General features: G+C 42.1%; 1 protein-coding gene and 1 long non-coding RNA gene across 3 annotated transcripts; one reads left to right on the forward strand and one right to left on the reverse strand.

The window, feature by feature from the left end:
• Positions 1–46,166: 46,166 nt before the first annotated feature.
• EXOC3 (exocyst complex component 3) lies at positions 46,167–191,452 on the forward strand. Of its 2 annotated transcripts, XM_070727750.1 has the most exons (13): positions 46,167–46,313; positions 82,588–82,744; positions 104,215–104,434; positions 104,618–105,299; positions 123,249–123,366; positions 141,543–141,668; positions 142,050–142,150; positions 145,723–145,833; positions 150,835–150,985; positions 156,804–156,926; positions 183,585–183,746; positions 189,560–189,687; positions 190,895–191,452. In XM_070727750.1, exons 2-13 carry the CDS (start codon positions 82,601–82,603, stop codon positions 191,064–191,066), a joined length of 2,238 nt encoding a protein of 745 aa, XP_070583851.1. In that variant the 5' UTR covers positions 46,167–46,313; positions 82,588–82,600; the 3' UTR covers positions 191,067–191,452. The 2 variants fall into 2 exon arrangements, with proteins under 2 accessions (XP_070583851.1, XP_070583852.1); XM_070727751.1 differs by lacking the exon at positions 189,560–189,687 and having other exon boundaries at positions 46,206–46,313.
• LOC139153611 (uncharacterized) lies at positions 145,835–178,838 on the reverse strand. The gene is made up of 3 exons (XR_011556860.1): positions 178,716–178,838; positions 149,734–149,799; positions 145,835–147,438 (listed from the first exon to the last, which is right to left on the reverse strand). It is a non-coding gene; the product is annotated as an uncharacterized lncRNA (long non-coding RNA).
• Positions 191,453–206,719: the final 15,267 nt, after the last annotated feature.

Here is a 206,719-nt window from a genome sequence, read left to right on the forward strand (position 1 = left end):
TTTTCAAATTCAGCAAAAACCTGTGACATACAGAATATAGTTTGTCGGCTATGAATAAATTAACTGCCTTGGAAATTGTTGTGTTTGGGCCTGGACCAGTTGTTGCTCCCACATATGTGAGAGATGTGTCACAAAGTGATTGTGAAAGCCTGGCTGACAGCCAGGAAAACATGGCAGACAGCCTAAAGGATGAGGCAGATGGTTCAGAGGAGTTGGCAGACAGACCACAGGAACGGGCAGATAGTCCAGGGGACTTGGCAGGCAGCCCATCGGATAGCCTCTCTTCTCTGGATTTGGATGCTGAACAGATAATTAATATGCATAGCCGGAGAACAATGCAATGCAGGGCTCAATTAAGGGATTATCAACGGTGATTCTGGTGTCACCTGTGTTTGGGTGTGGTTCACAGAATGAGGGCTGGGTGTGGTTCCCATAATGAGGGCTACAGTTATAAAAGAGAACAGAGGCAGAGGCAAACTGTGAATGTTTATCTGTGTGGTTTGTGTGGCTTTGTGGTTCCTGCTTTGAAGTCTCTGCTCTGGCCTTTGGATTTCAACCCAGCATTGTCAGGCAAGTGGGAGTTGAAAACTCTGGATCTAGCTGCTGCTATCGTGCTTCGAAAATTCAGAGAACTCTTGGAATGTCTCTGCTACGTGAATTTTGTTTTGTTTTTTAATAATTTTTATTTACATATAAATATTAAAAACAATAAAAAACAGACATAACATTACATCTAAACAATATACAATAAACACATAAAAATTGAAAGACGAGCATATAATATATCTCCCCTCCCCTCCTACGTCTGGCTATGTTGTCAGACTCCTTTTGTTCTTAGCGGTATTAACACCAATGGTTTAATTGATAACGTATACTTTGTAATTTATATTATTTACTATTGCATTTAAGTTCTTATTTTCAAGCTAATAATAGAACATATCTAACGCATAGTCAGAATAAGTTATCTTTTTTCTTTAGTGATTTTTTTAAAAGATTTCTTTATCACACAGCACTACTAGTAGCTGTTCTTTTATTCAACCATGTGTAGAAGTCATTCCAAATCTGATAGTAATTTGATTTATCTTGTTCCTTTAGCTCCATTGTTAGCTTGTCAGCTTCAGCACAGTCCAACATTTTTTTTATTAAGTTCCGTTCATTCGGCATTGCTTCATTTTTCCAAAATTGTGCTATGGTTATTCTTGTTGATGTTATTAAATGTTGCATCAAATAATACTGTTCTTTTTTCATCTGATTTTCAATAATACCAAGCAAAAATATTTCCGGCTTCATTTCTAATTCTATCTTAATTATTTCTTTTATCCATTTTTGAAGTTTATGCCAAATTTCTTTAACTTGTCTACAAGTCCACCACATGTGGAAATATGAGCCCTGTTTCTCTCCACATTTCCAACAATTAGGTTTAAGATTAGTATACATTTTGGCTAGCCTTGCTGGTGGCATGTGCCACCTATAGAACATTTTAATTGCATTTTCTTTGTATGCAGTAGATTTGGTGATTTTATAGTTTGTGTGCCATATTCTTTCCCATTGATCTAATTGAATTGTATGACCCATGTTTTTAGCCCAGGCTATCATGTTACCTTGAATAATTTCTTCAACATTTTGATATTCCAATAATATTTTATATATATTAGTAATTGATTTTTTGTTTGGTCCTAATAGGATTTTGTCTAGTGGCGTATCATTTTTCTGTATTCCATATTTTTCTCTGTCTGTTCATAATCTGGATGTTATTTGATAATAGGGCCACCAGTCTATTTTAATTCCTTCTTCTTTTAGTTGTGGTCATGATTTTAAGTTTGTTTCTTTGTCCAATAGTTGTGAATATTTTAACAGTTTTGGTAAGCTTAGAGTGTTCGGGTAAGTTATTGCCTCTATACTCGAAAACCATAACGGTATTTTAGAGTAATGTTGTTTCCTAATTAAATTCCAAGTGTCTAATAATGATTTCCTGATCAAGTGATGTTTGAAGTAAGAGTGTGTGGCGGCTTTATTGTCCCAAATAAAGCTGTGCCATCTGGTCCGAATGTTATGTCCTTCCAAGGCAAGTAATCTTGTGTTTTGGAGCCGTATCCACTCTCTAACCCAGGTTAGAACTGCGGCTCGGTAGTATAATTTAAAATCGGGTAGACCGAGTCCACCTTGTTTTGGGCTCTCTTGCATCCATTTAAGTCTAATTCTTGCTTTTTTGCCTTGCTATATGAATTTGGATATTATTTTATCTAAGTTTTTAAAGAAAGTTCCTTCTAATTTAATTGGGATGGTTTGAAAAAGATATAAAATTTTTGGTAGTATGGTCATTTTTATTGTTGCAATTCTTCCTAGCAAAGATATTGGGAGTTTAGTCCAGGTCTCTAATTATGATTTTGTTTTATTTAGTGGTACATCATAATTATCTTTTTTTAATGTTATACATTTAGATGAGAGATTGATTCCTAAATATTTTATTCTTTCTGTAATTTCCAATTCTAGTTCTCTAATTAGCATTTGCTTATCTTTTATCGTCATATTCTTGGTTATAATTTTAGTTTTAGTTTTATTGAGTTTTAATCCTGCTAGGAGTCCATAGTTATTTATTTCTTCCATCAATTTTTTACCTGTTTGCATCGGGTTTTCGATAATAAAGGCTATATCATCAGCGAAGGTTTGTAATTTGAACTCTTGTCCCTTGGATTTAAGGCCTGTTATTTGTTCATTTTTGCGTATTTGGTTTAATAAGATTTCGGTACACAGAATAAAAAGAAGAGGGGGTAGAGGGCATCCCTGATGTACTCCTTTATATATTTGAAATGCATCTGTTGTCTCTCCATTAATTATGATTTTGGCTGTTCGTTTTGAATATATTGTTTGAATTACTCTAATAAAATTTTGTCCAAAATTCATTTTTATCAGTACTTCGAATAGAAATTCCCAATTTAAATTGTCAAATGCTTTTTGAGCATCCATAAATATTATTGCCGCTGTTTTTTCCGGGTGTGATTCGTAAAATTCTAAAGTATCAAGCATTATTCTGGTATTATTTTGGATGTATCTATTAGGTAAAAACCCATTCTGGTCGGGATGTATCCATTTATTTAAAATTGTTTTAAGTCTATTAGCTATTATAGCTGAGAAAATTTTATAATCTGTATTCAATAATGCTATAGGTCTGTAATTAGTTATTTTTTCTTTTTCTTTTTTTTCTTTGGGAATTAAGGTTATCAGGGAATCTATCCACGAGTTTGGCATTTTACCCAAGGTTAACACCTCGTTAAATATTTCTAGCATCAAATCATTTAAGGTGTCTCCTAATTCTTTGTAGCATTCTGCCTGAATTCCATCTGGACCTGGGGTTTTGTTGTTTTTTTGTTTATGTATAGCAATTTCTAGTTCTCCTTTAGTTATCTTTTTCCCTAGTAGTTCTCTGTCTAGTTCTGTTATCTCATCTAGGTTACATTTATCTAAGTAATTACATATATGTATTTCATCTATTTCATCCTTCTGGTATAATGTTTGATAGAATTCCGTAGTTATCTTCTTTTTTTCTTTTAATGAGAATTGTATCACTCCCCTGTTGTCTTCTAGTTGTTGAATGTATTTCTTTTTCTCTTTTTTTAATTTATATGCCAGCCATTTACCTGTTTTATTAGCTTGCTCAAAATAGTTTTGTTTTGTTCTTTTTATTTACACAGCTATATCTTCTTGTATAATTAAATTAATTTTGTCTTTAAGTTTATCTTTTTCTTGGTTTAAGTGGTTGCTCTGGGGATCATTTTGTAGCTGTGTTTCCAGTTTTTTTATTTGTTCTTGTAATTCCTTTGGTTTTTTTTTTTTATTTCTGTTTTCTCTACTTGTATAGGCAATTGTTAGACCCCCTAATATACGCCTTGGTGGTATCCCAAATGTTTTGCAAACTGGTATCCTTATTCCAGTTGTCTTTCAAAAAATAGGTTAATTCTCTAGTCATATATTTTCTATACTCCTTTTCCTTTATTGTGTTTGGGTATATAGCCCAACGTTTGTTTCCTTTTTCCACTGCTTTAAGTGTTATTGTTGTTGGGTTGTGGTTTGCCCAAATGTTTACACCAACATTAAATTTTTCTATCATGTTTTCAATCTTGTTTATGGTCCAGAACATGTCTAGTCTGGACCATGATTGGTGGGGGGATGAATAATATGTAAATTGAGTCTTGTATTTATTTCTCTCTCTCCAGGTGTCTTTTAGTCTATATTCTTCTGCAATATAAAAAAAAACTGGTGGTAAGTGATTTCTGTTGTTGGTTTTATTGTTTTTTCTCCCAGATTTGTAATCGATTTCTGGGTCTACTAAAGCGTTAAAGTCTCCCAGCAGACATATATTTGGGTTTTGGGTCATACTTATTTGTTTGTATAGCTTTTTGTAAAATTCTTTTTGATTGGTATTTGGTGCGTAAATTACAATTATTAAGATCTTTTTTTGATCTATCAAGATTTCTAGTATCAAAATTCTGCCATCCTCATCTGAGTATATTTGTTTCGGGTTAAGCCAGTTTTTGGCGAACACTGCTATACCTCTTTTTTTTTGTTCTTTGTTAAAGCTACAAATGTTTTCCCAAGTTTTGGATTTTCTAGTAGATTTTTTTCTGATTTTTGAATGTGGGTTTCCTGTAGACAAATTAAATCTGCATTTTCATTTTGCAATTTTTTATAGGTTTGTTTTCTTTTAACTGTTGAATTTAGTCCGTTAATGTTGACCGAAAATATTTTTGCTTGTTTTTCCATGTTACTGCTTCCTAGCTGTCGCTCGTGTAATTACTCTCTCTCTTTCTTCTCTTGGGTCTTGATTCACAGTTTTTGTTTCTGTGTTTTTGTTCTTATCTTCCTGACTTGGGCGTTCGCTCTCCAAACTGCAATTTGTGGTTCTTTCTAGATTTTCTTCTATGAATCTGTCGGCTTTTTCATAATAATCTATTTTGATCTTCCTATCCTTTCATGTAATTAACAGGCCTTCTGGGATTAGCCATAGAAATGGTATCCCTTGTCTTATCAATTTGTTGTTAGAAATTGAAAATCTCTTCTTCTCTCCCTTATTCTTTTCGGGATTTGCTTTAATATTATTATTTCCTTCCCTTCATATATTAGAAGTTCACCTCTTGTACTTCTGTATATTTTGTCTCTGATGGTTTTCTTTGTAAATCTGATATGCACCTCTCTCGGTAATTTAAGTCATCTGGCGTAATTTGTTGGACCCTGTACAGTTTGTCAATATGGTTCCTGAGCCCTTCTTCATCTACTTCTAAGAGTGAGGTGAATATTTCCGTCATTTTTTTTAAAGAGATCTTCATCATTGGTTTCCGGTACATTTTGAATTCGTAAGTAGAAATTAGCTTTTTCCATTTCTAATACTGCTACTGCTCGCTCCAACTCGTGATTAGCTGCTCTTAGTCTCTCTTCTGTTCCTTCTATTTTTAATTCTGTCTTCACAATGTTCTCTTCCATTACTTTAATTTTTTGATCGTGGTTATCAATTACGTTTTGTATGTTTCTTATTTGCGTTTTGATTTCTTCCATGTTCCCATTCATGAATTCAAAGTTTTTGTTTGTTTGAACTTGATTTTGAATCATGGTTTCTTGTGTTTTAAACATGGTTTCTTGTGTTTGTTTCATGAAGTCTTGTATTAGATCCAATGAGCTCTGAATGGATTGGAGAGATGGTCCTTGTTCTTGTTTCTCTATGTCATTTCTGTCGATGATTTTGCTTCGATTGTAAGCGGTGTTGTTGGTATCTGTTTCTTAAGAGACTTAGTATATGTTTGTGACATTTTTACTGTTCTAAAAAAATTACTCCACACTTTCATTCAATGGTAAGCAAGAAGAAAAACCTTGTATTTGGGGTTGTGTTACTGAGTATAGTTATTATATTGAGTTAATTATTTTAACACAATATGTCTACTACCTTTAATTCATACAATATTTAGTATCTTATGATATAATAATCTTATACTCTTATAATACCTCTATCTGTGTTATTCTATTACTGGTCATATATTAATCATACACTTATTTTTACACTTATTTGTACACTTATTACTATGCTTCTATGACTATATCAATTTTAATATTATTTATAGAGTATTTAATTAAATTTCATTTAAGGTATTCAAATCAATTGATCACTTATATTTGTTGTTTTACATAAATATTAAACAATGAACAATAAACAATACAAAGTCTTATGGTATATTATAAATTAAAGCTTAATAGATAATTACTTAACGCAAATATTAAATATGATTAAACTTATTTGTATATTAAATATGTTAAATAGTATATTAAATATGTAGCTATATAAATATATAAATATGTAAATATGTAGAACAGTAGTATCTAGTTTATGAATTATACTATGTTACTGATCAATTAATAACTCGGGTTGTTAATATAGGAAAATTAAGGCAAGTTAGAATATCCTAGTTTAAATAATCTACTTAGTTCAAAATAGTGAGAGAGGGAAAATGAAGGGAGCGGTTGGTGATGGGGAAAAAGGAGTTGAGGTAAGGATATGACAAAAAGAAAAATGGGGCAAAAATAATAATAATAATTATTATTATTGAAGAGTTCTGTTAGGGTGGTCCACAGTAGAGCAAAAATTTACTACAGAAGGAAAATTGGGAACCGTCTTAATTGCAAAAAAGAAAAGAAAAAGCCGATGAAAGGTTAGACTGAAGAAAGAAGTTTCAAGATTTCTAGCACTTTTGGAAGAGCGTTCCCCCGTCAGGAAGTTGATTCACGTTTTACATTGACATATCCACAGTTCCGCTCTTAGAAAAAAAGTAAAGGAAATAAAAGGAGAAGGAAAACAAAAAGGCAAAAATGTCCAACAGTAGGTTCTTCCTGGTGTCTTAAGGGGTCGCTATGTTTTGGGCTGTAATGTTTACACACCGGCTTCTTTCCCGTCTCGTTAGGTGAGATCTAGTCTGGAAAGGCAGGATTTGCGCACATCCACGCCCTCCTGAGGTATTCCCACTTTTATTGCTCACCTCTCCGGGATTTGCGATAACTCTGAAGGAGTCCTCAGACGGAAAATTTCAGAGTCAAGTGGAGCGACGTTGCCCTTAACTGTGCTCTGCCATGGCCCCACCCCCTGCTATGTGAATTTTGTATTTGTTTGCTTTTTCATGAACTTTGTATCTAACTGAAATTTCACCTTGAACTGTGTTATACTCCTGAAAATAAGGACAGTTTTCTTTAGCCTTTTCTTTTATGTTTAATACAAGTTTGCTGATTAGCAATGCAAGTGTGTGTCTGACCTTCTTTCCTGGACCATTAATTATCACCTGAGCCCGGTCAGGCAGAACAGAAATGGCCCTGGGTTGAGCCGAGAGGCAAAAAAGGAGCTGTGATGTTCCTTAAATATTCCAGGGTGATTCGACACAAAATACATGTAACCGTTCCCTGGTACAGAGCTGAAGGGATTGAATACTGTAGCCTAGAGGTTAATTCTCTGCGTTACAGGGCAAAGGTTGCAAGTTCAAGTCCCAGTGAGGGTATGGCTAGCTGATGAGACCAAAATAAGGCTGAAATAGATCTATCCTAGTCTCCCTTAATTTTCAAATTCAGCAAAAACATGTGACGTACATATATATATATAGTTTTCGGAAGTAGCTGTGAAAGGGTGCCTTTTTCATCTAGCACGAATATGAGAAACCATTTGGTTAGAGATGGAATAGCACATGAATACAATACAGATCCTGAGTTTGCTGTGAGGGCAAAAATGGTAGTGGCCCTGGCTTTCGTGCCAGACTTAGATGAATATATTTCTGCTCTGGAAAGTTATCTTCCAGAACCACTGCTCAATCTCCTCTATTGGTTTGAGGATACCTATGTTGACAGTACTGCAAGGCGGGGCCCTGGAGGGCAGACACCCTTGTTCCCAGCAGCCATGTGGAATCTTTTCCACAGAATACCGATGGCAGAGGATCATAGGAACAATCACTCAGAAGCAGCTCATCGGAGGCTTAGAGCTGAGTTAGGGATGTATCACCCAACCATTTGGAAATTTTTAGATGGCCTGTGCCTTCTAACAAAGCAGGGATGCATTTTATGAAAAACTCTTTTCAGGACATAGTCCTCCATTGAAAATGAAGATATTCGTGTTAGTGAATATGGCAACTGAAACCATATTGATTATTTGCATGCCATTACAAACAATTATCAAATAGATTAATAATGGCTGGTTTTAAGTGACCTTGTTTTTGGTATATGTTTAACATTTATGTTTAATGTAAATTCCCCTCTCGCTGGAATGAAGGAGAAGGTAGTGGGGTTGTTCAGAGTGGAGGGAAAAAGAATGGAAGGTTTGGGTAGGGTTGGAAACTAGTGGACACATAGAGTGCAAAGGAGATGAATCTCCAACTTTCCCCTCTCGCTGGAATGAGAAAATCCTTCCATACAAACTAGTGGACATAGAGCACAAAAGGGATAAATCTCCAACTTTCCCCTCTCACTGGAATGAGAGAGAAGGTGGTGGGCTATCCCCTCCCCCTCCTTCTTCTAAAAAGGCTGCTTCCTGACACATGCGCAGGCAGAGTGAAAGGGAATGAAAAAGGAATGAATTCTCTGATTGGCTGACAGGAAACTGTCCCCTGCGTCTAAAAGGACAGGGTGAAAGTGCTTTTGAGCCTGTTCGGTGAAAGGTCCAGGGAGAAAAGGCAGCCCCGAATGACTGGGGGCGGAAGGCTAGGAACAAAACAGGTCCAGAGAAGTGGAGGAGGCAAAAACTCCTAGACCCACATATGAGCCATTTCCTCCTTTCAGTGGTCCATGAAAGTACATCTATAGTTTGTAGATAATAAAATTGATAAGCAGTGAACAACAGTTTTACATATCTATAGATACGTTAAGACTGGATGTGACAAGGAATGGCTGGGAGGAGAAGGGCCAGGTGAGGCACTCTTTGATGTGAGTGACATTGAGTTGGCCATACTCACCCAGTCACATTTATTTATTTTATTGATTGATTCGACTTCTATGCCGCCCTTCTTCTGAGACTCGTGACCATGCCTGCCCAGTTACATGACTATGAATCCATGTCCACCACTACATGACCATCCAGCCACATCCACAGAATCAGTAGTAAAATCTTTAGCACCCCCTCCTTCTGTAAGGTGAGAAAACAACATTTCCCTCTTATGGATTTTGCATGTTCCCCAATGCAAACACACTAGCTGACACTTTCAAATATTTTATTAAACAAAGAACCAATTTCTCTGTAATCACTGCCTTTGGCATTTCAAATTGTAATTATCTTTGATTACGATATGTCAAATAAACTTACCTTTTGTAGTAGCTGAAGAAGGAGGCAGACAGCTCGAAGGAACACCAACTTTATTAAAGGTAACTTCACAACGAGAATGCTAGACTGGCTTTCTGGCAGACCTTATATACTGTGGTAACAACCAATAAACAGCAAGTACCTTCCCGCCTTCAACTGTGCCCCCTAGGGTTTGCCAAAGACATAACACCCCTTCACCCTATGAGGTACATGCATAGTCGATGAGGTAAGCTGGTCTACGCCGGACACGCCCAGATCAATGGAGCAGCGCGTAGAGAGCGGCAGCAGTTGGGCTGTTCGGCTCAGACTCAGCCCAGATTCCTCCACCAGAGAGCCAGTTTCTTCGGACAGTGCCGGCCCTGAATTTTCAGGTAAGGCTGCGACCTCGGGTTCGCGGTTGGGCAGAGGAATGACTGTCAGGGTGGCTTGGGCTTTGGGAGGTGGCAGTTGCAAGTCCAAGGGCCTAATGGCAGTTTCTTCAGGGCCTAAATTCCGATCCCGTAATTGATCCGTGTGATGTGCCACTCCCTACCATCAGTTAGTAAGACTTTATAAGAATGGGGGCCACTAATTCTGCAAAAACCTGGGTGTTGAGTTCAGGTGGTGTTATCACAGGGGCTGAATATTGTGGGTGAAGCCTGTCTAATGCAATACATAACTTTCACCCCATTAAGATCTTCGAGAGTGTCAAAAGACAAAATGATTGGAAAATGAATCATAATTAGTGATGGGCGAACCCAATGAAGTTCAGGTTCAGTGGATTCGGGTGAAGTTTGCAAAAAATTCGGGTGACGTCACCAAACCCCGAACCCAAACCCAAACCGAATTTTGAACTTTTTAAAAATAGAGCTGCGGAAGGCAGCCCTGTGATTTCCCACAAATTAAATTTGCAGGAGGGTGAACAGGGATGCAGAGTAGGTGGGGGGAGGCAACAGCAGCCACCCACCAGATTTTGCACAGCAATCCTGTGTGATTGGAGGGCATGCGCTATGTGGCGCGCTGGGTCACTGGCCACCGTGCGCAGTAGTAACAGCAGACTGAACACTGAGGGTAGTGTTGGCAAATTGCAACTGGTGGAGAGGGAACACAAACCGTGTTTGTGAAACTCAAACCAGACCATTACATCCCATTACTACAAATCTGCATATCTCAGATTTACAAACGGTGACAGTTCTGGGAGGGGACATAGTTTATACTTTATTAGAGTTGTATGCCGCCCCTCTACGAAGACTCCCTGCATTTAAGCTCCCTGCAACCATTTTTCCAAAAGAATTTTTTTCTTCCTGGCCAGGTGCACAGTACAGCCATTGACTGGATTCGAACTCAGGACACACTAAAAGTTTTCCCATGAAAATACACATGGATATCAAAGATTTTCAATAGGTGACACAACTTGGAAGGAACATCCATTTAGGCTCTCAGAACAAATCTGTGCAAAAAATAGATTTATTGAACACAAACTTTAGTCAAACACAAATTATACCCAAACTTTCACCATAAAAATATAATTGACTATATACATACATAACATGAATTTTACAACTGTGAGGGTGGTGTTGGTGTTGGTGGTAGTGAACGCTCTAACCACTCACTCGGGTGGTGGCACAGCAACGTCCTCTGTGATCCATGCCTGGTTCATTTTTAGAAATGTCAGTATGTCAACGTTGAATGTGGATAGGGGGATCCTTCTGTCAGTGATGACCTTTCCTGCGGTGCTGAACACATGCTCTGATAGGACGCTTGCTGCAGGGCAGGCCAGCACTTCCAGGGCATAGAGGGCAAGCTCTGGCCACATGTTCAATTTTCCTACCCAAAAATTGAAGTTGGTAGAGGCATTGCTAAGAACCATCATGCACGTGGACAGGTATTTGTCCACCATGCGGGTCACATGATGCCTTCTGCTATGGGACATCACATCCGAGGGTGGTGGATCTGTGTGGAGGTCGAATATGACATCATGCATATTTGCAATATCTTCCAATGACCACCCCCTTGCGGTGCTGCCAGTGTCCCCGTTGCGTTGCCGACTGTGTCCTACTCCACGTGCCACCACTGGGCTGTGGGAACTCTTTCAATAGTGTGTCCACGAGTGTACACTTGTATTCGCATATTCTATGCTCCCGCTCGGACGCTGGTATGAAGGAGGTGATGCGGTCCTTATAACAGGGATCCAGCAGGGCGGCCACCCAGTAACTGGCTGAGTCGAGGATGCGGGCTACCCTGGTGTCATTCCACAGGCACTGGAGCATGTAGTGGCTCATATGAGCCAGGCTGCCCAGAGTCAAGGCGATGTTTTCAGCAACAGGTCTCTTTTCCTCCTCCTCCTCCTCCTCCTTCTCTTCCCCCTGCTCCCCCCTCCAGCCCAGCTCCATTGATGCACTGAACTGCACTGGGGGCCACCCTGCTGCAAGTCCTCCTCCTCCTCCTCCTCCTGCTGCCCCAAAAGTTCACGCTGGCTGGACAGTGCAGTACCTGGCTGCTGTCGGCACAGCTCCCCACCCTGCAAGACATGGATTTGCAGGGAACTGTTACTCCCGTTCTGCTGCTGTTTCCTCCTGTCGCACAACTTGCATGGCCTGAAGGGTTTTTTCCAGTAGGCAAACCATGGGGATGGTAGCACAGACGATGGAATTGTCAGTGCTGACCATATTGGTGACATACTGGAAGCCATTCAGGATGGAACAAATGTCCCTCATGGAGGCCCACTCATTGGGGGTAAAGTGCTGTGGGTCTGCCCTTCTACTTGACCGTGGGTTATGAAACTGGTAATCCACTATTGCCTGCTGTTGCTCACACACCCTTTTAAGCATATGTAGCTTGGAATCCCACCTGGTTGGCAAATCGCAGATGAGGCGGTGGGTGGGAAGGCCAAAGTTCCTCTGCAGGGAAGATAGGTGAGCAGCAGCAGGGTGGGAACATCGAAAGTGTGCACGCACCACACGCACTTTACCCAGCAGTGCTGACATGCCCGGATAATTGGCTAGGAGCTTCTGCACCACCAGGTTGACCACATGCGCCATGCAAGGGATGTGCGTCAACCCCGCTTGGCCCAAGGCTGCCACAAGGTTCCACCCGTTGTCGCACACCACCTTCCCCGGCTTCAGGTTCAGCAGCAACAACCACTCATCTGTCTTTCCCTGGATGCCAGTCCATAGCTCCTGGGCAGTGTGTGGTCTCTCGCATAAGCAGATGAGTTTTAGCACTGCATGCTGCCGTTTACCCACAGCCATTCTGAAGTAGGAGTTTGCCGGGCTGCGCTTACTGGATGTGCAGGAAGAAGACGGGGAATCAGAATAGGAGCAGGAGGCAACAGCAGGCACCAACTGATGTCCAGTAATCCTGGGTAGTGGAAGGATATGCACTGAACTGCTTCCCGCCTCATTCCCGGCTGCCACTACATTCACCCAGTGGGCAGTGAGAGAGATGTACTGACGCTGGCCATGTTTGCTGGTCCACATGTCGGTGGTGAGGTGGATGCGGTAACTGATAGCATTTTGCAGTGCACACCGAATTTTCTCCACTACAGCGATCCCTCAATTATCGCGAGGGTTCCGTTCCAAGACCCCTCGCGATAATCGATTTTTCGCGATGTAGGGTTGCGGAAGTAAAAACACCATCTGCGCATGTGCGCCCTTTTTCCATGGCCGCGCATGCACAGATGGTGGAGTTTGCATGGGCGGCGGGGAAACCCGGATCTTCGTCTGCTCGCTGCTGCTGCGGCCGCCCAGCAGCTGATCTGCTCGGCGGCAGCAGCGAGGAGCCGAATCGGGCTTTCCCCTTTGCGTGGGCGGCGGGGAAACCCCGATTCGGCTCCTCGCTGCTGCCGCCAAGCCGATCAGATGCTGGGCGTCCGGGGCAGCAGCGAGGAGCCGAATTGGGCTTTCCCCTTTGCGTGGGCGGCAAAGGGGAAACCCCGATTTGGCTCCTCTCTGCTGCCGCCGAGCAGATCAGATGCTGGGCGGCCGCGGCAGCAGCGAGGAGCCGGGGTTTCCCCTTTGCGTGGGCGGCAAAGGGGAAACCCCGGCTCCTCGCTGATGCCCCCGCTCGCCCGCCCGCCCGCCCGCCCGCCAGCAAGAGGGGGAGAGATAGAGAAAGAGAGAGAAGGAAAGAAAGAGATGAGAGAGGGAGGAAGAGAGTGTGAGAGAGGAAGAAGCAAGATAGAGAAAGAGAGAGAGAAAGAAAGATGAGAAAGGAAGGAAGAGAGTGACGTCATCGGGTGGGAAAAATCGCAATATAGCGTTTCGCGAAGATCGAGATCGCGAAACTCGAGGGATCACTGTACATGTTGGTGCAGCGCAGGGATGGCCTTGTGTGATAAGTAATAGTGGCTGGGAATGGAAATTTCCTGAAACTTGCTGTCTCAACCAAGCGGTAGGGTAGCATTTCAAATGCAAGCAACTGTGAAATGCTGGCATTTAGGGCCAGGGCTCGTGGGTGGGATGGCCCGAATCTCTGCTTTCTATCAAAACTTTGAGGGATTAGATTAGATTAGATTTATTGGATTTATATGCCGCCCCTCTCCGCAGATTCGGGGCGGCTCACAACAATAGTAAAAAACAGTACATAGTGACAAATCCAATGCCCACCAATCCAATTACAATTTTAAGTTAAGAAATTCATAAAACAATCCCAATATATATAAAAAACAAGCACACAATCAATCAAACGGCAAAACAACATGGGCAAGAGGGAGATGTTTTAGCTCCCCCTTGCCTGACGGCAGAGGTGGGTTTTAAGGAGTTTACGAAAGGCAGGGAGGGTGGGGGCAATCCTAATCTCAGGGGGGAGCTGGTTCCAGAGGGTCAGAGCCACCACAGAGAAGGCTCTTCCCCTGGGTCCCGCCAGACGACATTTTTTAGTCGACGGGACCCGAAGAAGGCCGACTCTGTGGGACCTAACCGGTCGCTGGGATTCCTGCGGCAGAAGGCGGTCCCGAAGGTATTCTGATCCGGTACCATGAAGGGCTTTATAGGTCATAACCAACACTTTGAATTGTGACCGGAAACTGATCGGCAACCAATGCAGACTGCGGAGTGTTGGAGTAATATGGGCATACTTAGAGAAGCCCATAATTGCTCTCGCAGCTACATTCTGCACGATCTGAAGTTTCCGAACACTTTTCAAAGGTAGCCCCATGTAGAGAGCGTTACAGTAGTCGAGCCTCGAGGTGATGAGGGCATGAGTGACTGTGAGTAATGACTCCTGGTCCAAATAGGGCCGCAACTGGCGCACCAGGCGAACCTGGGCAAACGCCCCCCTCGCCACAGCTGAAAGGTGTTTCTCTAATGTGAGCTGTGGATCGAGGAGGACGCCCAAGTTGCGGACCCTCTCTGAGGGGGTCAATAATTCCCCCCCCAGGGTAATGGATGGACAGATAGAATTGTCCTTGGGAGACAAAATCCACAGCCACTCCGTCTTGTCTGGGTTGAGTTTGAGTTTGTTGACACCCATCCAGGCTCCAACAGCCTCCAGGCACCAGCACATCACTTCCACTACTTCATTGACTGGACATGGGGTAGAGATGTACAACTGGGTATTATCGGCGTATTGATGATACCTCACCCCATGCCCTTGGATGATCTCACCCAGCGGTTTCATGTAGATATTAAATAGCTGATGGACAGCTGATGAATGCTTCCCTGGGACGGTGTAGACATGCTAGGCGATGGTGGTGGTGGTGCTGCTGCTGCCGGTGGTGCCGGTGCTGCCGTTTGTGTTGGTGTTGGTGGTGATCCATCAATGTCCCTTTGGGGACAGACAGGTGATCTTGTTGTTGGGGGGGGGCATTGGCAGTGGCTGAGGCAGCCACAGCAGAAGAGGAAGACCCAGGTGTTTGAATGCTTTTAAGGTATTGTCCCCACTATAGGTCATGTTTTGAAATCAGGTGCCTGGTCACGCAGCTGGTGCTGAAATTATTAAGGGACTGGTGGCAGAGATTGCAAATGACCTTTTTCTTGTCTTCTGCTAAGTGCTTGAAAAAATGCCATGCTGGTGAGATTCTTTGTGACACATGAGGTGTGCTCGGCCCCTGGACACGGCTTCTGCTGGCTGCCTCTGAACTCTGTCGGCCTTCAGTCCACATGGGATCTAGCACCTCGTCATCTTCTTCCACAGACTCCTTCCCGCTAGCCTCCTTCTCAGACTCTACATTGCAGTGAGCTGCAGGAGCGGGGATCTGGGTCTCATCATCATCGATTATGGTCTTCCCCGATGATGCCATGGACACCTCCTCTTTCTCCAGCAGAAGCTCCTGGCTATCCAGAAGCCCAAGGTCTGCAACTGCGGATTGGGCAGGTGGACGCCCCATGGCATCCCAGTTGCCAGTTTCAGAGAACAGCATTAAAGACTCCGCTGCTTCTGGGTGAGACGGCCTTGATGCTTTGGAGGGGGGTGATGACTCAGGCAGTGAAACGCAGATGTGGTGGAGTGTGTAGAAGGCAATACCAAGGAAAAGGTATTGCTGCATGCCATGTCATCACCAACTTCTTCTTGCATCAAACCCCGGCATCTGCTTGCACCAGAGGAAGGGGTAGGAGACGCAGATGTTACACACCCTCTACCTGCCCCTGCAGCACCATCTCCATCACCACCACCACCACCAGCAGCAGCACGGCCATGTCCCTTTTTCGCGGCTTTCTTCATGTTTGAAGGCCTACGATGACACTGGTCCAAGGAACAGATGAAGGTGCGGCATTCAGGTGGAACTAGAATTAGAGAAAAAATGCCTTATAAAATTTAAATGCCCAGGCAGCAGTAAAGCCTTTGTATTAGACAGAAAAACATCAAAATCACAGCTACTTGAAGTCACCCTGTGTTTGACCCAAAATTAAATTTCAGAGAGCACTAGAGGCTTCAGATTAGATAGAAGAAAGAGATGCAGAGATAGGAATTGGCCCTTGTTTTACCCAAAAATAAATTGACTAGTGGCTTTTGTTATATATAGAAAAAAAGGAAATGCACAGAAAGAAATTGAAAGAAAGTGGCCCAGAGGTGGACCCAAAAGTACGAGTGCCAGCGGTCAGTAGCGAGACAAAAGTGTCCGTCCACCCCTTTTTTATGTATCTATCTATTTATTTATTTATTTGATTATTATTCCATGATTCTCAAAAGAGTCAGGGTGGCCTTCAACATGTGAGCCATTGCACTTTGAAATTACTGAAATGGCTCGATTTATCACTCCTACATGAACTTTTTCCACCCAACCAATCTGCACGTTGGACAAGTCCCCCTCCCTCTGAATACAGGAAATAGCTTTCACCCTAGAAGCAGGTGTTGCTTTCCAAGACTAGAAGGACCCCAGACCGCACTGGAGACCTTTTCTTCAGACAGGAACAGCAGACTTGTTCAGACTCAGCAACCTTTTTTTGGGCTTACTGAGTGGCAGTCTTGCCGCACACAAAATTAAAATGAATGAATGGGAAAAAATGGTTTAAAAATTGGAAGTACAGGAATAGGATAGATAAAATAACTGCAAAAATACCCCGAAAGTAATATTGTTGTTCCCTAAAATGCATTTGTACACAAAATGAATGAATTTGGAAAATGGTTTAAAAATTTGAAAGTGGAAGTATAGGATAGAGAAATAAATAACCCCCAACCCCCCCCCCCACAAATTAATATTGTTATGCCCTTCCATGCATTTGTACACAAAATGAATGAAAGGAAAAAAGTTTTAAAAATGTAAAAGTGGAAGTGTAGCAGAGAGCAACTGCCCCCCTGCCTTCCCCCTGTTTTTTTTCCTTCAGCCTTGCCCTTCCCTGCCTGGATGCATTACTCACCAAAGTTTTCTTGTCTCTTCAACTTGTATGAAGAGTCTTTGAGGTCTTTCTTTGTAGCAGAAACAAAGTGAAAGCTAATCTATCTCTGCCTCTCAGTATAAGTAACACAGGCTTTCCCTCGCTAGCTGATATCTCTTATAATGGGGCTGGAGAGCAAGGTGCTGCCTTTTATAGAGGCAGGTCAGGTGTCCTTGGGGACCAATCCAAGCCATGCATACTGCTGGCCAATGAGTGGTCAACAGGGCACATGGCCAATCCCAGCCTTTCATTTGCCTTGATGTCCGGAGACCACATGGCTTCAGGTAAGAAGAAGGCTGTCCATTGGTCTGCCGCTTCAATGCTTTGCTGCTTCGCCACGTTGCCCAAACCCTAACCCAAACCTCAGCACAGATTTTCAAAAAAATTCGGGTTTGGGTCCGGGATACCGAACACCGTAAAATTCGGTGCGGACCCAAATTGTGCGAGTTTGGTTCGCCCATCACTAATCGTAATATATTGTGAGAGAATCAATACATAGAATGGATAGAAAAGGAAATGGAATTTTTAAAAAAATTAAATAAAAATAATGAAATCTCACCACAAAACCTATGGGACACGGCGAAGGCTTATATTCATGGTCTGACAATCTCTTACACTGCAAAAAGGAATAAGGAGAAAAAGAGGCAGTACCAGCAACTAGAATATGATCTAGAAGAAGCAGAAAGGAAGTTACAAAATGACCTGACCAATGACAAAGTTAAAGGGAAAATGAATCTAGTAAAACATAAAATAAAGTTATTAGAACAAGAAGAAATAGTGACAAAAATAAAAAAAAGGCAAAACAAGACTATTTCGAAAATGCAAATAAGCCCGGACGCAGGTTGGCTTATAAACTAAGGAAGCAAAAGGAATCCAAAATAATTAACAAATTAGAAGATAAAGAAGGTAAGTTAAGATATAGGGCAGACGAAAAGAAAATAATTGCACTAGAATTTTATAAACACCTATATCAATATGAAGAAGTTAAAGATATAGAAGTAAAACACTTTTTAGACTCTGTAAAACTACCTATTTTGACCAATGAACCACAACGAAGATTGAATTATTCCATCACAATGGCAGAACTTCAACAAATAATCAAAAGACAGAAGAAGAATAAAGCCACTGGCCCGGATGCAATACCAGCAGAGTTCTATAAACTAGATAGTAATGTAATAACTCTGAATATGCTAGAGATTTTCAACAAAATAATTTTAGATGCAAAAACTCCTATATCCTGGTCTGAAGCTTTGATCACATTAATACCAAAATCAGGAACACCAAAGGAAAAAATAGAAAATTATAGACCAATATCCCTCCTGAATGTCGATTACAAAATATTTGTTTCTATATATTCAACTAGATTTTAAAAAATTATTAATGATATAATTCACAGTGATCAAAATGTTTTCCTACCAGCAAGGCAGGTCAAAAATAATCTTAGGTCGATCATAAATGTTTTAAAATACTATAAAATACTGAAAAACAAATGTCATTAATCTTTTTAGATGCCAAAAAAGCCTTTGATAATGTGAATTGGAGATTTCTAAAATTACAACTAGATAAAATGAACTTTGGTGCAAATTTTTGTAAATTGATTGATTCCATATATGTCAAACGAACAGCTAAAATTATGATAAATGGGGAACAAACTGACAAATTTGAGATATATAAAGGAGTTAGACAGGGTTGTCCCCTCTCCCCACTTTTATTTATATTAACACTTGAAACCTTGTTAATCAAAATTAAAAAAAATAGTGAAATAAAAGGGTTAAAGAACAGGAAGGAAATCTACAAAGTTCAGGCTTTTGCTGATGATGTAGCCCTTATAGTGGAGGAACCTTTGATGATGATACCTAAATTATTGGATGTGATACAAGATTTTGGGAATGTCGCTGGGTTAAAAATCAACAAATCTAAAACACATATAATAACAAAAAACATGACCATAGAGCAGATAAACCAATTAGAAATATTAACAAAAATGAAGGTAGTAAAGATGGTAAAATACCTGGGTGTCTGGATAACCTCAAAAGCCTCTTCCTTAAAAGAAGATATTTACACTAAATTGTTAGCTCAGATTAAAAAAGATTTGGAAATACTGTATGGAATAATCTTCAACTCCTAGGAAGAATATCTACCATAAAGATGAATATCTTACCTAAAATTTTGTTCTTATTTCAGGTAATTCAAATTAACCCAGGAAAGAAATTATTGAACTTACAAATACAGTCAAAAAATTTATGTGGTAAGGCAAAAAAGCAAGAATTAAATTAACTGTATTAGAAGATGTGAAAGAAAGAGGAGGGTTTGGCCTACCAAATTGGAAATTGTATTATCAAACAGCCATGATGGTATGGATAAGAGATTGGCTCACCCTAGAAAGTGGTAGAGTTCTAGATTTAGAAGGCCACAATCTAATGTTGGGGTGGGATGCCTTCGTGTGGTACGAGAAATACAAAATGCATAAGTATTTCAAAAACCATATAATCAGAAATTCCTATCACAAGTATGGACAGAGATTAGGAAAGACCATGTCTTAACTGTGCCCAAATGGATCTCCCCAATTGAGGCAATAAGACACCCAAATTTATTACAAGGCACCACAAGTTTAGGATACAAAGACCTTTTAGACACGTATATGGAACTAAAAACTAGACAAGAATTAAATGATGAGGGCAGGGAGATAGATTGGTGGACCTATGCCTAGATTCAAACAAGATTTCAAGCAGATAAAAAGATTTATTTTTTTCAGAGAGGTAAAAGCATTTTTGATAAAATAATTATGAAAAATCAAGAAAAAATGATTGGAAAAATTTATAAACATATACTAAGATCCAAAACAGAAAATATTATGTTAAAAGACAGTATGATTAGCTGGTGCAGGAATTTTGGGCATTCAATAGACATGCACAAATGGGAAAATCTTTGGACATACAATTGGCAAATTACAAAGTCTGTCGTATTTAAGGAAAATCAGATGAAGATGTTTCACAAATAGCATTTGCCACCCTACAGACTTTCTAAAATGTATCCAAACTCCCAACCGAATTGCTGGAAATGTAAAAAAGAGATAAGCACCTATTATCACCAGTGGTGGACCTGTCCTAAAGCTAAATATTATTGGAACCTAATAGAGAAATGGTTAAAAGAAATAACACAAGATGAAATGGGCAAAACTCCATAATTTTTTCTATTAGGTATACCCTCCCAAAAATTTAAAAAAGAAACAAAATATTTATTAATACATATTTTAATGGCAGCCAGGCTAGCCTACGCATGAAAATGGAAGGATGTTGAAATTCCAAAAGAAGAAGAAATAGTAAATAGGATTACTGATTGCACTGAAATGGATATGATGACAAGGCAGCTAAAGGGACAAGAAGAATCGGAATATAATAAAATCTGGTATAAGTTTTATGATTGGTTGAACAAAAGAATATCTATGTAATGGTATATTTTTATAATAGTTGGTATAAAATCATGCAAATTCTGTAAATAGTAGTTTAGTATTATATATAGTTGACATTTTTCTTTTTACTTACCTTTTTCTCTCTTTTAATATTACCCTTTTTTTGTTCTGTGTTTTGTTTGTGTTTTTGTTTTGTCTCAAAATCAATTTTTATTTAAAAAAAAACCTCCGAGAGGGCCTTCATCCTGGACACACTCGGAGTGGAGTGCTGTGCTAATAATATTTTGTCTATTCTCTGTTGCAAGTCTCTGTGGGTTATTTTACTCAACATTTCCTTAGTGCTGTGCACCATGCATTCGACCATCCCAGTGCTCGTGGAATGCCACGGGGCAAGAAGTGTGTGCTGGACTCCCAAACCCGCTAAAAAGATCGCAAACCGGCACCCATTATCAGGTACAATAATATCAGGATAGCCATGGGTTGCAAACATAGTAGATAATGCATGTATGATAGCGCCGGATGTGGTTAAAAGCATCACATGGACTTCCAACTACTTGGAATATGCGTCTACTACAACCAGAAGTATCTTCCCCTGAACGGGCCCCGCTAGGTCAATATGTACATGAGACCATGGTCCACTAGGCGGTTCCCAATCCCTTGGCTGCACTTGGGGTGGTGCAGCTCTAGATTCTTGGCAGGATTTGCAACCAGCCACCAGGGATTCTATTGACTTATCTAGGCCCAGCCACCACATGTATACCCTAGCAAGGGCCTTAATTCGGACTTCTCCCAGATGACCCTTGTGTAATAGGCCTAGGACTTCTGTTTGCAATTGTGCAGGGACCACGACCCTGGAACCCCAGACTAGGCAGCCCTGCATTACAGACAATTCCTTTCATCGGAGCTGGAATGGCGAAAACCAGAGATCCATGGGCTCCAATGGCCACCCACTAACAACCTAGGATGACACAACTGAGAGGAGGGGGTCTCTGGATGTTGCGTGCATGATGATCGCTGTAGATATGGAAATGGGGGAGATGGGTTACATGGTGGCAGCTGAGGAGAAGTGGGTGGGTGCCCCTTCAGTGCTCTGTACATCCAACTGGTGGAGAAGGCCTGCAGGGCAGCCTTGATCTTCCGGCGCAAGGCAGCTTGGCTCCATCAGCCCCCCCAATCTTCTGCCTTCGGGATGTCTTTGGGAGGTCACAGTGAAGCAGGTGAGGTGGGCGTGTGCGATGGCAGTTGCAGAGAAGCGGGAGGGTGTCCCCTTGGCATTCTGCACATCCAACAGGTTGGAGAGCGACATGCCCCCACACCCCGGGTCCCATCACGCTATCCAAACTCGGGATGGAGGAAAAGGAGGTAGGTAGATAGGAAAGGCAGACCCTGAAACTGTTCGCCTTGGAGAGGCATTTTCACTTGTCTGGTCAAAAGGCTTTGGAGGAAATCAGAGGGGAAGGAGAACTTTCTTTTCTCCCCTACCTCTGCAGAAGTGTAAACTGGGCTTCCAAGTTTTAGCAAACCAAGAAAGAAATCCATGTGGCTAGAGGGTAAGTTGGTGGAGTGCTATTCTCCAGCCAAGACCCTTCTCCCATGAGTGGTGGAGGAATTCTGGGAGTTCGCTAGTCTTAAAATTGTCAAGTTTGAAGACCCCTGAGTTAGGGGTTGGAAGTGCAAGGGTCTTCAAACTCGGCAAGATTAAGGCTTGTGGACTTCAACTCCCATGATTGGTGGAGGAATTCTGGGAGTTAAAGTCCACAAGCTTGAAGTCCTTGAAGCTGTCATGTTTGAAGTTTGTAAAATTGTACATTGTTTTAAAAAGTATACATGGTTGTAAAACGTATTCTGCTGCACTGGTATTTTATTAAACAAAATAATATTACATCATTTGGTTCAGAATACTTTTTTCCTTGTTTCCCTCCTTTAAAATCTAGGTGTGTCTTATACACCGAAAAATACGGTAAGTTCTGAAAAGATTTAGCTGCATGGAAGAGAGCAGCAACATATTGATTAATTGATTCTCCCTTCATCTGAATCTGGTGATAAAAGTAATATAGCCTGGCACAACGGGAGGATGGGGGGGCATAGTGATCCCTTAATTTGGTCATAAATTCGTCCTACGGAATTTCATGGATACAAGTCTTGGCGAAAAGGGACAAAGCAGTTACAAACATATCTGTTCCACAAAAACCTAAAAGATAAGCCCTCTTGCGATCCCCGGAGAGTTCTTTATTGTCATTAGAGATTATAAAACACTCAAAACAGGATATGTAGGCTTCCCAGGACTCACCTTGGGGATCAAAGGGAGGAAAAGTGATTTGAGTAGACATGGTCTAATTACCATTTGTTACCTCACAGGATGAAAAATTCCAATACGTGAGCTTCGGCTCCAGCCCTCATTGCCAGTGTAGGAGCTGAAAGAGGAGGCAGATGGCTTGAAGGAACACCAACTTTATTAAAAGTAACTTCACAACGAGAATGCTTGACTGGCTTTCTGACAGACCTTATATACTGTGATAACAACCAATAAACAGCAAGTACTTTCCCGCCTTCAACTGCGCTCCCTAGGGTTTGCTACAGACATAACACCTTTCACTTAATGTAGTTGTCCTATGTGCCCATTCATGAACAGCTTGGAATGAACCAAAGCTTTTCTTCTTATAATTTGGAGACCATGACATTAACCTGGCAAGCAGACCTAGCACAGGTAAACATCAAGTCGGTAACACTAGATTGCTTGTCGAAAGTCCTTCTCAGGACCTGTCCCATTATAGGTAGTAAAGGGAGTTTTGGCTTTGAACCAAACAGCTGCTTGAACCAGAGATTCCTAAGTTGGTAAGTATCTCAGAAAATTAATTACTTGTTCTTAATTATTGTATTTGCCTTTTAGGTTTTCCCACTGCTGCCCAGAACTTGGCATCCCAATTTATTCTCAGTTGCACCTGTTGGAAATTTCAGTCAGACCATGACCCAGGGATGTTGAAAAACAAAGGAGGTTTACTGTTATTTGTAGGCTCCAGCAGATTGAAAAAGGAATTGTATTATATGGGCAGTTGCCAGCCTAGTTTCTGACTGTTAGAGATTCCTTCCAAGTACCTGACATTCAAAACCTGGTAAATGGGATGGGATCCTCATACTCCGCGGAGAGAGTTCTACCTCACTCTGAGTGCTGGACTTTTGTAGGTAAGCTAAATATAAATTTCTCTCCTAGGGAATTTTTCCAGGTGTGCATGATACCCCAGTTGGGATAGGCATTTAAAGTGGGACAATGGAAAATTGCTGACCAAACAGAAATGAAGAAAAGCATGATGGTTGTGGAGGGAGTGAACAAAACTCAAGACAGCTAGTAATACAGTTTGATTAAAATTGTACTTTCAAATAGAATGCATTAAAAACAGGGCAAAACTCAAACCATCTCACCTTCCATATTGGGGTTGCAGAGCAAATTATTTGATCCAATCACCACAGTTCTCAAACCAGACACTCACATTACCACAGGCCCATGCTTGGATTGCATAGCCAACTCAGTGCCCCTCCCACTTGCCCAGAATCAAGTGATTAGAATAGATAGACAAATCATGGAAAAATAATGGCACTTCTTCAGAAACCTAGGTTTGTCTGGGCCTGAGCATGAAATACATCCTCACCCACATACCCTTCTCACTGTCCAATTCAGTAATTTGAAAAAGGGACAATTTTGCCTTCCAGTCAGATCCCTAGACAATTATAAGAGCCTGACAAACCATAATAGCTTTATCCTTTGTGAAGAGATATGAGGTAGATTTTGAATATTGTTAAGCATAAATAACCAGACCTACATGCATAAAGTTCAAGCTCCCTGTTTTATTATATTCTGCCTACTATATAGGATGTTTCTTTCAGGCTGTCAAATTTAGCCAGGAAACAATGACTCAGCTAATTCCACACCTGAAGACTCCCTCCTGCCTGGTTGGGTGTTTCCCAATTTCACTTGTTCCCCACAACAGTCTCCACCTCCTTTCATATCAGCTTCATTGTCTGTATTCTCATAGGAACTTGGGAGGGAGTGATGCCAGTTCAAAGGAATCCTTCTGCCCTTGTGATTGAAGAATCTCCCATTCTGGATGGTGCATCCTGCAAAATATCTAGATGATTACAAATTTCTCCCCACTTCGCTGAGCCCCATCTCATTTTCCTCAGAGGGTGGGCTCTTCTTCCAGGCTAACCCCTTCACATACTGGCTCTTTCTCAGGCTCTGGGGTGGAGCTGGATATTAGGAATTTAGAAGGCTGCAGTTTGTCTGGGAATCGGTAGTGCACAATTCAGGAGCATATGAATATCAGTTGTTTCTTTTTAATAAATTTACAGACATTTTAAAATTGTTTTCATGTTGTTATTATAGGGTACTGAATATAGATTAATGAGAGAAAAATGAATTTCAACCGCTGTAGAATCAGGCTGCAGCATAACAAAATTGACATGTTGGAAAAAAATTATATCTGGGTTCCATTCCAAGTGGTGAGAAAGACACTGGAAACATGGAGACTGCTTGGACAGACGGTTTATTGATGAACACAATCATATGGCTTGACATCCTGGGCAAAAAAAGGACACATATTGAGAGTATCTGGGTTTTATGCCCTCTGTTGGGCTTCAAATTTGAGCTTGTGTTCTGATTTTTCAAACTCCCATGAGGACATGCAAGGGTAATTTGTAGGTTGTCTTTTGAGTCCCAGGCTTGGTTGACTCTTGCTGGTTGATGATGTAATGAAAGGACTTTGGGCAATTCCTACTGTGGCTCTGCCTGAAGGAGATAGATATTTATTATGTAGAATAGACTGGCCCAGGCTTAAGGATCCTTTTAGGGGAAACACTCTGCCCTTTTAATATTTCCTAAAATACCTCATTTTCCTAGGAGAGGGTTGAATGCTAACTTCCTACATACAGAAATTTCAGAATGGACTGTAAATTTCAATCCTAGAACGCTGATTATGTCATATCCAGCCACTATTATCACTGTGATTCCTGTCTTTCCTACTTATCATTCTTGAGATATGCACCATCTTCGGTATTCCAGTGGTCCCCATTTTGCAATATTTCTTTGCCTTCACTTTGGAGACTAACAATACATATACAGTAGATGTATTTGTGATTCTGCTTCAATACGTTGTATACTGTGCAGAGAAATAAATTTGATTTCTGACACAATTGCTGTTTGTGGAATTATAAAAAGAAATAGGTGAAGACCCCATAAAACTATGGACACAAAAAACAAAGGAATAAGCAGTATCTCTTGATCATTTTCTTGTCAATATTTAGTCTCAGAGTCAACTTTTAACTGCTGAAAGGAGGCTATGGAATTATATTCTAGCAATTATTCTAAAATACTATAATAAATTTCAAAGCAAAGCACAATGCTTTGAGACATATCTATTTGCTGATTATGGAGTGCATTTGCCTTTTGAAGATGAGCTGGGAAATCTCGGTTAAATATTTGGAGTGAGATCAATTTGATCAACAGCCTTGTAAGCAGAATTCAGATTTGCCTGATTTTAAACCAGTTTAGCTTTTTCAGTCTCTGTTCAAAGTAACTGGAATGCATGTATACAGATCGCTAAAGTAAATATTTTAAGTCTTTATAATCCATATTTACTCATTATTACATAACTCTTGAGTGCAGATTTAAAAAATGAATATTCCCAGAAAGGCAATAAAATAATGGATGGTAAATAAAGTGCAAAAGTTAACCATTAGTAATATAAGGAGGTGTTTGATGTTACAAGGAAGATAAAAGGATCAAAACACAAAAGTATATGAAGAAAAAAGTGGGATGTTTAAAAATATCAAACATTTAATTTTTTTAAATCATATTTTTATTATTTTTCTTTAAGACAGACAATACAAACAACATTTAACATTTAAAGGAGCTACCATTGCTCTGCTAATCACAGAAGTCTAACTAATACAGAAAAAATAAGTCTAACTATAATCAGGTCAATACAGAAATACAGTTTATAATACTTTGGTTTCCTATAAAATCTACATCTATATTTCCATTTTTATATTATAGTTCATATAATTAAAATCAATTCTAATATCTATAAATTTTTGTCAATGTATTACTAAAATATCATTTTAATAATGTAATTAAACTAATTAAAATCAATTAATTAAACTAATAAAAAATTTACACTTAAAATTTCTTAAAGTCCTACAATACTATGTAATTATTCCATTTAAAATCTACTTCTTTATATCTATTTTAACAATATAATAAAATTATTGAAATCACCTACTCAATCTAAAAACCTTATCCTTTAAATTTCTTAACATACTACTATTGTATATTTAATTTAATAAGTGCAAACATTTTAAAATTTGTTCATGTATTATTAAAACTGTTTTTTAGCATTCCACCAATTATACACTTTATCCCAAATTTTATAAAATTCTGTTTCCATTTGGTTATTTAACCGTCTTGTCATCATGTCTAATTCTGCACATTCCATAATTTTTTTAAATACTTCTTCATCTTTTGGTATTTCCTTTTCTTTCCATTTTTTGCGCAAATGTAATTCTTGCCGCTACTAAAATATGTAAATAATATATTTCTTTTTTATATTTAGTGTCACAAATACCTAGTAGGAAGAATTCTGGAGTCTTTTTAATCTTCTTATTCGTTATTTCCTTTAACCATTTTTCTACTTTGTTCCAATAAATCTTAGCTTCAGGGCAAGTCCACCATGTATGAAAATACAGTGGTACCTCAGTACTCGACCACAATTCGTTCCAGAAGTTTGGTCGAGAACCGATTTGGTCGAGTACCGAATTTATTTATCCCATAGGAAATAATGGAAATGGATTTAATTGGTTCCCAGCTCCTGTTAACTCGCTGGGAACCAATGAAATCTATTTTCTTTATTTCCAATGGGATAAATAAATTCGCTACTCCAAGCTGCAGGAAAGGTGGGGGCTGCTGCAACCCCGGCAGCTTTGGGGGGCTCTTTTTCTCATTGCTTCCTTTTATTACCTGTAAGCAGCTTCAAAAACTTTCTCCTTCCCTGTGGCTGCAACAGCGGCGGCTTCTCTTCCAGTAGCAAGAGCGCCGGGAACGTCACGTGATGAAGGGAAGCTGCTGGAGCCATCTCAGCAGTTGCTGCCACTCCAGAAGCTTCCCTTCATTACGTGACTTCCCGGCGCTCTTGCTACTGGAAGGGAAGCTGCCGCTGTTGCAGCCACAGGGAAGGAGAAAGTTTTTGAAGCTGCTTACAGGTAATAAAAGGAAGCAATGAGGAAAGGAGCCCCCAGAAGCTGCCATCCCGGCAGCTTCAGGGGGCTGAGGAGCTCTCTAAGAGCTCCAAGCTGCAGGAAGGGTGGGGGCTGCTGCAATCTTGGCAGCTTCTGGGGGCTCTTTTCCTCATTGCTTCCTTTTATTACCTGTAAGCAGCTTCAAAAACTTTCTCCTTCCCTGTGGCTGCAACAGCGGTGGCTTCCCTTCCAGTAGCAACAGCGCCGGGAACGTCACGTGATGAAGGGAAGCCGCCGGAGCCATCTCAACAGTTGCTGCCGCTCCAGCAGCTTCCCTTCATTACGTGACTTCCCGGCACTCTTGCTACTGGAAGGGAAGCCGCCGCTGTTGCAGCCACAGGGAAGGAGAAAGTTTTTGAAGCTGCTTACAGGTAATAAAAGGAAGCAATGAGGAAAGGAGCCCCCAGAAGCTGCCAAGATTGCAGTAGCCCCCACCCTTCCTGCAGCTTGGAGCTCTTAGAGAGCTCCTCAGCCCCCTGAAGCTGCCGGGATTACATTTCGGATAATGAACAAAATTTTCTCTGGCTGTTCGGTATCTGAATTTTTGTTCAGATACCGAAGCAAATTTTTGCCGAAAATTTTGTTCGTTATCCGAAATGTACGAGAAAGGAAGCGTTCGAGTACCGAGGTACCACTGTTTGTACCGATTTCTTTTTTACATTTCCAACAAACAGGAGAAATATTAGGGAACATCTTTGAAATCCTATATGGTGGAAGGTGCCATCTGTAAAACATCTTAATTTGATTTTCTTTAAAGGAAATTGATTTTGTTATTTTCCAATTATATATCCATACCTTTTTCCATGTTTCCAAATTTATTTCTTTTCCAAAATTTTTGCACCAACTGGTCATACTGTCTTTCAATATCTAACCTATCATTTTATAGTTTATTAAATATTTATATAACTTTCCAATTAATTTCCCTTGATTTTGAGTCAATAATTTCCCAAGTATGTTATTTTCTTTTTTAAAAATAAAAGTTCTGATATCCTCTTGGTATCTAGAATTAATCTGTGCATACTGCCACCAATCTATATTGACACCTATCTCTTGTAGTTCTTGTTTAGTTCTTAATTTTAATTGATTGTCCCATAAATCTCCATATTTCCATATCTTCCCATCTTTTAAAAGGTTTGGGTGTGAAATGGCCTCAATTGGTGAAATCCATTCTAGCATTACTAAAAAATGATTTTTCCTTATTTCATTCCAAACATCTACCAACGCTTTTCTGATAACATTACTTTTAAAATATGAATGGGTTTTAAACTTTTCATACCATATAAAGGCATGCCAGCGTAACATTAAATCATGGCCTTCTAAATTGAGTAATCTTCGATTTTCAAGAATTAACCATTCTTTTATTCATGCTAAAGCGGTGGCTTGATAATATAACTTCCAATTGGGGAGGCCGAGGCCTCCTCTTTCTTTAACGGTCTTCTAATGAATTTTGTTTTATTCTTGGTTTCTTGCCTTGCCATATAAATTTTTTTGTACAGTGGAACCCCGACATAAGAGCTGCTCTACTTAAGAGCAACTCGAGATAAGAGCTGGGAGGGGAGAGATATTTTTGTTCTACTTACAAGCCCAAATTCGAGATACAAGCGCCAAGGAGCTGTCTCCTGAAGCCAAACGCTAACTTCCGCGTTCGGCTTCAGGAGACAGCTGCGAAGCGGCGCGCGTGTTTTAAAAGGTTGCAGCCGGCCTGGGGGGCTCGGGGGGGTGCTTGCAGCTTTCTTTCTTGCTCTTTTTCTTTCTCTCTTTTACCTTCCCTTCTATTTCTTCTTTTCTTTCTCCTTCCCACCTTCTTCCCTCCCTCCCTCCCTTCACTCATTCCTCTCTTACTCTCCCCTTTCATAAGTTTCCTTGCTTCCTTCCTCTGTTCCTGTCCCTTCCCCCTTTCTTTCTTTCTTTCTTTCTTTCTTTCTTGCTCTTTTTCTTTCTCTCTTTTACCTTCCCTTCCTCTATTTCTTCTTTTTCTTTCTCCTTCCCACCTTCTTCCCTCCCTCCCTTCACTCATTCCTCTCTTACTCTCCCATTTCATAAGTTTCCTTGCTTCCTTCCTCTGTTCCTGTCCCTTCCCCCTTTCTTTCTTTCTTTCTTTCTTTCTTGCTTTCTTTCTTTCTTTCTCTTTTTCTTTCTCTCTTTTACCTTCCATTCCTCTATTTCTTCTTTTCTTTCTCCTTCCCACCTTCTTCCCTCCCTCCCTTCACTCATTCCTCTCTTACTCTCCCCTTTCATAAGTTTCCTTGCTTCCTTCCTCTGTTCCTGTCCCTTCCCTCTTTCCTTCCTTCCTTCCCACCCTCCGTCCATTCATTCACCCATTCCTCTCTTGATCGCTTAAAGCCGGTCCCTGGTGCAAAAAGGGTTGGGGACCTCTGTCCTACAGGATTGGGTGGCAGAGAAGTTGAACATATGTAAATTTAAAAGTTTAAGAAAGTTTACAAGTTAAGTGAAAGAAACTTCATTATTCATTTATATGTACATGTACATTTCTTCATTAAAAACATGTCTTTCTGCATAATTTAGACTAACTTTGTGAGTTTTTTGAGGGCTGGAACCAATTAAAATTATTTACATTAATTCCTATGGGGAAAAGTCGTTCGAGATAAGAGCTGCTCGACTTAAGAGCCCAGGTCCGGAACGAATTAAACTCGTATCTCGAGGTACCACTGTAATGCTATTTAATTCTTTTTAAAAATTTGACCCAGGATTAATTGGAATGACTTGAAAAAGAAATAATACTTTAGGGAGGATATTCATTTTGATTGTGGAGATTCTTCCAACTAGGGATAAAGATTTTAAAGATATAGCTTTGGAGGTAATCCATATGCCTAAATATTTCACCTTTTTTGTAACTTTAATATTTGTTAAATTTTCAAGATGTTTTATCTGTGGCTCTGTCATGTTTTTTGTTAATATCTATGTCTTTTCCTTATTGATTTTCAAACCTGCAACTTTCCCGTATTCTTCTATAAGATCTATTAACTTTAAAATTGATGTTGAAAAATCCTCTATTATAAAAACTACATCATCCGCGAAAGCTTGGATTTATATGTTTCCTTTTTAATCTTCAACCCTTTTATTTCCTTTTCTGCTCTTATTTTTATTAATAAAACTTCTAATGTTAGAATAAATAATAGTGGTGATATTGGAAATCCTTGCCTCACTCCTCTTTGTATTTCTAATTTTTCTATTTGTTCACTGTTTATTATAATTCTAGCTGATTGCTCATTATAAATAGCGTCTATTATATAAAAAAAAAATTAGTTCCTACATTCATCTTGTTTAATTGTATTTTCATAAAGTTCCAGTCAACATTATCAAACGCTTTTTTAGCGTCTAAAAATATAAGTGACATTTATTTTTCAGGATGTAGTTCATAATATTCTGAAGTATTTATTATTGTTCTTAAATTGTTTTTCATTTGTCTACCTGGTAAAAATCCATTCTGGTCTTCAGGTATTATTCCATTAATAATATTTTAAAACCTAGTAGCAAAAATTCATATAAAAATTTTATAATATACATTTAATAATGATATTGGTCTGTAATTTTCAATTTTTTCCTTCTCAGTTCCCACTTTATGTATTAAAGTTATTAAAGTTTCTGTCCATGTTTTTGGTAATTTACCTTCTGCTATTATTCGATTAAATATTTCTAACATATTTTTAAAAAGTATTTCAATATCTAACTTATAAAATTCTGTTGGTATTGCATCTGGACCAGTCGCTTTATTGTTTTTCTGATTTTTAATAGATTGCCGTAATTCTATTTCTGTAATAGGTTTGTTTAATTTTTGTTGTTGAGCTTCCGTTAATACCAGTAAGTCTATAGTCCTTAAATAATCAAAAATGAAATCTTCTTTTATTTCTTCTTTCCCATATAATTTCCTGTAAAATTCTAATGCTATTTCCTTTTTTTCATCTGTTCTATGTCTTATTACACCTTTACTATCTATTAATTTTTTAATAATTTTGTTTTCTTTCTCTTTCCCAAGTTTATATGCCAACCACCTTCCTGGTTTGTTTGCATGTCCAAAATATTCTTGTTTTGCTCTTTTTATTTGTTCCACCATTGATTCTTGTTCTATCAACCTTATTTTGTGTTTTAATACTTCTCTCTTGTTTTTAATTTTATCATCATATTCATCTTTTTGCATTTCTAATTCTAGTTTTTTTTCCAATTCATCCTCTAATTCTTGATATTGCAACTTCTTCTCTTTATTCTTTTTTGCCATATAAGAGATTGTTAGCCCACGTACATATGCCTTTGTTGTATCCCAAAAGTTTGGTGGGGTAGTGTCATTATTTTTATTTATTTTGAAAAAGGCCTCTAATTCTTTTTCTATCCATTTTTTATACTCAGGGTCAGCTACTATATTTCTATTCATTGACCAGTTACAGTGATACCTCATCTAACGAACTTAATTGGTTCCAGGAGGAGGTTCGTAAGGTGAAACGTTCGTAAGACAAAACAATGTTTCCCATAGGAATCAATGGAAAAGCAATTAATGCGTGCAAGCCCAAAATTCACCCCTTTTGCCTCATTGCTGCCGGCATTCGGATCCTTGTTGGGGGGGCAGGTAGAGGGGGGGAGATAGCACAGGCTGCCTGGAGGGAGCCTCGTGGGTGCATTGACATCTGGTAAAACAGCCTCCTGCCTCCCCCTTCTCTTCTGCCGGCCACGGGCGATGGGTGGAACAGAGGGGCGGGGTTAAGCCTCCTTTGGCGGCTGGGGAGCTGCCCGGCTTTGCCTTTTTGGCTGAGAGGGGAGGTGAAGCGCCGGACCTCCTGCCTCCCCCCCAGCCAAAAACCCAAATGTCTCCACCGCAGGAGGCTCCCCCGCCCCTCGCCCTTGGCCGGCAGAAGAGCGCTCTTGCCCGGTGGGAGGCAAAGCACTGGGGTGGGAGTGGTCAGGACACCCCCCACCCCAGCGCTTCACTTCCCATTGGGCAAAAGCGCTCGGGAGGCCACGGGTGAGGGGCGGGGAGGATCGGGAGGCTAAGTCTCCTGTAGCGGGTGCTGTGGCGGGGACCTGTGGGTTTGTGGCTGGGGGGAAGGTGAAGCGCTGGGGTGGGGGGTGTCAGGACAGACCTCCTGCCTCCCCCCCAGCCAAAAACCCAAATGTCTCCACTGTAGCAGCTGCTGCAAGAGGCTTCCCCTCCCCTCGCCCGTGGCCGGCAGAAGAGCGCTCTTGCCCGGTGGGAGGCAAAGCACTGGGATGGGGAGGTGTCAGGACACCCCCCACCCCAGCGTTTCGCTTCCCATCAGGCAAAAGGGGCGGGGAGGATCGGGAGGCTAAGTCTCCTGCAGCGGCTGCTGCGGTGGGGACCTTTGGAGTTTTTGGCTGAGGGGAAAGGTGAAGCGCTGGGGTGGGGGGCAATGTACCCTCTAATTTTTTTTCGGTGTGGGCGGAAAAGTATAGTGTCTGAGCGACAGTCCCTTTGGGACTGGGCGGCATAGAATAATAAATAAATAAATAAATAAATAAATAAGAAAAAAATCCCTTTTATTAAAAGAAATTAATAATTTAAAAAAACCAAAATCCATTACTATTAAAACTAAATCAACCAGCAAAACCAAAAACATATTAATAAAAACAGGTGAAGGCTGGGTTTTTTTTCTCTGTTATTATTTAAGTGCTTTTACCATATGCTTTAAATCAAGTCACTTCTCTCTCTGTTTCTCTCTCCTGTCATTCTCTGCCTCAATCATTTTCTCATTTCTCTTTTCTCCCCTTTTTTCTATCATTTCTCTCTATCTCTTCCTTCCTCTCTCATCTCTCTCTTTCTTTCTCTTTCTCTCTCTTTCCCCCTCTTGGTCTCTTTCTTTTTCTCACTTTCTCCCTCTCTTGCTTTCTCTCTCTCTCTCTCTCACTCTTTCTTGTTTTCTTTCTCACACTCTTTCTCTCTCTTGTTCTCTCTCTTGCTATCTCTTTCTCTCCCCCCTTTCTCTCTCTCTCTCTTTCTCACTTTCTCTCTATCTTGCTGTCTGTTGCTCTCACTCACTCTCGTTCTCTCTCCGTTCTTCTCAGCGGAGGCTGGTAATATTCAATGTCGGGGGGGCGTGCGCCGTTGCGCGCGCTCCCTATCTCCATACCAGGCCACTCGGAACATTCAAAATAAGAAAAGCCTTTGCTGGCAGGCGTTCTCTCAGCAGAGGCCGGCGAAGGTGATATTCAATGTCGGGGGCGCGCGCGCGGTTGCGCACGCTCCATATCTCCATACCAGGCCACTCGGAACATTCAAAATAAGAAAAGCCTTCGCTGGCGAAAGTTTTTCTTATTTTGAATGTTCCGAGTGGCCTGGTATGGAGATAGGGAGCGTGCGCAACCTGCCCCGCCTCTCCTGCAACCCCCTTGCTGAGAGCCCGGGATGAAAGTGCTCTCAGCAAAGGGACTGAGACGGGCAAGGCGTGCGTTCCGGGTGCGGAGGAGCCGTGCCCAAAGGTAGGAGGCGGCGGCGGAGCAGAGGGGGCGGATTGGGCGGGGGGCAGTGACGAAAGGCCGAGGGGGCCGGAAGCAACATGGGGAGGCAGGGGCGACTGCAGCTCCCTTCCCTTCTGCTGCCAGTGCCTCCCCGCCCCCGCCCCGCGGGACTGCGCGCCCATGGAAAATGGGGACTGCGCGCCCATGGAAAAGGGCACGCGACCCGGTATTTTGGAGCGTGCGCGCACGCACGTGCGCAGCCTACAGGAAACAGTGGTGGTGGGGAAGGTGAAGTGCTGCGGTCGGGTGGCTGGACCTCCTGCCTCCCTCCCAAGCTCTTCACCTCCCACCGGGCAAGAGCGCTCAGGAGGCAGTTCTGCCGGCCATGGGCGAGGAGGATTGGGAGGCTTAAGTCTCCTGCAGTGGGTGCTGTGGTGGGGACCTTTGGGCTTTTGGCTCTGGGGGGGAGGCAGGAGGGTCGGACTGACACCCCCACCCCAGCGCTTCACCTCCCGCCAGGCAAGAGCACTCGGTAGGCAGTTTTGCCGGCCACACGCGAGGGGCGGGGAGGATCGGGAGGCTAAAGACTCCGGCGGCGGCGGCGATAGCAAGGCTTTGGGTTTTTGGCTGGGGGGGGAGGCAGGAGGGCCGGCCTGACACCCCCCTCCAGCGCTTCACCTCCCGCCATGCAGATGGATGAGGAAGGGGGTCATCTGGACCAGGTGCTTCGGCTGGAGTTGCAAGGCGGGGAATCCCGGTGGGCGGGGAAATGAATGGAAAATCCAATCAGGGCAGTCACAAGGAAGGGGAATCCCTCTGTCAGTAAGAGCGCATGCGCAGTAAGAGAGCCCACGAACCCGGGCTCAGGTTCGTAAGATGGAAAATGTTTTTAAGACGAGGCAAAGAAATCTTAATCCCCGGGTTCGTATCTCGAAAAGTTCGTATGACGAGGGGTTCATATCATGAGGTACCACTGTATTTACTTTTCTCTTACCTTTCCAATATATAACTAATGGATTGTGATCTGCCCAATTATTGGTTTCCATCTCAATATCTGTGATCTTTTCCATTGTGTGTGCTGGTGCCCAGGCTATGTCAATCCTAGACCAAGTTTTGTGTGGATTAGAGTAAAAAGTGTATTGTTTATTATGTGGATGGCATTCATGCCATATATCTTTTAATAATAGTTCTGTGCTCATTTTCCAAAATGTTGTAGGTAGAATTACCTTTTTTTCTTTTCATTTTTTCCCCTGTGTAATCCATTTGATTATCTGAAATCGCATTAAAGTCGCCTATTATTATCATATTTTCTATTGATAGTTCAGTTATTTTGTCATGCAATTCTTTATAAAATTGTTTTTGGTTGTCATTTGGTGTATAAATTGAAATAATTACGAGAGGTTTTACTTCTAAGTCTAATTGTACCATTAAAATTCTGCCTTCGCTATCACTTTATATTTGGATTCAATTATTTTGTCAATATACATTGCTACTCCTCTTTTCTTTTGATTTGCCAAACTAGTACAAAGCTTCCCCAATTCTGAATTATTAAGAAGGCTTCTCTTTGGTTTTTTAATGTGAACTTCTTGTAAAATATTAATTTGTGCTTTTTGTTTTCTGAGTTTAGCTAATATTTGATTTCTTTTCCTTGGATTGTTTATTTATTTATTTAGATTTGTATGCCACCCCTCTCCGCAGACTCGGGGCGGCTCACAACAAAGTGAAAAACAATTTATAACAAATCTAAATTTCTATTAAAAACATTTTAAAAACCCCATTTTCTAAACACACATACATACACACATACCATTCACAAATTGTATATGCCCGGGGGAGATGTCTCAGTTCCCCCATGCCTGACGACACAGGTGGGTCTTAAGGAGCTTACGAAAGGCAAGGAGAGTAGGGGCAGTTCTAATCTCCGGGGGGAGTTGGTTCCAGAGGGTCGGGGCCGCCACAGAGAAGGCTCTTCCCCTGGGGCCCGCCAACCGACATTGTTTAGTTGACGGGACCCGGAGAAGGCCCACTCTGTGGGACCTAATCGGTCGCTGGGATTCGTGCGGCAGCAGGCGGTCTCGGAGATATTCTGGTCCAGTGCCATGACGGGCTTTAAAGGTCATAACCAACACTTTGAATTGTGACCGGAAGTTGATCGGCAGCCAATGCAGACTGCGGAGTGTTGGTGAAACATGGGCATACCTAGGTAGGCCCATGACTGCTCTCGCAGCTGCATTCTGCACGATCTGAAGTTTCCGAACACTTTTCAAAGGTAGCCCCATGTAGAGAGCATTACAGTAGTCGAACCTCGAGGTGATGAGGGCATGAGTGACTGTGAGCAGTGAGTCCCGGTCCAAATAGGGTCGCAACTGGTGCACCAGGCGAACCTGGGCAAACGCCCCCCTCACCACAGCTGAAAGATGGTTCTCTAATGTGAGCTGTGGATCGAGGAGGACGCCCAAGTTGCGGACCCTCTCCGAGGGGGTCAATAATTCCCCCCCCAGGGTAATGGAAGGACAGATGGAATTGTCCTTGGGAGGCAAAACCCACAGCCACTCCGTCTTATCTGAGTTGAGTTTGAGTCTGTTGGCACCCATCCAGGCCCCAACAGCCTCCAGACACCGGCACATCACTTCCACTGCTTCGTTGACTGGACATGGGGTGGAGATGTAAAGCTGGGTATCATCACCGTACTGATGATACCTCACCCCATGCCCTTGGATGATCTCACCCAGCGGTTTCATGTAGATATTGAATAGCGGGGGGAGAGGACCGACCCCTGAGGCACTCCACAAGGGAGAGACCTCGGAGTCGACCTCTGACCCCCCACTAACACCGACTGCGCCCGACCGGAGAGGTAGGAGGAGAACCACTGAAGAACAGTGCCTCCCACCCCCAACCCCTCCAGCCGGTGCAGAAGGATACCATGGTCGATGGTATCGAAAGCTGCTGAGAGGTCAAGAAGCACCAGGACAGAGGATAAACCCCTGTCCTGGGCCCACCAGAGATCATCCATCAACACGACCAAAGCAGTTTCCGTGCTGTAACCGGGCCTGAAACCCGACTGCTGGGAACCTAGATAATTGGCTTCTTCCAAGGATCGCTGGAGCTGGAGTGCCACCACCTTCTCGACAACCTTCCCCATAAAGGGAAGGTTGGAGACTGGCCGGTAGTTATTAAGTACGGCTGGGTCCAGGGAAGGCTTCTTGAGGAGGGGGCGCACGAGCACCTCTTTATAGGATGATGGAAAGGATCCCCTCCCCAAGGAAGCGTTGATAATCTCCTGGACCCAGCTCCGTGTCACCTCTCTGCTGGCCGAAACCAGCCAGGAGGGACACGGATCCAGTAGACAGGTGGCGGAACTCACAGCTCCAATGGCCTTGTCCACTTCATCAGGTGTCACCAGATCAAACTCTTCCCAGACAGGTGGACAAGTACGGGCCCCAGTCACCTCAACTGACTCGTTGTCAGCCGACTCTGTTTTCCAATTGGAGTCGAGGTCCGCCCGGATCTGAGCGATTTTATCAGCGAAAAACGTGTTAAAATCCTCGGCACTACTCTGCAAGGGCTCCCCAACTCCCCCCTGATTAAGAAGGGAGCGGGTCACCCTAAACAGAGCGACCGGGCGGGATTCCGCTGATGCAATCAAGGCGGCATGGTACGCGCATCTTGCCGCCTTGAGCGCCACTTTGTAAGTCTTAATAAACGCTCTTACAAGTGTTCGATCAGATTCAGACTTACTCTTCCTCCATCACTTCTCTAGACGTCTCTTCTGGTGTTTCAACTCCCGGAGCTCCTCGTTGAACCATGGAGCTCTACGGGGTCTAGCGCCATGGAGAGGTCGCAAAGGCGCAATCCGATCAAGAGCCTCCACTGCAGCCTTGTTCCAGGCTTCCGCAAGAGACTCCGCTGAACTGTGGATGACTGCATCTGGAATAACCCCAAACGCCGTCTGAAAGCCCTCTGGGTCCATCAGGCGTCTGGGGTGGAACATCTTGATTGGTTCCGCCTCCCTGCGGGAAAGGATTGGAGCCAGGAAGTCAAGCCGTAGTAGAAAATGGTCTGACCATGACAAAGGCAACACTTCTAAGCCCCTTAGTCTCAGACCATTGCTCAATTGCTCAGAGAGGAATACCATGTCGGGTGCGTGTCCTCCCTCGTGAGTCGGACCCTGCACCCGACATGGTATTCCTCTCTGAGCAATTGAGCAATGGTCTGAGACTAAGGTGGCCATGAACTCCTGTGCCAGTCCAGAGGCTTCGCCGAGTGATGGCAGATTGAAGTCCCCCAAGACAATAAGTCTGGGGAACTCCACCGCCAACCCGGCTACCTCCTCGAGCAGCACAGGCAGGGCTTTTGACATGCAGCTGGGAGGCAGGTACGTGAGAAACAAGCCCACCTGAACCCCTAAGTCCAACTTCATCAAGAGAGACTCACAGCCCGCAATCTCTGGAGCAATGAGTCCACGTAGGCAAAGGCACTCCCTGGCTATAATAGCCACTCCTCCCCCTCTTCCCTGGGGTCGAGGTTGATGCCATATCTGAAACCCAGCTGGGCAAATTTCAGAGAGAGGAACTCCTCCCTCTGGGCCCAGCCAGGTTTCAGTAACGCATGCCAGGTCGGCCTCCTCATCCAGGATTAAGTCCCGGATGAGGAGAGCTTTATTTACCACCGACCTGGCATTAAGCAGCAGCAACCTGAGCCCAGGGCCAGAATTACACTCATCACCAGTACCCAAGATTGAGCTCACAGAGCCAGAACAAGGGACCGTTATTAAGCAACGGTCCCTCGTTCCCCTGGAACGGCTAACTCTGTGGCCCCCGCCATATCTGCCTCTCCCCAGCAACACCGGAATATTCTGACCCTCTGTCACCCCAGAGATTAGTGCCCCCTCCCCTCCTGCCTCTCCGGCGTCAGGTGGGCCAAGTCTATCATTCATACTGTTTCCATTTATCACATTCATACCATAATCTCACCCACCCCAACCATTACATTCATACCAATCATTCGTCCCATATCTACCCCAATCATCCATTAATTACGAAACCCCCTAGCAATATTAAAATGAATTAAATTAATAATAATTAAAATACTAATAATATATATCACAATATAAAATAGAGAATAAAAAAGTTCATAGATTAATAGTTAATAGTATAAAATCAAGGCTTAGCTATGAATTAAAGTTGGTAAAGTGCAAGGTTCTAAAGTGCTAAAAAATATAGGAAATAATTGAAAATCAACTATCCATCAAGCCAGCATTACTGACACCAGTTCTTAAAGGTGAGTTCTGGGGGAAAAAAGAATTGATCAGGGGAAAAATGTTGTTGAGGGAGAAATCTTGGCATATTGTTGTTAAGTTTTTGGTGCCAGCCACTGCCACTGGCTGGCACTCTCAGGTCTTTCTCTGGGTTCTCAGTCACTTCCACTCCTCTGCTCTTACAATGCTTCCAGGTCTCCAGACCCTCTGCAGTCTTATGAGGTCTTAATAGAAACTCCATGTGGGCTCAGTAGGGCGAGCTTCAGGCACTGCCTCAATCTCAGTTCCTCTTTCCTCCTTCCTCTTTCTTTCCTCTCCTTCCTCCCACTAGTTCATTCCTCCATAGTCCCTCCGGCGCCGGGTGCTCCCACCATACAGCTCCTTGGCGTCTCGGGTCTATGCAGTGGGGGGAGGGCAATTTCAGACGTCGCCCCTCTTTCTCCCCTCTCTCCTTTCCTCTCGGTGCACGCTCTCTCCTCCCATCAGCTGTCCTTCCTTGCACACTCGAGACCCCTCCAGGGGACCGTCAGCTTCAGGAGACCTCCTCCAAAAAAGGCTTCCCCCGGAGTCTGGGTCGTCCAAACCAGTTGTTTCTTGGTTGGCTCCCTCTCCCTGGCCGTCACGGTCCTCCGTTGTTCCCTTCTCCGACTCACCCGACTCACTCCCGGCAGTGCGGCTCAGTTGTAAATAGCAGCCGCCATTCCTCCGTGTCTCCGCCAACCCGACTCCAGGCGTGTTCGTGGCCAAACAGCTCGCCACCGCCACGAACACCGCCGAATCTAGGATTTCTGGAAACGGGGACACTTCGCCTCCCCAGAACTTCAAAGCAGTTGCTGACTCAATGGGGGGTTCCTATATATTTTTTTTTTCCTTTGATATTTAGCCGTAGTCCGGTGGAGCTATATTCCACCCTCCTCCTCCCATCATTAACGTTGACTGACAAAATTTTCAAGTCATGTGACATTTCTATTTGTAGTATTTTTTTGGTTTCTTTCGGTTCACGTAATCTACTGTGTAACACCAATTATTGTTGAATTTGTGGTTGTTTCTTTTTAACATCTTGCATTTCTCCCCTTTCTTTACCAGTGGCCCCCCGTTCTTCTTCTTTGCCCTTGAGTTCTATCTGTAATTGGTCAATCTTGTCCAGTCCACTTTGTGCAAGAAAAGCTCTTGCTTGGTCCACACTCTCTATCTTGGTTTTCATTGCTTGCCAAGTCAGGGTACTAGCCATCGAAAAACAATACTCTTTTTGATTAAAACACTTGTAAGGAAGTAGTATTCTCTTCTACTTTCTCTTACCCTCTTTGGAACTTGTTTAAGGATCGTAATGTCTTTCCCTTTGTGTTTCCAAGTCTGGTTTCTTGCCTGTTTTAAGATATCATCTTTGATTATTCTTCTTGTGAACTTAATGTGGACTTCTCTTGGTAAGTTGTGCCGTCTTACATAGCCTGTTTGGACTCTGTAAATTTAGTCTATCTCTCTTATAAGTTCTTGTGGATCCGCTTGTAGAATTTCTCCTATTATTTCTGCCATCTTTGCGGATAAATCTTCATCTTTTTCTTCCTCAATATTTTGAAATCTCAAACCATGCGATGCGGATTGAAGTTCAAGGTTGGTTATTGCTTCGTCAAAGCTTCTGCAAGCCGCATAATTATGTTCTTCATATTCTTCTACCTTTTGTCCCATATCCTGTACTTTTTCTTCTGTTGCTTTTATTCTTTTTTGTTTTCTTGTAAGTTTTGTTGTATTACTTTCATATTTCCATTCACCTCATTCATGCTCCCTTTGACTTCACTGATTTCAGTTTTAAGTTCACCGATCTCCTTCTTATGTTGGAGATACTTTTGGGGTGGGACTTGGAGTTGGAGTGGAAGTCTGTTTTTGAGTTGTTGTTGTTGTAACAGATGTCACACTTTGTGCCCTGTAGGAACTTTTCATATCTCAAAAGTTTACAATCTATTGTACAATTTCTTAATAAAATTTCTTTTACTTTATAATTAACTAATAATTATAAACAATTTTAAAAAACCAATTTTAATAAAAGTATAAAAAGTTTAAAAGAAAGAAGAAAAAAGAATAGGTAAAAAAGAAAAGTTAGAAAAGTAATAAAGAGAAGGAATAATAATAGAAAAGAAAGATATTCACTTCAATATATGATAGGCAGTATACTATGTTTGTTAAAATGGGGGGATACACCAAGTGTAGAAAGGGGAAAAACAGAACTCTAACACATTTTAAATATCTAATTTAACTAAAAGAAATTAAAAATAGATATTCCGATTAGATATAAAGGAAGAAAGAAAGAGAAAAAGGAAAATATGAAAAGGGAAAGGAGATTTAAAACTTTTAAAATATATATATTATATCCAAGGAGGTAAAAATATCAAAAGGAGTGAATATATAAAAATGTTTTCTTAGGAGAAAAAATAGAAAAAGCAAAAAAAAAGAGCAGGTTTAAATTTTTTCCAGGATGTTCTATCTTGGTTCTCAGTCTTTAATTAGGCAACAAAGGAAAAAATTAAATCCAAAAATAAGGCCAAGGTCCACATTCCACAAAAAAATACAAACAGAGAAAATTATATAAAGCAGTTATGTTACGATATGAAAATCAAACAATATAAAATCGAAAAAAGTTAAGGTGAAAAAAGTTCTAGTCCATCTTTGTTCCTTACACTCTCAGTATCAATAAAAATAGTCCTTCAATGAATACCTCCAATTTATTACAGCTCTCGTTCTTCTTTATTCTCTTTATTATAAATGTCTAATGTAATCCAATTTCAAAAAAAGGCAAAAAGGTTCAAAAATTTAATCCAAGAAAATAAAGTTCATTGAAAGGTAATTTAGGTAGTTTGTCACAATTTCTTCTAAATTAATCCGATTCATCCAATTATTTCTATAATATACATCGTAATATGGATCGTAGGTAAAAGTTATTAATCCAAATGTTTAAAAGTTTTATAAATACAAAGGCGATATATATAATCCAAAATATAAAATGTAAAATATAAAATGTAAAAAGGTCACTTTTTTCTTTCCATAACAAGCAGTTTAACAAAGGAAAGTAGGTCCAGCCGTTCTTGTTTTTTGCGAAAGGATTTCACTCCGAGATACAAGCTTTATTTAAAGTTCGCCTTTTACTTTCAAGATCTTCACTTTTGACTTTTCAAGTGTTAAATACCAAAAATATTAACTTGTGAGTGCTTTTCTTTCTTCTTTCTGCAGATCTGCCTATTTATAGACTTCTTTAAAATTCTCTTGGCTTCCTTCGTGGACTGATCGCTATGGCCGCGTCCTTGCAGCCGCTGGGGCACTGTTCTCCATGGTACAGCTGCGAGGCTTTCCCTACCCTTCGGGGCAGTGGCGATCTGCCCCTAGGGATCCGGGAGACCCCCTGTTCTGTGTCGAGTCCTCCGGGCTCAGACAAAGCGCAAAAATGCGCCCTGTAGCAAGGAAAAGGTGAAGCGAAGATGGAGCGATGTCTTCGCCCACCCGGTGCAATCGAGCCAAAGGAAGCTCAGCTCAGGGGCGGGCCTGGAGCAGCAGCAGCCGCCGCCGCCTACTCCACCCTGCGCTTCGGCCGTGGGGCCCGGGCGGAGGCCGAGCATCGAGAGAGCCTCACCGTCGCCAGGCCAAGGAAGAGCTCCCCTTCCTGCAATCCTGAATGGCGTAGCCATCAACAAGTTAGTGCGGGGGGGGTTTCCTAATGGCGCCTACTCAACCCCGTGCTTCGGCTGCACTGGGCAGCTCTGGCGAGCGCAGGGCAGCAGGGTCGAGCGGGAGGGAAACGGCAGCAATGGCACTGAGCAGTAGCCGTGGGGCGGCAGCAGGGCAGTTGGCTGCAAGGCACCGGCAGCAGTGGCTGGATGTGTTGCAGGATGCCGTACATGCTGGCGCTGCGCTGGGCATGGGGCTGGCACCTCCATCCCGGCCCAGCCAGCGGGCCAGTGCCAGCCCCATGCCCATGCCCATGCCCAACGCCAGCAATGCATGGCAACCCAACGTTGGTGCCACCATCTTGGAGCTCCTGCTTGCAACCGACCGCCCCGCGGTGCACAAAACGTATTTGTGCATGTGAGTGGTGTTCCAGGGCAGAAAAAAAAAGAAGAGAGAAAAAAGAGAGGATGGAAGAGAGAAGAAAAGGAGAGAGAGAGAGAGAGAAAGAAAGCAAGAGAGGGAGAGAAAAAAGAAGTGAGAGGGGGAGGGAATGTGAGAGAAAAAAAGAGAAAAATGAGAAAATGATGGAGGGAAAGAACGAGGGAGAGGGAAACGAAACAAATGAGAGAGAAGGCATAAAAGGGAGAGGGAAGAGAGAAGTGGAAGGGAGGGAAGGAAGGAAGGAGAAATGGAGGGAACAAGGAAGGAAGGAAGAATGAAATGAATGGAGGGGCGGAGGAAGGAAGGACTTTTTTGGGGTGTGTGTAAATTTTTTTAAAATTTTCTCTCAACATACATTCAAACAATACAATGTACCATCTAATTTTCCCTGAATAAAATGCGGTATTTTGTCAGTAACTAATATCAATCATAAAAAAAGTTGCAATTTTTTTTTCTAATGTTGTCATCCAGGTACATACTTTCCTTTTAATTAAATTCCCTCCTTAATGTTCCTTCAAAAAGTACACCAATTATGCCAAAGTGCTTCCTTCTTTCTTTATATATTTTTCTATAAACATTTTTATACATTTTTCTATAAACCAAGAAAACCTTGTATAGCCAATCAGATGTCAACAAAAGAAAATTAAAAACAAAACAGAAACATATATGAATTTCAGACTTCATCCCCCCCCTCTAAATAGTACATTCCCACTTTGTTTTTTACTTTAAAATAAGGTATGTGCAGTGTGCATAGGGATTTGTTCATAGTTTTTTTTATAGTCTGGCCCTCCAACAGTCTGAGGGACAGTAAACTGGCCCCCTGTGCAGCGTTCCCCGTAAGCTGCGGGCGTGCGCCCCCCCAAAATACCCCCCAGCGCACCCTTTTCCACGGGCGCGCGCTCCCCATCCCTCTGCCAACCCGCGGGGGGGCAGGGGCGGGGAAGTGCTGGCAGTAGAAGGGAAGGGAGCCATGGCCGCCCCTGCCTCCCCACGGTGCCTCCGGCCCCCTTACGCCCCTGGCCTCTTGGCCCTGCCCCCCGCCTGCCCGATCCGCCCCCTCTCCGATGCCGCCGCCTCCTGCCTTGGGGCGCGACTTCCCCCGCGGCGGTGTCCGGTGGCGGCGGTGGCGGCTGCGGCGACTGCAGCTTCTTGGGACGAAAGCTCTCCCAGCCAGGGGGCTGCAAGAGAGGGCTTTCTCCATGCGCTTCGGGAATGCCCGCCCCGCCCCTCTCGCAGCCCCTTTGCTGGGAGCGCTTTCGTCCCAGACTTCCAGCAAGGGGGCTGCAGTAGAGGCAGGGCAGGCGTTCCCGAAGCGCTCGGAGAAAGCGCTCTCGCAGCCCCCTTGCCGTCGGTGCCTCCGTTCCGGAGCTCTGCCTCACCGCTGATCACCCTGCCGCCACCCCACAGCTACTTCCCAATGCTGCTGCTGAGAGAAAGAGAGAAAGGGGAGGGAGAGAGAGATAGCAAGAGAGAGAAGAGAAAGAAAGCAAGAGATAGAAAGAAAGAGTGAGAGAAAGAAAGCAATAGAGAAAGAAAGAAAATGAGAGAGAGAGAGAGAGAGCAAGAGGGGGAGAGAGAAAGAGAGAGAAATGACTCTTGATTTAAAGCATATGGTAAAAAGCACCCAAATAATAACAGAGAAAAACCCCCCAGCAGTTTGTGTGTGTGTGTGTGTGTGAACTCTTGAACCATTTCCAATAGCTCACCTGTTATTGGAAATGGTTCACGAGTTCACACACACACACACACACACACACAAGGGGGGAGGAGACAGGGATGGAATAAGAGGAGAAGATAGTAATAAAATAGATTTTGGTTTTGTTTTATTATTAATTTCTTTTAATAAAAAAAGAAGGGAATTTATTTATTTATTTATTTATTTACTTACTTATTTACTTATTTATTTATTTATTCTTCTATGCCGCCCAGTCCCAAAGGGACTGTCGCTCAGACACTATACTTTTCCACCCACACCGAAAAAAATTTAGAGGGAACATTGCCCCTGTGTAAAAAGTTTGGGGGCCCTTCCTGACCTAGTCTATGTGCTATATATGTCAGCGCTTAGTAAAAGCGAGGTAAAAGAGGGAAGCTATATATCTTCCAGGTAAGGATATAGAACATAAGCACTCATTGCCTAAAAATACCCCACCCTCTTTTGTGTTTTACTTTTCTTGAATCATTTATTTATTTATTGGTTGGTTGGTCGGTTTGGTTTGGTTTGGTTTGACTTCTATGCCGTCCAATTCCGCGGGACTCATGGTTGGAGATTTCTTGCCATTCAAGAGACTTTTGCTAAAAAAATTCAAGAGGAAGTCACGCGCGCAGCGTCTGCTCCCACCATCCTTAAACGCTTTGCACCTTTGGAAACTTTCAGCAGCGATCGCTAAAGACCTTAATGAGCTCCGAACTCATTCATTGCTTCTATCCGTGTAACGTCAGCTCTGCAGATTGCCACTCCAATACCAAGTACTGTACTGTATTACATTTTGACAACCGCCTGAAACATTTTGCGCAGGCGTATTTAGGTACTGAAAATGCCTATTTGCCTACGCGTGCGTATGAGCCTCTGGTTGGTGAAGGTTTTTTTTTAGTAGTCTGAAGGACCGAGGCGCAAGCGCACTTCAGTTTCTTTCAGAGGGTTCCGGTAGTTAATAGTGATCCGGGTGAGCCAAAGACAACCTTTCGGGGGTTGCTTTCATTTGATTCTCGCTGTCCTTATTTAACAGGGTAAGTGCATTTACCACTAGATCTCGTAATACCGAAAAGGAGATGGGTCTTGGAGTTTGAATATTCAGGACCTGGATTGCTTGAGGACTTGATAGAGAAACGTTCGCAAGGTTATATAAAAATGCAATGATAAAAGCCGAAAACCATTTTTGCATACAAAATAGATTTCTTCAGCAGATAAAGCGGGGTAGAAAAGGATAGAAAACGACTAGTATTCTATTTATGATAGTTCTTTCTTTGCTGTTATAGTTATAAGTCAATGCGTGGGATGTGGCCCGAATTTATTTTATTTTATTTTATTGGCTTACTGGCTAGAAGCTAGGTGATGAGAATCCATTAGCAACGAAAATAATATTTACTGGCATAAATATTCGACGTGCAGTTGACATGGGATTTTTTTGGGGGTGGTGGTGGTGGTTTTAGGATGCTATGTTCATAGAATCATAAACAAGCCAACCATCCTTTAGCTTAGCATGCTATGGCAGTTTTGCCAGTATGGTGAGTTTATCATTCAGTATGTGCAAATCCAAAAAATTAGATTGAGTAACAGCACTTATGCAAACCGTGAGATTATAAGTTGTGCAATATTTGAAAAAAATTAATAAAAGCTATCCAAATGTAATACAACAAACTTACACATCAGGCTTCTCTTTAATTTTTCTGGATCTCTCAGCAGGCTTTGATGTAGCCATATATTTATTTAAATGTTTATTTAATGTTAATTGGGTCTGGTAATTCTAAACCAGACCCAATTAACATTAAATAAACATTTAAATAAATATATGGCTGCATTCAAATATTGTTGGAAGTACAATAATTTAAAAGGCATTGTATTTTCTTTTCTGAGCTCTTGTACAACTTATCAAACAATTGAAATTGATCCTCAGTGCTTTTTCTTGCACATGTTCTATTTTATGCTTGTTTCATTCACATTTATTATAATCCATTTTCAAAAAAGGAAAATATTAAAAAATGATCGCATAAGGAAGAGGATTTGACCTCTTAATAAAGCACACTTTATAATACATATTACTACAGTTTACAAGTTAATATATTTAAATCTGATACTTTATATATTGTACAGTATGATATATCAAATTGGTAAGATGTCTAAAGGACATTAGTTTATGTTGCTTGCCATTGTTTGTGTTTTGTTTAATAAATTTATTTGCTGTCTTGTTGTGGGGATACTCTGGGCAACTTACAACAATTAAATGGACAAATAAATATATAAAATATAAAAAAGTAAAGAAATAAACCATATGACTGAACAAAAGTACAATAATATTAAATTTAAAAAATGATCAGAGAGAGAATAAAGCACGGGGGGGAAGGAGAGAGATGGTGTCAGCTAATTAGTCTGGCAGCCACCTTTATTGATGTACTCCCCCATTGGTTTCCCCCTATTCAGATGGCAGAGTCAGGTCTTCATACCCTCATGAAAAGATAGGAAAGTGGGGGCAAACCTCACCCCAAAGAGCAGACAGGATATTGCAGAGGGTTGATACTACAATAGAGAAGGTTCAGTCAGAATTCCTTGACCAATGGGATCTTCAGCAGGCTTCTTTGCAGGCAGGAGTAGGGCAGATTAAAGTTCTGTTCCCGGGTCTATTTGACCCAGACTGAAAAATGTTCATTTTAGGTACTTATATTTGGTCTTTTTGAAAGCTTTTTTCACTTGGAAACTAGCTTGAACATTAATGGCATGAAAATTGAACCGAAAAAATTGATGCCTATTGGTTTATTTTGCTCATAAAAGGCGCCCCCCCCCCATGCTTATACTCAAATAGGCTTATACTCAAGTAGGCTATGGTCTTATATTCGAAAATAAACCGATAAGCATCAATTTTTTCAGTTCATTTATATTTTTCTTATGATCAGGAATGTTCAATTTTGTATATCAAACCTTTTGGGGGGAAATCCCTTGGAGATTTGTAGCCTAAAAAAAAATATAAACTGACACGAAATGCTCAAAAATAGGGGTGGGGGCTTTTTGATCAAAATAAACCAATAAGCAATCCCACACCAACTTTAGTAAAATTGAATTCATTTTGCAGGCTAAACTATCTATAAATTGAAAAAAAGATCACAAAAAGGGGGGCGGGGGCTTTTTCATTAAAATAAACCAATAAGCATCATTTTTTTCAGTTCAATTTTCATTTCATTGTGTGCAGAAATGTTCAGACTACTTTCCAAGTGAAAAAAGTTTTCAAATTGACCAAACGTAGGCACCTCAAATGAAGAATCTTCGATCTGGGTCAGGCTGATCTGGGAACAGAACTTTAGGGACTTTTTTTTTCAGCAAGAAAGAAGCCCCCTACCCCCCAAAAAAAATTCTCATAGAGAGAACCCATGAAATGATGCAAAGTCATGAAATTTCAAGTTTCAGATATGCAGGGGGAATTTTTACAGGATCTCAAACTTTTATTTTGGGTTTCACAGACCCAAACAGAACACCTTAAGCGTGATGAAATGGTTCATCAAGTAGTTTGAGCCTTTGCCATGGGGGACTTTAAAGGTAACCAATAGTTTATACTGCATCAGTGGCCAGTGTAGCTCAAAGAGCAGTGGTATAACATGACATTCTATAGGCCTCAAGACTGCTCATGCTGCTTGTACTAATTAAAGCTTCTAAATGCACTTCAAGGCTAATCCCACATAAAGCATATTGCAGTAATCCAAATTAGTGATAACTAGGGTAAGAGTGACCAAGTGCATCTTGATCCAGGAAAAGCCAGTTGGTGCATAACCAAAGCTATTCAAAGATTCTCCAAGATTCTCCAAGACATGACTGTGATCTGATTTTCAAGCAGAAATCATAAGTCCAGGAGAACCCCCAAGTTGCAAACTGGTTCTGAATGGGATAGTGCAATAGAGCTAAAGATGTCAAAGATCCAGATTTTGAAGTTCCATGAACCCAAAGCCACTTGTTGTTACCCGGATTTATTCCTAGCCCGTTGTCCCACATCTAAGACTTTACAGCCTCCAGGCACTGTGAGAGGATAGTAGCACATCACTCGGGTCACTCAAATGTGGATATAGTGTATAAAGTTGAGTTTCAGCAGCACTTTGATGATATTTCAATCCTTGATCACATTCAGCAGCTTCATTAGATATTTAACGGGAGTGGAAAGAGCCCTGCAATATGCCATAAAAGAGTGGGTGGAATGTGGTATCTTAGTTTATTTGATTTGATTTGACTTCTATGCTGCCCAATCCCTTGAGCTTCAGGGCGCCTTATAACAGTATAAATATACAATACAATCGTTCCTAACACCACTGATTGATTAAAGAAAAGAGCTAAACCAATATAGAACTGTGCTGTTCAGTTCTAAACTCTGTAGCCGGCCCAAAAGGATACCATGGTTGATGTTACTGAAGGTTGCTGAGAGGTCAAGGAGAGCCAAGTTGGTTTTCATCCCATTCTACTAGAGATCGTCCATTAATGTGTGATCTATGTCTGATAGCCTGACCTGAAATCTCACTGAAAGACATCTAAGAAATTAGTTCCATCCTCTGAAGTTGTCAAATAATCATTTTATCTATCACTTCCCCAAAAATGGGGAGAAGGGAAACTGAATGGAAATTGTCAAGGCAGTTGGTATTGAGTGAAGGTTTTTTTGGAGTGCAAATCAGGGCCTCTTTGAAATGTTATGGGAAAGTCCCTTGCAGTTAGGAATTTATCATTGCCTGAACCCACCTGTTGGTCATTGTTCTGAAGGCTTTTATTAGCAAGAGCTATGATGGCGAACCTATGGCACGTTTGCCACAGGTGGTATGTGGAGCCATATCCGAGGGCATGCAAAATATTGCCCTATGTCAACTCCAGCATGCTGGCCAGCTGATTTTCACCCTTGGGAAAGGCCGTTTCGCCCTCCAGATGCTTCAGGGAAGCTTCCATGAAGTCCTGGAAGCAAAGAAATCACCCAATGGACATTGTTCAGTTTTTTGCATTCCGGAAGGTTCAGGAAAGCTTCCTAAAGCCCTGGAGTGCAAAAAACAGCACAACTGCCTCACCAGATAGGCTTGCTCATAGTTCATTTAACCTAGTTCTAAAGCAATCGGAAAAATCTAAAAGTACCCCTCGCGAGTTGAGTAGGGGGAGGGTGTCGCGGTTTGTGAGTGATTAAAGTCTGTTAGGACCTTAACCCCGCGGAGTCGATGGATAAAAGCCTTAGTCATTTATTCAAAACAAGATATATTTATTGTAAAAACAGAAATAAAACATGTCTCGAGGGACAACGCAAATATCCGTCTTTACATAATGGAGGATAGGAAGAGAAAAAAAGTGAGGAAAAAGGAAGTGAGCTGGCAGGATATTGCATCATAATAGGAGGATCTAATAAGGCACACACAGTTAACTCTTTCATTACTAAATGTCTCTGAGAGGTTGTCAATATTCAGTGTGACACCCCTTCTTTGGCAGTCATCAGTGACATTGTTCACATAAGGCACATTCCTTTGCAGAGGTATTCATGTTGGTCAGCTGGCAGTGGTTTGTTTAGCACGTCAGCAATTTGTTCAGTTGTGGGCACATAATGTAGCTTCACGAATCCTTGTTTTACATATTGTCTGGCATTCTTATATCTTATGTCGATGTTCCATGAACGCGCTCCAACATATTCAGTTTCAGATATGAAGGTAATGGAGCGATTGTCCTCCATAATAACAAATGGTTTCATAGGATCACTCCAAATACTATCAACAAGAGCAGAAACACAGGTTAAAGCATTGCAACAGTCAGAAACACAGGCATATTCTGACTCAGTAGAAGAACAAGAAATAAAGTTCTGCTTTCTAACTTTCCAATAAATTGGACAACCATTTAATAACATTATATAACCATATTATATTATATATAACCACCTCAATTAACAGAAGAACAACAGGAGAGGATGGAAAGCCCTATAACAATGGAAGAACTCCTTACAATTATTAAAAGGCAGAAAAATAATAAAGCTACTGGACCAGATGCTATCCCAGCAGAGTGGTATAAAATAGAAAATGAGACAATAAGAAAGAATATGTTACAAATTTTTAACTAATGCAGGCTAGATGGTAACATCCCTAAATCATGGTCTGAATCTTTGATAACCTTAATCCATAAACCAGATACAGCAATGGAAAAAGTTAAAAACTATAGACCAATATCGCTACTAAACGTTGATTATAAAATATTTACTGCAATATACGCAGATAGGTTAAAAACAATTATAAATAGTAAAATCCATCAAGACCAGAATGGTTTCTTGCCAGGTAGACAGATTAGAAACAATCTTAGAACAATTATTAATGTATTAGAATATTATGAACCCAGAAAAAACATTATCATTAATGTTTCTAGATGCTCAAAAAGCTTTTGACAACGTCTATTGGACATTTATAAAAATGCAACTAAATAAAATGAGATTTGGTCCTAAATTTGTTAATTTAATAGATGCCATTTACTCAGAGCAAACAACTAAAATTACATTAAATAATGATCAATTGGAAGCTTTTAAAATAAACAAAGGAGTTCGACAAGGATGTCCCATTTCACCCCTACTGTTCATTGTGTCCCTAGAAACCCTATTAATAAAGATTAGAGCAGATTCAAGGATAAAAGGCTTAACTGTTGGAAAAGAGATATATAAAGTTCAAGCCTTCGCAGATGATTTGACTTTTATTATTGAAGATCCGATTGTAACAGCTCCAAGATTAATTCAGATAATAGAACAATATGGTAAGGTAGCAGGTCTAAAAATAAATAAAAATAAAACACAATTCATAACAAAAAATATGAATAAAACTCAAGAAAGTAATTTGGAACGCATTTCTGGAATCAAGATAGCTAAAAAAGTTAAATATTTGGGAATATGGCTAACTGCCAAAACAATAACATTAAAAAATGATAATTATATAAAATTAATCAAGGAAATTAAAAAAGACTTAGAAATATGGAACAATTTAAAAATATCTTTTCTGGGAAGAATTGCCACAATCAAGATGAACATTCTACCTAAAATCTTGTTTTTGTTTCAGGTAATCCCAATAAATCCAGGGGGAAATTTTTTTAAAATGTAACAAACATGGTTAAAAAAATTTTATGGCAAGGTAAAAAGGCAAGAATAAAAATAAGCATGCTAGAGGACATAAAAGAGAGGGGAGGTTTTGCCCTCCCAAATTGGAAATTATATTATCAGGCAGCCGCCTTAACATGGATTAAAGATTGGATAACTTTGGAAGATAAAAGAATATTAAAATTAGAAGGTCATGACCTTATGCTTGGCTGGCATGCCTTTGTATGGTATGATAAAGATAAAAATCATTCATATTTTAAAAGACACACATTAAGAAAATACCTATTGGAGGTATGGAAACATATAAGGAAAAACCATTTTTTAACCATCCCTGAATGGGTTGCCCCTCTAGAAGCAATCATACATCCAAATTCTACTAAGGATACAAACATAATAAGATATAAAGATTTGCTAGATGACCAAATGAAGTTAAAATCTAGAATCAAACTACAAGAAGAAGGAATAATAATTGATTGGTGGCATTATGCACAGATTAGATCTAGATACCAGAAGGACAGTAGGCTTTATATTTTTAATAAAAACAAAAATTCATTGAGTAACTTAATCACTATCAATCAAAATAGAATAATTGGGAAAATATATAAATATTTGATTGCCCATAGGAACATTGAATTAACCTTAAAAGATAACATGATAGCTTGGTGCAAAAATATAGGCAAAGATATAGATATAGATACATGGGAGAAAGTTTGGATACATAATTGGAAAATGACAAAATCAGTGTCTTTAAAAGAAAACCAAATCAAAATGTTCTATAGATGGCATCTCCCACCATACAGAATAGCAAAAATGTTTCCCAAGACTTCTCTGTTATGTTGGAAATGCAAGAAAGAAATAGGGACCTACTACCACCAATGGTGGACATGTGGCAAAGCTAAAATGTATTGGAAAATGATAGAGAAAATGATAAAAGAAATAGTTATGCAAAATATAGAAATCACCCCGGAGTTTTGTTTGTTAGGAATTACTAACCACGTTTATAAGCAAGAAATTTTATATTTAATTATACATATTTTAACTGCGGCAAGAATTATGTTCGCGCAAAATTGGAAAGGGGAAAATATCCCCAAAGAAGAAGAAATTATTACAAAAATACTAGACTGCGCGGAAATGGATATGATGACAAGATGCTTAAATGATCAAGAAGAAACGAAATTTTATGAAACATGGAACAAAGTTTATATATGAATAGACAAGAAAAAAATAAAAGAAAATTAAAGTTAAAATACGTAAAGAAACAAATATGTATGTAATGGTTGAAATTTACTTTTTTTAAAGAATAGCATTAGAATTAGTTTATATATACAATAGTAGTAAGATGAGAAGAATGCTTGATTTTATCTTAGTTAAAATTATTTGTTATTAGTCCTTTTTTATTAGCTATTCTTCGTTTATTAGTATTTAATTGTGTATTCAATTATGTATTCTTTTTTCTATATTTGCATTTATACTTTTGAGATAAGCGGGGAATATACTTCCCCACACTATATGTTCAATGTTTGTAAGTCTGTACGTTCTTTTATGAAAATTAATAAAAAAATTATTTAAAAAAAAACATATACCGTATATACTCGAGTATAAGCCGACCCGAGTATAAGCCGAGGCACCAAATTTTGCCACAAAAACTGGGAAAACGTATTGACCCGAGTATAAGCCGAGGTTAGAAAATGCAGTGGCTACTGGTAACTTATAAAAATGGAAAACAATAAAATTACATTAATTGAGACATGTTTTAGAATATTTATTTTAAAGAAAACCAGTAAACTAGCTCTGTAAATTTAAAAGAGGGTAAACAAATTAACAATATTAACAATAAATTAAAAAGTAAAAAAAGTAGCTCGATCAGGAAGCTAAAACCTAAGAGTTAAAATCCTTCAAAACTGGATTCCTTCTCATCATTAATTGGATTTACATTATTGTTCTGTTTTTATATATGCTGTGAGCCACCCTGAGTCCTTGGAGAGGGATTGCATACAAATCCAATTAAATAAATAAACAAACAAACAAACAAACAAATAAGTATATCCAAAGAAGAGCTTCAGCATTAGCTGCTGTGAGGTTATCAGCATAGAAAACCAAATAGATAGATAGATAGATAGATAGATAGATAGATAGATAGATAGATAGATAGAAATAGATAGATAGATATAGATAGAAAGATAGATAGACAGACAGACAGACAGATAGAAAAATAGATAGATCGATAGATAGATAGATAGAAATAGATACAGATAGATAGATAGATAGATAGATAGATAGAAAGAAAAATAGTTAGATAGAAAAATAGATAGATAGAAATAGATACAGATAGATGATAGATAGATAGATAGATAGATATAGATAGAAAGATAGACAGATAGAAAAATAGATAGATAGATAGATAGATAGATAGATAGATAGATAGAAATAGATACAGATAGATAGATAGATAGATAGATAGATAGAAAAATAGATAGATAGAAAAATAGATAGATAGAAAGATAGACAGATAGAAAAAGAATTCCTGTCTAGCTCTGCCTCATAACACATTATTAGATCCTATCCAAGCAAGGACAGCAACTACCACAAAATACCATTTTTTAAATAGTTTAAATCCTTTCAAAGGAGGGGGAGGAGAATCTGACAGCAGGGGGCCTTTTTAATCCGACTCACCATTGCAAATGGCTGCCTTCTTTGCTTGAGCTAGGGAGAGGAACTACGGCGTGCAAGAGGAGACAAAAGCTGGTGCCTCCTCGCTCTGGCTCAAGCAATGGCGCCCTCGTGTGGTGACTTTGTCAATGATCCGAGTATAAGCCGAGGCTGTGTTTTTCAGCCCATTTTTGGGGCTAAAAAACTCGGCTTATACTCGAGTATATACGGTAACCAGAAGTACTTTTTCATGTTTCTTTGTCACCTGCCCAATCAGAGTCTGCGTAGCAAACTAACTCAGGAAACTTGTCGTGTTTTGGTTCTAGGAACAACTTCATGTCTTTTGTGTGCTTCATTTATCTCAGCAATCTCTTTATGCATGTCCAATGAAATTTAGTTGCTTTGCCAACGTACCGTGACAAAAGATTAACACTAAGTGAAATGTCGGGTCTTGTCCAACTGCTAATGTATAACAGTGACCCAATGACTGAAAAGTGTTTGATTTTCAAATTCAGGACTACTCTGTTGTGTCAACTTGTAAAAATCTGTTTGCATTGGAGAGCGACATGGATGTGCGTCAGTCATGTTGCAATTTTGCAAAAGTTGATCAATTTTGTTTTCTTGGTAACTGCGACTCATTGGGACTCTGGAAGCAGTTGCTCTGGATTTAAGTCTTCCATAACTTCTTCTGTTAAAAGTTTGCACACTCTGGATGTGGTGCGTTGAGCTAAAGGTATGTTGTTATACTTTGAAATGGCATCTCTCCAATCATCATTTAAAGAGCTGATAATAACACTGTTCATTTGGATGTCATCAATATTGTAACCTCTTTCAATCAATTATTTTTGCATTGCTAAAAGTTTAGACAAATGTGCAGCAATTTTCTCTCCAGGCTTTAATTTAGTAGTGAAAAATTCAGAAAATAATAAGCATGTTCCTTCAGCTGAAATTGGTCTATAAAGTTCATCTAAAGATGTGATCAAGGAACTTGCAGTGATATCATGTGAAAATCTAACTGATAAATCTGTTTTCATTGACATTAACATTAATGTCCTTGCTCTTGTGTCTAAAGCCCTTTGCCCTTCAGTCCACAGTTTATTTGGTGGATTGAAAGCCATGTGATGAACGCCTTCACTGTGTAGTCTTATTCTAATTTCATGTAACCAAGCCTTTAAATTCTGTCCATTATTCTTTAATCTTGACTCACCTTTCAATGGTGATGAAACAGGAACTTGCCTTTGGACTGCAGCTTGTACTGCTACTGGTTGTTGCATTTGAGGAGCTGGAAACCATGGTTGGTGTATTTGAGGAGTTGGAACCCACGGTTGTTGTATTTGAGGAGTTGAAACCCACGGTTGTTGCTCCTATTGCATCTGCGTACTTTGGCTTCTTTGTGGTATTTGTTCCATAGGCATTGGCTGAGTTACAAATGGTGGTTGGCTTGTAGGTATTGGCGGTTTTTCTGCAATGTAGTAGTGTTCTGCAGAGGCCTTTTGCCCCATTGAAACATCTGAAATACAATCTTCTTCACATTCAGCAAAATATATCTCATTGTAAACATTGTGTTTAATATCTGGCGGGGGCAATTGCTTTAAAAGGCCACTAGATGGCACTGCAACATTACTTTTGAGCATTTGTGGAAAAACAGAAATCGCAGGCTGCATTTGCTTAATTTGGTCACTAGATGGTGCTGCAACATTACTTTCATAATAACGTATCTGTAAGTCTTTGGCTCTGTTAAGCTTCTTTTCCTTTTGAGTAATTTGAGTACAATAAAAATCTATTAAATCTTTTTCACTTGTAGTAAGGTCGGTTGACCTCCTTTGTGCATAAAAATTAGTGCCTTTTAAATCTTCCAGATTGGCAACAAAAGAATTTAAAGTTAGTATATCAGCATCTGAACTCACACTTGGTGATGGAGAGGATCGATCACTTTTTAAAACCATTTCAGAGTCTTTTAAAGATTCCTGTTTATTGAAATGTCTGACTTTCTGTTTCAGCACCTAAACAGGAGACGCCATATTTTTCTATGTTGCACTTGAAAATTCCCTCACTATGAGGCTGCGAGAGTACAAAGAAAAATCTTCTATCTGGCTGGAAGCATAAATTGGCTGAGAAGAAACTCCTTCTGACAGTTTTACAGCTTCTGTAACATCAATCAACTGTTTTACATCAAGGCTTAAAGGAGGGGGTGATTTGTTCACTGTTTCCTTTTGTCCGGCTTGGATTTCTTTCTCTGTAGGAGGCAAAGCTGCTTCTTCCACTGAGATCTCTCTCCGATCAGGAGGTTCTGTCTGCATTTCAGCATTCCTTGTTTCTCGTGCCTTTGTTAGCTTTGAAAGTGCATCATTTATCTCCTTGTCAGACATTGTAAATACTAAAGAGTCTGAGAGATAAAATTTTCTCTTCTTACCAGGCATATCAAGCCTTTAGAGATTATTATTTTTAGGCTTAATTAAGAGAACCATCCTCTGCTACCATGTCGCGGTTTGTGAGTGATTAAAGTCTATTAGGACCTTAACCTCGCGGAGTCGATGGATAAAAGCCTTAGTCATTTGTTCAAATCAAAATATATTTATTGTAAAAACAGAAATAAAACATGTCTCGAGGGACAACTCAAATATACATCTTTACATAATGGAGGATAGGAAGAGAAAAAAGTGAGGAGTGAAGAAGAAGGAAGTGAGCTGGCAGGATATTGCATCATAATAGAAGGATCTAATAAGGCACACACAGTTAACTCTTTCATTACTAAATGTCTCTGAGAGGCTCTCAATATTCAGCGTGACAGAGGGGAGGGTCAGCTTGCCCAGTGCACAAGACTAGGGGGGAGTGCTGCTTATGCACTTCAAACGCAGCAGACAAGCATGCAAGGGTGGTGGTGAGGGCGGCTAGAGTGAAGGCAGGGATTAGGAGCTAGATGTTCTCCCAGAGGAAGGTGGGAAAGGTTTGATAGTCACCATGCATGGCTCAGCCCTCCGCCTTCCTGGCTAGGCTGCACAGCTGAGAGGCAATGGAGCAAACCATGTGCAGCTGGCAGCATGGCTTTTGCCTGTCTGTTTCTGGGCACGGTGCTGTTGCTTCTCAAACCACTGCCCGAAGCCAGCATCTCTGCAGCCAGCCACTTCGCTTCTCCATCTTATTTGTCTGCTGCCTCTCAGGGCCAAAGTCAAAAGGGGGGGGCGATGAGGGCTCTGAAAGCAAGGGGGGGTGAGGGCAGTTAGAGCTAAGGCAGGGGTTTGGAGCTGCGCATCCTCCTAGCGGGAGGTGCGCGGGTCTACCCGCTGCCTTCCTGGCCAGGCTCCGCAGCTGAAGGGCAATGGAGCAAACCATGCATGGCTGGCAGCATGGCTTTCACCTATCTGCTTCTGTGCATGGCACTTCTGTTTCTCGGACCACTTCCATTTGGGGATGACAGGTCAGGTAGGGTAGGGTAAAGTGGGGTGGGGGCTGGACGGTTCTCAAGACAGACATCTTATTGGAGTTCAACAACTCTGTGTGTCTGTCAGTTGGTCTCTTTAGGGGTCAAAAGCCATGAGATGGGCACATTTCATGGCCCACTCCCACCCAACCCACCTAATCTGTCATTCCCAAACAGAAGCGGCACGGAAAGCAGCAGCTCATATCTAGAAGCAGATGTCAACCATACGCAGTTTGCTCCATCGCCCTCAGCTGTGGAGCTCAGCCGGGAAGGTGGAGAGCACATGCACACATACTACCCCCCCAAAGCCCTTTTGGCACACAAACCAAAAAAGGTTCACCATCACTGTGCTAGAGAGACAAGAGTCTAATTGACAGGTGGTTGCATTGATAGCACTGAGGACTCGGTTCATTTACTTAAATAGAAGAAATAATGCCATTTTGCATTAGGCACAACCTGTCCAGAGCCTTGGTTCCAGGCCATTACCAAGGCATCAGTAGAATTATGCAGCAAATCTTTTGTGACATTCTTAAGGTTCCCTCTGATATCCATTGGGTTCACCAGTCTTCATTATGAGAATATTGGAGTAATTTTCTCTTGTTACCCTGTTTTTCCTATCTGTTTCTTTCAAAACCGTATAGTTGTCTATTTGTTCTGGTGTGTAAAGTTTGAATGAATCATGGCAACTGATCCAAATTTTATTAATCTGAACAATTTCATCAGTCAGAGCAAAATTAATTAGGCATCTGCTAGAATGTACCAACTCTTTTCACTTCAGGGGTTTCTCCCCATAATGCATTGCAATATGTCAATTAAGACTCAATAATCCAGACAAAAGGTGTGTAAAGGATGACTCATGGCAACTGGAACAAATGTCGTTAATTTGAGATGTTTCATTGTTCATCCAAGCAACTTCATCAGTCAGAACAAAATTGCGCTGACTCTTGCTATACCAAGTCAGCTCTTTGATTCTGTCTGAAGTTCAACTTGTAGACACTTCTGGCTTGGATGATTGAGTTTTCATTGATATATTTGTTACGATGCTTTTCTATCAGTACCATGCATGCTAATTCCTCTATTTAGAATGCCACAGTAGCACATTTATGACTGTTTTGCTTGAGAATCTTAGAAATATAGCAAATTATATACAAAGTCATTCAGTTAGACTCCCTGTATGATATAGGTTCATGTGGAACAATGGGGAAATGTCTTTCTCAGTTATCTGAGAATAATCTGGTTTTTTTAGTCCCAAGGAAGTAGACAGAGTCTTCACTACTGTTAATGCAACTATCAGTTGATTAGATACTTGTTCATCCTGGTTAGTGAAAACCTCCTGGATGGTGACTGTCAGATGGATTCAGGCAGTGATAAATTCTTCAGTGTAGGAGGGAATGTTCCTGGGGCCTTTTTAAAAACATTTTTTAAATTAAATTATAGAGTATTATATAATACAAAATACAAAAGTAAATATAAGAACAGTGAAGAGGAAGGGAAAGAGAACTGAGAAAAGATAGGGGGGGAGAAAAACACTCTCTATTACAATAAAATAAGGCATTAACATAAATCATGTTCTGTCTGGGTGCCCCCAGACTTCAACACCAACTGGAAAAAGCAGCCAGACACGCTGGTAAAAGCAAAAGCACTTTATAGTTTGAAAAATAAACACAGAGAAAAACCTGTTCTTCCCAACAGGCAGGCTATGAGACTTCACAGCAGAGTCCTGATGGCCAGACAATACAGCAGACTTCTTGCTGGCACACCCACCACTGTAGAGAATAAGACCCACACCTTTTTCCCCCAAGGTTTCAGTATTCAAAGTCACAAACCAGAATTCCAAGACGCCAAAGATCACAGCCAGGTCCCAGGACTCCCAAAGATAATACTCCACAAGCCAGGAAGGGTGGGTCTGCCTTTTCAGCCTTTCCAGAGAGCACCACACCCAAACCCAGCTGTTGCCTCTTTAGTGCTGAAAGTACCTGGCTAATTGTCCCCTTCGTTGTGTTGCTCTTCTCTGCCGGAGATCGATTATTGCTTGTGCATTTTCATCTAAGGAATCCAGGCTGCTTGCTGGGGAGAGCTCCCTCTCAGGGGACTCTGGCTGTCCTCCCTCTCCCTCAGCCTGAGATTCCTCCTCCCCGTCTGCCTGAACCTCCTGTTCCTCATCCTCCCCCTCTGAGCAGGAAGCCGGCAGAGGATAAGCCGTTCCCTGAGGGGCCTCAGACGGAATCACAACAAATCATACCTTTTTTCTTTTCCATAATAGTATGAGCAAGTCATTTCTATAAAGATTATCAGTCTAATCTGTAAAACCCAAGTCAGATTTTCATTCTTTTCCACATCAAGCATGAAATTTGGAAGCAGTTTCCATATGGAAGCAAAAGTACTTATGTTCTTTTATTGAATCAAAGTACCTTATTTTTGGAGTATAAGATGCACCCTTTTCCTCCCCAAAAGAGGCTGAAAATTTGGGGGCATCTTATACTCCGAATGTAGCTTTTTTGAAGCTTTTCCCCCCAGCCCTAATAAGCTGCTAATGATCTTCCCAGCTCTTACCTTGCAGGCTTTTCCATTGTTATTCTCTCCAAAGAATGTTTTTCCAGCCCTACGTTTTTGCAGGCTTTTTTCATTGCTCTACTTGCCCCGAATATGTTCCTGTCTGTTAACAAGGTACTAACAGTCTTCTCAGTTCTTATTAGCTTGCAGGCTCTTTCATTGTTACTCTCTCCAAATATGGTTTTTTAACCTCTAATCAGGGGATAAAATAATGAGCTGAAGCTGACCACAGTACAGACATTAGCTAGATGAATACGTTATAGCCAGAATTCCCCCTTCCGCCACCTATTTTCCTCTCCCAAAACTAAGGTGTGTCTTAGATTCCAATGCGTTTTATACTCCGATATAAACTGACCTCTGATCCCGCCCCACCAACACCGTCTGTGACCAGCCAGAAAGGTAAGAGGAGAACCACCATAATACAGTGTTATGTTGCACAATTAATTGTTTCCGCTGCTATATTTAAGTAGATAATCTATTTTTAATCTTTACAATTGAGGTTTAATCCTGTAAATAAATGCAATAATCCTAACTCTGAAGAGCTTGAACATTTCTTTGGCGCAAGAGAGATTTATGTTGACACCAAAAAACCATGTTATCCTATCACATATCTGTTGCTCTATTTGATGTTTATTGAGAGATTCACTATTGCTATAAAAATACTTTAGTCTATAAAGATTATATGCACTCAGCATTTTAGCCAAACCATTATAATTATCCAGATTAAGACATGTTAGTGAAGCTTCCAGTTCCGGCACTGGAATGGCAGGCAGCGTGTGCTGAGAACTCCGTTCAACCCTCTCCCAGAAAGCCTGCTCTGCAGCTCATACTAAGAAAAAATAGATCCCTAGCGCCTGGGAACTCCCCCAGCTCGTGCCCCTGTATTTTATGGAACGTTACCTTTTACAGAGTGGACACAAACCTAGGATCACAGCTGAACAGAGCATGAGGAATACAATGACTCTCCAAAATGGCACCTCCCTCTCCAGCTCCCAAATCTCAAAGACAACAAACCTCCCAAGCAACAACTCAAACTATATTAACCTTTGAAACACTGGAATACAGTAACATGGCAATTGAAGTAGCCAATCCTTTTGCCCCAGATCTTATAGCCACGCTCACAAATACAATACAAGAGACTTTAAATCTGCGGAGAGAGGCGGCATACAAATCTAAATAATAAATAAATAAATAAATAAATGCTATAAAAGCCGATATAGCACAACAGGGCTTGCGCCTTGAAGAAATGGACAAATGCTTGACTACAATAGAAATAGAAGTGGAGGAAAACTATAGCACACTTAAAGATGTGATCCAAGCAATGACCAAATTACATGAAAGTATTGAGGACTTAAAAAATCATTCCCAAAGAAATAATCTCTGAATGGCAGGTCTTACAGAAGATATTCCTGCAAGGAATTTGTGAAAAGGATTTACCTGCTGCTTTGGGTCTTCCTCGCCCTTTCAAAATAGAAAGAGCCCAGAGGATAGGGCGATATGCCCTAAATATTTGGACAATGCAAAGGAAGGCGTGGTAAGACCCAGACAGGTCATAATGAAATTTCTAGACAAGGTGAAAAATGAAGAGCTGCTGAGAACCTATAGAAATCACAGAGGCAAAGTGAAAGCGAGAGGCTGCAAAATCCTCCTATTTGCAGATTATTCAGCAGAGGATACAAGAAAAAGAAAAGCATTTAGTGGAATATGCTCTACAATAGCAAAACAAAAGTGCATTTCCAATTACTATACCCTGCCATTTTAAGAATCAGCAATTCGGATGGCTCTTTTAAAACTTATAATTCGGCAGGAGATGCTCAAAGACAACTACTGGCATCTAGTGACAAAATAGAGTCATGTAGCCCAGGATCTCTGCCTGAAGACCAAGATGCACTGCAATCCAGCTCTCCAATTAACCCAGACCAGGATTTACCATCAACTTTAGTGTCAAATGAGCAACAAAAAGAGGGAGCTTCACGGGGCAACATGTTTGAAAAAACTAGACTGCCCCATTACCAGATGAAGACTAGCCAGCTTTGGAACATAAGATATCTACAGCAGTAAAAGACAAACTTTCCAAGACACTCTCACAATCCACACAATAGGAACCAAAATGCCTCAGATGAGCCACTTACTTTCAAAATACCTGGAACAGACATTCAACAATTTACAACACATGTTAGACTTTGTGTACTCATTCTTAAAGACAATGCTGCTGCTTGACTGAAGATGGCGCATGGAGGAGGGAGGTGAATATTTTCTTACCAGTTCAAAGTAAATTACTGGTAGTTACACTTTTTAGAATTTTTTTTAAAAAAGATGTTACAATATAAATACTACAGTAGTCCCTCGCTATACCGTATCTATATTAGGATAGATCTTAGCCAACCTGGCGGGAGCATAATGCCATCGGTAAAACATCTTATAGAGGTTTTCCTTATACAGTACAGATAATGTTAATTTATAGTTTTCTTTCCACAGTTTTGTCCATTCTTCTAAGTGAATTGGATACCCAAAATTCTTCATCCATGCCAACATGCTGTCTTTTCTTTTATGGATCAGACTTAAGCTGCACACCAAATTCACTACTCTTAGAGTAGTTCAATTGTAAATAACGATATCAAACATGTAATATATAAAGCAGAGTGCTTTATTTTTTCTTTCTTATTTTCTTTCTTTTTACTTACCTTCTCTTTTTTCTCTATCTGAATCTTTGTGTATGTATTGTTGTATTATATGTATTGCTGTTGTGTGATTTTATTGTAAATACCTAATAAACTTTTTTCAAAAAAAAAAAAGAATTATATCAAAGTTCATATGGGCAGGGAGAAAGCCAAGAATTAAATATAAAAATCTGGTTCACAAACGAGAGGCGGGGGGCTTCGGCCTACCTGATCTTGAAACTTACTACTATTCAGACAGCCTCTTATGGATTAAGGATTGGATCACACAATAATCAAAGAATTCTCAAATTAGAAGGTTATAATCTACAAGAAGGATGGCATGCCCACCTTTGGGGAAAAAAGAATATTAAATACACACAATTCCAACAACACGCAATAAGAGGTACCTTACTATTCATTTGGAGGAAAATCAAAAATAAACACTTTATAGAAATACCAAGGTGGTTATCCACCATGGAAGCCTTGATGTCCTAGGAAATACTAAAGTGAGAACATATGATGAACTGTTAGATGAGAACGGTAAGCTTAAATCTAGACAAACTTTAGAAGCTGAAGGGAAACATACAGATTGGTTTCCATATTTACAACTTCAAAATAGATATAAAATTGATTCTGGAGAATATGGAATAAGCCCTAAATTAAATATAATAGACAAAATTTTATTAGGCCCACCCAAAAAATTCATAACGAAAATGTATAATTATTTAATAAAATTTGATAACTTAATATAATTTCTTCTTTTCCGTTTGGTGGTATATTTTTTTATTCTGATCCTCAAGTTGCTGTATCATTTTTTTCTCACTGTCTTTTTTTATTTTATAGGACAGCCATCTACTTGGTTTGTTTGTGTTTTCAAAATAATCCTGTTTTATTAATCTAATATTTTTGGCAATTTCTTCTTGCTCCATTAAGTTTAGCCTGTGTCTTGTCAATTTTTTTTCTGCTATAAATTTTGAATTTTGTGGGCATTTTTGTAATTATTTTTCTATTTGTTTTAATTTATCTAATAAATTCTTTCGCTGCAGTCCTTTCTCTTTGTTACTTTTTGCTAGATAGGAGATTGTCACTCCTCTTTGGAAGGCTTTTGCCGTATCCCATAGGTTCTGAATACTTGTATCCTGATTTTTGTTTTCCCTGATAAACATTTCCATTTCTTTTTAAATCTGATTTATGTTGTCCTGTTCTTTTAATATTTTAGTATTCAAAGTCCAATTTCTTAACTTATTTCTTTCTCCTTTCCAAGTTGCTTTCAGAGGATTTGGTCAGCCCATTCATTTGTCCCTATTTCTATTGTAGTTATCAAGTTTAGTAATTTTTTATTTGCCCACACCATATCAATTCTTGACCATGATCTGTGTGGACAAGAAAAAAAAAATTCTTGTGCCTCTGGATTACACTTTCACCAGCAATCGCCTAAATTAAGCTCATAACACATTTCATGGAAAGTTTTTGGTAAAGTTTTCCTTTTTTTAAGTAATTTTTTATTATCTGTTTTATAGTCTTTTTTGGAAGACACAATCCCATTGAAATCTCCAATTAGGCACATGTCCTGGTAATTTGTTTCTATTATTTTTTGGTGAAGGTTTTGAAATTTTTTTTCCTGTTCTTTATTTGGAGCATATATTATTACCAGAAGTATCTGTGTGAAATGAATCCTTATTGAAACCATCAAAATCCTACCTTTATCATCCGCATAATTTTTTTCTGCCTCTATCTCTCTCTTAATATAGGTAGCAATATCTCTTTTTTTAAATGTCCAAGGCAGTAAACAATTGGCCCAATTTTTCTTGTTTCAAAATTTTGTCATTTTGGCGATTTATGTGGACTTCTTGTAAACAAACTGTTGAGGGGTGGATTTTAAATGAGACTCAGGCAGCAGGAATCAAAAACAAACATTTTTATTTTAAAAGAGAAAGTAAATGTGCCGCGAGGGACACTTAGTAAAACAGCCTTTAAGCATGGCTGCAGGGAGGAAAGAATAGAATGGAATGTGCTGCTACGTAAGCAGACGGATATGATTAAAAAGGATATGATGTGAATTGTGGGAGTGATTAAGAGGGGGAAGGCACACATTAACTCTTTAACTACTGAATTCTTATATCTTAAGTCGATGTGCCGTGAACGGGCTCCCATATATTCAACTTCAGCAATGAATTTTACTGAAGTATTGTCCTCCATAATAACAATTGGCTTCATTGGATCAGCCCAGATACTATTAATGAGAGCAGAAACATTGATTAAATCATTACAACAGTCAGAAACACAAGCATATTCGGACTCAGTGGAGGAACAAGAAATAAATTTCTGCTTTCTAACTTTCCAATAAATTGGACAACCATTCAAAAACATTATAAAACCAGAAGTACTTTGACGAGTTTCAATATCACTCGCCCAATCAGAATCTGCATAGCAAATCAGTTCAGGATACTTGTTGTGTTCTGGTTCCAGGAACAACTTCGTGTTCATCGTGTGCTTCATGTATCTGAGCAATCTCTTTATGCATGTCCAATGAAATGTAGTTGCGTTGCCTACATGTCGTTGATCAATCTTGTTTGCTTGTGAGAGGCTAAACCCCTTCTGAGTTTTCTGAGTCTGAACTCCTAAGTAATCATGAATGTGTCCTAAGCTTTTCAGTGTAAAGTGTTTTTCTAAACCTTTTGCAAAAATCTCACTCATATGTACATAGCTGCTCTTTTCTATTCATGGCCCTTCGCCTGTGTACGTCAATGAATGCTTCTTAATCTGAGTCCAGCGAAGAAGATGAGGAGGATGAATTGCTTCCTAATGGGTTGCCTGCCATGACCCCCTCTGAGGGTCCCATTTCAGTCACTCCCTACTTCCGACGCTGCTTTGCTGTCCGAAGCAGTAAAACAGGCCACTGACACTGGGAGGATTCACCCACATCCACCCTCACAGTCTTTTGGGTAGCAGCTGGCCCAGAGCCAACCACAACAAGTAACACCCACCTATTGGACAGTTGGCACTTCATGCATCCAAATGGGAGAGAATATACCCATTATACCCCCACAACTAATTGTCGCATATTGACTATATTTTACTCAGCCCATCCCTCCTATCTAAGACCTCATCAGTAAATATTAAAGATTTAGTAATTTCAGATCACTCCCTGTTTCATTGAATATGCAAAAAATATGCCCAAAAGGTAACAATTATATTTGGAGATTCCCATCCTTTTTACTAAAAGATGAAATTTTTGACCTGTTACTCAAGAAATGGTGGCATGAATATGTGACAACTGCCCAAGATCACATCCTCTTTTGGGAAACAGCAAAAGCTGTTCTATAGGGTAGAATTATGGCCCATATCCAATCACTAAAAAAGATAACAAGATGACAGCAATATGCCTCGACATCTACCAAGGTGAGAATTGCTTATATGAACTTCCTCTCATCCCCAACTTCTATAAACAAAGACCAATGGGTTGAGGCCCAAAGGGCCTTTGTTATGTGGGCAGAGCCGAAGGAGGCATTTGTGCACTCTTTACTAGAAGTGAAATTACACTGGTCTGGAAATAAATCTGGTAAACTACTGGCCAACCTAGCAAGGGAGAGATTATCACAGATAAATATACACAAACACCCCAATGGAACGTATACTACTAATCCCAAGGAAATAGTAGATATTCTAGGAAACTACTTCGCTCAGTTTTACGCTGATACAAAAGTAAATGATACCAAAGGAATGGAATTCCTTCAGGTGGTTTATATGCCACAGTTACCTGTAGAACAACTAGAGGCATTAAACGCCCCAATTATGGCAGAGGAAGTACAAAAAACCATCAAGTCAATCTACGGGCAAAGCCCCAGATCCAGATGGTTACACAGGGGAATTTTATAAAGCAATGCAGGAACAAATCACTCCATTTCTTACAAGACTGTATTCTTTACTATCAGGATGCCAATTACCAAACTCTTTAAATATGGCACATATTAAATTATTGCCAAAACCTGGGAAAACATGTGACGTACCGGCCTCTTTTAGATCAATATCACTTATTAATATAGACTTAAAACTTATATCCAAACTAATGGCAAACTGATTGGAAAATATTCTCCCTACATTAATAACACCTACATAGATAGGCTTTACCCAAGGCAGGACTGCAGTTACCAATGTGAGGAAAGCTCTATTAACTCTGGATCAGGCAGCCACCAGGGTATCGCTGGGACCAGCACCAGCCCTAATCACTATAGACCTGGGCAAGGGGCGGCCCACAAGCCGTATCTGGCCCACCCGCTGTCTGTGACCGGCCCGCGCTCAGGCAAAACCCAAATGCCGCACAGGGTTTTCCATCCCCACGCAGTGGAGCTGCCTCCGTTTCTCGCCGCCCAACAGCCTCAGCCTCAGGGCGAACTTCTGCGAGGGGGGAAGCTAAGCACTCTGCCGGGAGCTTTAAAGAGAAAGGCGGAGGGGGGCGAGGCAAGAGTTCCGGTTAGGGCAGCAGCACAGGAGTATGTGTGTCTGTGTGTGTATCCTGTGGGGGAAAGGGGGCGGTTGCTCCTGTTGCTCGACGATGATGCTGCCCAAACCGGAGCTCTTGCCTCGGCCTCCCTTAGCCTTTCTTTTAAAAACTCGTGCACAACCTCCCACCACCACCACCACAGAGGCAAGAAAATGGCTCTTTGCCTGTCACCGCAGCTGCACCCCCCACCCGAAATTAAGGTGAGAGAAATGAGAGCAAAAAGGGAGAAGAAACAAATGAGAGAGAGAAGGGGGGAGGGAGAAATACACAGAAATGAGAGAGACCTAGAGGGAAAGAATGAGAGAGAGGGAAAAGAGAGAGAGAGAGAGAAAGAAAAGGGAAAGAGAGGGAGGGAAAGAGAAATGGAGAGGGAGGAAGGAAGGATGAAATGAATGGAGGGACAGAGGAAAGAAGGACTTTTGGGGGATAATTTTTTTTTATTTTTCTCTCAAAATACTTTCAAACAATACAGTGTGTCATCTAATTTTCCATGAATAAAATGCGGTATTTTGCAAAAATCTCACTCATACGTTTTCTAATTTTGTCATCCAGTTACATTTTCTTTTAATTAAATTCCCTCCTTAATGTTCCTTCAAAAAGTACAATACCAATTATATTTCTAACCCATTAACCATTAAGCCAGAGTGTTTCCTTCTTTCTTTATACATTTTCTATAAACCAATAAAACCTTGTATAGCCAATAAGATGTTAACAAAAGAAAATTAAAAACAAAACATAAACATATACGAATTTCAGACTTCTTCCCCCTCTAAATAGCACATTTACCTAATCGCAAATTTAAAAATTATTTCAACCCATCTAACATTTAGCTAATTAATACTTATCTCCACAAGTCATAAATTGGTCAAGGTTGGAGACCCCTGGACAGAGCCACTTCCAACTCTTTCTCCCTGTGTGTGTGTGTGTGTGTGTCCCCTCTGGCGCAGCTCGAAGTGTAAAAACAAAACGTAATTTTCAAGATTTTTTAATTCCATTTTGCCCCTCTTCCTTTGTTCCTCTCTCTCTCACAGGTCAGTCGTGAAGTGCCAAAAATATAACCGAAGTGTAAAAACTTCCATTGCTTTAAGGGCCACCTAAACAGCCTTCTCCCAAAGCTCGCTCGGCTTCAGGCTATTATTGACAGTATCCAATGCTCTCCACAGCCCACCTTCTCCGACACCTTTTGGGACTCCCTCTTTCTCAATTATTGCTTTCCCCTCAGAGATAAAAAGTTCCCGTGCCGCACATTACATCCCCCAGCGTATAAACTGTCCGAGCCTCTGCTCCGCGCTTTCTCCTTTGGAGGATCCGAACAGCTTCCCCTCCCTATGGGGGCTGAGTGGGAAACTTGGTAACTAGGGTCGCCAAGGGAAAGGGCGGTCCCCCAGGACCTGCCAGACTTTTCCCCTCGGCTGCCTTTCCATGCAAAGTTTTTGTGAAAATGGCAGGAGGAGGAAACAGGGCAGAAAGGCAGACTGCGTGGGCCTAGAGACAGAGAAAGCCATGAGGCCGAGGCTGCTCTGGCGCGGGAGCGAGCAAGCAAATTGCAGAAGCGTCGGTGCCCCTGGCATATAGCAGTGTGGGCGCACGCTCAAGGAAAAGGCAGCAGTGGAAGAGTGCGCGTCCCTTTCTCCCCCCTGTGGGCTACCTCCTGCTGTTGTTTCTTTCCTTCTCTGCCCAGCTCCTTTTTCTTGTGAAGGGGGACATTGCACCGAATGGGCCCTGAAGGGGAAAAGCCATCATCCACACCGGCATCATGTTGTGGGGAGGCGGGCTTTCGGAGGAGATGGTGCCAGCTTCAGAATTCATGAGCTTCCCTCCCTGCAAAGCCAAAAAGGGCGGCGGTCAGCAGCAGCAGTGGCAGCCTTTCTCGGCTGGAGGCCGGCGGCTTGCTGCTGACCATCCAATGCAATGTAACGTTCAGTGTAGCCTGGGATTTCCAGCTGAGAAAGGCTGCCACTGCTGACCACCATCCTTTTCGGCTTCTTCGGGAGGGAAGCTCATGAATTCCGAAGCTGTCACCCTCTTCTCTGAAAGGCTGAAAAGCAGCTTGGGCAAGTGAGCTGTGGCAGGGGCTTAGAGAGGCGGCAGCTGCTGACCACCACCCTTTTCGGCTTCGCACGGAGGGAAGCTCGTGAATTTTGAAACTGGAGCCCTCTCCTCCAAATGCCACGCCCATCCCCGGGGCCAAGCCCCTGGCCTCTAGCCGAGAGAGGCTGCCACCGCTGCTGCTAACCGCCCCCCACCCCATGCATTCGGTGTACAAGACACACCCTGTTTTTAACATACTTTTTTCCGTCAAAAAGTTGCGTTTTATACACCAAAAAATACAGTATACAGTGATCCCTCGAGTTTCGCGATCTCGATCTTCGCGAAACGCTATATCGCTATTTTTCCCACCCGATGACATCACTCTCTTCCTTCCTTTCTCATCTTTCTTTCTCTCTCTCTCTCTCTCTATCTTGCTTCTTCCTCTCTCACACTCTCTTCCTCCCTCTCTCATCTCTTTCCTTCTCTCTCTTTCTCTATCTCTCCCCCTCTTGCTGGCGGGTGGCGGGCGGCGGGCGGGCGGGCAAGCGGGGGCATCAGCGAGGAGCCGGGGTTTCCCCTTTGCGTGGGCGGCGGGGAAACCCCGATCTTCGTCTGCTCGCTGCTGCTGCAGCAGCAGCGAGCAGACGAAGATCGGGGTTTCCCCACCGCCCACGCAAAGGGAAAGCCCGATTCGGCTCCTCGCTGCTGCCGCCGAGCAGATCAGCTGCTGGGCGGCCGCAGCAGCAGCGAGCAGACGAAGATCCGGGTTTCCCCGCCGCCCAAGCAAACTCCACCATCTGTGCATGCGCGGCCATGGAAAAAGGGTGCGCATGCGCAGATGGTGTTTTTACTTCCGCAACCCTACATCGCAAAAAATCGATTATCGCGAGGGGTCTTGGAACGGAACCCTCGCGATAATCGAGGGATCACTGTATTATGTAAATGATGAAATCAGAGAAAATGAAATGGATAAAATTCTCTCACTAAATCTAGGGACCAGGACAGTGACAATTCTGTATCACCATGTGAGAAATCTAGATGTGAAACGACATTCAAAAAATTTCTTCTCTTTCTACTGCAGTTTAATGTTTCCAAATGTAAAATAATGCATTTGGGGAAAAGGATTACTCAATCTGAATATTGTATTGGCAGTTCTGTGTTAGCAAAAACTTCAGAAGAGAAGGGTTTAGGGATAGTGATTTCTGACAGTCTAAAAATGGGTGAACAGCGCAGTCAGGCAGTAGGGAAAGCAAATAGAATGTTTGGCTGCGTAGCTAGAGGTATAACAAGCAAGAAGAGGGAGATTGTGATCCTGCTGTATAGAGCACTGGTGAGACCACATTTGGAATACTGTGTTCAGTTCTGGAGACCTCACCTACAAAAATATATTGATAAATTTGAAATTCAGGAGGGAAGTGTTTTTAATAGGAAAGTGAACACTAGAACAAGGGGGCACCATCTGAGGTTAGTTGGGAAAAGATCAGAAGAAACGTGAGAAAATATTATTTTACTGAAAGAGTAGTAGATGCTTGGAACAAACTTCCAGCAAACGTGGTTGGTAAATCCACAGTAACTGAATTTAAACATGCCTGGGATAAACATATGTCGATCCTAAGATAAAATACAGAGAATAGTATAAGGGCAGACTAGATGGACCATGAGGTCTTTTTCTGTGTCAATCTTCTCTATTTCTATATTTCTATTAAAAAGATTTGGCCAAAAGAAAATAACCTTTCTTCTAAATTATGTTTATTTCATTGTAGATATGATGATTCCTCGAGTAAACTTAAACTACTGCATAATCTATTGTTAGTTACCAAAAAATGTTTACTAAAATGCTGGCTGGAACCTGCAGTCCCCACAGTGGGCATGGTGGTAAACCAAGTGAAATGACTCTTTCATGTAGAAGCAGAAAAATCCAAAAGCAAGTTCACAACCCCATTCTTTAGAAAATGGCGGCTTTTTCTGAGTATATATTTTACATAGAGTTGGACGTAGTGATACATACATTCACTCTGACAGAAAGGTATTTACAAGAAAGGTTAATACGTTCCTTGGGGATACTCCAAATAACTTAAAGAGCAGATGATGAAAGAAGGAAAAATAATATGTTCGCTTCAAAGGGTAGGATTACAGTTCCAGTATATGTTATAATAGTAATAATAATAATTTATTAGATTTGTATGCCGCCCCTCTCCGAAGACTCAGGGCAGCTCACAACAATAATTAAAACAATGTTATAGTGGAACAAATCTAATATTAAAAGAGAAAAAAACATATAAAATCCCATCATTTAAAACCAAACAGCACATACATACCAAACATAAAATATAAAAGCCTGGGGGAGGTGTCTCTGTTCCCCCATGCCTGGTGATATAGGTGGGTCTTGAGTAATTTACGAAAGACAAGGAGGGTGGGGGCAGTTCTAATCTCCGGGGGGAATTGATTTCAGAGGGCTGGGGCCGCCATAGAGTAGGCTCTTCCCGTGGAGCCCGTCAAACGACATTGTTTGGTAGACAGGACCCGGAGAAGGCCAACTCTGTGAGACCTTATCGGTCACTGGGATTCATGCGGTTCCGGAGGTACTCTGGTCCAATGCCATGTAGGGCTTTAAAGGTCATAACCAACACTTTGAATTGTGACCAGAAACTGATCGGCAGCCAGTGCAGGCCATGGAGTGTTGTAGAAACGTTGGCGAATCTGGGAAGCCCCACGATGGCTCTCGCGGCTGCATTCTGCATGATCTGAAGTTTTCGAACACTTTTCAAAGGTAGCCCCATGTAGAGAGCATTGCAGTAATCGAACCTCGAGGTGATGAGTGCATGAGCGACTGTGAGCAATGATTCCCTGTCCAAATAGAGCCGCAACTGGTGCACCAGGCGAACCTGGGCAAACGCCCTCCTAGCCACAACTGAAATATGGTGTTCCCATGTGTTGTGGTTAGCTCTGGCCCAGCTCCTGCCCCAAAGACTGTGGATGTGGGGGAGACATCCACATGCTGTAGGCCTGTTTTGCCCCCGGTGGAATCTGCTGATGAAGGCTCCTCTGACCAAGAAGACATGAGTGACAGGGTGGAGGAGAGTGTGGCAGACAGCTCAGAAAGAGATCAATTATCTAGCTCCTCCTTGGATTCAGAACAAGAGTTAATGATACAGCCATGCATGCAGAGAGCGACAACAACAGAGAGATTATTATCAAAGAAAATGAGGCCACCTGTGGTTGGGTGGGGCTGTGGTAATTAGTGAGGCTGCTATAAATAGCAGCCTGTGGGTTTGGCCATTGTGGAGTATTATCGGAGCGTTGTGTTTCATGACTGCTTTACTGACTGACCTTTTGTGTGCTGATTTTTCCCCGCTTTGAAACTAAACCAGAACAACGTGTGTTTCACTTTGTGAAAGAAGGACTGAATTGCCTCACAGCTGCAAGCTAAGTATCACAAAACTGATAAGGGACTTGTACAAATTACCAGTTTGTTTGGAGACCAGTGCTCTTTGCTATACCAAAAGAGGGCTTAGTTTAAGTGAATTTTCATTATAAAGAACATAGTTTTGAATTTTCAAACGTGTGTGTGTCTGAAATTTGTACCTGTGAATTTTTGGAAGGAGTCTACCAGAGAGCCCGACAGAACAGTATAATCCTCCACCTTAGACACACACCATTCCAGAGGGAAGTGTTTGGGATTGTTTGCTTCTCTTTTTTCTGGCATTTATCTGATCCTGGCTGCTGGTATGGCAGACATCCAAGCAGTCTTCGACGCTTTGCGGTTGGAGATCCAAGGGCTGACTCAGACAGTGCAACAATTACAGAACCAGGTGGAGGCATTATCTCAGCAGCCTGTCATTCCACCGGTGCAGCCAGCAGCTCCTGCCCCACAGCCCCTGCCAAGGAGGAAATGCTTTGTGGCTCTGCCTGAAAATTTCTGGGGTGACAGATGCATGTTTGCAGCTTTCCTCAGTCAGGTGCAGCTGTTTATAAATGCACAACTGCCCCATTTTCCAAGAGATGCAGAGAAGGTGGCATTCCTCTGCAGTTTGTTGGCCGGCCCTGCTGCTTCCTGGGTGTCTTCATTGCTGGACAGAAATGATCCGATATTATAGGATTACATCGCCTTTTGCACCCAGTTGTGCCGGCAGTTTTCGGATCCAGTGCGGGAGCAGACGGCCATGAGGGCGTTGAAACAGCTGAAACAAGGTTCGTGCCCCCTAGTGGAGTATTTAAGTGACTTTCGTAGCCTCAGTGGACAGGTGCAGTGGAATGAGGCCGCCTTGATGGAGGTGTTTCAGGATGGCTTGTCAGAGACTATGCTTGATGAGCTGGTGCACGAGGCCCTGCCGGGCACCCTGGAGGAGCCCGAGCAGCATTGTTTGGCCATTGAGGCTCGGATGCTGGCTCGAGAGGTGCGCCGGGCTGGGAGGTCCTCCCCCCCATGTTTCGGGCGTCACGCCAGTGCCTGCTCCACGGCAGGGGGTGTCTGCTATGCCTGTGCCAATCCCGGTTCATGTACCCCATCGCTTCCTGCCTACCCTGCCTCCTCGTCTAGTGGATCGTGCCCCTGCCAGAGAGCCCATGGAGGTGAACTTCGTGCGACCCCGTTTGTCCCCAGAGGAGAGAGCGCAGAGACGTGCAACAGGCCGGTGCTTCTATCGCGGAAGGGAAGGACATTTTGCACATGCCTGTCCCAACAGACGAAGGAGCACGGTTGCTGCCACGGTGTCAACTCCTCCCAGTCCTCCTGTTGCCACGCAGACTCTTGCAGGACAGCTCCCAGAGTCCTCAACCCATGTTCCCACCATGGCTCCGGATCCCTCGATGGCTATCACCATGCCCCTGGTTTCCCTGCCGGAGGTGCCGTCAGGAAACGAGGGCGGCCCGGCTTGGTGGCAACGCTATTTCGAGCTGGCATTTCATCGGTTAACGATTCTTTGGCTAACGACCCTGGAACGTACCGTCACTTCACGATTCATGTCAAACTCCTGGTGGATCGGCGTACTCAATTGATTTCTGCTCTTGCCCTCGTGGATTTGGGGGCCACCACGAATTTCCTGGATGAGGAGTTTGCACGAAGACATTCGTTGCCCTTGTGTCCTGTGGACCCTCCGTTGACTAGAAACCATTGATGGGCGGGTGTTGTTGTCTGGGCCCATCCGTTTTCAGACCTTGCCATTGCGGATCAGCATTGGGACTCATGTGGAGGCATTACAATTTTATGTCACGCGGGGCCTCCATTTCCCTCTTGTCTTGGGGTTGTCATGGTCACGGGCGCATGATCCTCAGGTGGTGTGGTCGCAAAACATCGTCACGTTTCCCAGTTTGCAATGTGTAGACCACCATCGTCACGTGTGTGCTGCGCAAGGGCACATTATCCCCGCAGCACTGTTACCAAAGGGTCTCGCTGAGTTTGCGGATGTCTTTAATGAAAAAGGTGGACCGCATGCCACCGCATCGCCCTTATGATTGTGCCATCGACCTGTTCCCTGATGCCACGTTGCCGGCTGGTCGTTTGTAGTCTATGTCGGAACCTGAACTAGTGGCCCTCAAGGAGTTCATAGATAAAAATCTGGCCAAAGGGTTCATCAGGCCATCGACCTCCCCTTGAGTATACAGTGATGCCCTTTGGACTCACCAATGCCCCGGCTGTTTTCCAGCATTTGATTAACGATGCATTCAGGGACATGTTAGACCATTTTGTGGTCATATATTTGGATGACATTTTAGTTTACTCCCTCTCCATGGCTAGTCATTTGGGAGATTTGCGCCGGGTTTTGCTCCGGTTAAGAGAGCATTGTTTATATGTTAAGCTGGAGAAGTATCAGTTTCTGCAGACCACCATAGAATTTTTGGGTCATGTCAATTCTCCAGGGGGCATCGCTATGGACCCGGGCAAGGTGTCAGCACTAAAGACCTGGCAACCCCCAAAGAGAGTCAAGGATGTGCAGAGGTTGTTGGGGTTTGCAAACTACTATCGCATATTCATACCAGGGTTTGCCCAGTTGACCGCGCCTCTCACCCGGCTGTTGCAAAAGCAGGTCTCATTCAATTGGGGTGAGGAGGAGGAGTGGACTTTTGTAGCTCTTAAGGACGCGTTCATGAAAGAGCCCTTGTTGCAACATCCTGATCCGTGTCGGCCGTTTGTCGTTGAGTCGGACGCCTCTGATGTTGCTGTGGGACTTCTCCAGACCCGTCCCAAAGGTGGTACCTTGTTTCCGTGTGCCTACCACTCCAGAAAACTCACACCCTCAGAAAGGAACTACAGGATCTGGGAAAAGGAACTTTTGGCACTCAAGTCGGCATTCGAGACGTGGCGACATCATCTCGAGGGCGCCCGGCATCAGGTAGAGGTCAGGACCGACCATAAAAACTTGGAGTACCTGCAAACGGCCCGAAAGTTGAACCAACGACAGATACGTTGGTCGTTCTTTTTCGCAAGGTTCAACTTTTGGATCCGGTACACACCCAGCTTCCAGAATCCCAGAGCGGATGCTTTGTCTAGGAAACCCGAGTTTCTGCATCCAAAAGAGCCGGCCCTATTACAGACAATCTTGCCAGCAGCAGTGCTGGCTGCTACCCAGGATCCTGTTGACTTGCGGAGGCGTATCTGTGAGATGCAGCGGGGGGATGGGTTTGTGGCACAGCGAGTGAGGGAGATGGTGCCCAATTCTCCCTGGACACTTGCTGAGGGACTGTTCCGGTACCGGGGGCAGTTGTACATCCCAGCAGGGCCGCTTCGCGGATTGATTCTGTCCCAATGCCATGACAATCCTGCAGCGGGTCATTTTGGCTTGTTTAAAACCTTGGACTTAGTGACTCGAACATTTTGGTGGCTGCGAATCCAAGATGACATTCACTCGTATGTTGCCACATGTGAACGGTGTCATGCAGCCAAGTCAGCCACAGGGGCCCCGCCAGGATTATTACAGCCATTGCCAACGCCCACAAGGCCGTGGGGAGCTGTGTCCATGGACTTTGTCACACACTTGCCCCCCTCATCGCGGTTCACCACAGTCATGGGGGACAAAAATGGTCCATTTCATCCCGTCACAAGGTACCCACATCCCATGACACCGCTAAATTGTTTTTGCAACATGTCTTCTGGATCCATGGAGTTCCAGATCGAGTTGTGTTGGACCGAGGAACTCAGTTCACAGCACGGTTCTGGAAAGAGCTTATGTCTGCTTTGCAGGTTCAAGTGTGTCTTGCTTTGACCCAGCACCCTCAGACTGATGGGGGAACAGAAAAAACCATTGGCATTCTGGAACAATACCTGCGGTGCTTTGTGTCCGACCGGCAGGCTGATTGGTCACGTTTCCTCCTGGTAGTGGAGTTTGCATTCAATAACTCCCAGCATACGTCCATAAGACTCACACCCTTTTATGCTAACTATGGCTTCTGTCCCCGTTTTTCCCCGTTAACCCTGTTAGATTCCCCAGTCCCCGCAGCAGAGGACTTCTTATCGGAACTGCATGCGATTCATGAGATGGTGAAGTGGTATTTAATTAAGGCCAAAGAGGATTACAAACGGGTGGCGGACCGGTCTCGGTGAGACGTCCCCCCGTTGGCTGTTGGTGACCAGGTGTGGTTATCCACCAAACACATAGCTTCGGAATTACCTCAACGTAAACTGGATCCACGCTTCATGGGCCCTTTCCCGACTGAGAAGGTCATCAATCCGGTGGCCTATCGGCTTACGTTGCCTACCAACCTGCGGGTTCACCCCGTTTTCCACTGTTCCCTTTTGGTACCTGTTTCTCCTGAGTGCCCCCTTTGTCCCAGTGTCCCTTTGTTGCCTGCCCCCTGTGTTTGGGATCATTTGCTCGAGGTCATGGTCCATGCCATCCGGGACTCCCGTTGGATGGACGATTGTTTTCAATATCTTGTGCAATGGGTGGAGGGTGAGCCTGACGATTGTTCGTGGGTGTAGGCTGTCCTGGTTGATTCTCCCGTTCTTATCTGAGCATTTCATGCCCAACTTCCCCTGAAACCTCGTCCCTTGCGCTGGAGCCAGGGGAGGGGCCTTCTGGGAGGGGATGGTGTTGTGGTTAGCTCTGGCCCCGCTCCTGCCCCAAGGACTGTGGATGTGGGGGAGACATCCACATGCTGCAGGCCTGTTTTGCCCCTGGTGGAATCTGATGATGAAGGCTCCTCTGACCAAGAAGACATGAGTGACAGGGAGGAGGAGAGTGTGGCAGACAGCTCAGAAAGAGATCAATTATCTAGCTCCACCTTGGATTCAGAACAAGGGTTAATGATACAGCCACGCATGCGGAGAGCGATGCATAGGCAACAACAACTGAGAGATTATTATCAAAGAAAATGAGGCCACCTGTGGTTGGGTGGGGCTGTGGTAATTAGTGAGGCTGCTATAAATAGCAGCTTGTGGGTTTGGCCATTGTGGAGGATTATCTGATCGTTGTGTTTCATGACTGCTTTACTGACTTTGACCTTTTGTGTGCTGATTTTTCCCCGCTTTGAAACTAAACCAGAGCAAAGTGTGTTTCACTTTGTGAAAGAAGAAGGACTGTGAATTGTCTCACAGCTGCAAGCTAAGTATCACAGAACTGATAAGGGACTTGTACAAATTACCAGTTTGTTTGGAGATGAGTGCTCTTTGCTATACCAAAAGAGGGCTTAGTTTAAGTGATTTTTCATTATAAAGAACATTGTTTTGAATTTTCAAACGTGTGTGTGTCTGAAATTTGTACCTGTGAATTTTTGGGAGGAGTCTACCAGAGAGCCCGACAGAACACAATGTTAGCTGTGGATCGAGGAGGACGCCCAAGTTGCGAACCCTCTCTGACCCCCACTAACACCGACTGTGACCGACCGGAGAGGTAGGAGGAGAACCACTGGAGAACAGTGCCTCCCACTCCCAACCCCTCCAGCCGGCGCAGAAGGATACCATGGTCGATGGTATCGAAAGCCGCTGAGAGGTCAAGAAGCACTAGGACAGAGGACAAGCCCCTGTCCCGGGCCCGCCAGAGATCATCCATCAACGTGACCAAAGCAGTTTCCGTTCTGTTATATTTTGTATGTTTGCAGAAATATATGAATATTCATTTCAGACCAGGAAGGGAATACTTCATAAGGACCTATGAAACTGTATAATTTCTTATCAAGACCTCAAAATGATGTTAATCAAATCAAATGATTTATTATATAACTGTAATTATTGTTTTGACACTTTGTCATGTTTTATTATTATTTGTAACATAAAATTTGAAAATAAAGAAAAATAAATTTAAAGTAACATGTTAGCAAAGGAGTTAAAGGGGAATTATCTCTTATTAGAATTGTGATTTTTTTTTTTTCAAATTTGAAGCATTGCTTTTGTAAAAATATTTTCAGTCTGTTTTATTCTAGAAAAATGTTTTGGAGACACTTTATTCAACTCTGACATAGATTTAGTTTGACTCTTGTTTTAAAAGAGTCTTTTAAATGAAATAAATGAAATCATATGCCCTAATTGTACTGCTTGATTATATTGATAAATTGGGCATCCCCAGGCTCTCTGTTTGTGAGGCTGACATATATTGTATATAAAGTTACTTTGTTCATTCTCAGTTCTTTTACTTGAAAGAAGAGGCTTTCTTTTTCTTTTCTTTTTTTCCTTTTCCTTTTTTGACAATGTCTTTGAACCTGTTTTGGAATTTTCATTTGTTGGCATTGAAATAAAATACTACTGCAATTGACCTTAAATATCAAAATGTTTTGAAGCCCATATTTTAATTTCATTACAGTGATCCCTCGATTAGTGCGGGGGTACGTTCCAAGACCTCCCGCACTAATCGATTTTCCGCGGTATAGTGGTGCGGAAGTAAAAACACCATCTGTGCATGCGTGCCCTTTTTCCATGGCCGCGCATGTGCAGATGGTGGAGCCGGGGAGCGACGAAAGTGCGGAAGCCGACAAAGATTGCTTTGAATGTCGGCTGCCCCCGCCCCCCCAGCACCCGCCCGGCCGCTCGTTCGCCCGTTCGCCCTGCCGCCCGGCCGCTCGCCCGTTTACCCGCCCACCCGGCTGCTCGCTCGCTGCTCGAGAGCAAGAGGGGGAGAGATAGAGAAAGAGAGAGAAGGAAAGAAAAAGATGAGAGAGGGAGGAAGAGAGTGTGAGAGAGGAAGAAGCAAGATAGAGAGAGAGAGAAAGAAAGATGAGAAAGGAAGGAAGAGAGTGAGAGAGAGGAAGAAAGAGAGAGAGAGAAGAGTGGAAGGAAGAGAGAGAGAAATTATAGAAAAAAGGGGAGAAAAAAAGAGAAATGAGAAAATGATTGAAGCAGAGAATGACAGGAAAGAAAGAGAAAGAGACAGAGAAGTGACTCTTGGTGATGACGTATGACGTCATCGGGTGGGAAAAACCGTGGTATAGCAAAAAAAACGTGGAGTATTTTTTAATTAATATTTTTTGAAAAACCGTGGTATAGTGTTTCGCACTAATCGAGACCGCACTAATCGAGGGATCACTGTATTTCATTTCCTGTATGTTGGTATATACTGTATATACTTGAGTATAAGTCGAGATTTTCTGCACAAAAAATGTGCCGAAAAATCCAACCTCGACTTATACTAGAGTCACTGACTTTCACTGACCTGAAAACTGCCCTGCAGCATTTTCCAAAGCTCCACAGTTCTGATGTGAACAAGAAACCTCATGGCTGGCAACATGAGGTTTTTTTTTCTTTCTGCTCTTGGCAATGTATGTATGTATGTTTGGTTTTTATATTAATTGATTTTTAATCATCAAAACCAAATTACTATTGTACACTGTTTTATTGTCGCTGTTAGCCGCCTCGAGTCTCTGGAGAGGGGCGGCATACAAATCCAATAAATAAATAAATAAATAAATAAATACCCCTCAGCTGCCTGATTAGCAGCAGGCTGAACCAATCACAGACCCTCCTCTATACAGAAAGGAGGCACTGAGAGAGCTATCTGATTGGCAGCAGGCTGTAACAATCACAGCTCCTCCTCTACAGGAAGCACTGGGGGAAGGGGCGGGAGGGTTGAAGAGACTTTCAGAAGGAAGGAACCATGGCTTTCTCTTCTGATTAAGCCAACAACAATATTTTACAAGTAAATAAAATGTACAAGTAAAATGTAAGTTACCCATTTAAATTTGATTAACAGGATAGGTTATTTTGTAAGAAATTGTTGCTTCAAATAGAGATAATTCTGTGTAATTAAACTTTTTCTTCCAACTATATTTATACCCAAGAGGATTGTTAATGCTGACTTGTTTAAAACAATACAAAGGTTAGGATAATATTATTGATAGTATGAATTTTGTCATTAATCATTTGTTCTACATAATTAATATGAATAGATTTACCTTTTTTAAGAGTATGGTTTCTCCTTATGCAAGATAAATATCATGTAGAAGAAAGATTTTACAATTAATGATTGAGTAACCCCCAATTGTTATTTACTGATCTATTGAGATAGTAATGATTTTAACTTATGAAATATGTTTTAAATGGAAAATCTGAATATTTATTATATGGAAGTTTGATTTAAGCAATTGTTTTGAAAGAATATATGAAATCCCAATTATTAAGAAAATTATAATGATATTGTAATGAAGATTAAGATAACAGGCTTTAAGATTAAGATAACATTCCTAAAGATATTTTAAGAGGGTTTTGGAATTTAGAAAAAGAAAGATTTTGGAAGGGGAGGAAGAAAGATGCAAGAAATAAAAAAAAATTTGGAAGGAAAAAAGTTACATAATAATAATAACAACAGGGTTGGAAGGGACCTTGGAGGTCTTCTAGTCCAACCCCTTGCCTAGGCAGGAAACCCTACACTACTTCCGACAAATGGGTATCCAACATCTTCTTAGAAACTTCCAGTGTTGGAGCGTTCACAACTTCTGGTGGCAGGCTGTTCCACAGATTCATTGTTCCAACTGTCAGGAATTTTCTCCTTAGTTCTAAGTTGCTTCTCTCCTTGTGTAGTTTCCACCCATTGCTTCTTGTTCTGCCCTCAGGTGCTTTGGAGAATAGGTTGACTCTCTTTGTGACAAATCCTGAGATATTGGAAGAATGCTGTCATGTCTCCCCTGGTCCTTTTTTTTCATTAAACTAGATATACCCAGTTCTTGCAACCGTTCTTCATATGTTTTTTTTATTCTTCTACAAAAACAATTTTAAGAAGCTACAATAGAAGAATATTCCATTTTTATAAGTTACCAGTAGCCACTGTATTTTCCATACTTTTTATAAGTTACCAGTAGCCACTGTATTTTCCATATTCGAGTCAATAAGTTTTCCCAGTTTTTGTGGCAAAAATAGGTGTCTCGGCTTATACTCGGACCGACTTATACTCAAGTATATACGGTAGTTATTTGTAAAGATATTATGAATCCATTGTCCATTATTTTAAAGTTATGTATGCATCTGCATTTTCAGGCTTTGCTGTAAGATGGAGGAGACTGACAGGGAAGCAGTTGCAACAGCTGTACAAAGGGTAGCTGGGATGCTTCAACGACCAGACCAGTTAGATAAAGTAGAGCAATATCGCAGAAGAGAAGGCCGTAAGAAAGCTTCAGTAGAAGCGCGACTGAAGGTATAGAATGGCATTATTGTATTCTTGAATTTCTATGCATATACTGTAGTGCTGTAAATGTCAACTAAACAAGTTTCAATAAAGGGGAATAATCATATCAAACAACCTATTATGTTATGTATCAGAATAAATTTAGAAAGGCATAATTAGAATTACAAATTATTATAATTAAAATTAAATAATTGAAAATAAAAAATAATGAAATTTCAAATTCAGATAATATTAACTGTTTTAATTAATTCTTTAATAATTGATTTATTTAAATGAAATAAAAATAATTTTGAAAGAAGGGGGAAATCTAGTAATTGAAATTAAAGGAGAATTTGCTTATGTTAATGAGAATATTATAATTTTAAAATAATCTATTTTTCAGAGTATAAGACACACCTTTAAAAGAGGGTAGAAATGTCGGTGCATCTTATACACTGAATACAGCTATTTTTGGCCTCCTGAAGCCCCACCCCTGCATCCCATTTTTCTGAAAAATGGAGCAATTTTTTGTAAAATGTTTTGTAAAAATGGGGTGGACAGAGAGTTTGAGAAGCCTGCAGAGAGCTTCTGGGGCCTTTGCAAAAAAAAATAACCCAAGTGAAAAATGGCCCATTTTTCACAAAAGCGGGGACATTTTTGTCTTCTCCCAATAGCTCTCTTCAGGCTTCCCAGACCCTTTGCCCTTCCCATTTTTTTTTACAAAAAGCAAGTGAAAAACGGACCCATTTTTACAAGCAACACGGCATGCAGAGGGTTTAGAAGACTGGGAATAACAAAAACCTTTTTTCTTACTTACCTCTTTGAAATCTTGGTGCGTCTTATATACCAGTGCTTCTTATAGTCTGAAAAATACAGTATGTCTGGATACAAATTGATTCTAGTTTAATCTATAATAAATTATTATTTAAGACATTATAATTCTATTTCTTTTTGCAATTGAGGAACCTACACTTTATTATTTCTGATTTTGTTTAAACTTGGAACTCATTTAATCAATCTGCTCTCTCCCTATAATATCATTAATTTTTTATTAATTCAGATTTGTATGCTACCCAACTCCCAAGGGACTCTGGGCGGCTCACAACCAAAGAATAAAACATATGATGTAACAGTATAACCCCTTAAAACAATTTAAAACCAACAATTAAAACAGTTAAAACCATACATGTCATTAATGGCTGGATCCTGATGGCTTATCATCAGATCAATGGTCCCAGGCCTGCCAGAACAGCCAGGTCTTTATAGTTTTCTGAAAGGCCAATAGGGTGGGGGCGGTCCGGATTTCAGGAAGTATCTGGTTCCAAAGAGTCAGTGCAACCACAGAGTAGGCCCTCCACCGCGGGCCTGCCAGCTAACACTATTTAGCTGATGGACCCGAAGAAGACCAACTCTGTGGACCCTTATCATGCTTCAAGTCTTTATCTAATCACATAGCATTCACACTGAACTCCCTCCTACTTATATATCTATATAAGTTATCCTGTAATCTACAACTTTTACATTGCAAAAACATATGGACTACTCAAATTGATCAAGGAAAATCAATAGATGGAATCTACATTGACATTTGTAAAGCCTTTGATTCTGTAGTTCACGACAAACTGCTTCATAAATTAAAATCCTATGACATCTCGGGACCACTGCATGATTGGTTAACAGCATTCTTGAATAACAGACAACAAGTGGTCAAAATAGGAAGTGCCATATCTAATCCCCCTACTGTCAACAATGGAGTCCCTCAAGGCAGTGTCTTAGGACCAACTTTCTTCATATTCTACATAAACAATACTAAAACATTAAAACAATACTAAAATGCAAGATACTCCTATCCCAAAGATGCTTTTTCAGGAAACCAAGAAAGTCCAGTTGCCTCTTGGAAAAAAATACCTTTGGAACACCCATGAACTGGATGACTGGAGAATCCCCATCGACAAGAGACTCCTTTTCTCAGTGAACTGACAAAGCACCCTTTTCTATCCTGGAAAAGTAATCCTTAGATCCATTTGCACCATTTAAAAATGGTGGTCTCACTCACAAGATATGCTAAGAAAATCATCCAGATAGCCACAGCTTAAAAAAGTTTTTTTTCTAGGCAGCATTGCTTAACTCGATCAGCCAGGCAGCAGCAGTCCAAAAAGATTACTTCATTGGTTTTCCATGGGGGGTAGGAGGAGAGACCTCCCGAAGCCCTGTGCCTTTTTTGCAACAAAGAAACAAGCCAAAGACTAGCCAGACCCCTCCACCTGAGGACCCTGGTTGTTGGGGGCAATATGCTGACTTTGTAAACAGTTTAGAGAAGGCTGTAAACCACTGTGAAGCAGTATTGAAGTGTAAGTGCTATCTGGTGGGGTTGCAAGGAGGTGGGTGGAAGCTGCAGCTCCGCCGGACTACGGCGGAACATTGTGAATACAGGACATTTTCAGTCAACTTTTGAGTTTTGCTCTGGCTGTTCAGTGAAGTAAATTGTCCCTGCCTCCAAAGACCCCCGTTTCGGCTACCTCCACGGCAGGGGAGATCAATTTCTAGTCATGGATGTGTTGGGGTTTGATCAGCTGAGATGCGGAGCTGCGGAAAATGGTGTCTGCAAACTGACTGTTTGATGCAGAGTCACGCTATGAGGAGAAACCGAGGGACTAAGAATCCGGCCGAAACCCGACCCTGAGAGGTGAGAGGGGCGAGAGAGAGGTGTGAGAGAGGAATCGGAGGAATCAGTGTCACAGCAGCCCTGCCCCCCCCCCCCGAACAGATTCAGGATGCGACGTGAGGGAGAGCCGAGAGAGAAAAAACTAACACCACGACAGTCCTGGCCCCTAAGACACCGAGAAGCTATATGGTGGGAGCACTCGGCGTCGGAAAGTCTATCAGGTGGAGGGTCTACCCGGAGCAGCTGCTGCTGTGAGGGAGAGGGCCGAGAGAGGAAGGCGGAGACTGGGAAAAACGCCGATGAAGCCTCATGGTGTCCGTATGCAGACTGTGTGACATCATGGAGGGGCTCGTGAATTGGAAGTTCCCTCCAACAACTACAGAGGCATTGGAAAACGACCAAGGGGACCAGCGGAAATTGGGGGGTTCCGTAGAAATGTACGAGCTGAAGATAGAGGAAAAGATCGGGAGGGCCGGCCGGTGGCAGCGGTCGGCACAAAAGAACCTGGAAATAGAACTAGTACACCCAGGACTCAGACATTTCCCACTGAATTTGAATAACTCCAGAACTGCTCTTTTTTTAGAATTTAGGTGCTACTTGACTGATTGACTAATGAATTGGATTATCTCCTGTATTCTTAACATTTTAAAATATTTCTAATTTTAACTTTTTAATAATTAATTTGTATATTTTAATATTGATTATCAATTAATATCAATTTTTAGAGTAAATTTTAGAGTAAATTTGTTTTTAAAAAAAATTGATGTATAATTGGGGCAGATATGATAATATGTATGAAATGAGTGATTGCTATGGGTGGGGTGGATGGGATTTTGGTATCGATGAAATGAATGGAAATGGCATGAATGATTTAATTGCCTCCTTGACACTTGAGAGACGGAAGGGGAGGGGGCACCAATCTCTGGGGTGGCAGAGGGTCGGAAAATCGTGGTGTTGCTGGGGAGAGGCAGATATGGCGGGAGCCATGGAGCTAGCTGTTCTAGGAGAACGAGAGATCGCTGCTTAATAACAATCCCTTGTTCTGGCTCCATGAGCTCAACCCAGGGCACTGGTGATGAGTGTAATTCTGGCCCTGGGCTCAGGCTGCTGCTACTCAATGCCAGGTTGGTGGTAAATAAAGCTCTCCTCATCCGGGATTTGATTCTGGATGAGGAGGCTTACTTGGCATGTGTGACTGAAACATGGCTGGGCCTGGAGGGAGGAGATCCTCTCTCTGAAATATGCCCAGCCGGGTTTCAGATATGGCATCAGCCTCAACCTCAGTGAAGGGGGGGAACAGTGGCTATTATAGCCAGGGAGAGCCTTTGCCTGAGTAGATTCGTTGCTCCAGAGATTGAGGGTTGTGAGTCCCTCTTGGTGAAGTTGGACTTAGGGGTTCAGGTGGGCTTGTTTCTCACGTACCTGCCTCCCAGCTACGTGTCAACAGCCCTGCCTGTGCTGCTTGAGGAGGTAGCCAGCTGGTGGTGGGATTCCCCAGACTTATTGTCTTGGGGGACTTTAGCCTGCCGTCACTTGGCGAAACCTCTGGACTAGCACAGGAGTTCATGGCCACCATGACAGCCATGGACCTGACTCAAGTAGTACAGAGTCCGACTCATGGGGGGGGGGGGGAACGCACCCGACATGGTATTCCTCTCTGAGCAATTGAGTAATGGTCTGAGATTAAGGGGCTTAGAAGTGTTGCCTTTGTCATGGTCGGACCATTTTCTATTGCGGCTTGACTTCCTGGCTCCAATCCTTCCCTCAGGGAGGCGGAACCAATTAGGTGGTTCCGCCCCAGATGCCTGATGGACCCAGAGGGCTTTCAGAAGGTGCTTGGGGTTATTCCAGATACACTCGTCCACAGTTTGATAGAGTCTCTTGCTGAGGCCTGGAACAAGGCTGCAGCGGAGGCTCTCGACCGGATTGCGCCATTGCGACCTCTCCGCAGCACTAGACCCGGTAGAGCTCCATGGTTCAACGATGAGCTCCGGGAGTTGAAACGCCAGAAGAGACATCTAGAGAAGTGATGGAGGAAGAGTAAGTCCGAATCCGATCGAACACTTGTAAGAGCTCATATTAAGACTTACAAAGTGGCACTTAAGGCGGTAAGATGCACGCATCATGCCACCTTGATTGCCTCAGCGGAATCCCGCCCAGCCGCTCTGTTTAAGGTGACCCGCTCCCTTCTTAACCAGGGGGGAGTTGGGGAGCCCTTGCAGAGTAGTGCCGAGGACTTTAACACGTTTTTCGCTGATAAAATCGCTCGGATCCTAGCAGACCTCGACTCCAATTGGATAACAGAGTCGACTGACAATGAGTCAGTCGAGGTGACTGGGGCACGTACTTATCCATCTGTCTGGGAAGAGTTTGATCTGGTGACACCTGATTAAGTGGACAAAGCCATTGGAGCTGGGAGTTCTGCCACCTGTTTACTGGATCCGTGTTCCTCCTGGCTGGTCTCCAGGAGATTGTTAATGCTTTTTGGGGGAGGGGGTCCTTTCCGGATCCCTACTAGGAGGCACTTGTGCGCCCCCTCCTCAAGAAGCCTTCCCTGGACCCAGCCATTCTCAACATCTATCGTCCAGTCTCCAACCTTCCCTTTATGGGGAAGGTTGTTGAGAAGGTGGTGGCGTTCCAGCTCCAGCTGTCCTTGGAAGAAGCCGATTATCTAGGCCCTCAGCAATCAGAATTCAGGCCTGGCTACAGCACAGAAACTGCTTTGGTTGCGTTGATGGATGATCTCTGGCGGGCCCTGGACAGGGGTTTATCCTCTGTCCTGGTGCTTCTCAACCTCTCAGCGGCTTTCGATACCATTGACCATGGCATCCTTCTGCGCCAGCTGGAGGGGCTGGGAGTGGGAGGCACTGTTCTTCAGTGGTTCTCCTCCTACCTCTCCGGTCAGTCACAGTCGGTGTTAGTGGGGGGTCAGAGGTCGACCTCTAGGCTTCTCCCTTGTGGAGTGCCTCAGGTGTCAGTCCTCTCCCCCCTGCTATTTAATATCTACATGAAACCGCTGGGTGAGATCATCCAATGGTATGGGGTGAGGTATCATCAGTACGCGGATGATACCCAGTTGTACATCTCCACCCCATGTCCAGTCAACGAAACAGTGGATGTGATGTGCCGGTGCCTGGAGGCTGTTGGGGTCTGGATGGGTGTCAACAGATTCAAACTCAACCTTGATAAGACAGAGTGGCTGTGGGTTTTGCCTCCCAGGGACAATCCCATCTGTCCGTCCATCACCCTGGGGGGGAATCATTGACCCCCTCAGAGAGGGTCTGCAACTTGGGCGTCCTCCTCAATCCACAGCTCACATTAGAGAAACATCTTTCAGCTGTGGCGAAGGGGGGCGTTTGCCCAGGTTTGCCTGGTGCACCTGTTGCAGCCCTATTTGGACCGGGAGTCACTGCTCACAGTCACTCATGCCCTCATCACCTCGAAGCTCAACTGCTGTAACACTCTCTACATGGGGCTACCTTTGAAAAGTGTTCGGAAACTTCAGATCATGCAGAATGCAGCTGCAAGAGCAATCATGGGCATCCCTGAGTATGCCCATGTTACACCAACACTCCGCAGTCTGCATTGGTTGCTGATCAGTTTCCGGTCACAATTCAAAGTGATGGTTATGACCTATAAAGTCCTTCATGGCATTGGACCAGAATATCTCCAAGACCACCTTCTGCCGCACGAATCCCTGCGACTAGTTAGGTCCCACAGAGTTGGCTTTCTCCAGGTCCCATCGACTAAACAATGTCATTTGGCGGGACCCAGGGGAAGAGCCTTCTCTGTGGTAGCCCCGACCCTCTGGAACCAGCTTCCCCCAGAGATCAGAATTGCCCCCCCCCCTCACCTTTCGTAACCTCCAAAGATGCAGCTCAGGCTATTTGGGTGTACTGCCAAGAAGCATTAACATCTGTTACAATGTAGGAAGGCAGTTTTTTAAAACATTTAAGCAGGGCAATAAAAAAAAGCAGGATTAGGGCTTCCGGTGGTGACGCGACTGCTCTAGGAGGTGGAAAAGCAGGGCTCCGCTTGTACACTTTCTCTTTTTGTTTGAAGTCCCGCTTTTTCAGTGCGATCGGGCTCGGAGGGTCCCAATCATTGAAGGGGAGTATCTGTAGCCCACAAGGCAACCCGCCATTGCCTTGGGGGGCGAGGAATAAACCCCAAAAACTTCTGAAAAGAACCAGCATTTTGGCGGGCGGCCAAAGCAGCAGCGACCACACAGCAGGAAGATGAAGAGTGTTTGAAAGTAGATCGGAGAAAATAAGATATATCGGAAAAAGAATTGAAAACTTTACAGAAATCGAGTAACCCCAGGTAACATACAGGAAATCACTGATTATGGGCGCCATTGCAATATAGTTACAGCAAGAGAGTGACTGGGCAGAAAGCGAAAGTTATCTGAATACGCGGAAGAAAGAGAGATCAGATTTCAGTAAAGTGTGTGGAAAAAATAGAAGTCTTGACAGAAGAAGATATTTTAAATTTTCCTTTTCCTTTTCCTCCTGTGTCGATAATTTTCCTTCTGTTGTTTTTTCTTTTTGTTTTTCTATTCTTTATTTTTTGGCTTCACTAATTTTTATTGGATTACTTCTATTACTATTTTTATTATTAGATTAAATTAAATAAAGACCGAAATAAGAGACTGAATAAGATATTAAAAATTCTTTTTCTTTCTTTTTTCCTCTCTTTTTTTGTTGTATATCTTATTTTGATTTTTATTCTTTCTTTTTTATGAATTGGACTTTATTCAACATATTTAGTTATTTTTAATTATATATATTTTTTGTATTTTTGAAATGAATAATAATTAAATATTTTCTTCCTCCCGATTTGAATATTAATTCCTTTAATCCTCTTCTTTTTTGGATCAACTTAGCCCTTAAATTTTTTTTATAACTTGCTTTTTTCTATAAATTATATTATTCTTAACTACTACCTCTAGGAAAATATTATAAATATATGTATATATTATATTTATTATAAAGTATTAGTTAAAATAGTTAACATTTTGATAAGTAATAGTAAATAGTAAATAGTGAAATAAAACATTTTGATAAGTAAAAGTAAATAGTGAAATAAAATTGTTTATTGTTTATTCACTACCTATTAACACTAATTAATTGTATGTAACTATACTAAATATCTAGCGATTTAAAAGAAAATTTATATAATCTATTATTGCAGTTTATAGCCTTTCTATTTTTCTCTCCTCTCCTCTTCATTTCTATATTAAAATTGAAAATATTGTTAAGTCATATATAAAGATTAAGTAGATAATTCTGAGAGAATTGATAAAACTGTGAAATTACTTAATATTGATTAACTTCTATAAGTAAAGCATAACTTTGATTAACTAAATTGAGAAAAGTTTATGATAGTGTGGAAAAACTTAAGAAGATCTTTAAGTATGATTAGTACATCTACAACAATGAAGACCACCAAAAAGCAAAACATAGACTCGCCAATACATCAAAAGACCTTAGATACTATGTTAACAAAAGATAAATCAGGCTCTGCAACTAGTCTGCAATCAATACAAGACATGCTGGTACAACTACAAGAAACAATGACAAAAACATTAGAAAACAATAGAGAAGAAGCCAAAAAACAACATGAAGAATTAAAGACAGAGATGGGAGAAGTCAAATATAAGGTTAAGGGAATTGATGAAAGAATAGTGGATATGCAACAAATACTAAAGGAAAATGAACAAAAGATAAAGGTAATAGAAGACAAAGTGGGAAAGGTAGAAAAGAAGGTAGAAAAGTTGGAAGAAAAAAGTGAAATGACTACTAAAAATATGGAACAAGCTATCGCACAACTGGAATTAGACCGCTCCTCGTAGTCTACGATTCCAAAATATAATTGAAGAAAAAGATGAAAACCTAGGTGAAAAAATGATTGAAATCCTAGCAAAAATTTTGCATAAAGACCAACGAGAGATGGCACTGGAAATAGACAAACTATATCGCATGCATACAAATTATGCAAGAAGATATCACCTACCATGAGAGGTACATATTAAATTTGCCAGACGAATAACCAGAGACAAAATATATAGATGATCTCTCAATCAATCAATAGCCTATAGGGGAAAAGAAATAATAATCCTGAAACAAATACCATGTAGGATTTGCGAGACTAGAAAATAATATCAATTCCTGGCAAGAAAACTAATTCAGAGGAGTGTGATGTTTAGATGGCTTCTCCCGGAAGGGATGATGATAATTTGGAAAGAAAGAAAAGTTAGAATAAATACAGTAGAGGAAGCAAGACAATTCTGTGAAGAAAATGACTTACTTTGCAAAGAACAAGCTAGTAAAGAAAGTAGGGGCAGTAGAGAGGAATTGGAGACAAGTCGGGAGGAGGAAGAATCACTTGAAGAAAAAGAAAGACTAAGGGTGGAAGGAAGGAGACAAGAACAACAGGAAGAACAACGAGAGAGAAATCTAAGAGAAACGAGGAATCAGAAATATTACCAACAATAAATGTCAGAAGATATAAAAATAATATAGATTAATGTAAATGGACTTAACAATCCTAATAAAAGAAGACTAATATTTACAAAATTAAAAAAACAAAAAATGGACGTGATTGCATGAATTATATATGCGTAAACAAAATGTGGACTTACTAGAAGATATGAAATTAGGGACACTTTATGTTTCTCTAACCGATCAAAAAAAAGGAGTTGCAATATATGTGAAAAAAAGATTAGTTCAAAAGAAATATATAAAAATCAGGAAGGAAGAATTCTAATAATAGAATTAGAAAAAGATCAAAAGCCCTTAAAGCTAATTGCGATATATGCACCTAATGAAAATCAAATTGAATTCTATAAAAAATTGCATGAAAAAATTATCGAATTAGATTTGGAGAACATAATTTTACTAGGAGATTTCAATGTGGTACCAGATAAAAAATTAGACTACAAAGGGAATAGAAATATTAAAAAAAAGAAAAATCTCCCCAAAACCTTTTGGGAAATAGTTAAAGAATTGAGTTTGAAAGACTCTTAGAGAGAAAAACATGAAAAAGATAAACAATACACGTATTATTCGAACACGCATCAGAGTGGGTCTCATATAGACGTGGTATGGGCAACACCACAGATAAATAACGAAATTGTTGAAATAGAAATAGAATCCAATTCATGGGCGGATCATAACCTGATATCATTAATTTGGAGAAAGGAATACAGCAAAAAACAAATAAAATGGACAAAATGGAAAAGCAATATATTCAGATGCTAGAGAAAACTACAAATATTTTTTGAACTAAATAAAACTGAAGATATTACACCACAAACACTTTGGGACACGACAAAGGCTTATATTTGGGGTTTAACAATATCATATATGGCAAGAAAACACAAACAAACAAAAAATAAACAGGAAAAAATAGAACAAGAATTAAAACAAATAGAAACAGAAGTACAATTAAATCCAAAAAGTAAAAGAACTAAGGATAAAAAAGATTAAATTAGACATTCAATTAATCTTTTACATCAAGAAGAACTGGAAGATAAAATTAGAGCAGCCAAACAAGTACCAATCACCTTAGTTGAATTACAGGCAGCAATAAAACAACAGAAAAATAACAAAGCAACTGGTATAAATGGTATACCAGTGGAATTATACAAACAAGAAATAAAAATACTAGAAAACAATATGTTGGAAATTTACAATCAAATACCCCAAGAAGCAAAGATACCCCAAACATGGTCAGAAGGATTAATATCACTTATACCCAAAACAGAAACAGTAAAAGAAAAAATCAATAATTATAGACCCATATCTTTATGGAACACAGACTATAAAATATTTATTACAATTTATGCAACAAGGATTTAAAAAAAATTAAACCAATTAATACACCGAGACCAAAATGGCTTTCTCCCCAAGAGACAAATTAGAGACAATTTGAGAATAATAATAAACACACTAGAATATTATGAAGAGCACCTCGAGAAACAAACGGCGTTGGTTTTCCTTGATGCTCAGAAGGCTTTCGATAAGGTCAATTGGAAATTCATGATAACACAACTAGAAAAGATAAAATTTGACCAAAATTTTAAAAAATTAATAAATACAATATACTCTAAACAAAATGCTAGGATTATAATCAATGGAGAACAGACAGAAAAATTTGAAATTGAGAAAGGAGTTGGCAGTGATGCCCTATCTCTCCACTTCTGTTTATACTAACAATGGAAACACTACTAGTAAAAATAAGAAAAAATGAAGAAATAAAAGGTTTAAGAATAAGGAAAGAAACCTATGAAGTCCAAACTTTTACAGACGATTTGGTATTTATAATTGAGGAACCGTTGATAATTGCTCCCAAATTGATTAAACAAATTGAAGATTTCGGCAAAGTAGCAGGACTAAAAATAATAAAAAAAACAACCAAAAATTATAACAAAAAATTGTCCCAAAAAACAAATAAAACATTTGGAACAGATTGCTAATATGTAAGTACCGTATATACTCGAGTATAAGCTGAGTTTTTCAGACCAAAAAATGGGCTGAAAACCCGACCTCGGCTTATACTCGGGTCACTGAGGAGTCACCACAAGAGGGCGCCCCACTGGAGCCCAGCAGGCATTGCTTCAAAAATGGAGCCGCCTGAAGAACTGGAGCCGGGTGAGACATTGATAGAAATGGCGGCGGGGCGGGGCACTGCAGCTCGTCTCTCTCACTTCCTCACTTTCTTTTTAAAATATTTAAATACCAATAAATAAATACGCTGTCGGCTGCTTCCTCTTCTCCTCTTTTGTTTTCTCCTGTCAGTTGCGGTCATGGAGGAAAAGGAGGAAAGGAAAGAGGCGAGGCTTCTTTTTTCTTTCCTCTTCCTCCGTTTCCTTCCCAGCTGCAGCTGCCGTCCCAAGTGGATCTCTTTAGCAAATCTGCTTCCCCGAACAACACATGGGGCAATACAGGGAGACGGAGGAGGAGGGAGGATCAGGGGTGGGAGGGAGATCCAGCCAGCGAGCCAGCCAGCAAGCTAAGGGGGGGGGGACAGCATGAACTCTCTCCAGGCTTTAGAAGCCCCCAGCCGGAGAGAGAAGCAGATTTGCTAAAGATATCCACTTGGCGCGGTAGCAGGGAAAGAAGGAGGAGGACAGCCTCTTTCCTCCTCCTCCCCCAGGGCTGTGGGCTATTTTGGCTCTCCTCCTACTTTCCCTGCTGCCGTCCCAAGTGGATCTCTTTAGCAAATCTGCTTCCCCCAAACAACACATGGGGCAATATAGGGAGACGGAGGAGGAGGGAGGATCAGGGGTGGGAGGGAGATCCAGCCAGCGAGCCAGCCAGCAAGCTAAGGGGGGGGGCAGCATGAACTCTCTCCAGGCTTTAGAAGCCCCCAGCTGGAGAGAGAAGCAGATTTGCTAAAGATATCCACTTGGCGCGGTAGCAGGGAAAGAAGGCTCCCCCAGGGCTGTGGGCTATTCTGGCTCTCCTCCTACTTTCCCTGCTGCCGTCCCAAGTAGATCTCTTTATCAAATCTGCTTCCCCCGAACAACACATGAGGCAATATAGGGAGATGGAGGAGGAGGGAGAATCAGGGTGGGAGGGAGATCCAGCCAGCGAGCCAGCCAGCAAGCTAAAGGGGGGGGGAACGGTATGAACTCTCTCCAGGCTTCTAAAACCTTGTCAAGTTTAAAGATCCCTGGGTTAGAGTTAAAAATGCAAGAGTCTTCAAACCTGAAAAGATTAAGGCTTGTGGACTTCAACTCCTACTCCTGAAGTAGCAGGGCTGGGGCAGGAATTCTGGGAATTGAAGTCCACTAATCTTAAAACTCAAGTTTAAAGAGTCCTGGGTTAGGGTTAAAAATGCAAGAGTCTTCAAACCTGAAAAGATTAAGGCTTGTGGACTTCAACTCCTACTCCTGAAGTAGCATGGCTGGGGCAGGAATTCTGGGAGTTGAAGTCCACTAATCTTAAAACTGTCAAGTTTAAAGAGTCCTGGGTTAGGGTTAAAAATGCAAGAGTCTTCAAACCTGAAAAGATTAAGGCTTGTGGACTTCAACTCCTACTCCTGAAGTAGCATGGCTGGGGCAGGAATTCTGGGAGTTGAAGTCCACTAGTCTTAAAACTGTCAAGTTTAAAGAGCCCTGGGTTAGGTTTAGAAATAGGTTTTAGCTTGGTTGCTAAATGAGCTACTTTTTTTACTTTTTAATTTATTGTTATTACCAGATTGCTTTTGTTTACCCTCTTTTAAATTTACAAAGCTAGTTTACTGGTTTTCTTTAAAATAAATATTCTAAAACATATAATCTACTGATTTCTCAATTAATGTAATTTTATTGGTTTCCATTTTTATAAGTTACCAGTAGCCACTGCATTTTCTAACCTCGGCTTATACTCGGGTCATTAAGTTTTCCCAGTTTTTGTGGCAAAACTGGTGCCTCAGCTTATACTCAGGTCGGCTTATACTCGAGTATATACGGTAGTTAAAAAAGTAAAATATTTAGGAATTTTTCTTATAGCTAAAACGGCGACTTTAAAAGAGAATAATTATACAAGTGTAATGAATCAAATTAAAGCAGACTTAAAGAATTGGAGAAATCTACAACTTTCATTAGTAGGAAGAATTAATTCAATTAAAATAAGTGTCCTGCCCAAGCTCCTCTTCCTATTTCAAACAATCCCTATAAATCCAGGCAAATTTTTTAAAAAGAATTTGACAAAATAATATTAAACTATATATGGTTAAATAAAAAACCAAGAATCAAATTAAAGGCACTACAAGATGTGAAAGAAAGAGGAGGCTTGGGACTACCAAATTTTAAATTATACTATTATGCATCATCATTAACATGGATTAAAGAATGGATTATGTTAAAGAATAAATGTATATTGACCATAGAAGGTCGTGACTTATTTTAGGCTGGCATGCCTATCTCTGGTATGAAAGAGATAAAACACATAAATATTTTAAAAAGCATATATTAAGAAATTCTCTTATCCAAACATGGAAGATAATTAAAAAAACAACAATATACTAAGATACCAGAGTGGGTTTCGCCAATAGAATTAACATATCACCCAAGCTTAATCAGGCCCCAAAATACAATTAGATATAAAGAACTACTGGACCAACAAACGAATATAAAAACAAAGGAAGAATTGGAACAAAATGGCAAATTAATAGATTGGTGGACATATTTACAATTAAAAGATGCATATCAAAAAGATAAAAGGGAATATGGCTTTCAAGTGGGGAGAGGTGATTTGGAGAGGACACTACTAAAGGATGATGAAAAATTAATTGGCAAAATATACAAATACTTGATTCGATACGAAACAGAAGTGGAAATTGTAAAAGAAAATATGATGAGTTGGGGAATAAATTTCGGTTACACAATTGATTTAGAAAAATGGGAAAAATTATGGACTAATATTTGGCAGATGACAAAATCAACTGCATTCAAGGAGAACCAACTAAAAATGTTTTATAGGTGGCATTTATCACCAGAAAGACTTTCGAAAATGTTTCCGAAAGTCTCACCATTATGCTGGAAATGTAAAAAAGAAAAAGACACATTCTATCATCAATGGTGGACGTGTTTACAGGGAAAAATTATTGGAATAAGATAACAGAATGGCTAAAAGAAATAACAGAGGAAGAATTTGAAAAAAACCCAGAAGTATATTTATTGGGCATTTTCAACAAAAAAATGAAAAGAGGTAAGATACTTAGTCATTCACATATTAACAGCTGCCAGTTAAAAAAATATCATTCGGAGGATAAAAAAAAGAAAGAAAAGCAGGATTAGGCTAGAAACAACACACAGAGGCACACTAGAAGGTTTCCTTCCTGCCTTCCTCACAGGATTAACCTCTTAAGGTGGGTTCACCAAACTGTTCAGAAAGTTAACAATTGGTTCAAACTGGATAAATACAACCGCTGCCTAGTTCCAAGCCATGTAGGGCTTTAAATGTGAAGCAAATCAGTAGCCAATGTAGCTTTAGTATGTGCATATCAAAGCCTACACAAAGCACAAAGGCCACTGCATTTTGAACCAACTGAAGTTTCTAAATACTTTTCAAGGGCAGTCCCATGTAAAATACATTGAATTAGTCAAGAAGGGAGGTGACAAGGGCATGAATGACTACGAACAGGGATTTTTGAGCCAAGAAAGGGCATAACTGGTGCACAACCCGCTCTTGTGCAAAATCTTTGAGCAGACATCTTGAATCCAGTTTAGACATTGGGTCTGTCTGGGGCAGTGCCAGTGTATAAACCATTCAACCACCAGAGATGGCAATTCTCCAAGGACCAGAAAACCCAAAGCATTGTGAGCCGCCCCGAGTCTGCAGAGGGGGCGGCATACAAATCTAATAAATTGTTATTGTTATTGAGTCTTGCCAGGATTCAGTTTCAGCCCGATGCGCCCCATCTAGCCCTTAACCGCCTCCAAGCACTGCAGAGGCTGGTCACATGGGTTTACACCATTTGCCGGGTCTAAGCAAAATCACTTTGTAGCTTGAGTATATTGTGTAAATATTATACACTCTTTAACAGAGCAGACCTAAGAAGTTGGAAGGTGCCTTGTTGTCTGCACACGCACACATGCACACCTCCCAGTGGGCTATTTTTGTCTTAGCCGGCTTGAGAATTGTACCCACTTTGGGGCAGGAGAAAGCAATCTTGCTTCTTAGTTTAACAGCTTCAGACTTAATCAGCAACATGCTGATACAGGTGAATTAAAAACAATTTGGAATTAAATGCAACAGTGCTCTACGCTTAATTTTAACCTTTGTTTGGGACGGGTGGGGGGGAACTAGCATATTTTGCCAGCTGTTAATGTCAGTATAAGAACCTGTATGAGAACATACCTAATAGTAACTGTGGGAAGACTGGAGTGCCATATTAATTGAAGAACACTCCATGGTAAATCCATGTCATTTCTGTAGGGGTTTTGTTTGATGCGTTTTTCCCCAGTTAACTAAATAATAGTTAATCACCTTTTCAAAGTTTAGCTAGTACTACTTTAGACCAAAATGTGGCTTGTTGTTCAGATTGTCTCATGACTCTGTTCAAAAGCAGTATTTCTCCAGATTAAATGTCTGAAAGGGGCATAGTCATAGGATGCAAGTTATTCTAAAGGGCTTCTCAAAATCATTCATGCCCTGTGGGATTGATGATATCTCAGCCCATGATGGCAGATGATTTCACCCAGCAGCTTCATGTAGCTGTTAAACACAGAAGTGGAGAAAGTACTGAGTCATGCAGGACACCACAAAGCAGAGGATGAAAGCCAGACCTCTCACTTCATATCAACACCAACTGACAGTGACCACAGAGGAAGGGAGTGACCCAGGACAACCCAGAAGCCCCACTTCCAACCCCCAAAGTGATTCCAGAAGGATGCCATGATCAATGGTATTGAAGACTGCTGAGAGGTCAAGTAGAGTGAAGATGCATGCATTAAACCATTCCTGCCGGAGATCATTTAAAAAATGGTACTAATGCTGTTTCTGTCCCATAACCAGGCCTATAAGGATAATCTATTTCTTTCAGGAACTTCTGGGGCTGCTTCGCAATCAACTTCTCAACAATTTTTTATAACAACTTCTCCTTTAATATTATTCCATTAAAATGGTAATGTTATTTGTGTTGGACATTGAGACACTTTATATTTCAATAGGAGAAAAGAAGAGAACCAGCAAACTAACCTACATCACAAAAAAATCTTACCGAACAATGGAATAAGACTATTCTCCATTAATATTAATGGCCTCAACTCTCCTAGTAAAAGGGAAAAAACATTCCAAAAAATTGAACAACAAAATGCAGATATAATTTGTTTCCAAGAAAGGCATGTAAGAAAACAAGACCAATTAATTTTAAACCATCCCAAGCTTGGAGAAATCTTCTCATCCCTTGCTCAAGTCAAGAAAAGAGGAGTAGTACTATACATTAAACCTAAACTCAACCCCAACTTAATATACACAGTGACAACAGACAGATATTAATAGTACAAATTACACCAGGAACAAAGAAAATACATATAATCGCAATCTATGCTCCCACGATAAATCAATCCACTTTTTATGCAAAACTACATCAAAAAATTACGGAATTAAACTTGACAAATATAATAATAGTAGGCGACTTCAATGCAATATTAGATAGGAAAAAGGATCATAAAAGCACTAAACAAATGAAAAAGAGAAAACAACTGCCGACAACTTTTGAACAACTTACAACTGAATTAGCTCTAAAAGACATATGGCGTCACTTTAATCCAAACAATAGACAATATACCTTTTTCTCTTTTCCTCACAAGTCATGGTCCCGCATTGACATGGGCTGGGCTGATTTAGAATTTATTAATGAAGTAACAGACATACAAATACTTCCAAACTCCTGGTCAGACCATAACCCCATATTGTTGAAATGGAGAGATTCAACTAATAACTATACAAGACGATGGACTATGAACCAAACAATATTTAAAGAAGAAAACTTTCAAAAAACTTTAAAACAAGAAATAGGTGAATTTCTCCAAATTAACAATGATGGTAACACTTCCACACAAAACCTATGGGACACAATGAAAGCCTATGTATGAGGAATTTATATTGCATACCAAAGTAAAAAGAAAAAACAGAAACAAAACAGCCTATCCACACTAAAAATAAAAATTCAGAACCTTGAAAAAACCCTACAAACCAAACCAAACAACACCAAAATTTTAGGAGAACTGAATATTACAAAACACTACATAAACCTACAAACTCAAGAAGAACTCTCACATAAATTAAGGATTGCCAAACAAAAGCATTTTGAATTTGCAAACAAACCCGGGCGATGGTTAGCTTCAAAACTCGCTCATCAAAAAGCAGATAAAACCATAGAGGCAATATATGATCATACAGGTGTCTTAAAAACAACACTTAGTGATTAAAAACAAATAATTAAATCCTTCTTTGAGGAATTGTATAAAAAAGATGACGTAAATGAACAACTAATAAATAAACTATTCGAGAGCTTAGAAAATACAGAAAAAATAAATAAGGAAGATCAGGATATGCTAAATGACAAAATAACATCAATAGAACTAATCAATGCAATTATGGAACAAAAAAATTATAAAACCCCAGGCACAGATGGTATACCTGCTGAATTCTACAAACAATTTCAAGAAATGCTGGAGCCTATAATGTTACCTCTCTTTAATGAAATTTTTGAAGGTTCAAAGCTTCCTTCCTCTTGGAATGAGGCCTATATAACTTTAATACCTAAAGATACACAAGATAGAGCTTACATTCAAAATTATCACCCAATATCCCTTCTTAATTCAGACTATAAAATCTTTGCATCAATCATAGCTGAAAGATTTAAAAGAATACTTACTGTTAAAATACATACAGACCAAAAAGGCTTTCTTCCAGCAAGAAATATAGCAACAAATACAAGGATTATTTTGGACTCTTTAGAATATTACGATAAAAACATAGATAAACCAGTAGCATTCCTATTCGCAGATTTACAGAAAGCCTTTGATAGTTTATACTGGCAATTCTTCACAACACAAATGGCGCCAATGCAACTTGGAAATAAATTTATAGAACTCATTAAAACTGTTTACTCAATACAAACAGCCAAAATACTGATAAACAATGATATGACAGAAACAATAAACATCAAAAAAGGAGTGAGGCAGGGCTGCCCCTTAGCCCCCCTGATTTTTATTTTCGCACTAGAAGTTCTACTAAATAAAATAAGACACAACAAGGAAATCCAAGGATTAAAAATTAAAAGTGAACACTATAAACTTCAAGCATTTTCTGATGACATGGTGTTCATTGTACAAGACCCCTTAAAATCTGCACCTATTCAAATTAATGAAATAAATAAATTTGGAGAGATTGCCGGACTAAAAATCAACAGGGAAAAAATAAAAATGATAACAAAAAATATGACAAAACAGCAGATATTGAAACTAGAGGAATCTACTAAAATCAAAACCGCCAAAACAGTTAAATACCTAGGACTATGGATTACCGCTAATTGTAGCACTATCAAGAAAGACAACTACGATAAACTAATCAATGAAATGGACAAAGACTTTTGCAGATGGTCGAAGATCCCACTTTCTATAATGGGGAAAATTGCTGTAATTAAAAGTAATATACTCCCTAGATTTTTATACCTTTTTCAAACCGCACCCATTAAATTAAACAGGACTTTTTTCAAAAACTTACACAAAAAAATTCGCAAATTTATATGGACAAAAAAAAAGGCCAGAATAAAACTTAAAGACCTACAAGACCATAGGTCAAGAGGTGGATTCGGGTTACCAAACATGGAACTATATTACCATGTCTCAATTGCAAACTTACTGAAAGAATGGATAACACTAAAAAATTCTAGAATATTAACACTTGAAGGCTATGACCTTCAATCCGGGTGGCACAAGTTTCTGATGGCAGACATAGGTAAAATACCAACATACTTCAGGTCACATTACATACGAAAAACCTTAATTAACACCTGGCACTTCATTAAAAAAAACCATTACCTCTGTATCCCAAAATGGATATCCCCAACAGAAGCAATTATATACTCGAATGCATTAACCCCTGACAAAATTATAACATACGACCAACTGTTAAATGAAAATAATGATCTAATCCCTAAACAAAAACTCATAGAAAAAGGTATTAAAGTGGATTGGTTACACTACCTACAAATTAAATCAAAATATAATGAAGATAAGAACAAATTAGGCTTTCAAAAAAACAATCTCCTTGATAAGATAATTTTTGGTCCAAAACAAACAAACAAATATCAAACATATACAATATCCTCCTTCAACACGATACAGTAGAAGAAATAGTTAATTTTGGATATACAATTAATTTAAACGAATGGGAAAAAATTTGGACTGTTAACTGCAAACTAACGATGGCAACTTCATATAAGGAAAATCATTACAAAATGTTCTACAGATGGCACCTGCCACCTGCTGGACTTGCAAAAATGTATCCAAATTTATCACCACTATGTTGGAAGTGCAGGGAAAAACCAGGTACATATTACCACATCTGGTGGACATGTGAAACCACCCAAAAATATTGGTATAAAATCAAAATTACGCTAGAACAAATCACCTCCCAGACCATCCATACAAAACCCGAACTATTTTTATTAGGAATCATAAGACAAAACTTTAATAAAGAAAACAGATATATTATAATTCACATTATTACAGCTACAAGGATTCTATATGCACAATACTGGAAACAGGAAAAAAACCCCAACCGTTCTATCCCTTTTGATTAAAATAATGGAATGTGCAGAAATGTCCAAGCTAACAATGGAATTGCAAAACAAGGATGAGACAGATTTCTATAAAGCATGGGACAAATGGTACCATTGGTTAACAAAAAGAAATTACTTAAAAATTATACATCAAGAAAAATGTCCAACTAAAACAGCATGTAAAACCAATAAATAACGACATGAATCATAATATAGTGGTACCTCAAGATATGAACCCCTCGTCTTACGAACAACTCGTGATACGAACCCGGGGTTCAGAAAAATTTTGCCTCTTCTTACGAACTTTTTTCGAGTTACGAACCGGCGTTCGGAGACTGCTGGGAAGCCGCGCGGCTGTTTTAAAAGGTGATAGCCGGGCGGCGGGGCTTCCCAGCAGCCTCCCGAACGCCGGTTCGTAACTCGAAAAAAGTTCGTAAGAAGAGGCAAAATTTTTCTGAACCCTGGGTTCAGTTCGGGAGGTTGCTGGGAAGCCCCCCAGCCCGGCTGTCACCTTTTAAAACAGCCGCGCGGCTTCCCAGCTGTCTCCGAACGCCGAACGCGGAAGTTCGGGTTTGGCGTTCGGCTTCAGGAGACAGCTGGGAAGCCGCGCGGCTGTTTTAAAAGGTCACAGCCGGGCTGGGGGGCTTCCCAGCACCCCCCTGAACCCCGAACTTTTGCCGAACTTCTGGCTTCCCAGCAGTCGCCGAACACCTTTTTTTTTTTTTTTTGGTTGCACGGATTAATTGACTTTACATTGTTTCCTATGGGAAGCAATGTTTCGTCTTACGAACCTTTCGTCTTACGAACCTCCCCCTGGAACCAATTAGGTTCGTAAGACGAGGTATGACTGTATTAAATTGACATGATAAAATGTAAACATCGATCGACACAAATTTTGAACTACAAAGAAACTGAATGAATAAATTTATAAATAGCTGAAACTACAGGCCGCAAAACATAGAAGCCCCAGCTCTAACGCTGGTCCCCCACACTCTTCTTACTACTCTTTTCTTGCTTTATTTTTCTATTCTTCCTCCTCTTGTATTTCTTTCCTTTCTTTCTAAATCCCTTTTCCTTTCTTTCCCTCCCCCAATCACGCATGCTATATAAGTAAACTATAATTGCTAGAATGTACATTATATATATTCCCTTTACTTTTCTGTACCCTGTTTTTAATGTATATAACCAATAATTTTATTTTATTTTTTTAAATATATATTTCAGTAGCTCAGCTTGAACTATGGAATCCTTGGTGCTCCTTGGGCTTGGTTGCTTTTTTGCAGACATTTCATTACCCAACTTCAGTTGCACTGATGATACTATCTAGTTGGGTAATGAAATGTCTGCAAGCAAAAAAACAAGTTCGTAGAGTACCAAGGACTCCATGTTTCTATATTTAAATAGAACCTGCCTCAGTTTTATTAAACAGCATTGTATTAATAAAATTGTCTTTTATGTAAAAACAAATATTTTTTAAGATAATTAGAGCGCATGTTAGATGTTTATTGATATTATGGAGTAAATTAACTATCAAACTTGGGTTCTTTAGGCTGCAATTCAGTCACAACTTGATGGAGTTCGAACTGGTTTAAGCCAGCTGCACACTGCATTGCATGATGTCAAGGACATACAGCACTCTTTAGTTGATGTCAATAAAGATTGGCGGCAGAGTATCAACACCATAGAAAATCTCAAAGATGTTAAAGATGCTGTAGTTCAACATAGTCAACTGGCAGCTGCTGTAGAAAACCTCAAAAATATATTCTCAGGTATGACTTCCAAAATGTCTGATATTCTGACAGTACAAAGGAGTTGTGTAGTATTAGTATCAATCTATATATAAATAATATTAAGTTTTAATGTACAGTAATAATGCAACTGTTGTCATGCAGCCAGAATTCTGAAGTTTGTGGGATATAACTTAAATCTATAGTTTCTCTTTTTCTTTTTAGTCCCAGAGATAGTCCAGGAGACTCAAGACTTGATTGAGCAAGGACAATTATTGCAAGGCCATCGAAAATTGATGGATTTGGAGTGCTCCCGAGATGATCTTATGTATGAACAATACCGCATGGATAGCAAGAATACCCATGATATGAACTTAATTGATAGTTATTTTGGAGATATGCAAAAACTTTCTGAAGAACTGGCCAAGCAACTCTGGATGGTCATTCAAAGGTCTCTAGTCACTGTTCGTAGAGATCCTACCTTGCTTGTTTCAGTTGTGAGAATAATTGAGAGAGAAGAAAAGATAGATCGACGTATGTTAGATCGGAAAAAGCAAACTGGATTCATTCCCCCTGGGAGACCTAAAAAATGGAAAGAAAAAATGTTTAAAGTCCTGGATCGAACTGTTATTACCAGGATTGAAGGCACTCAAGCAGACACTCGAGAGTCTGACAAAATGTGGCTTGTTCGTCATCTGGAAATAATTCGTAAATACGTTCTTGATGATCTGTTGGTGGCTAAAAATCTTATGGATCAGAGTTTCCCCCCACATTATGAAATTTTCAAGAGATTGCTATGTATGTATCACCAGGCATTGTCTTTACGCATGCAGGACTTGGCTTCAGAAGATTTAGAGGCAAATGAAATTGTCAGCCTTTTGACTTGGGTTTTAAATACATATAAAAGGTAAGGATGCTATTATTTAAGTGAGTACTAGTAGCTTTTAATACATTTTGTCAAGCTCCATATATCTGGTAAAGTCAAAGGTAGCAAGAATCACAAGACTTTCAAAAAACTATCTTTAATGATAGGTTGAGGTCAGTATAGAATCTTTTAAAAACTAGAGTTCTTTCTTCATTTTTATTGAATTTATTAAACAAGAATTACTTCAAAGCACTTTTGTTCCCCATCAGGATAGATGTCTCTTCTGAAATAAAGTCAAAAACCAATCTGCCACACTTTCCCATAGTTTCTCACAAATGCATAAAGATTAATTCAGTTTCAGTTTCTAATAGCTACCTGTATACTTTTACATCATTTTATTGATATTACATGAAAATGCTTTATCCACAAGGTTTAAATAATTAGGATTAGTTATATTTAATTTTGTGATCTAACCTCTATCTTAGGATTCTCTGTTATTCTTTTATCTGAATGCTAGCCAAGTCTAATACTGTACTAATTTTTTTCCAAACCAAAATCATCTGCCATCTGCTAAAGACATATAAACATATTGATATAAAATAGCAGCCAGATATAGATACAATTAAATATCATCAAAATGTTTTTAAAATATTAATTATAATATTTGTAATATTTAAATATTAAACAATAAATATTAGAAAATGGTGAATGAACATAAAAGTAAAGATGTATAAATAATATAAGTAATGTTTATGATGAAGTAATATTAATAATAGTCATGTATATTGAGAACTGAAAACTGCAAAGGGAATACAGTTTAACTTACAAATATATAAATGGAAATATGACATCAACACAATTTACCGTAAAAGGGATTACAAAGGTTTAATGCAGCGGTCCCCAAACTACGGCCCGCGGGCCGGATGCGGCCCAATGAGGTCTTTTAACCGGCCCGCGGCAGCTCACGAGATTTTACTGATCAATATAATAAGCTCCCGAATCTCCTGTCTACTCACCGCGGTCGGCTGCTGAGCGAGGAGAAGGTGGAGAGGCAAGGGGGTGGGCAGGAAAGCGGGCCTGCAATTGGCCAATTTATTTCTCGCCTTTAGGGAGAGAAACTGTTGCTGCCCTATGGCAGAGCAGCAACAGTTCCTCTCCCTAAAGGCAAGAAATAAATTGGCCAATTGCAGGGCCGCTTTTCTCCCCGCCTCCTTGCCTCTCCACCTCCTCCTCCGCGGTGAGTGGACGCGAAATTCAGGAAAAGGCGATGGCAATTGAAAAACTGTCCAGGGCTGTGGGAAGGGAAGGGCTGTGTCAGCGGCGAGGTGGCCGCGCCGTCATTGTTCCTTCTAAGCTGCTTGCGCGACCACCTCGCACAGAAACATTTGCCCCTTTGTGCTGCCCCACCACCCGTTCCTGCAAGTAGAGGTCGGGTGTGTTACCGGGAGCTGGAGGCGGCGTGGGGCCGGACACTAGGTGCCGGGGAGGACAAAGGAGTGAACGTAGCTACTGCCTCTCAGCTGCAGAGCCGAATGGGGGCGGAGGCAACAGTGGAGCCCGGCGCTGGGGCCATGCGGGGCCGCTCATCCAGGGGGGCGTGGACTGGCAAGTCGCCCTCCGCTCTCTCTCTTTCTCTCCCTGTTGCCAGCGTGGTATATGAGAGAGAAAGAGAGAGGCAGAGGTCGGGCGCGTTACCGGGAGGTGGAGGCAGCGTGGGGACGCTGGGTGCCGGGGACACCGAGGAGGGGGTGGATGTGGCCTCTCAGTTGCAGAGCCGAATAAGGGCGGAGGCAACGGCGGAGTCCGGCGCTGGGGCCATGCGGGGCCGCTCATCCAGGGGGGCGCCCTCCTTTCTCTCTCTTTCTCTCTCTTATACCACGCCGGCAACAGGGAGAGAAAGAGAGAGAGCGGAGGGCACCTTGCCGGTCCACGCCCCCCTGGGTGAGCGGCTCCGCATGGCCCCAGCGCCGGACTCGGCCGTTGCCTCCGCCCTTGTTTGGCTCTGCAGCTGAGAGGCCACGTCCACCCCCTCCTCGGTGTCCCCAGCACCCAGCGTCCCCACCCCGCCTCCACCTCCCGGTAACGCGCCCGACCTCTGCCTCTCTCTTTCTCTCTCTGTTGCCGGCGTGGTGTATGAGAGAGAAAGAGAGAGAGAAAAAAAAAAGAGGGGAGAGAGAAAGAGAGAAAAAAAGCAAGAGAGAGAGAGAGAGAGAAAGGGAGAGGAGAGATAGAAAGGGAGAGAGAAAGAGGGAGAGATAGAGAGATACAAAGAGAGATACAAAGAGAGTGAGTGAGAGAATGAGAGATAAGAGAGAGAAAGAAAGAGGGACAGAGAGAAAGCAAGAGAGGGACAGAGAGAAAGGGAGAGAGAGAAAGAGAAAGAAAGGTAGAGAGAAATAGGGAGAGATACAAAGAGTAAGTGAGTGAGAGAAAGAGAAGAGAGAGAAAGAAAAGAGAAAGAAAGAAATAGAGAAAGGGGGAGAGGGAGAGAAAGAGGGAGAGATAGAGAGGGAGAGAGGAAGAGGAGAGATAGAAAGGGAGGGAGAGACAGAGAGAAAGAGGGAGAGATATAAAGAGAGTGAGTGAGAGAAAGAGAGAAGAGAAAGCAAGCAAGCAAGAGAGAAATAGAAAGAGAGAAGGACAAAGAGAGAGGGGGGGAGAATAAATATTAAATATTGTATTTTTTCCCATTTTGTTTTTTACTTTAAATAAGGTATGTGCAGTGTGCATGGGGATTTGCTCATACATTTTTTTTATAGTCCGGCCCTCCAACAGTCTGAGGGACAGTGAACTGGCCCCCTGTGTAAAAAGTTTGGGGACCCCTGGTTTAATGTATTGTTTATGTTTGTTTGTTTTCCTACTTTTGTATTCTTGCTTGTCTTGGTTTGTATGGTTTTGTTTAGTGTGTATTAATGTTTTAAATGTTCCTTTTTAATGTTTTGTATTCAATAAAAAATATTTTTTTTAAAGAATATCATTAAAATGTAGAAGAGTTATACCTAGCAGCATTCATTAAAAATATTCTTTCATCTGAGAGACTAAAATGTTTTGTAGTGACTAAATTGGGGCTACCTCTGAAGAGCATTCAGAAGCTACAGCTGATGCAAAGTGCAGCAATGCAGGCAGTTCTGGAGAACCCTAGAATAGCCTATATTACATCACTGTTCTGCAAGTTGCAATGGCTGCCAGTTTGCTTCTGGGTGCTATTATCTTTAAAGCCCTATGTGTTATGAGTCCAGGCCTCATCCCAATGGGACTGGCCTAGCCCAGCTACACTGGTAGGGGGACATGCAATGGACCCTGATGGTCAGTAAATTTTGGCTGGTGGGTTCCAGGAAAAGAACCTTCTCTGCCCTTTGGAACATCTTATCCAGGTAAGATTGGTTCCTACCCTAATGCTCTCTATAAGGGTCTGAAAACATGGCTCTGCCAGATGGCTTGGGGCCCCAGCGGAGGAGGGGAGATAATTGATGAATTAAGAGAAAATCCTACTTTCCCCACATCCTGATCATTCCTTCCCCATCTTTTAATTGTAAATTAATTTTGGATTGTAATTTTACTATTATTTTAGACATATTTCTTTTATGGTTTTAGTGCTTTTAATGGTGTAAGCTGCCCAGGGTTGCTTTGAAGCTAGATGGTGGAAAACAAATTTAATAAATAAATAATTCTTTGGTTGAAGGTGTTAAGAACTGAAGAAATGATCTTTGGCATGCAAAGCAATCACTATATCAAAGAAAGGTACTCTTTGTAAAGTACAGATCTTTTTGCCTATCTTAGATGAGTATAAAATGGAAATAATAATTGGGTTTTGTTTTTGTTTTTTTTGCAAATCTTTTTATTGTTTTATAGATACATATATCACAATTTGTTTATACAGTTTACAGGTCTTATCCAACTTTTTTACCGGTTACAGTTGTTATATGGATAATATTAACTTAATACTATGCAATGCAAAACAGGGTAAAAACATTCAAATGGTATTTTCATTTTTTTTAAAGGTTTGTACTGCTATTTTGTATAAGGTTATACAAATCTTTTCCTTTGAATCCACTCGTGCCAATTGTTCCACATGCTTTTAGTTTCGTTGATTCTGTTTCCCTTAAGTAGGTTTGTCAATTTATCCATTTCTGCACATGTATATACTTTTTTCTGTTATTAAATTTATATTGGGGGTCTGTTTGTTCTTCCATGTTTGCGCAATTGCAATTCTTGTAGCTGTATTTATGTGAGTCACTAAAAAAAGGGTTTGTTTCGAGTAAGATTTTTTCCAAATTCCGAGGAGCATCCCCTCCGGTGAGTACTCTATTTCCTCCTTCGTGATTTCCTTTAACCATTTGTAAATTGTTTCCCAAATTTTTTGGATTTTAGGGAAGGACCACCACATATGGAAGAAAGTTCCTTTTTCTTTATTGCATTTCCAACATACATTTTGTAGTGCTGGGTAAATTTTGGCAAGTCTTGCTGGTGGTAGATACCACCTGTAAAATAATTTGTAATAGTTTTCTTTATAGGCTGATAATAGGGTGATTTTGGTTATTGTATTCCATGTTTTCTCCCATTCTGCTATATGGATTTTTCTTTGTAGGTTTTTCTCCCAGGCTACCATTGGATTTTTAATCATCTCTTTTTCTTTCTCGTGTTCTAGTAAAATCTGGTATAGTTTGGTTATCTGTTTTTCAGCGTTTCCTGTTAAGATCTTGTCTAGAGTTTGGGTGGAATTTGCTATACCTGGTATTTGTTTATCCTTATTATATGTTGATTTTATTTGTATATATGTCCACTCGTCCATCCTATAATTTTGTATTTCCAATTCTTGTTTAGTTTTAAGTTCTCCATTTGGATGTAAAATATCTTTATATTTTATGGTCTTGGTAGGGTCTATTAAATTCGGATATACTATGGCTTCCATGGTAGATAGCCATCTAGGAATTTTGTTGTAAAATTTTCTTTTAATCTCATACCAGGTTTTAAGGAGAGATTTTCTTATCATGTGTTTGTTAAAGACAGTTTGTTTTTGTTTATCGTCTTTCCATAAATAGGCATGCCACCCCAACTGTAGATCATGGCCCTCAAGTACCAGTATTCTTTTATTAGTAAGATTAATCCACTCTTTTAGCCATGTTAGGCACGCTGCAGTGTAATACTGTTTCAGATCGGGGAGTCCGAATCCTCCTCTGTTTTTGGTGTCTTGGAGGTATCTGAATTGAATTCTGGGTTTTTTATTTTGCAACATAAATTTTGAAAAAGTTTTATTAATCTCTTTAAAAAAAATTTGTTCGATATTAATAGGGGCAGTTTGGAAAAGGTAGAGGAATTTGGGTAAGATGTCCATTTTAATCACCGCGATTCTACCTAACATGGATAGTTGCAAATCTTTCCATTTTTCTAAGTTTTTATTAGTTTCTTGTATGAGTTTGTTATAGTTATCTTTTTTAAGAGATGAAGTTTTATTTGATAGTATTAGTCCTAAGTATTTAATTTTTTTTGTGGTTTGTAGATTTGTAATTTCTTCCAATTTTTTAATTTGTTTTATAGTCATATTCTTTGTCATAAGCATCGTTTTTTGCTTATTAATTTTTAGTCCTGAGAGTTCCCCACAAATTTCTATTTCTCTGATTAATTGTGGGCCAGATCTTATAGGATCTTCTAGGAAAAGTACAATATCGTCTGCGTATGCCTGTAATTTGCATTCTTCGTCTTTTATCTTAATTCCTTTTATTTCATTATTTAGTCGAATTTTGTTTAGTAGTATTTCCTGGGTTAATATGTATAACAAAGGGGACATTGGGCATCCCTGTCTTACCCCTTTTTCTATTGAAATTAGTTCCGTCATGTCATTGTTGATTATTGCTCTGGCTGATTGTGTTGTATAAGTATTTTTAATGATATTTTCGAATTTGGTTCCCAGTTTCAATTCTTTAATTACAGCTATTAAGTATTGCCAGTTGACGCTATCGAAAGCTTTTTGTGCGTCCAGGAATGCCAGGGCTACTTGTTCTCCTGGATGGACTTCACAGTATTCTATGATATCTAGGACTGTCCTCGTACAATTTGAGATTTGTCTGTTAGGTAGGAATCCGTTTTGGTCCGGGCTGATTATTTTATTTAATATATTTTTTAATCTTTCTGAGAGAATTGCCATAAACATCTTGTAATCCGCATTTAGTAAGGATATTGGTCTGTAATTTCTTATTTTTTGTTTGTCCAGGCCTTCTTTAGGTATCATTGTGATATATGATTCCCTCCAAGTATTCGGGATTTTAGCTTGTTCCAGGATTTCGTTGTAAATTTCTAGTAGTATAGGTTCAAATAATTCTTTATTATATTTATAAAATTCTCCTGGAAGTCCGTCTGGTCCTGGCGTTTTATTATTTTTTTGTTTTTTTAAGGCCAATTGAATTTCCTGTAGAGTTATTTTCATGTTTAAAAGTGGTTTATCTGGGTCTTCTATCTTTAGTATATTATTCTCATTTATATATTTGGCAATTTTAGTGCTTTCTACTGATTCCTCTTTATATAAATTTTGGTAGTAATCTTTCACTATTTCTTTTTTCTGCTGTTCATCGTATTGTAATACAGTGATCCCCCGGTTATTGCGTCCCCGACCATTGCGAATGGGCTACATCGCGATTTTTCAACCCGGAAGTAAAAACACCATCTGCGCATGTGCGCCCTTTTTTCCTATGGCCACACATGCGTAGATGGTGTTCCCCGCCGGGCAGATCAGCTGCTGGGCGGCTTCCCTGGGTCTTTACCCTCTTGCTGGCGGGAGGGCGAGAAGCCCCCCCAGCACCCGCTCGCCCTCCGTTCGCCCGCCCTTCGCCCGGCCACCCGCCATTTGCTCGCTGCTCGCCCGGCCACCCGGGTTCGTTTGGCTTCGGGACTCAGTTGGGAAGCGGCACGGGTGTTTTAAAAGGTCTCCGCCGGCATGGGGGGCTTCTTAGCACCCCCCCAAACCCGGGTTGGGGGTTCGGGGGGGGTAGGAAGCCCCCCATGCCGGCGGAGACCTTTTAAAACACCCGTGCCGCTTCCCAGCTGAGTCCTCAAGCCAAGCGCAGAAGTTAGCCTTGAATCCCTTTGAATCCCGCCGCTTCTGCTGGATACGGGCGATGGGGGGGCGAGCTGCCACACCCCTGGCTTCCGCACCGCTCGTCCCACCCACCGCCCGTATCCAGCAGAAGCTGCTGGATTCAAAGTGCTGGGGGGCTGTCGGGACACACCCCCCCACCCCAGCACTTTGAATCCCGCCGCTTCTGTTGGATACGGGCGATGGGGGGGCGAGCTGCCACAGCCCCTGGCTTCCTCACCGCTCGTCCCACCCACCGCCCGTATCCAGCAGAAGCTGCTGGATTCAAAGTGATTCAGGGAACAGAATGGAGCCTTCCGCGGCGGGGCTGGTAGGAGGGGAGCCGAGGGGATAACCGAGCCCAGCCCCGTGGGATTCGCCTTCCTCCCGCTTGCAGCCGAGTGATCGTGGGCTCCTTCGCAACCTCAGAGAGCTTCCTGGTTTTCGTGAGCTTTCATGCCCAGGAAGCTCTCCGAGGTTGCGAAGGAGCCCAGGATCACTGGGCTGCAAGCGGGAGGAAGGCGAATCCCACGGGGCTGGGCTCGGTTATCCCCTCGGCTCCCCTCCTACCAGCCCCGCCGCGGAAGGCTCCATTCTGTTCCCTGAATGGAGACCGCCGGCCGCTCAATCGGGCCGGCAGGGAACAGAATGGAGCCTTCCGCGGCAGGGCTGGTAGGAGGGGAGCCGAGGGGATAACCGAGCCCAGCCCCGTGGGATTCGCCTTCCTCCCGCTTGCAGCCGAGTGATCGTGGGCTCCTTCGCAACCTCAGAGAGCTTCCTGGTTTTCGTGAGCTTTCATGCCCAGGAAGCTCTCCGAGGTTGCGAAGGAGCCCAGGATCACTCGGCTGTCGGCGGCAGGAAGACGAATGTCACGGGGCTGGGCTCGTCTCCCCCCCCATAGCAGCCCCGCCGCGGAAGGCTCCATTCTGTTCCCTGCCGGCCCGATTGAGCGGCCGGCGGTCTCCATTCAGGGAACAGAATGGAGCCTTCCGCGGCGGGGCTGGTAGGAGGGGAGCCGAGGGGATAACCGAGCCCAGCCCCGTGGGATTCGCCTTCCTCCCGCTTGCAGCCGAGTGATCGTGGGCTCCTTCGCAACCTCAGAGAGCTTCCTGGTTTTCGTGAGCTTTCATGCCCAGGAAGCTCTCCGAGGTTGCGAAGGAGCCCAGGATCACTCGGCTGCCGGCGGCAGGAAAACGAATGTCACGGGGCTGGGCGCTAGCTCTCGCCGCTTTCGAGCTGAGTCCTGAAGCGAATTCGCTTCAGGACTCATCTCGAAAGCCCGCTAGCGAGGAGCCGAAGATTGGGGGCGGCGCGGCTGTTTTAAAACGTCGCCGCCGGCATGGGGGGCTTGCCAGCACCCCCCGGACCCCCAACCCGTGTTTGGGGGGCTGCTAGGAAGCCCCCCATGCCGGCGGCGACGTTTTAAAACAGCCGCGCCACCCCCAATCTTCGGCTCCTCGCTAGCGCTGCGGAAGTTAAAAACACCATCTGCACATGCGCAGATGGTGTTTTTACTTCCGCAGCGCTACTTCGCGAAAACCCGCTCATTGCGGGGGGTCCTGGAACGGAACCCTCGCAACGAGCGGGGGATCACTGTATTCCATTTTTATCTTCTAAGTGATAGATTAGTTTATCGCTTCTCGCTTTTTTAATTTTTTGCGAGAGCCATCTACCCGGTTTGTTGGCCGATTCAAAGTGTTTTTGTTTTAAATATTTTATATCTTTGGCAAGTTCTTGTTGTTCTAAAGTATTTATTTTATATTTGGCTTCTCTTAGTAGGTTTATTGTTTGATTATTTGTGGGGTCTTGTTGGAGGATTTTTTCCAAATTTACTATTCTATTTGTGTGGTAGTTGTGTTCTGCTCTTTCTTCCTTTGATTTTTTGGCTGCATATGATATTGTTATTCCTCTCGTGTATGCCTTTAGTGTGTCCCACAGTATTTGTGTTGTAGTGGGTTGTTTCCCATTTTCTTCTAAAAATAATTTTATTTCTCTGTTAATCATCTTTATATATTTCTCATCATGTAGTAAATTTGTGTTCAATGACCATCTCTTATAACCTTTTTTTGTTCCTTGCCAAGTTATAGTAATCGGATTATGATCTGCCCAGGTGTTAGGTTCTATTTCCAGGGATTTTATTGATTTATGTAATCTTTTGCTTAGCCAAACCATATCTATTCTTGATAATGAGTGGTGTGGTCCAGAGTGGAAAGTAAATTGTTTGTCTTTTGGATGTCTCACTCTCCACATATCTGTTAAATCTAATTCTTCAGTCATTTTATTAAACGTGTTTGGTAATGTGGGTCTTTTCAGTTTACTTTTTTTCCCTGCTTTGTGGTCCATTTTTGGGTCTACAATTCCGTTGTAATCTCCTACCATACAAATGTTTATATAATTAGTTTCAAGCAAAATTTGATGTATATTTTTATAAAATTGTTTTAACTCTTGATTCGGGGCATATATGTTCACCAGTAGTATTTTTTCCCCTAATATTTCAATTTCTGTCATTGTATATCTTCCTTTGGGATCCGTTTTAATTTCTTTTGGTTTTAGTTCTTTCTTCACATATGTGGCCACTCCCCTTTTTTTTCATTTTCGTCTAATGAAGCATGTAATTCCCCTAATTTTGTATATTCTAAGAATTTCTTATGTGCTAATTTAATATGTACCTCTTGCAAGCATATTATTTGTAGTTTCTGGTTTAGGAGTTTGGAAAAAACCTTTTTTCTCTTACAATTGTTATTAAGGCCATTTATATTTATTGAAATCAATTTAATATCTGAAAGCATTTAGTTAATTATTCCTCCTAGGGAGGAAAAAAGTTGAAGCAAGAAAGCTAGTTTTGTTTATCTGCTGCCGCTGCCGTTTGTGATCTAGTCTTAGCCCCTTCTTCCTTCTCCTTTCTTCTCTCTGTTTCCTCTGGTCCTTGCTTTCTGTCTATTTGTCCCTCTGTGTCTATATCCTCTTCCTTGCTTGATTCTAGTCTATCTCCACTTTCTAATTCGGAGTCTAGGGCAGTTATTCGTTTGTATATCTCTTGTGCTTTTTCCGCATTGTCGACTTTCACTCTCCTTCCTTCTATTTTTACCATCATCCCCTCTGGTGTTATCCATCTAAATGTTATTTCCTTTTTGTTCAGGAGGGAGGCTAAGTTTCTATATTCCCTTCTTCGTTCTCTAATCTTTCTAGGGATTTGTTTCAAAATATTTAGTTCTCTGCCTTTATATGTCATTTTCCCTTCTCTAGAGGCTGCATATACCCTGTCTCTTGTGATCTTTCTAGCGAATCTTAAATGTATTTCCCTGGGTAATCGATGTCTTCTCTCAAAATTAGTATTGATTCTGTAAATTTCGTCTAATTCATTTATGACTTCCTCTCTGTTAGTCTGTAATATCCTTGAGATTATTGTTGTCATAATCTCCCCAAGGTTTTCATTTTCTGCCTCTACCACATTTTGAAATCTTAGAAAGTAAGATGATCTCTCTAATTCCAATTGGATCAAGGAGTTTTCGAGCTCTCTGTGGGATTCTATGAGTTTTTGATCAACCTGTTCCAGTTTTTTTTCATTTTGTTCTGTCCTTTTTTCTACTGTTATTATTTTTTCCTCATTTTTTTGTGTTTCTGCTTGTGCGGATTCCAATCGATTTTCTAGTCTCAGTATATCCGTTTTTAATTCTACATGATTATTTGTAATCAGTTCCTGCAGTTTCAACATGGTCTCCTGCATTACTGTTAAAGTTTTGTTCATGTTTTGCATCAATAATGTACTCTCTTTTTCCTTCTCTACATTTAACATCTCATCTATTTGCCTTTGAGAGGCAGGGGAAGCTGTATTTGTTGTGGTAGTGGTTTTTTTACCACCTTTAGGTTGATAACTAGCCATCTCTTTTATGATCTGATTTTGCTTTTCCAATATAGTAAATATTCTATTCCAAATCACCATAGGAGATGAGAGAAAAGTGTTTAAGCAGATTAATAACTCTTGCTGTATTTCATTCACTAATTAAATTTTAACAATCAACTTTCTAGTTTGTAATTAATTAAATGGTTCTAAATTCCTTTGCAAATAGCAATGTAAATAACAATGTAAATATAAACTTATAAACTTATAAACTTATTTTCTATACAGTTCAGTTCTAATTCTTATCAATATTCTATAGTTTTCTATCTTATTGCAATCCAAAGTAATAAAGAAATAAAGAAGAACAATTAAGATACTCTTACAAATATTAGGCAAATAATATGAGTTTTGCCCCATCTTACAACCTTGCTTGCCACAGTTAAGTGAATCACTGCCATTATTAAATTAATAATATGGTTTTTAAGTGAATCTGGCTTCCCCATTGACTTTGCTTGTCAGAAGGCAAAAGATGATCATGTGACCTCAGGACACTGCAACTGTTCAAAATATGATCCAGTTGCCAAGCAACGAAATTTCAAATGTGACTAGGAGGATGCTGCAATGATCATGTGAAAATGGTAAAAATTGACATTTTTCAGCACAATTGTAATTTTGAATATTCACCAAATGAACTTTGCAAGTTGAGAACTATCTGTACTTAGTTTATATTGTTTCTAAGGAATTTATACCTTTGGCAAGAAGAAAAAAAAAGTTTTCTTTTTTTAGATAGTTGACTGTTAAAAAGCAGTAGTTTGGAGAATGTGCAGTAATACAGAATAAGATCTTGAAAATTGGTTTCTCTTAACTTTTTGTCTTCATTGGATACAATATTACAAGCATTCAAAGATGCTTGTAATTCTATCCGTTAAATAAAAAAGGGATTCAAGTATTTTTTCTTTTTTATTTGTATTTTTAAATTTTTTATTGATTTTTGGTTTTAAAACAAAACAGAAAGGAAAAGACACAGACAAAAATACATAACATTAAAAAAGGAGTCAAAACCGCTCCATTCTTTTCAAAAGTCGAAGGAGTTCTTATATATCATATTTAACGAGAAAAAGGTAAATAAAGAAACAAGTATCATTTATGTATTATTCTAAGCACATTTACAGGTTTTGCATATTTTTATACCATCTATTATGAGCATGCAATGTTACATAAAACTTATGAATGTTAACCATTCATAAAACTTATTCCAGATTGTATTATATTCTGATTCTTCTTGTCCTTTTAACCACTTGTCATCATATCCATTTCAGCACAATCAATTATCTTATTTATTACTTCTTCATCTTTTGGAATTTCTATATCCTTCCATCTCTGTGCATAGGCTAACCTTGCTGCTGTTAAGATATGTATAAGTAGGAATTTAATTTCTTTTTTTCAATTTTTGGGAAGGTATGCCTAATAGAAAACATTCTGGGGTTTTACCTATTTCATTTTGTGTTATTTCTTTTAACCATTTCTCTATTCAATTCCAATATGATTTAGCTTTGGGGCAGGTCCACCACTGATGATAGTAAGTGCCTATCTCCTTTTTAAATTTCCAGCAATTCGGATTGGAGTTCGGATACATTTTAGATAGTCTATAGGGTGGCAGATGCCACCTATGAAACATCTTCATCTGATTTTCCTTAAATACAACAGACTTTGTAATTTGCCAATTATAAGCCCAGAAATTTCCCAATTTTTCCATATCTATTGACTGTCCAAAATTCTTACACCAGCTAATCATACTGTCCTTCAACATTATGCTTTCTGTTTTGGATCTTAATATATGTTTATAGATTTTACCAATCATTTTTTCTTGATTTTTCATGATTTGTTTATCAAAGGCACTTTTGCCTCTCTGAAAGAAATAGGTCCTTTTATCTGCTTGGAATCTTGTTTGGATCTGGGCATAGGTCCACCAGTCAATCTCCCTTCCCTCATCGTTTAAAACTTGTCTTGTTTTTAATTCCATATTTTGGTCTAAAAGCTCTTTGTATCTTAAATATAGATTACCTTGTAATAAGTTTGGACATTTAATTGCCTCGATTGGGGAAATCCATTCGGGCAAATTTATGACATGGTCTTTCTTAATCTCTGTCCATACTTGTAGTAATGAATTTCTAATTATGTGATTTTTAAAATACTTGTGCACTTTATATTTGTCGTACTACACAAAGGCATGCCAACCCAACATTAGGTCATGGCCTTCTAAACTTAAAACTCTATTGCTTTCTAGGGTGAGCCAATCTCTTATCCATACCATCGCGGCCGCCTGGTGGTACAATCTCCAATTTGGTAGGCCAAATCCTCCTCTTTTCTTAACGTCTTCTAATACTGTTAATTTAATCCTTGCCTTTTTACCTTGCCAAATAAATTTTTTGACTATTTTTGTGAGTTCAACGGGGGGGGGGGGGGGGAAATTCCCAGATTGATTGGAATTACCTGAATTAGGAATAGGATTTTAGATAGAATATTCATCTTTAATGTCGATATTGTCCCTAGAAAGGAGAATTGAAGATTATTCCATATATCTAGATCTTTTTTGATCTGAGCTAACAATTTAGTGTAATTATCTTCTTTTAATGAAGAGGCTTTTGAAGTTATCCAGACACCCAAATATTTTACCTATTTTACGACCTTCATTTTTGTTAATATTTCTCATTGGTTTATCTGTTCTGCTGTCATATTTTTGGTTAGTATGTGCGTTTTGGTTTTATTAATTTTTAATCCAGCTACATTCCCAAATTCTTGTATCACCTCCATTAATTTAGGTATCATCATCAACGGTTCCTCTACGATAAATGCGACGTCATCTGCAAAGGCCTGAACTTTATAAATTTCCTTCCTAATCTTTAACCCTCTTATTTCGCTTTTTTGTCTTATTTTGATTAACAAAGTTTCAAGTGTTAATATGAATAGAAGTGGGGAAAGAGGACAACCTTGCCTAACTCCTTTGCATATCTCGAATATGTCTGTTTGTTCCCCATTTATCATAATTTTAGCCATTTGTTTAACATATATCGAATCTATCAATTTACAAAATTTTATTCCAAAGTTCATCTTGTCCAGTTGTAGTTTCAAAAATTTCCAGTTTACATTATCAAAAGCTTTCTTAGCATCTAAGAAGATTAACGACATTTGACTTTCAGGGTGAAATTCATAATATTCTAAAACATTTATGATCATCCTTAGATTATTTTTAACCTGCCTTCCTGGTAGAAATCCATTTTGGTCACTATGAATAATGTCATTTAGTATTTTTTTAATCTGGCTGAGTATATAGAAACAAATATTTTGTAATCCACATTCAGGAGAGATATTGGTCTGTAATTTTCTATTTTTTCCTTTGGTGTTTCTGGTTTTGGTATTAGTGCAATCATAGCTTCAGACCATGATATAGGAATTTTTGCCTCTAAGGTGATTTTATTGAAGATCTCTAGCATGTTCAGGCTTATTAAATTGCTGTCTAGTTTGTAAAACTCTCCTGGAATTGCATCGGGACCAGTGGCTTTATTATTTTGCTGTCTTTTAATTATTTGTTGAAGTTCAGCCATTGTAATAGGGGCATTTAATATTTGTTGTTGTTCAACAATCAAGGTAGGTAGTTTTACAGAATCTAAGAAATTTCTTATTTCTATATCTTTAACCTCTTCATGTTGATATAGGCATTTGTAAAATTCTAATGCGATTACTTTCTTTTCTTCTACCCTGTATCTTAACCTACCTTCTTTATCTTCTAGTTTGTTAATTATTTTAGAGTCTCTTTGCTTTCTCAATTTATAGGCCAACCAGCATCTGGGCTTATTTGCGTTTTCAAAGTAATCTTGCTTGGCCTTTTAAATTTTTGTCGCAATTTTTTCTTGTTCTAATAACTTTATTTTATGCTTTATTAAATTCATTTTCCCTTTAACTTTGTCATTTGTTGGGTCATTTTATAACTCTTTTTCTGCTTCTTTTAAATCATATTCTAATTGCTGGTACTGCCTCTTTTTCTGCTCGTTCCTTTTTACAGTGAAAGCAATTGTCAGGCCACAAATGTATGCCTTCACTGTGTCCCATAAATTTTGGGCTGAGGTTTCATTATTTTTATTTAATTTTTTAAAAATTTCCATTTCCTTTTCTATCCAGTCTATGTGTTGCGATTCATTTTCCAGTCATTTTGTCTTCTAGTACCCTTCCATACTATCACCAGTTGGTCAGCCCAACTATTAGTTTCTATCTCTATGCTTTTTATTTGATCTCGCATATGTATTGAGACCCACGCCATGTTGATTCTTGTCCAGATCTTATGTGGATTTGAGTAGACGGTGTACTGCTTTACTGCTGGGTGGCGTTCCCGCCATATGTCCTTCAACACTAACTCTTCACTCATTTTCCAAAAAGTCTTAGGAAGGATTGTTTTCATTTCCTTTTCTTTTTTTTTGCCGGAATAATCTTTAGTATTTGCAATTGCATTAAAGTCTCCAATGATAATTATATTTTCAATTTCTAATTCTAGCATTTTTTGGTGTAATTTTTCATAATTTTTTTTCTGATTTTTATTTGGGGCATAGATGGATATGATGGCAAGTGGCTTATTATTGATCTCTAGATTGAGTATTAATACCCTACCATCTTGGTAGTTAGATATTTGTTTGGACTCCATCCATATATGGCTAAACCTTTTTTCTTTTGGTCGGCAAGGCTGGTGAATAATCTACCCAATCTGGAATTTTGTAAAAGTTTTCTATTGGTTTTCTTGACATGAACTTCCTGTAAGATAATCACTTTAATTCTTTGTTTCTTTAATTTTGTGAATATTTGGTTTCTTTTGGGGAGATTATTGAGACCATTTACGTTAATTGAGATTATTTTTAATTCTTCAAACATCTTTATTTGTAATATCTCTTGACGGCTCTATGTTCTCTCAGTCTCCGGGTTTGTATTTCTTCTTCTTGTGGTTGTTTTTTACTTGCTCCTTTCTGTTTTTCTTGCGACGCTTCCTCCTCCTCCTAGCCAGTCATTTACAACTCTTCTTTGCTTCCTCTACTGTCTTTACTTGCTAGTTCAGTTTTATCTAACCCACTTTCTTTATAAAATTTCCTTGCTTGTTCAATATTTTCTATTTTAATTTTTACTCCTTGCCATGTCAAAGAAAAGCCTTCTGGAATGTGCCAGCGGAAAGTAATATTTTCATTTATCAGTTTTTTAGTTAGGAAATGATATTCCCTCCTGTTTTCTCGTATTCTTTTAGGCACTTGCTTGAGGATTATAATTTCTTTACCTTTAAGAGTTAAATTTTGATTTCTTGTCCATCTTAGAATTTCATCTCGGATTAACTTTCTAGTAAACTTAATATGTACTTCCCTAGGGGAATTATTTCTACATGCAAAGCTGGTTTGTACCCGGTTCATCTCATTGATTTCTTTGATTATTTCTTGTGGACCCATCTGTAAAATTTCTGCCAAGATTTCCGTCATCTTTATTCCTAGGTCTTTTTCTTCTGGAATATTCTGGAATCTTAGTCCATATGATGCTCGGTCTAATTCTAAATAGACTATGGCCTCATCCAAACCTCATGTTGTAACTTCATTTCGCTCTTCGATGTCTTCCATCTTTTGTTCTATTTTTTCTATTTTTCCTTCCACAGTTTTTAGTCTTTGCTCATTTTCCTGCAAGGTCTGTTGTATGTTTTGAATATTTTCACTCATGTCTCGCATCTCTGCTTTCATCTGCCCTATTTCAGCCTTCAGGTCTTTATGCTGTGATCTATATTATTATCTATTGATGATTGAGTTCTCAGCATCGCTTCTTGCATGGCTAATAGGGTTTCTTGGATGGTTTGTAAAGTTGGTTGAGGTGCAGGTTTATCTTTTGAGAACATACCTGATATCGACCTTTGGTGAGATGGTGAATCTTGTGATGATAAAGTCAAAGTAGATGTCTGCTTTTTGTTTGTCTTTAGAGTTGTTGTGGTATTGGACGTAGTAAATGAGTATTTTTTCTATGGTTCAAAATCTAAAACTGAAATATCCAAACAAAAACAAATAAAACCATATCGAGTTTCTTAGGAGAAAAAAAAAGTCTCTGCTTTTTTTCTCTCAAAATACCTCATAATCCCTTGTAAAGGATGCCCTCGCATCCTGGACACAAACTATTTCAACTCCTACCCTCAAAACATTGCTATAGAGCACTGCACACCAAGACAACGAGACATAAGAACAGTTTTTTCCTAAATGACATCACTCTGCTAAACAAATTATTCCCTCAACATTGTCAAACTATTTACTAAGTCTGCACTACTATTACTACTAGTTTTTTTCTCATCATTCCTATCACCCATCTCCTCCCACTTATGATTATGGCTGTAACTTGTTGTTTTTATCCTTAAGATTTCTATTAATATTGATTGTTTCCTGGTTGCTTATTTGACCCCTATGACAATCATTAAGTGTTCTTGACAAATGTACATTTTCTTTTATGTACACTGAGAGTATATGCACCAAAGACAAATTCCTTGTGTGCCCAATCACACTTAGCCAATAAATAATTCTATCCTATTCTATTTTTTAAAAAAAACCCATCTCCTATTTCTTCCTTGATCTCCTAAATATACAAATTATTTGTAATCCACATCTAATATTTCTTCCAAATTTAACTTGCATCTTATAGCTAATATGCCCACAGCTGGACTTCGAATTCCTAAATCTAGGACTATAGTTAGGAAGATCTTAACTATGAATTTCCATTTATGTAATTAAGTATCCCACAAGTACCTGTATAAAATACAAATAATTGTTCAGGAAATCCCACTTTTACTTTGCAGATTTAAAATGCAAATTTTAAAAATAAGCATCAATTATCTATTTAACTCTTCTGCTTAAAAAACTATTATTAAAGTGCTTTGTTAGAGTATCTATATTTAAGGTTTGCTAATTTTAATTCATTATTTGCCAGGTTTTGTGTGTATGTATGTGTTGCATTTTTTGCAACTAAAGAAAAATTGATCCTAGAATTTAATTTGACATTTTATCGGTTCTCTTTACTTTAGTGAAGAAATGATGGGAAATTTGGAACTGGCACCAGAACTGGAGGTGAATTTACTGCAACCTCTTCTTTCTCAGGATGTCGTGAATGAACTTCTCAGCACATATATGTCAACTCTTACGGTAATTTATTCATCTAATTTCAATGCCATCCAGCTTGACATTATGGCAACTTACAGACAAAAAAGAAAGGTGTATATAAAAACAAATAAAAAGAAATCCTGATTGACTGGAAGACTAATATTCCCAATTATAAGTTAAACTTAAGTAGATTTTTCCACATGAAACAAAAATTAAATACCGTTCGCATTCAACAAAAGGATGAATTAATGCAAATAGGTTAGTTCTTGTCTGTTGTTAGAAGGCAGGATTTATTATACATTTCTTATTCTCTGTGAAAAGAACTAGTTCTTAATATTGGCTCTGCCTCCTGGAGAAAGACAACTTTAGGCTTCTGCAGCAGTAAATAAATGTTAAAAAAATAATAAGCATGGGCATTTGGGATGGACGGGTAAATGATAAAATATATGTCGATAAAGTAATATGCCAGTATCTGGAGGCTGTTAGGGTCTAGATGAGTATTAACAGGGTCAGACCTGACAAGACGGAGTGGCTGTGGTTTCTGCCTCCCAAGGACACTTCCATCTGTCCATCTATTACTTGGGGGGGGGGATTTTTGCCCCCTTAGAAGGATCTGCAACTTGGCTATCTCCTCGATCCATAGCTGATTTTGGAACATCATCTTTCGGCTGTGGCGAGGAGGACGTTTGCCTGGTGCACTAATTGCGGTTCTATTTGGACATGGAGTCTCTACTGACAGTCGCTCATGCCCTTATCACCTCGAGATTCGAATATTGCAATGCTCTCTATATGGGGCTACCTTTGAAGAGTGTTTGGAAAGTGCAAATAGTGCAAAATGCAACTGCGCGAGCAGTCATGGACCTTCCTAGATATGTCCATGTTTCTCTTTTTTGGGGTAAATTTTTATTTTATTTTTCTTCTCCAATCACATGTACAGAAAAAAAAAGATACCATAAATTTTAAGTTACATTACAATATACAGTCATACCTCGTCTTACGAACCTAATTGGTTCCAGGGGGAGGTTGGTAAGATGAAACATTGTTTCCCATAGGAAACAATGTAAAGTAAATTAATCCGTGCAACAACAACAAAAAAACCCGCAAAAAAATGCAGCCGCCCGGCTGTCAACTTTTAAAACAGCCGGGCGGCTTCCCTCTCTCTATCCTTCCTCCCTCCTCCTCCTCTTCCTCCTCCTCCCATATTCCGCCTCCCTCCCAGCCCGCTAGGCAGGCCGGTGGTCCCCGTCACGGAGCACAGCCATGTGGGCTCCGTTCTGTTCCCTGCCGGCCCAATTGAGGTGCCAGCGGTCTCCGCCACGGAGCCCGGCCCCGTGGGCTCCGTTACATCTTCCGCTGCCAGCCAGGCCATGCTGGCGGCAGCGCAACAAAGAGAGGCATTCGCCTTCCTCCCGCCTGCAGCCGACTGACCGTGGGCTCCTTCCCGAGCTCAGAGAGTTTCCTGGCTTTCGTTCTTGTTGCATTCGCGAGCTTTCATGCCCAGGAAGCTCTCGAGCTCGGAGAGCTTCCTGGCTTTCGTTCTTGTTGCATTCACGAGCTTTCATGCCCAGGAAGCTCTCCGAGCTCGGGAAAGAGCCCACGGTCAGTCGGCTGCGGGCGGGAGGAAGGCGAATGCTCCTCTTTGTTGCGCTACTGCCAGCATGGCCTGGCTGGCAGCGGAAGATGTAATGGAGCCCACGGGGCTGGGCTCCGCTCCCCCTCTTACCAGCCCAGCAGGCAGCCGCCGCGCAGCACAGCCATGTGGGCTCCATTCTGTTCCCTGCCAGCCCGATTGAGGGGCCGGCGGTCTCCGCCACGGAGCCCGGCCCTGTGGGCTCCGTTACATCTTCCGCTGCCAGCCAGGCCATGCTGGCGGCAGCGCAACAAAGAGAGGCATTCGCCTTCCTCCCGCCCGCAGCCGACAGACCGTGGGCTCCTTCCCGAGCTCGGAGAGCTTCCTGGCTTTCGTCCTTGTTGGATTCGCGAGCTTTCATGCCCAGGAAGCTCTCCGACAGGTGCTTAGCTCCTCCCATCCATCCAGAAGCCGAAAGTTCTGCCCTTTGTTCACCAGCCTCCACGTTTTTCTTTCGGCTTCGGGCTGGACAGGAGGGGCTAAGCAGCCGGAGATGTTGCCAGTCCAGCGGCTTCTTACATTGATTCCTCCGGCCGCTTAGCTCCTCCCATCCATCCAAAAGCCGAAAGTTCTGCCCTTTGTTCACCAGCCTCCACGTTTTTCTTTCAGCTTCAGGCTGGACAGGAGAAGCTAAGCAGCCGGAGACGTTGCCAGCCCAGAAGCAGGAGGCGCAGGATCGGGCGGGCGGCAGGCGCAGGGCAAGGCAGCAGGTCTGCATCCTGGGTGGGGGGGCGGCGGGCAAGGAGGCACGGCCAAGCGGGCCCGGCTCAGGCTCCGGCTAGACCTCCAGCGAGGACGGGGCGGGCACCAGCTGGGCGCTGCGGCGATGGTGCATCCAACTCAGGGCTGGCAGCGCCCGACGCAGCGGGGAACATCAGCGCGGGAGGCAGGAGAGGACCGGGCGAAGTGAGCAGAACCGCCGCTGTCGCTGCCACGCCCGGCTTGGCTTCCCTCTTCGCCCGCCGCCCCGCTCGCCCGCCCAGGATGCAGACCTGCTGTCTCGACCCGTGCCCGCCGCCGGCCTGATCCTGTGCCTCCACGGGAGGCAGGAGAGGACCGGGCAACCGGAGCAGCAGCGCCGCCGCCGTCGCCGCCATGCCTGGCTCGGCTTCCCTGGTCGCCGCAGGCACCACGCGCTGCGATCTTCCGGGCCGGCGAGGCTCAGCGGCTGGAGCCCCGGACCAGGCGGCCGCCTTCTGTCACTGAGCTTCGCCGCCCCGGAAGATCGCGGCGCGCGTTGCTTGCGGCGGCCAGGGAAGCCAAGCCGGGCATGGTGGCGACAGCGGCGGTTCTCCTCACTTCACCCGGTCCTCTCCTGCCTCCTGCGCTGATGTTCCCCGCTGCGTTGGGCGCCGCCAGCCCCAAGTCGGACGCACCCTCGCCACCGCGCCCAGCCGCTGCCTGCCCCGTCCTCACTGGAGGTCTAGCCGGAGCCTGAGCCGGGCCCGCTCGGCCGCGCCTCCTTGCCCGCCGCCCGCCCGCCCAGGATGCAGACCTGCTGCCTCACCCCACGCCCGCCGCCGGCCCAATCCTGCGCCTTCTGCTTCCCCCTCCCCCAGCCAAAAATAGAAAGGCGGTCTGCCGCCGCCCGCAGAGCAATGGGAAGCTGAAGCCGCCGGCGGTTTCAGACTCCCTTTGCTCCCTTTGCTCCAGGCTGCTCCGCCCTGCCTGTCATGCGGCAGCAGACCGTCTTTGTGTTTTTCGCTGGGGGGGAGCAGGAGGACCACGCGACCCCCGTGAGGTGGTGGGGAGAGGTGGTGGGGAGAAGCTGTCTCTCCCTCCTCCCCCCCCGGAAAAAAGAAAGCAGCCCCAGCCAAAGACGCCCAGCGAGAAAGAGGCCTCACGGGGGTCGCGTGAACGTGCTACATATTGCATCCCTCCATAAAAGCTATAGGTGTTTAAAATTATACACGCAGGCTGTCGGCGGAAGGTGATAGCTTCAATGCTTAAACAGCTTTCCTCCCCAACTATAAACCGGAGTTCTGAGCTCCAAACACCCACCCACACAAAGAGAGACGTGTCGCCGCGGAGTTGGCCTCCCCTGCCGAGAAACATTGCCGGGAGCATCCCCTAGCACGTTCACACGACCCCCGTGAGGTGGTGGGGAGAGGTGGTGGGGAGAAGCTCTCTCTCCCTCCTCCCCCCCCTGGAGAAAAGAAAGCAGCCCCAGCCAAAGATGCCCAGTGAGAAAGAAGCCTCCACGCCGGACTTGTTGCTTCTGCCTGCCAAGAGAGCCGGGCGTGGGCAGCAGCCGAGAAAAGTCAGAGCCGGTCCGGTGCAGCAGGAAAGGGACGGAGAAGGCTCACTGGCAGCCCTTGCCCATCGCCGCGCCTTCGCTTCCCCCCCTCCCCCGCTGGATCCGGCAGCGTGCTGAGGGGAATTGCCGCGGACTGGAAAAACCGCCATCCTTCGCCGGGAGTGCCGTTCGTGGCTCTCTCGGGCGAGGACTGAAGGGAGGGTCCATGCGCGGCCAGCTGGGTGGCGATGCCAAGGCGGCCCGGGGTTTTTTGGGGCTGTTTTTTTCCCCTTTCGGCGGCTTTGGGAAGAACCTTGCCGGGTGATGCGGCGCTGAAGGCAACGCCGCTCTGAGGAAACGGGGCTCTCTCGCGTGGCTCTCCGGTGTGTGTGCGCGCGTGCGGTTCTCCCGCTCCTGTGTGTCGCCGGCTCTGCGCGCTTTCAGCGGGGGCTGCCCTGCGCTTCTTTTTGCTGCCCGAACGTCAGGAGTTCCCTCCGGCTCAGCGGGGGGGTTTTTTTGTTTTGAAGGGGGGGAGAGGCCGTGGGGCGGATGGGCAGTCAAAAAGGGCGGGTGAAGGAGGGTGCAGCGGCAAGGTGAAGGCAAGGGGCGCACGGCCGACCGGCTCCAAGGCGAGCGGCCGGAGCTGCGCCCTCCTTCGCCCGCCTCCTTTCCGGCAGCTCCCCGCGCGCCCCTCGCCTTCGCTCACCGCGGCGCCACCGCCTCTTCCCCTGCCGAGGCTCGGCTGCAAGCGGCCAGCGAGGCCGACCGGCTCCGAGGCGAGCGGCCGGAGCTGCGCCCTCCTTTGCCCCCCGGGCGAGGCTAAGGCGAGGGGTGCGCGGCTGCAGCGAGGAGCCGAAGATCCGGGTTTCCCCTTTCTGTGGGCGGCGGGGAACACCCAGAGAAGGTTCCTTCGGCCGCCTAGCAGCGAGGAGCCGAAGATAGCTGCCCACGGAAAGGGGAAACCCGGATCTTCGGCTCCTCGCTGCTGCTGCGCTGCCGAGCAGATCAGCTGCTAGGCGGCCGCTCGAGAGCAAGAGGGGGAGAGATAGAGAAAGAGAGAGAAGGAAAGAAAGAGATGAGAGAGGGAGGAAGAGAGTGTGAGAGAGGAAGAAGCAACATAGAGAAAGAGAGAGAGAAAGAAAGATGAGAAAGGAAGGAAGAGAGTGACGTCATCGGGTGGGAAAAATCGCGATATAGCGTTTCGCGAAGATCGAGATCGCGAAACTCGAGGGATCACTGTATACCTTAAACACTCTTCCATAATAAATGCCCTTTAGAATAAAAGAGAAAAAAAAGGACATTAAAGGAAAAGAAAAGGAGCACAGTATTTAAATTAAATCAACCATTGCTAAAAAAATAGTTAAAATATATATAAAGGGTGCAAAAAAGGAGAACCCACCAAATAGTATATCCGAAATATCGCCAGATTAATAAACCAAATTAAAAAAGAACCTAATTAAAAATAATTCGCTTTAATGAATAAAAATACAAAATAAAAATAGAGATTAAAGAATATTTAAAAATAGCAAGAAAAAAGATAAAAAAGGAAGAATAAAAACAGAACTAAACAGAACTAACCATACATTCATCATTCCCGACTCTGGTTGTAAGGCTTTCAATCCGTAACACTTTTAATCCAATAGATTCAACCTACCCTATCACTGTATACCCAGTGGAATCATCTTCCCTGCTCTAATTAAAACACTTTCAATCCCATAGAATCATCATATCCTATTCTAAAGAAAAGAAAAAGGCACTGTAAAACCGGTAAAGACATCTGCCCTATTCTAATTATAACACTTTCAATCCATCATCATGCCCATTCTAAACAAAAAAAAGTCACTGTATAGGCAGTGTAATCATCTTTCCTACTCTTAATTATAACACTTTCAATCCAATAAAACCATCATACCCTTGTCATCTGCACCTCTATAACTGTCTGGTTTGGTTCTGCAATCCAACAGGACCGACACAGACTTCAGAGGATAATCAGAACTGCAGAAAAAACAATTGCTGCCAACCTGCCTTCCATTGAGGACATGTATACTGGATGAGTCAAAAAGAGGGTGGGGAAAATATTTACTGACGTCTCGCATCCTGGACATAGAATGTAGCTGCAAGAGCAATCATGGGCTTCCCCAAGTATGGCCATGCTACACCAGTGCTCTGCAGTCTGCCAGTTCGCCTGGGGGGGTCATGCTGGGCCCCAACCAGGCCCCCGGTAGCATCCCCTGCATCACCTCCCCTGGAGGGAGGATTGGGCCCGGTTCAGAAGAACCAAGACCTCCAGACCTGGATTGAGTGATTGACTGATGAATTTTGAACTACTTACTTAAGAACTGATCTTAAATTAACTGATCCAAATTTATATTATTGTCTCAGTTTAATTTTATAATTGACCGGTTAACCTTTTAAAATTATATATATATATATTAACTAACTTATTGGGGGGTAATTTTAGTGATGGATATTTGGGATCGGATAGAGGGTATATATGAAATGAATGGAATGAATGATTGGATTAACTTGCGGGATGGATGGGATGGGTGGGACTATGGTATGGATAAGGTAAATGGTAATTGTAATTTTTATGATATGAATGAGTGGGGTGGGTGGGATAGTCTGAATGCAGAATTTAACCTACCTGGCGGTAGAGGGACAGGAGGGATGGGGGCATCTTTCTCTGGGGTGACAGGGGGCCAGAATATTCCGGTCCTGCTGGGGAGAGGTAGATATGGCGGGAGTCATGAGGCTAGCCGTTCTGGAGGAAAAAGAGATCGCTGCTTAATAGCGATCCCTTGTTCCAGTTCCGTGAGCTCAACCCGGGGTCCTGGTGACGAGTGTAATCCGGGCCCTGGGCTCAAGCTGCTGCTGCTCAATGCCAGATCGGTAGTAAACAAAACTCTTCTCATCTGGGATTTAATCCTGGATGAGGAGGCCGATCTGGCATGTATCCTGGCTGGGCCCAGAGGGAGGAGTTCCTCTCTCGGATATGTACCCAGCCGGGTTTCAGATATGGCATCAGCTTCAACCCCAGGGAGGGGGGGGAGTGGCTATTGTAGCCAAGGTGAACCTTCGCCTGCGTAGACTCATTGCCCCTGAGATTGCGGGTTGTGAGTCACTCCTTGTGAAGTTGGATTTAGGGGTTCAGGTGGGCTTGTTACTCACGTACCTGCCTCCCAGCTGCGTGTCAACAGCCCTGCCTGTGCTGCTCGAGGAGGTGGCCGGGTTGGCGGTGGAGTTCCCCGGACTCATTGTCCTGGGGGACTTCAGTCTGCCATCACTCGGCAGTTCCTCTGGATTAGCACAGCAGTTCATGGCCACCATGACAGCCATGGACCTGACTCAAGTAGTTCAGGGTCTGACTCACGAGGGTGGACACACACCTGACATGATATTCCTCTCGGAGCAATTGAGTAATGGTCTGAGACTAAAGGGCTTAGAAGCATTGCCTTTGTCATGGTCAGACCATTTTCTACTGCAGCTTGACTTCCTGGCTCCAATCCTCTCCTGCAGGGAGGCAGAACCGATTAGGAGGTTCCACCCCAGACGCCTGATGGACCCTGAGGGCTTTCACAGGGCGCTTGGGGTTTTACCATATTCACTTGTCTACAGCTCGGCAGAGTCTCTTGCTGAGGCCTGGAACAAGGCTGCAGCAGAGGCTATTGATCAAATTGCGCCATTGCCATCTCTCCGTGGCACTAGACCCCGTAGAGCTCCATGGTTCAACGAGGAGCTCCGGGAGTTGAAACGCCAGAAGAGACGTCTAGAGAAGCGATGGAGAAAGATTAAGTCTGAATCTGATCAAACACTTGTAAGAACTTTTGTTAAGACCTACAAAGTGGCGCTCAAGGCGGCAAGATGCGCGTACCATGCTGCCTTGATTGCATCAGCGGAATCCTGCCCGTCCGCTCTGTTTAGGGTGACCCACTCCCTTCTAAATCGGGGGAGTTGGGGAGCCCTTGCAGGGCAGTGCCGAGGAATTTAATTTGTTTTTCGCTGATAAAGTCGCTCGGATCCGGGCGGACCTCAACTCCCATTGCATAGCAGTATTGGCTGACAATGAGTCAGTCGAGGTGACTGGGGCTAAATGTCTTTGTCCATCTGTCTGGGAGGAGTTTGACTTGGTGACACCTGATGAAGTGGACAAGGCCTTTGGAGCTGTGAGTTCCGCCACCTGTCTACTGGATCCGTGTCCCTCTTGGTTGATGTTCAGGTGTCTAGATCAATTCACCATCACCATGAATGCCAGCTTAATGGGCTGGGGAGCCCATGACCCGGGCCTCATAGCCCACGACACGTGGTCAGCGGAGGAGGCTTCCAAACCTATCAACTGGCTGGAATTGAGAGCTGTGTCTTTAGCCCTCAAACAATTCAAACCGCATATCATCAATCAACATGTCCTGATTCTTACGGACAATATGCAAAAGAGTCATATTTGCAGACAAGAGGGCACCAGGTTCAAGGCCCTGATGACAGAAGCCCTGAAGTTGGGTCTCTGGGCAGAGAGGCATCTTCAGTAATTAGGGGCCTCAATGTACAGGCAGATTGGCTTTCCTGGTCGACTCTAGACCCAGGAGAGTGGAGCCTTCATCCAGCTCTGTTTCAGCAAATCTGCCTCAGATTCGGTCACCCATTGCTGGACCAATTTGCGACCGAGGCCAATGCTCAGCTCCCTCGATTCTACTCCAGGTTCCCATCCCCGGGAGCAGAGGCGACAAGTGCACTCAGAATCCCTTGGCCTCGAGGGCTGCTTTACGCCTTCCCTCCAATTCCAATTCTTCCAGATGTGATCCACAAGATCATCCTTGAGAAGGCCCAGGTGATTCTGGACTTCCGGTCTGGATAGAGACCGCAGCGGAGTCTCTCCGGGCAGGGCTCTGCCCCGAGACTTCTTCTACCCCTCCGAAGGTCGCTGTTTGCGATCGGATCGGGTCCGGATGGCCCGATCCTAGAACAGAGGGCTCCCCTCTGTCCGAGGAGCTATCGCCGAAGCTCCGGAGACAGCGGTTTGCCCCGCAGCTTCGGAGAAGGGAGAACCGATCCTCCTTCCATAGGAGGATACGGCCAGAGCGTTCTCTCCAAACCTAGCGGGAAGCAACGAAAAGTTAAAGAAAGTGGAAACTATTACAGCTTACTTGATTGAAGAAGAATACAACAGATGAGAAAATCCAAGGTAAAATTTTATTGTTTCATGTGAAAAAACAGAAGATTGGATCATAGTAAAAGTTTTAAGGGAAAGTAATTTTTTTTTTACAAGGCGAAGGTGAAAGTTATTGGACAATTTGTATCCAACCGCAAGTTACAGCCGGATCTAAAAAAAATTTCTCTCACTTTCGTGTTTCTTTCACTTTGAACCTCAATTTTGGAATTTAAAAAATATTTTTTCCTAGATGGACTAACGAAATAATTTAAATCTGACATGAAAATAGAAAAGATTTGATTTGTCAAAAGTTACTTTGCAATGATGATTGGAATCTGGAAACTTGATTGTACAACTTGATTGTACAAGTTGACATTGAGCCTAGACCTCTAGTTATTGTTTCGATCTACGCCCCTAATGAAGATCAAATGACATTTTATAAAAAATTACATCAAATAATAACAGAATTAGCTATTGAAAATATATTAATAATTGGTGATTTTAATGGATCAGACAATTGGATCATTCGGGGGGGGGGGAAACAACAAAAGTAAAAAAAGGAAAAAGAATCTATTACCTAGTACCTTTCAAAAAATGAAAGTAGAATTATTATTAAATGATATCTGGAGGGAAAGACATCCACACAAGAGACAATATACTTTTTACTCTAACCCCCATAAAATTTGGACAAGAATAGATATGATATGGGCTCCAAAAACCATCGCAGAACAAATAAAAGAGGTCGAGATAGATGTCAATACATGGGCCGATCACAATCCCGTAGTAGTTTATATGAGAACTAATAATAAACAGATTAACTGGCAGATGAATAGAAACATTTTAAAAGATAAGAAATATAAAGACTGGATTGAAAAAGAACTAAAAATATTTTTTGAAATTAATAAAAACTCACACTACTCCACAAAATTTATGGGATACTGTTAAAGCTTACATAAGAGGATTAACGATATCTTATACAGCTAAATATAATAAGGAAAATAAATTAAAATATGCACAATTAATAAATGAATTAAAACAACTAGAATCTTTATCACAACAGCATATAAGAAATAGAGATTTAAAAACAGAAATAAACGTAGTTAAACATAAAATTAGACTGATAGAACAAAATCAAATAACTGAAAAAATTAAAAGAGCAAAACAACACTACTTTGAGCATGCAAATAAACCAGGCAGATGGTTAGCATACAAACTTAGAAAACAGAGACAATCAAAATTAATTAAAAAATTAGAAGATATAGACGGCTCAATAAAATATGACACAGAAGGAAAGGCAGCCATTGTGTATAATTTTTATAAAGATCTATATGCAAAAGATAATATTAACGAGGATGAAGTTTTTAATTACTTAGAACTTTCAAAATTACCACAAATAACAGAAGATCAACAGATTACTATGGATGGACCAATAACAATGGAAGAACTCCTAACAACAATTAAGAAACAGAAAAATAATAAGGCCACAGGCCCAGATGCTATACCGGCAGAATGGTATAAAATAGAAAATGAAGTAATAAGAAATAATATGTTAGAAATTTTTAATGAATGCAGACTTGAGGGTAAAATTCCTAAATCCTGGTCAGAATCATTAATAACTTTAATCCATAAGCCGGGTACAGAACCAGAAAAAATTAAAAATTACAGGCCCATATCATTATTAAATGTAGATTATAAGATATTTACTGCTATCTATGCAGATAGACTTAAAAGAGTCATAAATGGGATAATACATCAAGATCAAAATGGCTTTTTACCAGGTAGACAAATTAAAAATAACCTTAGAATAGTTATAAATACGTTAGAATACTATGAACAACATCCAGGTAAGCCTTTATCTTTAATGTTCTTAGATGCCCAAAAGGCCTTTGACAACGTCAATTGGTTATTTATAAAAATGCAATTAAATAAAAAGAAATTTGGCTCAAAATTTGTCAATTTAATAGATGCTATCTACTCAAAACAAACTACGAAGATAATACTGAATAATAATCAACTACCAATACTTGAGATAAATAAGGGAGTTCGCCAAGGTTGTCCTATATCACCATTGTTATTTATTATGGCTTTGGAGACTTTATTAATCAAGATAAGAACAGATCCCAAAATAAAAGGTCGAACTGTAGGAGATGAAACTTATAAAACCCAAGCCTTTGCAGATGACTTAACGTTTATAATTGAGGAACCGATAACAACTGTCCCAATACTAATGCAGACAATAGAACAATATGGGAAGGTAGCAGTTTAAAGATAAATAAAAGCAAAACACCATTTTTAACTAAAAACATGAGTAAAATACAAGAAACTAAATTAGAATGTATTTCCGGAATAAAGATTGTTAAAAAAGTAAAATATTTAGGAATATATTTAACAGCTAAAACAATAACTTTAAAAAATGATAACTATATAAAATTACTAACAGAAATTAAAAAAGACTTAGAAATTTGGAATAATTTGAAAATATCCTTTTTGGGAAGAGTGGCAACAATTAAGATGAATATTCTACCTAAAATTTTATTTCTTTTTCAGGTCATCCCAATAAACCCAGGGGGCATTTTTTTCAAAAATTTAACAAATATAGTTAAAAAAAATTTATGGCAAGGGAAAAAAGCAAGGATAAAAATAAATTGTTTAGAAGATATTAAAGAAAGAGGAGGATTTGGCCTTCCAAATTGGAAATTATATTATCAGGCGGCTGCCTTAACATGGATTAAAGATTGGATAACCCTAGAAAACAAAAGAATATTAAATTTAGAAGGGTACGATCTCATGCTTGGATGGCATGCCTTTATATGGTATGACAAGGAGAAAAATCACTCATATTTTAAAAGACATACACTAAGGAAATATTTATTAGAAGTTTGGAAAGATGTAAGGAAAAATCACTTTTTAAATATTCCAGAATGGCTTGCCCCCTTAGAAGCAATAATACACCCAAAGTCTATAAAAGATTTAAAAAAAATTATAAGATATAAAGATTTATTAAATGACCAAATGAAATTAAAACCTAGGATTAAATTACAAGAGGAAGGGATAATAATAGATTGGTGGCACTATGCTCAGATTCGATCCAGATACCAGAAGGACAAAACACTCTATATTTTTAATAAAAGTAAAAATTTGTTAAGCAATTTAATTACTCTTAACCAAACAAAGACAATAGGGAAAATATACAAATTTCTCATTGCACATAAAAATATAGAACTGACCCTAAAAGATAATATGATAAGATGGTGCAGGAATATTGATAAAGAAATAGATATCGATACATGGGAGAAAGTTTGGATTAACAATTGGAAAATGACCAAATCAGTATCATTAAAAGAAAATCAAATTAAAATGTTCTATAGGTGGCACCTTCCTCCAAATAGGATAGCAAAAATGTTTCCTAAAACCTCTCCATTGTGTTGGAAATGTAAGAAAGAAATAGGAACCTACTACCATCAATGGTGGACTTGTGGTAAAGCTAAAACATACTGGAAGATGATAGAGAAAATAATAAAAGCAATAGTAAAGCAGGACATAGAAAACACCCCAGAATTCTATCTATTAGGAATTACCAATCAGGCTTATAAGAAAGAAATTTTATATCTAATTATACACATATTAACTGCGGCTAGAATTATATATGCGCAAAATTGGAAGGGGGAGGGAATCCCCACAGAAGAAGAAGTTATAGTAAAATTATTAGATTGCGCGGAAATGGATATGATGACAAGACGTTTAAATGATCAAGAAGACGCTAAGTTTTATGAAGCATGGAACAATGTTTATAAATGGATAGATAAGATAAAATAAGACATATACAGTGATCCCCCGGTTATTGCGTCCCCGACCATTGCGAATGGGCTACATCGCGATTTTTCAACCCGGAAGTAAAAACACCATCTGCGCATGTGCGCCCTTTTTTCCTATGGCCACACATGCGTAGATGGTGTTCCCCGCCGGGCAGATCAGCTGCTGGGCGGCTTCCCTGGGTCTTTCCCCTCTTGCTGGCGGGAGGGCGAGAAGCCCCCCCCAGCACCCGCTCGCCCTCCGTTCGCCCGCCCTTCGCCCGGCCACCCGCCATTTGCTCGCTGCTCGCCCGGCCACCCGGGTTCGTTTGGCTTCGGGACTCAGTTGGGAAGCGGCACGGGTGTTTTAAAAGGTCTCCGCCGGCATGGGGGGCTTCTTAGCACCCCCCCAAACCCGGGTTGGGGGTTCGGGGGGGTAGGAAGCCCCCCATGCCGGCGGAGACCTTTTAAAACACCCGTGCCGCTTCCCAGCTGAGTCCTCAAGCCAAGCGCAGAAGTTAGCCTTGAATCCCTTTGAATCCCGCCGCTTCTGCTGGATACGGGCGATGGGGGGGCGAGCTGCCACACCCCTGGCTTCCGCACCGCTCGTCCCACCCACCGCCCGTATCCAGCAGAAGCTGCTGGATTCAAAGTGCTGGGGTGGGGGGCTGTCGGGACACCCCCCCCCACCCCAGCACTTTGAATCCCGCCGCTTCTGTTGGATACGGGCGATGGGGGGGCGAGCTGCCACAGCCCCTGGCTTCCTCACCGCTCGTCCCACCCACCGCCCGTATCCAGCAGAAGCTGCTGGATTCAAAGTGATTCAGGGAACAGAATGGAGCCTTCCGCGGCGGGGCTGGTAGGAGGGGAGCCGAGGGGATAACCGAGCCCAGCCCCGTGGCATTCGCCTTCCTCCCGCCTGCAGCCGAGTGATCGTGGGCTCCTTCGCAACCTCAGAGAGCTTCCTGGTTTTCGTGAGCTTTCATGCCCAGGAAGCTCTCCGAGGTTGCGAAGGAGCCCAGGATCACTCGGCTGCGGGTGGCAGGAAAGCGAATGTCACGGGGCTGGGCTCGGCTCCCCTCCTACCAGCCCCGCCGCGGAACGCTCCATTCTGTTCCCTGCCGGCCCGATTGAGCGGCCGGCGGTCTCCATTCAGGGAACAGAATGGAGCCTTCCGCGGCGGGGCTGGTAGGAGGGGAGCCGAGGACGGAACCGAGCCCAGCCCCGTGGCATTCGCCTTCCTCCCGCCTGCAGCCGAGTGATCGTGGGCTCCTTCGCAACCTCAGAGAGCTTCCTGGTTTTCGTGAGCTTTCATGCCCAGGAAGCTCTCCGAGGTTGCGAAGGAGCCCAGGATCACTCGGCTGCGGGTGGCAGGAAAGCGAATGTCATGGGGCTGGGCTCGGCTCCCCCAGCCCCGCCGCGGAACGCTCCATTATGTTCCCTGCCGGCCCGATTGAGCGGCCGGCGATCTCCATTCAGGGAACAGAATGGAGCCTTCCGCGGCGGGGCTGGTAGGAGGGGAGCCGAGGACGGAACCGAGCCCAGCCCCGTGGCATTCGCCTTCCTCCCGCCTGCAGCCGAGTGATCGTGGGCTCCTTCGCAACCTCAGAGAGCTTCCTGGTTTTCGTGAGCTTTCATGCCCAGGAAGCTCTCCGAGGTTGCGAAGGAGCCCAGGATCACTCGGCTGCGGGCGGCAGGAAAGCGAATGTCACGGGGCTGGGCGCTAGCTCTCGCCGCTTTCGAGCTGAGTCCTGAAGCGAATTCGCTTCAGGACTCATCTCGAAAGCCCGCTAGCGAGGAGCCGAAGATTGGGGGCGGCGCGGCTGTTTTAAAACGTCGCCGCCGGCATGGGGGGCTTGCCAGCACCCCCGGACCCCCAACCCGGGTTTGGGGGGCTGCTAGGAAGCCCCCCATGCCGGCGGCGACATTTTAAAACAGCCGCACCGCCCCCAATCTTCGGCTCCTCGCTAGCGCTGCGGAAGTTAAAAACACCATCTGCACATGCGCAGATGGTGTTTTTACTTCCGCAGCGCTACTTCGCGAAAACCCGCTCGTTGCGGGGGGTCCTGGAACGGAACCCTCGCAACGAGCGGGGGATCACTGTAATCTATTTTTAGTTAACTTGTTATACAGTGGTCCCCCGATTATCGCGAGGGTTCCGTTCCAGGACCCCTCGCAATGATCGGTTTTTCGCGAAGTAGCGGTGCGGAAGTAAAAACACCATCTGCGCATGCGCAGATGGTGTTTTTACTTCCGCCGCAGCAGCAAGGAGCCGAAGATTGGGGTTTCCCCGCCGCCCACGCAAACTCCTCGCTGCTGCCTCGCCCGCCGCTTGTCTTGTCCGCCCGCCGCTTGTCCGCCGCCTGCCTGCCTGCGCGTCTGCCGCTCGCCCGCCCTTCGCCCGCCCACGCCGTTCGCTCGCGCCGCTTCCCAGCTGAGTCCTGAAGCCAGAAGGCAAAGGCGAACTTCCGCGTTTGGCTTCGGGACTCAGCTGGGAAGCGGCGCTGGGGTTTCCCCACCGCCCACGCAAACTCCTCGCTGCCGCTCGCCCGCCCTTCGCCCGCCCACGCCGTTCGCTCGCGCCGCTTCCCAGCTGAGTCCTGAAGCCAAACGCGGAAGTTCGCTTCAGGACTCAGCTGGGAAGCGGCGCGAACGAACGGCATGGGCGGGCGAGCGGCAGTGAGGAGTTTGCGTGGGCGGTGGGGAAACTCCTCGCTGATGCCCGCCGCTCGCCCTCCCGCCAGCAAGAGGGGGAAGACCCAGGGAAGCCGCCCAGCAGCTGATCTGCCCGGCGCCATCTACGCATGCGTGGCCATAAAAAAAGGGCGCGCATGCGCAGATGGTGTTTTGACTTCCGGGTTGAAAAATCGCGTTATAGCCTTTCGCAATGATCGGGATCGCGAAACGCGGGGGATCACTGTACTTGTTTTTACCTGGGTAATAATAATACTAATATTAGTTTAAATTTATTGTTAAATGATTAAGGTAGAATTAGTTTATATATAAGAATTAGTTTATATATAAGTAATATAGTAAGAATTTTTGTTTTATATATATATTAGTAAGAACGTGAAAAACCTTAACTTAAATTTAGTAAATTTGTTAACATTTAATATATATCTAATTATGTATTCTTTTTCTGTATTTGAACGTATACTTTCAAGATAAGCGGGAAAAATGTATCCCCATTTTGTGTTCAATGCTTGTTTGTGTGTCTGTCTATTTTAAAGAAAATTAATAAAAAATATTATTAAAAAAAAAGAGAAGGCCCAGGTGATTCTGATAGCTCCTCACTGGCCACGCCGGCCCTGGTTCGCGGACCTACAACGTCTGTCCATCCAGGACCCTTGGCGACTCCCCGTTTTGGAGGATATGTTGCAGCAGGGGGCCTCTCTCCCTCCAGATCTGGAGTGGTTCCACCTCACCACTTGGCTATTATCCGGCGTGACTTAGACCTGCGAGGATACGACCTGGACACTGTAGAAATAATCCTAAAAGCCAGAAGGGTGTCCACCAACAGGATTTACGACCATACATGGTCCAAATTCCACCAATGGTGCTCACAGGAGGGTCTATTCCCCCTGTGTATTCCCATCCACAGGATAGTAGCTTCCCTCATGATGGGGTTCCAGCAAGGCCTTTCATCCAGCACCATCTGTCGCCATCTGGCAGCCCTATCTTCGGTCTTAGCAGGGCCTCACAGATAACCACTCCGCTCCTTTCCTGAAATTCCAGAATTTCTTAGAGGTATTTTGAACCTCAGACCTTCCAGGGTTCACAGATGCCCCTCCTGGGACTTACCGCGGGCTCTCCATTCCCTTACTCAGGCACCATACGAACCCCTAAGATCAGCATCCTTCAGGTACCTATCTTACAAGGTATTGGACAGCGAGCAACCCACGTGACTGCTGTACCCACTCACCGTACGAGAAGAGGCGTTCAGTTAAGCAATCAACACCTATTTCCAAGGGCGCGCAAGGAGCCGCGGCTGCCTCTGGCCCCCTCACGCCCCTGGCTTCTCGCCGCTGCCCCCTGCCCGCCCACCCAATTCGCCTCTCTTTCTCCTCCCGCAGCAGGAACGCCCGTCCCACCCTTCTCGCAGTCCCTTCGCCAAGAGCGCTTTCGTCCCGGGCTGTCAGTGAGGGGACTGCAGGAGAGGCAGGGCAGGCGTTCTCACAGTGGAGGCTGGCGAAGGTGATTTTCAATGTTGGGCACGTGGGTGTGTTCGCTCCCCATCCCACTGCCAGCCCGCCCGGAACATTCAAAATAAGAAAGACCTTCACCGGTGTGGGAGCAGTACAGACATCAGGCAGATATTGGGTCCATAGAGCCGGGGTAGCCACAGAGAAGGCCCTCCCCCGTGGTCCCGCCAACCTGCATTGCTTAGTTGACGGGACCCGGAGGAGGCCAACTTGATTTTTAATATAATTGGGGATTTTAGACTAGTTTATTTAGTTTTAATTAATTGGATTTTGGCTACTGTATTCCATTGTTCCTTTTTATATGTTGTAAGACGCCCTGAGTCCTTGGAGAGGGGCGGCATATAAATTAAATCAATCAAATCAATCAATCAATCAATGAATCAATAAAGGAACAGTGCAAATGTTTTGCATTGCAAAAGCCCGTTTTGATTTGCATTGCAATGTTGCATAGTAATCATGTGGGAAAGCTCTGACTTTGGTAAGTGATAATATATTTCCAGTCATTTGCCAGTTATACTTTGATTTCTCAAAATATCTAAGCATTTTGATCTGCTACTAGTCCATTATTTTGTCTTATCAGACAATGGTGGTTCTGCAAGTGTTGATGGAGGTTTCTTTTGAGTCAGCTTGGCAGATCATCAGAATTTAGACAAAGAAAAATATTTTTTTGGATTACCCTGAAACCCTTCCTAATCATGAGGGATTGTTTTGTGTTTGTGAGCTCTAGAGCACTTGCTTATGATTTGTCCAATGAAATTGGCTCATACTGTAGATGATCAGGAGCAGGATTTCTCTGGCAGTTCCTAGTTAGAAACTCTGCTGAGGAAATATAGCTCCCTATCCTGTTTTAGATAAACCTGTTTTTCTTCAGGCTCATTAGAATTTGTCTTCTATTTGTCAACATATTTCTCTAATGAAATATGACTAAATTTGATTTGGAATAAGCAAACAAGTCAAATACACAATTATAAAAAGGACTGGTTTGGGAGGAAAAAAACTCAGAAAAATTGGCTTTCAGGGGTTTTTCAAACAAAATAAACTTTAATAGCAGGTAAAAACTTTAAAAGTAAAAATGGTGACAAGAGAAATAAACATACAGAAAATTAGAATTCTGCTCCATAGGGACTGGGGAAGTTCCAGATGGACCATTTCTAGCAATATTCAGTACTAACAAAATTGTATTTTCTCTTGATTTAACATTATTTTTATTCTCTAGTCCAACATTATAGGCTGGCTAAGAAAAGCACTGGAGACAGATAAAAAAGACTGGCTAAAGGAAAATGAACCAGAAGCAGACCAGGATGGATATTATCAAACAACACTCCCAGCTATTGTATTTCAGGTATAACAATATTTTCATATAAATAATTTAAGTCATGTTTAAGAACTTTTAAAAATATACAATATTGATGTAAGTTATACTCTTCTGATATAAAATAGATTGGAGCTTTTGAATTTGTTTTACTAAAGATTCTGGGAGAGATTCTTACTGAGAGCTATAAAGCTCTATAAAATGGTATATAAATCTTAAATGCTATTGCTATTTCATTGTTCATATTCCAGCGTATTCAACTAACAAATGAAGATTAATGTGTTCATGTAGCACAAACAAAATTTTGTAACTCAAACTACAGTGGCAGAAGAAAAATGTATGTTCATCTGAATGTCTAGGAAACATGCTTAATTCTGTTCGAAATGTTAGCTAATTGTTTTCTGATTTTAGATGTTTGAACAGAATCTTCAGGTGGCTACTCAGATAAGTGAAGATTTGAAAATAAAAGTCCTGCATTTGTGTCTTCAACAAATGAGTTCCTTTCTTAACAGGTAAAGTTATAATTGTTGTGTATACATCCGGAACTGTCTTATGCCGCACGAATCCCAGTGGCTGATAAGGTCCCACAGAGTTGGCCTTCTCCGGGTCCCATCGACTAAACAATGTCGTCTGGTGGGCCCCAGGGGAAGAGCCTTCTCTGTGGCGGCCCCGGCCCTCTGGAATCAACTCCCCCCAGAGATTAGAACTGCCCCCACCCTCCTTGTCTTTCACAAATTACCTAAGACCCACCTGTATCCCCAGGCATGGGGGAATTGAGACATCTCCCCCAGGCTTATATAGTTTTATGTATGGTATGCTTGTGTTGCATGGTTTTTAAATGATGGGTTTTTAGATGCTTTTTTAATATTAGATTTGTTACATTGTCACATTATTATTATTATTATTGTTGTGAGGTGCCCCGAGTCTCTGGAAAGGGGCGGCATACAAACCTAATAAATTATTATTATTATTATTATTATTATTATTATTATTTTATTTTATTATTTTATTTTTATTTTATTTTTATTATTATATTATTATTATTATTATTATTATTATTATTATTATTATTATTATTATTATTATACTTCTGTTCAGTTTGGGGATTTTGCAGATTCTGATTCGGAAAGTGTTTATGAATTAGTGGCAGGGCCTGATTTAGAGGAAGAAGAAGAAGGAGGAGACCAATCACAGGATGTTTCTATGAGTTCAAATTGAAGTGAAGGAGAAACAGATATTAGATGGTGTTGTGGTTGGCTCTGGGCCAGCTCCTGCTCCAAAGACTGTGGGGGTTGATGTGGGAGAATACTCACATTATCAGAGGCTTGTTTTACTGCCAGCAGCTTCCGACAGTTAAGTGTTTGTGTCAGGGGAAGATTCTGGAAGTGAAGCAAGATTGGAGGAAGAGGTAATTACAGGCAGCCCATTAGCTAATTACCCCATTAGTGAACCATCCTCATCATTGTCATTGTTAGATTCAGAAGAGGAGGCATTCACAGATGTTCGCAGACGCAGGTTAATGTCAAGGAAGGAACAACTGCGCAAGTATTATAGGAAATAAGGAAGAACACCTGTGGCTGGGGCAATTAGGCTAATGGGGCTGCTGATAAATTGCCACCATTGTTGCCTCTCGGTGTGGGAGATTATCTGTTTGGTGTGAGAGAGAACTGTGGTTTACGTCAGGATTTTACAAGGACTCTTTGAACTGTTTCATGATTTTTCCATGACTCTTGGACTAATTCACAGTTAAGTTTGGCTTGAGGACTCTTGAAGGGAGGTGGCTGTGACATCTTCACAGATGCCTTTATATGTTTTGCTTTTGTTTTGGCTTATCACAGCTTTCAAAGTTTGTGGCTTGTGAGAGAGCACTTTGGCTGATAAAAGTGTGTTTGGATAGTATTTTTTCTTTGTGATAAACTGTCTTTGTTTACTTTACAAGAGAGTGTGTGTTTGAATTTCTACTTCAGACTTAATTGGGGCTTGCAACGTGACGCCCGGCATAATAGATGGGCAAATCCTTCTTTCAGACGCTTGCAGAGATGAAGGGAGCTAGTGTCAGGGAAGAAATATTAAGGAGAGGAACAGGTTAATGAATTAAGTAATTAATTGGTCACATCCGGGTGTCAGCGGAAGAGAAGGATGGAGTTCTCAATCTGCTATTAAGAAATATGGAGGTGTCTTTCAGCAGCTCCGAAAGTAAGCTTTGCTTTATATGCTTTTAATTGCAGTTTTTATTACCCTGGGCTAACGCTGCGTAGCCATAAATCTTAGAATGACTTGTGGAATGCTTTGATGATTTTGATGTTGCCTTGAAGGAAGAAAAATAAAGATTATGTTTTGTTTTTACAAATCTCTGCATTTAGCAAGCCTTTATTCTAATTAACAGTGGCCTTAACTATAGATCAAAACAATGATTACCAGAGGTTTTTGCAGAAACATTGTAAAAAGATAATGATGTGACCACAGACACTGCAAATAGTTGTATATATGGATTGGTTGCTGAGCATCTGACATGCAGACATATAACAATGGGGAGAGGAGTTTCTGAAGTTCTCAGAAACTTCAGAGATGAGTTGCAAGTTACCCTGGGGTAATCCATCATAGTGACTCTAAACAGTTACTAAGACAAATCAAAAGTGAAGGATTACCTGTATAGATATTTCTGTAAATAGTAATTCGGCCTTACAGGGTGCCAGCTCATTGTGAATTATGACTGAACCCACTGAATTTGCTTACTTTTAATCTTTTAAATAATTTTACAGAAACTATACACTATAATTTTATTTGTTTGTTTGTTTGATCTGATTTGATTTATAGGCTGCCCTTCTCCTCGTGGACTCAGGGCAGCTTACAAAGATGGAATATAGACAAGATAAAGAATACAATACAGTTAAAACATTAAGAGAAATGAAATAAAACCCAGTATAAAAAACAACCAATCATCTCTCATTCATACTATTGGCCAGAGCAAAACTATCGCTATCGGACCAAAGGCCTGGCAGCATAAATGTGTTTTTAACATCTTTCAGAAGGCAGGGGGAGGAATACAAATCTCGGGGGAGGGGGGAGAGAAGGCTCTCCCCTGGTGACTGGCCAGTTGGCATTGTTTGGCAGGACCTAGAAAAAGCTGACTCTGTGCGACTAACCGGTCGCTATGACATGTGGGGCAGAAGACAATCTCATAAATGGTCCAATGTCATGTAGGGCTCTTTATGTAATAACTAATGCCTTGAATTGTGTTTGGAGACTGATCGGCAGCCAGTGCAGCCTACGTGTGCTGGACTGATATGGGAGAACATAGGTATGCCCAAAATGGTTCTCGCAGCTGCATGCTTGACTAATTGAAATCTCTGAACATTCTTGAAGAATAGCCATAGGCATTGCAATAATCGAGCCTCGAGGTAATGAGGGCTTGAGTGACCATGAGAAGAGACTCCCTGTCCAACTAGGCCCACAATTGGTGCACCAGGCAAACCTGTGCAAAAGTCCCCCTAGCCACAGCTGATTATATTGCTCTAACCTCGCCTGTGGCTCTAGGAGGACTCCCAAGTTGTGGACCCTCTCTGAGTGATGGATGGACAGATGGAGGCAAAACCTACAGCCATTCAGTCTTGTCAGGGTTGAGCTTGAGCCTGTTGATGCTCATCCATGTATTTAATTGATGTATTTAAATTAAATTGATTAAATTAAATTAGATTAAATCCAGACCTTCAGAGCCTTGAGGCACCGGCACATCACTTCAGCTGCTTCACTGAATTGGCACAGGGTGGAAACGTACAATTGAGTGTTGTCAGCATACTGATGAAAACTCACCCCGTGGCTATGGATGATCTCACCCAGTAGTTTCATGTAGATATTAAACAGTAGAGGGGAGAGAACTGACCCCTGAGGCACCCCACAAAGAAGGGGCCTAGGAGATGATCTCTGTCTCCCTCCCACCAATACTGATGCATTTAAGAAATGTATCTCCCTAGAGATCTCTAAAGCTTAATCTACCTGTCCTGGGTAATGTTTGTTCCTTCAAGAGCAGTTTGAAAATTTTACTTTCTTTTCTCATTGAGTTTGCTCCCCTTCCCTTATTCAGGTATAAAGAGGAAGCACATTCATATAAAGAAGAGCATTTAAGAAATCGTCAGTATCATCCATGCTATGTTCAGTATATGGTCGCCATCATTAACAACTGTCAGACTTTTAAGTAAGTTTTGCTAACTGATTTTTTTAATGAAAAAAAATCCACATTTAATATAATAAAATAAAATAGTAGACAATTACATGTAATACACAACTATGTTTTGATAATACTATATAATTTTGCTGCTTTGCTAATAATACACTAATATATGTTCGGATTCTAATATACCATATTTTTCGGAGTATAAAACGCACCGGAATATAAGATGCACTTTAGTTTTTGGAGACGAAAATAGGGAAAAGAATCTGCTTATTAGGTATTCATCTGGCTAGCATCCTTATCCAGCACATTATTTTATCCCCTGGTTAAGGCTTTAAAAAAACTTTATGTGGAGAGAGTAACAATGAAAGAGCTTGCAAGCCAGTAAGTACTTGGAAAGAAACATTTGAAACAAGTAGAGCAATGGAAAAAAACTGGTAAAGATTTAGGGCTTGGAAAATATTCTTCGCAGAGAGAAACAATGAAAGAGCTTGCAAGCCGGTAAGAGTTGGGAACATTGTTAGTACCTGGTTAGGGCTGGAAAGAAACATTTGGAGCAAGTAAAGCAATGGAAAAAAACCCTACAAAGTCAGGGTTTGGAAAACATTTTTTTGCAGAGAGTAACAATGTAAGAGCTTGCAAGTGCGTAAGAACTGGAAACATTGTTAGCACCTGGTTAGGGTTAGAAAGAAATTTATTTGGACCAAGTTAGAGCAATGAAAAAAACTTTGAAAGACTTGGGGTTGGAAAACATTCTTTGCAGAGAGTAACAATGAAAGAGCTTGCAAGCTGGTAAGAGCTGGCAACATCGTTAGCACCTGTTTAGGACTTGAAAGAAACTTATTTGGAGCAAGTTAGAGCAATGAAAACAACCCTGCAAAGACTTAGGGCTTGGAAAATATATATTCTTCACAGAGAGAAACAATGAAAGACCCTGCAAGGTAAGAGCTGGGAAGATAGTTAGCAGATAGTTAGGACTGGGGGGGAAAACCTACATTCAGAGTATAAGACACACCCAAATTATCAGCCTCTTGTAGGGAGAAAAAAGGTGCATTTTATACTCCGAAAAATACAGTATATTTCAGTGGGATGTGGTAACTAAATTTGACAAAAGCAAACAGATAAATGAACTATACAAAAGGAAAAACAAAATGTGGGAAGGATGAAAGCAAGTAAATACAAGTAGCAGATCTTGAATTTTCCAAATGCAAAATTTATTTAAACAAGTGGTTTTCAAACTTTTGAAGTTTATGTAATTAATTTTTATACAACATACTAAGTTATGCCTATAATAACTTCTATAACTTTTCAATATATTGTGTAATGTAGACCCTCTATAAAACATCTATAAAACACATTGCAGAGCCTTTTGGATCATATTTTAAGACATGTATTTCACTACTTGAATCTTCCATTACCCTTCCTTTTTCATAGAATTTTGCAAAGTATTCATCATACTGCATCTCAAACTCATTTGACAGTTCTCAGCTTTAAGGATTTCTAATTAGGAAAATGCTTTGAAGAGGAAGAGAGTGTTTGTTTAGCTGCTTAAAGTCATGTGATTACTGTTTTGAAGTCCTCCATCTGGAATAGCCTTTTTTTTAAAGACACTGGCCTGGCCTTTTGAATCTGGAAAGAACATACAAAGAGTAGTCTAAAGAAAAGTGTTCCTGGAATCAAATCTGATTTTTATTTTTTCATGTACATGTCAGAGTTATTTTGAATTTGTGTTGAAAACGTGACGGAAACCAGGCACAAGGTAGTTTTCTCAATAAAGTCACAATAGCAGGAGTTCTTTTTTCAGAAGGCTCTTTTACTTCTTCAGTAGTATCAAAAAATAACTATTTACTCTACACTATATTACAGAATAAACCACCAACCAACCAATCACTATCAGACCAGACTATACTAAACCATTAAACCAAACTATCAAACCAGACCACATTATAAATATATTACATTATATACATGTACTGACCAATCAGATCATAGAACAGATTGCATCATTCTTCTGAAGCACCATGGCTCAGCCTTCACTTTACTTCTACTGTACTTGTAATATTACTTCAGGTTTATATCCTGACACCCCTTCTAATATTCAAGTACAGTGATATAGAGTTCATTCATCATTCTGTTGTGTTTGACATCATACAATGAGTTTGTTAATCCATCAGCAGTATTAAACTCAGATTCTATGTAACTCAGTTTGATTTCTCCATTTTGAATTAACTGTTTCACAGTATTTTACAGCAATATATTTTGTTCTGGCCTTCCAATTTTCTGCATCAGCCAAGCACATACAGATCTGTGAATCTTCATATACAGTAATTGGTTTTACGATATTTTCACCTAGATCCTTTAACAATTGTTCAATCTATAACAATTCACAACATACTTCGGATAATGCTGCAAATTCAGATTCAACTGTCGACAGATTTATGCAAGTCTGTTTTCTTGATTTCCAAATAATTGGTACATTAGCAAATTTTATTACAAATTCTGTACATGACTTCTTATCTTCTAGACTTGCAAATGAACTATCTACTATACAATACATTTCCTTGCCTCAGTTAAATTTTAAAACCATACTCTAAAGTACCCTTTAAGTATCTTAATGCTCTCTTAATCCCTTGCCAATCATGTATTGGTTTTGAAACTCTCCTCCTTAATACTCCTACAGCATTGGCTATACCGGGCCTCGTGTAATTTGCTATATGTAAAAGACTACCTATTATAGATCTATACAGATCTGGATATTCAAACATTTCACCATCATCTTGTTTAAGGGAAATCTACATACATTACAGGTTTTACAGATTTAGCATCCTATAAATTCACTTTTTTTCCATTCATATCTATAACATCTATACCAGTGATGGTGAACCTATGGCATAGGTGCCACAGTTGGCATGTGCAGCCATATCTGAGGGCACACGAGCTGTTGCCCTAGCCCAGCTGATTTTCAGCTCACCCAGAGACTCTGGGAGGGTATACTTGGCTTCTGGGGGGCCTCTGGGGGGGGAGGGTGTTTTTGCCCTCCCTAAGCTCCAAGGAAGCCTCTGGTCCCTGGAGAGGGTGAAAAACGGGTCTACCGGGCCCACCAGAAGTTTGGAAATGGGCTGTTTCTGGCCTCCAGAGGGCCTCTGGGTAGCAGGGGAGGCAATTTTTGGTCTCCCCAGGCATTGAATTATGGGTGTGGGCACTCGTGCAGGCGTGATAGTATGTACGCACACACTTTTGGCACCTGAGGGGAAAAAGGTTCGCCATCACTGATCTATACCAAGATAATGTCTAAGATACCATAAATCTTTTACTACAAATGATTTTCTTAATTCATCAAACACTGTTTTGATTATGTGATCTTCCTTTGCATACACATATCATCAATATATACAATAATCACAATCTGTTTATCCCCATGATCCTTGATATACACACATGTATCTGCTATACTTCTATTGAAGCCCATTTTTAACAATTTTATGTTCAGACATGTGTTCCAATTCCTAGCAGATTGTTTTAATCCATATAGTGCTTTCTTCAATTTATAAACTTTACTAATGTCATTAAGCTCAAATCCTGGTGCTATTTGCAAATAATCTTCATCTGATAATTTTTCATTTAAATATACACATTTGAAATTTAGATGTTTAATTTTAAGCCCCTTCTTAAATGCTAATGCTATAATCAATCTCATTTACTCAGCTTTGACTGTAGATGAATATGTTCTATCATAGTTAAACATATAATTTTGAACATACCCTTGTGCAACTAATCTAGCTTTCTATTTTAAACTATCATCTGGCATTGTTTTCCTTCTGTAAATCCATCTAGATCCTATTGCTTTCTGATCTCTCAGTCAAAAACATTTTGCTTCTTGAACACCTCAAATTCTTCATTCAGTGCCTTTTTTCAGTTACTTACTTCTTCTGGTGGTATCTGCAACATTTCATTGTAACTTTGTGCTTCACACATTGTATTGCTCTGAGTCTGCAGAAAGGGGCAGCATACAAATATAAATTGTTGTTGTTGTTGTTGTTATTATTATTATTATTGCATACAAACACACTTAGTTTACCAAAATTCGATCTTTCAGACCTTCTAGGAAGTTGAATATCATCACTATCTGCAACCTATACTTCATCTGACTCAGAAACATTACTTTCCTCTCTACTCTCCTGTTTCACACTTTATAATATTGGAGAACTTCTCACCTCAAAAGTATCCTGATGTAATTGATCACTACCTAAAAACAGTTATGTATTTGCATGGATACGATCCCAGCCACTATGTTTTTCAAAATTAGCACTTCTGAATATTATTACCTTTCCATACGATACTGAAAATCTATATCCTTTTGAATGCTCATCACATCCCACAAATTTTAATCTTCTCCATTTAGGTTGCCCCTTAAGGCTTCTCTCTTCAGGTATTAAGACATTAGCATACATTCCAAAAATCCTCAAACAATCTACATTAGGTTTCTCCAGAGAGGTGGAGACAGCAGTCAGTAGATTGACCTCGTCCGTCAGTCAATCAGGATTGAGCCCATACTATAAAAGCTTGTACTCTGTCAATCCTTCCGGTTTTTCACTCAGTCTTCAACAGTGCAGGACATGTGGTTCAACCTAGCTTACTGCTTTCTCCTTCCTCTCTCTCCCTTCACTGCAATTGCCAGTCTCCTGTATCCCAGGTATTTTTTTAAATAATATTTTCTTTATGCATTACTAATTTACTTGGTAAAGATTTATTGAAAAACTTCAAGAATAATTGAAGATTCCTTGTTACACAATTTGAAGATCAGATTATCCTCATATATGCTGCTGAATTGAACAATCATGTTTACGTATTGTAACATCAACTTGATCCTTCAGAAATTATTATTAATAGCTTAGTAAAGCTTTGTCATGAGGATGTCAATAATACTTTAATGAGGCTATCATTGGACAGTATCACAGAATGCTTTGATTTAACTTTTATTTACATTTAACAAGATTTTGAAATATTTTTTCTTGCTTATCCAAGGGAGTCAATCATCAGTTTAAAGAAGAAATATTTGCCCCCTATGATGGAAGAGATTCTGATAAGCAGTCATGCATGCATTGATGCTGTCTTAGATGATATTGCAAAAGAAGGTTGCTCAAGCCTGCTAGATGAAGTCTTCATTGATTTAGAGGTTATTTTTCCTTCTCCACTCCCCCTTTCCTTTTAATTTTTTTTATTAGAGATGTTTTTATATATTAAAAGATAATTATGAAAAGATATTAAAAATAAAAAAGATAAAGATATAAGAATTAAAAACAATAGAGAAAACTAAAAAGAATATTTAAAGAACAAATTCCAATTTTCACAGCACTTATAGACATCTTAAAACCATTACCTCCTCATATAACATGCTTTTCTTCCACATTGCTTTTTTGCAGATTAAAGCTTTGAGTTGGTGGGGGGAGCTCTCTGTAGTGGTTTTTAACCTTTCTAATACCGCAACCCCTTAATACAATTCCTCATATTGTGGTGATCCCCAACTATAAATCTAACGCCAATTCTCCCTACAGAGTTTAAGCTGATTGGCAGGAAGGTCAGAACAACACTCCTACTGTAAACGCCTGATTGGTAGGGTTGGAAAAATATGTTCCAAGGCACCAGAATAGGAGCTTTGGTTCCTAACACTCAACCCCAAAGGGGTCCTGACCCCCACTGGGATAGAGACAAATGTCTTGATTTAACAGAGATCATCCCGGTGTCCATTTAATCTTATGTGAGGTTGGATATATCTGATTTATATGAATATTTTCTTTTTTTTTGTATATGTCATAAGCCGGGCTTTTTAATAAACTTCCAAAAGTATTCATGAATTAAGGCACTATGTGTCCAAGGATAATGTTGCAGGATCCAATATGAGTCACCCATTGCAACTAGAAGTTTAGTCTTTCGGGTTTGTGGATTCATGCTGGAGTCCATCCCTTAGCCCATTCTCAGGGAACTGGAGAGAAAAGGGTTTCCTGAGAATGGGCTCCAGGGTTTGAAAACCTGGAAAACTAAATCTCTGGTTCCTGTGACTGATTGGATCCTGAAAAAGTACTCTGCTTGGATTCTGAAGATGTTTAAAATTTTGTCGCATTCTTACTCTTCAGTTAGGTGAAGAAGAGTATAATGACTTTGTAACTCCAGTTGCTGTTTATTTGGACTTATTTTAGATGGGCTTTGTGCAAGCTACAGTACTGAAACTGCTGTGATTATTATTATTATTATTATTATATTATTATTATTATTATTATTATTATTATTATTATTATTTATTAGATTTATATGCCACCCTCTCTGCAGACTCGGGGCAGCTCACAGCAGTGATAAAACAGTATACAATGACAAATCTAATATTAAGTCTAAAATAACAATTTTACATTAAAACCCTAAAAAAAACCTTATATAAAAATATACACACAAACATTCCATACATAAAACTACATAGGCAAGGGGAGATGTCTCAGTTCCCCCCATGCCTGATGGCAGAGGTGGGTTTTAAGAAGTTTACGAAAGGCAAGGAGGGTGGGGGCAGTCCTGATCTCCGGGGGGAGCTGGTTCCAGAGGGTTGGGGCCACCACAGAGAAGGCTCTTCCCCTGGGTCCCGCCAGCCGACATTGTTTAGTCGACGGGACCCGGAGAAGGCCAACTCTGTGGAATCTAACCGGCCGCTGGGATTCATGCGGCAGAAGGCGGTCTCACAGATATTCTGGTCCGGTGCCATGAAGGGCTTTATAGGTCATAACCAACACTTTGAATTGTGACCAGAAACCGATCAGCAACCAATGCAGACTGCGGAGTGTTGGTGTAACATGGGCATACCTAGGGAAGCCCATGATTGCTCTCGCAGCTGCATTCTGCACGATCTGTAGTTTCTGAACACTCTTCAAAGGTAGCCCCATGTAGAGAGCATTACAGTAGTCGAGCCTCGAGGTGATGAGGGCATGAGTGACTGTGAGCAGTGACTCCCGGTCCAAGTAGGGCCGCAACTGGTGCACCAGGCAAACCTGGGCAAACGCCCCCCTCGCCACAGCTGAAAGATGTTTCTCTAATGTGAGCTTTGGATCAAGGAGGACGCCCAAGTTGCAGACCCTCTCTGAGGGGGTGAATAATTCCCACACACACACAGGGTGATGGGCAGACAGATAGAATTGTCCTTGGGAGGCAAAACCCACAGCCACTCCGTCTTTTCAGAGTTGAGTTTGAGTCTGTTGACACCCATCCAGACCCCAACAGCCTCCAGACACCGGCACATCACTTCCACTGCTTCGTTGACTGGACATGGGGTGGAGATGTACAGCTGGGTATCATCAGCATACTGATGATACCTCACCCCATGCCCTTGGATGATCTCACCCAGCGGTTTCATGTAGATGTTAAATAGTAGGAGGGAGAGGATCGACCCCTGAGGCACCCCACAAGGGAGAGACCTAGAGGTTGACCTCTGACCCCCACTAATACTGACTGTGACTGACCAGAAAGGTAGGAGGAGAACCACTGAAGAACAGTACCTCCCACTCCCAACCCCTCCAGCCAGCGCAGAAGGATACCCTGGTCCTTCTGCGATGTATGACCTGTGCCAAAAATTAAATATGGGGAATGCAATTATACTGAATGTTCCCTCTAATTTTTTTTCGGGGTGGGTGGAAAAGTATAGTGGGCGGAAAAGTATAGTGTCTGAGCAGCAGCCCCCTTGGGACTGGGCGACATAGAAGTACAGTGATCCCTCGGTTAGCGCGGGGGTTACGTTCGAAGACCTCCCACGCTAACCGATTTCCGCGTTATACTGGATGCGGAAGTAAAAACACCATCTGCGCATGTGCGCCATTTTTTTCATGGCCGCACATGCGCAGATGGTGGAGTTTGCGTGTGGGCGGCGGGGAAGACCAAGGGAAGGTTCCTTCAGCCGCCCAACAGCTGATCTGCTCCGCAGCGCGGAAGCAGCGAGGAGCCGAAGATGGGGTTTCCCCGTTGCCGCGCTGCGGAGCGGATCAGGTGTTGGGCGGCTGAAGGAACCTTCCCTTGGTCTTCCCGCCGCCCAGGCAAAGGGGAAACCCCAAGATCACTTGCCGCTTGCCGTGCGGAGCCGCTCATCTAGGGGGGCGTGGACCGGCAAGGTGCCCTCCGCTCTCTCTCTTTCTCTCCCTGTTACCGGTGTGGTATAAGAGAGAGAAAGAAAGAGAAAGGAGGGCGACTTGCCAGTCCACGCCCCCCTGGATGAGCGGCCCCGCATGGCCCCAGCGCCGGACTCCGTTGCCGAACGCCGAAACCGGAAGGGGCGAGGTGGGGGGGGAGAACGGGAGGCTCAGCATTCCGTCAGTCGCAGCGCTGGCTGTCAACTTTTCTTTTTAGCACTGGGGAGGCAAGTCAGCTCCTGCCCAGTTTTAAAAAGAAAAGTTGACAGCCAGCGCTGCGGCTGACGGAATGCTGAGCTTCCCGTTCTCTCTCCGCCCCCTCGCCCCTTCGCCCCCCCTTTGTTCCTAGGAGAAGTGCTGGTGAGGAGCAGAAGGTCTGTCTTGCCTCAATCCCCAGCACTTCTCCTAGGAACACAGGGAGGCGAAGGGGCGAGGGGGGGGAGAGAAAACGGGAGGCTCAGCATTCCGTCAGTCGCAGCGCTGGCTGTCAACTTTTCTTTTTAGCACTGGGGAGGCAAGTCAGCTCCTGCCCAGTTTTAAAAAGAAAAGTTGACAGCCAGCGATTGTTCCGCTGCCGCCAGCATGGCCTGGCTGGCAGCGGAAGATGTAACGGAGCCCACGGGGGATTCGCCTTCCTCCCACCCGCAGCCGAGACTGATCGTGGGCTCCTTCGCAACCTCGGAGAGCTTCCAGGGCATGAAAGCTCACGAAAACCAGGAAGCTCTCCGAGGTTGCGAAGGAGCCCACGATCAGTCGGCTGCGGGCGGGAGGAAAGCGAATGCCACGGGGCTGGGCTCGGCTCCCCCCTCGGCTCCCCCCCTTACCAGCCCCGCCGCGGAAGGCTCCATTCTGTTCCCTGCCGGCCCGATTGAGCGGCCGGCGGTCTCCAGGGAACAGAATGGAGCCTTCCGCGGCGGGGCTGGTAAGGGGGGGAGCCGAGGGGGGAGCCGAGCCCAGCCCCGTGGCATTCGCTTTCCTCCCGCCCGCAGTTGACGTCCACCCCCTCCTCGGTGTCCCCGGCACCCAGCGTCCCCACGCCGCCTCCACCTCCCGGTAATGCGCCCGACCTCTGCCTCTCTCTTTCTCTCTCATATACCACGCCGGCAACAGGGAGAGAAAGAGAGAGAGAACTAGCGTGGACTTATTTTTTATTTTTTAATATTTTATTTTTTTAATTAATATTTTTTGAAAAACCGCGTTGCAGCGTTTCGCGCTAATCGAGACCGTGCTAATCGAGGGATCACTGTATAAACAAACAAACAAACAAATAAATAAATAAACCCCTTCTTTTTTATTAAAAGAAATTAATAATAAAACAAAACCAAAATCTATTACTATTAAAACTAAAACAAGCAGCAAAACCAAAAATAATAACTATTAATAAAAACGGGTGAGGGCTGGTTTTTTTTTTCTGTTATTATTTAAATGCTTTTACCATATGCTTTAAATCAAGAGTCACTTCTCTCTCTGTTTCTCTCTCTTTCCTGTCATTCTCTGCCTCAATCATTTTCTCATTTCTCTTTTTTCCTCCCCTTTTTTCTATCATTTCTCTCTCTCTCTTCCTTCTACTCTTCTCTCTCTCTCTTGCTTTCCTCCTCTCTCACTCTCTCTCACTCTCTTCCTTCCTCTCTCCTCTCTCTTTCTTTCTTGCTCTCTCTCTCACTTCCTTCCTATCTTCTCTCTCTCCCCCCCCTCTTGCTCTCTCTCTTTTTCTCACTTTCTGTCTCTCTCCTTTCTATCTCTCTCTCTATATATATCTCTTGTTCTCTTTCTCTTTCTGGTTTTCTTTCTCTCTCTCTCTCTTGCTTTCTCTCTCTCTTTCTCTCTTGTTCTCTTTCTCTCTCTCTTGCTTTCTCTCCCTCTCACTCTCTCTTGTTTTCTTTCTCTCTCACTCTTTCTCTCTTGTTTTATTTCTCTCGCTTTCTCTCTCTCACACACACACTTTCTCTCTCTTGTTCTCTCTCTGTGTTGCTATCTCTCTTTCTCTCCCCTCTTTCTCTCTCTCTCTTTCTCATTTTCTCTCTCTCTTGCTCTGTCTGTTGCTCTCTCCCTCTCTCTCTCTCTTGTTCTCTCCTTCTCTCTCTTCCTTTCTTCTCTGTGGAGGCCGGCAAAGGTTTTTCTTAGTTTGAATGTTTCAGGCAGGCTGGCAGGGGGATGGGGAGCGCGTGCGCACGCGCACCCGACATTCAAACAAATTCTCGGCGAAGGGACTGCGAGAGGGGCGGGGTGGGCATTCCCAAAGCATTCGGAGCGGCTAGTGGCTGGATCAGGAGGACGAGAATCCGCAGCCACAGCCACCTCTGCGGAGGAGCCGCACCCCAAAGCAGGAAGTGGAGGAGAAAGGGGCGGATCGGGCAGGCAGGCGGGGGGCAGCGGTGAGAAGCCAGGGGAGTGAGAGAGCCGGAGGCGCTGGGAGGGCGGGGCGGCCGCAGCCACGGCTCCTTGCGCAGCCTTGGAAAAGGGTGTGTGGGTGAGTGTTTTGGGGTGCGTGGGAGCGCGGGAGTGCACCTTAGAGGGTACAGTGGTGGTGACTCTATGTTTTTTATATTACATATTAAACCACCAGCTCATGTTGGCTGTGAACATTTACTGATTTTACTCTATAATTTTGGTATATTCCTTTACAATTATACCAAGTGTAAATATAAAGACTTTTATATTTAATGCACTTTTATACCAAGTGTAAATATAAAGACTTTTATATTTAATGCGCTTTTAAAAAAAATTAAAGTATACAATTTCAGCTTTGCTGAGATAGTATAAAATGACACAATTGCTGAATAATACTGTTAAAAATTATTCTGAATGCCATTTATGTTTTGTTATTTTTTTAAGCCCCATCTTAGTGAATTGATGACAAAAAAATGGCTCGGTGCATCCAATGCTGTGGATACAATCTGTGTAACTGTTGAAGATTATTTTAATGATTTTGCAAGAATAAAGAAACCCTGTAAAAAGGTATTTATTTAGTCTAATGTAGAATGTTTAATATTGCAGGATAATGTGTAAATATTATTATTGTTTTGATTTTAAGTTCAAGTAAAATAATAAAACTGTGTAATTTCTATCTATAATAAACAGTCCTTAAAATTAGCAAAATAATAACCAGAAATAAGCCTTCATTACATGACTTTCCTAAAATGTCAGGTAAACCATCCTCCCAGTGCATAAGTTGATGATAAATTAATGGCTTGCCCCATTATCTATGGACGACCTGATGTTTATGGGAACATGGGGGAGTAATTTCCATTATGGAGCAGATGCATCTGAAAAGCATTATTTTGAGTGATTCAAGGCCCTCCACCTGGCCAGAAGTGGAAGGAGGACTTGTCATGCTGGCACAATCTGAGTGGGCAACATGACAGGTTTGAGGGTGGGGGACAAGAGTTGTGAACTTTCAACTGGGTGGGAAACTCAGATTCAGGTTTCCCAGTGTAAGTGCCAGGATGGCTCTGGTAGTGAATTGAAACTTGGAGGAGTTCTTTAACTTGGACTTTGATTTAGTTTGGATGCTACCTAGAACCTTGACATTTAACCTGAATCTCTCTTCAATTCTCATCCTGCTACCCCGAGACTCTGGTCCGGGACTTGAGCACCAGCATCCAACCCAGCACCGTGTGGTGTAAAAATTCAGGGAGAATAAAAGGAAAAAAAAGGAATTCCAGGGCCTCTACAATTCACCCCAGGAATTCACAGCTGCCGGAGAGGTCGAAAATAATGAGATTCATACAGACGCTCCTTGACTAGAGCAGACTATCATGGCTAGAGCAGACCTTCCAAGGTGCAGTCTGGGGTCTGAGTCCTCCCCCCCAAGTAAAGGGAGGCCCTCTGGATGCTTGGATGCTCTTGGCTCAGGAATGGAGACAGCAAGAAATTATGCTCACAAAAGCTAAAAGTTCCAGCTGCTGTCATGCCATTGGTCGTTGATGGATCTCTCTGACTGGTTTGAATGCTTAAATGTGAATTGGACCAACTCCAAATCACAGCCAAAGTTCTCCTTCCCAGAGAGGCACCAGGGCCACCTATCGAGCGGGGACACCTGTTCTTTTCAAACAGCAGCAAGTGGAATCCTAGAGAGCTTCTCCAATGGGGTGAAACTTACTTGGACTACCCAATACACCCCTCCCAGGCCAGCTCATCAGTCCGGCTTAGCGAGCTCACAACATTGGCAGTTGGGAGGGACGGAGTACCATCAGCAGCCCCCACCCAGGTCTGGGAGCAATGCCACCATGGCTAGCCTCACCAGCATGGGCTTTCTTCCCTGGAGTGGGGTGGGCACAGAACCAGTGGACCCTGGGATACCCCCTGCAACTAAACATTGTATCATGGATAGGGGCAGCATTGCAGACCCCTGCAATGTCAGGTATGGACATGCCTGGCCATCCCTGTGGATGAGGCTACATGGGGCCTAGGCCAACAAAGGCAGCAGTGAGGAGGTCAAGTTGGAGGGGCCTCCCAGCAGGCTGTAGTGGCATATCTCTCTCACTCCCCCCCCCCCCTGTTCCTCTATCACTACCAAACTGTGTCAGGCCAACCTTTAACTTCACATAATGACTTTGGGCCTGACAGGCGGCCTCCCTTTCCACAAAACTCATCTCCTAGAATGATAGAATAAGTATAGTGGTTAGTACCGTTCCAGATCATTATGCAGGTTTGGAGCCGGAGGGACTATTGTGAGAGGAGATGCCGCCGAGGGAGAACAGCTGACTTTGGAGGGCGACTGAAGCAAACGACAGGAGCAAGGAAGGACACAAGGTTAAGGAAGTCGGAGGAAATAACAACTAAGCCATATGGACTTGGACTGGGGGTGCTGGTCAGGGGTCAGGGCCAGCACTTTGATGATTTCTTTCCCCAGAAACCTGGAAAACTGCTAAGTGGACGATCATACCAGACCCTTAAGAAGCCATTTTTTGGACTTTGGCGCCATCTACCGGTTGTTTTCTTAAGAGCTGCTGATTGACTCCTTTTTCTATATTTTTTATATTTTTATATTTAGCTATTTTTATATTTTTATCTGTTTTAATATCTAATTAATTTAATTAATTAATTAATTGGGAATTGTATTTTAACTAATCTATATTTAATAATTAATTATTGGGGTTTTAGTGATGGATGTTTTTAATTATCAGATTGAAAGGAATGGAATGAATAGGGGTGGATGGGAGGGTGGTAGTGATGGTATGAGTGAATGGGATTATTTTAGTAATTATTGGAATGAATGGAATACTGTGAATGAAAATGAATGGGAGGGGGGTGATAGATGGAATGGAGTGGGTGGGGGGGATTATAATATGTATGAAATGAATGAATATGACATGAATGGAATTTTTGGCACACCTGACACTGGAAGGGCAGGAGGGGGGGGACACTTATCTCTGGGGTGGCAGAGGGTCAAAATATCCTGGTCTTGCTGGGGAGAGGCAGGTATGGCGGAAGCCATGGAGCTAGCCATTCCAGGGGAATTGGTAATCCAGGGGAAGGAGGGATCGCTGCTTAGTAGCAATCCCTTCTTCCGGCTCCATGAGCTTAACTCAAGGCACTGGTGATGAGTGTAATTCTGGCCCTGAGCTCAAGTTGTTGCTACTCAATGCCAGGTCGGTGGTAAATAAAGCTCTCCTCATCCGGGATTTGATCCTGGATGAGGAGGCCGACCTGGCTTGTGTGACCGAAACCTGGCTGGGCCCGGAGGGAGGAGTCCCTCTCTCTGAAATTTGCCCAGCTGGGTTTCGGGTATGGCACCAACCTCGACCCCAGGGAAGGGGGGGAGGAGTGGCTATTATAGCCAGGGAGAGCCTTTGCCTGCGTAGGCTCATTGCTCCAGAGGCTGCGGGTTGCGAGTCCCTCCTGGTGAAGTTAGGAGTTCAGGTGGGTTTGTTACTCACGTACCTGCCTCCCACCTGCGTGTCAACAGCCCTGCCTGTGCTATTCGAGGAGGTGGCCGGGTTGGCGGTGGAGTTCCCCGGACTTATCGTCCTGGGGGACTTCAATAGCCCCGAACAAGTGATGAAATGGACTTGTTTGGAGAACAAATTGATGACAGTCCAAATAACAGTGTTTCCCTTGCTCTCGGGGAGCTTCACTATGAAATCCATCGCTATTTCTCCCCAGGGCCTATTAAGGTTGACTACCTGCTGCAGCAATCTGTGGGATTTTCCGGGCCTGTGCTTTCTGGTGGCACAGGTGGCACAACTTTTCACATAATCTTTGACTTCTGCTCTCATTCTGGGCCACCAGAACTGTCTCTGGGCCAGATGCAATGTTTTCAGGAACCTAAGGTGGCCCTCTAGTCTGGAGTCATGACTCCTTTGGAGAATATCTAGTCGCAGGCTGGCAGGCACATACAGCTTGGTTCCCTTCCAAGCCAACCCTTCCCTCAGTGTTAGGATTTCTTTATGATTGTTGAACCATGGGTCAGTGGGTAAAGCCGACTTCAATTTGTTTTCCCATTCCCCCTTCCCTGGTGGAACCTGTCTCCTGGACTGGTCTCGGGTGAGAACAGGTGCAGCTTTCTCCTTACTTTCAAGATACGGGGAAAAACATGGGGTGATTGGCTGTACTTCTTCCTCTCTCTTGCTATTGTACTGTGGTTTTTGTGACAGAGCGTGAGCAATGAGGTTCTTCCTAGCTGGGATATGTTTCAGTGTAAAATTGAACCATCTGAAATATTGGGCCCATCGTACTTGCTTAGGGGAAAGCCTCCGAGGGGTCTTTAACGCTTCCAGGTTCTTATGGTCAGTCCACACTTCAAAAGGAATGGCTCCACCTTCCAGAAAATGCCTCCATGTCTCCAGTGCTACACGTACAGCAAATGCTTCCTTCTCCCAGATAGCCCACCTCTTCTCAGTGGGGGTCAGCTTCTTGGAAAGGTATGTACAAGGCAGCAACTGTCCCCTTCCATTGTCTTGTAATAGCACCGCAGCTATCACTGGCGTCAGACTGGATTACCAAGTCTCTGTATTCCAAGGGCACCTTCAGGAGATCTGGAAGTGTTTCTTACTTCATTGTAACCGCTGCTAAGGACCCATTTGGCTCCTCCCAGGGAGGAGGGTTTCTCCTGTCAGTCTCTGAAAAAGGGTTAGAGCTCAAGGGGATGAAAAGCTTATGATGCCCACCCTCCCAGCAAAAGGTGGGAGTTCATTTGTCCATCCAGGCCAGACCCAATATAACTGTTTCCAACATTTTCGGGGCGACTATAAATCTCAAGAATTCACGGTGCCGGCCTATCCGCAGCTGCACTAACTCAGTCAGGAGTATAGCGGGAACTCCACCCACTAGAGAGCCGTCCACCTGCTGGAACTGGATGGGTTTCGTTAAAGACCTGGTCTGGATTTTTAACTTCTCCACTATGGTTTTGCTAATAAGGCATCTCAACACCCTGTATCTATCAGAGCCCATATTTCTTCCTCTTCCCCAGTGGTCATTACTTTAATCCTTGCTTTAATGATGAACGGATGGATGGGTTCACTCACCATTGGGTCATCCTCTATACTGGGCTCCTCATTCCAATCAAGGCTGGTTCCTGAAGGCATAGGGTTTTCACCCTTAGCAAAATCCTCATGAGGCACAGCTCTGTAGTTTAAAAGGCTCAGCACCCCTGCGGAGGGGCTTCTTCAGATCATCTTTCTGCTACTGGGCATGGCTTGGGTTTTGGGGGAGAGAGGGGCGTCAAATAGTCTGTCCCCTTATGGCCAGTCTGTTCACATCTGTAGCAATTTTTCCCCTCATAACTCCTGAGCAAGGGGAGCCCAGGTGACAAGGGAAAAGGTGGCCTCTTAAAAGATCCTTTGTTGCGTGGGACGGGGGAGGTCCCTTCTCAGCAAGAATTACCTCACCCAAAGCGACTGCCATGGCATACCAGTCTTGAATGGGCCAGCTGCCTCCCACCTGCAGTTCACACACCTCTCAACTTTGGATCAAGGACACTTTTGAAAATTTGGACCAAACAGTTTTCTGGCCACCCCTTCAGATTATAGGCAATCATTAGAAATTCTTTCATAAAATTCTTCACAGGCTTGCTTGCCCGTTTCAATTGAAAAATACAAGTCTCCGCCTCTATCTGTCTATTTGGCTCAGGAGCCCTCTTATTATGCAATTTAGGAAGCAGTCTGCTGTTTGCAATCAGAGGAGCAGGAGAAACGGGGCTGAGCAGGTTTTGAAATTCCCCCACAAGGAATTCCTTTGATATGACATCGGCTTGCCTCTATCTTGCAATTCACTTAGGGAGTCATGGACTGGGATGGAAGGGGAGGCTACATTATTCATTGTTGCCGTGTAGAGAGGTAACTTCAGGGGGCCATGAGAAAGGGGATCTTCAGAAACCCATGGGCATCTCAGCCACCCCCACTCAGGAAGATAGGTTGCTTCTGGTTTGTTCATCTCAGCCCCAAGCCTATTCCTCTCTTCACCTTCGTAATGTTGAACTCTGTCTGGCTCCTACTGGAGAGGGGGGGGGGCAGAACATTCCAAGCCATTCCACCTCCAGATTCTTGGTTAACTCCCTCTGTTCCATTCTTCGGATCAGGAGAGAGTTGGAATAGTTGTCAGCGAACCAAATAGCATCTGAGAAATAAATCATTTCCATGCCTGGGCTTCTCGCAGGGTAAGATTTATTAATAGCCACGTCTGAATTCGACTTGATTCTTTCCAACTCTGAGTCCCTTAGATTTTAGGGAAGCCCTAAATAACACTATCATTGAGGCCCAAAACAATTCAATCCCCACGAAAAAGAAAAGCAGACAAACTAAAATGAACCCAGCATGGCTAAACAAGGACCTCGCAGACAACGTAAAAGAAAAAAAGCCAAATACAACAAATGGAAAGAAGGACTCATAACCAAGATGGAATATCAGCAAACAGCCAGAACCTGCAAGCAAAACATAAGAACAGCAAAAGCTCAAAACGAACAGCACCTCGCAACGAAAATTAACGATAACAAAAAAAGCTTCTTCCACCACATAAACAACAAGAAAAAAATCAAGGAAACAGTCACCATACTAAAAAACAAAGATGGTAACGAAATCACCGACAACAGAGACAAAGCACAGCTGCTCAATACCTACTTTACATCAGTCTTCACACATAAAGGAACCACCAACCAACCTACAACCTAACTGCAAATAACAGCCCCGGAACCAAACTCAACACAAAGCTACCATTAGGGACTACTTGAGGGAGCTTAACGAGTACAAATCACCAGGACCTGACGGACTCCATCCCAGAGTCCTAAAAGAAGTGGCAGACAACATAGCGGAACCTCTTCTCCTCATCTACCAAAAATCTTGGGCCACTGGAGACCTACCAGAAGACTGAAAACAAGTGGACGTAGTTCCCATCCACAAAAAAGGGAAAAAGATGGATCCAAGCAACTACAGACCTATTAGCCTGACTTCAATACCTGGAAAAATACTGGAGAAAATAATTTAAAAAAACAGCTTTGCCACTACCTGGAAACAAAGAAGATAATAACCAACAGCCAACACGGGTTTGTCAGAACCAAATCATGTCAAACCAATCTCATATCCTTTTTCAACACCATAACCAAATCAGTAGACCAGCGCAACACGGTGGACATCATATACTTAGACTTCAGCAAAGCTTTCGACAAAGTCGACCACTATCTCCTAATCAACAAATTAGAAAAAAGCGGAGTAGACTACCACACATGCAGATGGATCAATAGCTGGCTGACCAACCGCACCCAACGAGTTGTCCTCAGCAGTTCCAAATCCACATGGAAGAATGTAGGCAGTGGGGTACCACAGGGTTCAGTCTTGGGCCCTGTGCTCTTCAACATTTTCATCAACGACTTGGACGAGGGAATATTTATTTATTTATTTATTTTATTTATTTTTATTTTATTTATTAATAGAGTTGAAAGGGACCGTTAGGTCATCGAGTCCAACCCCCTGCCTGAGCAGGAAACCCTACAGCACCCGAGCCAAATGGAAGTCCAATCTCCTCTTGAAGGTGTCCAGAGTTGGGGAGTTCACCACCTCCCCTGGCAGGCAGTTCCATTGGTTGATCGCTCTGACCGTCAGGAAGTTCTTCCTTATTTCCAGGTTGAATCTCTCCTTGGTCAGCTTCCAACCATTGTTCCTCGTCCGGCCCTCTGGTGCCCTGGGGAATAAAGAGACCCCCTCCTCACCGTGGCAACCCCTCAAGTATCTGTAAACTGCTATCATGTCCCCTCTAGACCTTCTTTTTTTCTAGGCTGTCCATGCCCAGTTCTCTCAATCTCTCTTCGTAAGTCTTGGTTTCGAGTCCCCTAATCATTTTGGTTGCTCTTTTTTGCACGTTCTCCAGAGTTTCGATGTCTTTTTTGTAGTGAGGTGACCAAAATTGGATGCAGTACTCCAGGTGGGGTCTGACCAGGGCATAGTAGAGTGGTATTAGTACTTCCCTGGTCTTGGAGCGTATTCCTCTGTTGATGCAGCTTAGGATTGAGTTGGCTTTTTTGGCTGCTGCTGCACATTGCTGACTCATGTTTAGTTGATTGTCCACCAAGACTCCAAGATCTCTTTCGCAGTCACTACTGCTGAGTGGGGTATCTCCCAGGCTGTATGTATGTCTAGGGTTCTTTTTGCCGAGGTGGAGGACTCTGCATTTGTCAGTGTTGAACCTCATTTTGTTGGTATGGGCCCACTGTGATAGTCTGTCTAGGTCTTCTTGTACTCTGAGCCTGTCCTCAAGGGTGTTGGCTACCCCCGCCAGCTTGGTGTCATCTGCAAATTTTATTAGTTCCCCTTTTATTCCCTCGTCCAGGTCGTTGATGAAGATGTTAAAGAGTACAGGACCCAGGACAGAGCCCTGTGGTACTCCACTGTCTACTTTTTTCCATGTGGATTTGGTGCCGTTGAGGACAACTCGTTGGGTGCGGTTGGTCAGCCAACTGTTTATCCATCTACATGTGTAGTAATCTACTCCATTTTTTTCTAGTTTGTGGATTAGGAGATTGTGGTCGACTTTATTGAAAGCCTTACTGAAGTCCAAGTATATGAGGTCCACTGAGTTGCGTTGGTCAACTGACTTGGTTATGGTGTTGAAAAATGATATGAGATTGGTTTGGCATGATTTGTTTCTGATGAATCCGTGCTGGCTATTGGATATGATCTTGTTTGTTTCTAGGAAGTGGGTAAGTTGTTTTTTGATTATTTTCTCCAGTATTTTTCCAGGTATAGAGGTCAGACTGATTGGTCTGTAGTTACCTGGGTCGGTCTTTTTGCCTTTTTTGTGGATGGGGACTACGTCAGCTCGCTTCCAGGCCACTTCCCGCTTCTAGGAAGAGGAGCCCAAGACTGTCAGAATCGGGATGGCTGGTACTGCAGTTGGAGGAGCACCCTTCCCCTCCAGACGATGACAAGACCTCCTCTCTGGAAAAAGCAGCAACTTGTTGAGATGAAAGGTGCATGATGAAGACCACCCAATGGTGAGTGAAGCAGTTCACCCATTCCTCAAAGACAAAGAGTAAAGTACCAGAAATTGGAAAGGTGGTGGAGGGAGATGCCATAATAGATATGGGTTGCTTGCAGTGCCTAATCAGTAAGGTAATGGTGAAAAGCTGGGGATCTGTACAAGGGCCCTATCGAGCCCCATCCAGTTCCAACAACTGGACGGATCACTAATCAGGGGAGCCTCAGCCGCTCTCCTCACTGAGCCTGTAGAGTTATGGGTCGGGTGACATTGTGAAAGTCTTTGTTTCATAGTAGTCCCCAAGATGTCAGAAGCCATCATCCTGGGCCTGGCGTGGCTAGATAAGTGGACATAAGATGGGAGGATGCGTACTGAAAGTTAACTGTGCATGTTGGCCCAATACTCCCTCTGAGGGACCAGAAGCACCGAGAAGGGCTGACGTCTGGGGTGCCAACCTATCCTCAATTGGCAGCCCCTGCGAGGGAGGCCACTCCACCAGGTTCTCATAAGGTGCTGAGAGACTATTGAGACTTAAAGAGGGTGTTTAGTGAGGAAGTGTAACACACTTCCCCTCTCCTGGCCAATGGACTGTTCGATAGAATTCAATCCGGATACAACACTCCCAAAACTGAAGATGTCCCCAAAGGAAGAGCTGAGGAAGTATATCAGTGCCAACTTGGAGAGGGGGTTTATCCAAGCAGCAAAATCGAAGGTTACCACCCTAATGCTATTCAATGAGAAGAAAGATGGGGAAGTGGGTTGTTTCAGATTGTGTGTTGACTTCTGGAGGATAAATTGCAATGTGTGCAGAACATCTGTCCCCTTCCCCTCATGAAAGACTTGCTGAACCACTTGTCCAAAGGCAAGATATTTACCAAGCTAGATTTGAGAGAAGCATACTACTATAATCAGGAAGGGGAAAGAATGGAAAACTGCGTTCAACTGTCCACTGGGAAGCTTCAAATTCAGGGTGATGCCTTTTGGACTGCAGGGAGCCTCCGCAGATTTCATGCAGTACATCAATGAGGTGCTCCACCCCCACTTGTACAAGGGGGTGCTCATCTATTTAGATGATATTCTCATCTTTAGTGAGAACGCTAGAAGATCGTGTGAAGCTGTTGCAACAATTCTTGAAAAAACTAGCCATCAAATTATGTGTGAAATTTTCCAAATGTGAGTTCCACAAGTCTTCACTGGACTATTTGGGATACCGTATCTCCAAGGAAGGGATCGATCGAAATGATCTGGGGAAAGTAAGAGCAGTACTTGATTGGCAGCCCTCGCGCACCCGCAAGCAATTGCAAAGCTTCCTGGGTTTATATATATTACTCAAAATATTACACGGGGCAAAACCCGAACTCAGAACAATCTACATACATACATACATACATACATACATACATACATACATACATACATTATTTTTATTTATTTATTTTCGTAGATTTTCACAGGTATATGTATGTAGATTGTTCTGAGTTCGGGTTTTGCCCCGTATAATATTTTGCATATCTATGCGACGTTTCGGTGAAATCATATTCACCATCATCAGGCTGAAGTTGTAAGCTTTGTGCTGCTGTAAATATAGTTTGTTTGCAACTGCCATTTGTTCCTTATAAATAGTGGTGAGGGTGGAGATTTGGTTTAAATGTAGCAAATAGATTGGGTGGCTATGTTTTAATGATTTGATTGGTTGGTGGAATCACATTTAGTTGAAGGATTGACATGGTGATGATTATGATATGTTTTTCTGTTTAGGGCTGGTTTCCAAATTTCTGGTAGGGGGGACGTGTCATCACGTTTATTCATACTGAGGGGGTGTTTTTCTAGCTCTATGGCTTCCATGATTATTCTTTTATATACGTGTTCTGTTTTGGAAAGTAATTTAGTTTTTTCGAAGTCAATTTCATGTCCTGTTTTTTTAATGTGCTGGAAAAGGGAGGAAGTTTTTTCTTCTTTTTTGACTGCATTTTTATGTTCTGCAATGTGTGTGTTTATTCTTCGATTAGTTTGTCCAATGGATGACTGCACATGTTTTGCATGGTATTTCATAGATTCCTTGGTTTTCGAGTTGGATTTTGTCTTTTGGGTTTCTTAGGATGTTGGATATTTTCTGGTTAGTGACAAATGAAGTTTTGATATTGTTTGTGGAGAATTTTACTAATTTTGTCTGTGGTGTCTTTAATATAAGGGAGGAGGGTGATACCATTATCCTGTTCTTTGTCTTGATTTTTGGGGGATGTCTCTTTTTTGATTAGGTTTGTAATTGTTTTTCTTTCAAATCCATTAGAAATTAATACATCTTTGAATTTGTTCAATTCAGTTTTTAACTGGTCATGGTCAGCTAGGCATTTGGTTCTGGTGATGAGGGTTTTGGCTACTGATCTGATCTGTGCAGGGTGGTGGTGGGAGTGTGCATTTAAATAATGGTTGGTGTGTGTTTTCTTTTGGTAGATGGTGTGTCCTAGGGTGCCATTGGGTTTTTTATAGATGAGGACATCCAGAAAGGGAAGTTGATCATTGGCTTCTGTTTCCATAGTGGATTGTATTTTGGGGTGTAGGCTATTGAGATGTGTGAGGAAATTGTCCAGTTTCTCTTTTCCATGTGGCAAATTACAAAAGTGTCATCTACATATCTCAGCAAAAGTTTGGGTTTGTGTTTAGATTTCTCCAAGGCATAGTTTTCAAAATGTTCCATGTAGAGGTTTGCGATGACAGGTGAGAGGGGTGATCCCATGGGAGCTCCTTCTATTTGTTTATATCTTTGTTCATTATAGATGAAGTATGTATTTGTTAAACAGTGGTTGGTCAGATCTAAGATATACTTGGGGGGCTTGTATTTGTTTTGGATAGCTGTTAAGGCTTCTTTAATTGGTATTTGGGTGAAAAGGGATACAACATCGAAACTTACAAGTTGTAGGTTTTGTTTTTTAATTATTTCTATAAAGTGGAATGAGTTTTTTTACATATGAGGTGATAGCTTCTGTATAGATATTTGGCTAAAAATTTGGCAATATTTTGCAGAGATGAGCCTATGGAGCTGACTATTGGCCTGAGAGGTATTCCTTCTTTGTGTATTTTTGGGAGGCCATAGAGTTTTGGACATATGGAAGATTTTTCTCTGGGGATGATTCTTTGTTGGATCTCTTCACTGATGGGAGAGGCTTTTATTTTGGATTTGGTGGTTTTTTCTAGGTAGGTGGTAGGATCTGTGTTTAGACGTTTGTAGGCAGGGTTTTGTAGTAGGATGGATAGTTTTTCCTTGTAGTCTGATGTGTTCATCACCACTGTGGAGTTTCCTTTGTCTGCTGGGAGGATGATTATATTGTTGTCGTTCTTCAAATTTATAAGTGCATTTTGTTCTTCTCTTTGTATGTTGCTTCTGGGTGGTTTGCTGGAGCAGAGAATATTGGTGACTTCAAGTCTGATTTTGTTGGCTTCATCTGGGTTGATTTTATTTAGGGTAGCTTCAACTCCACATATGATGTTTTCAGTGGGGATGAGTTTGGGGGCTATTGCAAAATTGAATCCTTTTGAAAGGACACTGGTTTCTGCAGTGGGGAGGATCCTGTCTGATATGTTATGTACTGTTTTTCTAGTTTGTGGAGTTTCTTGTTATGTGTGTCTGTCTTGTACTGGGTTTCTGTTTCAGCTCTCCAGATTTATATTTGTTTTAATTTGTCCCAGAGTATTGGGTGCATTTTGTTGCTGAGTTTAAGGTGAAGAGAGAGTAGACTTTTGTTGATTTCATCCAGTATGAATCTTTTCTTGTGGAGTTCATTTCTAATTAGGGCTAATTCAGTTCTTTTTAGGATCCTCTCAATGGCTGGGGGTTTTGGATGGAATTTTAGTTGGAAGCATTTGGGAATTATTCATTTGTCCTAATAGATGTCCTAATGTCTCAATGTCTGGATGTCCTAATCTATAAAAAATCCATCTACTAAAAGAAAACACACACCAACCGTTATTTAAATGCACACTCCCACCACCACCCTGCACAGATCAGATCAGTAGCCAAAACCCTCATCACCAGAACCAAACGCCTAGCTGACCATGACCACTTAAAACCTGAATTGAACAAACTCAAAGATGTATTAATTTCTAATGGATTTGAAAGAAAAACAATTACAAACCTAATCAAAAAAGAGACATCCCCCCAAAATCAAGACAAACAACAGGATAATGGTATCACCCTCCTCCTTTACATTAAAGGCACCACAGACAAAATTAGTAAAATTATCCACAAACATAATATCAAAACGTCATTTGTCACTAACCAGAAAATATCCAACATCCTAGGAAACCCAAAAGACAGGACATGAAATTGACTTCGAAAAAACTAAATTACTTTCCAAAACAGAACATGTATATAAAAGAATAATCATGGAAGCCATAGAGATAGGAAAACACCCCCTCAGTATGAACAAACGTGATGACACATCCCCCTACCAGAAATTTGAAAACCAGCCCTAAACAAAAAAAATATCATAATCATCACCATGTCAATCCTTCAACTAAATGTGATTCCACCAACCAATCAAATCATTAAAACATAGCCACCCAATCTATTTGCTACATTCAAACCAAATCTTCACCCCCACCACTATTTATAAGGAACAAATGGCAGTTGCAAACAAACTATATTTACAGCAGCACGAAGCTTTCAACTTCAGCCTGATGATGGTGAATGTGATTTCACTGAAACATCGCATAGATATGCAAAATATTACACGGGGCAAAACCCGAACTCAGAACTATATATATATATAGTTGAAGATGACGAGTGGGACCTCGTTGAAACGTCGCCAGAAATTTCCAAATGCTACACGGGAAGAAACCCGAATATGCCAAGACCGTCATACCTGTACCCGTGAAAATCTACGGAAACACACACACACACACACATATATGTGTGTGTGTTTTCCTAGATTTTCACGGGGACAGGTATGATGGTCTTGGCATATTCGGGTTTTTATATAAGTATTTATAGAAGGAAGGCAGCTCAGGTCTCGCTGTGTTCGCCCTAGAACAAGGACAGAAGCACCAGCCTGAAGATGATGAGTGGGACCTCGTCGAAACGTCGCCAGAAATTTCCAAATGCTACACGGGAAGAAACCCGAATATGCCAAGACCGTCATATGGAATGGGGATGTTAGTCCTAGAAAACAAAACAAACAACACCAATATATACATTTCCACATTAAGGCTTCTCAGGGTATTTCAGTCTAAAACGTTCAATTTCCCTCTGGGCATTCATGTGCTTCTCATCCACCAATTCAGCGTGCGATGCAGGAAAATGTTTCCAAGCTACCAGATATTGAGTTTTCCCCCTGTGTTTCCTGGAATCAAGCACTTCTTTAACCTCAAAATGTTGCTCACCCTCAATGAGTAGTGGGGCAGGGGGATCTGGTTGCGGTGGTCGCAATTCACTGATCCGTTCCGGCTTAAGCAAGCTTACATGGAATACTGGGTGGATCTTCCTTAGTTCTTTTGGCAAGTCTAATTTCATTGTCACTGAATTTACCACCTGCACAATTGGGAAAGGCCCCACATACTTAGCTCCTAGTTTCTTGGACTTTTGTGTTGTTCTCAGGAACTTCGTCGAGAGATATACCTTATCTCTCACCTTGTAATCCGCAGCTATCCTTTTCTTATCCGCCTGGGTCTTATGCGTATTTTGAGCCTCATCCAGCACCTTCCGTGCTATGGGCCAAGCTGCCTTGAGTTGCGTTACCCAATCTTTTAATGATGGGTGGTGAGGCTCATCTTGGGGTAATTCCGGGATTGGCAAAAAGTCTTGTCCACTCACCAATTTAAATGGAGTGAACCCCATGCTACTATGTAGTGAATTGTGATAGGCCACTTCTGCGAATGGCAAAAGGTGACTCCAGTTATCTTGCTGATAATTCAAGTAACACCTAAGGTACTGTTCTAGTACGGAGTTAGTCCTCTCACACACCCCATTAGTCTGAGGGTGATGGCTTGAACTGAGCCCCTATTTGTACCCAACAACCCTAAAAACTCCTTCCAGAAGTTGGAGGTAAATTGTACCCCACGATCCAATATGATCCTCTCAGGAACTCCATGCAACCGATATACATGTTGTATAAACATCTTCGCCAACGATCTGGAAGTGGGGATTTTTGAACATGCCACAAAATGAACCTGTTTGGAATAAAGGTCAGTAACAACCCAAATTATAGTATTACCCCCACTTTCAGGTAAGTCCACAATAAAATCCATGGAAATTTCCTTCCAGTGTGCCCCAGGTCTCGCCACTGATTGCAACAGTCCTTGGGGGCGACCTGGGGGCCGTTTGACTGCTGCACATACTGGGCAACTCACCACATAAGTCTTGATGTCCTTTTCCATGGAAGGCCACCAGAACTGCCTTCTCAATAAATGCAATGTTTTTAGAAAAGCAAAATGACCAGCCACTTTGGAGTCGTGTCCCCTTTCTAATACCAATGACCTCAAAGCTAGGGGAACATACAAGTGGGACCCTAGCCAAGCTAGGCCGCTTCTCTTGGTGCAGTCTCCTTGGTGAGACAGAAACTAGTCATCGGTTTCTAATGCTTTCTGAAGATCCACCACCAGGCTGTCAGGAAGCTCCGTCTTCTTTGAACTCTGTTGTCTGGTAATTGCCGGGCATGCTGTTTGTGAAGGCTGAAGCACCGGTTGAATTAGTTCTAGCCTCCCGCTATTATATTGTGGCATTCTAGACAGCGCGTCTGCCATAAAATTGTTCCCCCCTGGTATATAGCGCAATGAGAAATTGAACTGACTGAAATGCTGCGCCCACCTGGCTTGTTTTGGGGATAATTTACGGGGGGGTTTCAAAGCTCCCAGGTTTTTGTGATCTGTCCACACCTCAAAAGGTTGCTTTGCCCCTTCTAAAAAGTGCCTCCAGGTGAGTAGGGCCCAGCATACTGCAAACGCTTCCTTTTCCCACATAGCCCATCTCCATTCGGTCTCAGTTAACTTTCTAGACGTGTATGCGCAGGGGCATAACACCTGTTCCTCATCCTTTTGTAGCAATACCGCTCCCACGGCTACATCACTTGCATCCACGTGTACTACAAACGGACGCTCTAAATCAGGGTGTTTGAGGATTGGCTCATTCGCGAACAGTTTTTTCAGCTTTTTGAAAGCTGCTTGACAGTCCATGGACCACAATAATGGGCTGTTGGGCTTGGGCTTACCCTCTCCCTTAGTTTTCAGCAGGCTGGTGATCGGCAGTGCTATCTGGGGAAAAGCTGGGATAAATTGTCGGTAGAAATTAGCGAACCCTAGAAAGCTTTGCAACTGCTTCCTAGTTTGTGGAGCTTTCCACTCCAGAACCGCCAGCACTTTCTCCGGATCCATTTCCATCCCTTGGTGTGAAATGCGATAACCTAAGTAGTCAATTTTGCTCTGGTTAAATTCGCACTTTGCCAAATTAGCATATAGTTCAGCTGCTTTAAATTTCTTTAGGACCTGCTGACCAGAGCCACGTGTTCCTCTAGTGTCTCTGAGTATATTAAAATGTCATCCAAGTATATCAAACACCCCTTAAACAAATGATCATGCAGCACCTCATTGATTAGTTGTATGAAAACTCCTGGTGCCCCCTGTAGGCCAAAAGGGAGCACCCTGAATTGGAAACATCCCAGTGGAGTGTTGAAAGCGGTTTTCCACTCGTCTCCTTCCTTTATGCGCACCCAGTAGTATGCCTCACGTAGGTCCAATTTGGTGAAAAACTTCCCCTTCACCAAGTAGGTCAGCATGTCCTTCATTAAAGGCAAATTGCATTCAAGTTTTGATAGTCCACTACTATCCTCAAAGAGCCATTTTTCTTCTCTTTGAACATGATGGGGGCTGCCATTTGAGGCCTCGCTGGTTGTACGAATCCCCTTTCTAAGTTTTTATCAATGAACCTGCGCAACTCACCCAATTCCCTAGGGGTTAAGGAGTACATCCTGGGTTTAGGCAATTTTGCCCCAGGCGATATATCAATGCTACAGTCCGTGGTCCTATGGGGTGGCAGTTTGTCAGCTTCCCTTTCACTGAAAACTGCTTTAAGATCCCAATATTCCCTGGGGAATTTCTCCTCGCCTGTAATTTTCTCCACCGGGGTGGGGGCTTTCCTCCCCAGTTCTGCTAGCACAAAACCCAGTTCCTCCTTTCCTTTGTAGGAGATGGTGACAGCCCCAGTACGCCAGTTAATTACAGGGTTCCATTTTTGTATCCAGGGCAGACTTTGCTTAATGTCAAAGCTGCCAGTCAGAATTCGGACAAATAAAACTCAGAGTCCTTTTATAAAGTTCAAAAGTGAATTTATCAAAATCACAACTTGAAGCATCGAAGGAAAAGCAAAGTCTGAAGGAAACCCTTTTCACCCCCCTGTTGGGCATTCGCCCAATCTCCATTGTCCAGATGCATCAGGTGGCAAAGTTGCTCCTTCGGGAATTTTCCATCTAATGGTCTCTGCCTGGCACATGGGAAATCAAAACTTACTCTCCTCCTGCACACTTCCCAATCCCCCACCCGATCTCTACCCCTCCCCGTCTCTATGACAACCAAGCGAAAGAAAGCAGCAGCATAGCAAAGGTTGACAGAGACCCTGATTCGCAAGACACATCAAATGGCCTCCTGGTCACTCAGGGCAGCCTCTGCCGCATCTTTCTTTAACAGAGCCTGTATTCTCTGGCTCCAAGATATGCAGGCTAAGGTGGGTCCAGAGGACAACCATCTTCATCAGGACCTAAGTAAGCTGATTCTCGCCTCAGAATTTTCAGCAGACGCCACACTAAACACGGCAAAATTCGCTTCCAGGGCTATGGCCACAACTCTGGCTTCTTGACGCTTGCTCTGGCTGAGGTCCTGGCAAGCAGATGCAAAGTCAAAATGGCACCTGGCTTCAGCACCCTTCCGCGACATTGAATTATTTGGACAGGTGTTTGATAAGGTCCTTATAGAAGATAAGGACAAACGGAAGGTGCTACCAAGATCCGCCAGATGAGCAGACAGATGTCAGACACCTTTCTTCCGTTGGCAGCCCTTTCAGCAAGAACCCTCCTTGGCGAACACCCAGAACCCAAGGTCATATTCAGGAGGGTACAATCAGGGAACCTTCAGGGCTGACAGACGAGGATATGTAAACAGAGGCAGACAATATCAGCAGTCCAGGAAGCCCTTCAGAAACATCAACCAGAGGGGATTCCGAGGACAGAAGTGACTTGGAGACAGACATTCCTATTGGGGGCCGGCTCCAATCATTTGCCAGGGCTTGGAAGGGTACCACAACAGATGCTTGGGCCCTTACCACAGTGTCCCAAGGCCTCAGGATCAACTTTCTCTATTCCCCATATCAACGTTTCCTCCAATGTCCATGGTCCCATTGTCCTCAGAAGAGGGCCCTCCTGCACCAGGAGGTACAGCACCTATTTGACATCGGGGCCATAAAGACGGTCCCTCCAAGCCAAAGAGGGCTAAGGTACTATTCGATAGTGTTTGTGGTACCCAAAGCCTCAGGTGGATGCAGATTGATTCTCAATTTAAAACAATTCAATCTGTATGTCAGATACGTGAGATTCAAGATGCATTCCCAACGCACCATTCTTTCATGCATAAGACGAGGCGACTGGATGACCTCCATCGACCTGAAGGAGGCATACCTCCACATACCTGTACATCCCGATCATCAGAAGTACCTCAGGTTTTACACCGAGGACCAACATTACCAGTACCAGGCAATGCCCTTCGGCTTGTCTTCTGCCCTGAGGACTTTTACCAAACTTTTGGACATTTTGACAGTGTCCCTCAGGTCTCACTCAATTCGCCTTATGGCGTATTTGGAAGATATTGTGATCCTATCAAAGAACCCCAAGCAGGCAGAAGAGGATCTACACTTGACTATTCAAACCTTACAGGAGCTTGGGTTTACAATAAATTTACTCAAAAGCCATCTAACTCCGACCACATGCCTCCCACACCTAGGTACGGTAATAGACTCTCGAGCAGGCAAGGTATATCTGTCAGAAGACCGTCAACAGAATGGTAAACCTTCTTCGTTACCAGAAACAAGTGTCCCTGGCCTTTCTATCACAGGTGCTAGGAACATTCGTTTCTTGCATTGATACCATGCCTTTAGCCTGCCTGCATACCAGATCACTCCAGTGGTTCCTCCTGCCCTTTCAACGGAACCCATCCAGTCACTCATCACGAATGGTGCTGGTGCCCAGGAGGGTCAGGCATTCCCTCCCGTGGTGGCAATCAGCAGCACTGCTTCGGGGTTCTCCCTTCCTGACACAGGAGGAAGTGATCATCACCATAGATGCAAGCCTTATGGGTTGGGGGGCCCACTCCAAAAACACAGGTGGCCCAGGGCCTATGGACACTCAAGGATCTGTCAGAGATCAACATCAATCTCCTATAGTTGAGAGCCGTGTTCTTGGCCCTACAAGCCTTCCAGGCACAGAGTCAGGGCAGACATGTGTTAATACTCACTGACAAAGTGGCCACTCGATCCCACATAAACCATCAAAGTGGGACGAAATCGGACAGACTAATGCAGGAAGCAGAAACCCTCATGACTTGGGCAAAGGCAAACCTGCTCTCACTGAGAGCAGAACACATTTCGGGAGTAGACAATGTACAAGCCGATTGACTCAGCAGGTCTACCCTCCACCCAGCGGAATGGCTCCTGGGGGAGGACGTATTTCAGGACATTGTCAACAGATATGGCACACCACTCGTGGACCTGTTCACCACACCGCAAAATACACAGCTTCATTGCTTCTTCTCTCAGTTCCCATCACCAGGGGCCGAGGGGGTCAATGTCCTCAGGATTCCGTGGCATGGAGGACTGCTGTATGCCTTCCCACCAGTGTGCGTTATTCCCAAGGTGATTGCCAAGCTGATATCAGAACGAGCCGAAGTCATCTTCATTGCTCCATACTGGCCTCGACGACCATGGTTTGCGGATCTGATGGACTTGACGATTTCTCCACCTTGGCGGCTTCCGAGCCATCGAGTATCCCTCAGCCAGAGGTCAGTGTTCCACCCAGATCCTCAATGGTGGAAACTTGCCGCGTGGCACTTGAGGGGGACAGAATGAGACAGGCATCACTTCTGGAAAAGGTGATTTTAACCATTCAAGCGGCACGGAGATCATCAACTACTTGAATATATCAGGCCACGTTGTCAATTTTGCACAAACAGCCACGTGGAACCCCAGTCTTCATCAGTGGAGAATCTTTTGGCATTCCTGCAGTCTGGACTCGACAGGGGACTTGCCCCTATTACTCTGCACAGACAGGTGGCCGCCATTTCCACCATCGTGAAACTGGATAACTGGAGATCCATGACCCATCATCCCTGGGTCAGGGACTTCCTAAAAGGAGCTTCTAATCTGCGCCTTCCGACAGTACACAGATTTCCTTCATGGGATCTTCCATCTGTCTTGGATGCCTTGTCCGCACCACCATTTGAGCCTCTCCACCACATTTCATTACAGCTTCTGTCTTTTAAGACGGCATTCCTAGTTGCCATCACGTCGGCCAGGAGAGTATCCGAACTCGCAGCTCTATCAGTCAGACCAGATTTATGCGTATTCCATCCAAATAGGGTGGTTTTACGCCTGGACCCAACCTTTCTGACAAAGGTTAACACACTATTCCATAGATCTAATGACCTCATTCTGCCCAACTTCTGTGCCAATGGGAAACACCCATTGGAACTGCGTTGGCACAAGCTGAACGTACATCAGGCTTTAAAAGTCTACATTCGTCGAACTGCTCCACATCGTAAAATGGAGACCCTTGTTTGTGTCATTTGCGTCATCTACTATGGGGGCTAAAGTATCTCCTACGGCAATTAGCCATTGGGTGAAGTCCTGTATCGTGACTGCCTACGAGTCACAGTCATTGCCAGTACCTGAAAACATTACTGCTCACTCTACAAGGAGTGCTGCAACATCAGCGGCGTGGTCCACACAGGTTCCTTTAGAAGACATTTGTCGAGCAGCCACTTGGACATCTCCAAATACTTTCATTAAACATAAACTCGACTCGTTCAGGTCCTCTGATGCGGCCTTCAGCCAAAGAGTGCTACAGAGGGTATGTGATTCACATACGCCCCTGGTCCAGCTGTCTCCCACCCTGTTATCTTGATCTTGATATCCCATGTTGGACTCTCCACAGCAGTGCATTGGAGAAGGACCGTTGAACTTACCTGAACGGTCTTCTCGATGCACTGCGAGGAGAGTCCAAACCCAACCCGGCCAGTTGGCCCAGGGACTCAGTTGTTATTTACTAGTGAATTAATAAAGTTGTGTTTGTTTGCACTACTCCTTCATTTTTATTGACTGAGCTATTAGGGGTGGCTACAGGGCGGAGCTAATTACTATTCTAATTTAACTTTGTCCCTAACCAATCAGGTTGAAGTATCACCCATATTGGACTCTCCTCGCAGTGCATCGAGAAGACTGTTCAGGTATGTTCAACGGTCCTTTTCTTCTTTCCACTCTTTAATATATTTAAGTATGTCTTTAACTAACTCTCTTATGTCTTCCATCTCATCCAGAATTAATATATCAAAAAGCTTTGCCCTAGTTTCCAATTAATCTTCATATCATCCAGAAGCCAAATTTCTTCAAAAGAATCTTTCTATCTTTCTTTTTATTTTTCTCCTCCCCCTTTCAGGTTCAGCTAAAGTTTAAATCCAGAATGTTTTCTTTCTTTTTTAGTTCTCAGCTCCTCTTTATCACTTCTTGTAAAAACAATCTGTCCAATTCCATTGCATCAAGGTCATATTCAGTGAGTTGTAAATCCAACCAAATATCACTTCAACTTCACCAGCAGATGTCACCAGTATACGATCTCACAATTGCTTTGGCTTATGTAAAAACTTTAAAATTTAAATTCTAATAGTCTCAAAAAGTCCAAATTTAATTCTCAATTTCCAAAAGAAAATAAAATTATAAATTTCTTGGGTTTTAATTAATTTTTAATTTCATTTAATGCTAATTAAACAGTCCACTAATAGTACGGCCTCTTCCACTTTAGATCAACTTCCAAAACAAACAATTTAAAAAAAAACCTTTGTCAAGGTCTCCCTCTGGCCCTCACCCTTTCTTCCAAACTTACTTCTTCTCAACCTCCAGCACAAAAACTTATGTTTCTTTTTCTTCCAGATGATTTCTGATGCTTTCAATCCTATCTTTCCAGTACATAGTTGCCACAGCTATGGCGAACGAGATTGTTTCACCTGCTGCCGGTCTAGGTCGAAACCCTTCCCACCGTGGGGTATGCCGACCCCAAAAATGGCGGGGGACCCAGACCCCTTTTTCACACATACCTGTCAGGCAGGTTCCAGGCCAATCCAACAGGAATCGGTTCCCCCAAACAGCAAGGGTTCAGCACTCCTTCGCAGGAGCATGAGAGAAGCTCTTTTGCCGTGATGCTGACCACGCCTCTCTCTGGCAACATGGACTTTGAACTTCCTCCAAAGGTTTTCTATAGGGTTGAGATCTGGAGACTGGCTGGGCCACTCCAGGACCTTGAAATGCTTCTTATGAAACCACTCCTTTGTTGCCCTAATGGTGTGCTTGGGATCATTGTCATGGTGAAAGACCCAGCCACATTTCATTTTCAGTGCCCTTGCTGATGAAAGGAGGTTTGCACTCAAAACCTCAGGGTACATAGCCCCATTCGGTGAAACCTCTGGGCTAGCACAGGAGTTCATGGCCACCATTGCAGCCCTTGGCCTGACTCAAGTATAGTACAGGGTCCGACTCATGAGGGGGGGCACACTTGAGGGGGTATTCCTCTCTGAGCAATTGAGTAATGGTCTGAGACTAAGGGGCTTAGAAGTGTTGCCTTTGTCATGGTCAGACCATTTTCTACTGCGGCTTAACTTCCTGACTCCAATCCTCCCCTGCAGGGAGGCGGAGCTGACTAGGTGGGTCCGCCCCAGACGCCTGATGGACCCAGAGGGCTTTCAGAGGGCGCTTGGGGTTATTCCATATGCACTCATCTACAGTTTGGCAGAGTCTCTTGCTGTAGCCTGGAACAAGGCTGCAACGGAGGCTCTTGACCGGATTGCGTCATTGGGACCTCTCCGTGGCACTAGACCCCGGAGAGCTCCTTGGTTTACCGAGGAGCTCTGGGAGTTGAAATGCCAGAAGAGACATCTAGAGAAGCGATGAAGGAAGAGTAAAAGTAAGTCTGAATCCGATCAAACACTTGTAAGAGCTCATATTAAGACTTACAAAGTGGCACTCAAGGCGGCAAGATGTGTGTATCATGCCACCTTGATTGCATCAGCGGAATCTCGCCTGGCCGCTCTGTTTAGGGTGATCTGCTCCCTTCTTAACCAGGGATTTGGAGTGTGACTGTTTGAGGTTCTGGACAGTTGTCTTTTATATTAATAACAAGTTCAAACAGATGTCATTACTACAGGTAATGAGTGGAGGACAGAGGAGCCTCTTAAAGAAGAAATATGTGAGAAATCTGTCTGTGAGACCCAGAAATCTTGCTTGTTTGTAGGTGACCAGCATAATTTGCAAATAAATTTGTTAAAAATCAGACAATGTATTTTTCTGGATGTGTTTTCTCATGTTGTCTCCAATGTTCCTTTTAAGGTGTGCGGCCGCACGGCCACGCACTCAAAAACAAACCTCCGCGCAGTCTTTTCCAAGGCTGCATAGTGGAGCTGGGCGCCGGAGTTGGGGCGAGTGGAGCGGCAAAGAAAGTGTGGGGAAATATTCTGGCCATGAAGGTGTTTTCCTTTAAATATGCGCGTGCATGTGTGAGCTCCCTGTTTCACTGCCAGCCCACATGTCCCTCTGGGGGTGGGGGAAAGGCTGAGCGCTCCTGCGTGAGCTTTAAAGAGAAAGGTAGAGAGGGGGGAAGGTGAGACCTCCGGTTTGAGCAGCGCCACAGGAGTGTGTGTGTGTCCTGTGGGGGAAAAGTGGCGGTTCTTCCTGTTGCTCGGCTGATGGCGCTGCCCAAACTGGAGGTCTCGCCCTCTCTCCACCTTTCTCTTTAAAGCTCGTGGCAGGGCGCAGACGTTCGCCCTGAGGGAGGAGGCGGTGATTGCCCCCGTCTTGCACGCGAGCTCCCCATTCCGCTGCCAGCCCACCATGCGACTCTACAGGAACAAGGCGGTGGCGGCAACTGCTGAGGTGGCCTGGAGGCTTTTCTTAGAGAAGCAGCAGCACCAGTAATGTCATATCTACGCCCCAGGAGTCCGCTGCTGCTGCCGCCGCCACCGTCACCACCATCTCAGCCGGGACTGGCTAACTTAGGCTGCATGCCCCCCCTTGTTCCTGCCACCTGGAGGCCCCATGCATCCACCTGGAATGCAACATTTTGCTGCTGTAAAGAACTGGGCAAGGCGTCTCCTTGCGCATCTTGGGAGTCACGTGAGGGCGGAGCCCGGCCAGAGAGAGATTTTGCAGAAGCAAAAGTCTTCTGTCTTTTGCTTCTGCTAAATCTCTCTCTGGCCGGGCTCCGCTCCTGCGGGACTCCCAAGATGCGCTGAGGGGACGGCCCCCAGGATCCCTGGCCCCAACCCCATGTGTTGGTCCTGTACCTTGGACTCCCTTTCCAAGCCAGCCCCCAGCAAAGCCTAGGCTGGGGGAGCAGGCTCAGCAGCTTCTTCCTCACCCCCAAAACATGAAGATGAAACCCTGAGCACAGGAAAGGAGTCAATCAAGCTTGGCTGGCTCCCCTGGTTGTCAAACCCGGAAGTTCTGCGTGAAACCAGAGGATGAACTCCGAAGAAGTGGGGTAGGCTGCTAGCTGGTTCCCAGAGAGACAGAGGCAAAGAGACGAGAGGGGAAAAGTGAGGGGGGAGGACAGAGAAAATGATGGAAAGAACGAGGGAAGGGTAGAACAAACAAATGGGAGAAGGGGAGAGAAGGAAAAGAAGTGGGGTAGGCTGCTAGCTGGTTCCCAGAGAGACAGAGGCAAAGAGACGAGAGGGGAAAAGAGAGGGGGGAGGACAGAGAAAATGATGGAAAGAACGAGGGAAGGGTAGAACAAACAAATGGGAGAGAGAAGGGGAGAGAAGGAAAAGGAGAGGGAAGAGAAAAACAGAAATGAAAGGGATAATATTGAATTCCAATTTTCATCACATTGAAGTGATAAATGCCACAAGGAGATCCTTCTAGAACCATTTCTGATTCCTAGACATTTTAATGATTTGTATAAGGAGATAGAGAGAATACTTATTAGATGTGCAAATGACACAAATACTAATGTGATAAATGCTATAGAATCATAGAGCAGGAAGGGACCTGAGAAATATTTTATTAAACTTCTTGCTCAAGTGAGATGACCATCCCAGTCAAGTGGCTGTCTGGTTTGTATTTGAAAACCTCCAGGATGGAGTACCCACAACTTCAAGTGGTAAATCATTCAATTAATTAATTGTTCTCACTGTCACAAATTTTCTCCTTACTTCTAGTTAGATTTCTCTTTAACCAACTTCCACCCATTTGCGGGGGGAGGTTACCTTCTGGTACTTTGGAAAATAAGTTGATTCTCTCTTCTCTGTGGCATCCCCTCAAGTACCAGAAGACAAATATCATGTCACCCCAATCCTTCTCTTTGATAGGTAGACATACCTAGCTTCCCCACTACTTCATCATATGATATAGCGTCCAAACATCATCTTTGTTGCTCTTCTCTGCACATTTTGTAGGATCTCAGCATTTTTTGTTTTGTGATGGCCAGAACTAGACTAAGTATTCCCAATGTGGCCTCATTTATCACTTTTTGTGATCTTGATAATAATCTTCATGATATTAGCTTCTTGATATTAAATCTTCTGTTGAGGCAGCCAAGGATTGCATCAACTTTTGTGACAGCCACTCCATGCTGCTGACTCATACTTAAATGGTAATCTACTATGATACCCAGATTCTTCTCATAGTTACTACTGCTGTGTCAGGTACCATCTGTAGCTATATACAGTAATACCTCATCTTACGAACTTAATTGGTTCCGGGACAAGGTTCATAAGGTGAAAAGTTCATAAGATGAAACAATGTTACATCTTACAAGCGAATAATATGTACAAGCACAAAACTCACCCCTTTTGCCCATTACTGCCGGCATTCGGATTCTGGTTCGGGGGCGGGGGGATGTGACATTCCCGGGGCTGCTGCTGCTTCTGAAAGGGAAACCGCTGCCGCCGCCACTATCCTCTTGTCCTGGCAAGAGGGATGGAATCCGCTGGGGCGGGGCTGGAGCAGAGGGGCGGTTGTGAAGGGGCTGGCTTGGCGAAAGCGCTCCCAGCAAAGGGGCTGCGAGAGGGATGGGGCGGGTGTTCTGGAAGCGCTCAGAGAAAGCACTCCCAGCAAAGCGGCTGCGAGAGCGCTTTCTCCGAGCGCTTTGGGAACGCCCGCCCCACCTGTCCTGCAGCTCCTTCGCTGCAAAATCTTGAGGTGACCCACTGCATGTTCCCCATCATGATTTAGTATCGTTAAGAACTATGTGCTGGGTATGGTTGGTCAGCAACTGTGAATCCCATTTGCTTGTGATATGTCTATCCCTTATTGCTCTATCTTATCAAGATATAGACTCTGCTCTACTCTGTCAAATACCTTACTGAATTCCAAGTATACTATATCCACAGCATTTCCCCTAATTTAGTTACTTTATTAAAGTAGGTAATAATATTTGTCTGGAGTGAATCTGTTTTTGACAAATCCATGCTAGCTGCCAGTAATTGCTTAGCTGCCAGTAATTGCTTAGCTAGCTGCCAGTAATTTCTAGGAGCTCCCAAACTTTCTGCTTGATTATTTTTTCCAGGATTTTTTTCAGGTGTTGCTGTCAAGTTAGTTGGCCTATAATTTTCTGGATTCATGTTTTCCCTTTTTGTAGATTGAAACCATCTGTTGTTTTCTGAATTCCTCTATGCTAAATTAAATTTAAAAAATGAAGTGGTACCTAAAATGCTGGCCCATCAATATTTAATTAGTTATATTTCATCCATCAAATGACTCTCAGTGATTTTATCTGGTCTATCTATCTATCTACAGGTCCACATGTCTACAAGCTTTTTCTCTCTAATTTATGTCATTAAATTAATATTTATTTTTCTCTCCCAAATTTGTCTAATGTAGCTTTTTTTATAATTTTTGTTCGTTTCTGTTACTTGTTATTTAATACAAACATCCTGTCTGGATAACTAGGTGTCTTTTGAATTTTTTTTCAGAAAATGACTGTTGAGTGCCATCGTAGAGTTATTATGGAATATATCAAGGCTATAATGTTAAAGCGTATTACTTTTAAAAATGCAGAAGAAAGAAAAGAAGGTGCTGAAAGGATGAACAGGGAAGCCAAACAGTTCAGGTTTCTGTTTAAAAAACTTGTAGCAGTAAGTATCATCAGTAGAATGATAAAAAAGGAAATGTATATAATTGGCATTTTAAAATATTATTCTCCAACACCAATATAATGATATATAATGTCAATATTTTAGTTTTTATTGGTTGACAAATAGTGTGATTTCTATAGACAAATTCATTAAAGGTACAACCAAAACTTAGCCTGGAATCTTCAGCTGCTGAGTAAAATCGTTATTAAGTAAGACATTATATGACCTCTTTGTTTAACAATTGTAATACCAGCTGTTCCAGTAGCTGCACTAAGCAATTGTGCAGCTTGTTCAGGGGAGAACAAGGAGTGCCTCAGGTTTGCGGGGTGGGGGCCTGATGCAAGCTATAGGGCTAGCTGGTGGGTAAAAGCCTATTACAGGTCAGAGGGCCAGGACAGTCTTCCCATTCCACCATTCTCAGAATGCCTCAGCTGGTGAGTGAGTGAGTGAGTGAGTGAGTGAGTGAGTCAGTCAGTCAGTCAGTCAGTCAGTCAGTCAGTCAGTCAGTCAGTCAGTCAGTCAGTCAGTCAGTCAGCCAGCCAGCCAGTCAGTCAGTCAGTCAGCCAGTCAGTCAGTCAGTCAGTCAGTCAGTCCAAAACCCAATAATACACAATAGTTTATAGTTTACAGTTTATTAGATTTGTATGCCGCCCCTCTCCGAAGACTCGGGGCGGCTCACAACATAACAGTGATACAATACATTACAAATTCAATAGTAGAAAAATTAAATCGATTTAAAAAACATTAATAACATAGTAAAATCCCTAACTATACAATCATACACATTCAACCTAATCCATCATACAGTAAGGCTGAAACATAATAAAAAGGAAGGAGAAGGTGGTAATTATCCCCACACCTGGCGACAAAGGTGGGTCTTCAGCATTTTACGGAAGGCGAGGAGGGTGGGGGCTGTTCAAATCTCTGGAGGGAGCTGATTCCAGAGGGCCGGGGCCGCCACAAAGAAAGCTCTTCCCCTGGGTCCTGCCAGCCGACATTGTTTGGTCAATGGGACCCGGAGAAGGCCAACTCTGTGGGACCTAATCGGCCGCTGGGATTCGTGCGGCAGAAGGTGGTCTCGGAGATATTTTGGTCCGATGCCATGTAGGGCTTTATAGGTCATAACCAACACTTTGAATTGTGACTGGAAACTGATCGGCAGCCAGTGCAGGCCGTGGAGTGCTGGCGAAACGTGGGCAGATCTTGGAAGCCCCACAATGGCTCTCGTGGCCGCCTTCTGCACGATCTGAAGTTTCCGAACACTTTTCAAATGTAGCCCCATGTAGAGAGCGTTGCAATAGTCGAATCTCGAGGTGATGAGGGCATGAGTGACTGTGACCAGTGACTCCTGGTCCAAATAGGGCTGCAACTGGTGCACCAGGCGCACCTGGGCAAACGCCCTCCTCACCACAGCTGAAAGATGGTGCTCTAATGTTAGCTGTGGATTGAGGAGGATGCCCAAGTTGCAAACCCTCTCTGAGGGGGTCAATAATTCCCCCCCAGGGTAATGGACGGACAGATGGAATTGTCCTTGGGAGGCAAAACCCACAGCCACTCCATCTTATCAGGGTTGAGTTTGAGCCTCTTGACACCCATCCAGACCCTCACAGCCTCCAGGCACCAGCACATCACTTCCAATGCTACACCGACTGGACATGGGGTGGAGATGTATAACTGGGTATCATCCGCATACTGATGATATCTCACCCCATGTCCTTGGAGTATCTCATCCAGCGGTTTCATATAGATGTTAAATAGAGGTCGACCTCTGACTCAATAATACCGACTGTGACCGACCAGAGAGATAGAAAGAGAAGCACGGCAGCACAGTGCCTCCCACTCCCAACCCCTCCAGCCGGTGCAGAAGTATACCATGGTCGATGGTATCAAAAGCCGCTGACAGGTCAAGAAGCACCAGGACAGAGGATAAATCCCTGTCATGGGCCTGCCAGAGAGCATCCATCAGCACGACCAAAGCAGTTTCTGTGCTGTAGCCAGGCTTGAATCCCGACTGTTGAGGGCCTAGATAATCGGCTTCTTCCAAGGACCATTGGAGCTGGAGCGACACCACCTCCTTGACAACCTTCCCCATAAAGGGAAGGTTGGAGACTGGATGATAGTTATTAAGTACGGCTGGGTCCAGGGAAGGCTTCTTGAGGAGGGGGCGCATGAGTGCCTCCTTGTAAGGAACCGGAAAAGACAGTCCCCTCAAGGAGGCGTTGACAATCTCCTGGACCCAGCAGATTCAAGTCCCCCAGGAGATTCAAGTCCCCCAGGACAATAAGTCCGGGAGACTCCACCGCCAGTCCGGCTACCTCCTCGAGCAGCACAGGCAGGGCTGTTGACACACAGCTGGGAGGCAGGCACGTGAGCAACAAGCCCATCTGAACCCCTAGGTCCAACTTCACAAGGAGGCACTCACAACCCGCAATCTCAGGAGCAGAGAATCTGCGCAGGCTAATAAACTCCTTTGCTATAATAGCCACTCTTCCCCCTCTTCCGTGGAGTCATGGCTGATGCTGTACCTGAAACCCGGCTGGGCATATTTCAGAGAGGGGAACTCCCCTCTCTGGGCCCAGCCAAGTTTCAGTCACACATACCAGGTCGGCCTCCTCCTCCAGAATCCAGCCGGTGCAGAAGTATACCATGGTATACCATGGTCGATGGTATCAAAAGCCGCTGACAGGTCAAGAAGCACCAGGAGAGAGGATAAATCCCTGTCATGGGCCTGCCAGAGAGCATCCATCAGCATGACCAAAGCAGTTTCTGTGCTGTAGCCGGGCTTGAATCCCGACTGTTGAGGGCCTAGATAATCGGCTTCTTCCAAGGACCATTGGAGCTGGAGCAACACCACCTTCTTGACAACCTTCCCCATAAAGGGAAGGTTGGAGACTGGACGATAGTTATTAAGTACGGCTGGGTCCAAGGAAGGCTTCTTGAGGAGGGGGCGCATGAGTGCCTTCTTGTAAGGAGCCGGAAAGGACCCTCCCCTCAAGGAGGCGTTGACAATCTTCTGGACCCAGCTCCGTGTCACCTCTCTGCTGGCTGAAACCAGCCAAGAGGGACACGGATCCAGCAAACAGGTGGTGGAACTCACAGCTCCAGTGGCCTTGTCCACTTCATCAGGTGTCACCAGATCAAACTCCACCCAGACAGATGGACAAGGACGGGCCCCAGTCACCTCAACTGACTTGTTGTCAGATGACACTGCTATTCAATCGGAGTCAAGGTCTGTCCGGATCTGAGCGACTTTATCAGCGAAAAACGAGTTAAAATCCTCGGCACTGCTCTGTAAGGGTTCCCCAGCCCCCTCCCCCGGATTAAGAAGGTGCGGGTCACCCTAAACAGAGCGGCCGGGCGGGATTCTGCTGATGTGATCAAGGCGGCATAGTACGCGCATCTTACCGCCTTGATCACCATTTTGTAAGTCTTAATATGAGCTCTTACAAGTGTTCGGTCAGATTCGGATTTACTCTTCCACCATCGTTTCTTTAGACGTCTCTTCTGGCGTTTCAATACCTTGAGCTCCTTGGTGAACCACAGAGCTCTAGGGGGTCTAATGCCACAGAGTGGTCGCAACAGCACAATTTGGTCAACCTCGGTCGCAGCCCTGTTCCAGGCCACAGCAAGAGACCCCGCCGAGTTGTGTATGAGTGAATCCAGTAAAACCCCAAGCACCCTCTAAAAACCTTCTGGATCCATCAGGCCTCTGGGGCGGAACCACCTAGTCGGTTCCGCCTCCCTGCGGGGAAGGATTGGAGCCATGAAGTCAAGCCACAGCAGAAAATGGTCTGACCATGACAAAGGTAACACGTCTAAGCCCCTTAGTCTCAGACCATTACTCAACTGCTCTGAGAGAAATATCATGTCGGGTGTGTGCCCCCCCTTGTGAGTTGGGCCCTGAACTACTTGGGTCAGGTCCATGGCTGTCATGGTGGCCATGAACTCCTGCACTAGCCCAGAGGATTCGCTGAGCGACGGCAGATTCAAGTCCCCCAGGACAATAAGTCCGGGAGACTCCACCGCCAGTCCGGCTACCTCCTCGAGCAGCACAGGCAGGGCTGTTGACACACAGCTGGGAGGCAGGTACATGAGCAACAAGCCCATCTGAACCCCTAGGTCCAACTTCACAAGGAGGCACTCACAACCCGCAATCTCAGGAGCAGAGAGTCTGCGCAGGCTAATAGACTCCTTTGCTATAATAGCCACTCTTCCCCCTCTTCCCTGGAGTCGTGGCTGATGCTGTACCTGAAACCTGGCTGGGTATATTTCAGAGAGGGGAACTCCCCTCTCTGGGCTCAGCCAAGTTTCAGTCACACATACCAGGTCGGCCTCCTCCTCCAGAATCAGATCCCGGATGAGGAGAGCCTTGTTAACTACCGACCTGGCATTGAGCAGTAGCAGCCTTAGTCCAGGGTCCGGATTGAAGGTTATAGAGGATACATTTGATGTAAAATATATCAAAGAAAGAAGAGAAGAGAAAATATAGGAATAAAATATATCAATGAGAGAATAGAAGAGAAGATATAGGGATAGAAGAGAAGATATAGGAGATACAGGAGAGACAGCAGGAAAGAGGACGGAAGGCAGTAGTGCACATAAATTACTCCACTTTCTTTCATATTTTCTGCACTGCTGACAGATTCACTCATCTGATGCAAAGCATGGTTTTCCTACAAAGTCTGCTTTTGCATAATTTTTGGGATTGTTTGGAAGGCTCCTTTCAAACCGTTGCATGATTTGGAAAAGCAGCTTTCCAAATTATCATTAGAAGGGCTCCAGTTTGCAGAATGGAGAGATATGGCCTTTATATGAAGGCTGTGCTTTGCGTTCATTCCAAGAAATCTCAAGAATGGGGCAACTCTTGTGATCATTTAGAAGGCTAGATAGAGTCTCTTTATGTCCTCCGAACAATCACCTTTATTTGATCTTTAGTTTAGTAGTTCTTTCTAGTCTGGAAAACAGAAAGCTAGCAAATGCAGTTCTCTGGGAGGCTAATTTCTAGCCTTCAAGAGCAGCTGTACTACAGATAATATTGTATCAATTTCTGTTGAAAATAACAATATAATTGAAAATAACAATACAATTCAATACAACAATATTGAAAATAACAATATAATTCATCTCATAATTAGAAAAACTAATAGGTATATGCAGAATTAAAATATGATTTTAAGAAATGCTTTGGATAAAGCATGTGTTATTCTCCGAAGTTTATGTTTTTGTGCATGAATCTGTAAAACATTGCAACTGCCTTAAAAATAAGAATTTTTTGAAAACATTTTCAAAGCATGTTTAGCCCTAGATTCAGTATTTCACAATGGTTCACAATAATATTTAATTATCTGTTTCTCTAGATAAACACCTTGTTCTTAAAAGATGATAAAACAATTATATTAAATATATTTTCTCAAAGCTGGAATATAACTTTGCCAAATCATGAATCTAAAAATATGTCGTCATGGTAGGGTAATTTTAAGCTTTTTAGCTTAAAAGTTGTATCATTGCATTCAAATATATCTTATACCCCTTAATAAAAGTGCATAATATAAATTGAAATAAATGAAAATGAGTTATTCTTTCACTGCCTTCCTCCCTCCCTCCCTCCCTCCCTTCCCTTTTTTGAAAACCAGGATGAATGCTGATATTTGATTGTTCATTTAACATAAACATAATATTTTATTAAAAATATTTATTGTCATTCATTGTCATTAAGATAGCCTTATAGTAATCAAGTATATTTAGTGTGCTGGAATAAAATCACTGCAGCCTTGATGAAAAGAGATGGAAACAATAATTTGCTTGATTAATAGGGATCTGGAGAAGAGACGGAGGGGCTTTGTGATGTCATTGAAGCTATTGCGGAGGTTTTCAAGCTAACTGATCCTTCACTACTTTATTTAGAAATCTCAACTTTAGTTAGCAAACATCCTGATATCAGGTAATTATATTTCTAGAATTGAAATTTCTTCATTATTTCACAGCCGCAAGAATACTTTACAAAAACATGAACAAAATCTTTAGCTTTTTTTCTTCTTTATATGAAAGTTTTTAACAGTTCTATTACAGTTCTTTATTATTTCAATTTCTGGATAACATCATACGTAACCACATGTAAATAATATTTGTTTTAAAAATATTTTTAGTTTAATATAAGAAACATTATTTTTTATAAAGTAAACATAGAATAGGATAGATAGATAGATAGATAGATAGATAGATAGATAGATAGATAGATAGATAGATAGATAGATCACCTTTCGCAAGAGTCTCAAGACTCACTTATGTTGCCAGGCTTGGGGCAATTAGATCTAGACCCCCTAGTCAATAAATGTGATGTATGGCTGTGATTGAATTTGTTTGATTGATTTTAATGTATTGGGTTTTGTAGCTTACGTAGTTTTTTAATTAATTCGATTTGTTTTTGTATTCACTGTTTTATATTGTATCCTGTGAGCCACCCCGAATCTTCGGAGACGGGCAGCATACAAATCTAATTAATAATAATAATAATAATAATAATAATAATAGAGAAGCAATAGACATTACAATTTCTGGAATGTTTAAAAAATTATTTAAAACTACTAAAAAACTACTAAACTTTTGTCAGCCCCTGATGATTTTGTCACAATATAAGGTCATCCGTGCTAGGGATCTTGTGATTTCTTGGTTCTATTTCCAACAATAGATCTTTGATGGTCTGGATCGCTAGCCCCTGGCGGTGATGTGAACAGCAAAATGATATCAAAGAAGATGATATCATCTCAAATTATCTCATCTCATTCTCCCCCATCAGTCACTGGTCAATTTTTAAAATCACTTGTACTTAAGAAAGCCTTCATTGAGACAGATACAATTATTAGACCAGAGATTTTCAAACTTGACAACTTTAAGACATGGATTTCAACTCTTAGAATTCTCCAGCCATCTATGCTTAAAGTTGCCATGTTTGAAAATCTCTGGTCTAATAATTGTATCTGTCTCAATGAAGGCTTTCTTAAGTACAAGTGATTTTAAAAATTGACCAGTGACTTTATTTTATGAGATGACAAGAATTCTTTAACGCAGCATGTGTGATATGAAAAGTTGCCAATTGCTGATTTCCATAAGAAGGATTTTTACTAATGCTACTTTATTCTGATTTGCAGAGATGACCACATTGCGGCTTTATTAACAATGAGGGGAGATGCCAGCAGAGAGATGAAGCAGACAATCATTGAAACCTTGGACAAAGGCCCAAGCCAGCCAAATCCAAACTATGTGCCACTTTTTAAAGAAATTATAGTTCCAACACTAACTGTGCCGAAGCTTCTTAAGTAATAATAATAGTTCTGTAATACTTTTCTTGTCAAAATTTGCAATGTTTAGCATACAATACATATAGAAAAAAATATCAATTTCTTGCAAAGCTTTATTTTCTGTCCTATGTTAACACGTAACAAGATATAAGAATACCTAATACAGTCACTGAAAAAATATATAATATGATGTCCATTAGTGTTTTGGAATTATATCTTTACCATTATTAGTGGATCCCCCCTTCATTTGCATATGTGTGTGTATTTCAGGAAAATAAAGAGTTGGCATGTCTGATTTGGATAAAAAATTGAAAGCAGCAATATTTGGGGGGGTACATAAATTATCACTAGATTTGAAAAGAGACGTGTTAGGTGTTTGCTTAATAAATGAATAGCACTGGTGTTGCATTTTTGAATTGTGTGCAGATTATTTGGCTGTCCTTTTGTGAAACATTTATTTAAATACTTGTTGCAAAAATTTATATAAAGAAAGGAGAAATGAGGGATTCCATGTGGCGGCGGCGCTGCGATAGGATGCTCGGGACAGAGATCCATCCCCAAGCCTCCTCTTTCTCACTGGCGGTCGCTTATCTGCAATCCAATTGGTCCTGGAGGGACCGGCCCAAGAACAGGGAATCTCCCAGATTCTGAGCGGTACTTCGCCAATGCCCCAAAGGGAAAGGAATTGCCCCGCAGCGCCAGGTGAGAAGAACCGAGCTCCGGACATGCCAGACGCTCGGCCATAGCAGCACGACCACAGAGAAGGAAGAGAAAATAAAAATTTAAGAAGTCGATCGGAATAAATAGATCATCAGAAAAGAAGAAAAGGTAAAGGAAAAAAATACATTTCTTCAAGATTAGTTATTTAAAGATCTTACAACTGAACTAAGGCGCTTAAGAAAAGTGAAAGTTACAAGTAAATTGCCAGTGAGAGTGGAATTTTACAAACCAGAACTTGTTTTGCCTCACATGATTATAAAGAAAGAACAAAGGATCCATTCAACTTGTGTTAAATCAATTTTATTTTCTGTAATCCTATCCCCGGAAAGTTACTTTTTACATTTTTTAACTTAAGAACTGGGGGGATATGGTTTTGAATTAATAATAATTTTTTTAAAAGAAAAAAAAAATAGTTGCTGGATTTCCTCTTTTAAAATGGACTTAAGGAAACAGTAAAAAGGACAGTGAGAAACAGTGTGAAAAAATAAACTGTGGAATTAAATTATATCTTTACTATTTGGGACAATTTGAATTGCTGACAATTTGGACAATTGGATAAAGCTGACAATTGGATAAGTGGACTACTTTTATAAAATTTCCTTTGCATTGAAGAACTTCAAATTTGAATTATAAGGATTATAAGGACTTTGCCAAAGTATTCTTTATTTGCTAATTTTTATTTTTCAGTCGCCTGAATATAAATTGGACTTTATAAACCGTGAATTGGACTAAATACATTCCGTAAATTCTGGACAATACAACTGGGTTTACAGGACAACATAAATCTTGCCTCAATGGATTAATGGATTTATTTGAAAATATTTGAAAATAAGAAGAAGGATTGATTTGGACTCTTTTCTTTTTTATCTCTCTCTATCTTTTGGATTATAAGAAGGCCTGCAAAGGACTGTACAGAATTTAAGTATAGTTAAAGTATATTAATCTTTTGATATAGTATTTTTCCTTTTTTTATTATTCATTATTTTTGAAGAGCAAAATGAACTGCTAAGTCTTTTTGTTTTCCTCCCTCTCATTCTGGTATACCCCTGATCCATATTGTACTCTGTCTACACTGCAGCTTCCTTTCTTTCTTTTCTTTTCTTTTTTTTTCTTTTTTATCTACTTCTTCATATAGTCATACATACATTAACTGATAATTGATTAATTGACCTATAACAAATAACAAGCATATAGATGGATATTAGATTTGTATTTAGAAGTATTTTTAAGTATTTTTAAGTTGCAACAATCAATCAATTGCCTTTCTCCTTTCATTGTATTTGCTGTTTAACTGATTTGTATTTTATAATCTCTTGCTATAGTACGTTACATTTTTAAAATTTCTTTATTTCTACTTTATTCACTACTGTAATTTTATATAATTGAATAGATTTGTTTTAATTAATTATAAAAAGTTAGATAAACTAGGCTTACTTTACTTACACTGATAAAGGTTATTATCTGAAGTTTTAATAATTAAGTTAGCTAAAAATTATTTGATGTATTGATTAGAAAAATATCTAAGTCAGTAAGTATATGTCATTTTGGAAGTATATTAATTTTAGAAGATTGAGAAAATTTTTTAGGATGTCAAACACGTCAACTATAATCAAAACCACAAAAAACAGACTTCGACCCTATCCTCAACTCCCCACGGATCCCCATTGCCATCTCCTCTGCAACAAAGGTCGATAACAACTATGTTAGCTAAGGATAAAGACAAGGATAAGGAGAAAAGTTTGACCCAGCCAACTTCCCAGACCATCCAAGACTCTTTGGCTGCTATTCAAGACTTTATGCAGAAATCTCAAATTTCTATGGAAACAAATAGAGAAGAAGCAAGAAAACACCATGAAGATATAAAAATAAAAATGGGCAACCTGAAAGTAGAAATGGGAGACTTAAAAGTTGAAGTGGGAAACGTAAAAGAAAGTATGAAAGTAATAGATGGAAAAATGGAAGTTATACAACAAGCTTTAAAAGTTAATGAACAACAGATGAAAACTGGAAGAAAAGATGGTAAAAGCAGAACAGAAAATTGATTGTTTTGAAGAACACACAAGTATAATCAACAGAGGACTTGACGAGGCAATAACTCATCTAGAGCTACAATGCGCTTCACACGGCCGAAAATTTCAAAATATAATGGAAGAAAAAGATGAAGACCTAGGCTCAAAAATGGCTGAAATAATAGGTGAGATTTTACAAATGGACCCTCAAGACCTGATAAAAGAAATTGACAAAATTTACAGGGTTCAAACTAGCTATGCCAGAAAACATAACCTACCATGGGAGGTCCATATTAAGTTTATCAGGAAGACAATAAGAGACAACATTTTAAAATGGACAAGAAGTGAAAGCCTGAACTACAAAGAAAAAGATATTATAATATTAAAACAAGTCCCCAAAAGAGTGAAGGAAAGCCGGCGGGAATATTACTTCGTTACTAGAATATTAATCAAAGAAAACATAACTTTCCGTTGGCTCATCCTCGAAGGTATTTCCCTATATTGGCAAGGTTCTAGAAGGAAGTTGGAGAACGTTGATGAAGCAAGTGGTATGAGTAGATCTGAACAACCACGCATAGAGAAAGAAGCAGAGCAGGGGGCATCCAGCAAAGAGAGGGAGGAAATACAAGGTGCCAGAAGAACACAAACACAACAAGAACTGTTATTAAGCAGCAGACTCCGAGAACCTAAAGAAACCAAGAAATATTATAAATAGTGATGTCACCAGACATTAAAAAAAATTCGGTAAATGTAAATGGCTTAAATAACCCAAGAAAAAGAAACCAAATATTTGCAAAACTTAAAAAACAAATAGCACAAATAAGCATATTACAAGAAGTGCATATTAAAAAATCAAATAGAAAATTACTATGTAATCCAAAATTAGGAAATATGTATACAAGCCTGGCGGATTAAAAGAAAACAGGAATAGCAATGTATGTCGAAGATACAATAGAGACAAAACAACTATACAGTGACCAAGAAGGCAGAATTTTAATTGTACAATTAAAATTAGAAGCAAAACCTCTCATCATTATATCTATATATGCACCGAATTATAATCAAAAACAATTTTACAAGGAACTACACAATAAAATAATTGAATTATCAATTGAAAATATGATAATTGTAGACGATTTTAATGCAATCTCAAACAGTCAAATGGATCACTCATGTATAAAAAAAGAAAAGAAAAAGAAATCAATTTTACCAAAAACTTTTTGGGAAATGAGTTCAGAATTATTGCTAAAAGATATCTGGTGTGAACGCCACCCATGAAATAAACAATATACATTTTATTCTAATCCCCATAAAATATGGACCAGGATAGATATGGCTTGAGCCCCAGCCTTTACATCTGAATTTATCACTGACATTCAAATAGAAACAAATTGCTGGGCAGAACACAACCCATTAGTAATTTACTAGAAAGGAAAGCAAAAATTAAATGTTTGGCGAATGAATAGAATTATCTTGCAAGACCCTCAATATTTAGAATGGGTCGAAAAAGAACTAGAAATATTTTTTAGTATAAATAAGAATAAGGAGACAACCGCACAAAATTTGTGGGACACAACAAAGGCATATATCAGGGGATTGACAATCTCTTACACAGCAAAAAAAATAGGGGGGAAAAGAAACAATACCAACAATTACAGAAAGAATTGAAAGAATTAGAACTAGAATTACAGTGTAATGCATATAATAACAAAGTTAAAAGGAAGATGAAATTAATAAAACACAAGACAAACCTGATAGAACAAGAAGAAATAGCCGAAAAAATAAAAAGAGCTAAACAGGAATACTTTGAACATGCGAATAAACTGGGAAGATGGTTAGCTTACAAGCTGAGAAAAGATAGAGAAACTAAAACAATAAAGAAATTAGTAGATAATAAAGACATAGACTAGATGAAAATAAGACATAGACTAGATGAAAAGAAGGAAATAGTCTTAGAATTTTATAAAAAATTATATCAAAAAGAAGAAATAAAAGAAAGTAAGATCTTTAACTTCTTAAATTCCATAGACTTACCAATATTAACAGGATCAAAGACAAAAAGTTAATGCTCCATTTACAATGCTTGAATTACAACAAGTACTTAAAAAATCAGAAAAACAAGAAAGCCACAGGTCCAGACGCTATACCCGCTGAATTTTACAAATTAAATAGCAGTATACTGTACGTATTTCGAACATGTTAGAGATTTTTAATAAGATAATAGCAGGAAAAAAATTACCCAAATCCTGGTCAGAAGCCTTAATAACATTGATACATAAACCAGGAACGGAGAAGGAAAAAATTCAAAATTATAGACCAATATCACTATTGAACGTACATTATAAAATTTTTATCTCTATATATGCAATTAGATTCAAAAATATTATGAATAATATAATTCATAAAAATCAAAATGGATTCCTTCCAGGCAGACAAATTAAAAATAATTTAAGGACAATTATAAATACATTGGAATATTACGAACAACACTCTGAAAAACAAATGGCTTTAGTATTTTTAGATGCTAAAAAAGCATTTGACAACATTAACTGGACTTTTATGAAAATGCAATTAAATAAGATGAATGTTGGCACAAGAGTTTTCAATATCATTGATGCTATATACTCAAATCAATCAGCCAAAATTATTTTTAAAAATGAACAAACAGAAAGATTAGAATTATTTAGAGGAGTTAGACAGGGTTGCCCTATTTCACCATTGTTATTTATTTTAACATTAGAAACATTATTAATAAAAATAAGAGCCAACAGAGATATTACAGGACTAGAGATTAAAAAAGAATCCTATAAAGCTCAGGCATTCACTGACGACGTAGTTTTTATAACAGAAGACCCTTTGACATCAATATCAAAATTAATAGAATTAATAGAAGATTATGGAAAAGTGGCGGGTTTGAAAATTAATAAGGAAAAAACGCAATTATTAACTAAAAATATGACAGATTTACAGAAAAATCAATTAGAGAAGTTGACAAACATGAAAATAGCAAAGAAAGTAAAATATTTAGGTATTTGGATTACAGCCAAAACTATATCATTAAAGAATGATAACCATGAGAAACTCTTGGGCCAAATTTAAAAAGATTTAGAAATATGGAATAATGTACAATTAACACCTCTGCTTCCTCTAAGCTGCACGCGTCTGCGCGCACGCACCCCAAAACACCCCCCGCCAGCGAAGGTTTTTCTTATTTTGAATGTTCCTGGCGGGCTGGCAGGGGGATGGGGAGCACGCGCGCCCAACTTTGAAAATCACCTTCGCCGGTCTCCGCTGTGAGAAGAACGGAGAGAGAACGAGAGAGAGAGTGAGAGCAACAGAGAGAGCAAGATAGAGAGAAAGTGAGACAGAGGGGGGGAGAGAAAGAGATAGCAAGAGAGAGAGAACAAGAGAGAGAAAGAGTGAGAGAAAGAAAACAAGAGAGAAAGAGAGAGAAAGAAAACGAGAGAAAGTGAGAAAAAGAGAGAGCAAGGGAGAGAGAGAGAGAGAAAGAGAGATGAGAGAGGAAGGAAGAGAGAGAGAGGAAGAAAGCAAGAGAGAAGAGTGGAAGGAAGAGAGAGAGAGAAATGATAGAAAAAAGGGGAGAAAAAAGAGAAATGAGAAAATGATTGAGGCAGAGAATGACTGGAAAGAGAAACAGGGAGAGAAGTGACTTTTGATTTAAAGCATATGGTAAAAGCACTTAAATAATAGCAGAGAAAAAAAACCCCAGCCCTCACCTGTTTTTATTAATAGTTATGTTTTTGGTTTTGCTGGTTGTTTCAGTTTTAATAGTAACGGGTTTTGGGTTATTTTAATTATTAATTTCTTTTAATAAAAAAGAAGGGATTTTTTTTCTTTCTTTATTTATTTTTTCTATGCCGCCCAGTCCCAAGGGGACTGCTGCTCAGACACTATACTTTTCCGCCCACACTGAAAAAAAATGAGAGGGAACATTGATTAACAATACTTGGAAGAATTTCTACAATAAAAATGAATATTCTTCCCAAAATACTGTTCCTATTTCAAGTGATCCCAATCAATCCAGGAGACAAATTTTTTAAAGAATTGACTAAGATCACAAAAAAATTTATATGGCAAGGGAAAAAACCAAGAATAAAACAAAGCGTCTTAGAAGATTTGAAGATGAGGGGCGGACTCGCCCTCCCAAATTGGAAATTGTATTACCAAGCAGCAGCCTTATCTTGGATAATAGAATGGTTAACTTTAGAAAATAGAAGATTATTAAATCTTGAATGACACGATTTAATGTTAGGATGGCATGCTTTTATTTGGTATGAGAAATATAAACAACATTCTTACTTTAAAAGACATACAATCCAAAAGGCTTTACTAAATGAATGGAATACAATAAGGAAAAATCACTTCTTAGTAATGCCAGAATGGATCTCTTCAATAGAAGCTACATGCCCCCCCAAACTTACTACAAGAAGGTAACATTTGGAAGTACAGTAATACCTCATGATACGAACTTAATTGGTGCAAGGAGGAGGTTCGTAAGACGAAAGGTTCGTAAGACAAAACATTGTTTCCCATAGGAAACAATGTAAAGTCAATTAATCCGTGCAACCAAAAAACCCCCCGCAAAAAAACGGCTTTCGGCAACTGCTGGGAAGCTGCGCGGGTGTTTTAAAAGGTGACAGCCGGCCTGGGGGGCTTCCCAGCACCCCCCAGAACCCGGGTTCGGGGTTCGGGGGGTGCTGGCAAGCCCCCCAGGCCGGCTGCGACCTTTTAAAACACCCGTGCCGCTTCGCAGCTGTCTCCCGAAGCCGAACGCGGAAGTTTGGCTTTAGCGTTCGGCTTCAGGAGACAGCTGCGAAGCGGCGCGGGTGTTTTAAAAGGTCGCAGCCGGCCTGGGGGGCTTGCCAGCACCCCCCCGAACCCCAAACCCGGGTTCGGGGGCTGCTGGCAAGCCCCCCAGGCCGGCTGCAACCTTTTAAAACACCCGCGCCGCTTCGCAGCTGTCTCCCGAAGCCGAACGCGGAAGTTTGGCTTTAAGCGTTCGGCTTCAGGAGACGGCTGCGAAGCGGCGCGGGTGTTTTAAAAGGTCGCAGCCGGCCTGGGGGGCTTGCCAGCACCCCCCGAACCCAGGTTTGGGGTTCGGGGGGGTGCTGGCAAGCCCCCCAGGCCGGCTGCAACCTTTTAAAACACCCGCGCCGCTTCGCAGCTGTCTCCCGAAGCCGAACGGGGAAGTTCGGCTTTAGCGTTCGGCTTCAGGAGACAGCTGCGAAGCGGCGCGGGTGTTTTAAAAGGTCACAGCCGGCCTGGGGGGCTTGCCAGCACCCCCCCGAACCCCAAACCCAGGTTTGGGGGGTGCTGGCAAGCCCCCCAGGCCGGCTGCGACCTTTTAAAACACCCGCGCCGCTTCGCAGCTGTCTCCTGAAGCTGAACGCTAAAGCCGAACTTCCGCGTTCGGCTTCGGGAGACAGCTGGGAAGCGGCGCGGGTGTTTTAAAAGGTCGCAGCCGGCCTGGGGGGCTTCCCAGCAACCTCCCGAACCGAACCCGAGGTTCAGCAAAATTTTGCCTCTTCTTACGAACTTTGTTCGAGTTACGAACCGGCGTTCGGGAGGCTTCTGGGAAGCCCCGCCGCCCGGCTGTACCTTTTAAAACAGCCGTGTGGCTTCCCAGCAGTCTCCGAACACCGGTTCGTAACTCGAAAAAAGTTCGTAAGAAGAGGCAAATTTTTTCTGAACCCCGGGTTCGTATCACAAGTTGTTCGTAAGACGAGGGGTTCGTATCTTGAGGTACCACTGTATAGGGATGTATTAGATAACCAATTGAAACTAAAACCGAGACAAGAGTTGCAACAGGCAGGGATTGTAACTGACTGGTGGCAGTATGCAGAGATTAAATCCAAATTCTATAAAGATGTAAGAACATACATATTTCAGAAAGACAATAATATACTAGGGAAAATATTAACCAAAAACCAAGGAAAATTGATAGGGAAGGTATATAAATATTTGATTAACTATAGGACAATAGGCTGGATTTTAAAAGATAATATGATAAGTTGGTGTAAAAATATAGGAAAAGAAATAGATATAGATACGTGGGAAAAGGTCTGGACATATAACTGGAAGATAACTAAATCAGTTTCTTTTAAAGAAAATCAAATAAAAATGTTTAATAGATGGCATTTGCCATCAAATAGAATTTCAAAAATGTTCCCAAATACATCCCCTAATTGTTGGAAATGTAAAAAAGAAATTGGAATGTACTTTCATTTATGGTGGATGTGTCCGAAAGCAAAGATCTATTGGAACAAGGTAGAAAAATGGTTAAGAGAAATAACCCAACAAGAAATTAAGAAGACCCCCAGAATTCTTCTTATTAGGCATTACAAAGGATAAATATAAAAAAAGAAATATATTATTTAATAATTCATATTCTAGTTGCTGCAAGAATTGTCTTTGCACAAAAATGCAAAGATATGGAAATTCCTAAGGATGATGAGGTTTTTAGCAAGATTATGCCATGCGCAGAATTAGATATGATGATGAGGCGGTTGAATAATCAAATGGAAACAGAATTTTACAAAACTTGGCAAAAGGTTTATTGTTGGTGGAATAAAATAAACGTTTAATGATGTTGAAGTATAGAGTTTGATAGTTAAATGTTTTATCATATAAAGAAATACTATAGAGATGTTTTACTTTTCTGATCTGATCTAAATAATAATCAACTTTTCTGTATTAACACGACTTCAATACTGAGCGGAGCATTTGTAGCTCCTTTTTATGTTATGTGTTTGTTTATTTTATGTTGGTTTGTCTTGTTATGTCTTATTATTTTGAAAATAATAAAAATATATTTTAAAAAAGGAGAAATGAACAGAAAAGTGCAAAACTGTATTACAGGTAATTCTTGTTTAGCAATCACAATTTGGTCCATAAATCCAGTGATTAGGCATAACAGCTGCTATGTTAAAATAAAAATTATATGACCATGACTGTACTTACTATATTACTTCAGTTTTCCTTTGCTTGCTACTTCCTTCAGTTGAACAGAGGTACTTTTTATTTGAGATCATAGGAAGTTAGCACCCATCCCTCACCTAGAAGAATGAAATACTGTATTCTAGGAAATATTAAAATGCAGATTATATTTTCCTGGATGAGAAATGGAGAAAAATGTTTTTAAGCAGAAAACAAACTCATTCTTAATAGCCTCCACTCTTCTTAACAGCCCGCAGCAGATGCCAGCACTTAAGAGATGGCTAGGTCTATTCATAAGCAAATGCTGTCACAAAACAAAGATAGGATTAGCTCTCTACCATCTAGCAACAGAAGCCACCACATGACATATGGGGAGATTGCTTCACCCAGCAATCCTCAACCAAGCTTGGGACTCAAAAGGTAACCTACAAAGTTACCCTTGCATAGCCCTATAGGAGTCTGACAACTCTCCCCCCCCCCCCAAATGTGTTTTTTGCCCAGGACCTGTCTGTTCTGACTGGCTCTATCAATTAGCAGCAATTAAGTCCCAGTGAAAACTCGGACTCCAAATTGATATATATAAAAGTCTATTTACAAAGCAATGTGCTGGAAATAGTGAAGAACTCAAAAGAATGGCACTTTGTCTGCCAAGACTTCAGCATTATAAGTCCAGCTGATAATAAATGTCCAACAGAAAGTCATAAATTAAAGCCAATACATTCTTGACGTGAGCAGATACAATGTTTTCCAAGACTAGATTTTTGCAAAGTTCCAGACAGAAACACACTTCGGCCGTTAGCTCTCTCTCTCTATTTAGAAAGGAACGTTGCAATCTGCAAAAGAACTTCCCTTTCCCCTGCCCTTTTAGATGAGATGACATGATCTCTGTTGCCGGAAATACTCCTGTCTCTCTCACATTCTTCTAACTCTCACATCTAAAATAGGATCCATCACATTTCCCACCTCTGCCTCTGACACCATCACATCTGGGGCGTCTGCAGCCTCTGGAGTATCCCCAAGCCCCAGTTCTCCCTTGCTTTTATTGTCCGACTCCTCTGAAAGATACACTGGCCTATGACCCCCAGACAGACATAGTTCATTCTCATCAAAGTCCAAGACCAAAGGAGCTGGATGTGAGCCAACCACAACATTGCCCACCATTAAAAACCATCCTTCCAATCAATCTCCATGCTTCCAGTGTCTTTCTTCCCATTTGGAACTAAATCCAAATGGACATTTCTTCCAACATGATCTTGGTATGAGATAAATAAGCAAATAAAAGCAAGGGGAGAGAGATAACTGCAAAAGGCTGTAAATGCAAATGTTGGTCCCTAAATTGCCTTTTTACTATTGTAACTTTAAATACTAAATGAAACAAATCACTAAGTGAAGAGTATCTATAAATACTGTACTATCATGTAGAGGGGACAGTTTTAAGATATCAATCCAAAATCTTGCTCAGTTTACTTCCCCAGTGAATTTCTACCCAGTTTCTATTTCAACATACCTAGCAAAGGGAAGCATACTATCTGTCTCGATCAGGGATCAGCAACTCGCAGCTCTGGAGCTGCATACGGCTCTTTGGACTCTCTGCTGCTGCTCCTTGCCTCTTAACAGGTTGGCTCACCCCTTGCCCTTCATTTCTTTTTTGGACTCCAGCCCAAAGCAGCAGGAAGTGAAGGCTGTCTTATGTGCAAACGTAGCACGAAGGCAGGTACATGGCTGCTTTGCTCCTGAACTCTCCTCCCCCGTCGTGACTGTCTGGCCAGCTGCGTGCACACATTGGAAACCCTCAAATCAGCGCCAAAACTCAGGAAAGGTATACAGGGCAGGCAGCCAGGGCCGCCATCAGGAATTTTGGGGCCCCATACAGCCTAAGTGTCTGCGCCCCCCCCCCGCCATTTTAAAACTACTTTATTTTGCGACATACCAATTATGTATTAAATTTACCTTTCACCAAAAAAATTTAAACCCTGCCACAAGGTACACTTGTTTGACAGATTAATGATATGAGTCATTTTGTTAAATCTTTTGGTCAAGTATGTTTATTACTATAGTGCAAATATGACCTCATAAAGGAAAGCACAGTGAACTGTAAACATATACAAATATTTACTAGACAACACAACATATAACAAATATAACACAAAGTGCAGCTGCTAGGGCCACCAGTTCTGTCATATATTCAGCTTTAGTAAAGCCACGCTGATTCCACGTCTCTTCGGTGGCCTCTCAGTTTTTGACCAATGTGTTAATAACGCAGAAAATATATTCAAGTCACATCAACACAGCAATACACATCTCTCCAAATATTCCTTGACGCTCTAGTTCGTAGATTGCGTTTAGCAAATCTAAGGGACCCAGGTTTTCTGGAAATGTAGCTTTGTACACTTTCCGAAGATGTTGCAGCTCACCGAGTAAAGATGATGTGAAATCATCAGGGTATGCTGAGATTAATTCTTCAGTCGATGCCACCAGGTCTTCCTCACTTATTGTTGTCATTTTCAAGATTGGAGAAAATAGCTTGCAGACCTCCTCCATAGACTGGAAGCGCTGATGAAAGTCAGAAATTGTGTCCCTCATGACTCTTGATAAATATATATGTTCTTTTATGTACACTGAGAACATACGCACCAAGGCAAATCCCTTGAGTGTCCAATCGCACTTGGCCAATAAATTTCCTATTCTATTCTGTTCTGTTCTATTTCCATCAATTCTATTATAATTCCATCTATTCTGTTCTGTTCTATTCTATTCCAATTCCGTTCTATTTTATTCTATTCCAATTCTATTCTATTCTGTTCTATTATATTTCCATCTGTTCCATTCTATTCTAGTCTATTCCAATCCTATTCTATTCTTCTTGTTCAGTTCTGAACAAGTTCCTTGGGTGACAAGGAAAACATTTTCCAAGAAAAAAGAAAAGGAAAATCCAGCTGGCTTTGGGAAAAAGCACCTTTGGGACAAGAGGATGGGAGGGATCCACAAAGGCATCGCCACTATTACAGGGCGGTTTACAACCCCAGGAGAAGCAGCAGCAGCAGACGGAGCCATTGAGTAGCTCAACCCATCTTCTTTGTCCCAAGGCAGGCTATCTCCGGCTACATTGCTAAGGCCAAGCTGCACCTGGTGCATCTGCTTGCCGGCTGCCTCCGAGGAAACATCTGGGTCAGAATTGGGCACTGCCCAGTTCTGACCTGCCCAGGAAGGCTCTCCAGGCACCTTTCACTCCAAACCTGGCAGCGTGGCGGGTTTTTTGCAGCTTAGCTTAAGTCGCCGAGCCACTCCATCCCCCGGGGATCATTTCCCGCTTTACGCCAAGCGAGGCGGTCCCATAGGCCAGTGTTTCCCAACCTTGGCAACTTGAAGATATCTGGACTTCAACTCTCAGAATTCCCCAGCCAGCACCATAGGCTATTTCAGGAACTGGGTTAAGACGATTGTGTGGACTCGTCCAGGAGAAAGAAAGAAGCGGGAGTGGCGAGGGAAAGAAAGAGCCTCCTGGCATCGGCCAGGCGGAGCATGGCTTATTTACGGCTCCTTGGCACTTCTCCCTTCTTGAAAGAGGCCTTGTTGACAAAACCATGTGCTTTCTAGCGAGGGGAGAGGGGAGGGGGATCCCACACCCGGCAGCCACCGGCAAGGAGCTGGAAAGGACAAGGGGAGAGAAAAAGCAGGGCACCAGCAGTTGGGCAGGTGTCTTGAGTGGGCGCTCCCATCTGGAAGGAAGGGAAGAAAGGCGAGGGCGAGCTATGAAGGAAGGAAGGAGGTAGGAAGGAAGGAAGGAAGGAAGGAAGGAATTGTAAAAGGGGTGATCAAGAGAGGAATGGGTGAATGAATGGACTGAAGGAAGGAAAGAGGGAAGGGACAGGAACAGAGGAAGGGCGCAAAGAAGCAAGGAAAGGTGTGAAAGGGGAAAGTAAGAGAGGAATGAGTGAAAGAAGGGAGTGAGGGAGGAAAGAGAAGGAAAGCAAGAAATGAAGGGAGGGAAGGAAGAAAGAAAGAAAGGGGAAAGGGACAGGAACAGAGGAAGGAAGCAAGGAAACTTATGAAAGGGGAGAGTAAGAGAGGAAGGACTGAAGGAAGGGAGGGAGGAAAGAAGGTAGGAAGGAGAAAGAGAAGGCTGGAGGGAGGGAAGGTAAAAGAGAGAAAGAAAAAGAGCAAGAAAGAAAGAGAATGAAAGAGAAATAAAAGAGGGGGAATGAAAGAAATGGAAGGAGGGAAGGGAGGAGAGAAAGCAAGAGAAAGAAAGAAAGCAAGAGAAAGAAAGAATGAAAGAAAGCAAGAAAAAGAAAAAAGAATGAAAGAGCAAGAGAGAGAGAGAAAGCAAGAAAAAGAAAGAGAAACGAAAGAAAGAAAAAAAGAAAGAAAGAAAAAAAGGCAACTCCAAAGAAAGGCTCACTGAGCGGATGCATGAAAAGACGGACCGGGATCTCCACTTGCCTCCCCCTCGCGCCTCATCCTTCTCACCCTCCGCCCTGGGGCGGTCGCCTGCGCACGCTTACCTGCTCCCAGCACTAGCAGCAGGAAGGCGAGCAAGCAAGCCGGCGCCCACCAAAAAGAAGCCATTGGCTCCGGGCAGCGAACGGTGTTCACAGCCCCCCTCGAACTCCCAACCCAGCACCTCTGGAGGCCGAAAAGCGCAGCTCTCTTGCCCTCGCAATCCTTGGGGACACACAAGGCCGGTGGAGAAGCCAGCCAGGCTCAGCCCTCTCCCGGCTTCCCCAATTGCACTTCCCCAGCAGCGCGGCTTGGCTTCCAGAGGGCCGAGCCACCCCCGCGGTGGCTCCTCCTTCTGAGTCTGCCATCGGGGCTCCCTGCCTTCTTTCCTCGCGGGGGTGGGAAGGAAGGTGCGGGCCGCGGTCGGAGAAGCTCCGCAGAGGCGGAGTTCGGCGAGGTATCTCTGGTCCTTTCGTTCGCCTTGGCGGGCTTTTCCCCATCGCAATCGGGGTTGGAGAGTTTATGGTGCCCCACCCCCATTTTTCAATTTGGCCGGGCCCCTGATGCCAGTAGTAGTAATACTGGCCTATCAGCAGCCCTGCAGGCAGCGACACACCTAAGGAGAATCTCCTTGTGTGTATGACCGCTTCCGGCTCAGCCACAACCAGCCAGGGCGTCACAAGAGTGAGAGAGGGTGGAGGAGGGTTGCAAGAATGTGCAAGAGCAAAGTATCTCTATCCCTGCCTTCTCTGAACATAAGGCAGCTTTTGCTCCTTGCCGCGCTCAGCCAAAAGCTGCTGGGGGGTGGGCAAAACAATGGCAGGAGCATTAGTGCAAGAGAAAAGCTACGTCCTGTTAAATTCAGTGCCTTGAGCTCCTTTCCCTGCAAGGGGATCTTCTTAGCCCATCTTGACTTGGGGAGACTAGGAAGAGGAGTGGGAGAGAAGCTGGATTCCCAATTGAAGTGACTCGAGACAGCAAGTAAACGAGACGGTTCTCTCTATTATCAGCTCTTTAGGAAGTGACTACCAGCTGGAACGCGTCTCAGCTGGCAAGGGAAAAGCCGGCTCTATTTATACAATTTTTTTCCCACTCAAAACGAGCTGTCAGCGCCTTAACCAATCAGGCGCAACCTATTTACATAGTTTCCCCGGTAACAGTTTACACAGAAATATACAGAGTACTCAACACCCCTCCCTTCCTAGAAAAAAAAACATACAGATTACTCAGAGAGCCATGTGATATATTCAGCCAATCGGTGTGGTCTTTGGGTGTTCCTTGTGGACCTGCGCAATTCAGTTAGTCCTTCGTTGTCGGCAGGAGAGGAGGTCGGTTCGTCGGTACCTCCTCTGGCTTCCAAGGGCCCAGGCTGAGCTCCGGCCCCCAGAGTTGAGCTGGCTGGCACATCACCGACCTCTGCTGACGAAGATGGCTCCGTGGTGCTGGCCGAACAGCTTCGAAGCGGTGAGTCCACATTTAGATCCATTAATGTTGGAGTTGCGTCGTTCACCATCGGTTTGTCTGCGTGTACAATCGGTGTTTTAACACT

Source organism: Erythrolamprus reginae, chromosome Z, assembly GCF_031021105.1.
Source record: "Erythrolamprus reginae isolate rEryReg1 chromosome Z, rEryReg1.hap1, whole genome shotgun sequence".
NCBI lineage: Eukaryota > Metazoa > Chordata > Lepidosauria > Squamata > Dipsadidae > Erythrolamprus > Erythrolamprus reginae.

Excerpts from the sequence above, each read along its gene's own strand:
- EXOC3 (XM_070727750.1), top strand. The coding sequence starts at position 82,601 with ATGGAGGAGACTGACAGGGAAGCAGTTGCAACAGCTGTACAAAGGGTA. Across the intron at positions 141,669-142,049 it reads TCCCAGCTATTGTATTTCAG|ATGTTTGAACAGAATCTTCA; the intron begins GTATAACAATAT and ends TTCTGATTTTAG. Across the intron at positions 189,688-190,894 it reads AGCAAACATCCTGATATCAG|AGATGACCACATTGCGGCTT; the intron begins GTAATTATATTT and ends TCTGATTTGCAG.